Raw genomic sequence first — 288,358 nt, forward strand, 5'->3', positions numbered from 1 at the left:
TCACTGATAGAGGGAGTACCATAGTTTTCATCTAGAGGAGACCCTGCATGTAGCTAATGGCTTTTCTCTCTGGAAAGTTTAAGATTAAAGACTGGCAGGCTCTACCTGCTTGATGCTTATTCTCAGACACCTGCTGATGCCATGATTACTTCACAGGCCAAACAAAGTCACGTCAGAAATACTGTCACTAATATCATTAGATGGCCAGCGGGATACAGCTAAGGCCACTATCTGTAAGCAGGAGCATCCTCTGCAAGTGAGAACAAGGACAAAATAAGGAAGTCTCTAAAATTAAATATCTTAAAAATGGAAGTGTACTTCCCTATCATAATGTAAGCAAAATGACATACAAACTTGAGGTATCATGAATTACACGGACAAGTTCTGTTGGAGAGCAAGAAAAGGGTTTCAACTTAACCATTCCTTCTGCCATGAGGGTCAAAAAAACCCCCAAACTTAACACCAGATAAACCAAGGGCTAAAACTGTAACACTGTGCTGAGCCTTCCTTGAGGCAGTGCTGAAATGTAAACTACTGCCCAACTGAAGGTGCAGGTCAGAGATGGCAGATTACACTCTCATTCCTACTAGCTTCTCCTCTTCTTCTACCATAAATATCATAAATGACCTCTTTTCCTAGCCACTGGTCTGGAAACTTGCAGTTAATTAATTTTACACCATTCGACAAAAAGATCTAGGACTCTATCGTTAGTGAACATCCAGCAATAAATGCAAGCTTCCCCAGGCTTAGCTAACAGTTTTTAACAATGATTGGCAGCTCCTTCCAAGGTCTCCACAGGTCACTCAGAATCACAGCCTGCCCCTGGTACTCCAGGGGCACTCTTTTCCAGGCACCAGAATTCTGTAAATACTTCTTTCACAGCCTTGCCCGACCATACAGTTCAATTCAGCATGAGTTGAATTTAACTGACCCTCACCTAGCAAAAATGGAGTCAATGTAGTTGGACAGGAAAATAGTTTGAGTTGGCAACCTTTTAGGAATGAATAAATGACTACTAATTAAGGTGCCCATAATGGAAAAGATGGTTTCTTCTCATCCTAAAAGGAGTAAAGCCCATGTGGACTGTTTTCTTTTAGAGTTACCTACACTGGTAAGGTTGTATGTTCTTCCTACTTATTTCAGCTAGCCACCTCCAGCGACAATTGGGAGAGTACGCAGGCTGACTCCAAAGACTACTAGTTACAGCACACAGCTATGCAGAAGATGATGTGCACGCTGCACCTCGTGCTTCTTGAATAACCTGTGTGTTCTATGCAGTCATTAGATTATAGAATAAATATTTCAAAGGGATAAAAAATATATGAAAGGGAACAAACCTAAACAGTAAATCTTTGAGGAAATATACATAAAACCTCCAATTCATAACAGCAAAACTCAAAAAAGCACAACTGGCATCACTACTTCCCAGTTGTTGTACATTTGAATGACTTCAACCTAGATAGAGCATGGAGAAGGAGAGAACATTTTATGGTACAAATTACAACAGAAATTCAAGTGGAATGCTAAATAATTTGAGCCCTGATGCTGCAAATGCTTTACAATAAATTTGTTTGCAAGCCCGAGGTCTTAGTCCAACAGTGAAATAACTGTCAGAATCCTCTATCTACAAACAGGCCTAAATGGTTCTTAGATTATGGTACCGGCAATCAAGGGTTCTGTCAAACAGTAGTGATAGCCTTAAAATTCTCTGCATGCACTTCTGAAAATGAAAGGTTGATTTATAAAACCTAGTAAAAGTCTATGTTGAACAAAACAACGTTGCCTGTGTCTCTTCATGTGGCCTGCCTGGGCAACCAGCCAACAGACTGAAATAGTTTAATATTATATAGAAAACCTACCTGTAAAATCAATCACAGTAAGCTCAGCACAGGAAGTTCAGGGCACAGGTGAAATAGCCAGTTATAAAGCGTTGTTCTTGTGTTAACAGCCTAGTAAACATGCAGTTCTTCTGTATGCTTCTTTCTTTAGATTAAAGATGCCTGCCAAACAGCTGCAGGAAGCCGCAAGTTAACATCACTATTTCATTGCTCCTGAAAAAAAACACAAAACAAAGTACTGGAATGTAGACTATGAAAACGCAGTTTTCATCTTAGATTACATGAGAAGCTTTGTTACCTCTCTACCCTCCTACTCCCCAAGAGGAACACCAGAGTTGCCAAATTTTTTTAATTAAGTATTTAAGCACAAAACATGTTCCATACTACTCAAGCGAAATAAGGAATAAGAGTCTTTATGTTTAAGAGAAAGAAATTAACTAGATGTGGTCATCGGTGAAAGCAAAGAACAGGCAAACAAGAATCCGGAGTGATCATCTCCTCTCTGAAAATATCTTTGGCCAGATCCAGTGAACTAGTTAGGCCAAAGAAAGGTACAGATGTTCTAAACTATGATACAAATAATGCCTGGTCTGCTCTTAAGTAACACTTAAATTTTGCTTCTGATGACATCCAAAATTTTACATAAAACAGAAGTATACTGATCATATGTAATATATCTAGTGAATTGACCCTATGTAATATATCTCTTGACTCTACAGTGCTGTTGAGGGCAAAACCAACATCTCTCTACACTAATATCTTAACTGTGCTCTGTCTGGCCCTATCAGCTTGAATTTGTGGCTGTGCCGTGTCTCAGCCTTAACAGGAAAAGCCTGTGAATTTGGTTATAAGGATACTGTCCTGGAAAATGGACAATATGGCTTTCAACTTCCTTAACTTGAGGAGGCAGTTGAAGAGGATACGTGTTTCCTACTACCTGACTAAATGGTAGCCTATTACATGAAGCAGAAGTGCTTCACATGCAATTATAGTGCAACCGTAAAAGGTTCTGGTTTATAAATCCCAGCTAAAGGGAAATACTCCTCTACTATTCTGAAACATTGCACCAGGTTTAGCGGTAGGGAGTGTTTCTAAGCATCATCTCCACGTTTCCTACTGGCAAGCTATGCTAGTTCTGATCACTCCTGCAAGACACTTTCCCTTTGCACTGTCTTGAGATCCTAGGCATCAGCTCTGGTTCTGCATGTCACCCAAGGGACGAAATGCATAATTTATTAATGCCGCCTCTTAACATCTCTTTGTTGCAACTGCTTATTCTGAAAGTGGTGATGATAATTTCTACATGAGAGCTGACACTTAACTGGAGCATAACTGGAGACTGAAAGAGACTTTTGCTTTCCTCAAAAGACAGAATCACAGTGGTACAAGGTACTCTTATTATGCAGTGAAATAGCTGATTGCATCCCTCACTTTTAGATGATCCATGGTTCTATACAGACCCTGCTCCTAGCTGACTTGAAAGTATTCTGTATTTAAAGGTGCAGAATCACTAAGTAGAGGGTTGCTCTTGATCCTGCTAAGAATATAAAACAATACAAGGAAGAGTGGCCATATGTGATGTACACATCAAAACCATTTTGTTCAATTTACAGAAATATCTGTTGTGATGTACACTCTACCTGCCAATCTATACATTTCATCTATCTGAAAGGGATATTCATTATCTTTGTGAAAATGATGAATAACATTTAAATCCACCGGAAATTACTGAAAATGAGAGCCAAAGATGTGCTGAAGAGAATCATTCTAGCTGAACTAAGCAACGACCAGGATGTATCCCATTCATAGTATTTCTGGGTGAACGTTTTGGTGCTTTTGGATAGGCAGGGATCAATACGCCTTGGTGGCAGGGCATTGCCTCAGCACCACAGCCCTCCACACAAAAATGCTTTTCCCTGCTCTCTTACAGCTCTCAATTGCCTCAGTCCAAACAAATAAGGAGGCCACATGCATAAGGCATGTTAGGATGCAGACAGATCTGTCAGTGTGTTTGTTAAACCTGCCAAACCTTTTCATTTGTGACTCAATTCACTCAGATTTGTAACAACCCCTCTAGCTGTACATTAACCCCCTTGGTTACATTCGCCGTCTGCATTGAGGTATCAGACAATCCTTTTGTCTTTTGACCGGTTGGCTGCATCCTGGAGCATGTTGTTTACTGGAGCGGGTATGAAGCTCTAGGGAGAGCTTCCTTAACATATTCTGAAATTAAATAGGTCAAGCTGACTGGATACAGAAAATGCTGACCCACATTTAGGAAACTGTTTTTTACTTTCTTCCCTAACCTTAAATAATGCCAAACTTCTCGGCAGTACCACAGCACCTACCCAGGCCCGGGCCGCAGCCCGGAGGCCGCCACAGGCCGCCACAGGCCGCGAAGGGCCAGTCCCTCGGCGCCACCCGCCCGAGCCCGCCGGGACACACTGCCTGCCCGCGGCGGCTCGGGAGTGATGCCCGCCGGGGGGTTCCATGAGACGGACAGGCCGGCCTCCCCTCAGCAGCTGCCGGGAATTGCGCGGCCACCGGCCGCCACCTTTTCGGGGCCGGCCGATTAAAACCGTGCGCCGGCCGCGGGGATTCAAGGCCGCAAGGACCGCCATGTCAGGCACCGCGGGGACAGGGCCTCGGGGCGGGCTCCTCCCGGGCCGCCGCTACCAGGGGAGGCGGCGAGGGAGCTCCGCGCTGCTTTGCCACGGCTGCCGGGGTGAGCGCGGCCCCGCGGCGATGAGGCGGGAGCGGGGCGAGGCCGCCGGGGCAGGGCCAGGCCGAGGGGGCGGAGCGGAGCGACGCGGCTCTTCCGCTAGTCGGTCCGCGTCGGGTGGGGGAAGAGGGCGGAGCGCGGCCCCCGCCATGTCCAAACACGTTTTCCTCACGGGACCCCCAGGTAACGGAGGCAGGAGGAGCCTGGGGAGCGGGGCAAGGGGCAGCGGCGCGGCCGCTGGGGCCTGGCTCGGCCTGGCCTGGCCTGCGCGGGGCTGGGAAGCGCTTGGAGCCGGGGGAAGGCACCTGCCGGCGGCCCCAGCACTGGCCCGGGAGTGCGGGAGCCCCCGGAGCGCCTCCTGCTGCAGCCCGGCCCGGCAGCTGCCCGCGGGGTGACCCCGGAGCGGCGTGCGGGCCTGTGGCTGTCCCCCTGCCCGGCTGTCGCCTGTCGAGGTCAGAGGTGCTGCAATAATTAATTTGTTCCTAATGAAAGCCCATTTTAGCTCCCCATCCACTCCCATGGCACATATGTGTCCAGGTGCTACTGCTTTTTCTTTGGCTCTTGCCCTGCAGCTCAGTGTTGAGGGAAAAAATACTTCTGGACAACTAATCCTGCTTCAATTCAACTCCAGCCTTTAATAATTTCTGAGTGCTCATCTTTTCTGTAACGTAGATGAGGGTCAGCAGGCACAGACTGAAGCATAGGAGGTTCTGTCTAAACATGAGGAGAAACTTCTTTACTTTGAGGGTGCCAGAGCACTGGAACAGGCTGCCCAGAGAGGCTGTGGAGTCTCCTCTGGAGACATTCAAGACTCACCTGGACACATTCCTGTGTGATCTGCTCTGGTGAACCTGCTTTAGCAGGTGGGTTGGACTAGGTGGTCTCCAGAGGCCCCAACCATGCTGCGATTCAGCACTTCCAGCCTGAATAATGTTCAGTTATAGGCAATAATTCATATCCCATATGCGCAGGCCTTGGTTGAAGCAGTGGAGTAGTTTGTCGTGGTAGGGGAGTCCGATTATTGTGGAGGTAGAGTGGCACAGAGCATGAGGGTTGGACTGTAAGGTCAATGAAGAAATAAACCAGTTATTTTGATCACAAAGCTTTCTTTTATGGCCTGAAAGTAAAGAAGTGGACCTAATTCTCCTTTTTATGACCCTTTTTCTTCTTGTCTGGAATTAGTTGAAAATGCTACTGCTAGGCTGAGATAGCAATGCCTTCCACCCACTTCATTCTATCTTTCCATCCACCAAATAAAGGCAGCCCTCCAGGAGACACAGAGGTTAGGCCTGCTGAGGCCTTCTCTCTGTTCATTTAACTGAATTTGAGGGAGCTGTTTTGATTAGCTAAATGTGTAATTCTGAGCTTTCTTAAACTTAGTTTGAATCATGTTAGCTTGCTTTGGCAATTTACTGAATGAAAGTAACCGAATTAGAGATAGCAAATCTACTTAGCCAAATGAGTATAAATTCGCTTATATAGACAAGGCCCTGAAAAGATGGTAGATACTGATGGTGCCACATTTGTCATTTTATTGTTGTTCGAATGCCAGGTATCCCTTTGGCTTCAGTTTTGAAAAGTTTGCTTAATTGTTTGACTAGGTGCCCTTGCAGCCGCAGAATGTTTTGCTATTGATATTTACTGTTAAGAAAGTAGTTCTTAAATCTGCTTAAAATCTAAGGGAGGAATTTGGTATGTACATGGTGAAATTATTTCTGTTGACATCTTCAGGCACCTCATATTTGATCTATATTCCTTGTCTCCAGGAATTTAAAGGTTTATTCTGCAGGTTATTTTCTATCTTCTGATTTTCTTTACAACAATGATTAAAAATGAAGTGATAACACTAAATTTTGTGAGAGGCAATAAAGTTGAGTTTAAAAGGAGATTGTCAAGGGATGTACTTGTGCAATGGCAAAGGAGAAGAAATAGCTCCTTTGTGGGAACTGAGAGGATGTCTGGAACATGGCCAACATTCACATTGTAGAAAATACATCAAACTGTGCTAGGAGCCATCAAGTGGTGCGGGTTTTAAGGATCTGTCTTAGGGTAAGAAAATGGATTATAGGACCACAGGCTAGTTCATGATATCACTTCAGGAGGTATAACGGAGGGTCAGCTATGAGGCCAGACCAGGTTGCTCAAGGCTTTTTCTAGTCAGGCCTTGAAAACCTCAAAGGGTATGAAGACTGTACAACCCCTCTGGGCAACCTGTTCCAGGGCTTGATTGTCCTCACCATAAAAAAGCTTTTCCCTGTATCTAGTTGAAACCGCTCTTGCGATTGGAGATACTTGGTTGGAAATACTTTGCCATGTAGGACCTGGTATCTTGGGGGCACTGAGTGCTTCTGATTTCTAGGACATCGCTAGAAGTAGGGTGTCCTTTGTGTCAGTTAGGCTCCTGGTAGCAGTTAGTTTTGACTTTATGATCTAATAGGGGGATGAACTCAGGTCTGTTCTTAAAAAATAGTGAATAGCAGTGGTAGGAAGGGAAATTCATCAGCCATTCTTCCAGCCAGCTTGGGTATCAGTTGTGTAACAGTATGGCTCTTGTGTATTTACGTGCCTTGAGGCAAGCTTTGTGGCCTGGCCACACACTATTTAAGCTAACAAATTTAGTGGTAGCCAGCAATATTTTTACCCTTCTGTTGTGACTTCACTGTAGACATACTTCTTGAAGGCTGAAAAAACAATGTACAGTGTCAGTACAAGATGAAGTGTGAAAGGTGTTTCTGTTCTTCCCTTTCCTTCCATTTAAAAAAAATAAATTTTCAGACCTAATCAATGTTCCTGCTGAACTGATTAATTACTGTGGTGTTGAAAAATGAGCTTTTAGTGGAGAAGAAGATTAATCCTGTGTGATTTTTGTTTCCTCTTTATTTTTAGGGGTTGGAAAGACTACTTTGATACAGAAAGTCACTCAAGCTCTAAAATCCTCGGGCATTTCCATTGAAGGATTTTACACAGAGGAGGTTAGAGAAGGTGGCAGGAGAACAGGATTTGATGTTGTCACTTTGTCTGGAAAACGAGGACCTTTATCTAGAGTCAGGTACTGGGGTTTTAATGACTTTAACTGGCTTATTGTTTCATGCTTCTGCCTCAGTCTGTCAACATGTTAAATGCTCTTCCAGAGGATGATTTCCAGCACACATATGACTTTCATGGTCAGGTTCTTTGGTCAGTTCTTGTGTCCTGCCTGATACCTGTATTGTGTATGTAGACAATGTCTCTATTGCGTAGTGAAATATTGAAAACGTGCTAGAAAAAGATGTTCTCTCTTACTGCCTTCTTTACACCAGATAGCGAGGAAGCGCTACTGAGCCTTTTGTTGTGAGACCACGTCTCTTTGGGATACAGTAAGTGAATTATTATAGTCAAGGAGGAAGATTTTTTGTTTCCACCAGCTAATTTATGGAGATAGAAGTGGAAAATAAAGGGGAAATTGCATATAACATTGTTTTAAAGAGGCACTGACTGGCCCACAAAACCCACATGTGAACTTTAAGAAAAAGAGGGTTTCAGAGCCCCACTAAGAGGGGGGCCTCTGAAGTACAGAGGGGCTCACAGTCTCTGCTGATTTACTAGACTTAGCTTTTCATGCTTTGTGCAAAAGTTAGTCTAGGTCCAGATGTGACATTAGCACCTCATTCAGACATAGTTATCTGACTAAATAATTCGCATATTGTTAATAAAGGAGGTTTACCTAGGATAGCGTGATGAAGCATGCAAACTGAGTATTTTTCCAAGATTGTTTAAAGGTTTTGCAGCCCATACTGAGATTTGGGCTACTGCTGTGATGCTGTCTGTAGTGTCACATTACCAAATTCAAAGATCTGAAATGCAGGCATGTATTTTGATTTCAGCGTAAGTATACCTGCTGGCTTTTATATCCCATGGTCCTTCCATACACTGTTCAAATTTGAGCTTACATAGTTGTGAAGGTAGCTTATGGTATATTTATTATCTGAGAGTGTGCTGTCTGCAGTATGACCTAATGGATGGTTTGCAGGGTTTCTTTCCTTTTCTTGAAAGAATGAAGGGGATTTGACTTATTAGGATAACTTCTCATAAATCCACTTGAAATGACTGCAGTGAATTCTCACTAAACTCATTACTTAGAAGGAATTGTGTGTCTCTTTTTCAAATTCAGTTCTGGTTCTTCTGCTTCAAGACGTGAATATCGAGTTGGACAGTATGTTGTAGACCTTGTTTCATTTGAGCAGCTGGTTCTACCTATGCTGAGAAACGTAAGTATTCTATTGAAGCTGCTGAAAAATAGATGTTTTATGATAATTAGTGTTATTGGAAGGCTGTTCTAGAGTGCTAGTTTTGGATATTAATAAGTGGCTTGTTTCTTGGGTATTGAAGATTCTGATTGACTTCAGGATCAGGAAGCTGGAGGGGAAAATGTGGCTTGTTCTCTTGTGCTTATTGTGGTGTTGGAGAGATTGCAGTCCCCTCCCATTCCTGATCTGACATTGTCCTGTGAGCAGGACCTCCTTGGCCTGTGAGATGGCCGATAGGAAGGTTTTTCCTATGCCACCATCTCGCATATTGGAAAGCAAAAAAATCCTCTAAGTGGCTTACCATGCAGAACAGGGTGGAGTCAGTGGGTCTAAGAAAAAGACTTTTTCTGCTGCTCTTCTTTACAGCATTTTTTCCCCTCTTGCTCTGATTCCCATCTTCTTCCAGTATAAGCATTTGTTTCTTGAATCCAGTGGTTATTTTTTATTATGTATTTTGATTACCATTAGTGCCTGCAGAGTGGTAGGTTTTAACTGATAGTGGTAGCCTTATAATTTGGGATTTAGCCTGCTGCACAAGGAGTGCTCTGACTGTGACGAGACTTTTCACTCAGGCCTTTTGCTGTCCTCCTTGAACATTCTGTTACTGCCTTTTTCCCTCTTCCTCTCTCTCACTCCAACCTTTCCCCTCTCCAAAATTAAACAAAAATAGATCTGATTTTGGCAATAACATATCACAAACATTGTTCAGCAGCTGCTGAATGGTACTACTAAAAAAATCCTATTGTGATTTTTCTACACTGCCAAAGCTCAAGGGGCCAAGCAAGAAGGGACTTCTTAATGAACTTCGAAAGGAAAACAAACAAACAAACAACAACAACAAATACACAAAAAACAAACCATAGAGGTTCAAGGAGAAAAAATGAGATTGAGGATCTGATTCTTATTTTTGTCAAGGAACTTTAAAGTCTGAGAGCAGGGAAGCAAGGGTGTTGCAGGCAAGGGAGAAAGGAAATATGAATAAAATGGAACAATTTTTATATTTTTAATTTTACTGTAACTCGATTGACTGTGTTAGTAAGTAGAAGGATAGGTTAATAAAAAATATTTCATTAAGCCAGCATTGTACTTGGAATCCTTTTACTGCTGCATTAATGTGAAGTCCAGGAGAGATCTTGCTAGGAGGATGTTAGCAGTGTTGAGTTTTTCTGGTTGTTATGTAGCTTTCTGCAAGTACAGGAGAGTGAAGAGAGAAAGAAAAGGGGCCAGCAGGGTCGGAAAGTGCATGACCCTGTTCTCATTCAAAGTGCTGTTAATCCGTTTTGTGAGAATGTGGTCATGCTTGTAGACAGCACAAAATGGGAGAGGAGGAGTGTGAGGAAGATCATAGAGCTGAAACAAGAAGAGACAAATGAAGAGCGAGGATGGGAGAGTTATAGGTATGGCCTGGTTTGATTGGAGGCCAGCACGGCGTGGGTATGTGCCCATTTAGCCTTGAGGACAGTTTCAGCTCTTAAAACTTGGGTCTCGATCACTCCAGTGAGAACAGAGGTAGTTCCTACAATGGATGATCTCTCTGGTTCTGGAAAGTTCTTCAGGCAGCACTGAGGATTTTTTTCAAAGCAAAGTGTTCTGTTTCTCAATATGTGACCTCGTGACCAGTATTGGCTTTTTAGCTCACTGATCTATGAAAGGATTTTGGATAAAACAGCTACTCAGCAGAGACTTAGCTTGAAAAGATTTTAGGATGCATGTTATACAGTTCTTTCACTTTCCCAGAAGCAAATACTTTGCCTTCGCAAGGGAAAACATTTTGATTTTTTTTTTCCTTTCTTTCTAGGTTTTGTATAATGTGGCTGGTATTGATATATATTCATGGATCTACAGTGATGTTTTGACTTGAGTTGATTTCCTCCTCACTTCTATAAACAGTGGAGTATAGTTCGTGGTTACTGTTACCAAGAGAGAGTAGGCAGTGTACCTCTTTCTGCTGCATAGTTCCTCTGCTTTCTGAGTTGCCTTTCACTCAGTGACAATCACCGTGATCTCTCCTAGAGTTCCCTGCTGCTCACACCAGTCTGCAGTACGGTACCATTTGGCACAGTATTCGCTTAATGAAAAAAAACAAATAACACGTGGTTAATCATTAGTATGGTGCCTATCCTACCATCCAGAGGGATGGCTAGGGCTATAGAATAAGCTATATCTTGACGAAGAAATGGAAGATGACTGTTCTGATGTGAGAGAGGCTTGGAAATGGCTTGATTTTTATCTGCGTAGCTTTGAAGAAAGCTAGTTGTTCTGAGAGAAATGCTAGTTTCAAGCCTCTTTTGACCCAGCTGCAAGAGGAGGGGCTTGCAAATCTAGATTTAATGCAAGTCTTTTTTAATACTTGTGTTGCATGGATATTGATCTATTCTAGATGGATAGTTTGACAGGAAGAGTGAAGTTTTGAAAAATTGGTGTCCCTCAGATTGATTGAGAGCTGCTAGGAGGCAAAGTGCTGTTCTTAATTGTCAAATAGCTTGCATGGGACCATTAAGAGAATTCTGCTTTGAAGGAAAACTGATATTATGGATATTTCCTGTTGCAGTTGGTATTTATGCTATACAAATATTTTCGTCTTTCAGAAAATCTGTACTGGAATAGAAATGACGGATTTATAAGTCTGTCATTTAGCAGCAGCAGCTTTGGCTCTTCCACTTGCCCCAATATTACAATTGATTTCATTTCTTCTGGAGGTATTTCTTTTATTAGCATAGAAAAGATTTCTGTTGCTTTTTCTAAGTTCTGTGTTGTTTACAGTCTCCCGATGCTCTTTTCCACAGGTAAGCCATGGCAGTGATGCAGAGAAAACAGTTTGTGTCATAGATGAGATTGGGAAAATGGAACTCTTCAGCCAGGCTTTTATTCAAGCTGTTCGTCAAACACTGACTGGCTCAGGGACTGTGGTGCTGGGAACTATTCCAATACCTAAGGGAAAGCCACTGGATCTTGTTGAAGAAATAAGAAGTAGGAAAGATGTTAAAGTGTTCAATGTGAGTAATATTTAATATCCTTAAAGACTCTTCTGTTGTAGGTTGCTGGTTTATATTTGGCTCTGTTCAAAAACTAATCATTACCAATTGATAGCTGTGGGTAGCTTGTATGAAATAAGTTTTTTAGTTTCCATTTTATTCTTAATGGGCAGGTGTTCACCTTATTAAAAAAAAAAAATCACATTTGGCACTTACTGTAGTGGTCTCATGCAGCTGGCTTTGCTTGTGCGGGGCTGTAGAAGTAATGATATGGTTGTTCTAAAAGTTTTTTTTGCTGTAGTATTATTGCCGTGCAAGTTTTCATTATTCATAAGAGTTAAATCTTTTGAAGTACAGTCAGATTTTTAGATTTATTTCTTTTTCCAGACTGGCTTGCAGAAATATTACCAGTAATCATGTTCAAGGAAAAAAAAAAAAGGCATCAAGGCATCAGTGGAGTTGCAGAAATGATTTCTAGAAGAAAGACACTTGTAAATGGAGTGTATGTTCTCTAGTCAGTAAACCAATTTTGGAATTCATTGTGTTATTTTTACAGACATATTTTTCAGAACATTAGGTCCTCAAAGTGCATTTCTCATCAGCTACAGGGAGGTTCTCAAAAGCTTACCAGAACAAAACATAGCCTGTTCACAGGAATACATGTGTGAGGTTTCTGTAACATCTGTAAGTGTCCTGGATGCTTCACAAAAACAAGCTAAACACAGTCTGTATTCCTTTGATTTATTTTTCTGCCCAGTGTGTACTATTTTTAGTAGAGAATAAAGCTATATATGCAAAACTGAACTGTGCATCTCTATAAATTATAAATTCAATAAGTGGGACTTACACATCCTGGCTTACTAAAAGAGGTAATGTGCTGTAGAGCAGTATACTGTTACAGCCTGTTCTTCAGATGCACATCACAGTGAGGATGCTTAACTTTGTTTTTGTCCAAATGAATGAGGAAGGAAGACTACTGTCTCAACAGCTTTGTACTGAATGGTCTTAATGACTGCAGGGAAAGCAAAGCCTCCATCTTCTTTTTTCTTCTTCAAGGTGAGATTAATAAAACCGCAGTGCTCAGGCAAGTTCCTCAGCTTTCTTTTAGTTGGTGCTCCCATCATCATCTTCAGTTTCTGCTTTTTTAAATAAATCCCTGTTTAATTAAAGTGCTAGAGCAATCCTAGGAGCAAAGACGAGAGAAGATTGCTTTCTTCGCATAAGCATTCAACTTGTACTGTTCCTTTCGGAGATAAACCCCCAGGTTCCCCACTGACAAGCTGATATGTGTTAGTTGTCAGGGTGCTGAACAGGGATGCACATGAATGTGAATTTGTTATGACTGGCCATACAGTGGGAGGAGTGGTGAAGAGGGGCTGGAGAAAGCCTCGCTGAAAGTAGCACTCATTCGGTGCTTAGGCTGCAGTCACGGCAAGGCAATAGTGTGTGTTTGGTCCTCTCAGAGGAGGAAACAGTGCTAGAAAACAGCATTTGGCTTTTCAAGGGAGCTTTTGAGGCTTCTGCTGTCTGTTTCTATCAGGGGATGTTCTGAGGGTGTGTGCCACTCAGCCTGGGTTGCTGGCTGTGTCAGTCTGCCCACACAGCTTTCTTTGAAGCGCCGACTACAACCAGCTCAAGTCGTCCTGTAAATTTCAATGGAGCAATGTTTTCTCTAGCTTAAAAAAACTTCACTAAAAAAGTAAGCCATCCTGTTTACGCTGCTGAGATTAGTTTGTGCAGGTTTCTTTTATTTAAATAGAGTTCTCTGGTGAATCTGTTAGCCAAAAGCATGGGTGTGAAATGTGTGCCAGACTGCAGTGGTTCCCAGGTGGCAGAGACCTATGCTGAAGTCTTGTGCAGGAGGGCATGTGTCTCGCTTGCTTCAGTGACACACTACACGCTCTTTCCCAGCTAGTTAAAACGTGTGTGTGAGGCGGAACAGAACCTGCCCGTGGGGAGCCAGAGGTGTTACTGGCTAAATGCCGCATCACCAGATCTGTGCTTCAAGGGCTGTGGCCTGGGGAGAGCCTGGAGTGCCCCAATAGCTCATGGTCAGTAATTCCTTACTGACTTTTATGGTGCCTGGAAGTGTGCAGAAGTAGGTGGCAACCTTCCAAAAAAGTTCTGCCTGCTTTGTCACTTGATATGGAGTTAGGCTACATTCAAGTAACTCAGCAGAGTTTTCTCATCCTTTTTTTAGTGTCACAAGGATAGTTGTGATGTTTGACACTGATTGCGTAGAGACAGCTGTTTGGGGTTTTACAGTCACTTCTGTCTTGAAAGCATATTCAGTTAGTGTAAATGGGCCCAGATGCCCTAAAAGCAGGTGAGGATTTGGTCCCAAATGTTTAATTTATTATGTTTTGAGCACTTAATGATGGGAGTTCTGATATTTAACACATTTTTTTCCATCGTTGCCCAATTCCATTTTCCTGAGAACTAAACTTTACAGTGAAATTGCAGAGGCTCTTATTGCACTTCGCAGGTCTATGTAGTTTTGCAGACACGGTGTCATAAATAGGATCAGATTATCCTTAGCAGCTGCCAGATATTCATTTTCTCCTATTTTACCATCTATTAATCTTGTTTCCATGAAACCCACTAGTGAAGTTTGGTTGCATATGCCTTTTAAGAAAGAAAATAAATAGTTAAATGGATCAGAAGAAGAAAAGGTTCCATTTGAACAGACTGTACAAGAGAGGTTTCATTGCCGGTACTTTAACAGTTAGGGGAAGAAAGCTTTTGTCCTCTACTGTTGCCTGCTTGGAGACTAGGTAGTAGTTTCCTCCACCTAAATGCTTCGTATAAGCCGTGTCTGCAGTTATTTTCAAGTCCCTGTCTAAAAATCTGCCCATCTGTTTGTACATTCAGTGCAGATACTGGGAGATGTGTTCTCTCCGGGAAAGCTGCCTGCACAGAATGTCTCCAGACCTTAAGAGGAGACTTATATCTATCAAGCAGCCTTTGTAAAACAGTTGTGAAAATTTCCCAGCACTTGGCACTTTCTCTGCTGCTCTCACTGGACTTCTGGCATGTAGGTATGGAAAAGGGATAGATAAAATGTAGTATTGTTTTTGTTGGCTGTGAGACAGTGGGAAGAGCTATTAAATGTTCAGAAGGTTCTTTGAAAGTCAGGATATTGGGACACTTGCTGTGAGATTTAGAGTTTGGCTGATCTATGCTTTGTGCCTTGTTTACCTTGAGGTCTCTCAATAGGCTTACTGAAGAGCAATTCCACTCTTTGTTGTCCTGCTCTCTTTGTTATTGTGGGATATTCTGTTTATCTTATAATAGGCTTGGAATGATAATAAAACCAGCAACACTTCAGGCAGATCTGCCCTTTCGTTCCCTTTTTTTATGTCATTTTTTAAATCACTTTCATGTTGATCTGCTCTCTTGAATTCAAGTGGTATAGGTTAGACCATCGTCTCTAGGTTTTACAGTGTTGGTTTCCAGCATTTGGATAGGATGTCTGTGCTTGTAAATAGCAGTAGGCTCCTAGGGCCAAATTGTTCAGGTAGGACTGTCACCTGTTTAATAATAATAATACTTTCTCCTGTTCAGTATTGACTGCAATACTATGCAAACCCTTGTGCTCAGATCTTGAATGCAGTGAATCCTTGCTGGTAGAGAGTTTTATGCCATGCATAGCATGGTGTCTCTCCTTCCTTGTCAAAGAGCATTTCTCAAACTTTGTTGAAAATATGGATGCCCTCACTTCTTTTTTTGGCTCGTCTATCTTTGTTTTCTTCCTGCCCTCTCTGCAGGGATCTGAACAGTGGGGAAAATTTCTCAGACTTTTGAAAATGAGGCTTTTGCTGACACTTCACAATTGCTTGTTAACCCTTTCACCACCCCAGCCGTCTCCCCAGGTTTTGGTTGAGTTAGTGAGGCAGGGCACTGTGGGTCACTGAGCTCTGTATCAGGACCTGGTCCATCAAGAAGGGGTAATTTACACCCCCTTCCCCACCAGTTCATGCTCTGTTGTTGCTGTCCCTGGGAGCTGAGCTGACTGGCAAGTGCTGGCATTTGCTTGGCAGTTCACAGTGAGCTGCAGGTGCTGCAATGCAGATGGGCCCAGCAAAGGACAGGAGACTGGACTATATGGATTCACGTGTACTGGTCTTAAAGCCCAACGTTTCTGTGGACTGGTCAACCAAAGGCACACCTTAGTGTCCTACAAACACCCCAGCTTTCTCAAGTAGTCTTATTTCATTTTCAAGATGTTTCTATACTGCAATGCTAATGCTTCTCAGAATACAGAATTGTGCTGCTAAGTGTGTTTTAATTTTTGTCGTTGCACGTGGTTTTGGCTAGATCTGTCATCCTAATAAATACAACCCTTTCAAGTACTGAAGGCAAAAGAACTCCACTTTATAGTAGGAAAATTATATTGGGTAATTGAAAAGGATTTCTAGTAATGACAAAAGTACATACTGGTTCTTCAAGTGATTCTTGTTAGTTATTCAGGCCCTGAATAATACTGCAAAATACCATGGGTAATTACATCAAAAAGATCACTGAATATTCAATTACATATGCAGGTTTGTGGGTTAAGCTTGTGTTCTCAGTAGCAGGCAGAGGCAGGTGTTTGACACTCAACATTTGTCCACTAAGAAAGAAATGCATTTGAATTTCTGCTTTGTTCTTGAAGCAACGGTTATTGATCAAATTACATGAGTTTTAATTTCTCTTTCTCTAGGTTAGTAAGGAAAACAGAAACAGCATTTTGCAAGACATCTTGGCGGCTGTGGAATCCTGCAGAAAATGAAGACCTTGCCTGTAAACACTAAAGCTTTTATTTTTACATAACATTACAACATTTTGCGGATGTTTTAGAATCTGTCCTTCCTGCTTTAGTCCCTGGAGGCTTTAGTGGAGCCTTCAGAATAAGCAAGGTAAAGCTGGTAATACTCTAGAATGTGAAAATGAGATAGCAGGATTCTTGTTTATTCAGTTCACAAGCCAATCCATTCAAAAAAATTGAACAGATGCATAGTTAACATCCAGTTCTAATCTGGGCATTTGAAAGTCAGGTGGTTTGACACCAGGTAAAAGCAATTAACTATCAAATCTGTTTGTGATCATGGTCTTTCAGAATTTGGTGTGGACTGTTCTGCCTAGAGGGCAATTTAATATCTGGATCTCAGCCCTGGTGTAACAGAACAGAATCCTGCCCAAAATGCGTGTGCGCTCTTCTTGGTTTATGTAGAAGTATCTTTGCTGTTGGTGACTCTGCTTAGGTGTGTCCAAGTGTGTTTCAGCATGGGTGCTGAGGATTCATGAGGTAGAAGGAATAAGCAGATGCTCTCCTCCTGACCCCAGACACCCCTCTCTCCAGTTGCAATATAAGAAGGGTTATAGAAGGGTTATCTGGAATTTCAAGGAAATTTCCTGTAGTCCCAAGTGACGTTTACAGAATTCCACTTCGGGGGGAAAATAACCAACTCTACCCTCTCCTAAGTGGCCCAGACAGTAGTTAAGAGGGCTGCATTATATATATATATGTATGTATATAAATCTTTAGGTCCATGAAGTTCAGTCAAGTCTTACGTTTTTAATGCAGAGTTTATTAGGTCAGGATTGACTTAATACTGCATTTTTCTATATGGGTTTTCCCATCAGTTATGTTTATTGACACTTTCTGTTTGGTTGGGTTTTTTCCCTTATTTGATTCTGTACATGCATAATGGTTAATGTTGAAATAAGTGTTTGAGAATATTAGACAATGTTTTTTCCCTATGAGGTGTGCAGATGTGTTCAGGAAAAGTGCTACCACTTAATCAGTTTTGCATGTTGTGAACACAGAATTCTCTCCCAGGTGCACACTTGTTCATTGTGTGATTTATAGTCATCTCTGGCTGCAAAAAGTTATTAAGAATTCAGTCACTTCTTAACTTTTTTTTCTGTTCAGTTCAACAACCGTTAAAATGAGCAAACTCTTAAATCACTGACATTTGAAAATGCTTTTAATTTCTGTAAAACTGACACCCCAAGTTGTAGGGGGGCTGGATGGGGAGAGGCATTTTTACAGGTGCCCTGGAAAACAGATGAAACCATGAAGGGAATGTCCTTTCTCTTTCCAAATGTTCAGAACAGGGGTCTGGTACAAATATTGCCCCTTTACTAATGACAGGAGGTACATGCCATGTTAAAGGATGCAATGGCCTTGTTACCCTGACTGCCTGTTCCACTACCACGCTTCCCAAATCTGTTTGGATGATAGTATCATCTTCATCACATTTGGGAAAAGGGAATTCTTCTCAGGGTCCCACTCCTTTGAGAATGTACAGCTCCTGGCTGCTTTTTGCAAAATAAGGCTGTGCCCTGAAGGTATCACTAATCCCCTGTAAATTACTTTGTGCATCTTAGACCTTGTTAGATGGTGAAGGACTTGGGATCAAAGCAAACTTTTTCAGAGCTATGTGCCATAGACTTTCAAACAGAAACCTCTCTGCTCTTCAGTGCTGGATGTCCTACTGTTTCAATGTTTAGTATCTTAAGATGTCAAATATGCTGCAAAAGAATAGTTCTTTCAGTGATGAAATGAGTCAAAAGTCTAGCATGGTTTTAGTGGGACTGCAGCTGAATCTTACATGATGACTGACCTTTAAAGCTAAATAAAATGGAGATATTTGATACTTTGCTGTAAAGTCTGGGGAGGGGAGTTACTTCAGGAGTGATGGCAGAGCTGTTTGCCAGATTCCAGCTCAGCCAGTGTTGTTGGAAGCGGTATTTGTTCCTCCTAAGAGCAGATATGTTGCCCTTCATATAATGCCATGATGCCTGCTGTAGTCCCATCACTTAATTGGCTGGAAAAAAAAAAGAAAGTCATAACAACAAGTTTGGGGAGCTTTTGCTCAATGTGCCTATAGTGCTTTTAAGCCATTGTCTAATGGTGCAAGGAAGACCTTTTGTAGTGAGGGTAGATAATCACTAGAAAACATAAAATGGAGCTGGATTTTTCGTTCACTGGAACTGTGAGTGAAGGATCAGCCCTTTCAAATCAAAGGGTATTTTTGCTACTGACGTCATTGACTCTTGCTTTCTGCTACCTATTTCAAGATGGGCAGAGACTTTAATTAGGTGTTGTTGTTTTTTTAAAGCCCATCTTCTCTCTGAGCTACAGAGTGTTTTTCAAGAGAAATAAAGAAAAATTTTGTGGTCTACGTTTAGCAGGAGATCCTGGATGACCTTACCAGTTGTGTCCAGCCTTTTAATCTGAGACAGTCCTGAAGAAATTATTTGCCCTGTTTCAAATATACATTGAGTGAGAAAGCAATCTTTCCAACTGAACTTAGTTTTTATGACACCATGTTTACTTTAGAGGTAAAAAATTATTGTCTGGTTTTGTGCTAGTAAAATATTTGGAAGGCCTTGAGAGCACTGTAACAACAGCATTCACAATTCCCCTGATGGGCCCATTTTACTAATAGTCCACATTTGGTGAAAATAACCTCTGATGTAGCTGCAAGATTCCAGATGACAGCATTAGTGCACCTGCAGGTTTTAATTGGTGCAAAAATGGGGAGAATATGAGGTACCAATTACTCTCTCAAAGCCTGAGAACTGAGGATGTTCTTGGCAAGGAGGTTTGTAATTCCAACATAAAATGGCACACAGCATGGAATAAACAGGGCCTGCATTATTTATCATGCATTAGACAATTTTTGACTTGTAAAACTCTGAGAAGGCTGAATGAGAGAAGTGAATCTTTAACACTGGACCTGCTGCAAAGTTAATTATATGTAATATGTCTGTCTTGCAGATTTAAGGATGTGCAAGCACTAGTGAAACATTGTAATTAAATACTAGCTCTCAATCCAGGGAGTAATCTAAATATGGCGATAATTGTGTAGTTAAAAAATATGCATTGATGAGAAGATGATTATTACATGCTGGAGAATTTCACTGGTAATTCTAATCTTCTAAAATGAGCTGCACAAAATTCAGCTAATCTTTAACTTAAATTCCCCAGCAAGAGAAGAGCAGTCAGTGGGTTGGAGCCAAATGCAGATAACACTTCTTGCTTTATTCTAATAAATAGTGTTTTAAAAAAGCTGTGATGACATTGCAGAGCCTCCTAAGAACTTAATTGTTTCATAGATATTGAAGTGATCTGGCCATCTTGTCAAGGGGAAAAGAGACTCACACTGGTAAATCCTTTTTGTTAACATTTGTGTTAAAAGCAATGAATGCCAAAATTTTTCTGTCTCTAGGAATGAGTTGAGACTTTTCAGTGAGAAATCTACTTCCTTTCACACAAGAAGTTTGCATGACGCTTCAAAATGGAGGAAGGAGCAGGACCCCCAGCATTTATATTTTGGAGTGAACAGAAACAACCTTTGTACGTTGTGCCCATCACTGTTTCCTACTTGCTGTGGTGGGAAACAGCCGGGCTGAAGGCCAGACTGGGGACTTGCCAACGTACCTGGGGGATATGCGTTCAGCAGTCTCTGGTTTGCTTTGGGAAAATGTTACTAAAACCCTTTTTACCAGATCTTTGGGTCATGATTCACCCTTAGGAGTATAGCACCTGGCTTTTAAGTTATGATGTAAACAAGAGCTTATTAGTGAAAGGAAAGTTCAGGAAAACAAAATGGGAGAGGGGTCAGTGTCCCCCATGCAATGCAAGGGCTGAAGTACTGTGTGTGTGCTATTGTTTTGTTCTTCTCTGCGAGGGTCTCACTGAGCCAGTGTGGATAAAAATCACTCCCAATGTTTCTTTTCAGCAATGGTGATGTTATCTGGGTTAAGCTCTGTCCCTTCTGCCATTTCTATGAAAGAACCTCATGTACCAAATACTCTTGTGGATTGAGTGTTTGGCTTCCTCAAAGGACGTGTTCAGCCTTCTAGCAAGATGGGAATGTCACGGCTTTCAGATTGTAGAAACAAGGGGGTATGGGGCCGGCTGAACAAGCATCTGGCAGGCTTCTGCCTTCACCCCCTGCTGAGTAAGTGGCCTCTGCAGGTCTGGAAAAATTGATGTATAGCCCCTGAATCTTCAAAATTGACACAAAATGAAACCGTGTATAAAAGGTACTTCTGTGCTGGTAGTGGCCATTCTTTCTGCATCACAGCTACGCTAAGAAATCAGACCTGTAATGCATGCAAACTGTTCAGCCTGAGCAGCTTCAGGGCCAAGTTCTAACGACCGCGTTACACACAACGAAATCTGCCATCAGTGCTGCAACTGACTTAAAAGCGGAGAAAGTTTGGTCTGCTTTTCATTCAGAGCCCAAAACTGCCCAACAAGTGGAGTTCCTGAGGTGTCACAGGTACCTCCATCTTGCAACTCTAAAGCACCTCCTGTATAAGGTTAAGTATCAAGCTGCTTAGGTCTCTCAGGAATAAAAGTATGGCTAAGAACATATGCCAATAACAGCACTCTATGGACTTGGGTGCCTTTTGGTGCTACGCAGAGCTGTTCTGGGCAGCTTACTGTTGAAATTAGGCCTTCCGTAAAGTGTTGGTACCTGTTCGTTAGTTTTGTGTGCATCGGAGCCTTAAATGCATCTTCTGTCAGGTAGAGAGTAATTGGGTCTGTCTCTACCTCATGCAAACATGGTGTGGTCTAAGATGACATTTAATCAGTACAATCTCATACCTAGTTCCAGGTTTTATTTCTAACCATCATGTCTTATTATTCTGTAGGTTCCACCGATATTTAAAGACATTGCATTTAGCACTAGTCATTAATAACAGCAGACTATCTCAAAAATTGTGGAGAAATGTAATGTGGGAGAGTTTGTGCTGTCTTTTTTTTTTTTTTTCTGGCTTTTGTTACCATTGTTAATGGCCATTCTTTGTTTTTTCAGCCCACTATGGTGGCTTGAATGAAGTCAGGAACTGTGAGGCAGCTGCATTATGTTGGGCTGCAGTGACAGAGTGCATGGAGATGGCAGGGTCTCATAGAGAAGATGTGCTGGGCCTCAGTCCATGCTAAGCAGATAACAGTGGCTTGCCTCTGAAAGGTTTAGTATGCTTGAGTTGGATACATAGAATATTTTAGGTTAATCAGGACTACTGGAGTTACTTATTTTTGATGGAAATGAATTTAAACTTAAGTTATTGTAGTAGACTGCCATGGAAAAGCTCAGAGTACAGAAATGGGGCTGGTGGCTGTTAGTAAGAGCTCTGCACCTACCTGTGTAACCTCCATCCGTCATTTGTAATGAAGCACTTCATGAGCAGGCTGGTGGGAAGAAAGGTACCATCTGCCAGAAATGGTCACAAGGGAGCAGTTGAATTCAATTTCTTCTACATCACACCTGGGTGCTGGAGGAGACATTAGCAGGGCCTAAACCATGCTGATGACTGTGTGTCTCAGGGGTCTGTACATTAATAATCTGCTTCTGCCCTTGCGAACCTGAGCAGAATTTTGCCTAGGTTGTGTTGGGCTTTGTAAATAATCAATTCATCAATATCTGAACTGAAAGAAAAACAATAGATTTCTTAATTTCACAAGGCAGAAAGCAAATGAAAACAATTCAGAATGAAAACCCAAAAACTGCTGCCACACAAAAGGTACTTGGATCATTTTATTTTCACTAGGTGTTATTTAGTTCTACTAACTTATCTTAAGTGTGGCACAGTAGGAAGCTCAGAATGCAACTGTGTATCACCTAACAGAAGGAGACTTAGCTACAGCAGCTCTTGTTAAATCTTTCTTGTTAATTGGGACAAGATGGCCTGGCTGCACATCATTGTGTCGAGAATTAGAAACGACCTATGGTAGTTACAGTAAAGAGGAATAGCAAGACACTGATAGCTGCAATTTTTTTAATTAAAAAAAAAAAAGAGGAGCACACGTGCGTGCTAAGGAAAAATCTGTTGTAGCCTTTTGGCTTCCAAAGTGGTCATGCATTCCTGTAAATCAGTGTTTCTCAAACTTTGTGAAGGCGCAGCCTCCCTTGTTTGCCTCATCTGTCTTTATGCAACTATTAAATTGGCAGCAGCTCAGTTTCTCTGGGGGAGGGAAATCAGAAGGCTCTGTAATTACTGGCTACAAGTGTTTATGGACACTGAGCCGTGTCCAGCAATTAAAGGCATTTAGCTGTTCCCTTCCTAATACAAACACTTCCAGACGATAATTACAGCCTGCTTTGCACTTTCCTGTCCTTGAGGAGGATTCCCCTGGGTGTTTTGGCAACTCCCAAGGGGGCTGTTGCCTGGAATTTGAAAAACACTGGTGTAAACCAAACAGGAGCACGAGATAATACCTAAGAGCAGCTGTTTATGTAAAGCTGCTTTCTTTGCAAATGAGGTGCACCTTATGCTTTGAAGGCTTTCCATGCACTGGGTACTTTCTTTTCTCACATTTGACTTTTGTTAATCGGTGTAGTGTGGCTCAATCACATAATATTTCAGTATGGCTGCATGCAGTATATCAATCTGTGATGGTATGTTGCTATTCAGAATTACCACCTGCATAACATGTTAAATAGCAATAAAAAATATTTGCTTTGGAACAAAAATCAGATTTAGCTCTTATGTTACAGTACATGTTGTACTGTCCTTTTACCTATTCATTGTTTCTGTTCAAAGTTGTCCTTTGCTATGTTATATATCAAATGCCAATTAGTTTGCATGCGATCAGCTGTTTAGTTATGGCAGGAAAGAGATGTCTTGTGTGCTTTTCACTGAGTTATATTGATATTTCCCACTGTATTCACTCGTGATTCCAACCATTCCAGGAGAAGGAATGTCAAACAGGTGGTATTCATTGTTCTGGGATTTACAAGAACCTGAGAGGAAGTGGCACTGTGTGTTTTTTAGGACATCTTCCAACTCTACCCATGACAAGGCCTTTAGCTGAAGAACATCTGCCCCACAGTATTCTTGTGTAGAAGTTAGAAAAATAAACATCTGGAGGTTGCTTGTTACATTTGAAAGAACCTAAACCCAGGTACAGCTCCCTGACCTAACTATTTATTTCTAAGAAGCATGTGGCCCTTGTGCTAGGAATACTCCTACTGCTCTTCAGACAGGCTTTGCTGAGAAGCCGTGTCTTCCAGGGCCATATCTTCTTGGCTGGCCCTTCTGCACTCCAGGTTCTGACTGACGAACATGGCATGGGCCAGACCTGCCTCTCGCCGCGGTCTGGGTTCTGTAGCATCAGTTGCTTCACAGGTCTCAGTAAGTTGCTGGAAAGAAAGAAAGAAAGAGAGAGAGAGAAGTCAATCAGTTTAGGAAATTTCTAAGTAATACTTCAGCTATTTTTGAAGTGACAGGTGAAAAAGTTAAAATTTGATTTAGGAATGTCATTCTTTGACACTGCTTGGGATTCTTAACATGCATTATTCACAAGGGACTTCTGAAGAGCGAAGAGGTACTTGTCACACTTTGTGTAACGCATAAATTTGGAAGGAAAAGCAGACTAGGAGCTAGAGCTTTTAGTACCAGAGATGTACATGTATAGAAAGCTGTAAAATAATTTGGATTTAAAAGGACTTCTGGAGGTCATCCAGTCCAAAACCCCCTGCTCCTAGCAGGGCTGATTTCTAAGAAGTTAAATCAGGTTGCTCTGGGGCTTGCTTTATACACCAAAATTTAAATCCAACTTACAAAGAAACCTTTTCATCAGAACAGGAATGCAACTATCAGTCTGAAAATGTTATGTGCAGTGTCACCCCACTGTAAGGACCTTATTAGTATAAAAGCTTTCCAGAACTGTGCTGTGTTAATGTTTAAATAAAACACTTCCTCCTTACCACTTCCAATCAAATAGGCACCTGGATTCTGAGTAGTTACTTTGACAAGGACTTGCCTCATCTAAATTAATCATGTAGTTTAAGTGTATCATCTAGGCTGCCAGTGGTTGGCAGGGAGAGATGAGTGTCCTGGGGAAGATTTCCTCTTGACAGCTGTAAGGGTGAAGTGGCTTGTCCTCTCCACTGAGTACAGAGGCCACACCAACAATCTACTGAGACTTCATGCCTAAATTTTAGATGGCTTAAAGCTGGACAAGATGAATCCCACCATTACTACTTGGTATTGCAGACTGGCTGAGTTCTTGCCAATTAGGCTGTAAACTCTTGAGCTGGAATTATGCCTTGTCATCTGATATGTTCAGCTGTACATGCAGAAATATCAATGCTCATTAGAGTAATAAAGTAGGATTGGACCCAGGTTAGTAACGTTCAGTCAACCTCTGTTGAAGTTCACGGCAAAACTCCAGGGAACGGTACCATACATGGTATTTTGAGTTGAGAGCAAAACACACATAGGCTAAGGAGTTTATTTTACTTGGGGTTTGGAGAATTCTTTGAAAATTGGGGAAGTTATACACAGTTCAGAATGATAGTACCAGGGAAGTGGTTTGGACTTTATCCACAATTTTCCCATTGGCAATTTGGTTCCATTTTGATATGCCAAATGTGAAAGTCTTAATTATCTTGTCACTCAACCTTTAGTTGCAGTTGCTCTTTAATCCATCTTCTCACGTTATGGCTCTGTAGTGCTGAGGTGAAAGTTCCAAAATTCAGGAAAGCAATTGATGGCAACCAGAGTTAAATAAATATGCTTAAGTAGACAATAAAACAATAACACTACTATGTGCATTAAGTTTTCCAGGGAAGATGGGAATAGAACTGGGCCCCTCCTGGGAAGAGGGCTGGAAGTTCTTTGTGTGCAACTGTTTTGCTGTTAGAAAATGCTGAATCACAGGGCATGCAGGTTTCCTTTAGGAAATCTTTCTTTCCTACGGACTTCCTTTGACTAACCCTTTCAGCAACAAGGTTTTCAGGTCCTGGACTGAATTTCTGGTCAGAGAGAGGGACAGAACAAGTTCAGTGGGAACCGTTCCTCTTTGTACAAATAATTAAGTCCTGCTTAAGCAAGCCAGGAAGGAACTAATAATTCTGCTTATGATGGTACTCAGCACCCAGGCTGCAGAAAATTGAGACCTAAGTCCCTGGTCTGAGTGAAAGGAAGAAGGACTTCGCTCCAGTTTGCAATTTCAGGTCCACGCTTAACAGCCAGCCTGTGAGTTACTTACAGATACATCACTCTCATATACACACTAATATTAAACAGTCTCATTTGCATTGTGATGCAGCAAAATCCAAAACAAATCCCCAAATCCTGATGTTGTTTTGGAAAATAATAGTTTCTGACCAGTGAGGAAAGAAACCAAACAGTGGTGAGGACAGTTCAGGAACCTGGCAGGAGAGCACTACAGAAGCTGACGCTTAGCACTGCTATTTTGGCTGCAGCCTTACCTGAGTTGCTTGACTTGCTGCTCTAGCAGATGGACCCATGGCAATATTCATACTGCTGGATGACTGGGTGTCACTGGTGTTACCTCCTTCAGCAGCCGAGAGCCCCGAAATCACCAAAGCACTTGAAAAACTTCTTTTGCCGAACAGCAGGCTGAGAGTTGAGCTGGTGGAAGAGGCCAGGCTGGACCTGAGCATGGCTGCAGCTCGGTCCTGCACAGTCAGCTGGCCAGCAACAGGAACAGCGGGGGGCTGGGAAAACACAGATGTTGCTGAGTTGTGGAATGACAGCTGACTGCTGGAAAGCCTTTGGGCAATTTCGTGGGCAGATGTAGATGTTTGGATGAAAGGCTGGCGGCTTTCTACAATTGGTCCAGAGTGACTTGAAGAAGGGGGCCTTTGGTTTAAAGCAGTGTGTGCCTGGACGGACTGACTCCTGGGTTTTCTCCTGCCTTTAAAAGAAAGATTAATAATATATTTAGGTAAGTGGCATCCTGGTGAAATCTGTGCTATTGACAGTGTCCCATGTGTACACATTACTATTGGCAAATTACTACTGCTTTTATCAGCACAGAAACCCCAAAATAACACAGATAACGCATTGCTAAACTTATGAACCTGTCCGTGTTTTCCACGATAGGGATTCTGGATTTTGGTCAGAATAGCTCCAGTAGTTCTGCACTGGGTCAAAAGAAAAGGAAATGAGAAGGCACCCCAAGGAAATTAATCACAGGCTCACACCTATTCTGCCACGTGCATTTTAACCTGCCCTGTGAACGGCTAAGCATAGTGCTGTTGTAACTCCACTCCCCTTGGACAACCACACTAGAGTACAGGATGTTGAATATCCATCTTAAATGGCTTGGTATAATTAAATGCAAAAATAAAACCAAAAAACTGTGAGTTAAAACAACAGCACATTAAAAAGAATTATTCCTGCATATGGGGAAGGAGAATTTGAGAATTCAACTAAGTGGAAGACTACAGCATTCAAACCACAAGACAGTTTTAAAGACTAATATTAAACTATATCTGAGTTGTGAGAGTGATATTTACAGTAGATCACAGACTGAGAAGCTGTGAGCACTTCCAGTTAGAGTAGTCAACTGGAGGTCTGAATGAAACCCGCATAAGTTTCTTGCCCCATTCTGTGAAGCATCTCTATGCAGCCACTGTTGGATACAGAGAGTGGATGAGATAAGCTATTCTGACGTGCCTGGACAACTTCTATCTTCATGTACACATACACCCCCATTTTTAACTTTTATATCAATGCCTTATGTCATTCAAACAAATAATTACTGTATTTCTTATGCTTGCATATATAAATAGGCATGGAATGAAAACCAAATCAACTACTGGCCAGTGAACCCACCAGATACCTGCTTGCACCCAGGCACTCTGCAAATGGCACGCACTGGGCTGGCAGGTGCCACAGGCCCCAAAAGTTTTCTTTTTCTGCAGCCAGGCTCTAACCCAGGCTTACACAGAGAATACCCAGTCACGCAAGCGCCTCCTTGGCTTTTCTGCTTTCCAGGAACCTCCAAACACTAACACAAACTGGCATTTTGGTTTCCTAGCTGTAGCTGTGGGGTAGGGAGTTGATGCCAGAAAAATCTGTTGAGAGCCATCATCAATGCAGAAACAAGCTTTGCTGGCAGGTGTTTCCAGGTTGTTGGTAATTTGTTTTGCTTTGGTTTTTCCCAACACCCGAACTATGGAGGAGAGAGATGCACCAAAACTCCTCTAGATACTGAAATTTTGCAGGCCTAAAGGAATACATATCTCACACTGTCTTCTAAAAACATGACTGTTTGCTGAATTCATGAGGGTTCCAGTAATGCAGGATTTCATATCCAAACTATTTATATTATATAGCTGAAACATGCTGGTTTAAATCCACAGACCTGCTTTTCCAGAGGCTGGTATCATTAGCCCCATTTTTCAGAGGCTGAAGCAAAGAGAATTTAGGTAACTTGGTGTCGAGTCAGGTGGCAGAGCTGGGCCGCAACCTAACTGGAGCTCCTTAGCTGGACTAAAACCTAGTTGGTTTGGCAAGCACTGGACACTTTCGCACCCCACTTACAACATATGTTTAGTTCTACTTTTATGCTCCAAACAATAAATTTAAAAAAAAATATTCCGAAGGTGGCATGCAAAGCAGCATTCTCTGTAATAAGAGCCCCAATATCTCTGCTTCGGAGCTGGGGGACAGGTGCGCATGGCTCCCGTGTGCCACGCTGCCAGCGTCCCCTGTGCTTCAGAGGTGATCAGCAGTGAGGGCACACACTGGGGGTCAGGCCTCCCCAGGGATTCAGGTTCTTCAGGCTCCGCAGTTTTGTTTTAAGTGCTTTGGTTTCTACATCTGACGGTTATTTTAATACATTACCCTTCTTAAGTAAATTGAACAGACTGGAATTAAGAACAGAGGGGCTGCGGTGTGTTAGTTTGTGCTAACGTGGGGCTAACGTGGCCAAACATCTGTGTGTGATTTAAACTGCCAAGCTGACCCCTGTCCAAAAGTATTCTATATTCATCCCAAATGCAGTGGTTAGAGCTTTGGACAGGAGACCACCCGCGTCTACACATAAATAACTCTGTCCTTGAAAACACTTAGGAAACAAAGGCTGTTCTATAAACTGCATCATGAAATAAAGACACTTTTGAGGCAGAACCCCACACGTTTCCAATGCTCCTGATTTTGGTTGCACTTTTTATACAGGGCTTTCGCTGCATTTTGCAGACTCAGTGGCACCAGGCTGCAAAATGAAATATGAAATATGAAAACAGGAAATGTACTTGATTCATAGATTATGAGTCTAGAAGGGATTGCTGTGATCGTGGAGTCTGCTGTGCTATACAGCACAGGCCATAGAACTTCCTGGAATTAATTTCTGTATGGTATTACCAATTACTACGATTATTTCTAAGAAATTAATCCAATATCTCCAATCATGGAGAATCCAGCTTAACCCTTAGTCACTTGTTTGACTGTTTATTTACTGTTAAAAATGTGCACTTGATTTCAAATCTGAATTTGTTTATATCCAAGTTTTGTTATATCCAAGTCTGTTTGAATCAACTGTCTTTGGTCACCTTTTTTTCCCAGGTAAGTACTTACAGACTATGATCAAAGCATCTTTGACAATATAAATTGTTTGAAAGCTCTTAATCTTTCACTGCAGGGTGTATTTCCCAGATCTTTGATCATTTTTTGGCTCTTCTTTGAACTCCTTCCAAATTAAAACTGCCTTTCTTAAATCAGGGCACTAGGACTGTGTGTGGTAGGCCAACAGTGTCCTTGAACCAAAGTCAGACTGACAGACATGCGCTACCCAGGTCACCCTATCCATTTTGGTCTTTTTAAACAACAGGCACAGTGTAAGTTATTTCCCAGTCCTCTGTTACTCCCGTAGTGTTCCGATACTTATTGAAGATCAAACAGAGATTGCGTTTTAAACAGCTCTTGTAAAAACCTCCTTGAATGAGAGTCATTTGGATTTGCTCAATTAAGCATATAGCTTTGATAGCCACCCTTTCATGTTCTTTGTCGCTGTTAGGATGGAAAGAACTACTTCATGATCAGATCACAGAAATAGATCATCTGCGTTTTTCTCAATCCAACCAGACGTTTCTCATTTCTACATTATTGGCAACTCCGCTTTTCTATATAGTGATAGATCGAGACCACTGTGAGGATTTATTTTGCTTCAAGTACTCCTTAGAAATAAACAGCCACAAGCCCACTTTCATCTTTTTGTCTCTAATGGTGCTAGCTTCTTATTTCATTCGCTTTCTCTTATCAACGGTCTCCAAGGACTGAATACTGATTTGCATTTGCTATTTTCCACTTCTTGCATTGGTTGTGTGTTTCTTCGTTTTACCTCAAGCCCAGTTGCTCTTCTTAACTAAGTGTGACCTTCTCTCTTGATTGTGGTTTTCCAGGCACCCAATACCTTCTTTTAAACAACTCACAATTAACTTTCATTCTTGTACGGCATGCTCGGGATCAGTATTTTACAATTTAGTTTGCCATTCTGATTACTGCAGTGTCAAGTTATGAGTGTGCACATGGGGATTCCTCTAACGATAGACTCAATTAAAAGCAGCAGTCATTTTATTTTTACAACATGATTTATATTCAGGGCAAGATCTTCTCTAGTCCTGGCCATTATCTTTAATGATAGGTCAAAATGACCTAATGGGAAGCAAACAAGTGTCACACCCCTCTGCTTCTCTGCTTTAATTTATACAGTAATACTACCCTTGTTAAAAGGCTGAGTTAATTGGCTTTACATTACAAGCCCTGATCCCACAGTGACAGCTCTCACAGTGACACACTGCCAAATGTAATGCATATTTCCAATGTGAGGGCCAGTAGTTCTACCTTGTGAATATGTCTGAAGTACTTTTGAATCCATAATTTAATATGAAGGGCTCAGCTGTTGGTTGACAGAATGACTGGCAACATTTAATTTCCTGTTGGTAACTGCTATATAGACATGAGAAGTTATTTCCTATTTGTTCTCTACACGCACTGATGAACAGCCATGCCAATTCCTCAAATAAATCAGCATGGCCCTTCCAAGATAATTAAGATTTTTGCATACTTTCACTTCGGTTTTTCCCAGCTAACAATAAGGCCAGGCTCACTGTGGTACGGGCTCCCTCGCATCTGCATTTCTCATTCTAGCATTGTTAGGGGCACCTCCTAGTCCAAAAGTTACACATAAAGGAGTTTGATAGTGGAAGCTTTGGTGAATCACATTTGTCTTATACCCTCACAGTAAACACCTGGGACAATATCAGGAAGCCATCTCCTACATGTGCTTGGTCATTAGGAAAGAGAAAGCTCCCTCTTTCTAAAATTAGTTTTCCACTGGATATGAGAACACCTCGAAAACATCTACCTATGTGGCTCCTCAGGAGAACACTACAGAGAAAAAAAAAAAGTAAATTAGTACAAATACCTGCGTGCTGGTGGACCTCCTGAGATGAAGCTTGCAACTGAGGGGTGCCATCTCTGGTGGGCTGTGAGCTGCTGCTCTGGCTTGAACTGCCCGTGGAGTTGCTGCTGGACGAAGATCCACCTGCACTGTCCACCTCTTCAATGTTTCCCCTCTCGTGGTGAGCTGCGTGGCAGTCCTTCCGCATCCTGTTTGCAGGGACACGCACACATGCTCAGACACTTACTATGCATGAGAAGTTGTGCCACCAAGATTGGATGCCCTCACAATGTGTAATTGTACTTTCTCGTACTGCCGCAGGTCCTTTGACATTTTATGGGATGACAAAGATAATGACGTGGTAAAGCTTACTTGGAACAAAATTGTACACGATACATACTAAATCTTTTCCTTCTCTATGTGAAGTGGCTTGGGAGCCTAGAAAAACCTTGGGATTCTTTATCTAATGTTACATTGGTCTCTAGAACAACTTCTGCATGAGGCAACCAAGTAGCAAAGAAGTGGAGTTGGCTGGAAGGAGCTCAGTGAGAATGAGATGCATGCTGGGAAACTAAGGTATTAAACCACCAGATTTAATCTTAGGATAGGTCTTAGCGTGCAAGCTGGCTCTCATAGTGTCCCCATAGTCCCCTGTCTCTCCTCAGCCACAGTGGCGATAGGGCAGGTGGGGAGAATGGAACAAGACTGAGCTATGGCTCTATGAAAAGTACATGTAGGAAAGAGAGCTGGAAGGTGTCAGATACTGATCATGCTTACCCAGGGTAAGTCAAGCAGTTGTAGTGGATTGTAATAGTATATTTTTAGATGTGTTTTGGTCAAGAACAATTACTTGGGGATGATCATCTATACTGCCAAAGCTTTGGGGCATAACCCACCAACGTGGTCACTCATGTTCTGACATGTCACTGAGTTGCAGAAAAGACACCCTTACTTACACGGCATAAACAGTAAAATTCTCTGGAATGAGAGAAAAGCCTGTAGTGCTGAGTGGTTTGATAATGAACCTTAAGCAAAGCTTTCTATGTGTTCAACAAAAGCCATGAATGAGTGAATGAATTTGCTTTCTGATATATCTGTAGGGCCGTTTTTTTAATATTCTGAGTTATCTGCAATTAATTTTTTACTCATTGATAACAGTAGATAATTGCTCTCTTAACAGGAAATACAGTGGAACCGAGACTGCAGGGTCTCTACTTGCGTAACCAAAATTTAACACCTACCTTAACCATTTGGATCGGAACCACTTTGTAATGTTGTCCAAACTGACAGGTCCCCCCCAAATGTTCCTCAGTTGGCTGTGTGTCCCAAGGTACGAGGTGGTTAACGGGGAAACGTACATTGGGTATCCCAGTGGCTGATCACACGAAGAATTAATTAAGTTCCTCAAGACCTGTTTATTGTTCTGGATGCTTCCTCTCTCCGGGTTCCGATTGCGCAAGAAAATCAGCTCCTGCTGCTGCCCAGCCCAAAGCCCTCTGACGCACTCCTTGTTAACCTACAGGCAGGGAAAATAAGTGTGGCTCACGTGAAAACGTTTGCTACTTAAGATGCAAAACTACATGATCTGGGTAGAATGGCAGCAGCTGTTGGTGCGAACACCTCATGTCTTTGCGCCAACAGGTTTTATGAACTTCTGCAGCTATTCCCTGGTAAAACCTGGAATGTTATTTCTGATATGCAAACGTGGTTGCAAAATGGAAGTGATCTGAGGGGAGTTCCTCTGGCCTCCAGGCCCTACTCCAGCAACGATAATCAGCCTCTCCTTTGGGCCAGATTACTCAGAAATAGTGTCAGCAACTATGGCCCTAAATTACTGCAGCATGACAAAGATGGTATATGTACCTTGATAACCTTGAAGCTCAAGTAGCTTTTGTGGAGCATGATAACTTTATATTCATCTGCTCCTTCATCTACCACGTGTCTCAGGGTTAGCAGCTCCTCTCTGTTGGACAGTACAGCGCTGCGCCAGGCTGGGTCCCCTTCGTGACAAATCACAACCTTTTCTTCAAAAGATTGGATTGCTTCATACAAAACTGCTGGGTCCTCATACTCATCTGGGCAGGTGAACTGGTCCTGGCAGTACAGGAAAAAGTATTGAGAAGGTCAGGTATACTTGTGAAAACACAGAAACTATTAACAGTAAACAAAACCCTGTTTTTCAAACACTTGCCAGCTGACCTCCCCAAGTTACTTGCCATTTGATATAGCGCGTCTTTGGGGAGCCAGAACAATTAATTTAACAGTAATAAAGAAAGGTACAATTTTTGTTTTATTGAAGCCTGTTCTGAACTCATGTCTCCACTGGACAAAGACACTCGGAGAATGCCAGCTTATCTGCTTTCTTTTTATAAAGTGGGAAACCACGGGGGGCAGAGCTTTTGGGTAAGTCGGAGGGAGATCAGAATCACCCGGAGCATTCCACAGTTCTTGTGAAAATCCTTATTTTTATTCACGAAAACCATCAAGAAAAGCACAGACAGACAATCCATCAGCAGATATCACAATATTGTGTTACTACTTTAGCTGTCACGCAGCAACACTGCCAGCAATAACATTCATAAAATTATTGTGTCAAATTCTCAGATATTAATTCACAGCAGTTCCCCTTCAGTTACATTCAGAGCAATTATAAATATCATGCATGATAAAAGCACATGATACTAAATCATAACATGGCAGAGCAAGAACTAAATCAACTCCAAACTATACAGGGGTTGACCTGAAGAACTTGGAGTGACTTCAGTGGAGATGTGCCAGATTTTTACAACTGAAAACAGAATGGGGTCAGAATCAGCCTGACATCATCAAACAAATAGCTGTGACATGAACCCTTCAAAACACTCTCCTCCTGTCAGCTGTGTCTTTTAACATATGGAAGCATTACATGTGTACGGCTATTCACAAAAGGATTGCTAAATTAGCAATGAAATTAGTCTAATTAACGTATTTCTTTTCAGTCTAGTAACCATCTTTATAGTATCCATGCAAGTAAAACATGACGTGACTGACAGTTTTGTTTCGATGAAAAATGCAGGGTTAAGTTCTGCAGTATGATTGGTTTCAAATGGGCAGCTAGGGGGTACAGAAAAGAAGACTGAGTGAATGTAAAAGAAATAAATGCCAAACTTTTCCATTTTGGTAAAGGGGATTTCTCAGAATAAGACAAGAATTACTCTCTTTTTTTTTTCCCTTTGGACAGTTTCTAAAGTTTCCTGTGTTTTTCTAAGACAACAGATACAAGAGTTAAAGCTAAAAATAAAAATGTAAAAAAGACCCTACCTGGTGTAGCTTCAGAGACATTCGGATTGCCGGGGCAACAACCTTGTGCAACAGATCCATGTCTGCAAAGACCCACTCATCTTTCGCTGCTATCCGAAAGTCTCCTTTGAACAGTGCGTGGAGCCCATACAGAAAAGAGTCCAAGCTGTAAGAGAAAGACTGGGGTCACTCTCAGACGTCACTCCTGTTTCACCAAGCCAGACCCCTGCCTGTCATTCAGCTACGGGCTGAGCCGCACAGTGACCGGGGACCCTCCGGCATGGGGTCAGCTCCTGCGGTGGGTGTAAAGCAGGGGTCACATCGCGTATTTCTAATGAAAACCCATTCCTCGGGGTAGGTGGCTTTCCTTCTGCTTGCACTGTAAATGACTGGCCACCAAATGAGTGTGGCACCTGGAATGAGGGATGTCCTAAGGATGGTGGCTGGGTCACGGGGTGCCTCGGGGTGCTGCTGCTCTGCAGCTGGGCCAAAGAGAGCAGGTCGAGTGCCAGCTGCTCTGCCAGCTCTGCGCAGGCAGCAGAAGCTGCCTCCTCATTTGGAAGTTTATTCATTGGCCCTGTAACTTAGCAGTTCTCCTTGCAAGGTAAAAAATTTTATTAAAACGAAACAAAACAACACAGCAGTAAAAGACATTTTTAGCAAGTCTGAGATTTTTTGTCATGAAACTCAAACCCAGACATGAACATTAAACCAGATGTACTGAGAAAAATACTAAGTTTCAGGAACTGTTCAGCAAACCAGGTGAGAGCATGAATCAAATGATAGGCATTTTGTATTGAAACCATGAGCCCTAAAGCAAATGCATACCAAGTCTTCTTTTTTCTTCTTAGTACAAGAAACTAGATGTAACCAGTTCTGCTTGACCTTAGGTGACGGTTTGCCTGGACCCAAGATTTAAGGAACAGGTAAAAAGGTACAACATCGAGTAGTTGTTAGAAAATGGTTGTGCGAGGGCTTTGGGAACGGAAAAAACCAGCCTTCAGTTCCAGTGTGCACCCCAAATCACAGGCTTCCCGCAACGACACCACAGCTACTTGTATAACGCTCATGGCAGGACTGCTGTCCTAGGGCTGCTCTAAGAATCAAACTAAAAATTGAGGAAAACAGAACCATATGTTAAAAACAGGCAACTCTTGCAAACCCACAGGACACGGTTTCATCTACCTGGCAAGCTTTTACTCATTCTTATAACAGTTGACTTTTTAGATAGTAAAGGCTCTGAAGAGAAGCTGCATTAAGATGTTAGTGGTTTTCATTACCGCCCAGGCTTCCTCCAGAGAACACATAATCTTTCCACATAATTGAGTTTTCTTAATTATTTTAGGAAAAGAAAAAAAAAAAAAGTTGAAAATTTTTTCTCTTCTCCAAGACAGAGTAAGGAGAGACTGGGAGACTGCTTGGCTGATCATCAGCTCAGACACATTCTATGTTGCCCTTGGTGGGTTGCATGTTTTAGAAATTAAAATTGAAAGATATATATGTTGTTGCCAGAAAAACAGCTGGATACTGATTTTCTCCGTGAAAGCACCATGTAATACAAATCAACTAATCAGTGGGACTGAGGCCAGTGAGGAAGGCAGGGCTGCTGTCGCTGCTGGGAACATCAAGAGTACAGGGAAGCTCTTGTGAATTTTTAACTGATTTGCATTTATTAGTACTAAGTTACATGTGAGACAGGCACTTACACTCGCATCTTCAAAACATTCAGGCACCGATTTCCATGGGATTTATCATGTGCCTTCAAGGAGCAGGTCCTGATCCCCACTGACTTTCAATCAATCATCTCCAGAGTTTAGAAGATGGTAGTATGCCCAAATCCTGCTTAATAGCTAGGAAAGCCCTCGGATAAACCAGTTGGGGCAAAAAAAAAGTGGTGAGGGCAGCCAGTGTGGTGAAGCGTGTGACTATCATCTCCTTTGAAAAGGCCAGAAACTGGGACGGGTCCTTCCACTCGCCCACCCACTAGGCAACATCCAGCATACACAGCTGAATCCTTGCCTGGAAAAAACACTTCTGTATCTAAATATTCTTCCTAGGATGAAACTGGAAAAACTACCCTGAACCTAATGATGATCTGTAGTATAATTTTTCCCCCATGTGACACCCCTGTATTTGCTCTGAAAATCTGGCTGCGATGAAGGGAAGAAGGCAAGAGAGATAACTGTTTTTTACATCATCAGAGGCTCTCACAGCCAAACCCGAACACCAGAGCAGACAAAAGAGTTTGCATTCACATCGAAGTGTCTTACATGCATCAGCACATACTGAAGCAGCTGCTGTGAGCAGCAGTACCTGCTGCAAGCAAGGGCAGGGCTGGGACAGCTCTGCAAACTGCAGCTGAGCATCCGCAGAGGCAGCAAGGGAAGCAGGTACAGCTCTCACTCTGCTTCGTTACCGGAGGCTCATCCATTTCTCATCCCTCTGCATAAAGTTCTCTAACCAGCATTTTTAAGAACAAATAGGAATGCTACAAGGAGCAAAGCAGTGGTGGCAGTAGTCGTGAGAGGCTAAGAGTCATTTTATATATCGTATTTTCCACCAGAGAGGTCTGGAGAAGATTGCTGTATTCAGAAAACCATGGACATCTTTTATTCTCCTGCTGATCGTAATGAGGCTTTTGGGTACATTCTGCCTAAAATGTGACACTATCTCAAGCCATTACTTCTGTAACATGCAGCCCTTAATCCACATAAAATGCAGCTATTGTTATTCTTCCCATTGTTATGCTCTCTCCTGAAGACTCCAATGAGATTAGAAGGAAGCTGTAAAGACAACAGCTTTGATCTCAGGCCTGACTCAAGGTTGTTGCTACTTTCTTGGCCCAGTTTTAACATACCTCAGTAACCTGCTGTAGTAACAGGCTTGTTCCAAATATTTTAAAAACTAGTTAAGATGCCAAAGAAACTACATTAATAAGGAAAAGACATTACTATTTCTGGCAACATTGCTAGCCCTCTGAGCTAAGAACCTGAAAAGCTGTTGTCACGACAGTGAGCTATTTTAGAACAAGACTAGTAGGCGTGTGGGAACCGTCGGCCTCTCCAATGTGCAGAAATGAGGGGATTAAGTAGCACCACAACTACCAGAGGGAGGACAACACAACCAAAGCAAATACTCCCTCGTGCTTCACCCGCTACGGTGCTCCAACAGCTGGAACTAAAAGCATTTGATGCAAGCCTGAAAACAGTACAGATGAAGACTAATGAGCTGGCGAATGAGCTGCATGTATTTAGCACACCAAAACCCATCCTCTATCTGCAGTTCATAGACCTTTCCCAGTGTTAACTGTAGATGTATTTAAGGAATAAAGAAACACGCATGCCTTTGAGCTGGTAATGACCTGAACATCACAGCTCACCTGAATGAAATCTTTTCAATGATAGCCCTTCTAAATTTGATATTTTAGATGAAAGTGGTTGTGAGCTAAGAGTCAAATTTTTCTCCCCTGCTTCTGCTCAGCTCTGGCACACGTAAAGCTGTACTCTCTGCTTGAACCCCCGCCAGCACTGCAGCATCACCGGCGGCCCTGTGGCACCAGAACCCCCCACCTCCCTCCCTTCAGATGCTGGGCAGTGCAATGTGGTGCCCAGGAGGGAAGGGGCAAGGGAGCTGAGGGGACCCGAGCATCCAGGCTTCGTAGTGCTGGAAGTGCCTTATGAGAAATGCTTTATTAAGAGATTTTTATATTTTTCCAAATTTGAAATGTATACTAAACATTTATTTACTAGGGGGCCTAGTGGCTGAATAGGGTTATTAAGAAATTTTTTACAAATAGACACCTCAACATATCACTCATATTTGAATAAATGAATGGTAATGCCGTGTCATTCTTCAAATTGCATTTTGTGCAGGATGCCTCCTAATGACAGTTTAAAAGAGCGAGTGATTTGCATAGCAATGTTCTGCCTTCTTAATGAATGCGTTTATTGTGTAATCTAGTGTTAATGTTGGGTTGCTGCTGACATTTACATGAACAGGTACGCTGAATAATTATTTACATACATTATATAAGAGCATTTAAAATCTTGGTTTACCCAGTGACATTTACTGATTAATAGATTAGACAAAATCATGTGTAAATGAGTGCAAATTGATAGTTTACATACACAATGTAAACTTGAATCTCAATTCTGTAATGCACAGCTCAGTGTAACATTACCTTTGCATTACTATTTCTGCGCAGTAGTTGGATGACTGTCACTCTTCAAGACACAGCAAGGGCTGGACTTAGTCTAGAGAAAGTTTCCTACTACCTGCAGTTACCTCTGAGAACAAAGCATGGACCACGGAGCACAGACTGTTGGCTAGTTTGCTCATATTGGACTTATCTGAAACACTTCATAGAAATAAGCGTGAGGAGAAGACTACAATGCCCATCTGGCCATTACATCTCCAACTCATCACGAAACCTCTAGCGGTGTTGCATGCAAAATCCTTCACAGCCAGAATACAAACTCCTGAGAGGAAGTTCAAGGCCATTTCTCAGTGCCTACCAGAGTGATCTAAGTTGTCATAGTCCAGCACTCGTGTGTGACAGAGCACGTGTTAGGAACCCGGATCTCTTACAAAGTGAGCCAGCTCCCAACAGCCACGCATGTGGTACATCCCCCTCACGGACACACCTGGCTGGGGGATTGCCTCTTCTGACACCATCTCCACAGAAAACTAAAACCCTCTTCAGCACCTTTAGGCTCCAAAAGGTCCCCAAAATGTCATGACACCTTTTCAAGGAAAAAGACTGTGAAGCGTCATCTAAGGAATGATTCTTCCAGCTTCTGAGGACCTTCAGTTCTTCTCTCCCACCTGACTGAATGCAAACCTGCAGCAGCGAGAGAGCTGGGGGCGAGGACCAGCAATAATGCTCTGAACCACCCTCCATAAGAGCTGCCGCATCTCCATCAAACAAAGATTGAGGGGAGGGAGACCTGTCTTCAGCGCCTCAAGTTAATCCTCAGGAACATCTCCTTCTGGCCCCAGCAGCGCTGCGCATGTTGGACAAGGTCTCCTTCCCCTTGGCACGCCGTGTAATTGTGTTCCTAACGGGGTCTCGCTGCTTTACTGCTGCTTTGTGTTTAGGTAAGTTGTGAAGATCTGTGTGCAGCAGTAAACACAGTCAGTGTGGTAAGAACTGCCCTCCGTGCTGACATGAATATATTTGGATTTTTGTTGATAAAGGTCTTGAAGTCGGGGGTAGCATACCCACCCTGCTCCTTAGTTAACAATTTCTACTGAATTGTTTTTGTCGATTGAAATAGATATATTCATTCTTTAAGACAAGAATAAACGTATTTCGCCAAGCTAAAGTCATGCTTTGTAGCTGGTAGCAATTATAACTTCTCAGATGCCTTTTTTTTTTTTCTCCAAAATCTTCCTGGCAGTTGAAATGTATTAAAGGTAATTTAACCAGGTGAGTAAGTGACACAGTTTTGCACAGTGAAACTTTTGTAGGGGTAGCTTTTGTGAAGTAGCACTGAAAAAGATATTGACAGAAGCTTCCACTTAATCCCTTTGACGTCACAAAACACATTTGAAAAAGTACAATGCTCCAATACTGCCCTGGAGCACTTTCTTAATAAAAAGAAAATCAGGACTTAGAGACACAGGATTATACAGAACGGATTCAGAAGAACAGGGTAGAGCTGTGCAGTGCACAGGACTACCACATTTTCCCCCTTCTACAGACCTTTTCTCCCCAATAAAATTATTTTTGAGTATGGAGCATCCACTCACCAAAAGAGAGAAACTGATTTGGTTCATTGGTAATTTTCCAGATTTTAAAGAGACATGCTATAGCTGACTCCTGCAATTATTATTAAAATCTTTACAGAAGACTTTGCAAATAATTATCCTCAACATTCATACTTTCCATGTTAAGCTTCAGAAAGCCTCTGATAATATTATCTCTTTGCGTTGTCGACTCACCATGTAAGCCAAGAAAAATAGGTGACATTGTTATTGTATCTGTACTAGTGCCAAAACATTGTAATGAAGATTTTAAGATCCTGTGGAAAGTACGTGCAATGTGATGACAGTTTTAGGAAGCTTTTGTGATATTTTTAGATGCATTTCTAATAGCGCTGTGACATATCTATTGCAGCTCCAGATCAAATTCACTTTAATCTTTTCTCAAAAAAAAAAAAAAAAATTAAAAAAGCACAAATGCACATCAACTGTTCTATCATGTCCCCTAACTCTAAAATTTGGATCATCAAAAAAATAGTGCTATTTTGGAAATATCAATGACTTATTAAACATTGCACTAATTCGAGAGCATAGAAATGAAGGGAAAGGAAACTCAACCCAGAAGAAAACCACTACAGGAAGGGAATGTGCAAAAACTAGGAGAAAAAAGATGATGAAAGCCACTTGAGAAAGCAGAAAGAACCAGCACACCAAGAAATAAGCCACGTGGGCCACGAACATTTTGCGTGACTAACTGAAAGAGGAAGACATAAAAGCAGATGTTACAAACGACTCAACAGACAACAAAGCTAGAATGAATATTTAAAAGACTGTTTTATCTTGTAACACAAAATGCATTCAAAATTGCACATGCTGTCTTTGTTTGCTTGTTAGTAAGACAAATCCTCTCTAAGGACCATGTTGATAGAGGGTTAGCCAGCGTTATCCACAGCTTTGTGTCAATACCGCAAGGTCACTTAGACACTGTGTATTTATTAATCTCCTCTACTGTGACAAAATTCTTGTGAACACAGGGAGCTCAAATACATCTAATAAAAATCTAAAATTAGAAGTTAGATTTATTAAAGATTATTTCATTAATAAAATGCCTTATCTATTAAATTTATTACTCAGGCTGAACACTTAGAACAGCATAAATGGTTCTTTAAAAAACCCAAACAACTCAGAACTCCTAGTAAAAATGGAAGAATCCCTAAGGCAAAGGTAAGGTGAAGAGCATATCCAGAAATAAATTTAACCAAGCATATTTTAATTAACCAGACTTTCTAGGAAGAAGTGTTTCGAATGAATGAATGAATAACGTAGACTGAGAACAGACAAAGCCGCGGTCTCAGGAGATGAGAGGTTCTCCCTTCCTCAGTCACCAGAATGAAGCGGCACAAGGAACACGGAATACGGCCCCGAGGAACAGAGGACGCTTATGGATTTATTATTATTTTGCTAACTAGATGTCAGAGTACCTAGCAGTTTCCTCCCCTTCTGGAGGAAGCCAGGCCAGGGGTGAGTGAACACAAGTAATAACCTATTCTTTCAATGCAAAATTCTGCTTTGCCCTATGAAATAAAGACTGATATTAGTTATTAAGCACACTACCAAAATAAAAGATGGCCAGGAATGGCAGAAAAAAAAATATTTTATGGAGGAAAAGAGACTTCACCTTGATCTAATCTTCTGCTGAGGTTCCACAGTAAGTGAAAAAAACCACAAACAGGTCTTTGCTTTAAAATGAGGAAAAAGGATTCCTAAAGATTACCTGATGGCCATATTGTGAGCTGCAGTTCCCAAAGCTCTCCGACCCAGTATGCACAAGGCAAAGGAAAGCGTCACGAGAGGAGAATCCTCATCACTGTCCAGGTGCTACAAGGTTTTAAGAATAGCATGTTATTCCAGATGCAAACACCATCTTTAAAACCACTGCAGTTCTGTAAATTGTAACATAAAATTTGCTTGTAGCTGGACCTACACACAAAAACGTTCTTTGCAATTAAACAGAACAAGAAGGGGGATCATTGTTATCAGAGGCATTCTACAAAGTGGGAGCTTATTTCGCCCGCTGGCTAGAAAAACAACATTTCAATCTCAGGTGGTGAGATCCCAAGGAAGGGGAGCTATGGTGGTGGGGGCAATTTTTGTGGGTTTTTGGTTGGCTTGTTTTTCCAGATCTGACTTTCTAAACCAGAGCAGATTCTTTATTGGCTGAGAGACACTGCAACTGGAGGCAGCCAAATACTACTCCACAAATTCCAGAACAATCTATTTGGAAAAAATTGGGGGAACACACTTTTAGTGAATAACAATATATATCTAAATTGTATACCATTGATGACACTGACCTCACGTTTTAACAAGCAGTCAAATAACTTCAATGACATTTGCTAGCTCAGGAGAATGTCTTTACTTAAATTTTTGCAAAGAAAACCTTACTATCAAGCAGGAGGGAAAAACTGAAGCAACCTCTCATGAATGTGAGTCCTGAGGAGGATACAGACTATTATTTCTGTCTGTACAATGGGTGATTTCTTACAGCTTTCTTTGAACCTAAAACTGAAGCCAATTATAATGGAGAATGTAGCTCCTTCTATTAAATACACTGATTTTCAGGGCTATGTGTACAGCAAAGCCTTTTTTATATCTCATCTCCTACACGAACTTTATATAGTTAGCATGCGTGCACACTAGTGCAGGCACTCATTTGCCTTTTTAAGTCTCTGATAAGTTTCAAGTCTATTGGGCATCCCTAAATCTATTACTCTATTTGAAAGTCTGAGCCACATAAAAGTGAAAAAGCATCATTTAGCAGTGGCTTTCCCTGCACCGTGCAAGTCCTTGTGGGTCAGAACATGGGAGCTGAGACACGGAGATACAAAAGAGAGAAAATATTCCCAGTAGGAAGAGATTGGTGGGAAGGCTCAGAGGACAATTCAATGAAAACAGCATCAATGTGATGATTTGGAGAGGAACTGTTGGAATGGTATTCAGGGTTAGAGAGACGAGAAGGAACCACAGTGGAGAAGAAACATTAAGATTCAGCGATATTACACCAGCTAAGGTCAGTGGTAACAAATGACATGTGCACTCAGAGATCCTGAACGAAAAATGCACAAATAACAGCGCGTGGCAGCCAGGAAAGATACACTTCTCATTTTTTGCCATTATCAGCAATAATCGGAAAATTAAATCAAGCGAATATGCTTGTTTGAAACTGTATTCTCCCTCTGGGCTATTTTGAGTATTCCGTGGAAATACAGTAGTGCATTTCTGACAAATGATTGCTGACCGTCAGTAATCTTAGTGGCTCAGAGTGTGAGATCACGGAGCTGGAGACCTACCCTTGACCTTCGAGAGCTGCGAGGTAATTTCAGGCAGTTTTGTGGCACGGTTCACATGTGAATTATGAGCTCTCAGAGGTGACCTACACCAGCAGTGAGTTTGTTATGTACTTCCCTACCCTTTGAAGACTGTACCCAAACATAGGTGAATGTTTGGCAAGGGCACACACACATCACCGATGTTTGGCAAACGTTCCCAAACACTGGCAAGGGAAGGAGTGATGACATTCCCTGACCAGGGCCTGCCCCAGCATCACTTCTGCAAACACTCAGTATATCCGAGCATTTTAGAGCTGATGAAATGACCAGTGTTGGAAGTGTGCACAGTAAGGAATTGGTTCTGTATTCGAAGACTAATCTGCCTTAAAACTCAGTTTTTGAACAAGAGTAGTCTCCAAAATATGGTGGGGTTTTTTTCCATTCCACAAAACATATATTTTCCTTTCATGTTAAATCTGACAATTTAAAGGAAATAAATTTTATTGTATTAAACCTGAGCAAGCAAAAGAATAACCACGCATCATTTAGCTCCTATCCCAAGAACTAAAATTACCACTGCTAAAAAAAAAAAAATCATGCAAGCTTACCTCCACCCTTTTTCTAGCACAGAACTGAATCCAGTCCAGATAAACACTGCAGAAACTAGCTCTGGTTATTCCTTGGAGACATGGAACATAATCTTCATCTATGTTAATGTTAAACATTGCAAGGTCACGTTCAATATAATGCCACTTTGCATAAGGCTGCAGTATCTTTTGGATGGACTCGTCTTTTATCCAGTCGAGGATTTTGGGAGAACTTGCTGTAAAGTATATTATACTCTGTTGACAAAATGTGCAAATGTTAGTCACTCCATCTCTTATTAAATCAGATATATTTTACACAGAAGAAAAGAATTCCAACAGGACCACACTAACTACCCATAATGGTGCTTATTTTTCGTATTTTTTACTGTTGGGCAACATTGTTTCACAAACCTGCGCAAGTTAGAAAGACAATAACAATTGATATCTAAATAGCAGAAAACAGAAAAAGAAGTCATATTTTTAATACCCTTCTACCTCACAGGAAAATTTATATAAACAACATACTATAAGAATACAGAGTTCCAACACTAAAACATGTAATTACTGGACATTAACGGGGTCCTAGAGTCTATCACCAAGAAGGTGATGTTGATAAAAGTTCAGCCATATTTTGAAAAAAAAACGTAGGAGATGGTCACATGCTCAGAATTGGGCTCTTTTTCCTCCCTGGATTCCCTCTTTCCTGGGGGACAAAGCTTTCCTGATTCTTTAACAAACAGTTCCACCATAATTTAACCATAAAGGTGAGATCTGACAGATGTGTGCAACACTGGTCTGAAAAGCTCTGTTTTAACTCCTATTTTCTCTCTGCATTCAGTAGCATCACTGTTTTTGCTTCTGTTGATGAGGCCAGTAAAGAATAATGGATTATTTCTTATATGTTGGGTTAAGAAGCTGAGAAGTGATGTAACTGAGTTTGCTTTTAAAGTACTGAAGGAGGAGCAGCATTCAGCAGGAGCTCTTTCTCCCAATGCAGAAACATTAAGAAGCAGCCAGATTCGTATCTCATATCTGTGCCTGAGTTTCTAAGCTGAAGTTCTTCTAACTGCTGTGTCTGGAGCCATTAAAAAAAAATACATAACATAACATAACATAACATAACCATAACCATCTGAACCAATCTTAAAGCATATTTTCAAGAGAGGATGAAACTTAAGGAGAAGGTCCAGTGCTAAAAAGGAAAGTGGCATCAGGTGGAAAGTCCCACTATAATGTTTTATTATTATAATTTGTTTTAATAAAAGATATTCATTTAGAATTGGATTCCAAAGCAAATGAGGGACAAGTGAACATGACTGAAGATGATGTAGTGCTACGTTACCCATGCAATGGAAATATTATTAAGCAAATAAATGTATAAAATGAAAATCTGATGGGTTTAAAAGGACAGAAGCACTATCAGCCCTTTTAAAAATCCCAGATGCCCTTCACAGTTTATCTTTCAAATTGTACAAAAATACACAAGCAAGAGGAAAATTAAGCTCCAGAGGAAAAAGACAAATCAGACGGACTAAGGATGGACTCTTGATTTCTTGGCATGTGGAGAACAATACACTCTTTAAAAAAAGATTCATGCAGAAACAATAGAGCCGAAAACACAGCACTCAGCGAATGTGGACTTCTTGAATACATTTAAATAAGAATATATTGAGAAGAGATGGAGGAGGTACAAGGGAAAAATATCACAGTAGTTGGTCAGGAAATGATTTCAAAATATATGCAGAAGGGCTACAGGAGCTGACCCAGTTTATTTGTAGAGAGTAAAAATCCTTTTATAAGAAGAAATATGGGCCTTTTTAGGCTGTCGATGAAACTGCAAATGAAATAAATACAGTAGGAATAAGACACTCAGTTGTTTAAAAGACCAATATGGTAATTATTCTTGAAGGATAGGAGAACTGGAACAAAGCATACATTTTCTTTGCTGATCTTCAAAATACAGTTTGCTTTTTTTATTATTCTCACTCATGCTTACAAAGAAGCAGATTCAACTTGGGGGGGGGGAAATATCAGACTCGCAATCAGACATATTAATAGAAATAGCAAAAGCTTCTGCCACCTAATTAAATTCTGCTCTTAGTAGCTCTTCCTAAATATGTTTGTGCATAAGTACATCCTCAGCTATGTGGCAATTCAGAAATAATACGGTAAATATTTACAATGTTGAAAGCTACAAAGAATAAAATAGAAGCACTCCAGATGCTCGGTGCAATGGAAGCGCAGTTGCTGCCGAAACTCCAGCCTGAGTGTTTTCTGAGTTTGTGATTTATGTGACCTGAATACTGCATTAACTTGAGTCCTTCTTACAATTACTTTCCTACGCTGTTAAAAAGAAAGTGGCAGGGCTTTGAAATGTTCACAGTGAAACTGCACAGGATCTTTACAGCTCTGGATTCCCCCATAAAAAAGAGCTGGGGAAGGAATGAATTCTCACCTCTGCTTCTCTGTTTATCTGGAGGTAAGTACTAAGCAGGATGATAGCTGATCTGATACATTACATAGTTTTCTCATGTTCCAAGGCTGTACTAAGGATTTTACTAAATCTTATCAAGGCTTCTGTTCATAGAAGGAACTAATAACTTGAAGAACAGGAGAAAATCTCCCTATAGGTTTATTTTGGGAAGTGTCATTCTAAAGACGGGGTCTCCTGAGCACGCTCTCCCTTCGCTGAAGGGAGGCCCAGCCCAGGCTAGTATTGCAGCTGCCAAGAGGTTACTATTATCTTCTGTTCATCCCTCCCTAAGAAGGGAAGAAGATTAACGGACTGACGCCTTGCTAGGAACGAAGACCTGTAAGTGCAGTGTTACAGTGCTGGCTCAACTAAATCCAACCAAAAGAGATTTGATTTTCATACTCCAAGCAACAGGTCGTGGCCATCACAAAATCTGGGTACAGTGGAGATGGAGCCACATCACACCTCAGTAGCATGGAGATCATTTAACCCACGTCCCTTTTACTCAAATCAGGATCAATTAACCACCTCCGTATCAGACGGGACAAAAGCCCGTCTAAGCCACCTTACCTACATCAGCTGCTTCTCAGGCACGTTCAGGCGCCCTAAACTACATTTCAGTTCAGTTTTACTTCCCATATGACGAACCTCACACTTTCCACAAGTCCTCTACACATTAGTTGAAGGCACTAAAAAAGTTCCAGTTTACAAAGCACATTTCTTCAATGCTTTAAACTAACAAGCTGCTGATTTCATTGCAGTTTAGACTGGGATTTTTTTCAGTCTCAGTCACCATCAAAAGCCAAGCCTTATATCAGCTTGCATCGGTTTGTGTTCACTTTATTCAGGTTACCTTTTGAAGTGAAGCAATTGTAGCAACATATTTACTTCAGTTTAAAGGTGGTGGTTTTGTCTTGTTTTCAGTTTAGATAAATTGCTTAAAAACAATTTAGTTCATACCCAGAAAAATCACTTCTAAAATGAAAAAATCATGCGGACATGCAGCTTTGTTTCTAATTAGTTAATTAAACAAAGCAGGTTGGTTACCAGGCCCTAGTGCATGTAAAATTATTTATGAAGTCCCAGTCTGCATTTTACAAAGTAATTGACTGCATGATCAAAGCAGCTTTGTGAGGCAATGATCTTGTTTTTACTGCATTGGCTCACTTGCAAAAAAAGGTGATTAATTTATTTACAACAGGTCTCTCTCTAAGGTTGACAGGATTTTCACAACTGCAGAGATGTAAGTAGAAAGGAGATCCAGGGGTGGTTTGGAGCTTTAGTGAGTGGCTTTGTGGCTGTACCAATGGCACAGGAGGCAGCATTTGGTTCTTGTTGCTTCAGTAGAAGACAATAAAGCTCAGCGATTTCTTCATTTGCTGGACTGGAATGGCTTTGGCAGAGGATGAAGGTGTCTTGCTAGACTATATGGTTCAATTATTTTGACAAATTAATATTTGTGTGGTCATTGTGATCTTAATAACAGTGCAAATATAGAAGTGATGTAAATGAATTGCTGTGTAATCAATGGAATTAAACAAGTTCAAATGTGTTGTAGTATATATGTAAAACAGCAGGTAAGGAGGGGGTTTGCACTCCTAAAAAAGTATATTTGAGAAACAGCTCTTCAGAGATTTCCCAAGAACTTCATGCTTGTTGATCTTTTTTTTTGCCAGAAAAAACAGTGGAAGGCCAAGTCAAGAAGAAATAACAAACTGTCAGTGAAGTTTTGCTTTGTAAGAATGCTTCCTCTGACTCCAGGGCTAGAGGATGTGAACTCACCTTCTTTATTTCTGCTTAACCAAGCCAGCAATTTTCTGTACTAACTGTAAATGTAAGTGGTCAGAATCAAATGTAGCAAAGGGAGATATGAATTAATTATCCCTACCTAACATCAAGTCAGTCTGAGTGCCGGTAGTGCAAATGAAGAAATATAAAGCAAAAAATTTCTAATGCTATTTCTAATACACAGCCAATATTCATTCTTTTCGACAAAGCTGCCTAGGAATATAGTCCACTTTACCAAAGAGTTTACCTTTATATAGTATCGGATAAGTATTCTCCGCAGGTCAAACACTTGCAGCATCGTTGCAGCGTTGTTATCAATGATGCTGTACCCTTCCAGGATGTACTGGGTGCGGGTTATTTCCCATGTCAGCCATCGCAGGTTAAAGGCTGCATTACACGATAACAAGTGAGGCAAGTGCCCGGGCTTACAACAGCAGCAGCCTTCATTGTCTTCATCTCCTTCTGTTATAGCTTCCACTTCTCTCTGCTGGCAATATGTCCCTTGGCAGTGAGAAAAAGAGAGTATGCTGCCAGTTATTAGGGGAGGAGGAAGAAACAAAGGACTTCTTCCAAGCTGAAAAAGGATGATTGAAGGCTCTACACACACAGCAAAAATCTAGCAGAAAGAGCTACAGCAACAAATTAGATGTGCCAATTGATCCATGCACAGTAGCAAATAAAGAGCTGTACATTACTTATCTACTGTCATCTGTAAAAGCCAAAAAGGCCAGATCTAACGTTCTAGGCGTTTGGTTCTGAGCTGAGCTAAACTACAGGCCACAGCTTCTGCCTTAATAAAAACTCACAGGAAGCAACACTAAAGAGTCTCGCTCCATCAGGCACATTAAGCAAATTGATCCAGTCTCAGTCAGCTTCTTCAAATAACACACAAAATGCAAACAAAGATTTTACAGCATGTCAAAGCACTTATAAAATCTGGGTTTTAGCAAACTATCTCAGAAAGCAAGTTCCAAAAATAACATCTGATGGGCTATTCTTTCTCCCACTGGAGTATAAACTACTCCAGATCAAACATCTCCAATGACTAGCACTAGTGCAGTACACCATGAGGACAGAACAGCTTTCTAAGTAGCCTATTACACAGGCTTTAGATCAGAATAGAGTAAATCTTCCTGAAAAAGAGATGTTAACTCAAAAAGAAGTCACGAGGCAGGCACAGAAACAACAATATATTTGCTCTGCAGATTCTGCATTTCTGGCCTGTGCTGTGCACAGTAGAAGGGCAAGCTGAGCCCTTCAGGATTTGCAATCTATGAAAAAGTGGTTTCTGCACCATTTAGGGCACAAAAAATCAAAACCAAGGTGGACATCCATGTGTTCACCCCGCACTGTTCTCAAAATACGTTCTTGATGCATGGATCCTTTTAAAATTTACCCTCTGTGGGCTGTTGCTAAACTTACTCTCCACTGAATTTGTACACAAACTGTCTTTCAAGGCCATCTCCTCTGACGCAGGTTACACATATGTCTCGCACAGGCCTCCTGCCAGTGGTTGGGTGTCCCCCCAGCAGAGAGCTGGCTCCACCAGCTGCCAGATGGGCTCGAGAGGAGAGGAAGGTGCGAGACACCGCGCTGCAGTCCGGCAGCTACGAACCCCCCAGCCAGGACCAACAGACCTGTTCCCTTGGGGCACTGTAAATGGGAGAAGTTGGCTACGTTCATCATCTGAACGTGGACTGGGAAAGAATACAGCGTCAGCTCCAGTCCCCCCCCAGTTTGCCCGCACCCCGAGAGAGAGCCTGGAGCAAGGCAGCATCCCAAAGGCCTTTCTGTGGTGCATCATGACCATCGCTGTGCCCTGGACTGACCATCCCAGTCCCATCACAACTATCCGGGCAACAACCTGAGGGCCTTTAGCTTGTACCAATAGAAGGAGCATCCAGATTATTCCTCTCTCAACACCAAGAAAAGCCCTTCAAAATAGAACCAATATGTTAAAACATTGGTTATCACCATTTCTTTTTTCACCCGTGTACATCTTCTAAAATGTATCCAGCAAGCAAAAACATACAAGAAAAAAAGATGAACAGAAAGATCTGAAGGAAGAAACGTGTGAGAAAAAATGGGATTGTAGCCCAAAGAGGGGGAAAAAGGATCCAGTATATTCTAGTGTTCTCCATTCAGTTTTCTGTAAGTGAAAATTTACACTGTGGACCCAATGTTGTTCATGCACTGATACGTTTTCCTCCTTGGACCTCGGGGACATATATATGACAAATTATTAAATGTCTCCAAGTAATCCGAATATAAACATCTCTTCTTTCAAGACTGCCACAAATTACTAAACATGAACGTATCAAGCTGACATTTTCAGTTGGACTGGACATGAACTGGACTGCTTCTGCTTCATATTTCACAGATTTCTACATGAATTAACACTTATTGCTCAACAGCAAAAAAGCAGCAACTGCTCTGGGTCAGTGGATGCTTCTCTGAAGTCAAGTCAGAAGACATCATACTCAAACTGAAGTAGGGAAAAGCATATTCCTGTGTAGATAGCTTGAAAAGAGTAAAATAACTAAACCATGGCTGGTGCTGTTACTATTGCTGTTACATTTATTTTGAAAGGTTAGAGATCTGTCAGTATTAAACTGAATTTAAGAGAAGACATCTTCATCCCAGGTGCTAAATTAAGTATTGCCAATTGTTCATAAGCGATGAAAAACACAAGCGTAATAAACAACTGCCACTGATCCATATACAAGTAAAGGAATAAAAGATAGCTTTAATCAGTCTATGTAACCCTATTCTTAAATATTTTTTTTCTTTTGTTATGGAAATATCACATTTCATTCCTATGGGATGCTGGCTGTTTCTTTGTGCTTTCTGTATTATCTCTATTAATAAATACAAAATATTATTGCTGGATTCCCTCCAATCACTAGTTTTCTTAAGCCGTGTTTTTTGTAAAATATAGAGACTAAAGAGGCTGGCAAGTCAAATAATAGGTGAATTCAAGAGACCTTCAGTGTCTGAGGGAAGCTGTCATCGCATGCATAACAAACAGAAGAACAAGATGCCAGAACAATTATTTGCATTCTCAGCTAATCTGACAGGTAAAAATGTTTCCGAGTCATCTTTACTAGGTAATTTTAATCAACTGAAGTTGAAATTATACGACAGTGGACACAATCAGCATTGAATTAGGGGTGGGCAAGACATTCTAACTGGTATCATGTTATTATAAAAGCTCTGGGAACCAACCAAAGGAATTCATGTGGTAATTGTGCAGATTTATTCTAAAGAACGAAATCAGGGCTGTTCTCTGACAATATCTGGCAAACATGCACCTGCTTAACAAAAGCTGTTTGATGGACTTTGGTGCTATCATCCTGGGGATTTGATGTCTTGACTGTTTGCAGAGCCTCTGGGGTATCCTTGATAAGTAATCTGAGCCACAGCCAGTGCTCTGACAAAACACCAAATCCTTGTTCCTATCATCACGCTACTGATTAGTATTTGCAAATGACATCTATAAAAGGATTCAAGTCTGCACACACAAAGCGCAGGGTTGATGCTCAAGCACATGTTGGTTCCCCCCCAGTTCCTGCAATCAGTTCTAGAAAGACTGTCAATTATTTTCTCTCATCTTTAACTGAGCCTTTCTTTAATCCATAATGCACTGGCTGGACTTTAACGCTACAGATTTGCATGTTACTGACAAATTTCATTTCACCAGTGCCCATCGACCCTTTTTGGTTCATTACTGTAGACACCGGTACTGCAAAGACTAAGATCATGTGCTCAGCTTAATGCATTGAACCAAATGGGACAAATCACAGTAAATGAAGTTAAGCATTTGTATGCATCTTTTAGAGAAGGGCTACCTTAAACTTTTGTGTCTATGTTATACATCGATGACTAAAATGACAATTTGTATATCGCTTCTCAAAAAATTATCAAGTTCAAGCAACTCAGAAAATTATTCATAAAACCAAAGAGTAGGGAGCAGAGTGTGCACTTCAGTTCGGCAATATAATTATGTGTAGTGTCATTAAATATTAAAATACAGGAAAGTGTTTTCACTGGTAATTAGTCATTTTAAAATCTGAGGGAAAACTTTTTTTTTTTTTTTTTAACATTTCTTTCTGCAGCAGAAAGAAAGTAAGCTCTCACTTTTCACTCAAGCTTAATCATCCACTGTGACCCTTGCTAGTACGGATGAGACAGATTCATTTGTAAGATATCTAACACTGGATAGTTGCCAAAAATCCGTCAATGCAAAAACGTGTGCCAGCTGAACAAAGCAAGGTCAATCTACATGAGCTCAGGAGAAAACCGGGGTGAGAACCTGGAGCTCTCTTTTGCTGACACATCAGGATTTGAGGACTGACTTGTGCCCTGTCAGATCTATCTGACCTAAATGGAAATAAGAAAATTGAAACTGAAGACTCTAATCTCACTTCAAGAGGATACATAAAATATACCTAAATTAATGATCAACCACCCTTCTAGAATTTAAGGCTGAAATCGGAGTGTGCTTTTGAATTTAATTTTGAAAACTCACTGAATGAAAAGAAAAGCATTTTTCTGTTCTGAAGGTCCAGAAAGAAAATCCTGTAGCACCACCACATACTTCCAGAAGCAGTTTTAATTTCCATAAAACGCTTCAGTTTAACAAAACATCCAGAATGGGGACTAATTGTTGTGGCTGAAGGTAGCAATAGCTTGAGCATTAAGGATTGCTGACATGTAATAGGCAACTAGGGTGCAAATGTACGTGGAAAGGGCTCACAGGGCTCATGCCCTTATCCCACCCCGCAGACCAGTTAAGAAGATCACAAATCACTCTCCTGCACTACGCACTTCAAGCTTAAAACTCTGTGGCCCCAACTACCAGTCTTGGGCTAAGGGATTTAACTAGGTGGTAAGTCTGAGAGATGGAGCTGGATATGGAGCTGGGAGCTACAAGGATGGACTGAAGCCCAGGGTAACTTCTTTTGTAGGCCATGCAGGGGCCTTTTCACCACCAACTCCACAAAAGTGCCTGATTGCTCACTTGTTTGGCAAAATCATGCACATTAATATTTTACAAATAAATGCATTACAGTAGAAATATCTGGCTCTGCTCCACCAAGCTCTGCTGCAAATCTGAGTATTCCCAAATTCTGATGGATAAGGCTCCTTCTGACATGACGTATTTCTGCTCAGGATAGCAGCTTAATGAGCAACAAGAAGTCACCCAGAAGCACACAGAGCACAATTACAGCCATTGAAAGGACGTCCTCTCCTGAAACAAGCATCACGTATAGCTCTAGAAACACAGAAAACCACATACTTCAAGAAGGAGTGAACCGAGCTCCTAAATGTAAACTCATGAAACCCACAACTGGACACATTCTGGAACCCAGCAACTATTTTGGCTCCTTCCTGCTCTTTTCCTTGTGGAATTGGGATTAAGAACAGAAATAGGCTCTGATAGTCTCAGGTTGTTTCAAAGAAAAATCTCAGGACTTAAAAGCCAATATCAATTCCTCAAACATCAAAGCTGTTAGTTATAAAACTGTGGTTTGGTTTTCAGCTGCTTCGGGTGTTTGTATGCCTGAAAAATAGCCTGCTTTTCAAACCAGACCAGTTGCTGTAATAACAAGCATCCCCTCTCCTCAGACACCTTTCCTTTTCTTGGTCCACAGAGACACGTTATAGGAGCCCAGGTGGTAGAAAGCAATCTCTAAGGATGCTGGTTGTTGAACTTGCAGCTACCAAATACCACGAAAACCTCTCATGTCACCTCTTTTGGAGTGTAATGCAAGACACAATATTTTGCTTCTGGCAAAGACGTTTTCTCAACAAAAAGGTTGCAGTGCATCTAACGACATTTTTCCTTCCTTCCAGAAGTCTTCTCCAGTGCACCCATATATACATATAAAATTGTGGAAGGGAAGAAAGGGAAAAAAGACATCAAATATTTATTCTAGCCTGTGTTACAGAAACTATTCTAAGTCTATTTGAAATTCATAGATGGCTTCCACTGTTGGGGCATCATTGTCCATCTAGAAAGGCTTGTATATCGCAGATTTCCTGCTTTCAACATAAAGTATCCTCTTCCTTTTCACATCATTCTTCCCAACTAAATAATCAAGATTAAAGAAACCTCTTTGCATCCTTTCTGTTCATGCCTCTAATATTTCTGAGCATTGTGTCTTTCAGCCTTTTTTCTTTTCCACAACATACTTTTGGTTTTTAACATTCTCTCTGAAGAGATGTGTTAAAAATGGCTGCTTTTCTCTCAACTCCTTGTAATTTATCAATACCTTTTGATGGTCTGGTGCATACACTGAATACACTTCAAGTGTGGTCTCAGGATAGACAGGAAGGTGGGAACCATTATTTACCAATAGCAAGAAGTGATTTGTAAAAGCAAAAAGTCAAAGTTGCAACCACTCTTTAAATAAAGAATGATTCTTCCTAGTGCTACAGAGCCTTCAGACACAAAAAATCAAACACCAATAAATATTCCTTACACTGGTAATGTACTTGCTACTGTAATAAAACTACACAGTGTACACATACACTGCAGAAATGAGTAATTGTCTTTATTTCTTAGACATCATTAGCGTGCCTAAAGCTTATACCCTAAACTGGTTACATTCATACATCAGTTTGCGTGGGAAATAAGCTAGCTAATATAAAGTCCCACAGGCGATCCCATCTCACTGTCACAGCTGCCTTACACTACGTACAATTACATGTGTCTGCTCTGTGCTTCTGTCCCTGATTCATCTAATGAAGTTCCAAGTGAAGCGTGAATATTGCATGTGCAACATGCAGTAGCAAAAAAATCACAGCAGATTTAGAACTTAATTACACGACTGAAGAAAACTGGCCACGAGTTAGAAAACAGCTCCTCAAGTTTTCAGCATCGCCATCCATAAGTAATTTCTGCACGTGTAACACCAAATTGGATATTCTCCAAAAGACATTTTGTAGAGACACAGAGTGAACAGGAAAATATTTTAAGTTTTCCTTATTCTACAGAGAACTCACAGGAGCTGGATATTTTGGCGTTCTTGCTGTTTGTTCCCCGACCACGGTTTTTCCCCAAATTAAATAATGCATTATGTATTTCTTCTGGCAGGCTGCTTTTAGCATACTGCTGTGATCTAACACAGACAACAGAGTTACGTTACCAAAGGGCATGATTCCCCCACACCAACGTGCAGCTACCTGGAAGTTTTCACCCAGCCTGAACTCAGTACCACCCTCTCTTCATTTTCGGTCAAGAAGGAGCTGGGCATCGCCTCTCAATACCTGAAGGTATTGAGGCTCCCCTCTGCTTTACACACAGGATGAATGACACGATGGAGGCACATCCTCTCTCTCTGTTTGTAGAAAGTGAGAGTGAAGAACTAATTCAACAAGGTGCTTAATTTGAACAGGACTAAAGATAGATGAGAGGAATCCCAGCCTTGCTGACGCTCTTCTTTCAGTCTGCTCAGTCTGTATCTTCCTACCCCGCCTGCAAGGTTTTGGTTGTTTGAGGTTTGTTTGTTTTGGTTTTTTTTTTCATTTAAAAGCTGTGTCAAATGCTTTTACTACCCAAAGGCTCAGTCATTTATAATGCCAACTCTCAATTAGGCTGGACTGCAAACTGGGGAGGCAGTGCTTCCTGCCCCCAGTACACCTCAGAAGACTCTCTGACCTCTCCTTTGAGCAGTGCTGTGGCAGTATTGCCAGCACAGCTTCTCAGCTACCACATGGAGAAACACCCGCAGGAAAATCCAGAGCTCCACGATGCAAATATTGCTTTTGGTTTACTCAAACAGAAAACAGTCACAGAGAACACTGTTGTGATTCACTCATTTCCAAAGCAAACAAAGACTTCCTATTTAAGGAGCAGCAGATTTTTAGGGCCCTCAATTAAAATTACTTGTTTGAAATTGAAGTCAAGCAGACAAAACGCAAAAATTATAGATTTCAAGTTCCTCCTCTAGCCCCTTCTTTCCTTCTTGTGGGTCCTGTGTGAAAAACAGCGCATGAGCAGACAACTAAAAATAGGAATGTAAGAGGCCCAAAGCAGAGGAAACAAGCCCAGTGCTTAAGAACTGCCTGTTGACTTCTTAAAACCACCAGATTCTTCCAAGGCAGCTACATACACATCTTGCCGCTTGTGCAGAAAGAAATCCTACCATATTCAGTACCCCACACCTGCCATTTCCAAGACTGGAAACGGGGAAGAACGTGCCCGTTCCGTGCTGGGGAAGGCTCCTGGTACCGCCCAGGGGCAGCCGGCTCCATTTTCCTGCCCCTGCAGGCCGCGATCCCACCCAGAGGAAGGAGCAGAGAAAACCTTCTAATGAAGAGTTTTGGCTCAGCCTCAGCTTTCACGGAGCTATTCTTCACAGAGACATTCCTGACAATAACTCAGCTGGCTCTCAATTGCAAACCATGAAACACATGGGATGCTGCGGGGCTCGGCCCCAGCTGAATTTAAAGGCCTGTTGCATCCAGCAGACACGTTAAATCTATTCACAAAGTGAATCAGCTACAGCATTAACACTGAACAGTGTTAGGGAGTCTGCATGGAAAGGTCACTTTTCAGACCCATTTAGTTACTTAAACTATGATTTTAGGGAATACAGAGATGCCTTGACAGGTGGCACACTGCAATTTTTGAGCTTTGCTCTCAGATCGAAATGTAGAATGGCACTTGCCTGGTAACGAACCATCCTGGCTCAAAGTCAAAACAAAGTCTTCCTAAACCACTTTGCAACAAAATTATTCAACTTCCAGTTCATTAAGCCTGTCTGCTAGGGCCCTCATCTTTTTTTCCAGCTAGCATGTGGCTTGAGGACCCTCTCATTTTTTCATCTCTATTTCCAAGATTTACTTTTCTTGAACTGCCTGGGAATGGTGATGATGCAGAAGGACACAGCAGTAGGTGGCAACTGTACACAGGGAAAAAAAAAAAAAAACCACTCAAAAAACTCATGTAATTTAACCATAAAAGTGAGATTTCTTTCTTCTGTTTGTTTCAAACCCTACAGTGAACAATTTTAACACAAAAGGATGATCAGCAACGATAATCTTCTGAAATTAGAATGCAAGCTAATGAAAATGTACGTGGCTTTGTTTGCTAAAAATCCTAACAAATTCGAACAAAATGTCAACATTGTCCAAGATATGTCTCTAACATATGTAAATCCCCCCTGGAAGTTACTTTTCTTTTCAGATCTGCAGAAATAAATGAACTCTTTTTTTGACTTCACATAATTTCCATAAAAAATTCTAAATGCAAGCAACCTAAGAGGAACTAAAATTGACAGGCTAACTAAAACTGTCTTTAAAAAAAAAAACAAAACCAAAACCAAAAGGCAATTATCTCAGAGATTTACCAGCCTGTAAAACCAGTGGTACTGTAACTAACAGATTCTAACCGTTCTTGCAGAACAACATAAATCTGCATTTTTCTGGCCTGGATTTTAAAGAAGTAATAGCAAATTCCAAATCTACCCCCCAAAAAAGTCTACCACCTGTGAACTCTATAGGGTACTTAACCTCAGTACTTATCTCTGGCACAGCAGCACCACTGCTTACCTTGGTGGCATACAAGGAGAAGATAATCCTTGCAATGTCTTTGAAGTTGAAGAAAGCCACAGAATCACACACACATCATAATGAACAAGAAGAAATTACAAGGCTGATAAACAAATTATTTCTCTTCCTTTCCAGTTGCTTTTTCTTACAATTTGCCTTTGTACTGAATAGGTATCTCTTCAGATGCTACAATACCAAGCTGTTTCAGGTATTTGCTGTTTTCCACATAACTTTTCTTAAGATACTGGAGTGTTATCTTCATCCCCACCACACAGGAAGGAAAGTGAACATTGAGCATTTATCACAACTTGGTCAACAGCCCACAGGGAGTCTGTCAGAGTCAAGACTTGAGCCTACACATTATTTCTTAGTTTAATCCTCCCACAGCTAAATGTGTTCAACAAGTCAGTCTGTCCTGTATTTTCTCATACTCGACCTTGTTGAAAAGTCACCTTGAATATATGCTCTTCTACACATTGCCCATTAGATGTTCAGCCCTTGAGCCTGGGAAGCTGTTCTGGGATTTCAAAACTCCTATCACTTGCAATTGCAAAGTGGGATCTTTGAAAGGTTACAAACCCAAACAACAAACACAGGCAGCCAACATGGGTAGTATGAGCAAAATTTAAAAGCTGTTCAGAGGTTTTGCAGTTTTACTTTCAATTTTCTTCCTACTTTAGAGACAAGAACAGACAAAAGGACACTACTAGCAACTGGCCTCACACAAGCCACACCACCAAGGAAGGGGATGCAACTGCCATTCCCTGAAGAGGAGTGTCCTGACAGAGGAATACACTGAACAAGAAGAAAGAGAGGTCCCTTCCTCAGCTGAAGTCTGCCCTTCCTAAGTAAGAGAAATATGAAGACCTGACCCACTTGCTTCTCCTCTCCTGTTCTACTGTGACAGAGACCATCTCAGCACTGGCATCTTGCATGATCCAACACAGGGTATTTTCCACGGGGGGAGTCTTATGATATTTGGCATTTTTTCGAAGACCAGTTTTGAGAGTTGAACAATTTTAAGAACCGCTTCAGTTTCCATAGCTGTTGTGGGAAAAAACAATCTGAAAACATAAACTAAGCATAACCTAAAAGATCTGCGAACCAAGCAAATAACTCAATATGCCTTCTTTCTGAAAGTTTTATGATACTCCAGAACATGACTCTAAATTTGTTAACATCTAGGTTTCAGAACATTGTCATTCACATAATGATATAAAGAAATACAGAACCTTTAGACAGACAGAAAAATATCTGTAAAAAGAAATAGGGAGAAGTTCTCAAATTCTACAGCATACTATAGAGTTGTGATAGATTAAGAAAGCCAGACAGGTTTTGTTGCTGGTTTTGTTATTACTTAAATTATCAGGGATCCTTACCTCGAAATTCCAGCCCTCTGAGCTGAAAGGTGACAAGACCATTTCCAATTTCGATCAAATGCACAAAGGCATTTAAATAATCCGATGTCAGAATAAAACAGTCTCCTGTGTTGTAGTTTCCCCAGCGGCCCAGAATCAAATCTCCACAAAGCGACTCCTGTAGAGATCTTGTCAAATGCTCATAAAAAATGGAGTTGAGATTATTGTCATCATTTCCTACAACCAGAGCAGCACACGTTTGTAAAAAATAAAATTATTACTACACTAAGCCATTCTGCATAAAAGCCTATGTTATTTGTTATTCCTGCATAAAACCTCTTCCTCTAACTAGATAGTAACTTCTTGATACTTTATACACACTGCATTTTCTAGGTGGTGTTGAAGGTCTTCAGAGAATCAGGTCTGAAATTTCTGTTTAATATGAACAATATTACAAATAAAGCATCAAATTAGTGATAACACACATAGTTCAGACTACCCAAATCACCAAAACTCCTTCGTGTTTTATTACAGCAGGAGTTTTTTGGCTGCTCTGCAATGATGAGGTCTACATATTGTTCCAAAGAGCAATAAGAAACCAGAAATCATTATTATTTCAGTACATAAACTTAAATCTGAATATTATTGTTAGGATTTTTAAAGAATTTGGTCCTATAGCTTCCAGTAATTTAGTTATGATTTATTTCTTCTAGCCCTCCAGGAATTTTTCAAGGCTTTGTCCATGAAGTATCTGTGGGTACTTAATATGAAGATAGATATTTTTAAAGAGTACATTTAGAATATTGAGAAAGAATGAAACAAGGTCCATTCACCACTAGAACTGCTACCACTTCTTTAAAAATAGTATCAACTGTCCAATTACATATGACTCGAAACCACTGTCCAGGTGAGTAACACTCATTACAGTGTAGAGGTCTCATCCCATGAAGGTCTATGGCATTTAACTGGATTAAAATTAGCAGTTTATGATGGTCATCTGTGAAAGGAAATGAATCTTTCATAAATGCTAACAGTGTCACATAATCCAATGTGGTGTTGTCTTGTGCTCGTACTCTTTTACATAATATATGCACTTGACATGAGAACTGCTTTTATTTTCTATATTACATCAGTGTCACACCTTTAATACTTTTTAAATGCTGGTGCATGAATAGATGTACATGTACAAAACAACATCTTCGAGGTGTATTTGTATACATGAGAGCATATCAGGTACACTTGCATATTTATGTATGTGCATATCTGGGAGCAGATCTAACATGGAGAGCAAATCAGAGTATGACAGGCTGTAGCTTCCCCTACAAATTGCTCCTCAATGCAAAAGGAGGAGTGGGTGTGTTACTACACAGCTTTTCATCACCACGGCCATTATGCATCCAGCCCTGCTACATGTATACATGCAGGTGCACATACACATATACATATAATCAACTATAGACCTTCTAGAGCATATTCAGTCAAAATCTAAATGAGTCATAAAATGAATCTTTTAAGCACTCACACAAAAGGAATGCTTTGCTTGAGCTATGGGTTTTAAAACATAATTAGCTTATTAGCATATATAATAATGCTAAAGGTTACTGCTAACAGATGACAGAATGGCCTTGGGAAACATCTTAACTCCCTGCCTTGAACTGATAAATAATAAAAGAGCACTACATAAGTCTCAAATTGCTAATACCACTCTTGCTTTCTTGGATGCTCTGGATTACACCCATTTCTGCTTAAAGATGTGTATTTGTTCATGCTACTGATGTAATGAATAAGGGTAAAAAGACAGGCAGATATAAACAGAACAAGAATAATTAAAATGTAAACTTATGCCTCCACAATACGAGCCCCTAACACCTCAGTGGTAAAATAAAATCAGCTGCAGAACCCTAAGGCAGAAGAAACCCCTGTATGAAACCCTGGCTTCTCACTGGGACCGGGATTTGGCACGAAACTCTGGTATCAGCCTCCCGTGGAAAGGGCTGTGTCCTGCCAGGTGCTGAAGAGCATCAGCTGAGGTACCACATGCTCTCTGTGTCCACTGGCTTGCCAGAAAATGTCTCACTTCCCACTCTCACAGGAACCACCCAGTGCAGCCCAGGAAGGTGCTTTACATCGCCAGGGACTGGAGCTCATTTCACAGACCAGCACCCACAGGAGCAGTCCACCATCTTTCCTATGTCTTTCTTTTACCCTCTCCCACAAATTCCCAACTTCGCCTCCCACCTCTCCAAAAAGGTTTCTCTCCGGGGAAGAGGAGATACCCGTCAGCCCAAACTACGCGGTGGCAGGGGCACTGTTAATCTGCTGCTTTTTTCCAAAACCTTTTCCTCTTCCCGGTGGACCTTCGAGTCCGGCCAGGGCATCTGCTGCACACTCCACATAACCAGCAGCGTTCTCATTAACTAAGGGGTGCACAGCCCAGCAGCTGTCTGATCAGCTATATATAACTGAAGAGAGAATTTACTTATCAAGTTACATGGCTTAAAGTGGTGCTCCACTAGGCTTAAAACACTCTGGTTTGCTCACACAGCATTTAAAACCTTTGTACCTCTTTAGCATCCCAGGCAAAGCCTTGCCCATATAAATACATCATGTTTTGTGAATCAAACAAAACACCCAAACTCCCAGGCCATACCTGCATCCTTTTCGATCTGAATTGCCAGTCTGGTATTGGAATGGTCCGATCTTTTGGTGCTGGAAATAAAGACATGTTGTAGAGCCAATTCTTTTTTTAAAAACAAGATTCTCCCCAAACCACATTTTTATTTTCTTTTTAACGTATCTTCATGTTCTGTGTTTATATCATTATGCAGTTCACACTCCTCCATGTATACAGTCCTAAAATTACATTCGGCTCTTTGAAGGCAACTGCGAGGCTGATGTGGCCCCCGGTGAAAATGAATTTGACACCCCTGCTCCAATCCACTCATCAGTTTACTCCAAGTAGGCATATATAGTATTTCAGTTCAGTATTGGTATTGATATTGTAGCTTATCAGCATATAAACCAGAAGTATCTGTGTTTCCTTCTTCTTTTCCTCAGACTCTTTTTTTTTTTTTTCCCCCCATTTTCCTTCTCGTGGAACAGAGGTCACTCAGGATTTGGCATCTGTGATAATTCACTGCACTACATACTTAAATAATTGAACTGGCTGCAGAAGCACAGGAGCCAGGTGCCACCAAAACAGTAAATAGAATATTAAATCGGTCTTTTCTTCCCTTCTAAGCTTTAAGGGAAAGAGCTAGACTTGAGGGGTTTTCTTTGTGTGAAAAATCTTTCTGTGGGTGTATAACATCTATGGAAAAACATCAACAAGAAATCACTTTATTTAGTTTCATATTTAGCTAGGCAGCAACAAGAGTCTCTGGTCATTCTTGTCACTTGCGAAAGAGTAAATTACAGGCTCTTATTGCATACAAACAGTAATTCTGTCTCCCTTACAAATGACATATTCCCTACTAAGTATTTTCATTGTAGCAGTGGAATATAAATATCATAGGAAAAACAGTCACAGAACAGAAAGCAACTACAAGGTAGATTGCATTGAGCTTTTATTCCTACCTGTAATAAAAGACACTAACAAAGTCTGAAAATAAGGAATGAATAAAACACTACAGGCAGGTGTGTGTACAACAGAAAGGAGTGGTTGTTGTGGTGACAAGTGATATTCAACATCAGAAGTCCAAAGCAGCTCCCGAGCATCCATCTCCTAGGCCTTCAGGGCACAAGTGAAAACCTGGCTAACAGAAATGCATGCTATGATAAATATAAATTTCCCTGAAATACTGTTCTGACAGTGATGCTTTAGGATTTCAGGACATTTAATTAAGAATATTGTCTCAAAAGTTTTGCCACTAATTACCAGCCTTAGCAGAAGGCCTACCAATCAGATATGTAAATATTATCCTTCCTTGGAAAATGGGCTTAAAAGAGAAAATGGGGAAAGACAAAGCTGTTTGCCCTAAACCACAGTTTGCAGAAGGTTACACATGACAGTGGCAAGAGTCTCATCTGTTCACCAGCCCGCAAACACGGGGGAAAAGTGCCAAGGCACCATCTCTCCTGGCACAGGAACCAAGGGAGACATCCAGGCATGGTCCTCATCACGTCCCTGGTGAAACAGTGATGAGGGCATGGCCCGGTGGGACTGGCTGGGGTCTGGCTCATGGGGGTGGAGCACAGAGCATAGCGGAGATTTTGAATGGGATGGTGGTTGGCCAGTCAACTTAGAAACCCCAAATTTAGCTACTCGCTATGAGAACTTAGATATGCCCCAAAGAAGACTGTGGCAAAGAGGGTAAAAGTTATATGGGAGGCTTTCACACAGCTTAAAGAACATTGACAAAGGATGGTGTAAACCCAGGGTAATGTTGCCTTTGAAGCACAGCAGAGACTCTCTGGGAGCCTGTATGTCCTCATTGCAGTATTGGCTTCCAGGATTTCATGTGTCAATATAAAATTTATTTAAAAGAATGGAAGTTTCTGAGCCGAAGCTATAAGCTCATGCTGAGGCCAACTGGAAGAAGGATGCCATTGATGTCCCTAATGTTAGAAAGCCTTTTCATCCACCCTCTACACCCTCCCCCAAAAAACTGTGGAAAACCAACCACCAGAAAAATTGCACACAAGCTTCCATGTAGCAGACAGAAGATCAGAACTGCTTTACTTCTACTCCCTACCAGCAACTGATTTTTGCTTTAAAAAGGCATGATCTTTACTTTGCAAGAAATATAGTTGGAGAGAGTATGAGTCTTAATTAGAATTATTTGTAATTAATATTAGTACATTATCTACATAGATTAACGTTTTATTTGATGTATTACTTATCTTCCTGCTTCTGGTTGGCTCAGCGTATTGTAACTGCAATTTTCACTTCCTATGCAACAGAAAAAGGCAATGGGGGGAGGACCTTCTAAGCAGTCGGAATATAAAGAATGATTTTACTTCAAAAAGGTTGTCAGAATTCTTCTACCCTGATACACATCCACCTGCATTTGCAACTTACGCAAGAGTAAGCATAAAGATTAGGTTATGGAATTCAATCAATTTTCTATTCTCAGCAGAGAAATGCTGCTGATTTCCAAATGTATATGTTTTAAGATTATGAGACTCCTTATTAATGTTCAGTCCCTCTGAAATCAGTGTGGCAGTATGAGGTACAAGTCAATACTACTCTTTATCCCAGTTTTTTTACCAACCTATAAAGCATTTCTGTTCTTGAGGCATATTGAGACCCATACAAATCAAGCAATACTTCAGAAAATTCTAATCTTTAAGTAGAAATCCTTTTGCCCAGCATGCAGCTGTGGCTCCATTTCTTTCCTTTTTTTTTTTTTTTTCCTTTTCTTTGAGAGAAGTTGTGTGAAACAATCAGGGAAAATCACGAGTGCTTCAGGACACTCCGAGACAGATAATGCAGCCTGATGGGGAAGAAGGGAAGGAAACAGAACAGCTCTCACAAACAAAACAAAACCAGACTCCGTTACAGCTTTATCCTCCATTCCAAGAACAGTAATGATTGCTTTAGCAGCTAAAACACGGGCCTCAGGACATGACACAAGGATTTACCTTTTCAGACACTACCAGAAAAACTCAAATCTCTATACAGATATTTTGAAGCATAAATTTAATTTTTTTTAAGACCGAAGGTAATACAGACAATTTGTAAAGCAGCCTCCTGTCCTGAAATTCAGTTTAGTTGAATAAATTCAGTCAGGTAATCCATTTTGGACTTTAAAAGTCTTCCATAATTATTAGTAACCAAAGCTATGTTTGTACCTTCCTGAAGGCAATGGGAATTTGCATAGCATTAAATTATAATACAAAACCTTTATTCCTGGGCTTTCCACTGTTGACTAGGACCTCTCAAACTGGACTTTTGGGACTAGTGGGTGATTTGGGCTTTCCTCCAGTGGCCTCTTGCTTTAAATTTGGTTGTTACCACTCATCCAAAGTGATAATTAGATCAGTAATTGGATTTCTTCCTGATTTGCATTATTCTATGCAAACCAAGTGCAGGTCCTTGAGCACTTGCCCTGGAGAGCAAGTGATTGTGTTTGAGCATCTTCAGCTAAGTCTTCAGTAATTTTAAAGTAAAAATCCTGCTTAGTTCCTGAAACATCTCTCCCACGTTCTTTCAATCCAGCATTTATGTGGGCACTGAGACAATCCATGGGTTTGCACAGCACTGTTCATGCCATTATAACTATCGCTTCCCTTTGCAAAAGGATGAAGTCACTTCCTATACTTCCCTTGTCCAAAAATATTGCCTTGTTTTTCAACCTGGAAAGGCTTTCTTCTCTCACTTTACTTTCCCAGTTCCTTAGAAAGGTAAAAAAAAAAAAAGACTGAAGGGGATTCAGGCAGCCTGGGGAACATACAGCGTATAGTGAGAATTCGGCAAATTGAGGAGACAAGAAAAAAAAATGCTGTGCTTATTTGCAGAAGAATAAAATCACAGCTGTTCTATCTGCCTTGCTACTGCTGGGTTTTTCCTCAAAACACAAATTCAGGATTTCCAGGATTCCTGCTCTGAAGGAGGGGATGTCTACTTTGAAAGAACAAACCAAAGAAAAGCATTTCCCCTCCGGGGGATGCAAGAGATGCCTTTCTAGGGGAGATCCAAAGTTTTTCTTTGTGTCCAATACATTGGCATCTGACTTTCCATGACATCTAACAGGCAAATCTAACAGAGAGAAACTCCAAACTCTACTATGCTGCAGCCCTATGATTATTCATGGAAGTCTGGAAAAAAATCCTCAACATTTTCTTGTGAATATCTTATATTGCTGGCACTATAAATGGAAGGCTTAGCATTAAAAACACAGTAGTAGTAGTAGTAGGCTATGACAGTGAGGCAGGAGAGAGAATGAGGAGATGGTAGAATAAGCAGGCAGACATGAATATTTGAAGGACACCAGAGGCAAAAACGATGGTACTAATTGGAAGTGGGAGGATGCCCAAGTAGTTTTAAATCAATTTCTTCTAACAGGCAGAACGATTCCAACGCAATTACAACAGCAAAGGCCGACAGCCCCTTCGTGCATCACCATGTCCAGGTTTTCTGGGCAGCTGCACGAAGAGATGCCTCAGGTTTAACTCACGTTCATAAAGAAAGATCTCTCAAAAATGAAAGCAACTTCTCCTTCCTGGTCACTCGCTCTGATTTTTATCTTTCATGGTTTCTTCCTCCCCTCCTTCCCTAATTGCTCCAGTGTTTCATCTAACAAAAATAAAAAGTGGCTTTGCTTGAACACCAGGCAACTGGGGGAGGGCTACGGTATAAAAAGTTCCAGTTAAGGACAGCGCTGTTGAAGGATCCTTTTAGAATACAGGAAGGTCTTAACTATCAAGAATGTTTCCTGTTCTTAGGGTTTCTTTAGTTTCTTAAAAAGCTTCTTATAATTCATTCTGAGAGCTTTGGGGGTTTTTGTGTTTTAGTTGGGGGGGGGGAGGGTGTTGTTTGTTTGGTTTTGGTTTTTGTGTGTTTTTAGTAGGTATAAAAATCAGAGTTGCAGTCATTTGCTGAGCTACTACTGAGCATGTGTATTTGGCATATTCTGAAACCTTCCCGGAGATGAGGTTTCTGTGCCCCTGCAGCAGTAGGGATGCAAATGAGAGGTGTGAATTTGAGATCAAAAACTGAGTGCCCTAATAGGGATTAAACAGCCCACCTAAATGTTCTGACATTCAAAGGTTTAGCTGGGGAATTCACCTCTTATTCGTAAGCCAGGTCATTTAAGCATCTGTGTACTTTAAAACATTCACTAATTTACCAAAATGTCATCAATATCCCTGCTTTTGGCTTATTTGTCTACCTTGCTACTTAATTTCTTTTCCCTTGTCCTTGTATGCTTTTTCTTTTGAAAGGCATTTAGTCACTATCTTCAGATATTTTATACTAAATGATACAAGAAGCTCTACAAGTGGAAGGACTATGCCAACTGTACAGAGATGTTCGTGCTCACTCTTCTGCCAGTGAAAAGGGGCTGGCACCTGACATTCCTGTGAGGATGGGGCTTAGCAAAGGACCCTGCATCACAATCATACCTCACTGTCTGCAATTCATAGACATACTTTTCATTTAAAAGCAAATGTGTTAATTACACACAAACCCATGGATCTGAAGTAGGGCAGGTGAGTGTTATTTTCCTGGTTTTCCCATCACAAACCAAAGCAAACATCATAGTAAAGGTACACCACTGTGCCCAGCGCTGGGTTAGAGCTCTGCAGGACTAACGCACTTGGGCTCTGCACTGGCCAATGGGCCCATGAGTGAACTGGCAAAAGCCTGAGAAGCAGTAAGGACCTGGAGAGTAGAATGGAGAAGATAAGAAATGTCCCATTGACGTTTTCGCCAGAAAAAGAGCGAGATCAGACAGAAAAAAAACGAAACAAAATGGAAAAACAAAACCCAAAAAACAAACCACACACCAAAATGTTGGCAGCTGCTTCAGCAAATACGGCCAAGGTGTTTATCTCCTTTACTCCACAGATCGATGCGCATTACTTAAATATCATAAAAGGAGGAAAGGACAGCAAGGCATTTCAGAATTCATTCTTAATATTCTTTGTTGTTGACAACAAAGTGCTCTTATGCTTTTTCAGTGTGAAATATTAAAATAACATATACGTAAGATATTTTAATTGTCACTTTTAGGCTCAAGATCACTGCTTAAAAATAAAATTAGGAGGTAGGGATGGCAAGAAAGTTGAGGAAAGACAAGTATAAGACAAAGACTGGCAAATGATGACTTACAAAGAAAGCCTACATCAGAAATTCTAGTTTAGCTCGTTATTGGGTTTTGCATATACATGTTTCTCATCAAAAGACAAAGGGAGGCAAAACAGAAGCTAACTGACCCTTTCCAGTGCCATAAACCTGTGGGTGCAGCATCAGTGATACTACACTGAAGAACAAGAAAAACCTTATTGCTACTGTGCAGTCGTACAAAATCCAATCTTCAACAGAGATAACTTTTAATACCTCTGTTTTTCTCATTGCAAAGACTGTTGAGAGTGTTAATCATTTGCAGCAGTTGTTATGGTAGTCTCTACAGTACTCTTCAGACTGAAAAACAACTCTGGAGAGCAAACACGAGTAGTCAAAGGATTAAAAAAAAAAAAAAAATCCCTGTTGCATTCATCCAGTGTTTACTTAGTCCCAACTCGCACAAAGCTTCAGAGACAATTCTCAGTGGCAACGGTAACATAATTCTGCATTCTGCAATATCTCAGAAATAAGTGAGAGATATTTTACTTTTTGCTCTTATGAGCCCTCAGGCAATTTCAGACCAGTACATACCCTTGTACATCAGGAGACGATCAGGACTTAGGCAAGCTGTAGTGCAAATTATTCCCTGCTGCTATCTGTACACAACTTACATATCACCTCAGTTAGAACAGTTCCACTTGCTGAACATCTCCTCTGTGATCTCGGCTTTTCCCTGTCTTCACAAAATTTGCTTGAGTAAGCATCTTCTTGAATGGAAGGTTTGAGTTTAGTGCTCTGAACCTCAGCTTGCCCCTAAACATTTGATTCAGTCAAATCTAAAACAGGAGGTAATCTAAATTATCCAAGTGAAAGGCATGAAGGCTTGCTGAGAACAGTTATTCTTATGGAAATCCAGTCAATCCATTTAAACAGGTTTCCAATACTTGACATGACAGAACTTTCAAGTATTTACTTCATCTCATTAGATTTACAGAATTTGGAAGCTAAGCATTAGACGAACAGCTCATAAAATTTTAGTGCCACTGTATATCAACACAAGCCCTTAAAATATTATATGCATCCTATTTCTGATTAATGAGTGCATTCTCATATTTCTCTTATGTCCTGTTGCTGACTTCCTTTCCAAATATTTTTAGAAGTCCTCTTCTAACATGCTTATGATTTCTTTTCCTCTACAGGTCCGAGTTTCTGCTTATCCATGTCTGTTGTATTATCCTCTCAGATTTTTCACTGCACGCCTTTTCCTTTTCTGCCCATCCCTTTCCCTTTTCATTTATCCCACTTATGGTTTTGATCTCTGCTTGTGTTCCCGCCTGCCCTCAGCATGTGTTCCCTCTCTGAGGCCTCCCTTCTGTCTTTATTCTGTCTTCTTAGAATGATTCAGTGAATTGGAGTTGTGGATGCATCTTTAACTCGGCAGGGAACTACAGAGCACTGAATCAGAATGCACTCCCAATTAATTACCACACATATGGCTCCTATTCAATTAGCCTCAATTTGTTTTATTGACTGCCACAGGCAAAATTTGAGAAGAGGAGATGTTACCAATTAAAGAGATACTGCCAAAAGTTAAAATACAACTTTGAATTTTGTATAGCCTCCCTTAATTGTGAAACTCTCAGCAACTCTGAAAATACTTATTTTAATACCAGACCTATTTGATTAATGGCTCCTGGTTTTCCGCGCCCGTCTTTTCCCAGGCAGCCCTCACATTTCCCCAGTTCAGTGTGACACATGAAGCGAAGCGATGAGGTGCGGGCTGGGTTGGAGAAGAGATGTGCACACCTCTGTGCCACAGCAAGTGCCCAAAGGGGCACACACAGGGTCACTTACTCTGGGGGAGATAACAGTTCAAGATGCTCAGGATAACATAGTTTCTCCTAGGACTTCTTTCAGCCTGGGGCTTTATCTGAAGCAACACCTCCCACACCTGAATGCTGTGGTTTTGTCAGTCCTCAAAGCCCTGCACACCTGCTGGAAGGGATTAAAGGCTCCCAAACCAGGCAAGGGTTGTAGGTACAAGTCCATGGGCACTACTGGTGCAATGTGAAGAAGTAAAGCAGATCAGCACTACAGCAGGGAGGGGACGGGGAAGGGTCTTGAGAAGACAGTCAGGTGAGTGAGTCTAACAAATAACATGTAACTTCAGAGGGCTAATGAAGAACTAAGGCTGAAGTACAGGCAAAGACATTCCTTGCTCTTCAAATGTTTTGGTTTTCTCCATTCTCTCCCTCAATGCCACAACCATGGCCACACATGCACCTGGAGAACAGGGTGAAACTTCCCAAAGACCAGTCTAAACCCATTGTTTCAACAGAGAGGTATTTTCCCCACAAAAAAAAATCTTTACTGGGAAATCTGCTGAGAGGGAGAGAGGAGAAGGAAAAAAAAAAAAAAAGCAGCAACTTGTTAATGTTTCAGCTTTTGCGTCGCTGCCAGCCAGGGAGTGCCACTACAGTCAGCAGGAATGCTGTACCCAACGGCACCCAAGCCAGGCCTAAGCATCCCTCAGTACCAGTCTAGGCTGGATGCTCAAAGATCTTTGGAGTCTCCAGAAAGACTCTGACCAAATGCCGCGTGCTTTGCAAACGCGACCAGACAGCCCTTCTGATTTGAAGACAACACACCAAAAATACAGACTAAAAACCATTCAATTAATTGGGCTTATTTGTTTTGACTTGTAAGTCCCAGGCACTAATAAACACCCATTTTGTTTTTATCTACATGCTGATACGTATTTATACTATTTTGCTGAGTTCCAAAGTAACACTCAATAAAAGCTTGAAGGAGCCCTGAGGCCAACTCAGTGAAGACCTCTCTTAAAAGAGCCAGGGTCAAAGGGGCTAACATTCATAAAACTGAGTAATAGCTGATAACAAAGGAACTAGGACCTCAGTACACTCTAGAGTAAAAGTTGTGCAACTGAAATACAGTGCTTCTTTCTGGTCAGTTCATTAAAAAAACAGTATAAAAAAAAGAAGCAGCCAGAGAGAAACAAAAAAAATAGCAGAGAAACAGTTCAGAAGAAACTAAAACGATTGCAATGAACAGTAAAACTCATGGCTGTAATGTGGTTTTTGTGCCAGGTGGCTGGAAGTATTCAGAAAATTTTGAACACTAAGTAAGGAGAACAGGCAGTGACAGAAGTCAGAACACAACATTTCTGAAGTGATATTTGAGGAAATAAGGCGAACACTAACTCCTGCTGATTAAGGGAAAAAAAGGTTCTCCTATGCTTAGGTTATGCTATAATTGTTGACTTCAGAGGTTAATGTACCTTTAAAATATTCATTATAAATCAGTGTCCAAGGCATTACTGAACTATAAACATCTGCTGCAGTTGTTCCTCTGTAAACATCACCACTATGGAGGTCTAAGAACATGTGAAAAATCAAACAACATAGCAAGAAAAGACTAAAAAAAGAAAACCAGCCCTAAAAAGGAGAACTTGAAAGGTCTGAACATACAGCTCCCAAACAAGGCCCATGGACAGTTATGGTTGAATGATGTTCAGTGTTCAGAGCAGGGGTTTTAGCAGCTGTAACAGATGAGCAGGCTCACAGGGAAACCAGATGCACTAGTGTGTGTTAAAAAATAAGCATTTGGAAGTGGAAGGCTTGTTATTTTATGGGAAAAAGGGAGGGAGCAGACGAGTATATTTCACAAGTCCTTTTCCCGCACACGTGCATAATGTGGGGTCAAACCTAATTATATCTACACTGGGAAAACTCTTCCCATTCCACCTGCAGGCTGTCCACGATGGGCAGGTTAAGTGAGCCAGTAGGAAAAAAAATGCCAGCTGCACTGGAGCTGAGGCAGGACAGGTTTTCCTCACCCTCCGTTCTCAGCTGTATTAATCTTACAGGTTGGTTGTTTTCCAAACCTCAATGACTGGAACAATAACACCGTGATACACTTTTTAAACAGATGGAGAAAAGAAAGGCTTGCTCTCCTATTCTTGAACACAGAGATATCCTTTAATGCCATTTGGAGATAACTGGCAATTTAATCACAGCCTCTTTAGAGGCACCTAATTCAGCTAAACCACACAGTAATTCACTTGAGACCCTTCAAAGCAAATGTAAGCTGTGCCTTACCCAAAAATAGTCACTGAACCAGATGACCAAGAGAGAACAGAAACAAGGAGCAGGAGAGAGACGAGGGGCTTGTAGGCAGCAAACTCTACAGATTCCTGGTGGCAGTTTGCTGTGTGGGGGGACAAGTCACTGCTGCAGCAGAAAACAGGCTGCTCGACATGATCCAGCAGTTAAGACCCACTGTGGGATGACAGTAAACTTCCTACGCTGCTCTGTCCGTTGCCATATCCAAGACACAAAGCAAGATAAGAGGAAGGGAGGAGGGGGACAGAATCAGGCTGCAGTGTGACAAAGTATTTAAGAAAAAGAGCAAAGGAGAGGAATGGGGCAACAGCGTTTGAACAAACACTTCATGCTTTAAAGTGCCTATGCATTAAACAAGATTTACTGCTATTTCCTTTTCTCTCTCTGACATCTACAGCCTAATCATTCCAACAGCTGTGAAAATAAAGACTAAAACAGGACTTTTCAAACTCAGGCTAATGGCAGGATGAAGATAGTGTTGCATCAAACTTTTTTTTTCTTTAAAAAAGAGAAAATTTCTCATAGTTAGACTTCCACGAGACAGACCGCTCATGAGCAGCAAAGCAGCTTTCTGATTTCACACACCTCCCTCCAACAATGGCAGCAAAAGCCATAAAAAAAGTGGTTGCATGAGAAGTTGTTCTTTCTTAATCACCTTCCTTATTACTATATTTTTTCTTCTTCTTAAAGTCACTCTTCCCTTTCTCCCCAAAAGACGCCTGACTGCAGTGATGTATCAGTGCACTAGACTCTGCACGTAGCAAGTACCAAAGTGCACACTATGAACAAACTGCATCTGCTGATTGCAGGGAAGAACACCCATACTCTGCGCACACACCGCAAGAGCACAAACAGGCACAGTATGATTCCTGAATTTTGAAGAGCTTGCTAGGAATTTCACAGTTTGCTTACTGTCGAAATTATTTTTTTTTTTTTTTTTTTTTCCCAAACTCGCTTCAGTTCCTCCATTTCCTTGAAAAAAAAACAAACAAGCTATCATCTTAATTCTCTAAGCCTTGCAGCTCCAGCTCACATCATCTAAAGTGGCAGATGCTTGGTCAGAAACCTGAGGAATCAAAATCCTCTTTAGCCATCAGAAAAAGTGGGACTAAAAGAAACACTGGAAACGCAAGATGCGTATGTGTGCTCTCAGAAAACACGAGGTAGGGACAACCAAACCAACACTTTAAGGAACAGATGGAGCGGCTGCTCACCACTCAAGCTACTGGCCTAATAGCCCAGCTCAATAAACACAATATTCTCCTTGCTAATGTCCAAAGCTTCACCTTTGGATTCACTCCACAGAAAATGAACCGGATGGCTTTTCCTCATCTCATTTCACACCGTTGGCCCAAATGAGATGCAAAAGTAAGTTTTCCTTAAGTGAAACAAATGAAAAATGAAGTTTGCTTGAGAGCAGTGAAGTGTGCATATACTGATGAACAGAAATGACACTCTAAGAAAGCAACCTAATTAATGACTTGGAATAAAAACAAAACCATCATATTTTGGTATCTAGATTGCTTGTCAAAATTGTTTTCAGTTAGTCCAATTAAGAGGTTAAATTATTAAAAAATGTAACTATGGAATTGATTACCTCCGACTTCATATAAACGTAAAGGAGTTTTTGTGTAGCTAATATAAATGTGATAATTTAATGTAGTCATCAACAGAACAAGGAAGTGTTTGAAAATGAGCATGCAAAGTAGACAAAACAAAAAAGCTATCTAAAGCACATTGAGGTAGTTTTACCCTGGGCAAAACTTCCTGTCAACAGGCAATGAGTATGGAAACAGCAAAAAAAATCTGCCAGAGCTTCTGCTTTGTATGAGGCACATCTCAGCCTGCACTGTAGTGAATCTGTGATTTTCCATGAATATCCTGAGTTGAACTTGGCAAAATGGTCAATGTACTCCAATAACGAAAGCTCTAGACCAGCTTCCCCATCTCTTTGTTCTGTTTGGTCTTAGAGCACCTGAAAGCTCAGTGCACACCTGGCCGTAGGGCACTGCAGCCCAAAGACGGGTCAGTGCAGGAGCCACAACAACTTCCAACTCCATCTCGTTCCCAATCCTATTCAACCGCACAGCTCTGAAAGAAAGCAATTATGATTTTGGATTTTTAGATGTTGAAGGGTCAAGATTTAAAGCAGTAAGACAAGGCCCATCTCACTTCATTGAATTGTTTTAAATACGTTGTAGAAAATTTCCCTATTCTTAATACAAAATTACTCCCTTCCCTTGCCTTTTTCTGTCTTTTCACTGTGTCCCTTGAATGACCCAAGAGTTTTTCAGTCCAATGCTCACTTGCTCTGATCGGTTCTTCATGTGAGCAATGAAATAGTGAAATGGAAGCGAGGCCAAGGAAAATCAGAAGTACTAGAGACAAAATGAATACAAATTTAGGTGGAGTCATTACACGTGCGTATTGTGGAATGCCACTGGTTCAGGCAAACATTTATTTCACTTTGATGACTATCTGAATCTTCTTCAAGGCTGTTTGCTACTTCTGAAAGGTTTTTGAGGGGCAAGGTTGTAGTTTTTTATGTTTTAAGTGAGAAGATCAAGAAAGACACACTAGAATTTCTAACAGTCTTTATATGACTTGGCTTTGAGTAATTTCTTTACAGATGAGTACATATTCACTCACTGACAAGTCAAAATGAAACAAAAATCAAACTCTTCAAATTAATCAGACATTTTCCCCTAAAAGATGGAAAAATCAATCACTGTAATTTCTAGTTTTGAATTTTCCTGAGGTGCTCAGATACATCAGTGGCATCAATACAAGAGTGGTAAATGTCTAGCACTTCTCACTGATTCAGCAAACTCCTGATTTGGCCAACACCTTGTGCCTCAAACCGCTGTTCTGCAGCTGCAGTAAGTTCCTCCAAGCCAGGTTACCTGTCAGTAGGTGGTGAAGAGCTCTCAGGCTGCTCAGAGCACCCGCCTCAAAGGACCTCCCTTAGTCACTGAACCCATCCCCTAATGTTGCAGACCGCTCATTCACCCCTTGCAAAACCCACCTCTCTCTGCAAAGGGAAGTGTTTCCCCATCTCCACTACTCTTGCTGGGAGCCTGTTAGACCCCAGTTACCACGAGCTTTCAAATCCTACTGGGCAGAAGGAGCAGAAGCTCTTTATCCAATCTTTTCAATATTCTATGTTTACGTACTTGTCAAACTGAATGAATGGACGCTAAAATCTGACAAAACCAATTCTTCAGTCACACTCCAAGATCAGATGTAGCAAATAATGCCAATGCAAACTCTTCATCGCTTCGCTATGAGAGTTACCTGCCACATCCCAAATGGTAACATTTAATCAGGCTAGGACAAAACACATTAATGCAGCCTGACTTCTAGTGCCAAAGGCTTCATAGATTTAGTTGCTAACACGAGCTAGCAAGAAAAAAAGGCTGACAACTGGAACTTTTACTGTTTTTTTTCCCCACAGCTTCATTACTGTATGTCTGTACGACAAATGCAACACGACATCTCATCCGTAATGTACTCATAATTGTTTAAATACATTTTCAGAAATAACCAAATAACCACAAAATCATAAAACACCAGAATCAAGATTCAAAGATTAACCTCTCACGCTCTACGACATTTTAAGGATTATCTTCCAAAATAAAAATGCCTCCAGAAAGGAAATTAATGAGAGCAAAACCTTTACAAACCAGAAGTGTAGAAAATTTTTGAATAGTCTTACTTGTAGTTTTTCTCCCAGAACTTGATCGGTCTTGCGTATGATGCGATAAAGATGACACTACCAAGAAATGGACTCAGTGGTGTAGAAAAGACTGAAGTGGCCAGAGTTTGGAAAAAAAGCATAGCAGAGTCTGAAAACTGCAAGTTAAGGTAACACAAATTATTTCTGCATACTTCTAAACCATTGCCAAGGCAGCAATTTGAACTATTTATTTTTGCTTTTTTTGTTGTTATTTATCTTACCAAAGAGGTCGCAAGGAAAGGAAAGGCAGTGCCAAATTGCCAACTATCAGCATGCAATCAGTGGCTCTTCACTGCTGCACGGTTGCAATGGAGGCGACATATCTGCATGGGGTACACTATTACCAGGGTGACCCCATCTCATCTCTGCCCGAGGACAGATCCTGAGCGTGGCAAGAGCAGTAAGTGCCCTTTTCCAGTGACCTTCGTGTACTGTCTATGACACAAAGCGCATTTCCAGAGCCTGACACACAGAGTTTAAAATACAAAAATCCCCCAAACCTCATTTTCTTGGAAATTCTCAGTTCTCTGCACTGGAGTCTTGATCCCAATTTGTCCAATACTTCATTCTGTGATTCTACTGATTTTGGAATGACCTAGTATATGGAGAAACAACTATGCCTCTATAATCCAACCTACGGGCTTAAAATCATGCTTTCGTATTAATTTTTACTGACAATTTAACAGTCCGTGCAGATTGAAACGTAAAAAAATGTTCAGCACTTCATACTTTTTGAAATATATATGAAATGAGAAGGTGAGGACAGAGGAATAATAAATATTACCCATAAACATCATAATGAATGCCTGAATCCATAGTTTACTTTAAATGTAAATTCATATTCCAGATTGCTGGAAAGCAAGTTAGGAGATGGACAAGGATACTGAAAAACATGCAAGTTGAAAGGAACATGATTAAAAAACCCAAGCAAATTAAATGTTATGCTTTAATTCTTCATTAATTCATACCATGTCCATGAAATCTCAGAAAAAGGTTTCCAAGTTGGTATAAGAGAATAGGTGTCCTTCCTTACACCTCTCCTGGGAGGAAGGTGCCAAGTAAGTCAGTCATGGACTAAAGAGCGCCTATCAAAGTACAACACTCAAGTGCATCTCAAACTAAAATTTAGGTCAAATCACCCAATAACCAGAGTCTCTTAGCTTACCCTCTTACAATAATACCCTGTGTATGTGTCCCACAGACTATAAGACTTCACAAAATCATTTTAACACATGTAGCATAATTCATGGCACAGTATTTCCATAAAAAGGCTAGCTAGCCATGCTTTCAAAGCAATTTGCAAAATCTAAAAACAAATATTTGCCAAAAGATACCTTTCAAATCCCTCAAACTTATTAAAAGAGAGTGGTTTGGAATGGTGTCTCTGTACATTAGTGATATTGTGAAATGAGCTGCCCTCAAGAGTCTAAAGTTCAAAAAGCAACAGAGAGCACAGAGTGGGAAGCAAGTAAATCAAAAAACTTAAACTGTCACATTACACTGTAGTCATAACCAGCACTGGCTGTGCAAGACGAACAAGTGTCAGATAAGGGAAGGAGGGATGGGAACTGAAGAGACAAAAGGAGGACAGATAAGGACAGCAAATCAAGTTTTCTAAAGAGAGTTCTAATGTCATGACTCATTTAAAAATTGCCACCATCATGAGTTAAGACATTTAGGACTCCACTGTGAACTGTTTGTGTTGAAGACATAATCAGTAGCAACAGTTTTATTTTTGCTAAAAGACATTATGCTCTACTGTATGTATGCTGGAAGACATTTCCCATTTGACTTGTGAAGAGTGATTTTAATAAAATGTTCCATATATGTAAGCATGTCATGAGACCAAGTAACAGCACTCAGTTCCCTTACATGCACAGTTGATGTGTACCATGTGCAATTATCTGTCTTCAGGGTTTTTTTATTTGATAGTACTTGATTTCCTTTTATTAGTTTTTTTTCCTCTTTTTTTAAATGCCAATGCTTTAATTATGTTTAAGTAGAAAATTTTAAAAAAGAAGGTATGCTTTCTTATTCTGTGTCCCAAGACAGTTCCACTGTGCCATCTTTGTCAGGTTACACAGTGTAGAAGCAAAACTTCTTTGTGAGTAATAGATTTCAATATCAACAAAAAAAATTTTGACAAAAAGAAATAACTAAAACCCCTTCAACATGAACTAACTCGTAATTCAAAAACCTGTTTAAATTCCAATCAGTTTCAAAACAAGTAACTGAAAGACTAACATTTTCGAAATCTTCCATTCCCTTCTTTTCATACAAAACTATGCAGTAAGGCCATTGCAAATCTTATTTCCCAAAACCCACATTTCTAATTGCAATTTATACAGGCCAAAAACATTTTGGCACTTCCAAGCACATGATCAATCACTTAGGAGATGGGAGAAGTGAGCGTCACAGGGCTTCCTTTTCTGATGCTAGACTGGTAACTCCGAAACAGCCAAAGCAGAAACTCTCATAGACAGGATAATCTGAATTAGAAATCCTTTCCTTTCCAAATCTCTCTGTTGATTTATCACACAAAATCCTCCCTTGACTCCAAAACTACACTGACTTGCTCAATCCAATAATTATGAACATAATCTTTTCGTACTCATTGAAGCCCCGGGAAGGGCAGTTGCAGATCTCTCCTCAAGCCAGAAGCCCATTCCCGTTCCTCACCTTTTGTAATTAGAAAGGACTTCGAGAGGTCACCTAGTCCACCTAGCAGCACCAAGGAAGAAGCAGCTAAATCTATATGACTCCTGACAGATGTTCATCTAAATTCCTGAAGATCTCTAACGGTGAAGGCTTCACAACCTCCACCAGGCAAAGCTCCATGCATTGCTCCTTTGTGGTCTGTGCATCAGAATCCAATGCATCAAAGCACACAAAACTTCTCGTGTCGCTGAGCTTTACAGCAAAAACTCACAAAGGCGCTTCGAAATTAAAAAATTTATGTCCTGCCCGCAGAAGCGATTTAGCCAATTAAAAACCACGAATAATTAAACTCTTCAAAGAAGTGGTAGACGTGGTCCCTCTGCAAATTACAATATGCATTCATCAGTACTGTTTGCTGGGTTATGGTAACAACAAATAAAGATACCATGCAAAAAGACAAAGTAATTGTTGTTGTGGGACTAGTAACTTGAGCATTTAACCAGTATTTTAATTGCAACATTGCCTTAAAAAACAGATTTGCATTTACAAAGGATATTATAAATATAAATAATAGAAAGCCAGTCTAGATCACTTTAGCAATAACCGTGTAAATAAACTAAATCCTGCTTAGTTAACTGCTTTCCATTTTGCAAGGCTTAATATGTAGTTTTACCAAGAGTAAAGTTACCACTGCACAAAACCAAAGGGAAATTCACTAATCTATAATCTCCGTTCTTAAATGTTCTACTAAATAACCTCATATACAGTTCTCCCGCAATTCATACCTACAACAGAGATTAAAATTTTTTTTATTGTGGAATTCCGTAATAATTTGCTACAAATCACTCAAAAGTGCTCAGACAGATCTTCAGTTTTATAATGCTTTTCTTTCCTAAACAGGCAAATCTAAAGCATTCCCTCAGGGAGTTATTCTGTCTGCAATTCCCTCTGTCCAAGGCTCTCATTTATACTTTCTATCTGAAATGTAAGCATAGTTAATCAATGCTGCATATGATTCAATATATCAGAGCAAAGAGCAGAGGGAAGAAATCACTCACAGGGCGTAAAAATCCACTGTGGTACGAAAGGGACAAAGCCTGAAGTGTGTGTATCTAACAAACAGTACAAAGTAAACTCTTCTGTAGGTCTGAACTAAAACCACTTTGTCAACTCTTCTTCCACAACTTTGGTTGGGAGGGAAGGAAGAAATGAAAAGTTAATCTCTGAAAATGCTTTAGAGGTCAATGAAGTTAATTTTGTTCAGTTACAGTGTTTTATTCCATTTTTTATCTTTTTCCTGTATTAAATCAAGTTTCTAACTGAACTAGACTGTAAGTCTTTTGTTTCAGAAATCCAATATATATATATATTTTAACCCTACAGATATTTTGGGGTCTTTGAAATCTGTTTTATTCTCTGTATCTACAAAACCAATGCTCACAGCCTTGGAACAGGCACTGAAACCGACTGTTTCAAAAGGACTGCTTTGGTGTTGATGGACATGTGCTGCTACTCATAAAGCAGAGTGGAAATGTTAAAAGCACCACAATGAAAAAATGTACATTAAAATGTTAAAATCCAGTGCTTCTGGAATGGAAAAAAAGAAAAATCGGGACAGTTACAACAGAAAATAAATTTGTATCTGAGATATCAACTAGAGGCAACTGAGAAAGTAACCAGTATTTCAGAGCTCAGTCAACCATATGCCCAGCACTTCCCAAAACTAGCTTCTGCATATCTAAAAGTCCACCCAAGTTAGAGCTAATATGTCAGTCATAACATTTCTTTCTGGATGCATCTAAAGTCCATCCTGAGGACTGTGGAAGTAAGTGATCTGTGGAATGTGGCTGGGTGGGAAGTGGGTGGGCATAAAAACAGACCACTGTGAGTCACAGTTCAGTTTCCCAGTTTCAGATCTCATGTAACCAAACCAGAAAATTGTATTTCTCACGAGATGCTCCAAGCTTTGTCACATTTTAAAATAAGTTACCTAGGAATTTCACACCTTATTCAAACACTGTAAATAAATTACATACATGAATAAGAATTTAAAGAATAAAGTAAAACAAATTTATAAAGGATATGAGGTATTGCAAAGAGCTGAGCAAAAACATGGAACGATGACCCCCAGGCAATCTGCCAGGGAGCAATGTATGTCATGATGAACTGCAACTTCTGCAGTAGGTCCCAGAGCTGAAAAAAAAAAAAAAAAAAAAAAAAACAAGAAAAAGGAAAAACATGTTGACTTTTTAGACACTGAGATTGTTTCAGTACTAATACCTGAAAGTGACAAGCTTTTTAGAACTGTGCCCTGGAATGAATGCAAAATAAATTATATTTTATGATTAGCTTTCATAGGCATTAAGGCCTTATTTTAGTAAGGGTCAAAAATATATCCTTCATTTGAAATTCAAACTTGCAATGAGGTACATTTTTAACCACCATACTAAGGTAGCTCCCAGATTACTTTTCTTCAAAAGTATGTCTGCTTTATTAGGAAGTGGGAAGACAGGTTGTGATATTCGCTGCATGTATCACACCACCAGTCAGACACTTGAGTGTTACAGGAGAAGAGACTCCAGAATAAAGTGGATATAGCAAACACGGGTGGCTCAATGTATGACGTGTGCAGCTCTGCACATGGAAATCAGACTGATTTCTTGAGAACACAACATTGTCATTTGTTGAATCAATGGGAGAAGCTATCATTATGTAAGCACATGCTTGGCATTAACCATGAACTGTGGCTGCATTTGCATGATCAAACCACCATAACCATAAAAGAGCTGCATTAACATGAATTTTTATTGTTGTGCGGTACAAATTAAAAAACACTGAATTTACTTTTTCTTCCTGTAAAATATGTTTTGTGCTGCAACTATCAGTTTCTGATTGAAGAATGACGTGTACTTATTCCCTAGAACACATTTTTTTCCACCAGCTCTCTTTGCATCAGGCCAAAACAGATCTCGTCTGCATTGGGCCATCAGATTTATACTGTAGAGTAAGTTCCTGACAAACTGTCAGGGAAGATTTGGCCATCAGTGGACACTAGTGCTCAACACACACACACAAGCTGACAGTGGAACAGGAGTACATGCAATATTTCATGCTCACATAGCAAATATACATTGAATTCCTATAGCAAACTTTTTAATTGAGTTCATGAAAAACAACATGCTGCCAACATCCTGAAAGACCGAGGCTGTATCAATACTCATATATTAAATGCTTCCAGCAGATGTTCCCAGGCAGTGGTGTTGTGTATGTTGTTAAACTGTTAGAAAGGTCCCTGGGAAGGTTTTGGTCTGGCTCGGCTAGCACTCCTCCACGCAATCCCCAGGCATCCTTTTGAACAAGAACTCTCCATGGTCCATTGCCAGGTGGCCACTCCATCTCTCCACTCCGTGCACAGTATGGGAGAGTTTATTAGTGTGGACACAAGCTTCCTCAAAAGAGCTGGCCTGAGGGACAGAGCACAGTCCTAGGGACACCTTGTTGACTGGTGTGTTGTCAGTCAGAGAGGGTGCACCTTCACTGGCCAATGCATCTTCAGTTACCACCCCCAAATTAAGACTTGGCCACCTGTATCCACATCAGCAATGCACTTACATGGTGTTTCATTGAGCTTCTCCATGAATTGTTGTAAATAATTGCAAATGAATTGGGAGGGAAGAAAGAATGACTAATAGCATTAATTCGTTTTGGTCTTTGTGCTACCGAAGGATCACAGTAGCAGCTGTTAACTCCAGCTATAACCAGGCTCATGCCAACTCCAGTTATTATACAACTGATAAACCTTCCAGCTGAGATGAAAGCAATGCTTCATGTTTTCTTTGCTTTGGCAGGACTCAAATTAGGAGCAATACGCAAAATGCAGATTATGTTAACTTTTCACAGGCACACTATTTAAAATCACCAAAGCCCTAATAAAAACAAGCTGTTATGATCTCTTCAAGGCACAGCCTGGTTACCCCTATTTAGTTTAAGTATGAGAAATTCATATCTTGTCAACTTTGTTTTCTCTCGAAAATACTACAGGTGACTTGAAAATTACAACATTAGTTAAAGCAGGCAAGTAAAGCTGAACTGAAACTAGGACTGACTTATTTATTTGAATCCTGTTTAGCAGGTTTTGGGTTTGCTTTATTTTGCTTAGTTTTTATTTAACCGAAATATCTGAACGAAGAGCTGAGAGAAAAATTGTATCTGCTAAAAGATTTAAGGGAAGGGTTGAAAAAGCTAATGACTCGCATCTGAAACCTCAAAAATTCAAAACTGCAGCACAACTCAGTGAAATTCTGCCTGTTACAGATTGAAATCACAAAGCCATAAATCACCCCAGCTATGCTCAAAGCTCAGGGTTCACCAAAAGGTTTTCAAACCTCAAATAAAATTCAGGTTTTGCATTTGTTAGGAAAGCAAATCCAGGAGGAGACCCTTCTGGCTTTTTGTTCCATTACATTGCTTTAATCATTCTTTAATATATACACATTCTTGCAAAACAGACCATGGAGCCCAAGTTCCCTGTTGCTTCTAACAAGTCCTACTACTTCTGCATTCACCACCACTTGAACTCGTTGTTTCTTTGAACACTTTGCCTCTCGACTAATGTTTCTACAGGACAGGCAATGGAGCTCATTTCCATTCACAAGAACATGAAGCTAAGAAGAATGCTCTAGTGAACCCCTCTTGGCTTTTGAGAGCCTTACAACACTGCACCTAAAGGCTTGGGAATATGTGATTTTCAAGCTACTGCTTTCATTAAGAGTTGTCAAGTACCTCTGTTACCTCTTAAATTACTGCTTCCAGGGCATGTTCTGCAAAACATCTTAAGGGTAACATGCCATTAGCATTTTACTTATCTAACTATAATTGCTAAAGGTGATGTCATCCAACAACTATAATATAGAGATTTAGGAAGGGGGGACTTAGCTTTACATTTGCTTTTTCTCATTTTGCTAGAACCATCTGAAAAAATATTTCTCTTTGTCAGTTTTACCCAATTTACAACATGCTTTCTCCTATATCTGGTATAGGAACTCCAAGGATTCACAAAACACTACTGCTTTTCTCACAGAAAGAAACTGAAGCTGCTAAAAATTGCCTTCAGGAATAGGAGGAAGCTGATCCTCAGAAACAGTCATTCTCTTATTTCAGGTACAACTGCATTTCAGTCTTCAATAATCGTTAAGACACTAGCTAAAGAGAAAACCTTCAATAACGTTTTTAAATTGTCAGAAACAATATAGCGTTAAGAATGGATTAGGAAAGCCAAAGCCCATCTGAAGTTGAAACCCATGAGGAAAGTAAAAGGCAACAGGAAGGGCTTCCACAAGTACATCAGCAGAAAATGATAGACTGGGGAAAAAAAACATGGACCCACTGCTGAATGGGGCAGGGGACCTGGTGACAAAGGGCACAGAGAAAGCAGAGGTACTCAATGCCACCTTTGCCTTGGTCTTCACTGGTGAGCCTTCAGGAATTGCAGGTCCCTGAGACCTGCAGGAAAGCAGGGAGAAATGAAGACACCCCCAAGCAGTGAAGGATTATTTAGGGGTACATTTAAACAAACTAGACAAAAACATTTCCTGGGACCTGATGGGACACCTCAGCCCTTCTCTGGTTCTGTGAAATATGCAGTTTATCCTCAGTAAAGTTTTGTTTGAATGAGGGTAATAACTTGGGTGTGAGGTATAATTTTTAAACAGAGCTAGATGCAAAAGGAACCTTCCCATCTGAAGTGTAAAAAAAAAAAAAAAAAAAAAAAAATCCGTGCTGAGTTTTAACCTTTTCTTTATAATGAATTCCTTAAACATGTATAAAAAGGAATTTTTCATTAAGACTTCTGCATCCCAGTTTAGGATGATTAATAAAAGAACATTTTTATTAAGCCGCCTTAGATCTTCAGTGTTTTCTACAGTTCACTAAGCATAAAAATGATATAATATTTAGGGGACATAAAGCTCTAATATTCCTAGATATCTTTACTTATGACAGTTTTGCACAGTAAACAGTTTTTAAGTCTTTGATAAATTATCAGTATATTCAGTAAATTTAAACTATCACATTCCCATTGCTGTCAAATGAAAGTGTAAAACATGCATCCATCTTTCATATTTAATGTGGACACACACATTTTATCATCTTAATCATCCTTAAGTCTTCTATGAGTTCTGAAGCCTCCAGAGACCTCTGGCACATAAGCTAGTATTCTATGTATCTATAAAGAAAGCAGAGGCAAAGAGTTACCTTTCAGGATTTCTTTTAAATCTGGTTATTCTTATTTAACCAAATTTAAGTAACATTACAAACTAGAAGTTAATGGAAATTAGTTAACATACACCCTCAAAAATACTTTGAAGTCTGAAACATCACTGAAATTTGATCTCCTTTTCTCAGTTTGGTAGATTTCAATAAACTAGAAAGAGATTAACATCTGAATTTAAATGACACTGAGTGTGATCTGGAGACTATGCAATGCTTTCAGCTTTTGGCAGCCTCTCTATCTGTTTAGCATCTGTTGGGACTCTGTGTGGGCAGACCCCTTGGCAATACTGGGACTAAATAATGCATAAACATTAACAATGTCTTGCTAAGCTTGAATTTTGCTGTGTTTTTAAAAAAACCATTCGTACAAATTGGTTTAAAATAAAAATATCTGTCATATGTGGCTATATGCTCTACTCTGCAACACAAAATTGAGAGATTAAGAAAGTTAAATGCAGAAAGCAATTATTTCCCACTTTGAACACGTATTTCTTTATATTCCTGTTTAAATCCTGAGAACCTGAGGTGAATCTGAACTCAAACTATCAGATGCTAGGGGGGTGTTTAGTTTTTCATGGTTAAGCTAATTCTGGTCAATTGGCAGCTCCAAGTCTTGAAGTAAATTCCAATACCTACAGGTAATTTTTTTTTTTTAATGTCAATAAAAATTAAGATACATTAAGAGTGAAAAGTTGTGAGCATGTATGTGGTTTTGGATATGAAATCAAACTTATGTGGAACAACTTTATTCTAGTTTATGGCTTTGTTTTGCAAATCATTTGACTTTGTTTTTTATTTAATGCCATTTAAAAGAAACTTCACCTATGAAATCCTGCAAAACGAGATTTACTGGAAATATCGAAAGGTTTTTAATGTTTATGTTTTAAGTCACTGTGACATTCTGTTAGTGTATTTTAACAGCACTATGTTTGAATTTAAAAGAAATATTTCCAGATTGTCTTTATTTGCTTCTGCTTACAGACATTTGAAGCCTTTATATTGTGGGGTTTCAAGAACATTGTCTAATGCAACATATATAAGAGAATCAAAACATAATCAGTCAAAGGCTGTGATATCAAACCTCCTGAAACAGTGTTCAGCACTTAACATCAACAGTGTACAAAACAGGCATGTTTTAAACAGTTTGAGTAAAAGCCTCGGAAGCCATACATTTGAAGTTAAATGTTAGGCATCGGGCAGAGGGAAGTACAATGAAGATGATGACAGTAAGATGATGGTAAAACCTAACAAACAGCCCTGGATCTGCTCATGGCAGAGGCTGCTTCTTCCAACACTGTTAGCTGACAGCAAGAGCCCAGGGTGGGAGCCCGTGGCACTGAAAGAAACCATTTCCCATATCTCCTGAGGTGGGCAAAAAGTGTAAGATCAGAGCTAGCCACTAATTTGCAGAGGGCCAGACATGCAAAATTAATCAGCTAGGAGCTGCACTGATCCAGCCCCTTCAGTGAAGCCTTGGCTCCTGCCAAGACTCTATCTTCCCAGAAATCTCCCTTCCTAAAAAGGGACATTAAAAAAAAAAGTATGAAGTTGTGCACTGAAGCACCAGATATTCAGAATTTCTCTTTCACTGCCTGCATTGACAGATAAGAACATGACTCCATCAGCATGAAAATATTATACGTGAATATAGCCCTTAGTGCATAGCGATCTGGACTGAAACCAGGGAGGGCATGTACATCACCCTGCACCCTGAGTGCATTCGTCCCACTCTAAAGGAAAGACCAAAAAAAAAAAAAAAAAGACAAAATACAATTTGAGAATAGTGTCAAGAATGACATCTGACAAAGAGGTCAGTGACGAAAAATCAGTTAAGCCTTTTCTCCAATATTAAAGGGAAACATGAACTGTACAGTGCTCAAGGAGTCTATGCAAAATACTACTGGGATTAGCCTGTCAAATATCAGATGTAGCCTTGGGTATTTTACTCAGCAGAATGTGTCTTAACAGGGTTTATATGCTAGATATCAAAAATTGAGGAAACAGCTGTGAGCTGAGAGACCAGCTGATTAAGACATTGGATTTCAGTATGCACAAATGGCAAGACATGGATTAAAATATGAATTAACAACTTAGTGCCAGAAGCTTTGAAGTGAAACATCAGATTTAGAGAAGGATGAAAAAAATCACAAGGAGACAGGAAAAAGAGTAAGGCTTTTGACTTATAAGTAGCACCTAAATCAATCAAGGGGACATGTCAGCTACCTAAGAGTTTTATTGCCATAAAAGCAATAAAAAGATCCAATAGGTTAATTACTTGACTTCAACAAAGCACCAATAAGGTCAATACACTTGGTAGCACTTCCTCATAAAATGAAGGAAAATAAGATGATGTGCATTTCTTTCCTGTCCAAGGGATTGTGGTGTGGATGTTGAAAGGTAAGACTAACCAGCATAGGTCTGGCAGGTTGTTACAAACTGGCTGTCTTAGCTGGAGTTACTTTGACATAAAGATCATCTTTCATGAATGCGTGACACTGGATTCTATGGCAGAAAGAAATACACAAAAAGAGAAAAATTCTTTCAAAAAATAAAAAATGCAGATTCCTTATTAGTTGGAAAATGTATTCTGGGAGAGAAGAAAAAATATCAGACAAGGAAATTGTATTCTTAAGTGAGCTCAGCAGGGGGAAGAGTACTTAGGCAAATGAATTCAGTGTTAATGAAGGCAAATTTAACAAGCTCTGGTTCTTTGATTATTTTGTCTTATGCATGAAGACAAATTCAGAACCCTCAGAGGACTCAACTATAAGAAAATACAAGGTGATTTCGTATTTTAGTGTTGCTAATCAGTTCATCCACACACACAAATTAAGAAGCCATTAACTGCCTGACAGTAACATACAAGACACTGAAAGGGATAAGAAGTTGTAGTCCTACACATTAGCGGCTTAATGACACTCGGTCCTGTAATCCCCTCCAGGATCTCTGTAGTAGATGAGTGTGTAAGGTAGGGGTGCCTCTTTCTTTAGGGTTTAAAGGAAGCTACACAGGTTTGGCAAAAATGCATATTCCAAAGCCAGGTATCAATTCTCAGCTGAAAGAGCGGCTGGTAAAAGAACTGCTTTACCACAGTTTGGCATACAAGAATCTCTAACATGCAGCTGGTTGCTCCCAGTAGTGAACAGACTGGAAAACAAAAAAACCCCACAAACCCACAAAAAACCCACCACAAAACCACCACCGTGAACAAAAAAAACCCCAACAAACAAAACACTACGCACACCAGTTTTGTATAGTAGCCAAGGAGCACACTACAGCCAGAAGCATCCGCACTCACACTACCAAGTTTTTTTGCTGTCTTTGCTCCTTGAGCTCAACAACAGAATCACTTGAGGTTCCAAAAGCTGTTCAGGGAGCCTCTACGGCCCCCTCCACCAGTAAGATTTAGAGCATGTCCACAGCACTGAATGAAATGCAAAGCCACATCTTTAAGAAAACACAGAAAAAGATCTGGGGACAAGACTTGCCATGAGTATCTTTGTTAACACTCAGTTCCAGAATGATATCCTCACTGTTTGAATTATTTGCATTTGTTTCTACTTCACACTTAATCATACCTGTTTCTACTTCACACTTAATCATACCTGTTCCTACTGGACTTGAAAAGCTGGCATTCCAGACATTGTTTAAAAGCAGCTCACTCAACTGCCAAGAGCAGCAGTGCTGGGAACATGCCTTTTTTTTTCTTTTTAAATCACGCTGAAGAAAGATGCACTAGATGAGCTATGATATGCACTTAATCATCCATATGCTTTCCCTCTCCTGTATGTGTTGTGTACATTAGCTTTTCCTCAAGTATTTTGTCAGTAGACATCAGATGGGTGGAAGAACGGTCCATCTTTTCATCATTTTCAAATAGATAACTCTTTCCATGCCCTCAAACTGGTTAATATTCCCACATTTTTTATCCTATTAAAGAAAAAGTCTCAGAGTTTTTCCTCCTGTTAGAAGTCTAGGAAGAAATCTCCTAAGTCTTGTTATATATTCGACCTTTGCTCCACCTATGAAGAATATATTCTCAGTTATTTGTGTGTTTCCATTTGCAATGAACATTCTTATTAACCTTTGCACTGACACCATCTCCTAAAAAGTCCAGGGAGAACAACTGGCTCATTTTAAAAGTTTGCACGGAGTAATGTAGAACAAGAAGACTGTCTTGATTATCCAGTTTGACTTCTTGTAAAGCATTACGCCCACAATTTTTGAATGCGCAATCATGTAATTTTAAAAGGCCATTCAGCTCTGATTTAAAGAACATAGACAACAGGAGTTTTGGACAGAAGAATCCCAGGCCGTAGCCAAAAAGACAAACTGAGCTGGCTATGTGGGAAGCCTTAGCAAAATAGAGATGGAGAAATGCTGTTCCACTTCAACTGAAAGCCACAATCATTCTTAAAAATAAATAAGAAAGTTGTTTCCTAAACATTTATCTTGCTCCCTTCCCAAATCAATCTGAAAGATGAAACAGCACACTCTGCATATGCCTCATCAACTTTTAGCATTAAGTTTTCATCTTTTACAACTTGTCAAAATGTAAACAGCTACTGATTTTTTTTAAAAAGAAGTGAATTAACCATGTCACATTAATAAATCCTATGATGTTACAAAGACCAAAAAATCCAGGTTGATTAAAAACATCCTCAGAAACAGAACTGAATAGACTTTCTTGTTCTCTGTGTTGCCCCACTGTGGGCGGTTTGGCTATCTGCAAACAGAGATAAAAATCTGTGAGCAGCAATTTGGATTTCCATGCCTCAACTTGTTCAGGAAGCAATATGCTCATTTAGAGCTTCTGATTTGACTAAATTACAGAGCACAATGGGGAAAATGAGGAAAGAACAATCAGTGAGATATTCGGAAATATTCTACTCAACATTATTAGCAAAGTTTTATTCAACATAATCTGCTTCAAGAGTCACTAGTGCAGTTGTGAATGTCTGTTGAATTCAGATGCCTTCTTCCCCAGTGCCTGGTAAAAGAAAATCAATGCTTACTACCACGGTGCTTTGAAAGCATGCAAATATTTTTTGGTGGGGTAACCATGCCTAAAAATTACCATCGCTATGACACAGCGTTTCTAGCGTTCCCTAATTCAGATGGTGGTAACTTGGCACTTTCAATGACTAAGTAGAAATCAGCCACGACTGTTTAACAAGTTCTGCATAGCCAAAGCTGATGGTAATAGAAACTATTTCAGCTCTTGTATTTCTTTTTAAAAATAGTTGCAAACATAAAAGTGACTGAACTACAGATGGAATCTGTGAAGACCCATAAAGCTTTCAGGAACAGAGGTGGATGCATCCTGCTTAGGGCCTATCATATGGAATAAACACACATCATCCTCAAGTGATCATATCCTTTACTAAAGTTCCACAATGTTGACCTAATAAAAGCTCAGACCTTAATTAGGGTAAAGAAAACGTATGCCCTTTATGATTTGAAATTAATAGAACTCCTAATTGCTATCATCTGCAATGCTATTTTTCAGATTGGCTTTAATGATCATTGTGTAACTGTGCATGTGCTTTTGCAATAAAAATAACTCAACCATTTAATTTTGATTTTTTTAAAATGCAACAAGGTCAAGTACACTTGATGAACTAATGACCTGCAAAATTTCAGTTATTATCAGATATGAAGAAGCTGACATAAAAATGCTAAAACTAGATTTTAAAAACATGTCTGCAGTACCAGCTTTCACCCTAGTAGAGCACTAGTTATTCTAGGAAACATCTCTGCTTCATTCAGTATGCATCTTTCATTATCTCACTTGCATTTCTATCACTAGTCCTTCTACTGTAAACAGTAGCTTCAAACTACCCAAGCAACTCCCATAAAACAACATTGAAAGCCTTTATATTTGTGTCTTCCAAGAAAATGCTATAATCCACATCTGTATTTTGTGATATGCTCACAAGGTCAACATTTTCAAAAGAATTAATGAATAGTGAGACTTTCAATTCTGGGACACTGATTGTTGGATCCTGTGAAGTGATGTTTGGAGAATGAGTTTTAGGACTAAATAAGCCATTATCCAGACATGGGAGGTCCACTGATGCACATTACTAACAATCTTCTCTGGAGACAGAAAGGTACCCCTTACTCTAGGGAACACAGTAATGCAACAAATACTGAAAACTGCCATAACACTGCCAACCTCCCCACTACTTTCACTGCTCAGCTTTCACTCCAAGGTAAGGAGTATAAAAAATTACCCTAACCCTATTTTAGGATCACAAAGTTTGGGGCAGGGGTTCTTTTTAAAGCAGGGCTTTGTATCTCTTCTGCTCCTTTTCTTCTGCCTTCCCTCCTCAATCCTTGTCTCCTCACCCCAGCAGAGAGAAAGTAGAACAAGCCTGAGGGCCGAAGGCTTGAAGCAGGTGCGTGATCCAAGAGTTCAGAGAAAAGAAAGAGCCCCAGGTCCATCACTGAGCTGTTGTTATTCTTCCCTTACAGCTGCACAGAAACATACCAGGAAAAGCATTTAAACTTCCACTTTGCTCTTTGCTGGAATGACTGGGAACTCCCAACATAACACCAACAAACTGGGCCTTTCCTTAGGAAGGCCGAAGCTTCCATTGTCTTTCTCCTGTCGGAAATGAAGTGGTGCTAGCTGGGACATACACATAGTAGGAATATTTTAGAAAAAGAAACCAAGCAAACAAGCCCAACAAAACCAAACCAAAACCACCACCAAAAAAACAATGAGAAAAAACACCTCACCAGAGTTACCCTCGGACAAATGTATCAGATGTTATCACAATCAGGGACCAACAAGTTTAAAAACAAAACAAGACACGAAAGAATTGGTAAAAGCTTTAGGCGAGCTGCCAATACTTTCTCGTGTTTTATCAAGGCATCAGTTAAACCTGCTTCTTTCAATGAAACAGCATATATAGCAAATCAAGACAGGACTTGATCTGACTGATGCAGAAAGGGTTTGTTGTTTTGTTTTGGTTTGGTTTTTTTTAAAGTAAATTCAAGTAGAGCACACTCCAAGAGTTAACAATGTAAAAGAGGAAGGAGCTCTGAGGTTAAGGTTAAGGGCAGCATCACAAGGATAACAGACTGAAAATAGGAAAAGAAAAATGTTAAGGCTGACATTAGGAAATCATTTATTATCATGAGGATGATTAGGTAATGTATTAATTTCCCAAAGGAAGTTGTTGAGTCAAACACTAGAGGCATTCAAAGGAAACCCAGATAAAAACACCAGGCAATTGATCTGGAGGGCTGCCCTGCACTAATGACTCAAGAGGCTCTTTCCAACTCACTGAGGATCCTCCTTGTGAAAACAACAGTTCTGAACTTTCTATAGCAACACGTGAACACAAAGTAAGTACAGAACATTTCACAAAAACAGAAAAGGCATTTAGCTGGAACCTTGTTTTCAGCTTACAGATTTTTTCTTCTATAGTACCAATAATCCATGTCTATATATTCATTCATTACTTCTAAAAAATCCTACTGCACACTGATCAGCAAAGAGACACTGAAAAGATGTATAAATCTATAAAATATATTTTCCAAAGAAATGACAGGAGCTATAAAACTTGCCTTATGAAACACGATGGACATCATGAAGAAATCCAGCAAGAAATTTTCTGAAATGTCTCTATAGTCAAATCGAAAGAAGATTACAGTAAAGCTCAAAGTAACAAATTGATTAATGGGATTACAGAATGAGGAGCGGAGGAGTTTCATCCCAGCAACTGTTATCAGGATAATATCACAGCTGTAAGAAAGGCAGAAAGAAAAACCTAGTCAAAGTCATAAAGCATTAAATTATGAAGCTCTTAAATACAAATAGCTGTACGGGATGTATTTTAGATTGCTAGGTATATCTAAATCTACACATTTTAATTTCTGATATTCACATCTTATTAATTTCTGATCTTAATCCTATGTTCTTTTAATAATCAAATTTATTTTACCCCCATGCAACTTCATTTTTTTCCCTTATCATTATCACACACTTCTAATCTGTAATAAAGAAGGAACTCTGTACTAAAACAAGTACTATTGACTATTAAAAACCAACAATCCAGAAAGAATATTTTTGTATAACTCTTAAAATTTCAGTTTTGGAAATACCTTGGCACTTCCATTAAAACATGAGAGTAATTTGAAAAAAAAAAAAATCTTGAACCCATTCCAGTCTTTTTATTACTAGAAATTTCACTTGATGACAGAGTTTATAATTATTCTCATAATTTCATTACACACAATGTCAAAATTCTGGATAGAAACACCCACAGATGTGAAATGCTTGAAATACTTAATCGTTGTTCTCGATTGGAAGGTCATCTGTTCTATATAGTAACTACTTCATCAGATGAAAAGAAATTGTGTGTTCATCTATGTGTTGTAAAATGTGTGCAGCCCGCATTTTATTCTTCCTTATTATATTCGAGAGAACGAAATTAAGCTGAGAACTCTAAACAGAAAGTGACCGCACAGAAAATCAAAAGTCCAATCTTTTAAGATTAAAGTGCTTGCTGCTATATCTCCAAAAATATAACGTTCTTTTAACTCTCCAGAAAACTACAGAGTTTTCTGTGTAAGAAAAGAAAATACAATTACATGAGAAGGAAAGATAGAAATAATATGTTGGCACCCCTTGAATTAGGGAAAAAAATGAAAAACAAAAAAACAAAAAACCAAAAAACCAAAAAACCAAAAAACCAAAAAACCAAAAAAAACCAAAAAAAAACCAAAAAAACCAAAAAAACCAAAAAAACACTCCAGTCTCTCTATATATATCTGAACACAGAGATTTGCGGTTGTTCAAATTTTTAAGTTTTAAGATACTTTACCGAATCAGAAAGATGGTCTTGCTTGGACAGTAATTTTGACCTCTTGATAATACAGCCTGTTCTGGGGGTGAGATCCTAGAAAGGTCTCAGACACACAATTTTTAGATCACCTGGGTAGACAACCACTCCCCTGAAATGCGACACAGTACTGGGCTCCAGACCATGAACACTTACATGGTTCTGTATTTTATCCAATAACCACAGGAACAGGGTCAGGAGCAGGAACTGGAACACATGATTCCCTACTCCTTCAAGAATTTCCTTACCACCAAAGTAGGAGGGTTTAAGAGCAAACCTCCCGTAGCCTCTACTTTCCTAGTAGTTGCTTAACAGAAGTATATCTCAAGCCTCCTAATGAATAAGGTAAAATTCAGGGGTGATGTTAGGTACTCTCAGGGCATTCTGGCAATTGAGCAAGTACATCGATATTGCAGTTTTGCACATTGATGCCCAAGAACCATATTGGATCTAATCCCGAAAAGGCAAACAAAACCTAATAGTCACGTATGAGTAACTGCTGCCATGACTGACATTCGACAGTCCAGAAAGCTCTAAACAGGTTTTCATCATTCTAGCAAGGCTCATAAGTCTGCACATTTCTAGGCTGATTTTATGTGACATTTATTCATTATTGTGTATCTTCTGTAACACAGTTGCAACTTTATTTGAGTACAAGTCATTCTAAAAGATCACCAGGACATCACTGTTCGAATGAAATGCCAAGCCGACCTTACTTCTCACCTTGTCAAATCTGTTCTTTTCAATTTGCCACAGATTTCTGAATGGAAAACCTAGCAACTAAGCTAAATAGATTCTGAAGTCACTAGAAGCCATCCCAGTGTGTCCCATATGAAGCGGTTGGATCTCACAGTCTTCAGAAAGAAGCAAGTTCTTGAAACATGGAGGAATTTTCACATGGAAAACTTACAGATCATAGAGCAAAAGGAAGACTTTTTCCCTCACTGAATCAAATAATATGCAGAAAATTTCACAAAAAAATGACGTTTTATAAAATAATGCTCTCGGGGTAACAATAAATAGTTTGCTTATTACCTTTCTTCTTTAAAGATATTGCCACACAAGATGCTTTTCCTGGGGCCTTAACTCTCAGCAGAAAGCAAGAGAGAGAAAGAGAAGAGATGCTTATTTCTGAAGCCTCCGTGGCAGGTAACATAGGCAGGCTTTTCCGCTTGTCAGCATGGGTCCCATTAATAACCAGCACGTCAGGCTCTGGAAAGCTCAAGCAAACTCCTGACTCTGAAGGAGCTATTCTGCCTCCTCAACCAGCAAACCACTCCAGTCCTTTACATCACAAAGCAAGAAGGAAGCTTCTTTACAAAAATATATTCAAATTGAGAAAAACTTCCAAAATCAAACCACGCAAAACCTACCAGCCCAGACACTTTCAGACACAGGGCAGGAGAATGCCATCTTGCCTTCTCTAAGGTACAATGTGGTCTGATCTTTGTGCAGTAAATAACTAAGGAATGTTCCAACAACAGAAAATGTGTATTTAGGTATTAAAGCAGAGGAAGTACAAGCCTCAGTAACACTGTATATGGAAGGAGCAAGGAGAATCCAGGATCCCTCAGAGGCTTACAGAGTTGCGGAGAAAGAGGTAGGATCTGAGGATGAGTGTTTTCTGTGTGGCATTTACATGGCAGCTGCAGGGGAAGCATGTTAAAGAGGAGTGCCAGAGAAGAAGGGATACCGGGAGTGTTGCAGATAGACCTCAGTTACAATAAAAAGGAGAAAACACTGGTTTGAAATCCAAGGTGATCACACAGACACAAGGGGGATGGGGGAAGGAAAGGACTGTCATGGTATTCCCCTACAGGCCAAACAATGAGAGGCAGACAAATGTAATTACCTTCTTTAATCTCAAGATTTCTGAGGGACTGACTCACTACTTCTGAATACTTAAGGGAGGTGAGACTTTAAAGTGCTATCTGGCTTGGAGGAATGACTATGTAAAAATAGCACCTTCCTTATCCTACATATTTGCCCTGTGCATGTATTCAGTCATGTTTGCTAGCTAGTGACAAATGAAATTTTGATTAATTTTTAGCTCTCCCAGCCTTGCAGAACCAAAGAGAGGGATGAGTGTGAACTCAGTTTCACGCTGGACAAAACCTGTAAACTCCTGAAGCACCTTGGCCTCAGCATCTCCCAAGTGCCCAGAGGAAAGGGTCAATGGGGAACTACACAGGCCATCCCTGAGTGACTGGTGAGAGTCCCTCTGGAAAAGTAGTTGTTTGGGAGGAATATGCAGAAAATTTGACTAATGCCCTAGTCCTAGTTTCAGCCCCTAAAAGCAGGGACCACCTTTTCCTTATAGTTGTGTAGTCCCTACAGCTGTTTGCTCTTCAAGAGAGAAGAATAATTAAAACAATACACAATTTTTACATCTAAGATCTTTTATCTAAATTATTATCAACACTGAGGAACTCCCCTTCCCCTCCAGCAGCTTTTCCTGCTACTGGAACCTTCCTTCTTGGACACAGGCTGTTTTGTTGGTTTTATCATCTGCATCACTGTCATTCGATAAAAACACTGCAGAAACTCTGCTCACTGGAGATCCTGCAGTCACTAAGCCTGCTGAGTATCTGCAGCAAGCAACTCACTGACCAAAATATTTCCCATAAAAGGCTGTCTGCAGGGATCATACTGTGAGACCATGGATCAGCATCATCAGTTCTGCTTAATATCAGAGACATCAGACTTTGGAAAATTCTGTATCCTTACCTTTCTCAAACCACTCCTAATGCAGGACTACCCACCATTCTACACTGTTGAATATTTTATTCAGTCCTGCCTTAAAAGACTTGTGTGGTGAAGCTTCTGATAACTCCTTTGGGAGACTATATTGTAGGCTTAAAAACCCTCAGTTAGGAAATGTTTCCTGATATCCAGCCTAGATTTCTCATTTTTATCTGATTAATTCTCATTATCCCACTGTGTTTATGCCCAAACACCTGCAGCCTAGTGTTCTGTGTCTTGCTTTTAATTGACATTTAGACATTCCGTGTATATCTATATATAGCTCTTTAATCTTTTAATTTCTCTCTCTCTCTCTCACTGGAGTCATGTCTTAGCACGTGCTAAAGTAGTTTTGCTTTTTTCTTTCAGCAACGCCAATGATTATTGTAAACTTACAATGCACAAAAGCAAACTGTGACAAGCAGACTTATTCAAGAAACAAATTTCATTTCTCAATCTTCTGTCTAAACCCAAATATTCTACTAATCACATGCTTTGAGTTATAACCTACTTACTGTGTACCAAGCTTCTTGTATTTACTAATTGAGAAAGCATCAATGGTGAGGGCATTCAGTATTATAGCTGGATACAAGATGTATTTCTCAAAGCATTGAAGCCACACATAGAGCCTTTCAAACCACATCAAATGAGCAGCATCTGAAATAGAAATTCAGATAACAGATCATTTCATCAAATTATCAGCATTTTTGCACTGCAATACTGTAGAAGAAATGAGTTTGCTCACATTAATAAATATCAGCCAACATGAAACAACAGAATTCATAATGCTTTTGCAACAGAGAAATAATTTTGTTCTCTGAATTTAGACTATCTGTTTTGCTGCTTATAACTGCACTCATGAGAAATGCTCAGAAACAATAGGAGATGGTACATGCTTGATGGTAGTTTCTACATAATCCAATTACTAGTCACTATATTAAATAGCACTTTTAGTGAGGTAATGGCTCCAGAGAGACCCTCTCCAGCTCTGGCACTGACCTGGTGGGTGACATAGGAAATCACATTTGAACTCTGTCCCTCTCCTTTCCCATCTTATAGTGGCAAAATGCTGTTCATTAGACTGCAAAGTATCATTGACATCATTGATAAATGAAATATCCTTTCAGCTCTAATGACTGAAGAATTAACAGGAGCTAGAAACTGTCATAAGTATTTCTCAAAACACTTAAACAGCCATTGTAAAAAGTATCTGCCAGGATTACGTTAATCATCAGTAAAGAATATATTTTTGTATGCAGTGGACTTTTCTAACAACATAACAGTGCTTAATATGAGTATTAAACAAGAACTAAGCGCTCTGTGCCGTTCAACTGCTATGACAACATAGGTGAACTGAGTGCAGAAACACTTGCGTATGGACAAAAATAATGTCTTTATTCTCAACTGAGCTCAGATTGACAAGGTTATTGGAAAAACAATGAATGCAAAAAGGCAGAACTTGATATTGACTGAGAAATAACAATGTCAGCTACTGAATCTCCAATACTCTTCCCTGAAGGAATGAAAATAATTACGTATACATATCCCACCCTCCCACACATACCTTTTCAATGACAGGCAAAGACATGCTGAATCATCAGATTTGCCTGTTCTACAGGCACAGTTGTGTATTGTATATGTTCAAAGAGAAAGATCTAAAAGCAATCCTTCTAAATTAGATTTAAGTCATGCTTTGCCAGTATCTTAAGCTGACACTCTTGCAAAAATCTGCCTTCAGAAAATATGATCAACTTTTCTTTCTTGTTATAATGTAAAAATATTTCCTCTTCTTATTACCTAAAGGCCAGCTCCTAAAAGTTCATACACGCAGCAAAATGTCCATTTTGGAACTTAGCTGTTTTTCTCCGTTCCTCTCTCCTCCTCCTGAACTACAAATTACTCCCAGAGCTCCACTCAAGAGCTTCATCCAGCTGCCCAAAGCTGAGCTCTGTGTAAGAACTCAAGCTTGAATAAAGAGATATGCATATCATGTAGACCAAAAAGAAGACAGCTGCAGGAGCAGAGAGTGATGTGTGCAGACAGTGCAGAGAGCTCACATTCGGAGGAGGCCCAGGGAAAGATGTGCATGATTTAAAAATGGCTTATGTGAATCTGTGAGGTATAAAAGCAGTGGTAGGAAGAAGTAGATTTAAAAAATTGTCTCTTGTGTTCCAGGGTTTCTTTCTCACTCAGTCCAGCACTACTTTGTATACATCTGTTATACCATAAGCTCATACATCTTGACCTCAGCCTTTCTTCCTGCAGTCAGGCAAAACAATGACAAGTAATAAATGCGTTATCCCACTGGGGTATCATGAGAACTGGTCTGATACTTGTGATTCTGTTCAAGGCCTGAAAGTTTGACCAGCTCATCCAAAGTCTATGAAACAAAGCCAGGAATAACTTGTGGAATTGTCATTACCAGCTGCTTGTCTAATTGCAAGCAATCATCTGTCTCCCCATAGCACTACACTTGTCAAAAATTGGGATGCTGAAAATTAAATTCTATGCAGTAAAAGCTCCTCACATACATCTTGTTTTGTGTACTTCTCCTTTCATTGTCCATGCCTGACAACTACAGCATACTATCCTTTTCCAAGTTTCTCTTTCTGTATAAACAGGGAATCTTTAAGTTCAGCTCCTACATTTTTCTTACAGGGTAAAAGAAATAAGACAGCCTGTCAGACATATCTATCAAAGGGATTACACAACCTTTTCTTCAGCCTGTCTCATCTCAGAACATGATAAAAAGCCTCTGCAGCAGCCTAAGGGACTGAAATGTGTGTGTGCGTATATACATACACACACACACACACATATATATTTTTACTCTTGTTTTTTAACACACAATACGAGATACACTGCAATAACACTTAAGCCCCAGAGTGCGTAAATGGACCACATATAAAATGAGGATCGCAAAAGGAGGAAAAAAGCCTGTTGCCCGCAGCAGGTAGCATGGGAAAAGCAGCTGATCTCAAAGCAGAAGGAAACCCATCTGCAGAGATGAGTCTGGCAGATCTCTACTCTCAACCTTTTCAAAAGCTGAGTCATTGCATTTAAGAAAAAAATGTTTTCTGACAAATGAAGACAGACTTAATCAGGACAAGGGAAAGAAATACTACAGTAGTCTTTTATGATTAATTGATGTAACAAATAATAAAACTTGGGTATTCATCAGAATTACTGATTATCAGGGAGAGGAAGCCCTGAACGTGTTTTCAGTTGGACACGATCCTTAAAATAAGATTTATATTTCTACTACACTTCCCGTGGCGTATTACATTAAAAGTGAAAAGTCAACCTTCAATCATGTCTCTTGGGTACTTTTCTCATACCCAAGCCTTCTTTGGAAAGTAATCACTTTGAAAGACATGAATTTTTTAAAATAAGATTTAAATCCTTAATGCATGGTTTTGCAGAGAGTGATCTGAACTCTTTTGTTGTCTAGCTGAAGAACAGACTAAAGTCCCTCAGCAGACTGTGTTCTGACAATGCTGTCTTCAAACACCTCAGGAACATATTGAGAATGATTAAGGCACAGAATCCATCAAGAAATGACAAGCAAGCTTTTGACTGGTAGCAAAGGCAAGATGAGAGCTTGGGGGTAAAAAAAAAAAAAAAACCACCAACAACAAACTGTGCTTCTCAAAGCGTACCGTCTGCTTGCAGAAATTACTGTATCAGAAAAGGAAATCAGACCTCGACATACTAAAATATTTACTGATACTCATATGTATGAGGGCACTACTCACTGAAGTCAGCAGAAATTAACAAGAACAAATCTTGAAGAAAATTTTTCAATTCCTTTCCATTTTAATGTTTCCCTAAAAGTGTTATTATGGAAATTAGAACTCTTAAGTTGCACTACCCATGCTGTTCAAATCATATATAGTTATATGCCAAAAGTAGAAGAAATTCTGCCTCAATCTCATCAACCATTTAAGTTTTTAAATGATATAAAACACCAATGTATTGAGCATGAACTACAACATAACAAGCAACACAGCAAGTAACAGTACTGTAATGTAAAAGCAAAAGGCTGATCAGATGATGGCTTGTGAAAGGCCACTTAGGGCCAGTAAGATGATTAAGGGACAGGAGCATTTGACATAGCAGGAGAGGCTGAGAGAGCTGGGACTGCTTAGACTTGAAAAGGCTCAGGGGGCATCTGATTAATGCTTGATTGGGGGCATTTTGGGGGTACAAATACGTGATGGGGAGGGTAAAGTTGATGGAGCCAGACTCTTCTCACTAGTGCAGAGTGACAGGGCAAAAGGAAATGGGCACTAACTGAAATTCCATTTCAACAGAAAAAACCCCAAAATGAACAAACAAACAGACAAAAGAAAAAACCAAAACAACACATGAACCCCAAACAAACAAACAAGAAACAAACAAACAACCCCCTCCCCCCCCCAAAAAAAAATCCCCAAACAAAACACAACAAAAAACCCCATGCTAAAATCCATCCACACACACCCCCTCTCCCTTTCTTACAGTAAGGATGTTAAGAGTGCTAGAACAGGTTGTCTAAAAAGGCTGTAGAGCCCACATGCTTGAAGATATTAAAAACTGGGCACAGCCCTGAGCACCCTGCTCTAGCTGACCCTGCTCTGAGCAGGGAACCTGGACTAGACAGTCTCCAGAGGTGCCTGCCCAGCCTCAGCCCTCCGTGCAGTGGTCTCAGGATACAACTCCTACAGGTTCACAGAGTTGCTGGTGATCAGGGGGGAAAAAAAAAATGGAAGTGATGGTCTAGGCATGCTATTCAAAAGAGAGAAATGTAAAGCATAATTTATTCTCCCTGCTATGTTCCTTCTGGATTTACTTTTTTCTTTTTTTAAACCAAGACAAGATGCAAGTTATTGCATTCATTGTTTAGAACATATTTTATTACAAACCTCTCACTTCCCGTTGCTGGTGCTCTTTGCTTTTAAGTATGGGGTGGGAGATCCACAGCCAGGGGTGATGCTTGCGAAGCTGAGGAAGCACGTAATGTGTTACAAACCCCACAGTCCATGCTAAAGCAAACAGGACAATGCTCAGAAATGGCTGGGCCAAAAGAAAAAACAAAACATGGTTATAATTTGCAAACAATACTTTTATATAAAACTTTTAAAAACATTTTTTAACAGTTCCTATAATTGTATTTCTGTGCAATTAATTTTTATGCCTATGTACAAACTCTGACTCCATAAGTGGATATGGATTTTGAAATACATATTTTGCACACACAACCATTTTTTTCCTCTCTAGTTGGAGGGAAAAAAGGCAAGTGATCAGGTTTATTCATTCTGTCCTCAGGTTCCACATTATAAAAGAGCTGTGGACATGCCGAGGTTCAAGGAAAGAGAGGTCAAATAAGTAACACTGAAATTAATACAAATATCCATAAACTGTCTCACACATAAAAAAAAAATTATCATGGCCAGTAAATAAATCTTCACTAACTTCTCCTCCCCCAATCTCTATTGTTTCCAGCTAAAGCATCCTGCGGTTTTGCATAAAGGAGATAATATCCTTGGTGGGGGGGCAGGGCGGGAAGGGAAAGGACAGATACACACCCTTAATGATAGAAACACAGTACTGGCACTGACGGCAAATGACAGAACAGCAGCCGCTGTGCAGACGATGAGATCCGATTTCAAAATTTCTTTCTGTGAAAATAATTATTTTATATAAAATTAGTAAGCCACTATTCTAACCAAAGTAAACAACTCTGTTCCCAGTTACTCAGAGTCTGCATTGTGATAAGGCTAATCAGCACTCCCTTATAAAAAAGTATTTTCTCCACTCTGCTTCTGGAATTTATTTCTTCACATTTTAGCTTTGTCAAAGTAATCACATTTAAATTCGTCATGCCTAATTTTAAATTACATTTTTAAATAACGTAGTTTTAAGATTGGGAAATGAAAGTAATACATTTTCATACTGAGTCTGATTCTGTTCAAGGAATAGAACTCTTTTACATTATGACTATCATTTTTGAGAATCAAAATTCTGGTTCCATTTCCTATTTGAAAGCATTAAGATTTCTTCAGATTCATTTTCTCTTGCATTACTGAAATGACTCGTGCTTTTCTGTAATGTCTTCAGACACACAAAGTTAATATATTTATGTTCTAAAGTGACATGTCCCATTCTCTGATTTCCTGTATCGTAAGCCAAATTTCAGCAAGATTTTATGGATTTCAGACAAGGTCTTTTTCTAGTGTCACTGAATGATAACGAAAGGACACATCTGTCTTTCCATAAAGATCTATAACTGGGGCAGGAGTAATCTTGTTTCTAAAGACTGGAAAATAGCACTGTCTTTCCAGTTTGTTTTTCTTGGGATTAAAATGTCATTCTGAGTAAACAAATAAACCAGACAGCTTGCAAACTGTATGATCTTCTGAATTGTACTTCGGAGGTCACCCAAACATCTTCGTGAATAAAAGAAAATCTTGTCTTAGATTTATGAGAGGGACATTTAAGTTCAGCACTCAATACTACTGCTAAGTTCTCACATGAGTAACCATTTGCAGCTCTTCTTCTAGAAACTGATTTATGCTTTAATTCAAGGACATATAGAAACCACATGTGAAATGCAACATTTTTGTTAGAATTAGAAGCTCATCTGATTTCCTGGTGTTGCAATCTAGGTAGTCTTCATGTATCTCATCAGAGAAAAAGAAAGAACACTAAAATAATGATGGGATAGCAAACCTATGAGTAAGGGAGATAAAAAGAAAGCAAGCAGAACAAGCAAACAGAAGGGTTGCAAATTACAGGGGAAGCTGGTAGCAACCACTATATTTAGGCTGCCTATCACTCCCTGTTATGAAAGATGCTTCGTAGTAAAAGGTCACAAGCATCAGCAGTTCCCCTTGCTGCAGCAGGCCTTTGAAATGCAGCAGGACTAAAAAGCCTTCAGGCTCAAGAAGTACTTTTGCTTTGTCCCAGGAAACTCCGATCTGGTTTAGCTGAATTCTCCAGCCATCAAGGCTGTCGCTCCCTTTCGCAGGCTGCTCGGGAGCACGCAGCTCCAGAGGAACAGCGCTCCTTCCCTTCCCAGAGCTGGGCCCTCTCCAGACACAGGCCCCTGCTCCGCAGGGACTACAGGCGGCAAGGTGTAGGAGCAGAGTTTAGGTCTTCCTAATTCTTCCCGACCATCATTTCAAAACATAGCCCTGCTGGCCTTGCTCCTTGGCTGCCATACGCAACAGGAGAAGCGCAACATGGGGGACCTCCCGGAAAAGGCCTTCTCTTCCCCCAGCAAACCCTCATCACTAATCTCTCCCCACAGATCCTCTCTGCTCAGTTCAGACCTTCTCTCACTAGCAAGTTGTGTATCCACCTCGAAATCCAGTAGTTTTAGTACGTGGGACAATACTGAAAAATCATGGTCAAAACCCTGATAAAGATGGGTAAGGGAATTATTACCAATTTATGTAATGGAAATAATTTTTTTAGCCTTTTATTTTTTTTTTAAAGATAGTGAATACAAAATCTACATGAAGCAGCAGTATTTACATAGATGTTGTATGCAATATCCTTAAAAAATGTTGAAAGGTTAAAAAAAATTATTTCCATTACATGCACTTAGCTTGTAAAATACAGCATCTGAGAAAGTTAAACAGTGTCAGATTTCTATAGAACTACTTCAGCCCCTTTATGAATACATACTATGAAAAGTCTTCATCAAGTATCATTTTCTGAAGAGCTGAATTTAACTACTCAATAATCTAAAACAAGCTTGTAAGAACAACAAACACGCTCCAATCATATTTTCAAGCTCTTCTGTACAATCAGAAAGGAGCTGGATCTACTCAGCTTGGAGAAGGCTGAGAGAAGATCTTATCAATGCTTATAAATATCTCAAGGGTGGGTGTCAAGAGGATGGGACCAGACTCCCTTCAGTGGTGCCCAACAATAGGATGAGGGGCAATAGGCACAGACTGAAGCATAGGAGGTTCCATCAGAATATGAGGAGAAACTTCTTTACTTTGAGGGTGCCAGAGCACTGGAACAGGCTGCCCAGAGAGGTCGTGGAGTCTCCTTTTCTGGAGACATTCAAAACCCGCCCGGACACATTCCTGTGCGATCTGCTCTGAGTGAACCTGCTTTAGCAGGCGGGTTGGAGTAGATGATCTCCAGAAACCTCTTCCAAGCCCACCCATTCTGTGATTACTACTAAAATGAATTATTTCTCTCATAATCAGGTGACTGAAGAAGCTGCCATTTTAACAAAAGCACCAAATATTAAGAATTTAGCTATAAAATCAGAAGAGGTGATAATAATAGACATCTGGTGGGCAGGCATGGGATCCCAACTTTCCATTCTATGCACAGGCCAGGTCACCAAAGGGAACAAGTTGTAATTACATAGATTATATTGCACAGGACTGGTATTTGTCACCTTTCCCATCCAAGTTTCCAAGTGTGTGTTTCAGGATACTCTCACCGCTTTTGACACATATCAACAATCCCATCCAGGAAAAGGCCTGTGCTTTCAAAGCACCCTTACTATTCAGTTTTTTGAACCCACATTTGACAGCTGCATTCCAACTCTGGCAACATCTAAAGTGTCTACAGTTACATGCGTGCCCAGACTTGCCCTTTTGCCCTTGCACAGAACAGCTTCAAAATGTAATCGCATTACTCAGCTGCTGACTTGCACAACAGTCCCCACAGGAGCTCCTTCTTGATGTGGCAGATACATTCAAACTTCTCAAAAAAATTCAGATTTTTTTTTTCCTTCTAAAACAAAGCTAAGCAGGAGTCACTTTTGTTTCATGGCATAGTGGGCAGGGCCTCCCAGGAAACAGCTGACCCTGGGCAGTTACCTCTCTGGCTGATGGGGTCTCAGAGACACCTTCCAGGAAAAAACCTTGGGCACCCACCTACAGGCTGCTATGGGTGGCTCTGAGGCTTCCACCTTCCTGCTGAAGGCAGCCAGCTCCTGCAAAGCACATGCCTACCTTGGACGCAGCTTTGCCCCCCATTCTGCATTTAAATGCAACTCTCTAAAGCAGGATATTGGATTCCATTCCCACGGCTTAGGAACTGAATGTTGAAAAGCCCTACCATGTGATGCTTGATTGATCCTCCATTGCAATCAGTCCAATGTGGAAAAGCTAAGTTCTGATCACAGTTAGAATCTCTGCATTTTGCACTCAAGGAAAAAAAGAAACCCCAAACCAACAGCAATACATTTGATGCCTCACAGATTTTGCAAGCAGAACATACTACAGTGATGCTTTTAAAAAATTACTATTTTCAATTATTCTTTTGGAGCTTTGTACAAATCTTTTTACTAGCTATCTGAATGTTTGTATTAATGGCCAGGAAGGAAGCAGAGTTTGAATGTAACACATTAGCACCCTCAGGCCACTGGTTAATCTAGTAATCAGCCATGTGGATGCCTATAGAAATTAATTATAGTGGTAGGAAGCACCATTCTCAAAGTTGAATGGTCAATTATCCATCACAGCTGCTTTATAATTCAGGCTTCCAAAGCTGGCAATTCTTACACAGCTATTCAAGCAACGAAAAATAGTAAAGGTCATGTAACTAAACATTAGAGATGCTGTATTTATTATTCCTAACATCAATGAAAAGTCACTACAGACTACAACACATTAATTTTCAATATTAACCTTGCTTGCTTTCAGCTCCTCGAGGAGGTGGTTTGGTTCTGTATGCCTCAGGATTTCTGACTAAAGCAGGTTTTGTTTAAATGGCATGTTATGTAGACTGTGCGTCTGTATATACATTAGGGCATCCTTTTTGTTGCAACCTTCCATCTCTTGCCACTGACAGAGTATTCAAAATACTCTCCTCACAGAGGAGCACTCCAAGAGGAAAAAAGAAAACAAACCACCACCACAAAATCTTCAAATACTGACATATTGTTTCATCCAGTTTCTGAACTGTTTGAAGATCCCCTTGCAGAAGTTCTGGAAGCTATTTTAAATTGGCTTTTAAGAGTCAGGTGAGTCCTACATCCTAAACACGATTTCTGTTGCTGAAGCAAGTCAGCAGAGACTGTCTTGATTGTGCTCCTCAAATCTGAGGCACATGCATTTTCTCCTGCCTCAATTCTCCCCTACTTGCTCTATTAGTACTGCACTTTGAGACAGCAGTGAGTCTCTTGGCGAACTAGTTTGTGTTTAAATGAGACAGAGGTATCAGATAACACAGGGCTTAGACAAAGAGCCTGTATTAATCAGAAATTGCCCTCTCTTTCTTCAAGATATCTCCCAGCGTGGAAGAATTAGCACTGCTAATTGATATGGTAAGCAAACACATTTGCTTACAGTTTTTATACAGATAGAGGGAAGCCCGGACAGAGGTAAAGAATGAGCAAGGTCCAGCAACACTGAAGTAAAGCAGCGTCTAAAAGCAGCAGCATGGACTATCAAGTGAAAAGAACAGAAAAGTGCCAATCCCCAAAACCAGGTACATCCTGGAAAGCAAAAGGTGCCAGGAATCCCACTTAGTTAAATGAAAAAAAACGACTGGTAAAACATGACAGGAGTAAGACATAGTGAAGAGAAGAACTGAAGTCCTACATCTGGCCAGTCCCACCACAGTCCTCCCTGCGCTTCTGCATCCTCTGCCCCAGTGGCTCAAGGGCCCAAGTGCGGTTGAACCACATGGCAACGGCGTTAGTATAGACATCAGATCCCTGTCCAGGTTACTGACATAAAAACATAGGTCGAGAGTCTGCAGCACAACTCTGCTTTGAAAATACAGCCAGAATCTCAGATGCAAATTTGTTCCAATTTTTGTTTTGTTTTGGTTTTGGGTTTTTTTTTGTGTGTTTTTTTTAAAATTTGTTTTGTTTTCAATATCTTGAAGCTTTGCTCCAGGTTTCCCTCTGCACTGTGAAATGCAACCAGTTAAGTGGACAGACACAGCGACTGCTTGAGTCCCCTGGCAAGGCTCCATTTGCAGAACAGATGAGACTAGACTCTGCACTGCTCCAAGAAGGGTACTATCAGCAAAAGATACCAGTGGGATACAAATACAAGGGAACACCAAACTTTCCATTACATCTGCCATACAGTGCCCATGTACAAGAAAGGACTGACAATGAACTGGGGCAGTAACCTACACACCAGAAATACCACAAAATATAGCAAAACTTTAACATAGATACTTGATTTTTTGTTCTGTTACTAGCTGGGCATTCACATTGCAGTTTGAACTTGTTGCAAACGGTTTAGTTTGCAAGAAACTGTAGCTCAATACAAGCAACAAGAAATAAACCTATCACAATCTTACGTGGGTCTTATTAGAGTAAGCAGGTTAAAATAACATTATACATAGTAGAAAATAATCTAAGTAGCAGCTTAGCAAAGAAAAGCAGAAAACAGTGGTAGTGTGGGATCAACTCATGCTGAATGTAGGTTGTGTAACACCTTATAAAATGCTCAACAACTGATGCAAGATGTACAGAAGAAGTATATCCCTTTGAAGGGACATCTGGAGGGCAGGCCAGCTACCACTCTAGCAACCTGTACCACTAGGCACTGTGGACTGTCAGGTCATATCTAAGGGTCACGAAAAGACAGTCCATCTTCCAGGCACTCTCTGAACACTCCTTGCTTGTGCAAGCATTCGAGAATTTAGGAATAATTGCCTAGATTGCAAATGCTCAGATGCAGGCTTTAGGGACGTGGTCAGGAAGAAGGGCTGCCTGACAGCCGGGCAGCAGGGCAGTTCATGATTTAAGAAATGTCAAACACCCCTTCATGCTTCTGCGAACTTGACCATCTTCCCATATGAACTCTTATAAGATCAGCCTCCCTTCGGTAACAGGGAATTTTTTTAACATAAAAAGACACAAAAAGGAAGATGGGTCACTTTGGATGTTCAAGCTGAAGTGGAAAATAAGCTGACACGAACTTAGAGCTAGGTGCCAGACAGTAGGAAATAAACTTCCTGCCAAGAACAGAAGAGAGAATGAGACAGCAATGCTTGGCACCAGGCATGGACCTCCCTCTCTCATACTAGTCAAGTTTCACATGCTTCTTCCATCTCCAGGTGCCAAGTCTGGTCTGTGCTCCCCCTGGCTTGACCGGGGCAGAGGGTGTACAGTCAAAAGAATACTTCCTGGCAAAGAAAAAACCATTCCTGAAAACCAGGTCCACACCTATCCCTAGAAAAAGAATTAATAAGAGCTGCTTTAAACACACCTAATCCTGTGGACCAAATTCTGTCTCCCTCCAACACAGACAAGGACTTGGGCAGAACTGCTCACCTTTTTGAACACTTGTTGAACAAACCAGCCTACCTTGTATACACCAGGTTGCCAGGCTGTAACTCTATGCACAGAACCTGCATTAACTCTCTGAATACCAGGATGAGATGCCACATTCCCCAAGCTCTGTGAGCACATTTCCCCATCAACCATATCAAGGAATCAATGTTGCTAAATCCTTCAAAGGAACCCTTCAGAAAGGAGAACTGCAATATCCCCCTTCTCCCTTCCAGCCTCACTGGAAAGAAGATGCAGAACTTCTCTAAGTTTTCATCTGTGGATTTAAAGGAACGGGATATATATCCTCTCATTTTCTGCGCTTTTAGTAATTTAAATATTTAAATTACTAAATGAGAATATTTAAAAGGTTCCTCAGTAGGGAAAATAGATGGGAGAGAGCTTTGAACAGAAAGTAATGAAGTAAAAGGTCTTACCACTGATTCTCTCATCTTTTCTGGAAGTGGATCTGCTGATGAATCTTCAAATTGTTGACGTAGAAAGTGAGGGACATATTTGCACTGAATAAGGGACCTGTTAAAAAAAATCCTAGTTAGAATACTTCTGAACATGTCTAACAGGTATATATATTCCTGGAGGGCAGAAGAGGGAAAACAGCCTCAGCTTTCCTTCCTCATGTATGCAGTAGTTATCTTATCTCTGTATAGCTGGAGAGTGACACAAACCAGCTCTATCCATGATCAGGGCAGAACTTCCCCACCAAAACGTTAAGGAGTCTCAGCAGTTCAATCAATGTGACAGTCATTTAGAGGAATGAGCAGAGAGGGTACTGTCACATTCATGCCCTTTATTAATGTTTCAGCTAAGCTGAAACCAATATGGAAGCTGTTTAGACCCACACTGGAAAGGCCAAAGAAACCATTTCTGTATAAATAGTATAGTAATCCTCAGCTCACGATTTATGTGCTACCTCATCTTCCATGGTGAAGTTTACGCCACAGGCCATCCCTTAAATATCATTTCCAATCTCCTTAACTTCTTTTAATTAAGTTCAAAGCTGCGTAAAAAAAATCTTGAACCTCTTTTTTTAAAGATTATACATTTTTATCATGATTGCACAATAAACATTTGATGATGTTGAACACATAATCTTAAGATGTTTAACAACCATTTCAGCTGCTGAAGATTTAATTAAGAATGTTATGAATTTGGAAGCTAGATTTAAAGTTAAAATTGATTTAATGTTTTAAGATTACTTCCTTAAAACAAAAGTCCTAAGGAAAGACATGTTTCTGTTTTATTAAAGAAGTTAATGAACTGGTGTGTCCTTCCTGGGGAGTGGGAGAGAAGAATACATTTAAATTACTTCAAAATTGAAAGAGCTGATACTTGCATGCTGATTTGCAATTTACCTCTGTATATTTTACTCCAAGACTAAACAAATCACCCTAAGACAGTACAGAGCTTCACCTCCTTCCATACCGTAACAGTCAATGAACTACACACCACCTACACAAAGCTTTATCCAAGTCTAATTGACATCAGTGGCAGACACAATAGGCTTTGGATAAAGTTAATGGCAATAGATACAAGCAGTTCTTATTGCTTTGCCACATCAGAGCCTAGTAATGTATAAATATCAGATTCCCTGAATCTTCTGGATGGTAAAGAAGGAGTTTCTCAGTTCTTCAGTGAGATTTACTGGGATGCCAGTTTTCCACTAATGCCCTATATCCTTTCCCCCGATCAGAATTTTTTTCCTTTTCCCAAGTTTCTCTGCTCAGTTATAATCTTGAATGGCCTAAAAAGCTCCCCACTTGTCCCTTCTCTCCAGCATTACAGAATTGTGCATCCAACCACCGTGACTTACCATATGCCTACTAGAATCTTCATACACTAAAGAGCCTCATCTCAAGATACACACAACACACCTCACGAATCAAAGGAGAGAACCTGTGGGTTTCCTCTGCACTGTTCTAGGATACGACTGAGCTGTCTGTGAAGCAGAATCCCAGATGCTGTGGTGATATCGACTGCACAAAACCCACTTGCTTGCTTAATCCCACAGCCATATATGTAGATGCCCAGGTGCTTGTGGACCACCACAGCCCCCATGACAGCCATAGAGCACAGTTCCCATGCAGGAAAACTCATGTCTGCCACTCCTGAGCTATGATATATGGGCTTTTTTCATGTCACCTCAACCTGCAGATCACAATTTTGGGACTTTTCTCCTGGATCTCCTTTGTTCGCAATGTCAGCTCTAAATACACACTACCTTTTCTCAGCTACCTCTAGCAGACTGTGTCAGAGCAGAAAAGGAAGGAGCTAATCTCAAACAGAAAGACACAGCCTACCGACAGTGACCCTCAGCAAGAACCGGATTTGAGCTCTCTTCCCAGCACATCAAATGTCCTTTCTCCTTGCCACAGTGCTACCCACTGCACATTCTGCAACTGCAGTAGCCTGAGAGGCCCCTCAGGTAATTCTCTATCCTCCAACATGGCAAGCACACAATCTCCCAGAGGACAAAATCTACTTCAGAGAATTTGGATAGTGCTGTTTAAAGAGCACCAGCCTCACTGGCAATCTGACTGCAGCACTTCATTTATTTACAGGACTGATACCAACCAGGCAGACATGGCAAGGAATTTCCACCTCACCACCATACTTTCGAGATACAATCCCTGTGGTTCTGAAACCCAGACATCACTCTGGTTGTGTGCTGTATGGGGTAATCGACAAACAACATTGCAGGCAACTTACATCAGTACAGATGGGTCACTGCTTTGTCTGCTGAGGTGATAAGAAAGTGCAACTAGCAGACCACAGAAAGCAGAGAACAGCGCTGGAATGTGTTGTGCATCCCAGGGCTCCTGAACAGAAGGACAGAAAGCAGAGTATTTGTAAGTTAGGAATGCAGAACTTTAAATAAATAAATAAATAAAAATATATATAGTAGGCTAAGCCATACGCATAGTGCTAAATGTATATCAGCTAAATTTGTACACCATCTACTAAGGGCTGAAAAGCTTTTCTCATATCAAAGACTATTATTGTGAAAAAGACTGTGATTAGAGGCATGTTCTGTGATCACATTATGTAATTCCTCTCTAATCAGTAATTATCTAGGAAACACGTGAAAGGCAGGTTTTCCTTCCTCTTTAATAAAACACTAGAGGAAAATTCTCATTAAATAAGATTTGAGTGAAATAAACTGCATTGTATTAGCCTAAACCAGGGGTGTCACAGTCATTTTCACTGGGGGCCACATCAGCCTCGCGGTTGCCTTCAAAGGCAACCGCGAGGCTGATGTGGCCCCCAGTGAAAATGACTTTGACCCCCCTGGCCTAAACTCTAAACTGATACGTAGTTACTTGACCTGTGGCCAGATTGCATGCAACAAACGCTAATGTCGCCTAAATCAGGCAGTGGGGTACAGTTCTGGCACCTCACTCTGAAATCTGCTGCTTTGTACGTCGCACCCAGGCCCCGACTGGAGGGCAGCAGAGCAGAGCGGGAGAGCGCTCACCACCATACGTGACATCCTTGCGCAGGGAAAGAAGAGACAGCTTACACACTCGCCAGCACACTCTGGGCACAGTCAAGATGAACAACTGTCTCTGGGTGACGTAAACAGCTAAAATTGGCTAGAAATATTAAGAGAAAGAACACGAAGCTTAAGGAACGTTTACCAAGACCAGCTTCAACTGTGGAGTCCTCAGCTACAAGTTAGGGATCCTAAGACAAACTTGTGAGTCCTGACTGTAAAAGGACACAAAATTTGGCTGTGAAGGACACAGAAATTCAGTGCCCACAGTCGTTTCACTTACTAGGCATGTGCAATGCCTCCACACAACTATCTGAGCAAGTGAATGTAATGTTACCAGATCCTGATATCAGAGCACTTTCTGGACCGGTTTTAAGAGACAACACTTATAGGACCTAGTGTGAACAAGGCATCTTCTGCAGTATGTCTTTTGCTTGAAAAACCTTCACAACTCGTAAAGGACCAATATTTTTGCAGAATAAAGTGGTTTTATTCGTCTTATTTTGCCTAATGATATGCATGATTTATTAGCAAAGCTGACTCACACTAAGAAAGATTTCATTTCTTTCGGAAGCAATGAACACCCGGGAAAGATGAGCTAGTTTGCTGTTAAGGGATAAACCGGGATAAACCACCTGCTACCACGTGAGGTTTCTTTGGAATATAATGGCGAAATTCCCCTTATCCTAAGAACTGGTATCACAGAAGTGAAATTTTAATTCAAAGAATCACCTTCCCCTCATCATACTACTGAACATCACCAAGATGAAAGAGTGCCCAGTTCTACAAAACAAGCCTCCTTAAAACAGGCATTACAAACGAAGGAGATACACAGTATTACTGAAATAATCCAGCACCATTTGTTTGTCAAGTTCACCTTTGCCATCCAATTCCACACTTTGTTTCATTGTTCCTACTTTGGGGCCAAATGTATATTTGGTTAACTTCTCCCATGCTTAGTCTCAGATAAGAAATTCACATTCTTCAAAACACTTTAGAAAACTAAATGTTCTGAAAATGGCTGAGTCACAGTCCAGCCAGATATCCACTGCATTTCCAAGGCAACACAACCGCATACAGATCCACCCAGCAGCTTCTAGTGACTGACTACCCCTTTGCCCTGCAACTTATTTTGAAAGCAAAATCCTATAAAGAAACCAGCAATATATCTGGGTGTTGAAATGTATCAGTAGCCAGTTTGAGAAATCATTCTGCTCTGTTTCTACCATAACACTGCACATGGCTGATTTCTCATATTAATGTTTTGGGAGCTCTTTACTTCCATATTTTCTGTATGTTACACACAGCTGCTGCATTTGGCTGGCCTGTGCTCCAGTTCCAAAGCGTCATTGTCCCCTCAAAGCTCATCTTCCAGGGAGCCAGGAAGGCAGGCAGGACAGGCATCAATATTTGCTATGTGCCTGGGGAGCAGGACTTCCCAGAACAATGCTACACAATGTTGTGCAAAAGATAAAAATCAACAATGGTGTCATTTCTCCAGCACCAGTGTGATGTAGCCTGCTTCATTTTGTCATTTTCCTCCCCAACTAATGATGCCTGGTAGAGCTTTCGATTAAAAAGATGAAGAAAACAGTATAGCTGATAATTGGACAATTCTTCTTCTCAGTGGGAAAACAGGAATGACAGGTTTTAGTCTTGGAAGCTGGTTATTATCTGTCATACTAGACAAGGAGTTTGACTTCCTACTTTACCTCATTTGGTTGAGGCAACATGGAGTGCTTTCATACACAGTTTTGACTTTGATGCAGACACTCACGTAGTCATTTTTAAAACAAGTGAGACGGACTTACAGGGTTAAGCATGATCAAGTGATGAGCCACAACAGACCCAGTGGTCAGGGTGGTGGTGTTCCATTTCAACCACAGAATTGCCTAATCCCAAAACAACCCACTAAAAAGGAAGATAAAGGTGTCTTTGAACTTAAAAGCCTTTTACCCCTGGTGAAGGTGGGGAGGCAAATGTATTTTTAAAAAGTGATGATAGTAGTTTTCTGTCCTATATTATTTATCCTTTTTGCTTCTTTCTTCCTTTAAAAAAAAATGCATGTAGCAAACCCTTATCTTTCAAAGATATGCTAAAATAAATCCTGTATCCTACTTCAGAGATAAAAAGTGCTCTGAACACAGCAGAACCATTATGGTAAGTAGAAACTCTTGCTACTTTTTTTGTGTATTCCTCTCAACTCAAAGACATCGCAGATTGCTGCAGCATTAGCATCATTGAAGGTGTTTGCATACTGACTGGCTTTTTAAATATGGAGACAAACTCCAGTCATTCTTCACAAAGAATAGACATCATCTAGTTTTCCACTCTCTCATGATTTCATCCTTATTCAAGCAATTTTTTGGGGAGGTCTTTCCCCTTACTTCCACTCCCCAGCTTCATCATGGATCTATGCTATTGCTCGTATCAAACAATAGGCAAGACAGCTGTTGATGGTCAGCCATTCCACATGTGGGATGATAAATGGAAAGAAATACTATAATCCTATTTCTGAACATGAAAAAAATTTCTGAACAAGACTGTAAAAGGCAAACCTCCCCCCAAAGGTATGAGAAAATGGTAATGATAACTTGTTCTCTACAAGGTTAACTTGTAGAGAACATAGCTTAACTATATTATCATGGATACAGGCTAACAACCAGGCAATGTGAATTATTCACAGGTCTCGCATTACAATGGTTAGAGACAAATTCTAGGGAGAGATGCCCAACCAGCCTTATTTACCCATCAACCATAGAAAACAAAACATTACTTTCCCAAAACAGCTCCAAAAACCTGACAAGTGATAAGCTACCAGAAAATAGATATTATCACCCATTTCTGAGCAATGTTGTCTTTGTTTCTGTGCACTCCCAACTGTTATCTGTGGCCATAATTCATTGCTGAAATTTAAAATCTACAAGGATGGGACTGATGCAGTTACACAACCAGGTCCTAGTCTGTGATAAGGATTCCTCAGCTGGAGAGTAAGATGAGTAACAACTTCAGGTGCGGGCATGAATACTCATGTTTCACATAATGGTGAGTTTATCCTAAACAAAAACTACAGATGTCTACATCCCTATACAGTGACATACTTCTGTAAGAGTAACCCTGGGCCATATCAGATTCTGCAGACATAATTTACTTTTTCTGTTCTATCTGGACAATAAGTTCATATTATACACAGAAAACTAAGAGCATAACTACTGAAGTTATGACTAAAGTGTGAGTCTGACTATGGTTGCAAACATTGCTCAATGAAATACATGATATCTGACAAGTCTCTCCAAAATTAACACTGCTAACAGCTCTTGCTTGAACCTGAGGGATCTCTAAATTGGAAAGCAGATAAAATTGATGAGCCTCATCTTCAAAACCTCCAACAGGGCTGGAAGTATTTTATGCAATAGAAACAAAGCTGTCTAATAATCCTATACTTCTATTTTCGGTCACTTACATATCCGAGAATTCTGTCTACACACATGGGCCCATTCAGTGCTGGTTAGAAATTTATTTGGGTGGGCAGGCAGTCTTAGCAGAATGAGGGAGACATACGCTTGCAATTCCTTCCCATTATAAAACCCCAAGACAAATATTTCAAAATTATTAGTACACAGATTAAGCCTGTGTCACTGAAAACAGGAATCAAGAAGCATTGTTATTCTGATCAATGAGTTTAAAACTCATTAAACAACAAACCAAACTACATCAATGTGAGTTGAGAATGGTTTAAAATACACAAAGGATTTTTAGTAACTGTCCACTGAAGCAGTAATTTACCAGAAAATACTTTCTTCGGGTATGAGGTAGTAGAAACTATATAACTTCCATTAAAAACAAAATGCATTTACACAAAGCTGGAGGATGCAGCTGTGCTACGTATGAACACATTCACATCAGTTTAATTTTTCTGACCCAAGTCCAAAATCTGAATTTTTTCCAGGCTGATTAAGATAAACTACAAGTTCCTGAAGCAGTTAATTAATTAATTAATTAATAAAAAAGCTTGATGACAAATAATTAACTGGTTCTGGATAAGTTTCAAATCCAAACCAGTTGATTGGAACAGAAGGCAGAAGAGAAGGACTCTCTGATTCCAGGAACCTTTGGGGGTGTGCTCTTCTGCCCCACAGAAAAACACTGATGTGCTGGAATGTTAAAGTCCAATATCAAGATGGCTAAATCCCAGACTGAATATTTGTGGAAGAAGTAAGAGGGCACACCTGACTTTTTTTTTAAAAAAATATCTGTTAAATACTTGGGCACAGACCACAAAACAGATGGAGTGGGAAACAAAAATCAGCACATCAAGCAATTCTACTCAAGTGAAACAGATGACACAGAAGTTCCTGTATCTATATCTGATGGAAGTAATATCTGAGAATAAAAACACCTCCTCCAGAAATAAGAGATAACCCTTTCATATATCAAAGCTAAGGTAGTTATTAGAGTTGCCAATTTCTGTTCAAGATTACAGGACTGAAACTGAGATCAGAAATAAAGCCAGGCTGAAGTGAAAGCAGATAATTTTAAACTGAAGTCAGTTATCCAATAGCTTCAAAAGAGTAGAGAGCTGAAAAATTGCTGCTATTAGATGTAACAATCCAAGGAATGACCAAAAGAGGTGATAAATCCATGTCTAGGATTTAAAGCTTTTTATTAAACAGAAGTAAATGAGAGTTCATAAAGGACCAAGAAAGAACTGGAATAAGGAGTGATGATATCATTAAACTGAGGCCTGGGAGATGAATAACATCTCAAAGCGAGCAGGAGAAACTCAAGTCTTCGCACTTCAGAAGCTAAGATATTTATCTTCTCTCTTGTCCAAAATCAAGTTCACAGTATTGTTGTATGTAAGTCTGGATAAGCAGCTTGTGTCATATCCCTCATCACAGAGATGTGTCATGGGATCAGACGTATAAAGAGATGCTTTACAGTACCTTAAAGTTGTAGCCAAACCACCTTTGCATCACTGGGATAACATGACTCTAGAACAAAAATCTATCCAGGTGACTTCACAGAGGGAACAACTATGTCAGACAACAGTTAGTTTTGCACAACAAAATTCAACAGCAATATCAGCTTGAACAAGACACAGGATTTCAGCACAGGCCTCTTTGTCTCAATTCTCAGAGCTTATATTCGCATGTTGAAAGTTAACTTGAGTACTTGCACTGTTTTCTGGACATATCCAAAACAACTGCTCAATTCTTACTTTCGAATTTTTCTAAAATTTGAGTTCTAGAGCAAAGAATTAATTGCTTTGAATATGCTGTTCTAAAATAATTTCAAAATTTGACTGCAAGCTATTGCACATATGTATATATAATTTCTGTTCTACAAAGGAACAAGAGAAACTCACTGGAGAATACAGATCTATTATTAAATGAGCATTATTTTTCTTAATAAAATTTAAAAAACCATGTGGTAACCTTATTATTCTTCTAATGAACTTCTTCAAGAATATCATCTTTCCTTTTAGAATAATTAACGTGCATAGAGAAATGAGGATACACTATTTCACCCTGGAAGATAACAAATAATTAGAACACAAAAGCCACTTAAGGAAGGAGAGGGTCAAGCTTGATACCACTAGAATGGGTCTTCAGTCTGGGCATTTGATGCGAGCAATTGTTCACCAGTAAAAAGCACACAACCATTTTAAGAGATCCATTCTCCTCTGCAATTTATTTCAGGAAATAGAACTCTGCTAGTTACACCTGCTGAGCTATAAGATATTCTGCCAGTAAACAGAGTTTACATTCGAGGATGCTACATCTCAGCCAAGAAATAAGCTTTGCAACCCAGAAATCCAGTGCCAGAGTCTGTCATGTTTCCCCGACCTGAGTCTTTTTGATTGTGATGATTTTTTTAGCTCCACAAATATTGAAAATTTTGTTCTGTTGGTTTTGCCAATCTGACTATACATTAAATGAGTAAAATAAAAATAAAAAATAAAGAATAGCTCAAAAGTGCAAGCGTGGAAGACATGCTGTTTCCATTTTGACGAAAACCATATACTTATCACCGTTGTGCAAACATCTCAATGAAACAGACTATAGTGTTTGCTCAGTTTTGAATTAAACTCTGCAGTTTCTGCTGCACCAAAAATCCAAACCTTCATGTGAACAGGATCAGGAGTTGTTGCTCACTACATATCAAAACAGTTCTAGTTTCTTACAGGGGTATTAGACCACCTTTCATACTGGTCGTTATTCAGGATCAGATTTTTGTCTCGCATTTAAGCCATTTCTTACTCCTCCTCCACCAAACAAATAATAATTTTCTTGTAATATTATCGACAACAGTCCAAAAGGAAAAAAATCTCTGGACCTGACTGAAGAACAAGGAGGGTTAACGCAAGTGCTTATTTCATAAATTGTAGAAGAAAAAATGTATGAAATTTCAAGCACCTCAGTAGACTGAGATTGTGAGCCAAAGCAAGTGGAATCATCTTTACACGCTTTAAATTGACCTCCTTAGAAGTGCCTTCACAAGTACAGTGCCATAAAAATTCAAATTAACTGTAATTTCTGTGTGAACAGAAAGTCTGCACTTAATATTGGTAATTTATAACAGATATCTTGTAAATCTTTCACAGCACTCTACAACTTCAGGGTAGCATTAAAAGCGTATTTCCAAGCAGTTTGAAGTCTAATCCACGAGGAGATTGCTTATCTACAAAGCCACCTGCATGCTGTAATTTAAAGCATTATTCTAAGAAAGGAGTTTGTAGAATATTTTAAGAGGCTTTTCTTTAACACTATTTACAAAATTATTTCTTTAAGTATCCATCACACAAGTAGTGAATCGCCCTCTGCTAACCTGAGGGGAAAAAATGATCATTTCCCCAGATATCTATCTGTTGAACAGTGGTTTAACTCAATTTCTTCCTTCTATACAGCTCTTTCCATTTTTCTCATTGTTTCTGCCCCCCATTATAGATTTTTCTCACTCTGTTCATCCTTAGAGAGAGATACCTTCTCCATCCCAGCTGCCAGATTCTGAATCACTAATATACTGCTGGAAAGTGGTAGCAGGAATACTAGCTACTTTAGGAAACTGCTTAAGCAGCAGTTAAGCTTTCTAGCAACAAACAGCTGTGTCAGGTCAAACCAGTACAACAGATATACTGGGTGAGCCCGGCAACAGGAGATTCCCTGGGAGTACACCACATGTTCAAGGACATCTAATTTAAAGTGTCTTAATGCAGCACTGCTCAGCAGCTGAGTTGCCATAATTTATTGTGTATGGACTCAAGCCACCCAGGGGCAAGATAAAATGGTGGCTTAACACATTTTACCTTACTATTGGGAGCGATTAGAAACACATGCACAGCCAGCTCTGATCATCTGTGAGAGATCATTAAGGCATTTTAATTGACCTTTTTTGATTTAAGGCTCCTATTCAAATTTTACATGGAAAATTTTTTAAAGCCGTTATAGAGATGCTTGTGTTCCTTAAAGAATTCCCTTAAAGAAACATCGGATCGGCCCTCTCATCTGTGTAAATCGCCAGCCTGAGTGTTGACATGATACATCCTTGGCTGTTGTAAAACCTAATATTGGGATCTCTGTGTGTGCTATGCATGTGTAGCACCACAAAACATCCTCTCACATATGCCTGCAAGATGTCAAGAGCAGCTTTTAAATCACTGCACATCCTGGCACACGCCTGCACAGGCACTGACAGCATCTAGTCTGTAAGGAAACGCTGTCAAAAGGCTGTCCCTTGAAGGATAAATTTATCACAAGTCTAAGATGAAATTCTGGTCTTGCTTGAAGACCAGACTTGAAGGCAATCAAAATTGCATTGCTATTTTTTAAATAAAACAAAAAATGCAGAGGATATATATATTAACTGCAAAAAAAAAAAAAGCTTTAGATTGAATATGTCTCAAAATGCAGCATCTGCCAATTAAAGAAAAAACAACACCCCAAAATTCGGCATTCTTGGGAAGGGTGCATAGAACAAGCTAACCAGCCTTTTTGTCAGCATATGATACATGTAAGAGGCGAACAGTCACAGGTATTAGACACGTTTATTCCAGTATTTCTACTACAGTTTCAATCCATTTCAGTGTAGCTAATATGCAGAACCCGAAGCATGGCTTGTAAAGCTTATCTTGATAAACAACAATGACAATGTAGCACCAACCATTGCTGGTCTCCCTAGGTTATATGAATTTTGAGCTTGAAATTTCGAATTTTTGCAGTGTTGTTTTCCGGCTTACCTTCACTGCACTGAAGCAGAAAGCATATAGGACAATCAGAACCACAAAGCTTCGGGAAATGCTGTATAGTGCAGATACAAACCCAGCAGCAGCTGAAATACAGACATTACACGTTAGTTAAATTCTTCCTAAATGAGAACATGCAATCAAAGGAAAAAAAATGAAACAGCTCTTGCATCACAAGAGGTACAGAGATTAAAATCTGATACCACAAAGCTAGTTGTTGAGAGAACACCTTCAGTCCCCCAATAAGCTCTCAAAACTGTTTACAGAGAAGACTGAAAGCCCGATGCCACTGTACTCCATCTGTTTTCTGCTGACCTGAGGTCCCGAGGAGGAATGAAGTGATCTCCAAAGCTGGCAGTTTTCTAGTCAGACCCCATGTGGAATTTTCTTCCTTCCCTTTGCTCCTGAGACACAGGCTCTGGTGTCATCCAAAAGCATCCTAACTTGCTCAGTCAGCCATGATTTGCACCATAGTAAGATACATGAATGAACTTCAAGGGGGACACAGAAGGATGCCAGCTAATCTCCTGCTATAGCCTCCTTCGAGAGCTTCCAGAAGTAGGGTAGGAAAAGCTGTCAGAATTAGGAGTTCAGCAGTCTCAAACAATGGAGATACAGGGGCTGCAAAACCGTGCTCTAATTAGGGTTCAGCTTACACTAGAATCATCATTACTGATAAGATGAGGACTTTATCCAACATGCTATTTCCTCCAGGTCTGCTACTGTATTTTGAGACAAAAAGCAAAGAACACCCGTATCATCTGTCCTAGTTTTAACCACTCGCCAAAGGCTATGTCTACAGCAATAAGCAGAACAACGCAATAAATGTGAGTCTGTGGAATGAGAAGTGCTGAGGATGTCATATCCATGACATACATGTTTGAGATGCCTTACTGCAGACTATCTCTAGTCTGGTCCCACAGACCATATTAGGGCAATTAGTGTTTGGAGTGCAACAGGTGCAGCCTTACAGTGCACCTGTCTTTTAAGCTTCATCCATGTGGAATCCAGTTTGCACACTGACATCATTCTGTGATGCAAACCAACATGTGGTAAGTGGGAACAGGGAGGAAGCTTGTTTCTGATCCAAACTAAGATGACAGTGTAGGTGCATCCCAATCTTCTCTGTTACTTAAGCTATAATGAGAAACAAAAACTACCACCAAAAAAATTACACATTGTCTCTCACGGGCCTTGTTCAATCTCTTAACAAAATAACACTAAAAAACCCCACCCATCCAGTATCTTGTGAACATGCCTTACTATGGAACAATGAGAACATTTTATTTTTATTTTTTAAATTGAGTTTTAACAGATTTAAGTTTTTCTTTTTTATAATTATAGTAAAGATTCACATTGGACATGCGAGGAAAGGGCCCTTTGATGTCAATCACACTCTGCAGCCTATAGCACAATTTGTATACAACTTTTCAAAAAAAAAAAGAAATTTAATCAAGTGGGTCTTATTAGTACTCATCCCACTGGTATATGAAAACCATTAGCTGTTTGAGCCTTAACATACACTTTGCTTTAAAACCCACGATAATATACTCTAATCTAAGATTATAAGCCCAGGACGGGACAGCTCAGACTGCAACTGGCTACTTACCAGAACCGCCAAAAAGCAACATGTCTATTTGCTCCAAAAGATATATACAGAAGGTGTTGATTTGAGGGAAAAGACCAAGAAGAGAAATTGCAGGAAAGCAATATAAAAACACTAAAGAAAAAAAGAAGTATGTTAGAACACAGTCATACATCACAATGTATGGAGAACAGAGAAACATGCATCATATCAGAATAAGAAATCATGGCAATAAATTCTGTAGATTACTCAAGTGAGCATACCTTAACCTTAGAAGCAACGATTACACTTTCTTTCTCATGTATTCAAAATAAATGATGCTATTTTACATGTAAGAAACTAAAGCTCAGAGGTTAAATTTAAGCTTTATTTTGGATAAAAGCAGCAGCAGCAAAAAACAGTGTTATATAGCGTCCTTACTGCTCTCAAATACTTTCAAAGTTACATTTGTTCTATTTAAAGTACAGAAATTTTAATTTGCAGACTTCGGAACTTCCTCCTTGAACTTGAGATGGTTCAAGCACAGGTATAATTCAATAAAAACAAACAAAAAATATTTTCATAGCTAAGATCCTAAGTATTTTGGCTATCACAGTATTCTGCTGCTGCTAGCAATCAACAGCAGACATATAAAACAACACTTAAAAATGGGACAAACTTATAGTGAAATTTCCCCAGAATGTTTCCCCAGCTTCTGGCAGGATGGACCTTGACTTTGCAGTAATGAATGAATATTAAAAACAGTCAGGAAACTCAGAGGTAAAATCCAATCTGTCATCTTTGCATAGTCTCTTTCTAAATAGCAATGCTAAATTAAATGGCTGCTTTACAGTCAAGGAAAAGCAGAAGTCATAATTCAGGTAATTGTGCTGCTTGTCTTAACGTTCTTTTCATTTCCAGCCACTCCTCCTTCCCATCCACTTACTCTTGGCTCCACCCCAGAAAACGCTCAGCACAGTTGTCTGGCAAAGCATCGAAACACACACTTGACCCAGGTCTCCAATACTGTCAGTTTTCAAGGATACATGCACATGTTTAATCATATGCTTACTGCTTCTTTGTACTAGTACCAGAATGTTCTGCATGGTGAAGGCAAGAGATGTGTGTCAGCCACTCTTCCTTATAAACAAGTATGTATTTGTTAGTTTGCATGCTAGGAAGACTTGCAGTTTCCTCCTATTCATTCTCATTAAAAGCAAACTAAACAAATCACTAGTACAACTCATTCGTCCTCCCACCCCAGTCAAATTTTAAGAAGGTAACAATAGGATTTGTGTTCTTTGTTGAATGCTAATTTCACATTTTACTCCCAGCTCCGCTAACTAATGAATCCTGTGCTAAAATAAAACAATACACTGAGTCTGGCCTGACAGCTTTTACTTTCATCATATCATATCATACCATACACTACTGCTATCTAATATTGTAAATCTTGATGAGGAAGTCAAACACAGGAGAAAAAAATTACATACTCAAGTGTTAAACACAGACAGGGCTCACTTAAGCACACTTGCATTCACAATGCACCCTTCATCACGACTTCCTGCCACTGGCACGAATTATACATATGTAAGAATGTCAGGAAACACTGTCTTCTCCATCTTTTACATGCAAATGCCATCATGAACCTCCTCTTCCTTTACTACTCTGCTCTTCTTTTAGATATTCCATCAAGCCATGCAAGGACCACTCTTGAAGACAGACAACGGCAAACTGCCCAGCAGGCCATGTCCACTTGCCACAGGACCAACTATCCCAAAAACTCACTGCTGAAATTCACAGGAGGGTCTTGTTCCTCAGGCAAAGGACTTGCAGAATTGCCAGAACTCAGACTACTGACCTTCAGCCCAAACAACTGCCTTTGCTGTAGCAGCCTCCAAAAAAGCTGAATAAGAGCAAGGAAAGGAAGAACAAGCCCAGACATTATACTATCACTGCACCAAAATATATAGGAGTGAAGGTAAACAAGGAGGGAAAAGTTTGTTGACTACAGCAGTGTCCTCACCTCACCCTCTCTCTATTAATATCTTGAATAACCCTAGTAATTTCTTTAGCTAAGATAGCTTTATTTATCTCAACCTGCACAAAGGAGTACACCAGAGAGGAAAACCAATAGTTGTCACTTACAAAAAGATTGAATTTAGGAGCAGTAGTTTCCCTTGTGGGAAGACAACACTAGAAGTAACTGATTAATCAGTTGAAATTACATTATGAATTCCAGAGAATATTTAAGCATCACATGTTTCCATACATACAACACCTTTAACGGCTGGACCACTAAGAGATGCTTATGTGAGCTGCAGCTTGAAGGTTTTCTCTAAATGAGTAGCTACCAGATAAGCGTAGGGTGGAAACAGAAATTTTGACTTCAGAAGCTTTGGGTCTTTTGAGAAATGTAGAACAGCAATTCAGTGACAATGTCACTGCGAACATTTTAAAATAATAAGATTCCAAACTTCTAAAAAAATGATATATCTGAGCACTAATCCATTTGCTGTGTAATAATACATACTTTTTCACAGGCAAAAAAAAAAAGTATTATTTCAGTGAGTCTTTTTGTTTTCCCCTTCCTGAATATAGCAGAGGATAACATTCACAGGGGCTTTCTTCCCCTGACAGAAACTCCATCATTGCTGAAAGCAGCAGGCAGAGGACTTGCTATCACACAATTTTGTCACCACCTGAAACTTATTTTTCCGAGATGTCTGCCAAATAATTTCACACACCTGTCTAATGCTTAAGTGGTTTCATCACAAGAACTATCATTGAGTGTGTAACTGCTTTTGCCAACCAACCACACCTGTAGCACCCAGTGACTGAGGTTGGCTCTGTCCATGCCTTTACTTCCACTACGTGTGCTAATCCAGCAAAAAGGTCAACTGATGTAACGAGTTCAAGATGAAAACCATAGTTAGAGTGAGTTAAAGCCATGATATACAAACTAACACAAATCAATAGCAGGACCAGCATCGATTTAAAATAAACCCCAATGAGATCCTAAATAGATTACTTGCAAAGAAATGGACCCGTTAAAAACCACATTCCTTAAGTAATCGTTACGCATCTAACAAATTCCCACCAAATTTTTTTTATAACCTTGTTTCAAGACTTTTATAATAGTATGCTATGCAGCATCACACTAGTTCCTTGGTAAGACCTTTCTATGATTTCCATCACTTTAGCTTCTTAACCATAGTAAACACCTGAAATAGAAAACTTTTCCTTTCCTCGGTATTTGTACTGTATATTCAAAATCTCTTGATTTCCTACATATCAAGTCTGAACACCATGTTATGAGTAAAATATAAATTAAAAACTCACCATATGACGACAAACAAATAAAAAGATATCAAAAATACCTAGCACACAGGCAAAACCCACAAAACAATAGCAACACTTCATTGGTATTCAGTGGGGCCCACTTCCCTCCCAAAGCCCTATACCTTCCCCCTATACTTCTATATACTTCTAGCCCCTACCTATACTTCCCCCTATACCTTCAGTGTCTAAGGGAATTGGTACTCCAAAGCGCAGCAAGATGCTGGAGGATGCCGACTGACATGACTTAGGCTTAGTAGCCTCACTGTGAACACTCGCAAGGATTGATGGCAGCCAGAAGCTGGGACTCCCACAAAGAGAAAGCAAGGAATTGCCGGAGCGTGGCACCAAACATCACTGGAACAAATACACCCACGGATGTGCCAGCTCCCACAGCTGGCAAAACAAGAACAGGGACAAGCAATGGGAAATGGTTTCTTCTCCCTCTCACATTCAACAGATGCCAGCTGGGGAGATGAGCCTGCAGTTCCTCTCTCCCTCACCTGCTCCAGGGTGTTACAAGAACCTGCTCCACCATCTCTTTTGAGGCCAGCCAAAATTAGCACATTTATAACCACTTTTTTTTTTCCTATAGTGGTTGCTATAGTTTTTCATTTATCTCTATCCCAAGAGTCATTTAAGATTCTTGTTGAATTATTTATCAGCATTTTTACTGTTCACCTTTGACAAGCAAAGAAAATAGGACGTAAGAAGAAACTTTAATGAGACCATAGGAAAGTAATGAAAGAAACTAATGAAAATAAGTGAGTTGCAGGTCTTCATTATTCCCCTGTTTCTGGTGAAAAAGATTGGGAGTCAATGAACCTACATAAAGGACCAGAAGGCTTTCCTGAAAACAGTATGCCTTTCAGGCAGTAATAGTCTGACTTGAGTACAGCAGAAAGCAAGTACAACAGTCACAGGTGAACAAAGACCTCAAAGGTTGTACACTCTTTATCATAAACTTCTTTCCTGTACCACAGTAGGTTTTCCTGGTTCTAAATTCACAAACCAATGGGTCGTCCTCTGTATACCAATGACACATCTCTTGGGAAGTTTTCACAACTTTTATAGTAAATTTGTTCTACTTCATACCTAACAGGGTTGCACTAACGTGACCTGAGTCCAGTTCAGCACTTGTACCTGTGACACAACCAGGGCAGCACCAGTTACAGACTGCAAGGTTAACGGGAAGAAGCACCCTGACAAAACAGGGTATTTCCAGCTGTGGCCACTCCAAATTAGTGCCAAAGGATCATCAGTCCTGTTTTGGGGCAATACCTGAATGTCCTCAGCCACTCCTGGGTACAATTCCAGAAAGAAACAGGCTGGAAGAGCTACTGAGGAGCAGCTGCTCCACACTAACACATCACGTGGACAGCAAGATTAAACTAAACTAAACCAAGAAAAAGCGTGTTCTTCATGAATGGAAGAATGTCCAACCAAGGACTTGGCATGGATTAGCTTCCAGGCATTAAATTTAAAACTCAGCTTACTCTGCAATAACTGCTCTGCACAGAAAAACCCTTACAAAGATTAACTGCATTTCACAGATGATGTCTTTTGCTAACAATATCAGTGACTGTTAGTTTTCTACAGAGACTTCTCCATGAGCCTCATTTCATTAAGAACTCCTTTCACATGAGGGAAGGTTGCCAGCTGTCCCCCACACTCCCCCCGCCTGTGTCTTAAGTCATTCCAAATGTTTCTATCAATTCGACTCAGAGTTGTGCCTCCGTAACATGCGTTTGATTGCCAGCATGGGAAAACACAGACTTCCCCGGCTAACGCTTAATTCACTTTTACAGTCCTAGGAAAAATATTGACTCACCTATTACATGGTCTCTGGCTGACTGGAGAGATCTAGGTGAAAAGAGCTTCAAGCCATACATCGTATAAACTGGAGGATTTGTGTCTTTAGATCCAGCATCTAGCAGCAAAATAAGGCCACACAATATACAAAAATAAACAGGTCTGCTGTAGGTTATGATTTTATTGTGCCCCTGGATAAAAAAAAAAAAAAAAAAGTGTTTGAATTTTATATTCACTCTCCTACTGTGTGTACTGCATTAAACCAGAGAGGGGGTCAGGAGTCAGACAAAGTATTTTAATGACTTATACATACTAATTAATAATAAAAATGTTACAAGGTATTTTATCTTCTCCAGAGCAGACTTGCAAAAGGCACAAAAAGCAGTTAAGACTAACTCCATCAATCATTTATGCTTTTGAAAATCTAACCTTCTGGACCTTTCAACACACATTAACTGCAGAAGAAGTCATTTTCTGTGGAGAAAAAAAATGTGAATGTTTCTGAACCTTTCTTTTCAAGAAAAAAAAATTCTTCTCTATATTACTTTTATTTTAATGAATGTCTGCTTCAGGTAGCTTGGCTTATTTTTTAATTTTAATTTATGAAATATAAAATTAATTTTTAATTGCACCTTGAGGAGTGAAAAAATAGTAGAGCACCTCCTAGGTGCAGTGTGAGGCATGGAGGTTGATTTTTTTTGTGTTTTTTTTTTTTTTTTTTTTTTTACACCAATATGATTTAACTGAGTGTAGGAAGCCAGAAGCAAAGTGACAAGAATTCAAGTTTGCCTCGCATAAAGCTGGTGTGAAACTGTTCTTATTTGTAAAATGTAATTTAAGTGAGCATAATAAAAGATCATTTCTTTTTTGTCTACTTACTGATTTGAATCAGCAGCTGTATGTGTTTGGCTGCCAGCCAAGCTCGTATGTTAGCATTGCTATTAACTGATCTGTACTCTCTTTTGGGATAAATCAGTTAACCAGGTGGCAGATTGCAGGGAACTAGTGGGCTTATATTGCACCTCACATCCACACAATATGAATCTAGTCACACCAACAAATCCTAGCTGTTTAATCAGAGTTTCAACTTTACTAACATATTTTTTTTCAATAGGACACAGGTCCACAAAAAAAAAAAAATCAAAGGAGAATTAGAAAGACAAAAATATGCCTCAAAAAAATTCACTTCAAATATTACTTTCTGACTGGTTTTAAACTTCAGTTCATTTCTTAGATACGAACTGTGCCTTAGGAAAGAAACCAGTAAATATTGCATCTAAACAACTGCTTAATGATTTATGGCCTGATGCGTACTCCAGACCAAAGTCTATTTTATCATGATGCTACATTCTTGTCTTATCTCTTCAATTACAGAACCCAGATTTTCTCTTTGTGTGGTAATTACTTGAAGGCAGTTGGGTAAGAGTTGATGAAGTCCAGAGGTTTAGTTCCACACACCTTTCAGTTCCAAGCAGAGCACTGACATACTCAATTAGGTTTACAGTGTATATTTAACTCTTACTTCTAAATAAATCACTCTTACTGAGCCAATAACAATACTGCTAGTCAGGATTGTGGAAGCAGCTTTCAAAGGCTGCCTGAACAGCCTGCAAAATGTGAGTAAACACTACCTTCCCTAATTTTCAGGTGGCAGTGGGGGTTGAGACAGCACTGTGAAAAGGAAATCTTGCCTGCTACAGGCTGAAGAGGAGCAGAGCAAGAGCAGCGATGTGGGAGGAAGGATGCTGCTCCACGGCTGTCACATTGCTTGGGATGCTGAACGAGCTTCCCAGACCTCAGTGGAGACTCCGGTCCTCACATCTGGGGAACAGCCAACACGAGAAAGAGGAACCGCTGCCAGCGTTAGTTGTGTCTTTCACTGTCATTTACATCCTTTGGGTGAGGGGGATTATTTGGGGCAGGACTGGTTTGAGACCAAGAGTGGGCACCTTCTAGAAGAGAAGGTCACTGGGACAGTGCATCACCTCCTGAATGCCACAGCCAGGGGATGGACATTACATTTCGTCTTTTCATGGTTTCAGAAGCACAAAAAAAAGCATGAAGCCCTCCTGTGCCTGCAACTGACAGGCCAAGCTAGGCAGCCCTTCACCAAAACAGCCACATGGCAGTGGAACTTATCAACAAGATATTTCAGATATTAAGGGCTCATTTTGTTCTACTAGACAAACACATCACATTTGACATAAAAAAACAATTTCATCTTGGTGAAACTATTTCACTCTGCATCTTTCTTCTGAAGAATATAAATAATGAAGCAGGATTCCTTTTATATTTTACATTTAATTTGTTGAACAATCATTTTTTCTCCACTGATAAAAGTTACATTGAAAATTCTTCCTTTCCCTTAAGTCTGCCAAAAAATGTCACTGACTTTTTCAGTCTTATGTTTCTCATTAGTATGTTTTAAAAGTATATTCACATACAAATGTAGCACTGGTGCATCTCCGATTTTGATAAAAATATGAAGATTATCAACAAAGAATGATTTCACAAATACTTCCATCTAGTAAAATAGCATTTCTGACTGCAAAGCATTTTGGTGGGAAAGTTTCAGAAATATGTAATGATTTTTTTGTTTATGTGTGCACACATGCAAGAGAAGCTTACAGGGACAAATTAAAAACACATTTTAAGTGCCTTATGGGATTTATGAAACTGCCTATGGCAGGTGCCCCACTGTGATAGCTATCTGCTTTGTCAGGTAATGGGACTGAGACAATAATGTTATGCAAGTGGTTCTGTAAGACTTATTAAGAGCATGAACTGCAATCTTCCAAAGTTCAAATGTCTTTGTAAACCTGAGCTAGATCCTGAGCTCTACAGGTGTCTTACAAGGGACTTGCAGACAAGCTCTCATGACCCTTCAATACAGCCATTTACTACAGACAGAGCCTTTACTGCCCAATCTGTTGTTGCCTCTAAGCAATATCAAAAAACTCTGCAGTCAAAGCCATTTGTCTAAAACCTTAAAATGCACATGACAAGAACCTCTTGGATCTCTGAATTTAATACCCTGTAGTCAATGGCACCTCTCTTATATTCTGCTGTTAATAAACTGATAAAACTCACACTTGGGATGGACTTTATTTTCTTCTCCCCACCATTCCAGTGAGGAGGCTGTTCCCAAATTTCATCATCCCAGAAGCATGCACCCCTGTATGAACAGCAACTAAAGGCCACCAGCTCCCAATAGACCAGAACTGGAAATCCTAAAGCACAGGCTGACAGGAAAATTAGGCTTGTATCTTGTAGCAGGCAATGGTACTAAACCTGCAGCTACGATAAATGCTAGTAGCAAGCATTAGCTGTAGAACCTGGGAAGTTCCAATTTAAAATATCAAAGCTGATCAAAACAGAACTATTATCACAATTCAAAAAAATTAGTATAAATGAATAAAAAATTCAAAACATCAGCTGAGTTAGAGAGGTTCTTCTCTATATACTGAAACTCAGCCCTTACCACAATGACAGTATACAAACAATATACATTGTTCCGCTCGGAGATCCCAGCTGTCACAGCACAGTATGGGGCAAGAAATAATCTTATCTCCAAAAATACTGTACCAGACTACCAGATTTTATAGGGTTTGGTCAGCCAGCTCTTCCTCAACACCAGGAAGTAAATACAGTGGCTTTCGGAAGGAGTTCAGAACAAAAGCTTTATGCATCCCTAGGCACCGTGCTTTCTGAATTCACTAGATGGTATTTTAGAGCAGAGTCTTTCAAAATGGTATAGGCTAGAGATGACCAAGTCACATCAAACAGTAACAAAGTCAGTATGGGAGAGATAGGGAAGAAGTTTGAAACCCCCTTGGCAGGCATGAATAACATAAGGCATTAGCGGCTACTCATAGACCCAAGAATAGAAATTAATTTAGTGTGCAAATCCGTGGCTCATGATGGTTTGTTTCACACTGAAAAATCTAATCTGCATTTTCATTCATGGACATAGTACTGATCATTCTTTCATCCTTCTGCTGTTCTGCATCCTTACGTTATCATCCAGAGAATGTATTCTCTTTAATTTTAATGAAGTCACATGAATTATGAAGCAGTACATGGAGTATCTTTTCTCTTCTTCTTGTCTTATTTTTTGTGATGCTTACCAGCTTAAGCAAACCTTTACAAACACCTATCGTGCTAAAAATATATAGTGTAAAAAATAGCTAGTCATCCATTTTAACTTTATCTATAATGCCTCCCACCTTTAAAACCCTCCACGGAAAAACTCTCTAAATTTTATTTCCATTGGAGCTTGTATGGTGCACTAAAAAGTTTGCAAAAAATGTCCCTGACAAACAAAGTTTTAGGAAAGTAGATGGAAGATGGGAATACGCCTATTGTGTGACACACAGAATAAAATACGGTGAATTATACTTGTAACAGTATTGTGGGAGTCTGAAACGCAAACCTGGATTCTGCACAAAAGATGTGCTGTTTAAACTTCATTAACAACATTTGTCTTTTAACACTACAAAAAAATATGGGCTAGATAGGTTTATAATTAAGTTTTGATTAAACTGTTTGCCACCCACTTTAAACAAATCCTCATATCACTACTATCTGAATAAGTGCAAGTTATTTGATTACAGTTCACATTATGTCTAGACATGTGCTAGTCAAACTGACAAATAATATTAATACTATTTTAGTTGCCCCAAAACTCCAGCTTTTTACTGAGGTAGGAATTTTTCTTTAATGTATTGAAAATATTACTCTACAACACGTAAGCTGCTGTTTATTAGCCTTCCCTACTTTTTATGCAGACAGGTATTTCCTGTGAATGCATTCTAACCAACAGCACAAGTTCACCCCACAATAACTGGCGTGGAAAAGAAACTAAGAATCTTCTGAAATCCATTTCAGTGAAACATGTAGCACACACTTGTAAATAACCTCAATTTCAAGTTCAGTGTGCATTTCTAGCCTCTGAACTGACAAAAATAATTGCTCCCTGCCAAAGGGAAACAATCCAGCAGAACTGCAGTTTTCAACAAGCTGGTTTTGAACCCTGAGAGAGGAGAGAGGATCCTCAAAAACATTCAAAGAGCTAAATAAGAAATGTGAGCAACTAAAGCAGCCAGAGTAAAAGCAAGCAAGGCACCTCGTGACTACTGAAATGTCTTCCAAGATCTGCAAATCAAAAACACTGAGACACCGTGACAGGTGGAGGGGTCAGGCTGCAGTTCTAGGACAATGCTCCTACATCAGTCCTCTAATGAGGACAGACTTGGGTAAGGAACTGGTTCCTTTCAAGGTGGTTGTCACTGTCAAGAGTTCAGTTTCTCGGATATACTCAAAATGCAAACAGCAACCAGCAAAGATCCTTACAGCCTGCATTCACTCACAGATTTGGCCATTTCTTCTGGACACAAGCACAGAAACTGTGACCATATTATAATGAAGGGAAAACACCTGTGCTATTTGATGAGTTAATAATACTATCGAGAAATAAATCTGAAATACCAGATTAAAACAACCCCACCCAAAAAACAAAACATAAATCTCAAAAAACTGGAAAAAAAAAAAAAAAAGGAAAAGATTTAGAGCCCAAATTGACCAAGAACTGAGCTGCTAATCAGGAACTTCTGCTGTTTTCAGTCACTGTTTCTAAAGGAAAGCAAAGAAAAAGCTTGTCTGATGCCACAGAATTGAATTTCAGCAAACCAGTCTAAATGCGCTTGTTTTTACTGTATATTTTAACTTAAAGAAAAAGCACTTTTTTACTAGCAGTGATAAATCAAATAGCTTAAAATTAAACTTAGTACAAAGTCTCAGAATCACAGGCAAAACCTTGCTTATTTTCGTAAACCACCTAGAACAGCAATCTGCTTATGCTTGTGTTTCACTGAACAGGCAACTGTTTCACAGCACACAAGTGATAATAAAGGAGAAAGACCTGTTCTGCTGGCTGAGACTTACATGTATTGGTGAAGCAGGATCAGGTTGAACGCTCTAAAAACAAAACAGAAAAAAAAGTTTGCTTTCAGGATTTTGCCTTCATAGAAGTTACAAGAGAATTCAGTAGTTGGATATGAGCTTGTGTCCTACCTTTAGGAGAGAATACTGGCAGCTGGCCATCACAAGACAGAACAGCAGAACCCAAATGTCTTTGCAGAAGCCTTGATTCAGAGTCAGGAATCCAAGAAGTGAAACGAGAACTACTAGGAGGACAGCAAATACATTCTCCTTTATATCTTCTGTCCTATGTGAATAAAGGTGTTCAGAGAAGTATAAATATTTATATATTTGTTAGAGCAAGGCAGGTCCATTTGCAGCTGGTATGAACTGTCAGTGCTGGAGCTATCAGAATTTACCAGTTTTATTCACAAAATGACACTTCCATGTTCATCACCACAATGCCAAAGACCTTATCCACTGTAGTAGCTAAAACGTATAGAAACAAGGCATATGCACTGAAGTCCAGCACCCTCCAATCTCACTTTCCAAATATTAATAGATTTCCACAGTGGAGCCTATTTGCACGTAGACAATTGTAGGTTTTTCAAAAAAACACCACACACAAACAAAAAACCATAACCCAAACTCTTTTAAATGAGGAAAAGAGACATTGATTTAATGAAAAATACACATCTGACAACAAAGGGGTAGATGAAAGACCAAATTTGTCATCTGATGTTTTATTCATTTTGTCTACTCTAATAGAACAAGAAAGCTGAGATTAAAAAAACAACAAAAAAGTTAATATTCAGGCTATAACAAAAGAGTTTATCAGCAGATCCTTTCCATGCAATTGAAACTAGAGATAAGACACCACGGACAAGTAAGTATGTGCTCTGGACCTAAGCTCCCTGACTACACAGCATGTAAAGCTGTCATCTGAAACTTCTGCTGTGGAGCCCATATTAACATATATGGCATAGTACCCACCCAAAAGCAGACACAGGAGAGCCAGCACCCATTAGGTATGTGGGCTAACATGTTTGAAGCTCCTGGTAGTCCAGCAGATTACCACATGAGGTCTAATAGCAAAGGGCACTACCTGAAGAGTCAATACCAAATTAAACTGAAAGACTAGAAAAAAAGAGAGATGCTAAGACAAGAAATTTTTCCTAAACAAATAAACCTTAACTGGAACTGAGAGAGTAGCTGAAAGATCTCCTGAATATTGCTCATAACCATTCACTTTATTTAAAGATTTGAGTGCCTGGTTTACAATAACCCCAGGACTCTTCCACTCCTGTATTTTGGCATAAAAACCCCCAGTTTTCTCATCAGAAAGCTCAGAACCATTGGATCCAACAGCTGATGATAGTTAAATTAAAGAATTCTACAGGGATGGTGCTCACATGAATCAAAGTCTCTGCTTGAAGACAACTGGGAGCAAGAACCACTTAAACAACTCTTAAAAATATTTTCCTCGACTTAAAGCAAAGAGACATCTATCTACTTGAATATAAGACACTAATAATGCTCACTTTTTCCTTCTTTAGTGGTGTGCATTGCTTTATGGACATGGAGCCACCCACTGTAACGCTACTTAAGAGCTGCATTAAAAAAAAGCTTACCTGTCCAACAATGCCAATAAGGCAAGACGATCATACCAGACTTTAATCCATTTGCCAGGGAATATAATAAATCTGTAAAACTGCCTGTTCAGTTTCCGCTGTGCTGAAGAACATGAAGAATCCTCAGGGTCCTGGCTGGGTTGCTTTAAATACAAACAAACCAGAAATACACAAAACACTCTTTCACACTGACATATGGCTGCCAGCAAAACAGGTGTTTAAAAGGCCAAATTTACATGAAGTTTCAGCTATTTTTTTTCCTAAAAGGAATGGTGGGAGCATATTTATTTTCTTCACTTGAAATTAGAAACAAAAATATCACACCAGTTTAATCATTGCAGATGGACAGAAACTATATCAATTTTGGAGCTCAACAGTGATAATATGCCCTAAACATAAATACTAAAAATTCACTTTAAAAATAAGTATTTTTTAGTTCTGATCTACTGTTTGTCTAAAGTTTCTTTTTGAAGATTTTTTCTATGCATCAGGTTAATTTCAGCACAACACAAATCCACACATAATAGGATAAATCCTTGTTTTTAACCAAAAAAATGAAGCAGGCTTTAAGGCGTAGAGGCGTGACTTATCAAATCTGCTTCAGAGCTTTGTTTATTTTTCCTGAGGTGCTTCTAATACCACCTCAGGTGTGCGCATCCTCAAGAACACCAAGAGGAGGAAAAAAAATTGCAAACAAGCACAAACAGCACGGCCATCACTAGTTTAAGAGTCTCTAATCTTACCATCGCAATCATAAATCCTTCCTTTTAAATATTGCTTTTGTCAGACTCTGAGGCCTTTTCTTCTTGCCTGTGTTTGAACTACAGCATCTCAGACCTCCCCCAGCTCAGCACCTGCAGCCCCTCACCAGCACTTGTGGGGAAAGAGGCCTAGCAACAAACCATCGGCCAGGTCTGCAAGGCCAGACAACGGAATGAAAAACAGCTTCTGCAAAGTAGCAATTTCTTCCCAAAGTACACCAATAATTGATTTCAGGGGAAAAAAAAAAAAAAAATATTTTTCTTTCAAGAACTTGTCCAAGATTTCTACTCAGCGTAAATCCTAGTGGTTTTCAACCACCTCCTAGTCCTTGCCATTGTTAATTAATCAACATCAGATAATAAATATATGTAGTATGGAACTCTAGGCAACGTTCAGATTAGAATTATTTCTGTTAAATTAACTTTCCTAGTCAGACAAGGGCATTTCTGTGTGAAGTAATCTATCGCCTTCTTGAACTGATAACTGCTAGAAAACCACAGATTTTTAAACCACCTGTCCATCTGCACTAAGGAATTGTTATTTTTTTCTCTCAGATTATTGGAATAATTTCTAATCCTCACTTTTACACATAATTTACGTGTGACTTAATGTATTTTTGCATGTCAGCTGGGAATCAACTAATTGATATCCTCAGTCTGCTGGCAAATGTGAGGTAAAACAGGCTAGTTTAAGCTTCAGAGAAGGAAATTTGAGTTTATGCTTTTCTCTCATGCCTCCAACTGACTAAAAGTGCACAGCCACGCAGTGCCAGGTAGCTCAGCTGCTACAGGGCAGTAACTGACTCGTACTTCTGAGCATTCAGACATGCAAAGGGATGCCAGGCTGTGCTTTCACTTATTAACAACGCCAAGTAATTTAAAAGCCATGAGACTGATTGCAATCCTTTCACCATGCTGATTTTAAAATCTAAAAGTAGTTTAGGTACTCCAAATGTTAATATTTCTGTTGCCACTTTAAAACGTCACTTAAGTATGGAGTTGGGGCATTTTTAAAGAAAAAATACATTTAAAAATATTACAGTTGCTAATACTGGCACAGTTTTGTTTCTCGTGGGTCCTATTTCCCAACAGAAAGTAATGTGAAGCTCAGTCACCTGCAATCATTAATTTCACTCCTCTAATCTAGATTGCTCACTAAACTAAATTAAAAACAAAAAAAAAAATCAAAATGGTGGCAGAATCCATTAAAAACACCTGAGGATCTAATCATTTGGTCCTCAGAACAGCTTAACGCGTACTTAACTGAGTGCATAAGTGAACATTTTGGCTCCTGAGGAACTGCAAGGTTTGGATGAAGTCCATTATATGGAGCTTGCAGTACTTGGGCTGGAGTCAGATTTCGGAGCTGCATTTGGGAAACTCTCTGACTAGCCCTGAGCAAGTCACTAAGTCTAATTGTGCCTCCCATCAAAAAAAAGGGTTTATAAAAATTCACTTCATAAATTTATATGGTGTCAGAGACAGCCTGAAACCCTAGCTCCATTGAAATCAATGACAAAACTTTTCCTGACTTACATAGCCTCAGAATTTCACATTTTATTAAAAAAAAAAAAAAAAAAAAAAAAAAAAAAAAAAGACCAGAAACCAGGAAGTTCTGAAATTATTGCTTGGCCTTCTTACAAACTTGATATGTGATCTTGAGCAATATGCCTTCCTTCATAATGATGCAGTTTTCTCAGAAGAGAAAAAAAAAAAGGCATGATATTTGTTCTCTAATTTACAGGCAGTTTATAAGATTACAAATAACTGGAAAATATCTGAGACATTAGAAGGAAGTCTCTGTCCAAATCTGTAATACACAATTCAGGACAAATTCATGATTTTTAATTTAAAATAGTTCCTTTATACAAATTGTTTCTATCTTGAAGTTCCTGTGCAAAATCTAAGATGAAAGATCATTAACCAGCATTTTAAGGTTATTCATAAATATCGAACTAGAACTTGTCATGGAAGAAAAAGAGAGGGTTAAAGTTATTATAAAACGAACTGTAAAAACAGATTACAGCCTTAAGCTATTGGTCACAGACCCCAAACACTGTAAAGTTCAAGTATGTCCACATATTACCACACAAACTGAACTCTGAGGGCCTTTTTCTTTTACCAGCTGCATTGAGAAAGTGGCTTTGACATTCCACAACAGACATCCAGAACTGTGGTTGCCCAATTCAGAAAAGTTAAACCAGATATAAGGTTTTAGCGTACTAATGAATCTGGAGTAAACACTTCACACTATTAAAATCCTGTGGTGTGTCTAAAATCCTAACAGCTGTGTCCTCTTTCTTTCAAATGAAATAAGACCAAAGACAGAAAATTGACTTTTTAGTTGATGGAGTCTTTAACTACTCCCCTAGGACACTACTCAGTGTCAGCAGAAAGCAGCTGAATCGCATCCATCAACATAAAACACATCTTCTCCCACATGAGCAATACCAGGCAAAGTAGTATAGAGAAAAAAAAAAAAAAGAACAAAACTGTCTCAGGAAGGAGCCTGCAGCATTTGTTTATAAAGCAGTTTATCAAAATGCTAGAAACTGAGATATTACAATGTACCCGTGGGCTTTCTGAAAGGGTCCTTCGTGCCACCATCAGTAGGAGCTGCTGCTGAAGCGCGCTCGCTGCTTGGTCGCCAGAAGATGGTTCTTGGCTCTCTGAAGTGGTAGTACTAGAGGAGCTGAACTGTATTTCACTGTGCACAGAGGGAAGAAAGGAAACAGACTGGTTTAAGCAGCAGTACTTTGCTAGTATTTCTGAAACATTACAGGTGGAAGCCTGTAATTACATTACTGGTTGGCCCACAGGACATGAAGCCTTCCATCTCCATACCTGAAATCTAGCCCAGGCCCACAACGCAGCTAACACTCAAATTTAGATACACATGGTCTACTGCATGCACCACAGAGAAACAGATACTTCTGTATCATAATTTTTTCTCATCCTGAGATGAACACCTACAATGAATCACACTTCAGAAGTGCATTTTTCTGTCCACTGACAATAATTCAGGTCAAGAGCTGCATATCTACAGAGCAAAACTGCAGGGTAGCTACTGCAGAGATCCTGGATCAGCTTTCAAGCAAGCTCACTTAGGTGCCAAGCTAGTCTGGCCTCACCTGTGCTGAATTTGGTGAGCGCTAATTTATCCTACTGAGAATCCAGCCTACAAGAACTTCCTTCTGCCCTGGCAAGATGACAACTATAAATGAGCTAATTCGCACAAGGCTAGCTCAGATATTCCCTGTGCTGAGCGTAAACTCACCCTGGGAGAGACCTGAGCAAGATGTTATTTTTTGTTTCTTTCCATATTTACTGCTTTATGTTGTAGATACAGCACTTCCACATCAACTCAAGGAAATCTTCTGCACTTACAGCAGCAATACCTGTTGATGTGCTACCATGACATGACTGACTGAGTCTTGGCAAGAAATATCTTGAAATTAAATAATTGTTTCTTGGGGGAAAGATCTATTTCAAATACTTCTTGCTTATTCTCTTCCAAAGGAGGTTTATATATCAGGTGCCCTGCTCTGAGTTCATTACCTCCCTGCCTTTGGATGCCTGCCTTGGGCTTTTGTTACTTTCATATCTGCATGTGATAAAAGCACCTCAGTGCTCATGCAAAGTAGTCAATACCTCTTGTTGTTGTTTTCCATAAAGGAAAGACAAGGAGAAGGAAACTAGAGCGATCAGCCTATAGTCAGCCAGTAAGTCTGTGGTAGGGCAGATAATAAAAACTCTCATCTTGCACACCCTGCGCTTGCCCTCAAGCCACCTTATTAATTTTAGTAAACTGAACCTTCCTTGCCCTTGGGCACCAGTTCCCAAAGCCTGTCACGTGACCCTTGTCCCAGCCTTGTGGCTGTCCTGCACATAACTGGCTGTTAACTTCGGCTGCAGTGTCTAGTGATGTGCTGGGATAAGAAGGTTCAACGTCTGGAATACTTAGAAGCGGGGCTGAAGAGCCACACCAAGAACCTGAAACGCACACATCATCTCCTTCTCCTCTCCAGGACTTGCCAGCTCTGCCTGCCCAACGGGAACACCAGCAGCCCCAGGATGTCACCAGAGGAACCATGCTGTCCCCCGTCTCTGAGCCAGGTAGTTCAGTTTTTTCAAGGCCTTGATTGCTATCAGGCTTGCATCCCAGATCTGATATTCACCATCTGACACCCCAGCAGAGCTATCAGCTGAGTAGAAATGAAAGGCCCTCATGTTCCTGACTCTAAGGGCTTCCTCTGCACTCCTCACTCCTTCTGCTACAGGCAGAAGAATAATCTGCTCCACAGGGTCAGGACAGCTGTCATGTTCAACAGTACTAGAAAATGAGGACTCGGTCCAAAGCAACCCACTTGATGTCCCAGCCACGAGGTAGCCCTCCATAAGAACACATCTCCTATATGAGTCTTGTTTAGCACCTTGTCAGCAGTCAATAACAAAAAAGTACAGACGGGATGGGAACAGATCCAAGATCTTGGATCTCAATTAATAGATTTAGGCAGGCAGAAAGGGGAGGAAGATTCTCCCAGATAAGGACTACAGAGGATGGCCATGCCTTTTGCATATCCTAAAGTGCCCTACTCAAGGGCAACCTTGTCCCGCCTGAAGGAAGATGATGGATTTTTTGTTTGTTTTGTTTCCTCAGGATGGGCTGTCCTGTTCCTTGTCATTATGGGTGCAACACTGGGAGTCCCCGTTCACAGCAGGAAAAAGCATAGCCCAGGGTGTACAGGAACACTGCCGTGAGAATACCTGCCCAAAAAAGCAACCAAACAAAACAGCTGGGGAATAGAACGGTGGCTGCTCATACCTTCCTAAATGAAGAATTAATCTCCAATAACTGCCTGCATCTTTAGCTGCCTTTCTACAAAAGCCAAGTGCAATCAGGAGTATTTCTAGATTGGACCATGTGTTTCATCCCATGTTTACCAAGAATGGAAATGGCAGAAGGATGATAGGCCAAGATATTCCCCTGGTACCTTGCTCTATCAGTTCCCAGAAATCAAAATTCTTTTACTCATAAGACTTCTTCCAAGAATAAACTTAAGAGATCAAATCATCTCCCACCAGAATTGAAGGTAAGTGAAAAGCCAAGAGAGCCCACAGTCTGTTTTCTGTTTACAGAAAAAAAATCATAGCTCCGCCTATAAGCAACCAGGAGAAGAGTCCGCAGGCAGCTGGGACACCGACTGTGGGAAAAAATTGGAAGCTTCATAGGCCTGAAAAGGCAATTAGGGCAGAGAAGCTGGGAAGGCAGAGCTAGCAAAGCAACAGTTCCAAAATCAGAAGCCATCATCTGGCTTCACCTGTCTCCTCTGCCTTTTATTCATCAACCTCATCTCTTCTTACTCTTTCCTCATCTTCCATTCCCCTCAGCTCCTGTTTACTGGTTTTTTTTCTCTTTATCCCCATTTTCCACACAACCTCCTTCTGATATTCACATGCCACCTCCCTGACACTGAATTGCTTGCACAGCTACTTAGAAGCTGTATGTTTCATCTGATGACATTGTTATCACACTGACAGCAAATACCAGTAAGAAATGGAATGGTGGTGTTCATGTTTTTATAAGCCTGTAAACTATATTCTATAAATGTATTACCATATATAAATAGGAGCAAACACTGTCTAATCATAAAACCATTATAACAGCTGATCACAGTATAACATGGAATCTTGCTAAATAGAAAATCTGCTCATTTTCAGAATCAAATTAATGTTATCAAGTTCTACAATAGTAAACTGCATCACGAATGTAAGCAAAGGTATAACTGAACTAAATTTTGAATAAGAGATTATTAACTAAAAATATATTTGATAAACATACAATTTATGCAGACCAAATGCAAAAGATACATAGCACCCTCTACCGATAACTAGTTATAAAGTCAGGAATTTTTTTTTGGCTCATAAATTAGTTTTGTAAGAACACCAAGTAAACAGAAGCTAGTTGAGCAATTATACAACATTGACAATGTTTTAGTATAACCACACAGCACCAGAAAAGTCTTCCTCCTCCCTCTCTGATTAGTCTGTTGACAGTTGCCTTACGCCTCTGATAATCCAGCCCAAGCCATTCAAATATAATGCAGCCTAAGTCACCCCCTTTCTAAGGTTTTTCTAGCCTTGAGTCCAAACACCTCTCAAGGTAAGCTCATTATACAGACATGCCACAAATAATTCCCCATTAATAAAGTTGTTCTGCAGGTCCTGGCTAAATTTCTTTTTAACCTGCATATAAGACAAAAAGACAAGGAATCTTGTAACCAACATCACAACAGTCACAATAACAAAGCACCTTTCTCTTGGCCCTCCCACGCTTAAAACCAGAAAGATCCCACTAGACTGCTTCATGCAGCTGTCTGGGTCACTACAAAGCTTAACAGTGTGTAACAAATGTCCACAGCAATAATAAATAACATAGCTGAAAGCTATTTGTAATACTCACTAAAACACCACTCTAAAGTGAAAGCAGCCATGGCTGCAACATTTGAAGAGTCAGAGTGAAGCTCAGAGTTGGGAATCTCCCCTTCTGCACATCCAACCAGCAGTCACGTCTGAGGTATCGGTCCGAGGTGCACTCAAAGCACTTGCTCAACTGAGACCTGAGTGATGCGGTTGTCCAAGAGCCAGCTGGTGCTGACAACATAGCAAGAGCTCCAGATGCCCTTACTTTTGTGTCCTTTCAAAGCAATCAGTTTGTGGTGTCAACATAGGTGTCTGAACCAACATTGAACATATTGGACCAACAGCAGCCCATGGCTCGCCAATGGTGCCCCCATTACTCAGTGATGTTGCTGATGGCTTCTAACTACCACCACCTCAGCAGCTTTGCTCCTTCTCACCCCAAATGGCCTCCCTGCCATTTCATGTCCCAATCACTTTACCCCTTGTCACACAGGCCTCTTGCTACATCTTCACTCATTGCTCATCAGGTCTCCACCACAAAGCTGCCAGCATCAATCTGACCACGTTATCACACAATTCAGGACTGAGATTGAACCCGCTAGTTGTGGATATTGCCTTATTAAGCAGCAGATGATTTACAGTTCCCAACTGTACTACTAAATAATAAGACTTAAAAAGCTAAAAAGCAACTTAATGTATATAAGAAAACAAATATGCAAAAGTGAGAGCAGTATTAAGATTGGATAATGATGTGACAAACCTCATCATAGCAAACATGGAAAAAACATGAAGAAGAGGAGGTAATCTTCACTTTTTTGATAAGAAATTAATAGAATCAAAAAGAATACAATTAATTCAGAATGCGTATTTTAACTTTCCTTAGTGGTTACCACTGAGGGGAGCTCAAGCTAACAACAAAATCTCTTTCAACTCTTGCTCACATATTGTTACTCATGCAACAGGATTTGGGGAAGATTTTTGGCATTTGTTTTAACTAGCAGTAATAACACCCCTAACAATAAGATAGAATATCCAGGTTTACAGAATGAGAAGGTTGGATGTACTGATTTACTGACATAATAGACAGAAAATGATATAACATCATTCTTAAAGTTTTGCAATGGACTACAAAATGAGCAGTGATACCTATTAAGTTCATTAGGTCAGATACGACTTGTGGACAGAAAAGCCTTGCAGAAGATGCTACCAGTAGGTATTGCAGACAGTATGAAGTCAAGAATTCAGGCATGCCTTCTGAAGTGTTTTAAGAATGGGATCCAATCACTACATCTTTAATTCCTTGCATTCAGATTTTTTTTTTTTAATTTTGATAACAAGCCTGTAGATGGATAATCTGCAAACCTATGACATTTCAGAGTAAAGATAAATGTACTAACAACTTTAAAAACAAACAGCATGTACTAGCTAATAAACTAGAGGATGCATTTTGAGAAGATGCAGCTTTACTGGAATTAATACATTAACAGCATCCACGGTTCCATTATCTGCAGAGTCTTTTAGCTCTCCTTAGGAAAGGGTGGGGGGAGGGAAGAGAAGCCAGTCCCACAAGCTGAAGGACTCCCGAAGCTCCTAGTCCTGAGCAGGATTTTGCTGCCATCATGTGGCACCACGGCCCCCTCTAATCTCACAGTCTCGTTCTGTTGGAAACACTCCCCTGCTCCGTGTTCACAGAGAGGCTAGAAAACCCCACAAATATAGGAAAGGATTTTAACTGGCCTAGCCAACACAAAGTTTTCCTCCTGTCTTTAGCAAACCAGCCAGAAAATGCTACTGAGTTTTGTGAAGAGTACTTTTCAGAAAAATCAATGGCTTTATTGGAGTTCAAACATTACCATGTTCAGCATGCACACGGACACATTACGCTCATTTATGTGTTCAAGCAGCACTTCGCTCTGGAGACCAGCTCATTCGAAATCACTGCATCTCAAAAGGAACTATATCATATTTATGACATCCATTTCAAACTGGACTCAGCTGCATAACCTGCCAAGCAGCTTTACAAAATCTTTAAGAGTCAGCAGCCTACTACTAGAGCGGTGCGTGATCTTTGTTATTTGGGCCACCTTGCTGAGAAATATAAAGATGTTTTAGTGACACAGTATTTTGTCATTCTAAAATGGCATTTTGAAATGCTAAAAATAAAATAAATTAAAAAATTCTACTTACAAGTCTGCTTTCTCCTATGAGGAATAAACCTCAAAGGCTCAGGGGATTTTCAATCACCGAACATGCTAAAGCACTAATGGATTTATAAAGACATACAGTACTGCTAAGGCATTCAGATAGATACTTTAATATAGTATAATGCACTCAAGCAGCTTATTCAGGGATGTGAATGTAAATCAAGTAAGTTAACTCATTGTTTTGAAGTTCTCTCTTTTGCCCAGGGCCAGAAACACCAGCACTCCCCAGCTGTACTGGCAGGTAACTTAAATTATTTTCTTAGTACTTCTTAGCCACTAGTTTGCAGCAGCTACTTCTTTTTAATCTATTGGCCCTGCTGTTGCCCCCAAAATAATATGATAAAACCAAAAAAATTTAAGCAGATTTTTTTTTTCTGAATGGAGTTCTCTACGTGTACTGTGAAGTATTTTAGACTCAAAACTATAATATAGCTTCTTAGAAGCCTGGCTTTAGTGACAGAGCCTCATCTAAAAAAAGTGAGGAGTTTAGAGGACCAATCGCTCAGACAGAACATGCGAAGTGCAATATGAATGTGTAAATTGTACTGGTATGGATGAATCACATGTAATAATAAAACATATAAATATAATTATATACATATATAAAATTATATTGATAGTTACATACATAGTTTAAAAAGATACATTACCAAGAAAGCAGGAGAAGGCTCAAACTAGAATAATTCTCTTTTTTTAAAGGTATACAGCAAGTGTATATATACACAATCAGTTTCAAGTGAAAGCCCAAACGTCATTTAGGCAGGAAGAAGAACCCACAGCTAAGATAGAAAGATTTAATAGTTTTCCCTCTCAGGGCTGGGCAGTCATTCTTTCTGCTCCAGCTCTCAAATATTTCAGCTGCATGCCATACATCCATTTCTGTGGCCTATCTCACATATTTATTTTCAGCTCCAGCTTCTATTACACATCTGCAGCACAGCAGCTTTCTGATGCAATTTATGGCTACTGCTGACTGTTGCCAGACACATGAAGTGATAAACTATAAGAACAGGTCCAGCACTTAAACCCATATATGCATTTGAATTAATCAAATGCTTTTGCATCACGAAGTTGAATCACTGTTGGTAAAAATTTGGACTGTTCTGAACAGACACCACCTCTATCCCTTTAAAACCAATTCATATGTATCATGCTACCATCTTGCACAGAACTGGGAGTTTCAATATGGTTTACTTCTCAGAAGTTTAACACAGGAGAGGGAAATGGGCACAGGAATAGAAGCAGTATGCTTACAAATTGCATTCTCTAAACCCCAGAAAATTTCTTGAAAGAAATATAAATGGTCAAATGCTTCCATAGCCTGTGTGGGCATAACTCCCATTGGCTTTAGAAGATCTAATACTTGATTTGAGAGACAGAATTGGCCTAGCCTCAAAAAGTAGCCCTTAGCTTTTTTTCTACTTAAGAAAAACCTTTCACACACACACAAATAAAAACCAAAAAAAAGCCCCCAAAACAAAACAAACCCACAGACAAACACAAACAAAAACACCACACCACATCACACCACAGCAGTTTTCCTTGGAGCTAAATACATCTCAGTTTTCCAGCTAACAGAAAGAACATTCCTGGGTTGGTATGGACATATCCACATCAGAATTTTGTGTGTGGATGGCCCTCTGTAATTTTTGAAGTGTAGTTAACCATAGCATATACGTGTCTGCACAGACGTCAAACAAAGCTCTGTGCTTCAAATGGAAACGAATGCAAGGATTCAAAAAAAAAAAAAAAGGTGCTCAAACATCCATACGTACTGTTGAGTATCTAGAATGATCCCACACTGCAATGCTCTTCAGGGATGTTTAATGATCTCATCTCGGGTCTGAATGCTTGTGAACATGTCAGAGATGGACTGCAATATATGCCTGAGCAAACTAGCACAGGAAAAATGCAAAAACTATTTTTTGGAAATAAACTGGGCCCTTCTTGAACCTGAATGAATTCGCATTAGCTGGCAAAATGCTATGCTGAAACAAAAATCATGGTGATAGATCATCAGTAAAACTTCTGAAGGAAAACATCCGAGTTTCACAGGGCCATCATGCTGTCATGCCTGTGAACTGCTTCAGTCACGGATGTCCTGGATAGTTCATTCCTGATTGGGAATATTTGCAAAATTATTTGAAGCAGCAAAACAGAAAGAACAAATAATCTGAATGTATAAACATCAGAGCATTTCAAGGATCATCATGTGAATATAGCTAGTTATTTAACAACTTCATACCTAACGGTATTATATATTGATATTCAATGTTGTCTTCAAGGTTTCTCCAAACACTATTCTTTTTCATTACTAACACTACAGTTTTATAAACAGTAAAATTTTGGATACATTTTTGCTAGGGGCAAAGCTACATAGAAACTATGAAAATAGTAAAATGTGTTATATTAGTGCCCTCAAGTTTATGTAAGCTTACTTTTTCTATTTTTAGCAACATAAGTGGAAGAAGCTGATACAGAGAGGGTTCTGAGCTACATCACTGAATTATAAAATGACCACCTCACTTATTCATGATCAAAAATAGTGATCAAATATTCAAATTTTGTAGGCTATCCATTCAGACAATATATTATTTTAGCACTTGATACATAGGAAAAGAAAACTACAATAGTTTACATCATTGAACAGAGTTTTCCACAGATGTATTTCAAATACATTGATGAAAGCTACATTACTGACAGGTATCAAATACTGACACATTCTTCTTCAGTATGTATCTACAGATACACAGAGGTTTCTTGACCTTCTAAACAAGAACTCCAATATGAAATGAAAGCACATTTAGAAAAGTGGTTAAACATGTTTAAAAATATATTATCTGGTACAGCAAGTATGCACAGAATATATGACCATTGTTAAATTTATATATTGGCATTGATATATATATTATGTCCGTATTAGCCTCTCTGCTGGGGACGGATCATGCAAATCATACAAAAATCATTAATTCTATTATTACTGTAATTGCTGTAATTTTAGGGGTTTACGCTTTCACTAATATTTATGAGCCACTTTACATCTAATGCCCAGATAACGTGATAGCTCACATTTATCTTTTTGACTTCTTATCAAAACTGATTCAGTTTTCATTCAGAGTAATTAAAGAAACTCCTAGGAAATGTCTGCTTTCTGTCACAGAGTGGTAAACAGAAAAGGTGTGTCAGAGTGACACCTCCTTATTTGTAAGACACTTATTAACTCCAACTTGGTTCTCCTAACCCCAGAAAACAGCTATATACCTCCAATGATGCTTTAACTTGTACATACTTTCATCTCATCTACAAGGATGTGTTAATGTTAACAGTTGTGGGGTTTACTTTGTAGCACCAATCTAAATGGGAAGAATTTTAACATGAAATTGTAACTGTTATATACAGGTAAGATGTAAACTTAGCAGTCATTTGGCAAGAAGTCAAACTAACCAAGCAAAAAGGCATTTCAAGCTTATACCAGGCACCCGTTTTACACAAACGTGAACTTTCTCATCTGTCTTCCCAGACGCCAAGCTCGTACTCAAAACACACAGCACAGAAACATTAAGGATTTACTGTAAGAGAGAAAAAGGCTGGTAAATAATGTAATGGGGCAGAAGAATGGTTTTCAGGATGAGAAAGCTATTTCTCCATTTTCTCACTCTGAAACAGATTCAAATGGTCTTTCTGTAACTAGTTTCTAATGTAACCCATGAGCTGAGAATACAGTTTACACTTTGTCTTGTCAAAGCTTGTCACAGCAGTTTATGGCTAGAGGTGAAGTTGGCAAGGTAATGGGAGCATCAAGTTTAGAAGCAATTAGTGCAGCAGGGAACCCATCCCACAGGGACCGCTGGCAAGAGGTATTACTGGCAAGATAACAGACAGAAGTGGGGTCAGGGTAATTACATGGACAATAATTGGGGAATTAATTAGCTACCTGCCAACGTTTAAATATCTTCCCAAACTCAATAACAAGAATCACCTGCCAAAGCGAGGTTTAAGATGGAAAAGGAATTATCTTTTTTGGTGATCAACACAACATAAAGACCTCCTCAAATTTAACTTGGATAACTAAAGTTTTTCAATATTTTAAAGCCGGACTGCTGGACAAGTAAAGACAATTTGGTGAGAGACAAATAAGGAGACAATTTGAAACAATTGTAATTCTTAGTAACCTTTGGCAGAATCAAGAGAGAATTTTAGAAATTGTTAGTAAGAGACTGTTTATGCTACATTTGAGCTCTGAAAATTTCCAGGACAAAAAATGCATGTACAGGTAATATATTTTTTTAGGTCAACTACTATAGTTGGAAATACAAACAATAAAACTTAAAAAAACAAAAACAAAAAACAAAAACACAAACCTGATGGAATATATATCATGGGATTTAGGTGGATTACTCCAAAAAGACCTTGGAAAAAAGAAAATTGTTCAGATACCTTTTCAGAGGGGCAAACTATCATTAGAGATTTCATGAAAGGTGAAATGCTCTGTTCCACAGGAAGCCACGTCACTGGCTGATGCTGACACAGCACCACCATCTACCATGGACCCGACAGGCATGGGAAGCAAGCGGGACATCCAGGTTGAAAGAATAGCTGGCAACAGTTCCCCTTTGTTTTATTTACAGTCTCATTTATATCACCACACTTGACTTCGGCTGTTCCCAGAAAGCAATGAAAGCACACTGGCTAGCTCTGGTTTTCTTTTTCACTTTTCCTTATCAATATTCTTATAAAGCAATCACTGTTTTAGCACAGAACAAAAACCACATGCTTTGATGTCTCTAGAACAGGCTAGCAGATTTTTTTTTCCTCTAGTGCTCCTCTTCACATGCATCTTTTGCAGCTACAATCAGTTTCATAGCTTCTAGCAATGACAACTTTTAACATTTCTAAAAATAAGGGCTTACTTACTGAGCATTTGAAATGCAATCACAATTTGATAGCTGATGTCGAAAATTTCCTTCCTTCTGACAGCCAGCCTTTAAATAACAGGATCTAATTTCCCCTTTAGAAAATACAGAGGAAAAAAAATCAGTTCAGTGATATGATCATATGTTTTACACACAAAGTTCATAAAAAATACATTTTAGGCCAGGGACATTTATAAATATATTTTTCAGTTTGTGCACTAGGCTTATTTTAATCTTCAGAAAGCAAGTTAGCATTTGAACAAATGAAAACCTAAGACAAATCAAAACACAAAAGTTGTAGTAAAAATTTGACCCCTTTTTCCAGCACAGAGCACAAGACTCCATGAGAGCAAAAAAGGGAATTTAAATCAAAACAAGATCCAAAGGAACAGACATGCTAGAGGCTTATGTGCTACACAGATATTTAAAGGTATGTAAAGCAAATGCAAAGCCCATCTATCAATATAAGTTGACTGTAAAATGTGAAATCATCAAATTTTTTCTTTCAGTTGACAAAGGTGAGGTCGGGAGGTAAAAAGCAAGGAGAACTTCTGCTGAAAGTGTAGTCACTGCTATTCTCCCCTCTTTCCATTTTCAAGCATCAAGTGACAGGTCGCTGCGCACTGACCCAGAGGCCATGGCATCTGCCTGACTGGCAGCTGCTTATCTCAGCCCTGGGGCACAGCAAAGGCTGCAAGCAGGGCCAGAAGGAATTGGCAGAAAACCAAAACACCTCTGCTCTGGCATCATGAACCCAAGGAATCCACCTACCATGAGCACTCATTCTGCACTGGTTTTGAAGGCAGCTTTAAGGGAAACATGGCTTTTGGGACAGCTGCCGTTCAGAGTTGTGGGCCAGTACCTCACAGGGCACTACATGGGGGTTCAGACAAACCACCACAGAGTATGTAACATCTTCAGCCTCTAGGAACAGCTGCAGAGCAGCAGCATGCCAAGCACAGGCATGGGGCAAGACTAAGCCACCCATTAATTCTCTTGGAAAGGGTACCAGACCACAACTCCAAACAAGAGCAACCACCACATTGTCTGACAGAATTCAGTCTGAGCCAGCTGAAGAACAAAACAGTAAAAAAGGAGAAACATTTGCACCGGCCTGGCTGGGCAAAAACTCCTCACCAGGCAGAAAGCATCAGGGGTTCTTCTGCAAAGACAGAAGTAGTCTTCTGGCCTAGTCAGCATTTTTTGAGGGTGATGTTTGGAAGATAAACTTCACGCACTGTGTAAGCCTCAGGTCTGTGATGGTCGCTATTGCATTTTGAAAACTCTGCTTATTGCTGATCTGACTTCAAATTACTAAGCCCTTTTCTTTCATGCACACAGAAAAACATGCCATTGGTAACAGACAAAAGAAATATCCTTCCCGAGCATCTTAAGTTTGTTTAGATATTTCCTCACACATTGTAATTATTCCAGCCACATAAACTCACCATTTTCATCTATGAACACGTGCATTGCATCCACGGATAGCTCATCTTGCACAGACGCCTCAGGTCCACTTATTACTTGCAAGACAGAACTGTCTTGCTGAGAAGTTACCCGGTAGATTATCTGCCTTTGCCTGTTGCCCTGGTAACTTGACACAAAAATGTTTCAAAACTACTATGAGGAACTTTTTTCTTGTTCTCAATAAAACAAAAAGAAAGAGAGGTTAATTAAAAGTTTATGTCATTTCTAGTCAGTGAAACAAAACAGCTTACATCATATCTTTGAAGTAGAAAATTGTAAAGTAAACTGGCCTTACAGTGCTGCAAATTTGGCAGACTCTGGTGGCACTGGACTAGTACTAGCACGATCTTGGCTTTGCACATCTGATCTTTCCTGTTTAGGAAGTTGCTCACAGTGTTTTTCTGTTCCCACCATTTCTTCTTTTCTCTCCGTTGTCTGGCTATCTGGAAAACAGGGCAGTGAAGTGGAGCCACTCTCCACAGATGACTGTCGAGAGTTCCATTCATTAACTACTGAATGAGAGCATCTAAAAGAGAAAAACTAAAACACTGCAGCAATTACTAGTTTTATGGAAAACATTACAGTGACTTAAAACAATACAGTCACAGAAGTCTGGATGAGGAGGTACCCTGACTTGAGGAGGCTGCGTGAATGGGTTGTTTCAAGAACAGGCTGCATGAAGCAAAGGACAAACGAGAGAGAATTTCTGCTTTGCTTCTCCTATTGTTTCAGAGAGAAGCAATGCGTCCCTAACCTAGAATGGTAAGAAGCTGCTTCCCTGGGGGCCTTAATTTGTTCCCAAGCTGTGTATACAGGCAGCAGAAAAGCAGCAGCACTGGCCCATTCCCCTTTTAGAAAAGGGAAAGCGACACCTTCAAAGGAAATAGTGCTCTGGGATGGGAAAGCAGGTAGCTGCCTAATCCGTCTTCCCCACCGGCCACACACCTGATGCAGGACAAAGGATAAACTGACTAAATAATTTCACAGTAGATTTTCCTATGCTTGGAAAATACAGAAATACAGCTTTTAAAATATACGTTATAGACTTGTCCAATTTCTACTACTTTGAATACCAATTTGAATACCAATTATATTTGTATTACCTTTCTATAAATGTATACCATTTACTTATATGTGTACAACTTTCAAGTGATAGTCTCTTTTAGTTACTAACATTCATGTCAAATAATGAAGTATTTTACAACTGTGCTTTGGCTATAAACTAAAGAAAAAAAATATATCTGTTAGGATTTAAAGCGCAACCAAGTCAATGATTTCATTACCACCATGTGCAGTCACTGAATTAAATGCTTTAAATGAAATTAATCAATAATATATATAGGTTTTGTTGTGCTTGTTGGAGATACTGCAGTGAGTCCTATAGCTTCTTGCACCAAGCAAGGTGTACTGAAATGTACTTAGTCAGACTTCGCGCAATACCCACTATTGTAACACCTGAGAAATCTAATCCTCCAGAAAAAAACCCACAGAAATTCCCCCCACAAAAAATTCCATTCTACATTACCTGCCAATACAATTACTATCCTAATAGTAAGAGTCACCAGCAAGAGTCATCAGACAAGAAATAGTAGCGTCATAGCTAAGGCAGTCTAAGGATAAAACAGATTCAAGGCTTGTAGAGAGATGTAACTTCTTTTATTAGGCCAACTGACAAAACTGAAAAAAACAGACAAGCTTTTCGACATGCAGACCTTTCAGATCATCTGTCCTGTTTTCCTCCGACCATATCAGCTGATCTAATAACATCACTTTTAAAAACCTACCTACCTTCAGAAGTTAAAACATATCTACACCAGTCTCAATTCACAGGACACACCCCTCTAATACCCTAAAGCCTCAGACACTTGCACTAACCGCTCTTCATTGCAGACACGCTACACTTACTTTTGGAGAGGGGAATCGAGAATTTTAAGAACCACTTTAATTGTATCATCCCACCAGCAGGTCTCAGCCCTTAGTGTGAAGTACAACGAGCAGCACCAAGCCTGAAGAATCTCACCAGGGCCCCTGACACTCACCAGCCAGGGTTCCAAAAGCGAGAGGGAATGGCTATTAGAGATAGACACCATGTCAACTCTTGCTTGGAACCTTCAGCTTCCAGAAGGGGAAAAAAAAAAAAAAAAGGGATCTCGCTACAACACTGACAATGTTCTGAGCCACCTGCTCGCTCTCTGTAGCACTTGATGACCAAGGATCCTGACTTCTTGTGCAATAAATACAATGAGCCTAAGTTTGGTTTCGGGAAATCTTTTGCCTCTGTTTGTGCACAGAGACAATATTCAATCAGTCTTCCAGACGTCCTTTCTTCTATTTAGTAAAAAAAATAAAAAGGGGAGACGGGGGGGGGAGGCAGTGAAGAGAGCAGACAACACTTATTTCCTCTCCTAAAGATCTAAACACTATTTTAAGCAGAAACTGAGCCTTATTTAACTGTGGCATTACTGAAGCATCCCTTTAATGTTGTAACTGTACCTGAAGGAGGTGACAGAGCCATAGACACCTAAACGAAATCACCTTCCTAAAGGCTTGCACCATTCGAGCTGTAAGAATAATTGACAGAGACCAGGAATTGTGGTTTTAATAATATAATTGGTCCCATATTGCCCCAACCTGGTTGTAGGCCTGCAACAATTAAAAAGATTTCAAATTTGATTATCTAGTGGTTTTAGAAAATGCCTCGCTCTCTTCCATTCCAAACCACAAGCCTTGCAGACTTCTTTTCCCTGCAGTGGTGGAGTCATAATAATAAAAACATAAACAGTACTGCTTCTTACAGGCTTACTGTGCCAATCAGACAACATCATGGCGATGAGTACTTCCAGCACTGGAAAGATGGGCTATCATGGGTTTGTGAGTGGTTTTCAAGATTATTACTCATTTTCTTCCGAATGACTTACACCTTCAGTATTAAAATGGAGATAGAGGTGTCTAGACTAGGAGTGTTCTGCCAGGGTACGTAATCGGCTCCATGTCACCAAACGCTCCTTACATGGAAACCGTGCTAGCAAAGCTCAAGTTACTAGGGAAAAACCCTCTCTGAGAGCAAGAGAAGAGTAAAAAGCACAACATGGCAATGTACCTGCACCTTCCCTGTGGCCTCCTACCAGAGCCACTTACCTCCAGCTGCCACTCCATGCATCTCTGGCATACTCAGAGCTGGGATCATGGGAGGCCCAAGCTCAGACCTAGGCTCTGCAAGTAACTCCATAATTTATCTGGAAATTATACACCACATGACGCATATGTGAGGAGTAACTATCAAGATTCATGGCTAAGTCAGGCTTGGAGAAGGGTGGTTAGGAAGAGCCCTGTGCATATCACCACGTTTTGGTCTCTACACAACTTTCATATTTTGGTTAAGCACAAGATACATCCCTCAGTTGCGCTGGTGAAATCCTTAGCAAGATAAATATTTCTTATATGCCGCATATGGGAATAAGATACAACTTTAAAATGTTTACAGGAAGTATCTGCACTAAAGAGCTGTAACAGCATAGCAACACTACTTAAGAATAAAGCATACCAATGCTGACAAATGAGCTCTGAATTTAAATGCCACTACCATAAATGTCCTCTGCCATGTAACTTACTCATTTGTGGAACAGATTTTAGGTATCCCAAATCACCTCTGTAGCCAGACCTTCGGTCCACACTGGAGGAGGCTCAAAACGGTTTTACAAATGGAATGGAGCAGCTTTTGTACATGTAGTAAACCAGATACACTGACAGTTGGTTGTCTCAACTTTAAAGTTGCTTTATTATTAGAATTAGAATGAAATTTTATTTCTTTGTAACTTCTCTACAAAATATTTTTACTATTTTGTGCCCTCTCTCCAGAGTCTCCCAGACATTTTTCCTCATCTTTTACTTGCATACCCCTGTCCCAATTTCCACAAGTTAAAATGTCACTGTCATAATAATTTCAAACGCCATCTGGTTTGAAATCTGGTCAAGCAGAATTAAGTTAATTAAGCCTGAGTCTCTTCTGTTCATTAATTGCTCTGCTGTAGAATCTGCTTCTTTCCACAACGCTATGCTCCAAAACAGAAAGTTTTACTTGAAAATACATTTGTTGCCTGTTTGGCCACTGAGAAGTGATTTCAAATCACTCTATGCTCTTGTTAGTACCTGGCATGAAACAACAGCTCTACGAATTGTGAACTGTCCCATTCATATCTCTGGAGAATATATTCTAAGGATTAGAAACAGCATTTTAATAGACATTCCCCACTCTTTCTTCACTGACTGCATTAACAGAAACGACTCGTTTATGTGCTTTATTGTAAACCCAAATTTGCCTATTATGCCACAAATACATTAAAAGAAAAATCTAGCTTCAAAGCTGGTCACCCATCAAACAGGAGTACCGAGGGAACCTGATACAGTCGAGGAATTGGTATAAAAGTTCAATGTGGGCACTGAAGAAGCACGTGGAATTATCCATTAATCAGGATTACCACATAACTCCTGAAGCAATACTCACTGTACCTGTTACAGGACAGAAAGACTTCAGCATAGAAGCGACTTGCACAAAACAATCTCCTTGGCCAGCAGCAGTGCTAGTAGTAAAGTCAAGGGTTTTGAGGTCTCAGGTAAATAATGTAATCACTGTACCTAACAATTATGTCAGAATACAGACCTCAGAAATAACCTCACAGTTTCTTTACAGGTGTCAGCCTTGTCAAACATACTTTGATTTGAAAGACTGAAATTTTGAAATCTCAGCCCATCAAGCCCTGCACATTGATCACCAGGTTTAAAGAACCAAGCTCTGCATCCCATTTCCTCCACATCCAAAAAGGGCATCAAACACCACACGGTCCCTCTCTGGCACTCAGCGTGAGAGTCAGAGATGGCACAGAGCTGTTCCACAAGAAGAGTGAGCGTCGGGCAGGGCTCTGGGTGCCACCTGCCTGCCAGCAAACCCCCCTGCTGTCCCCTCCCACCACGGCTGTTATTTCAGCTGGTGACTCAATGCACATGATACTTTTCCCTCATGATTACATGGCAGGCAATAGCCCTCTTTCTCACATGCGGGTAAAAAAATTTGAGGAGACTATAAATATCCATAGGAGTATGGTTTAGCTTTTTATAGGAGAAGGGTAATTGCTTGGGATCCAGAACCCACTTGAGGTTGTGGTTTGTGCACTGCCCAGAATGATGAGTACCTTTTCTAAAAAGAGCCTTGAAAACATCTAAATTCAGGCCACGCCGTCCTGGTTTAGGTTCTCCCGTGCTGGTCCCCGCCACTCCCACAGAGGGCTTTGCTCCCTGGGTGATAACACTGCCTGTCCTAGATTACAAGCCAGCTGTGCCAGAGGGGACACGCATGAGTTTTTGTCCTAATTCTGATGCACAGCTGCTCTTATGCAGCTCTAGACATGTCAGAGGGATCCAAAGCAGCCAATAAACCCAGCTTCCTTTATGCTTCTCAAAGACTGAAGAAAATTTGCAGTTGCCCTTCAACAGGCTCTCATTACATGGGTGGTGCAAGCTTGATTCAAAACTGAAAAGACACTGGCCTGAAAGTAATTTTTAGCAACAGTGTCAGTGGTACATTCTCACGATCTAGAGGAGGTGGGATGGCAACAGAAAATCTCTTAAACAGCTTTTTTATGTCCTATATTTTCACACACTAAACCTGGCATCCTTTGTAGCATAAATCAAGGCTTTATTTCTCTTATACCACATTTTACTAAGCTGTCTACTGGTGGAAGCTTACGTGGCCAGGACGGTATCTCTTCTGTTTCCACGGAACTCGTAAGTTCTGCGAGGGAGCCCCCACAACAAAGACCCATCCATAACACGCACTCACTTGCAAGACTCTTCTGATGAGCACATTTCCCTGCCTTCTCCAAATTATGTAAAATGTCAGCTTTCTTACACACAGCCCTTAATATCCAGCTTTCCAGGAATTTGCCAAGTTTCTTACATTGCCTAATAAACACCTTTGTGGGGTGCATTTCATGCTTACTCGGACCAGGTATGAATTACTAGCTTTTGCCAATTAGGGGGTTTGCAAGGTTAAAAGAACAAAAAAACAAACACAATGAACCTCTTCCCTCAAAACAACTGGTGCATAGCTTGACTTGCTCTGTATTCCCCCCACACTTTTTTTTTTAAAAACAACCACTTTAATGTGGGAATAATGTTTATTCAGATCTGCTCTAAGATGCTATTTTGTTAAAGCATATTTGTAATTGTAAGGCTGTAAACAAATTAGAAGCTTTCTCATTCCTAAAATCCACTCTTACTGTGGGGAAGCTGCCACTAATGACAGTAATTTATTTTAGCAAACAGCACGCTCTGAGTAGGCCAGAAAACAAAGCCTACTTGCTCTTAAAAATAAGTGCCTTTGAACTACCTCTCCCTGGCTTAAAGAGTTCAGATTGAATATCCTTTTTCCCACAGTGTGGGTCCAAGGTGCAGGAGCTACCTCGCAGGGACAGGAGCTGCAGCCACCACTCCTGCAGGGCACCCCTCTGCCCACCCCGCTCCTCTCTAGGGTGACACTTGATGGGTCCACGTCAGAAACAAGCAGGGCTGCTTAATGACACATGTGTGCAGCTCAGCTTCACCATCTCACAAACATACAGAGACTTAAGGAAAGTAGGAAATTCAGTTCAGGTTGCTTTAAGAAACAGCTTAGAAAGAGGGGGAAAAGCAGATTCCTCCTGTTTCCACGGGATCTTGGATTCCAATGAGAACCTCATCTGCTAGATCTAAAGCACGATAACTACACACACATTAATAAAGCTTTGGTTTGTTGGGGTTTTTGTCACTGTGGAACCTATGAGTCTGATCTATTCTGATCTCCCATTGCTTTCTTTCATGCAGCAATCTTCCCCATTCATATTATCTGAGAGTACGTCTGAAAACCCTTTGCAGATTAGCTGCACTTTTTCTTTTTTTTTAAAATTCACCTCCAAAATTTTAATCTTTTCTCTTTTCCAGCTAAGTCACATCAGACAGAAACCAAATTCTCGTGTAAATGCTCCTTTTTATGGTTGAGGACTAGCAAAGACGGCAACCTGCTTGCCACAACCCGCGTTTTCTTGGGTGCTGCTGCACAGGGAGGTGACCCTGAGCCCAACCCCCGACACCCTGGGGGACCTGGGAGGGATCTCTGGGGGATCCGCAGGGGATCGGCTGAGCAGGCTCTGGTGAAAAGCTGGGCTTGCTCCGCACACATCTTAGGAAACCACAGAGCACAGACGGGAGCCAGCTGGACAGGCTGATAAACTCGATAGCGTGCAGCAGAAACTGCTCTGCAGAAAGGTCTGAGACGCCAGGAGAGATGGGTAAGATCAGACCAGAAGAGAGGCACCAGGCCTCGGAGGAGAAAAATTGGACTAGGGAATAGAGAGCAGGGCAAGTACAGAAGAAATGACTGCAAGATGTGGGGAGGCAACAGCTCTAGGCGAGCTCAAGAGAGTGTAAAATGCTAGAAAAGCAACAGTGGATTGCCAGGAATAACAGGGGGAAAGAGGAGAGAGAAGCGGGGTGCAGAGGAAGGCAAATAAGGAAGTCACACGGGAGGGACGTAGAGCGGCTAAACTGAGGAGGGATGTACAGGGGAAGTGAAAGCACAGAGTTAGAAAAATAAAGCTGAAGGAAAAAAGGACACAAAGAAAGATGGAATGAGATATGGGTCTAATGTAGTTGATAGGACAGGTAAGAGGAAAGATAATTAGGAAAGGCAGAGTGAAAGGTAGATAGAATCTACAAGTAGTTTTATTTTCTCGATGCATCGTCTATCTACTTTTTTTTTTTAACAAGCTAAAAAAAAATGAATTTCGCATTTGTTTTGAAAAAAGCTGACAAATTTTGAAATCGGCTGTGTATTTTTCATGAAATCAAAGGTTCTTGTGGGAATGAGCCAGGAAGCAGAGACTCCCTAGAGCCCATGGACAGGGATACCACTGTAAAACAGAAGGGCCAAGCTGTTCTGCTGGACACCATTAAGTTACTTACCTTCCATAGGTACTGAGATTTCATCCTCTTAGGCTATATTAGAACAGCTTATTATAGGATCTAAGGGAAACCAAACATTTTGGAGAAGGGGGAGATACAGGTGGTCTTATTTCACTTTGCCCCAGATCTTCTAAACTGATTGCACCAACCACTTGGCAAGTACCCTGAGGTGGCACCTGCCTTCACTGCACCAAATCTCACATCCTCACAAAACAGTCCTGCTGGTTTTGCCTAGATATTCCTTTCTAACAGAAAGGGTCACAGAATTAGGTCACGGTAACGCGAATGCTGATTAAATCCAGATATTTCTATATAAGAGCTATAAATTGGATTGTATATAGGTTTTAAAATTAGCTGATTGAGATTTTTCTTCATTTTAAATAAAAGCCCTTTTGATTAAGTGGGAACTTGCATAGGAAGATACTACTTTTCATTAAAATACTGGGGGCTTCCATTGAAAACAGCCAAACTTTCGTCCTTAAAACCCAAATATTTTAGCTTTAAGGAACTAAAAATCAAAACTCCTACCTATGGAGAACAAATACATTATTTTTTCTAATTCTAAACTAACCCACAACTGTGCAGGACATTTAGAAATATGTGTGCACACATGTGCGTTAGCTTGAAGTCGAACCATCACCAGTGACAATTCCAGCTTTCCACATACTTACAGGTAAACACAGGCAACTCTTCCACATGCACCTGGTAAGATGGGCAAGGGCAGGTGTAATGCTATAGTTATACACGTTTTTCTAAGACATTTTTGGTATTCCAACAATCCAGGCCTGCAACATGCATGCTATTCTAATAAAGAATACTAGATACATACCAGACACCTACTGAGGTTAGTATGAGGTTTCCCAAAGGAAAATCTTTAAGAAGATAAAAATAGTTGAAGAACTGCAGCCGACACTATCACACTTTCACTAAATCACCTTGTCCCACCAAACCCAGCACTTCCCTGGCCTTATTAGCAAAATCAGTTCTCTGGGAATTCGCCCTACTGTAGATGACATGTTAAGCTGCTATAAATAATTTAACTAGTCACAACTTCTTTTTCAAGGAGTTGTAAACCATGCATCATACCTCCAACAAGCCCATTTTCCTTTGTCGTCTCCATTTTGACAGTGGATTGATTAGATGCTTTTGTCTTTGAGGTATTAATGGATTCCAGCAGGGAGACAAACTCTAGAAAGTTAGATTCATTGGGCACCTGTCCTTCTTTAGCTTCCAGATCCGATTTAGAAGTTGGTAAGGTCTTTTCTTTGTCAGATACCTCCATGAAATTCTTACTTAGAAGCACATCTGTCCCACTGTCTACACTCAGCACCCGCATATGCCGCTTTTCATGAGCAGTTCTACAGCACTGTGGGTCTAGGTTCTGCAGGTCTTCCTTAGAAGTTAAATCCACGGTCTGCACATTTTCAGAAGCATTCTCCCTGTTTGGATCTGAACAAGGGTTAGTTTCTAAAGGACTGTTTGCTTGGTTGCTGTGTTCCTTCACTGCATCACCTGATTCATAGCCAGAGCATTGGTTGGACAACAGCTCTGCCCTTAAAAATTCTGGAGTTCTTTCGCTCTCACTAACTTCCAGGCAAGCCTTATCTTTACTGTCATCAGACAAGTCAAAAGTGATAACGGGGATTTTGAGCTGTTCATTAGTTTGCTGACTTGGCCAGCCTGGTGTAACTATACCAGACTCGAGGGCTGAGCTCGTTCTCTCAGTTCCCAGAGCCTGCAGGTGGACAGAGCCCGCCAGGTCACTAAGGGTGGTGTTTGGTGTAGTACTCATCGTAATGACAATTTTAATGGGCTCACAAAGCTGGTCTCCAGGAAGAGAGTTGTCCACAACCGCGACGGCAGTCTCACTGTCTGAGCAATCAAGGTCCTCGTGGGTGTTACAAGAACTTTCCACATGCTCAGGATCTTTGGTTGCAATGGCATTGCACTGTGGGCAGTTACTGGTAAAGCCTGTCTGTGGTGATCCATCTGGCAATTTCTCTCTTTTGTAGCTTTTAGGATTACTCAAATGGTCTGAAATAACAGAATTTTCACTGTCCCATGGCTCTGAAGAAACTCCAGTCTTTAAAATATCACCTTGTGATGAAGAAATATTGGAGAAATTTTTAGCTGCATCTCTGTCCACAAGAATATCTTGGGATCCATGCTGTCTATATGGCTGCCTGTTCCCTCCTTTTTCATTTATTCCATTACGACAAAGTGTCTCCATAGCAGCTGGTTTTGTCACTATTGCTGATGTGGTGGCACCTGAAGCAGAGGCTGTAGAAGCAGGTAATGTATCTGCTCTGATAAAGGGTGAGGTAGATGAAACTGGTGGTGCAGCCTGGTCTTCTAATACCATAACACCTAATAAAAAACACACAGGAGTTAGGTCTCACAAACCTGAACACGGTGCATTATTGAAGTATGATTTTTAGCTAGCAAAATCTGATCCAGAGTAGAACAAACGAAGCACAGATGACGTAGCTGATTAAAACAGCTCCTAACCAAGGATCTTCTACATGTGAAATACTATAAAAGCAAGCTAGAATCCTTCCAGGTCAAGACAGGTGTAGCAGAATGTCTATTTAATTTAAATAGTCAAAATAGCTCAAGAAACAGCTACTATCAAAACTAAATTTTTTTATAGAATTATCCCCACTTAGGGAGAGATGAAAGAAAGAATAAGCCAGTGCAGCAGAAGTTTGTACATCACTTTGTGCAATCCCTAACAGGTTCCATAGGATATGGCAATCAACCTTAATAAAAGAGATAAACTGAAAGATATTGTCAAGCACTGGAACTGCTCGGCAAAGCAAAGTGTGCTGAAGTACACACTACCAACCTAAAGGTCAACAGTCATAACAGGAGTCTACAGTCAGAAGATGTTTAAGGGCTTTAAAATGTGACTTGAGCATTGGCTTCCTGGTTTAACGCTTTCCAGAGGCACGGAGCTTCCCAAGAACGTGGCGGAAAGGCTCTTTCATCTCCCCATGTCAAAATGGGGAGGGTTACTTGCATTCTCACCAAAAGGCTGCATCCTAAACAGCTTGACTGACAGCTGAGAAAGCTTAGTCTGTTAGAATTCCCTTGAGATTTTGGTCTCTCAAGCTTTTCCATTCAGCACCTAACATGAGGTACAACAGAACCTGCCGTGAGGTCCTCACTGCCACTTTTCTTGTGGCAAGCAATGATTAAACAAAGGTTTAAAGGAATTTATAACACTTTAAGATACCTCTCAGATCTTCAATAGTTTCCTGTGTTGGCAGCTCCTAAAAATAAAAAGAATCACACAAAATTAGCATGGGCATTTATTAAATTATGTTGGAAAAAAAGAAATCTATCAATGAAATAGCTATCTAATCAAAAGTTAATTACAGCATTGTTAAGTCACTTAACATCACTGAAATTTGGACATGTACCTTGCACAAAATGCAAGGGGTGGGTAAGGGACACAGTTATAGAACAGTAATGCTCTAAATTGCATCATTGCAATTGTGTGTGATGTTTGGGGAGGGGAAAAAATAATCCAAATTTCTTTAAAAAAAATTGCAGTGTCTAATCCAGATTATTTTTTTAATCACTACAGAATAGAATGTGTTCATTTGTTACATTTTCCCAGCTATGTGTTTCCAAAGTACCAAAATGAAAAGTCTAGTCTCCGGTACTTGGTAACCATTTTTTCAACGGAAAACTAGAGGACAGAGCCATTAAATTATCATGGAATCATTTAGATTGCAAGGAAGATTTGGAGGTCATTTAGTCCAAATCCCCTCTGCCATATACACACACACACTCAAAGCAGGTGCAGTTAGAGCAGGTTGCTCAGGACCATCTCCAGTGGAGCTTTGAATATTTCCAAAGATGGAGATTTCACAACCAATCTGGACAACTCCTTCCAGTATTTGACCACCCTCTTGGGGAAACAAAAAAAATTTAAAAACAGCACAACAAACACACACAAAAAAAATCTTCAGATACAATTGATCAATTTGTAGTTTTCCATGGCTGCAAGCTGCAGCCACTGTCTCTTATCGTGTCACTGGGCACCTCTGAGAAGAGCATGCTCAATCTTCTCTATATCTTTCCACTGGAAGCTGAAGACAGCAGTAAGCTCTTCTTCTAGCCTTACAAAGGCTAAAACATCACATCTGCCTGTCCTCATACATCATGTACATCATTCCTTAATCCCCTTGGTGGCCTCTGCTGGATTATCATCAGCAGGTCAAGGTCTGTAGGAACAAATTGGGGAGCTCAAAACTAAACACAATACTCCAGAGGAATACTTCAAGAGTCTAAATTTAACAGCTTAAGCGCATAACTAAAAAAAAAAGTTACTGGGAAAAATTAATGTGGCTCTCTTCTGGCTGACAGGCACCAAAACCAAGAGAAAATAATTATTATCTCCTAAAATTACATGCTGGTGTCCTGGCAGCAAGAACAGAAAACTAGGTTTGACAACACCCAACCTACATATTTGGAAGTGGGAGACTTGGACAAGATCCCAAGAAGAAACAGGTTTGCAGAATGGACAAATACCAGAATACTGGCAACTCTAGGACAGAAACAAGGTGAAAAATACTTTACCTGGTAAAAGAAAACTATTAATGTCTTTGAATCACACAGATGCTACAAAAAGGGAAAAACACTCCAGGAAATGAGGAAATAGTTCTGAATCAGACCAGGATTTGAACAGTTTGCAGTAAATAGGAACATGGGGTAGGGGTGGAGGGATATGAAGACAGAATGAAGTATCAAATAGCTACTTAGTCAGAAATCACTAACCATCCTCTGCACTGACTGAGGCAGGAATCCTGTAGAAAAAATAGCATGGGATCACATAATTAAAGATTTTATCACAGTATGCATGGGGAGTAGCTTAAGATTACACAGACAGTGTTCATTCCGTTTCTTAATTTTTTGATCCTTAACTCTTCAACCTTCTCATGGGTGTTTCTATTCTTGCTTTAATAATAACATCTACATACCTCCCCTTCATCACTTCAGACACTATTGATTTAGAAAGCATGGCCAATGGCATGGAATACACATACATGTATCTTTAACCTCATGTAGACATCTCCTAGATTTAAATAATGTTTTTTATGCTTTGTTTAACTACTCAAGAGATGTGTAGGGTTCGTTTTATAAGTGTAAGTCACTTACACAAAACCAAATTATTAATGCTCCAGGAGCAGATCCCTTCTAAGGCAACAAGAGGCTGCTCTGATTGCATTAGCCTCTCCCTTCTCTCAAAGCAGCCATAAAAACCAGTTGCTCTTGGCAAGATTTACAAAGGCCATTTGGTATCTATAGAGCGGACAGACCCCTCCTAAGAAGCACAGAATTAGGTATACCAGTTTCAGCTCTGCAAACCCAAACCTTTAGGGCAAGGCTGACCGACAGCAGTGGTAGACCTAGTAGATCCAAGGAACAGCCCTTCCTCCTCCTACGCTTCAAGTGATGAGTGCCTGGCAATGCGAAACACCATGTGGCCAGCTGTGCCCCACATGAAGACACCATTACAGAAAACTTCATACTAACCATGGCTCCAAGTGAGTTCTGGGAGTGCAGAGCCTGTGCCCTTGAACTGTCATGAATCGTTTGGGTAGAGTCATTTTGGTTGGTCTCACCGATGACACCATTATCCCCGGTGTTATTGCTGAAAAGGAAGCAAATGAAAAATAAAGCAATGCCTCTTACCACAGAGGATCACAGTGAGTTTTGGGGAAAAGCTGAGGAATAATAACAGGATAGGAAAAAGTAGCACAGTGCAATGAAGCGAAAGCACATTTTCCCCCTCCAATACTAAAAGCACAGGGCTGAAAAATACTGTAAGCCCATTTTGCACCTCCTTCCTCACCAAGACGACTTGCTAAAAATAAATAACTAAAAAACCTTCGGTATAAAAATGGTTCTGGTGTCTTCCGCGGTAAGCATTGCTATGAGAAATATAATGACATCTCTTCAAACCCCCTATGTGTTTATAATGTCACTTAGCCTGCCTGACACACACACAGATTTATTGGCATTTATTGGGGCTTCTCCTTAGACGTATAACAGTCAAACGCTACTCCTTTCACAATTTTTGCTTTTTACGTCCTTTGACTGTACCCTGGTATACATATTGCTTACCTAACTGCCTGCTTATTTACAAACCTCCCATCAAGCAACCATTTGAAATGCAATACCTAATGTGTATTCATATAATTATGAGACCACAAAATAAAGTTGTTCCTCTGGTTTTAGCCAAGGCAAGCATATATCTATTACTAATTTCATATGTTATAGGCAACTTGTTGATCACTTCCTTTCCTGGTGCATTCAATGATCTGCTAACTCTTTTTACACATACTTTCTGCTAGCTTTTCCATAGATAGAAGAAAGTATTTATGGACAAGGTTTACTAATGAGAAGCAACACATGCTCTTGAGTATAATACAACAAAAATTCAGTTTAAAAAAAAAAATATCAACACTACAGTGAAATGGCAAAAAGAGAGGGTTTAGGCTTATTTGCTTGTTGGTGAGGTTTTTTCTCCCAAAACTTATTTTAAAAACCCTGCAGCTGTATATAAGCTATAAAATTATTTACCTGGAGGTCTCAGTCACCTTTCCACATTTTTTTTTTACTAGTTAGCTTGCTTCGAAAACTTGTTCAACTAACCTGCCAACTACCAGAGCCTGTTTAAAAACTTCTGTCATCCATCTAGTCAAAATACTAAGTTCTTTATTTTCTGATCAAGTACTAAATAATGGACTGTTGTGCCTAGCACCTCCTAGGAGGAAGAGTTATGTGATTTAACACTCAAGTTTTAAGTGATTCCACTTCTAGGCCAAAGCAAAGGCAGAATAATGAAAGTTTGCATTAATTTCATTAGCTAGTGAACAGGAAAACACTGAGGTTCTGTTTAAATTTAAGCCAGCCTAGAACAACTGATAAGCCTTTTAAATAACTGTATCAGACACCTGTAAATAGGAAATAGCTTTGTGGGCTGGCGAGAACTAGAGGAATAGAGCCCGAATGGCATCACCCAATCTAAAATAAAAACCTTATATGATTAGTGGCACATGTAAGAGGCATTTCTCAGAAGAGCCTTGATGCAGGCAGATCTCGACACTCCCCATAACAGAATCATAGAAATATTTGTTTGGTAAAGAGAGACCTTTAAGATCATTAAGTCCAACCAATGTCACTGCCAGGAGCATAGCACAGATGTACACATGTAAACACACAGAAGAACAGTAGCATTTAGGTACACAAACAATCTTGATAGCTTGCACAGAGCTGGCAGTAGCCACTGCAAATGCACCAAAAAATACCCGAAGAAGTTATTTTATACTGAGCTCTCTGTTGAAACTTGACTGGTAGTTGTAACAAACTTACTCGGTTTAAGCTTTGTTTGGACATTTCTATGCTGCCGTCACTAGTGGATGTACCTTATTTCAGCATTTTTCACATCTGTCGTAACACCTGGGAACACTGGAAGCTGCTTGCCAGCTTCACTTGTTTGTATGATTCAAGCTTGAAAAACCAGCAAGAGAGGTCTCCATTTATTCCAAAAAGCATACAGTGGAATATTCTACCTATACACAAATCTGGAAAATGTTAGTACTGGGCTTTAGCCCAATACTGTTTTTACCTTTAATACTATCTCAGCCTGGAGGCAGCCTCATTGACTTTGATTGTTTCTTTGCAGCAAAGACAGAGTACTTGGCTCCTCAGTAGAGAGGCTGCAAATAAGTACCAAATGCTCCTGAGAAATAAAAGCAGTTCTATCTTTCCTCATGAACAGGACCACAGAAACATCATAGGCAGTCACAATAAAATGTAAGGGACAAAAGCAACTTACACATCTAGGTGTGATCTGAGGGGGGAGTTACTATAAGGACACAACGGCAACATGAGCTCAGGCTTTCAAAGCTGTGATGATATTAAAGCATTTTCTTTGCCAACAGGTGCATGCCGGTTCCTCTCCTCTTCCCAGCAGGTAAGCACAGCAGCAAGAGGAAAGAGCAAGCACTTCAGGCTTCCCCAGAAACCTTCTCCCAGGCTTTCTCCAAGATCCTTTAGCGCCTCCCAAAGAGGTCTTCTCCTTCCGCCTTCATCTGCCCAGCTGCTGCCCCACCACTCTCTGCATCAGGTGCAGCTCTGCCTGCTTCACCACAAGCAAGCTGCTGCCACCAAAAATAAAAGCACCAGGTTTTTAAAACTGCCATTCCTCACACACCTGTAAGGAGTTTTCCTACAGTCAACAGGTATTTCTGCTATGCAGGACCATAGTGCAAACTCACGCATTTCACCAAAAGTACCAGCAATGTACAATGAAAACCTTACCTATGATTTGAGGGCTGAACTGTGTTTCCTTTTGGAACCTCTGTATCTTTACATTGCCTTCCATTTTTTCTTGAGAGCTTTTGCTGAATTACTTCACCTTTATCAAACATAAGGTGCAGACGGTAACTAATCACCTTTATTACTGTGAAGAACACTGTCACTGAGCTGCAGTATACAAAAACTGTAACTGCATTTGCTGGAAAAGCCTACAGAAAGAAATAATAAAGACATAATCAAAACACTTTGAGAAGGTGCTACTATTTTTTTTTAAATTTTCAAACTCTTTATTCCTTATTATCTATTATTTGTACCCCTGCTATTTTTGCAACCACAAGAAATAGTGCATCTTCATACAGTATACTTGAGGTCTGCTCACAAAAAAGGTCTAAGGATTTGTTCACATTTCAAACCATTTTACAAGACATTCTTCTTTGGATTAGCTGTAGGTATTATTTATTTCTTTAACAACAATCAGTAAAAAACTCACAATTGACAAACATTGTAAAACCTTTTAAAATACTGCATTACCAGGATAATGCAGCTGCAGCCTTTCCTAAACTATGAACTTATAAAAATACAGACATAAAATCAAACATTAGTTACCTACAAAGAGGAACCCCCTTTTGAAAAATACTGTCATCTTACTGTACTTCTCAGTTATGATTTAGCTGTAAAATGCTGTAGTTTGATCTCCTTTTTCTAACATTTCACAACAGGTTCCCAAGTTTCTTTACCACTGAAGAATTTTAAATAATTTATCAGGACTAGTCAAAACAAATGAATAGAATGCATTTAGAAAGCCAGCCTCTTTGAATTCTTTTTCTGAAGTTCATAATTGTTAATTTGCAGCTGTCTGTGATATGTTTGCTGATGATCTGTGATGAACACTGTATTTCCTAGTCATTAAGTTACAGTTCAACTATAGTCTGTAAAGTTCTTTCACGGACATCACATACTAACAACATTTTTATATGTAAATACTTCCTTACAGTAAAGGACAAATCATAGCAATGAACGTTTGCAATTATAATTAAAGGGCAAAAGCCTTTATCATTATAGTAATGGAACACCCTTATGTATTGTTGTCACGCAGTTGCAGTCTCACAATGACTTTAATTTCTTCTCAGGTTTGCTTTTTAAACAGAGCATTACTATAGCCGTGCACAATTTGTAGGGCAGGGGAGAAAGGAAGATTTTCAATGCTCAGGATTTGCTAAAAGCCTACTGAAGTTAATTTTTTAAGAATGGTCTTACTTTGAGCCTATATCTATCATTTTAAGTATCAGCATTGTAGGTCAAGGAGTATTCGGATGCAAAAGATTAGAATTCTTTTCAGATTCACAAATAAACCATACTGACCACACAGGTGAAAGGAGAAAGGCAAACTTCATCTCCAAAACAAGTCATCACATTTATCTCGATGTTGAAATGAATATACTGAATCATTTCTGTGTTATTACAAGCAAGTGGGTTGCTATTCTGCTGTTGCTTTTGGCTTAGTGAGACTTCATACCTTCAAAATGTACATGCGAAAATTTCCAGGCAAGTCCTTTTTTATTACTATTCTGATTCACATACAAAGAATCTATTGCACAAAAGTGGAGAAGCTATTTAGCACGTAGGTACTACTAATGATCCCTAATAAGAAAGACATTACTTTCTACAAGTTGAGGCTTAGTCTGTTAAGAATACTTTGTGGTACCATGTATATACCGAAACTACGCATGCCCTTCAGTTATTTAGCGAATCTGAGCCAGAAAGGTCATGCTCTCAGGGTATAAAGTTTGGTGGATGGCGTTGAAGAACTTGTGTTTTATGACTAATGTATTTGCAAAACACAAGTTAAAAATTGCTTGGTTTCACAAAGAATGATAAGCAAGTACCTGTAATGATTTGTTGAAAGGAAGGATTTGTTCGGTTTCCGAGAAATCTCTTCGATTACACACTAAAAAGCACAAGCTGACTGCTCATTACTAAGTAACAGCTCAGAATGAGCCACTAGAAAAGAAATGCTCTATAGGCTATATTCATAAAGTTTAATAAATATTATATGAATAATGTCAAGAGGACACAACAAAAAGAGACCACCAGGAACGCAGTCTGTGGGTGCACAGAGCACGCTACAGGAGAGAATCAAAGGAAGTTCCTAGATGGTGGAAAAGAGGGCCAGTTACAGCAAATGCTGAGTGCTGCATGTCCTCATCCCTATCTTGTGACTAGACCTACCAGAGATGCAGCCGAGCCAGCCCGTGCTCTCCCTGACCGTCTGCTTGGGATACACAGCATTTCCCCCATGTACGTGCCATGCATGCTCACAATTCCAAGCTTGCCTACGCATAATAAGGCCAGCACATCCTTAATGTCCTGAATCTTGGGGCAAGCTAAGTAGTACAAGCCAGCAGCTTGCTCTCCACCCACGTGAGCAATTAGGAGAAAGGTGAAGCTGAGAATGGAAAGGTTTTGATTTTCTGAATCAGGCCTCTTGCATAAGAGTACAAGCATCATATAACTGCAGTTCGTGTTCCCAGGTAAATAGGTGAGAGCTATCAAATCTGCTTGAGCTAAGGAGAAATTAAGTTATAGACCGCTGAGGAATTACATGATAGATTCACTTTTGATGCACTATAGTTATAATTAGCCTGGTTTCCTATGGAAACGAGGCTTTATAATCATGCCATGTGTCTGTGTATTCATCATCTCTCTCCATTCCCTCTGCTGAATAACTTTTTAATTCTTTGGCTACTTTCAACTAACTTTGAGAGAATGCACCCCACTGGGACAAGGTCACAGCAGCACACCTCCTGCATTAACAAGAGGAACCCACACAGCTCTCTGGCCTTTTGATTGCCACCCCAGTGACAGGAAAAGCTTCCATTGAGCTGACATCTTATTAGAAGCTAAAAAATAAACCATCCATAAATACAAATTAATTAGAAAGCAGGCTTTGTGACATCCCACAGGTTTCTGTGGAAGCTGTAGCTCTAGCTGTCTTTGCTCTTGCCCAATTAAAAACTGTACAATAATGTACTTTTTGTTTTCCAGTAGCTTCTGCTGTTATACCCTGCACTAGAACGGCGTGGGGTCACAGGCAGAAGGGCAGGCTGGCATCTTCCAAATGTGGCCTGACTTACTAGTGAAAATGCAGAAGAGCTGACCTGCCCATGTAGGGAGGGCCTGTGCCTGGGGCTTCTGCCTGCCCAGAGATCGCTCGCAGAGGAACGGCCAAATTCTTTTTCATGTCTACTAATGTTATCTGAGTATCACAAAGGCAGAGGTGACTGAGGTATATACTTCCTACTAGAAAGGTATGTAATCTTTGAACCAAGCACCACACCTTGTAAAGTGGACTGAATGATTAAAGTTGATTAGACCCAGATGTATCCCAGCTGATGCTTGGGCAACTGGGGCATCAAAGGAAGACAGTGCTGGACCTAGGCCTCACTGCCTTGGTGTGCTACAGAACGTAAGTGAGGAAACTACCAAATAAATATGCAGTCAGCCACTACCATCAGGCTGGCAGAGGTATGAGTGGGAGATGTAATACTGGAGCCAAAGATAAATATTTTTATGTTAATTTAGCTAAATTAATAACCAAGAGATGTCCATCCCACAGTATAAACATGGAAAAACAGGTAGCAAACAAAATTCCAGAGTTGTACACTCAGTTGTGTGTATCCTGCCACACAATAAATACAGTAGATGCAGCGTAGCCCACCTCCCTTAGGATAGTGTAGCTTACCTCTCTTCTGTGGAGGTATACATACCCTTACTTTTACAGGGAGATAAAGTGGGGTAAAGTGTGGCCAAAGGGGACTGGAAGCAGCTGACACACTGCAAGTTTTATTACAGTTTGCTTCTGAGTAATTTATGTGTCCGCACCCTTATACTGCCATGTTGTACTTCTCCTGTCACAGCATGATTTGAAGATCTAATGCGTAAGAGGTAATAACCATGTAAGTTCAATGGCTTCCTGTCCAACAAAAAGCAGAAGAAACTCGCTAAGCTGTTCTGGGGACTCACTGAAATGTGGATGCACATTCTCTTGTGGCTTGTAAAATAAGCTATAGTACAAGCATTCCTCATCTCTGCATCGCTGGTGTTTCACTGGGGCTGAATTCAGCCCAGTGGCTTTGTATAACAATTACCACTATTTTCATGCACAAAACACCTGGGAACCCTGGACTGTTTGGTGGAATAAGACAAATTTAATTCTTAATCTATCATGAGAGTTGACATGGCAAAGTTAGAAGAGATCTCATTACAATTCTGAAAGTTGATTTTACCAGCACTGATGCTCCAAATAATATCCAGTGTACATTTTTAATTGTATATTTATTACTACAAAGGATAAATGAGAAAGAAAAGGAAGAGATGGAAACAGAGATTGCATTTTCAGGAGTGGGGAAGCTAATAACAGAACGATTAGTATCAAAGTACGCTATGCTGACAAAGTGAGAGAATGAAATCCTCGATTCACATGACAGAAACAACTTGATACTATAATCTTCTCGATGCTACTGTCAGCACGTCTCTGCTGAGCCAGTGTGAAAAATCTAAAACCAGCTGGAAAAGTTTTTCCGTTTCATTCAAACCAAACTGTTTCAGAGAGACTTTCTGAAAGTGTAAGTAAGATTATTCCAAGCAAAAGAAAATATTAAAAAGTAGTACTCTAATTTGTTTTGACTTTGCCATTTCAAGAAATGTCAGTGACTGCTTTAGCTAAATCCAAAATTACTGGTGTTGAGTGTGTAACATAAATATCACCCCAAACATTACTGAATATAATATTATAAATAACATTTCCCAAATAAATCCTTTAGTCAAAAAGTGGGTTCAAGTTTCTAAATGGCAAGAATACATGTCTTGCACAAAGTTTACGAAGTCTAACCATTTAAAAGCAAGAAAACAAATACCTGAGGAAATCATTACTCTCAAGCAGCCAGCATAATAAATGCATTATTTGTATCAAGATAAGGAATTCTCATAGCAGTACATTAGCTCAAGAACACAAGTCCTGCATTTCACCAGATGATTCATCAGAAAAGTCAGCCAGTCTGCGTAAAAAGCAAGTCCATCTAGATAGGCAAAGATGAAGCCCGATGGAAAGTTCAGTAGATAAGTTAGGTTTTCTCCCCTTCCCTTTAAATAATGTCTTTTTTTTACCCTAGCTCTGACCTACCATCTTTGTATCCAGTGTTCTTTTGTGTAACCCTGCATGCCTTCTTCTATGCTATTAGTTCAGAAGTTTCCCACAAGGAAATACATACTCTTTCAGTATCTTTCAGATACATACTTAACATCAACTGGAAAAAAGTTAACCTTAACTTTTTCTTTATAATCACACATATCACTTTGACAGTAAATTCCACAACGTAAGACTCTTGCTGGTTTACGGAGGAAATAGACCCTATCAATCAGAAGAAAGCATATTGTTATCTTGGTCCATTAACTCCATGATCCGTGCTTGCAGGAATTCACTGCAATCCATGCCACAAAATGTGGTACATAAATTGATTTTTAAAAATACAAGGTTTCCTTTTCACTGGGGTTGCAGAGGGATTCACGAATGCTCTTTGCTTTACAAAATCAGGCCAATATCTGACCATGGAGGGAAAAGAAACCTATTTAGAAATTTTATCCAACAAAAAAAAATTCTACGGAACTTAGTAAAGAATTTAGTTGAGTCACCGTGAGAACCAAAGGGATGTAAATAGTTTCCAATGGAGGCAAAATTAACCTACAATCACTAAAGAACATGCTAATGAATAGATGCAATGATCCAGCAAACTATACTTTTAAGTGAGAAAAACACAGTAGGAAAACACAGAAAAATAGAGCAAAAGTTTCAAGTTCTCAAGGAAAATAATTTTAAAGTCTGGCAAATAAACTCTAGTTATTAAAATTATTTATTTGCAATGTTTAAATTTCAGCACAAAGGGAGCTGCATGTCGCCAAAAAGCCACATGACTCACCAGTGACATTCAGCAAGGCATACTAGTTACTTGGGTTTGGGATTTTTCCATTTATTTACCCTTCTCAGAAGGTAAGACTGGAACAGACTTGAAACAAAAAATGTGTCTAGAAGTTTTTTGGTGGTTTTTTTTTGTTTTTTGAACGAACGTCCACACGGTCATTGGGCGTTCACAGAGTCCAGCATCGCACCCCTTCCCACGTATCCCTACCCGCCTGCTTCAGCCGGGCCAAGAGGTCCGGCCCCAGACTACCCCCCTTCACCTTTAGACACAAAATCCTCACCTAAAAGCCAATATGCCTATTTTTTAACCCCTCCCAGGGGTCAGTTTATCCCCCGTCGCCCTCTCCGCTGCTGCCTCCACGCCGCGGTCCGCGGCGCCCCCTCCCGCCCCGCTCAGCCCCCCCCGCGCCCCGGGCCGGCTCTCACCAGGTGCAGGGCCATGGGCAGCGTCAGCAGGAACAGCCACAGATAGAGGTGGCAGCTGTTGGTGAAGGCGCCCTGCTCCGGGTCGTGGTACCAGCCCCCGGTCAGCGCCGCCCACACGCCCTGCCCCACCAGCCGCGCCGCCGGCGACACCATGGCCGCCCCCCGCCGCCACCGCCGCCCCTCAGCCGCCCGCCGCCGTCGCCATGCCGGGCGCCCGCGGATTCTCCCATGGTGCCCCGCGACGCTGAGCATCCCGCCCGCCCCACCCCGAGCGCCGCCGCCGCCGCCGCCGCCGCCGGGAGGGCGCCGCTACGGGCCACCCCCCTCTCCGCCCCGGGCACGGCGTCCCCCTCGTCCCCGCCGCGGTACGGCGCGGGGGGCGCCGCCCCACTGCCGGGCGGGAGGACCAGGCCCGCCTGGTGGGAGTGGGCGGCGGCGTACGGAAGCCGCAGGGAGGAGAGGGGGCCGGGCGGAGGCGGGAGACAGCTCTGGCGCGGAGGCGTCCGTCACCGCGGCGTTCCGCCCGGGGCGGCAGCGAGGTTGCTTCACAGGTGCAAAAAATGCGCGGCAAAGGGGCAGCACCGGCATCAGCCAGATGCGCTGCTCCCCTCATCGGTCACACCCCCCCGCCGCCTACGTTTTCATTGCCGGTTATTAATTTTACCTGACGCATCACGAGCTTTTGAGCTTCAAGCTCTACCCAGCTTCAGTGTTGACCTTTTTGTGTTGCTTTGAGCTGTATTTTGGACAGGCAGGTGGAGAAATTCTGTAAAAGCCATTAGATTTCTTACAAGAAAGACTTTTGTGTTAAAGAGTTTCACAGCAGCTGACCTCAAATTAGCAAAAGGAAAAGGCACATGAAGGACGGGGGAAAGACAGATGTGGGAAGCAGTGAGGAGAGGAGCTGAAGCGGAGGATGGAGCCAAGTGAAAGCTTGAGGCCAAAGGCAATAAAGGATGTGGGATAAGGATACAGGGCATAACCCAGAAGGAAGGGGTGTAAGGCTGGGCTGTGAACACCAGAGTCAATTGTACACAGCGCTCCCTTCCTCTCACCCTCTGCCATCATAAAATAGCAGTGAACTTCAATTGTATGTCTCTCATCAACCCCTTCTGGGGACTTTTCCACGTTTACAGGCTTTTATTGCAGTTTTGTGAAGGACGCATGTATGAAATGAAGGCAGCCATGCAACTTGCACATTTCTGGACCAAATTTACTCCACTTTCATTGCTCCTGACACACTGCTCCAGCATGCCTTGTATGGATTTTTTAGACAAAGACACCAGAGATGCAATTAAACAACCACATTTGTGAGCTAATGCACCACATCTCAGCTCGCTTCCTGATGTTGCAGGCGATGTGGCCACGCTGGATGCCTGTGTCAGCTTGATGGGAGGGATGATACAGCAGCACGAACAAGCGGCTGGCACGAATGGCACCGCTTCCTTCAGGGGCACTGGCACACTCACACATCTGTGGATCTGTAGCCATGGGGCTTGAGTACTTGTTTGGTGTGTCCTTGGTAAGCAGGGAAGTCTTTTGATCTGTGTGAAGGAGGCACAGTCCCAGCACTGCCTCGTGTGCCTCCCCTGTGTACCCATCCTACCTAAACCTCTCCCTTGTTGAGTGGAAAATTTTTATTTTACCCTTTCCAGCTTCTTTTCAAAGATGACAGTTAGTTAACACAAATGTAATGATCAAATCAAGTGCAATAGCCTGCTACAAATAACATTTTTGATATCTAGTAATTAAAAACATTAATTTAGCAGAAACTACTGAAGTTCTTTTCCATATGCATACTGGCAAATAAGAATATTTACACGCACAGCTTCAAAAAAGAGAGATGGGTAAGAAGAGATGGAAATTAAAAGCTTCTTCAAAACCTCCTCTGTTTTTGAGCCCTCTAACTCATGTAGGTTATTCTTTGGAAGCCCCAGGTGGTGAAGGCTTCATCAGAGTTGATATAACACTGGGTCTTGTTAGGGTGACTTGTCCGCTCATCTCGCAAATTTTCAACTCTTCCTTATCTTCAGATGATGTTGACACTAAACAATTTTTGGTATCATTTTACTTGCAGGAATGAAGGGTTCCTGTAACTTCCAGCTCAGGATACGTGTTCTGGACACAGCGCAGATGCACAGTACTACACCTACAGTTGCAGGAGTGCCAAAGATGAAAAATGTGACCACTTTTCTCTCAAGAGAAGCCAATGACAGACTGAGCCGAAAGCTTTGCCCTCTGTCCGCTGTTCTTCCCAACGGTGACTCCACTAGGTGGTGCCACCAGAAACGTTACAGCCGCTTGACAGTGTTCCCCGCAACGTCATTTCCATTATCAGAACTCCTAGGAACACCAATTACATCCCAGGATCCTAGGGCACTAGGTGCTGCAGAAACACTGAACGAAGAATAACCCGAGTATAGCAGTTGCTAGTAGGTAATGGTACTTCAGAGAGTAAATTTTTGAATAATAGCTCCAAATAAATATTTTAACTTTTCACTGTCCTGCAACCAATGCCTTACCTGATCCAAAACATTCCTCACTTAATTAGTTCCCGCAGATTCCTTTAGATAACAGATAAAGTTCAAGGTGGAATTTGTGTGGCAGAATGCTTCTATTACAACATACTTTATGGCTTTTATAATAAAGCAAATATGCAGATAAGGAAAGGGCTTATAATTATCCCTCTGAATAGCTGCAAGGCATTCTCTTACATTAAAGGAAATGGGAAAAGACTAAACAGACATGCTGGTTCTGCATTCTTTCTTTCTGGTTAACATGGTTCAGTAAGTCACCTTCTGTGTAACTTTCTTTTTGCCTTGTGTCTACCACTATAGACACAGTTTAGACTGTGGAATAAACAAGAATTTATGATTTTTTGATACGGTGATTTTAATTTTTTTAAATTACTGTCTTTATGTTGGAGCCTTAGTCCTGTGATATCCAGTTGCAAATTTTGTGATTATGTAGGGACATACAGTGCTCTGGATGTGGCGTTTTGTGCAAGAAGTTGAGAGGCATCCATCACACCTATTTTTTCTACCTGGCAGGGCAGTCTGGCACTTTCCCCAAGCCTCTTCTTTCCACCTCTGGGCTTCTGCTGACAGCAGCCGCGTCCAGAACAACAGGTACCGCAGCACAAAGTGATCAACTCTGAGAGTTCCACTTTGAACCACGCTTCCCACAGTGCTGAGAAGAGAGTACGTCCCCAGCCCATACACTTCCCTCTGACTTCCAACGAAACGACCACTGCAGTTTAGGAAGTGATACGACTTTTTCACCTAAAGCCAGTTAAATTTTTATCCAGAAATAGCACATACACAGCATTTTCCAGGCAAGCTCCTAACGAAAGGATGGTGTGATCGCGCCCCGGAGCCGGGACCGTCTCAGCCCGTGCGCGGACGGGACAGCGAGCAGGGGAGGGAGCCGAGGAGCGGCGGGGCGCGGGAAAGGGGAAACACCAACTGAGGAAGTTCAGTTTCTTCAGAAACTGCTTGGGTTTTATTCTGGTGAAGTCCCAACACCGTACAACGAAGGAGAGGGGAAGCTGCTGGCGGAGGCACGAATCCCTCGACCCGCTCTGCCGTCCGCGAAGGACGCAGCAACCCGGGGCGGGCGCCTGAGGACGGCCTGCACCGAGACGCCGCCACCACCTCTCCGGGCGCCACCGGCTCACCCCAGCACCCTTCCCGGCTCCGCGCAGGGCGGGCTCGGGCCACCTCTGCCCCAACCCTCCCGCGACGACGCTGCGCGGCGGGCTGGGCCCGGCGGTGCCGTCACATCTGGCCGGACGGGACCGCTGCGATCGCCCCGCCCGCCCGCCGCGGCGGCCGGAGCCTGCCAGTCTGCGCGCGTGGGAGGGCGGGCGCGGGCACCTACCTGCCCGCACGCCCGCCGGCCGCCCGCTCCCACCACCGCCCCCCCGCCCGCCTCCAGCGCTCGGCCCCACGTGACGGCCGGTGGCCAATCGCCGGGGGCAGGGCGCGGAGGCGGGAGGGAGGTCGGGGGGCACCGCCACTCCCCTGCCCGCCTTTCCCCGCGCGCGCGCTTGCGCCCTACCTGCCGGAGCCCGGCGGCGGCGGTGGCGACCGGGCCGGGCGTGCCCCGCCCCTTGCCCGCGCCCCGCCCCTTCCCCCTGACCGGCGCCCCCACCCCTCCCCCTTCCCGCGGCTCCCCCTCGGCGGCGGCAGGTGAGGATGCGGCTGGGCGGGCGCCCCCGCGTTGGCGGCGCTGGCGGCCGCCGGGGCTGAGGTCGCTGCCATGGCTGTGCCGGGCGCCGGGGCGGCGGCCGCTGGCGGGGGTCCGTGCCCGCTGTGGACGGCGCTGTACGACTACGAGGCGAGCGGCGAGGACGAGCTGAGCCTGCGGCGGGGGGACGTGGTGGAGGTGCTGTCGCAGGACGCGGCCGTGTCCGGCGACGACGGCTGGTGGGCGGGGAAGATCCGCCACCGCCTCGGCATCTTCCCCGCCAACTACGTGACCCGCCAGCCGCGCGGCGGGGCGGCGGGGACCGGCGGCGGGCGGGGGGACCCCGCGGGCAGCCTGACGGAGATCGACTTCCAGCACCTGGAGCTGCAGGAGATCATCGGCGTCGGGGGCTTCGGGAAGGTGTACCGGGCCACCTGGCGGGGCCAGGAGGTGGCCGTGAAGGCGGCGCGGCAGGACCCCGACGAGGACATCACGGCCACGGCGGAGAGCGTGCGGCAGGAGGCCAAGCTCTTCTCCATGCTGAGGCACCCCAACATCATCGCCCTGCACGGGGTCTGCTTGCGGGAGCCCAACCTCTGCCTCGTCATGGAGTTCGCCCGCGGCGGCTCCCTCAACAGGGCCCTGGCCGCCGCCGCCGCCCCCGGGGCCGGGGCCGCCCGCGGAGGCCGCCGCATCCCCCCGCACATCCTGGTGAACTGGGCGGTGCAGATCGCCCGCGGCATGCTCTACCTGCACGACGAGGCCATCGTGCCCATCCTGCACCGGGACCTCAAGTCGAGCAACAGTGAGTCCCGACCGGGGGAGGTGGGGGGTGAGGAGGGGCCTTCGGGCCGCAGCGGGCGGTGAGGCGGCAGCCGGGGGATCCCCGTTCCTCCGCCGCGGCCGGGCTGCAGCGCGGCGCCGGCCCCTCGCCTGAGGCTGCCCGGCGCGGGGGCCCCGGCGCGGCGGCGCTGGCCGTGGCCGTGGCCGCGGCCCGACGGTGGGCGGCTCGCTCAGGAGACGGGCGGCCAGGCCTGGACGGGCACGGTCCGGGAGTCCAGTTTCACCGGGAGGTGGGTTTTGCAAGCTGGGCGGCTTGGGCACCGTCTGGCAGAAGCTGGGGCTGTCGGCAGGTTAGCTGCTATGAGCTGGTTACAGACCCGCTGTGAAAAGGTGGGAGAAAAGGGCTTACCTGCAACGCGTGCAGGGCAAAGTCCTGTTCTCTTGGATGGGAGCTCATTAAAAGCAAAGAGGGATAAAATTCTCTGCACAACCACACTTGCAAGTCCGCTAGACTTCTTTTACTCCAATGCGTTGTGTAGTCCTAGCTTTAAAAGTCGCAGTAAATGAAGTGCCTTGTATATCGCTTCTGTTTTGCTGCCCAGCAATGATGTGTGCTTCTGTTTTTCATTGCATGGCTTGAGCATTGCTACAATTCATTCACTTAGTGAACACTGAGGTAGAAATTACAGTAGCTTAAAATGAGTAGAAACACTTGTGCAGTTGTCAGATTTGCTTTCATCCTTTGACAAGGACAAAAGCACCTGAAAGACTGAGGCAGTTGCTCGACTCGTGCCATACTTGGTTTGCCTGTCAATACAAGAGCATCAAAGATTTTGTCAGCTGTGGTGTTGGAAGGCTGGCTTACTAGAAGTGTTTATGACTTACCATTATAGTTGTGTTTTGAATTGGTGACCTGAAAGTGGAAATCTGTGTGATTCTGTAAATGTCTGAAGACACCTCTACACTCTTTCCTTTTGTTCTGAATGGTCCAAATTGCAACAATGTTACTTCCCCCCCCTGCCCCCCCCAGTTAAGAGTCCTTAACTAGTCCAGTAGAAATAAAAAAGCTCCATTCAAGTTTGAAGCAATTTGTTTAAAGGCCTTTGCAGTGTGTCTTGAAGGTCATCATGCATGGGTTGTTAAGACAAGGCTCAGTCATGGGACTGTTCCTGAGAATACTTTCACTATTTGTTTGATAAAGAAAGGACCTAGCTCATCTGTGTTTCTGGTTCTGTTTGTAGCACAAGATGATGAACTCCTGGAACTTACTTTTAGGGTCGTGGCCAACACTTTAATTTCTAGCAAGTTGTCTGTGTGCAGCTTGTGCCTTCTGAGTTTGCTGCTGTGTTCAGAGTGAGCTGCTGTACCTTAGTGGCTTTCCTTAGACAAAGTGGATTGCTACACACTGCCCCCCTAATGTGACAATGGCAAAGTCCGTATCTGAAATGAATTAATAACCCTGTAGTTTAGCGTAGCACATAGAGCTGAGATGGTGACTGTTGTGAACTAATTACCATTAACATCTCTGTATATGTGGATAATGGCAGAATATTTTAAAAATATACTTTTGATTATAACCTCAGCATATGTGCCTATTTACCGCTTTTTATTAACAACTGTTGTTGCGTGATCACTTAGCTACTTTGTTTTCTCACCCATATTTCTTAATCTTAGCAAAGCTTGAGAACATTATTGAATATTCTAAATAGAATTATGTCTCTTGATCGTCCAACTAAATTATAATGTTGGAAGACAATGGTGTGCTAGTGGTACAATATATCATAGTACTTAAGTTCAACAACATTAATTTAAAATGACTGCAAATCAAGACAATATCCCCTGTTTTGTTAACTCGTCTATTCATCAAAGATTTCACTTCATTCTTTCACTGTAGTCCTTTCCAGTCTTATGTAGTGGGAGCAGAAAGCTGCCAGGGTTGACTGATCAAATTGCTTGGTGTGGCTAGTAACAGTCTAGCAGTGGCTGTAGCTGCAAGATGGATCTGGCTGCACAGTTCCTCAACTGGTCATCGCTGCTCTCCATGGACTGCTAATGGCAGCGGTTTGGTGCTCTCCATTAAGCAGCTCTAGGTAGGAGAAGAAAGTATCGGTTTTGTGCTAGCTTAGTTATTTCTGTTAAGAAGGAATTGGAAAAATGACTGCCCTTAACATGGGGTGGTAAGGAATGCTCACCAACCTATTGCCCTAGCAAATAGGCAGGAACTAATTTTTCCAGCCAGGGGAAGGCTTCCACCAGTATATTTGATCTGGAAAGGGTGTATGTCTGGCCTTGTCGTTGGCAGACAATGGACAGAGCAAGCATCTCAAAGGCATTTGTGTTATTTCTCCCTGAGCAATTTTATGGAGTTGGGATCTATGGGCCATCATAGCTAGTGCAGTTTTGCTGATGACAAATTGACATGACTGGAGAGAAGGTGCTAAAAACAGAAGAGCCATGGAAGCAGCAGGGTTTTATTAAGAGCAATGACGATCTAGGTTTGTATGCACAAGTGTCCTTGAGCTGCTTTTGGCAGGTGGGAAAAGGTTTTTGTTTCTGATAAAGCAAGAAAAGGGAAATAAATAGATGGGGAAATGTTTTCTATATTGGGAAGAAAAACTAACAGACTTGGTTGTGAGGGCTGAAAAAGGAAGTAAGGGTGAGTTTAGCTGGTAGCAGAGTTTCTCCAATTCTGGAGTCCATGGAAAATAAAAGTAATGTTTTAATGTTATTCACAAGTAGACCAAACAAAGGTGTAAATAACTCTTTCAGCTTTGGTTACGTGTGATAAAATGAAACATAGTAACCATGGTTGCTAATGTTGCTTTGCAAATTTTGGATGCTTTGTAAAACCTTGTGTACGTGACAGGGTACAAAGTTTCTCTGAAAAAGAACATGGTCTATTTTGAGAATAACTTCCTCATAATCAGTTCTTATGTTCTTAGATAGACTTTATAGACTAAGGAGATAATCTAAAATTAAGAATTAAGAGGTGGACTTTACCTATCTAAAATCTGAAGAAAAAGTTTGAAATAAAATTTCAAGTTTTGCAAACCATCATGGGTAGTCAAGGATGATACTTTGACTGAAAAGCAGATATCTTAAAAACTGTGAAAATACAAACATTCTCAAATATATCTCCTGGGTACAAACTTAGTCTTGATTAAGCATGCCAACTAATTATGAAAAAGTTAAGTTTTACTTTAAAAAAAAATGAGTAAAAACAAACAAACAAAAACCCAAAACCAAACACACAAGTAAAACCCAGGAATTCATCTACAAGACAGGACACTAATAGTTACATGTGGTTTTTTTAGTACATCTCATCTGTTTTGCTGACTCTTTGAAAGGGCAACTCTTTTTCTCTAGGGGAATCAAATTGCTTTCTTCTGGGCAAGGACACCTTGTTAGTTATGAGACGTGGTTGTTTAGAGGCTTGGTGCAGCCTTTCCTGATTATTTTTTAGTATTCTGAAGAAAGCTAGTAATACGTTCAGATAGACTTTGCAAGGTTTTTACTTTCTAGAGTCTAGTGTAGAGAAAGCAGAGGTTCATGTTTCTGGGATTGATTTCAGACTGTGCAGTACTTCTGCATTAAAAAAAATAAAAACACTTTATCTCTAGTGCGTTAACTTTGTGTACTTCTAGGAAGCATTACAAAAGGTTCTGAATATCTTGCTTACCCCACAGACCCATCCAAGAGTACAAGTAAAGCACAAAGTTAATTCAGTGCAGATTATGTGTACTAACACAATACTGATAAAGTACTCTGTAGTCATTTGTTGTAGATGGATATGCAAGTAGGGTTCAGTTTGCTATGGCTTTCACCAGCTCCTCTGACATCCCAGGATCCTTTGCTGCCCTCAGCTCTCTGAAGTGTGTTGATTTCGTATCACTTTTTGAAACCATCAAGAACAGCTTGAGTTTCAAGGATTGTTGAATAAGGTGACAATGCTGAGAGTAACACTTAAAATCGGAACGAATCAAACATACAAGAGTGCAGTGAAACTGCAATGGGATGATCCGCTTTAATGTGACATTCTTCAAACTAGTCTCATGAAAAACATTTGGAAAATAGAAATCATTTGTTTTTAAAACCTCAAAAGGAAGTGTGATGCGGTTTGACGGAACTGTTGAATCAGTTGCTTTTGATGAGGGAAGATGCCTTGGAGTTTTGAGAAAAACAAGAACAAATTATCTCTGGTTCTTTGCTTTTACAGGTTATTTGCAGCATGATTGCTCAAGTTACACTGTTAAACACCTTTACAATAGGATGGGTAGGTTTTCAAGAACTCTTAAAAACTACTTCGCCTCTAACTTCTCCACCTAGCATCTTTACACTAGCTGTTTGGGGAGAGGAAGAGCAAGAAAATGGAGTTAAGCCTATCTGCCACCTCCTGAGCAGATTCACTTAATTCTGAAACCAGTGGGGTGCATAATTTGTCTCTTGGCTCGGTTTTGAAGAGAGAAGACTTGTTCACGTCACAAGTAGAGCTGTAAGGATTGCTTAGATCTTACTAAATGCTTGAAAATTCAGTATCTTCTAATGTACAGTTACCAAGAAAAGTAAAAATGAAATTACATTAAAATTGTCTTTGGTAGTTTTGAGGGAGAAGAGAGATGGCTTTTGAGCAGATTGGAGCTTCAACCTAACTTTCTTTGTCTGGAAATAAATTTCCAACATGTCCTCTAAAGGCAGTGAAACTTGAGTTGTTTGTGTCAATAGCACTGTGCCAATTACTGCTCACCTGTTACACTGTAACAAAACTAGTAAACCTCATTTTCCACTGGTATGCGTTTTACATCTCTCCTCCTCCTGGCATTCCCCTTCGTGGAACTGCTGCTCTTCTGTTCCCTCCTGCACCCCTAGTGTCCCAGAGTGGCGACCTTCAAGGCTGGGTGACTCCTCCACCTCCTATAGCCGGCTGCACATGCCATAATGGGTCTGAAACTGCATGTATTGCCTGGCTAGCTCCAAAACTCCTACTGGCCTGCCTCTCTGAGCTCTGGAGAGGAATGAACTTTTTTTTTTTTTTTCCCCTGACAGAGCTAACTGCAGTTCCTCTTCTGTAAGGCAGCTGACTTTCATGAAACCGTAGGAACCATATCTCTGAGAACATGGTATCGCCTTGACTAATGTCAATCAGATAAAATCGTGGGGCCAGAAGTTATTTACCAGTTTAAAGTTCTTATGCTGTGGTTTTCCATGCTGTGTTCATGTAGGAAGTCATGGCACTTCAATGCTTTGTGCTATTCTTAGTTATTTAAATTGCATAAAGCTAGAAACTGTTCCAGGTACACCGGCTTTCTATCTCATCTATGTGAGTGGCAGTAGCCCTGCCTTGTGTTTTGCTGTAAAGATAATGCTGCTGCATTACAACATAAGAACTGGTCGTACATCCTGAAATCCTGGAAATGTGTAACAGAAAAACACCAGACCCCAAAATCAAACCACCCTCACGCAAACCATGGCAGGATTGCAGAATTTTGTCAGTCTGGGATACGGCATCTCTCTTTTGAAGGTTGTGGTCTATTAAAAGGTAGCATGCCATTGAATTCTAATAAGTTTTTCTTTGTATATAGTTGTGTCACTTGAAAATGTTCTACTGTAGTTCATAAAACATTGCTCCTAGTAATTTGCTTCATTATTTGATGCGTGCTCAGACTTTGTAGATAGAGATTTTTTTTTTTTTGGGAGACCCTGAAGGACTGTTGGATTCTGTGGGAGCAGCAAATGCTTGGTTGCCTTGAGCTATAGTGTATCTTCTCCCAGTTCATCAAAGGAAATGCTTTGTTTTATGCCTGTTTTATATTCACTTGATAGGTTTGCTTGCTACATGTAAATACGTTGTATATTTTGTGTTCAGAAAGGGATGCTGGAATTCAAGAAAGGACAATGTTGAGTATCTGCTCCAGTTGTCTCAGTCTACGGTAGAAATAACTGGCACTAAAATGTCGTAGAGGCTTATTTCCAGTTAAAGGATATGTTTCAGCATTAAAAATTAATATTCAGGAACTTAATGATTTTAATACAGTATCTTTCAAATGAAATTTTGTGAACTACTACTCTGCGGCACAATGTTTGTTTGTACAGTCTATAGGCATCCAGAGGAGGAACAGCATCCAGCAATTATTTTATTTGTAGATGAAGTCTTAATTGCAATAGCCATTTATTTGACCTTGATCTACTATCTTCTAAATTTGCTACCATTTGATCTTTTTCTGTATCTCAAGTCTGGACATTAACAGGTGGGGAAAAATGCTCATTAATTTAGAACAAATTCCCTCAAATGTGACAAGGCTCGAGTATATTTACATATAGTCCTTAATGCTGCAAACAATATTCTAGGATGAAACACTTGCTAAATTCAATATAATGAGTTTAAAACCCATGAACTTTCAATACCCATATTTAGAATGAATTTTTAATACAGACTTTCATTTTAATGTTTCCCCAACTATGTCCATCTGACAACTGTAGACTTGTTCCTTATTTGTTGTTGGGACTCTTTGCATCTTTAACAGGTAGTATTATTAATTTAAGAATAATATTACTTTGATCTTTTTCTGGGTCTTGGTTGATTCTTCATGTCTTTCTCTTCTCCCTGTCTTTGTTCTCGCTCTCATTGTAAGACACCAAGTGATCTGGTTTACAGCTGTGGGAAGTTTTTTTTCTTTTTTTCCTGCTCCATGTTGGACTCTTTCCTAGCAGATTTCTGCAGGAGGCTCATTTGCACCAAGGTTTCTGGTGATCTCTTCATGTCCAACATGGGGAGTCACAGCAAAATGTCACATTTGCTGACCATTCTATTTTGAGGTAGCATTATAAATTGAAGTGTAGGACTTTGGATTACAGCGTTTGTAATATTTATATATTAAAGACGACTTCAAGCATTACTTGGCACTTTTTTTTTTTTAAAGCTGGTACCTTAAGGATATGGTCACATACCTGCCTGCCTATGAAAACTGCACTGAGCGAGCAAACCATTTCCATAGAAGTCAGTGGAAAAACAGGCAGCTAAATACCTCCCATTAGCTGTTAAAATACTTATACAATTTTGTTGACTCCACTAAAACTGAGAAATAAGTTTAACTGCTGACTGTAACACTTGTGAAATGAGGCATTGTACTTAAATAAACAATGCAAAATGGGGTTGGGATTTAGGCATCAATAGTATTAGCCTAATGTTGGAAGAATTTGAGATATAACTGACTTCAGTTACAGATTTTTTTTTCCTCCTATTGAGACTGCAAGCACATTGAATGCCTTTGAATCCTCTTACCAAATCTTAAAAGTTCCATTTAAAATTTACGTTCTGCGACCTCAAAAGAACAGAAGTAACACACCATTGAACTGTATTTGGATGTTCAAGGCTGTTTTGTGGTTTCTTTGACCTTAGAAGAGAATGGCTTTTTGTTTGCAGCCTGTAAGTTTTCTTATCACCAAGTATAAACGTTACTTTGGACATGCTTCAGTGTTTCGAGTTCTGAAACACGACTGCCTTGTACAATGAACATTTGCAAGGAGTGTTTGCAGCATGGGTGATTTCTATCCTTGAATTTTTATTTCTGATGATGTCTTAAAATTTAAAGCATTGGAAGTCATCTCAATGACCTTCAGTAATAATGCTTCTAAATAGCATTATTTTTAAGCTTTGGTGGTTTTTGTTGTTTGTGGGTTTGTTTTGTTGTTGATGTGGTTGGTTTTTGTTTGTTTTGTTTTGGTGTGGGTATTTTTTTTTTGTTAGAGGCGAAATTATGATATTGAAGTAAAAAAAGTATAAATTATATATAGGTGAAATATATTAAATACCAAATGACTTGGCTGACTATAGGAGCAGGACCAAAGTAACAACGGGTATCATAAATGCACATTCCTGGATTAACAGTTTGAAACTAACTTCACCATTTTTACCTTGCTTGACCATGTTACTGAGAGCTTACCTCAGACCAGCAGCTGAAAGTAAGTGGATATTTAAATTTTGACCCACTTACTGCATCTTGAAGTCATGGGTTATATATGGTAAAATTGAAAAGTTACATATTTGTATAGTGTCACCACAGAAGTATTCTTCCTCCTTGGAGCTTTCTGCCAAGTTTAACCTTTTTCTTTTTCTTGTGTGTGTGTGGGGGTCGTAGCTCCAGTTAAATCAGTCTTAGACATGCCAGTGTTGGCTGAATAATCATGCTTTGTTCTCGTCATAGCGACTAAAATCTGTGTTTTGGCAGGTGTGCTATTAACTTGGAGCTGATAAGCCAGCCCTCACTCTCAAAAATGCAGGAGTAACTGCTTCATTGCTGTGGGTTTTTTTATGGGACAAATTAACCCTTGGAACTGGTTGTAGTTTAGTTCTAAATGTTTGGGCAGTTTTGTGATTTATTTTTTTTTTTTTTTTTTTTTAAATTAGGATTAGATGCCAGTGTTCTTCCTGAAACTAATTGAGTTTATTTCCTCATGTGTTATGTAAAAATGAAAAAAATCTACTTTTTCCACTCATTGCTGAATGCTATGCTAATTATTGAGTCAAAAGAGCAGGTTTTCCCTTCCATTTTCTCTTCCCAAGAGAAAGAGAGCACTGCCAAGTTTGCAGAGTTCTCATTTCAAAATAACTGTTTTGCTTTTGCTATTAAAAAAGATTAGAGTTCTTGGAAATGCAGAGTCAGGAGGGGCTATTCCTCTGCTACTGAAGAAATTGCAAGGATTGAATGCAGGAATCCCTCCACCCCACAGAATTTTTTTTTTTCTCCCAAGTTTTGTATTTAAAAAAAGTGGGCTCAAAAACCCAGTCTCTTTCTTTTTGTTGTTGTTTGGTGGTTGTTGTTTTGTTTTTCTGCTTCGTTTTGAAACAGGTTTTTTGGCAAAAATTGTTTTGAAGTAGTAAGGCTCTTTCAAATATTCTGTTTAAAAGAAACTGACAACCTAAGTCAGAATTCTTTATGGAGTGTAACCTACTAAAATTTATCATAGAAATGATATTAAAGGAGTTTCCTGGCAACTGATGGAGTTCTAAGGGAACTCAATGACTAAACGTGACAAAGCATCTACAGTCAAGAGTTTGTCTGGATTCACAGCAGTAGGCATCTTCAAGGAGATGGAGAAAATGTTTTTTGTCTCCAGTTTATTCAACCGATTCTTTCCAATAGTAAATTTCATCAAAGATTATTTAATGATGGAAAAAAGTAGCAAAGCTGGATTCTCTCTTTACATCTCCGACTAAAACCAGATGTTAAAGGGTTAGATCTATTAATTCTGAAGCGTTGCTTGCCTTCTCTCTCACTACAGCAGGCCACGTGTGAGTTCATTCGGCAGCCACCTGTGCCAGAGGCTCCCCCACCCATCTCCAGGCACAGGTTCTCCCCCCAAAGCGTCAGCGGAATCTGCTTGTCCCTGCCTGCACGATCAGTAGGTCTGGGTTAAATCAGCTGAGGGATCCCACAGAGAACTACTCTAATCTGTTTTATTTGCAGGCTTCATTTTCTGCTGAGCTATCTGCTTGAGTCTCCCTAGACTACCCCGTTGCTAGATTTGGTGTGGGAGGAAAAAAAGCTGTGAGTGTGAGGGGCTATAAGTGGAGAGGAGGTTAAGCTAAGTATTTAAGTGACACCAAGCTCTTACTGTCTTAGTTGTGACATCAGCCTACACCCTTACACTTCACTTTGGTTAGGAAGTCACCTTTAAAGGTAGAATGTGTTTTTAATTTTCTATGTATGTATCTATATAGCTATATTAAACATTATTCAATATATTCATCGATGACTTGGATGAGGGAATAGAGTGCACTGTCAGCAAGTTTGCTGATGACACCAAGCTGGGAGGAGTGGCTGACACACCAGAAGGCTGTGCTGCCATCCAGAGAGATCTGGACAGGCTAGAGAGTTGGGCGGGGAAAAATTTAATGAAATATAACAAGGGAAAATGTAGAGTCTTACATCTGGGCAGGAACAACCCCAGGTTCCAGTATAGGTTGGGGAATGACCTATTAGAGAGCAGTGTAGGGGAAAGGGACCTGGGGGTCCCAGTGGACAGCAGGATGACCATGAGCCAGCACTGTGCCCTTGTGGCCAAGAAGGCCAATGGCATCCTGGGGTGTATTAGAAGGGGGGTGGTTAGTAGGTCGAGAGAGGTTCTCCTTCCCCTCTACTCTGCCCTGATGAGACCTCATCTGGAATATTGTGTCCAGTTCTGGGCCCCTCAGTTCAAGAAGGACAGGGAACTGCTGGAGAGAGTCCAGCGCTGGGCAACAAAGATGATTAAGAGAGTGGAGCTTTCCTCCCTTATGAGGAAAAGCTGAGGGAGCTGGGTCTCTTTAGCTTGGAGAAGAGGAGACTGAGGAGTGACCTCATTAATGTTTATAAATATATAAAGGGTGAGTGTCAGGAGGATGGAGCCAGGCTCTTCTCAGTGACAACCAGTGGTAAGACAAGGGGTAATGGGTTCAAACTGGAACACAAGAGGTTCCACTTAAATTTGAGAAGAAACTTCTTCTCAGTGAGGGTGACAGAACACTGGAACAGGCTGCCCAGGGAGGTTGTGGATTCTCCTTCTCTGGAGACATTCAAAACCCGCCTGGACGCCTTCCTGTGTAACCTCATCTAGGTGTTCCTGCTCCGGCGGGGGCTTTGGACTAGATGATCTTTCGAGGTCCCTTCCAATCCCTAACATTCTGTGATTCCTGAACTTTCTTTGATTTGAAAGTGATATTTTTGTACATTAAATATTCTAGTTTCAACACACCAAATACGCCTTCATATAGATCACAAAGAAATAAAGCAACAAGTAAGTGCCGAGTGTAGTATGTTATGATCAGGAAAAGTACGCCAACATTGTAAATACTTGTGTGTATTCAGAAGCTGTGCATTCTCCTGATTACCTTGCAATATCAAACTGCATCGTCATGTTCTGTTTACTTCAAAAAAATTTCAAAACAAATTTGAATGAAATATTCTTGTTCTTTTAAATTAAATCTTCAAAAAGTGATTTGACTAATGACAGTTAACTTGTTAGGTCTGAAGGACAGGAACCTCTGTCAGCTCTTGCCCCTGGTTGCCATTTTTGAGATGATAAACTTCAGCTGCATTGCCCTGGTGAATTCTGTATGTCACATGGCATATATTGATTTAATTTGTTTCTAAGGAAATGGCCAGGTCTTGAATTTGGGATAGGGAGGTGATTAATCGTGTTTTCTGAAAGTTTCTGTTGGAGGAAACCATACCTGGTGTGTTATATATTGGCTAAGACTCCTTTTGCAGTTTGAATAGAATAGCTTTAGTTTGCCTTGCTGCCTTTTTTTTTTTTTGCCTTTTTTTTTTTTTTTTTTTTTAGGAATAGGAAGAAGCTCACTAGAATCACTATTTCATAGCAAAGGTGGTGTTCTTTAAGGAATGGATATACAGCCACTTTGTTCTGTATAGTTTGAAACTACAAAAATATCTTAGGATTGACTGATCTACCACCTAATTATTATTACTAGTTGTTCTTATCATTTCTTTTAAATCTATCAGCATTTTGGTCACTGTTTTTATTGCATAGCTGCCTTTTAAAAACTAACAGCAAGCAAAGAAGGAAGCTTAAAAGAAAGTAATTACTGTTTCAAATAAGTATGGAAGTTCCTGGTAGATGCCGCACAATGGAGTGTTTCAAGTCTTAAAGCTAAGTTTCAGCGTTGATTGATTTCCATGTGATTGTAAAATTATGGAGGAATTGCTGTAATGAGGTAACTTCTTAAATGTAGTATTTAAATAGAACTAAATTTAATATTTTATTGAACAGGGAACTTGAGAACATTTAATGTACAGTCTGCTTTTGATTTTTTGCTGATGCAGTATCTAAATCTTGCCTTTTCAGAATTTACTGTTTAAATGATGATTATTTGAATGTCTAATTCTAAATGTGTGTTACCTCTGGTACTTCCTCTTAAGGCACAATAGAAATTTCTGGTTTGCATTACAGAACTATCTGAACAGGAAGTGAAGCACAAGTGGCAGGCAGAAAACGACTTGCAGCATCTGCAGCCTGTGCCAATAACTTGTTAAAACTGCTTCTTTCTCTCACGTTTCCTTTTGCCCAAAGTTGCGTTAAGAATAGTTATTAAAGAAGTGAAGGGGAAGCAAAAAATGGTGTTGCAAGGTGTGTTGAAGCTGTTGAAATCTGTAATCCCTCTTTCTCACTCTTCCTTTCATTTTCCGCAGATAGCCAGGTGACTCCCTGCCATTCTCATGCTTTGGTGGTTTTCTTGTGCCACTTTTTCCTCTGTGGGGTGTATTTTCCTTATGGGTTTGGTGTGTATTTCTCAGTTTGTGCTGTCAAGGACTCTTTGTGTCAAGTCTTGTCTTGTTTTGGCTTTCCAGTTGGGAACACTTTGTTCAGATTGGGTTTTTTAATATATGTTGGCTCCTGTGAGATAGGATTTTTTTTTAATCTTTTTTTTTTCTTCTTAAGATGGATGTTTTTAGACAAATATGTTTAAGAACAAAGTGTTGTTGAGTTGCTTTCAATTTAGTGTGAAAATTGAGAAATGGTTATATGCCTGCTATAAAGGGATGTAGATGAAAGAGGAGCACAGTATCACTACAATAAAAAGTAGATAAATGCCTCCTGCATTTGTAATCAGCGTTTAAAGGATGAAATTCTCGTGCTGATGGTGAGCTCTGAATGTAATCTAGTGAGGTAGTTTCAATCTGACAGACACTGGCTGAGATGAAGATAACAATTGATATCCTGAGAACCCATAGGAGAAAAGCAAGTTATTTAAGAAGCAATGCTGTGTAGACAAATATATCATCTTTTGCATGTATTTAGATGTCCTGGTCAGTTATTGTTTTCACTGTGGTAGTTAATTTGCAGTTTAAAAACTGGGCATGGCTTCTATAAGCAGTGTCAAAATTTTCGTTTCTAATTACAATCTTAACCAAACAACAGCTCCACAAAATGGAGGCAGGTCTTTTAATATTGACAAGGTATTGTGTTTCCTTGACTAAATATGCAACCTTTAGTTAAGTTTTTGTTTTCTGCCTGTCAGTTCCCAGGTAAAGATACAAGGTAGCCCTGCTGGTTTTGTTACATGTTGATTTAGTGAATTAACAGGAACCAGATTCACTTGCAAACAGTTGGAGAGGGAACTGACTGGGTGTAGGGGGGCAGGTGACAGTAGCAGCTTTTTCAGAATAATCTCTACTTGTAAGCAGAGGAATATAGTATAACATCTTTCTTTCTGGTATTCTCTAAGAATGGCTTTATCAATGGTGGTAAACGTGGGCATGTTAGCAGTCTTACCTATAGTCATAGTAACTTTAGTAGCTATGCTATTAAATAGCTTGTATTTGTGAAAACTATAGTAGTCAGCTATTTAGGAAACTGTAGATAAGGTAGCAAGAAGCAGTCAGTGGCAAATAACTAATGTGAGAGAATATAGTTGCTTAACATTTTTATTTTTAGAAGCAACAAAACAGAGAATAGGGTATAGTAGAAGGTATAAAGAGGATAGGAGAAGATAAAATCATAGAATAGTTGAGGTTGGAAGGGACCTTCAAAGGTAATCTAGTCCAACCCCCCTGCCATGAACAGGGACATCTTCAACCAGATCATGTTACTCAGAGCCCCGTCCAGTCTGGCCTGCAATGTCTCCAGAAATGGGGCATCTACCACCTCCCTGGGAAACCTGGGCCAGTATTTACCACCCTCATTGTAAAAAAAAAAAAAAAAAAAAAAAAAAAAAAAAAAAAAAAAATTAAAAAAAATAAAATAAAAATAAATTTCTTCCTCATGTCCACCCTGAATCTCCCCTTCTTTAGTTTAAAACCATTACCCCTTGTCCTGTTTTCACATGCCCCGCTAAAAAGTCTGTCGCCATCTTTCTCATAGGCCCCTTTTAAGTGCTGAAAGGCCACAATAAGGTCTCCATGGAGCCTTCTCTTCTCCAGGCTGAACAACCCCAACTCTCTCAGCCTGTCCTCACAGGAGAGGTGTTCCATCCCTCTCATCATTTTTGTGGCCTCCTCTGGACCCTCTCCAACAGGTTCGTGTCTTTCTTCTACTACTCCAGAGCTGGACACAGGACTCCAGGTGGGGTCTCATCAGAGCAGAATCACCTCCCTCGACCTGCTGGCCACACTGCTTTTGGTGCAGCCCAGGATACGATTGGCCTTCTGGGCTGCAAGTGCACATTGCCAGATCATGTCCAGCCTCTTATCCACCAGTACTCCCAAGTCCTCCTCCGCAGGGCTGCTTTCAATCCCTTCATCTCCCAGCCTGTATTGATGCTGTGGATTGTGCCAACCCAGATGCAGGACCTTGCGCTTGGCCTTGTTGAACCTCATGAGATTTGTATGTGCCCAATTCTCGAGCTTGTCCAGGTACTTCTGGATGGCATCCTGTCCTTCAGGCTTGTCAACTGCACTACTCAGCTTGGTGTCATCCGCAAACTTGCTGAGGGTGCAACTTGATCCCAATGTTGATGTCACTGATGAAGATATTAAACAGTACTGGTCCCAGTACTGACCCATGAGGGACACCACTTGTTACTGGTTTCCATCCAGACATTGTGCCATTGACCACTACTCTCTGGGTGCGACCATCCAGCCAGTGCCTCGTCCACCCATCAAATCCATACCTCTCCAATTTCAAGAGAAGGATGGTGTGGGGGACCACATCAAAGGCTTTACAGAAGTCCAGATAGATTAATTCCGTAGCCCTTCCTTTGCCTGCTGCTGTAGTTACTCCATCATAGAAGGTCACCAGGTTGGTCAGTCAGGACTTGCCCAATAAAGCCATGCTGGCTGTCCTGAATCACCTCCCTGTCCTCCATGTGCCTTAGCACAGCTTCTAGAAGGATCTGTTCCATGATCTTCCCAAGCACAGATGTGAGGCTGACAGGTCAGTAGTTCCTTGAGTCCTGCTTTCTACCCTTTTAAAAAATGGGTGCAATGTTTCTGTTTTTCCAGTCATCAGGAACTTCACCTGACTGCCATGACTTCTCAAATTTCACGGAGAATGGCTTAGCAACTACATCAGCCAATTCCCTCAATATTCTGGGATGCCTCTCATCGGGTCCCAAAGAAATTATTTCAGAATTTTTTTTTTTTAATTAAGCATTGAAAAGTAGTTTAGATGTACTGAATTCAAACTATCAAAAAGGTATTCAAGTCAATCCTTTGATTTGGCTTCTCTCAGAATACCTTATTTATGCAATTGGTTTAAATGGCTAATAATTTAAAATGGTCACCTGAAAGTGCTGGGGTACATTATGAAATAAAGCTGATTTTAACTGCATAAAGTCTTTAGGTTTCAAGCAGCTTGTCAAGTGAAATATTGTATTAAATGGGGACTTTGAGATAGATAAGGCTGGAGAAATATAATCTATAGTTTTTGGTAACAAAAAGAAAAGTAGGACTGTAGGAAATAATCTGTACTAAAAGAGTAGCATTGAAGAGCTTAATACTGGGTGGAGGTTGCCTGGGTGTGCTGTCAGCTACAAGGTCTGTCCAGGCTTCCCTCAGGCTTGCTATAAATAAGGTTTCTTAAGCTACATGAATTTTAAGAAATAAAAAGGAGAGAAGCTGAGGCAAGAATGTGAGAATGTGAGCCTTTCATTTAAAATTATGCTTTAATCAAAATGCTTGTGATTTGAACGAATTCTTTCAGCTCCTCTCTAGAGTTTAAGCTTGGTCCTGAAAGCACTGGGGGTATAGTTCTGGACTTGTCTGCATTTGGTAGAGCAGGCATGTACCCCAAGAATTTTTTTGTCTAAATGTGCTATTTTCTGTTATTTCTTGAATGGTTGCAGCCTATCTGTCCATAACTTGCCTCTCACCTTCCCCTCCCCCCCAATAAAATTTCAACCCAAGCTCACGCAAAAAGAGAATGGAGCAGAGAAGGCAGCTCTCCTCCAGATCTGGTTGGACCTGGGCTGCCATGTGATGAATCTCTGACCCAAGCTGCTGCAGTTGATCTCTTACCTTTTGCTCTCAGTAGCTCCAAGCGTTACTGCCAGAGAGGAGAGTCTGGAGATGGAGTGGTGGAAAGGGAATGGCGCAGGAAAGAGTGCGGGGACTGGGAGCATTTGAGTGGGATTTTATTGGGACTTCTGCCTCCTTTTCAAGCAATTCTGTGCCTTTCCTGACTAGAGAGCAGCTTGTATGGGAACAGTAGTGGTTCAGCAGAGAGATGTTGCTGGTTCTATTTTAATCAGAACGTGGACTTGGGAACTACCAGCTGGCTCAGCAGGTCCAGTTCCGTCACAGTCTTGGGCAACTATATGATTGAGTTTGTAAAAGTGTGCAGAACATCTTATCTGCATACTGTTACACCATAAAATACTTGCAATGTGCCATAAGATAAGTAGAAAAAGACTCCAGCTGTAACTGGTAATGCTGAAAGAAAGCAGGAAAGATTATTAGCATTGCCATTTCAAGAATCATTAGGTTTGATAGGAGTATATGTTGGATCTTGTGACTTTTTTGAGGAGTAAATTCTGTTTTACACTGCAGAGGAGGGCCAAGGAGAGGTGGGAGGAAAGAAGCAATATCTTGAGATCTGATATGAGCCTTTCCCCACCCTGGTAGCTCCAGATCTAGAACTGAGGTTAGTCACAAGCATGCCAGTAAGATGGATCAGCCAGAGCACCTAGAAACATATTTTATCGATAAGAGCACCAGTGCTGTAGATCTGTATCCTGTTCCTAGATATGGCTAACTTCTGTTCTCATAACTGCTCTTGACAGTTGTTTAGCCTAGGAAAAGGGCAAGCTCTTCTGATTTATCTAAATAGAATACATTACAGGTTCCTGAATACTTCTGTTTTCTGCATCTGCTCCAGTTTAAGTTCCTGTTGTTGAATATATATGTGAAGTTGTAGTCATCCAGCATTTCGTATGAGGTCTTATGCTTTGTACGATTCCACTGATACATCCCTGTTGACTTCCTTCACCTCTACTTTATAGCTGTAGGTTTTATGATTGATTCCTTCCAACTTTGCTTATTTTGTAGTATGATGATCTGGTCTTCTTCAGAGTAGGCAGTATCTTCTGACTTTGCTGTCAGTTCTTGAAACACTCCTTGTATTTTTACTCTGATTGCAAATCTGCATGTGAAGCAAACATGCTTCCTAGTGATGATACATTTTATCCTGATAACTTGTCTCAAGATTTTCCTTCATACAACTGCTGTGCAGAATTCTTTGATTAATCCTTATTCTGTTTGTATGATTAAACTTCCTAGAAGGTACTTGTCTGCTACCTTATCCCTTTTGAAGAAACCATCTATCAGGATAAAATAGGATTACTGTCACATGAGCTATTTGTAATGTAAGTCTGCTATAATATTGCTGGTTTTTCTATGCCTTGATGTCCCCTATTACTGTCCTTAATTAGTTTTCTTCAAAATCTATTCTAAAATGATATTTAAGTTAATGTCTGTAGTTGAGTGAACACAATACAGTTGTTTTGAATACAGATAATGTTAACTTTTATTCTGTCATAAGTTTACAGATTCCTAAAAATGTTTGATAGTAGATTTACACTTTTTACAACATTAGTCGTGCTCTAAGTGTGGGGAGGGTTGACATCCCAAGGTCTGTTCCAACCTAAATTATTTCATAATTCGATGAGCTACATCCTTCAGTGAGCTAGGATGAATAATAAGTGGATTTCCATATTCTTTTTAGTTACATTAGACAACTTAAGTGTGTAAGGTTTTTTTCATCTGTATGGTTAAATAGCAATATTTTTGTTAAGGATGCTATTAGAATCCAAATATACATTTGTTCCATTGTCAAAACTTTCTTTAATTTTTAGGACATACACAAAATCATATCCACAAATTTCAATACCACTTTACTACATAGCATTTGTATTTTTACTTTTTTTTTTTCCTCTCTGACTCAAGGTTTCTTTGGCTTTTATCTTCGACCTATTGATTTATATTTCATTGAATTATTGGAAATAACATGCAATAACTTCTCTTTGTTCCCCAGCTGTAAATGGTTCAGGGCATGTGCTGTCTCTGATATTGAAAGAGTGCCTGATATATAGCACCCTAACCTCTGCTGCTATGATGTTAATAAATATACTTTCCCCTTGATCTCATTGCAGAAAGGTACAGTCACAGAGGGAGGTGTGTTGAAAATGGTCTAACTGATAGGGAACACACACAGCCTTAAAATATTTAGTCAAGTGGTTATTTCTGGCTGTAGCATGTGAAATGTTTGAATAACAGTCCAAGATGAAGTTTTATGCTACTTTGCACGAAGTGGTCTTCTCACACCTGACTCAGTCTCCTTCTCTTAGGTTTTGAATCATTCAGAAATAGTCACAGTCTCTGATTTTGCTTATGTCAAAATAAATGAGGTGCACATAGGATTTTCCTACACTTCTGTGTTACTAATCTAATTCTGGGGGTTTTTGGGAGGTTTATTTTCAAATGGGCTATGTACTTTTAAATATTTGAGGCTGTGTTTGTCAGAATGATAGCACTAATGTAAGTATGAGCTTTATTCTTTGTGGAAAACGGAAAGTCTGAAAAATGTTGAAGTAAACCAGGAAGCGCTCATCTGGCTCTTAGCCAACTTAATATTGCAGGTGTATTGGAGTCCAAGAAGGTAATTTAAGGGGTTTGAAAAAGAACCAAGTGGGGGCTGAGTGAAGAGGGTCAGCACAAGGCCGCAGAAGTGACTCCTCGGGGGTCGGCAGCCAGAGAGGCCGGGGGGCTGTGCAGAAGGATGCTGCAGCAAAGGTTGCTGGGTTGCTGCAGGGGAAGCGCTTCACAGAGCGCTACTCAGCTATGCCAAGCATTTTTACTACCCAGCCGCTAAGTAATCTGTGCATAGTATTGCTGTTTTCCTGGCTACTGGCCGGAAAGGGAAGTTTGAACTGCTAAGAAATGTCGTCCCTTTGTAGGATGAAACTTGGCCACGTGCCAGTTATTACCTTTTGCAAGACTGACTGTTTTTGGTTTCGGTCACATTGACTGACAAGGAATGTCAGGAATTCTGCTGAACATGTTTGAAATGGAATAGCAAACAATAGGTCTTTGACTCAAGTATAAAAATATAAAAGCTCTGGCATTAATTTAACTTGTGCTGGTGGTGCCGACTGGTGAGCTCTTGGTCTGTCTATACCATTTTTGTCTTCATTTCTTCTACTCTGTGTTAAGAAGCTTACTGAAAATGGCATGCGGGTTCTCTTTTTTTCATCTGGATTTGATGTCATATTTTGACATATTTGTTAGAGTGTAATTAAACTTTACCAGTAAACATGATCTCTTGCAAATGCAAGATTATCAGTTTTTCCTCTGTAAGGGAAGGTAATTCTTCATCTGCTTTTTTATTAATGGGTTCACTGCACTCTTTTTTGTTGTACATATTGTTGGAAAACACATGCATTTATGATTATTCTTATTTGTAATGTAACCTTGGATCTTCGTACTGGGAGATAATTTTAATAGAAAGTTAAAGCTAACAGTTACTGCAACAGACAGTGACAGAGGAACTGACTATGGAATTAAAATTATAGTGTATTAATAAAGACTCCTTTGCATCTGTTGTCATTCTCCTTGTGAGCCCTAGCACAGTAACCCGGTTCCCTTCAATTCTAGTTTGTGAAGGTATATTACAACTCTGCCAATACTGTTGTGTTATGAACAAGTCAGACACTTAATACACACTGTAGGATGCAACAGCAAAAAAAGGTAATTTACTCTTTAACAAGCATGAAGGTGCGGTGGATATAACGTAACATGGATTTGATCTGAGTCCAGTGTCTTGTTGCCAGTTGTGGACACTCAAGCCAAGCTGATGCCTCTGGTATATTCTCCCACCTGTACTGATTTGTGGCCCAGGGATTTCTTGAACTTAAACCCGCTTTTTGATTTAAATGCTTTTTATGGAGTTGTCTGTGAATTTTTGTAGGTGCTTTTTAAATCTATGCAAAATAATAGTATTCACATGCTATGCCAAGAATTTGGAAGTTCACCTACCTGTGTGTTGACTGAATGACTGCCACGTGTTTGATGCTTATCTGCTAATTTTGCTCGATGATGTCTGTTTCTTCTATTGAAGAACCGTGAACAGTTGTTACCTATAGCTTTCTTCATTCCATAGATGGTGTTGAAGATTCTGTTCTCAGCTGTCTCTTTTCCTGGAGGAAGACCCCTTGTCTGTTAACCATTCATTGTACCTGTGGACATGCTGTTTTGAGCACCCTGGTTGTGTCCTTCTCTGTGCTTCTTTCAGTTTTCTTATATACTTTTTGAGATGAGTAGGAACCAAGATTGGATGCGGTATTAAGGATGGATTTTTTACAGTGACATAATGTGTCTCACTTTTATAACAATTCTTCACACTTTTTTTGTTTTACTACAACTGCTATTTTTATTACTTCAGAATCTCATTCCAAAGTGAATACCTTTTTCATGGCCTGTCATCATCAGTGGGATGTTAGGATTCTGGGCTTTCTTCAACTTACATGTTTTAGTTCACATCTCTCTACAGTGGATTTCTTGTGCTAGTTTAATATCTGCTCACACAGTTGCATAAGGAACTCACAGTACTGTAGATGTTTCTTGCTTTTGTAGCTTAGAGTAGGTTAGAATTATCAAAAACCTTCATGTCTATAAAAATTGCATTAATATTTTCACAACATTTAAAGTATACAATTATCTGTGCAGTACAAGTTGTATGTGATATTAATAACAGGACTGGATATTTTGATTTGATTCCCATTGCATTAATTTACAAACTCAATCTTTTGCAGTTTTGTTGCTAGAGAAGATGGAACATGATGACATTAGTAATAAAACTCTGAAGATTACAGACTTTGGTCTGGCTAGAGAGTGGCACAGAACAACCAAAATGAGTGCAGCAGGGACTTACGCATGGATGGCTCCAGAAGTTATCAAGTCCTCCATGTTTTCTAAAGGAAGTGATATTTGGAGGTAAGAAGTTTGTCTGCTGAAGACCATGTTCAGTAGACCAATGTTGAGGTTTTTGCATGAACTTTTATTTGGATTTTTTGGTGGTTTTTTCCTAGGTTATTGTTCCAGCATATGCCAAGTATAGCTGTTCTCAGAAACAGTAATTTCACAGCATCTAGTTTATTTGGTCTACCTTTAGTTATTAATGACTTACAGATTTGGGTGAGCGAGAGGGAAAATAACAGAAAAGCGCTTATTTTTAATTTTTTTAAGAAAACAAGATCTCATTAAGAGAAGTCTTTAAAATATCTCTTGGTTAAGATACCTAAGTATTTATATCTGGAGTCTTAATATAAACAGCCATATGCTCTTGATACATTAACACATGACTGATCTAAAATCGGTGTTTAATTTATATCATATGTCTGAAAAGTCTCGTTCTGCATAAAGAAATGGCACCAGCCAGTTATTACCATATATAGTCTGTTAAATAAAAGGAAGCTGCAAACCAGAACTTTGCCAAATGTTCACTCAAATGCGTGCTGTTTTTTAGGAATCTAGAATGTCATCATGTTTAAAAGTGAACATCAGATCTAAGCGCTTATATGTATAGGGATTTTGCTTCCAGTAGCTGGAGTGAGGAGACTGTGTTAAGCACAAAATTGTTTTAACTTGCTCTCTAATTTTAAAGGTGGGGAACTCCCTGTGTTATATTTGTGAATTTCTTGTTAAAGACATTATTGTGGATCATATAAATAATATGGCTCTCAAAACTGATGCTATTTTTGAGTGGTGTAGTGTGGGATACATGTATTGTAGAAAGGTAATTTAAACTTAAGTTTTAATTTAGTACTGTCTTTTGAGTGGGGAAAAGCAGTGATTGCACAATAGGCTCTAAAAGCTGCTGTGCCTCACCCTGAAAAGTCTACATTTCCTTTCTTTTTGAAAAGTTTTCTCTCTGAAGGATCCAAGGTAGTTATTTGGGGAAGGAGGGGTGGGCTTTCATCTGTTCTCTCATGCCTCCTTATGCATGTTCTGTATTGTATAATTCTTAAATATGGTCCTATTTTGCTTAGATGCCTGTTATTCTACAGCATGAAGTAATATTTTTGGTATTCTCAGAATGTTTATATATCTGCGCTACTGTTTTGTGACACCCATTTGTCTTGTGTCTGGAATTGATTTTCAGCATTTTGTTTATATCGGTTTGAGTCGATGCCCAGTTAAGAAACATCTTTGGCTTCATTCTTTTTTTCCTTTCTTTCTTCCTTTTTTCTATAATTTTTTTTTTCTTTCGCGGGGTGGAGGTTGGGTGTAGGCGTTTCCCTAATCAGCTGTATTCCATGCTTAATTACAGGTCCTGTCCAGTCTTGTTGCTGTGATTTTAGGTATCTGAGGGGGTATGCTTTGGTGCAATTATTTTATATTCTGCTGCAACATTAGTTTACATTTTTGGAACCTACAGTATTTCTCTTCTTCGCCTTCTCTCCTGCACGCCTCTCTTGTAAAAATGTAAGTATTTAGCTCGATGATGGACGTCTAACAGGAGAGGTTTATAAGTAGAAAGGCTGTGTTGTACAGTATAGTTTAGACCTTCTTGGCTTCTAAACGTTTTCTGCTTACTGCACCTTGATCTATTCTGTTGCTTATCTTTACTCTTGCTTTAAAAGAAAGGCAAATAAAGAATACCTTGATTACAGGAGTGGTTTTTTTTAGAAAAGCATTCAGGTTACAAGTTTAAGTATGGGTCTCTCTGAGGCAAGAACACAGTATATGTCAGGAAAGTTCTGAACTTCAGTTACACATACTGAGTACTGAGTTTCCAAAAGAAGTCTGCAGACCTCTTTTTTTTTTGTTTTTTAAAAAAAACGCAGTTGAAGCTGCTCAAGTATACTCATGTTTGCAGCTAGTCTTCTAGAATTAGCCAATGCTTGGAAATGTTGTGGGAGTATTTTCACGCAGAGGCTTCCAGGCTGCACGTTCTCAGGTGTCATCCTAGACAGCAGAACTGGTGATTTCTAGGCCCTGGATGTATAACCTTTTTGCTTCCCAAACCAGACTTATAACTACTGCAGGTATTACTCTTGGGCACATGCTTCCAAATTCCCAAACAAGAATTCCAGTCTTTCCACCCCCTCCTTCCATCAATCAGCACAATTTTTTTTTTTTTTTTTTTTTTTTTTTTAGTGGTGTGTCAGTCTTGGTTTTGTGTATGGAGCCTGAAAGTGCAAACATGCTCAGAGATGTCCCAGTGCTGGCGGTGGACTTCAGGGGTGGGCTTCACGTGTGCGTCCGGCCTGCAAGCGCTTGGCAAAGCAGGGGAGCACTCGCTGTATGGCAGAATGAGCTTTTGCCTGGCACATTTAGTATAATTTTGAAGAGATTCATGTAGCAATGCTTAGTACCCTCTGCTTTAGAAGATGGATTGTAGAGTAAAATGAACTTGACCTTCATTTTGATCAGCTTTTAAAATACATAAAAGTAGCAAGTTATTGCTGGAATGACACATAGGCTTAAATCCCATTTGATGGCAGGAAAATAATTTTTAGTAATGAAAATACTTAAAAAGACATTTTTTTGAGAGTGTTTTAGTTTTTGTGGTTTAAAATTGTGTAATTCAAGCATATTATGCCTGTATTTTTGGCCTTTTGCTGAAGATGGAGGGGGAGATGGCTTTTGGTCTTTTCTTAAAAGCTCTTTCGTAGAAGCTCTGATTGTTCACCTAGGACAACTGTACGTGAGCTGGTGAAATTTAATGCACAAAGAATCTACTTCTGTAGTAGAGAGAATTAATAAGTAGTTGTCCTAGATAATGATAGATTAGTAGCTCCTCAAAACTCCAGCGTGGCAGGACTAGAATGTCTTTGGGGTTCATCCCCACAGTTTTCCCCCCACAGCATCGGCTCTTGGTACTTGAAATGAAGACTGCTTTCATTAAAAGAGATGTGTTCAGACTATTACTGTGTTGGTCTGTTTAAAATTTTACAAGCACCTTCTTGGCACTGTTGAGTACTACTTAGGATTAAAGGCTTGCATTGTAAATATAACTAAAGATAATAGAGTGGTGCAACTTTTAATAAAAAGATTATTTCTCTTTAGTTAAATTTATTGTTCTGCTTAACTTCAGAGTTTGTGCTAAAATATGTATAGAACAGTCTGAACAAGAGAATTCCTTGAATTAGGAACAGTATACACTTGCTGACATTATGTTTTCTCTAAGCACACAGATGAGAATGTAGTTCAGTAGAGTTCCACCATCACACGTAAAATGTGTATGTACTGCAGAAAGTGTTGTACTCATTGTCAGAAGTACCACTGATTTAAAACAAAATTGCAATTCATTATTTTGTCCTTCTTTGAGTATACAAGCAATTGCAGAGATTACACTGGAAAAAATTGGGATGAAAATATTAAAAAGCCAAATACTTTTCTTTATATTCTATTTTCTATTTTTCAGGAATAGACCATATCCTTCAGCTTTTGATTAACTGTGTTAGCACTATAAATTCCTCAGTTTTCTAAGATTTCCTGATAGGCAAAACTTCTTAGATGAACAGAACATAAATAAACAAATTGCTGCTGATATCCATGCTAATACTGTGTAGTTAATTGTCTTATTATTTATTAAAGTGACGTTGTACGGTCTTGTATAATGCTAAATGACTTTTTCTTGTTAAGGAGAGAGTAATAGAAGAACTTTAATAGTGCGTGTTCTTCTCCCTGTCACATCTGCTGTAGTTGAGGTGATATTTCTAGTACTAAGGGGTACATAGTAAGGGAAAGGGTACAAAGCCCTGACCTACCCAGGGCTGTACACATTTCTCCTCGTGTAGGAGAGCTCAATCCAGTCCTGCAAAACTCCCAGGTAGTTTCTTTGCACAGCTGGAGAGAAAGGGCAAGAGAAATACTTTGTATTCTGTTTTTTCCCCTTTGCCTGCTAACTTTACTACTCAAAAGCAGCAATAGATTGTCCTTTGTACCCTAGTTCTACAGACAGTGGTTCCCTGGCAGGAAGAGAAGGTGGGGAGGGGAGTGGGGAACACAACCCAAAAGAAACCAGTTGTAAAGTCTGCTTTAGGTTTACCTTCTAAAAGGAATTATTCCTACTTCCACAAAAATGACTCTGAAAACCATTCATTTCAGTGGTGGTGGGATGGGAGCTCTAGAGCAAGAGCAGCGAGTGTGCTGTCCCAGCCTTTGGTAGGGGCTTGGGTCATTTGAGTAAGCCAAATGCTGGGCATACAGACCCAAAGAAGGTAAAAGCAACACCCAGCTCTTCTGGAGTGGAGAGCATAGCAGAAATTATTACAATTAATGTTACTGCAATAGGAATTCCTATGATTCTTGATTTCTGTACATGACACTGAGGAAAGATCTCTTTAGGCCACCACCTGGAGGCAATGTTTTGTTTGTTTGTGGTTTGGTTTTTGGTTTTTTTCCCTAGCATAGGGAAATTAGTTGTATGTCTAATAAATTCTCAATCTTATGATATCTTCTGTGGGAACTGAAAAGTTAACAGGCCTTTTTAGAACACACAAGAGATTAGAAATGCACACTTGAGGATAAAGCTGTTTTTTTTCTGGTGTTTTTTTATTACCTTTTTTTTTTTTTAAATAGCATGTACTTCAAGGTGAATAGTTGTGAAATGTTTGGAGGGGGGATTAGCCTGAATGAATGTTTGGTGGAGGTTTTTTGTTCAGTTGGTTTCTGATGAGGAAAAGGTTGCTTGGTTTCCTGTTGTTCAAACTTCTGCTTGTAAACGAGATTTACATGATACTAGCATTTCTATAAAAGAGATTTCAGGCTACATTTTGGATAGGAGTGTGGGCCCATCTTAGGGTTGCATCCGATTTGGTTGATCACTCTTAGTGGAAAGGCGCAAGATGACTGAAGTAGAGCTGGTCTTAAAGACATTCACCTTTGATGTGGGAAATCCTCATGAATTTCAGTGCATGGTTGGACAGATACTTGTTTGTTCTTGAGTAAACAATGCGTCAGTATCCAGAAAATAATTGTTAAAAAAAAATTACCTTTTGTAGTTACGGAGTGTTGCTGTGGGAACTGCTTACAGGAGAAGTTCCTTACCGTGGCATTGATGGCCTTGCTGTGGCTTATGGAGTTGCTGTCAATAAGCTCACCTTGCCTATTCCATCCACCTGCCCTGAACCATTTGCAAAACTAATGAAAGGTATCTATGTTGTTTCTTCCCATGTTTTTTTAAAATTGTTATGTTTTGAGAGTATGTATCCTTGCCTGTAATAGTCATGGGGTTGCAAAATAAACACCTCATTTGATAATGTGCTGTGTACAAAGTATTTTGTTTTTCTTTTCACAGCCACCTGGTGTTACAGGCAGTTGAATTTGTTTCTGAGGAAGTCATACAGTATTACAGCGTGTGACATAAGTTATTCAGTTATGACGGAGTACATTTTTTGCTCTGGTTTTGCTGATTTCCTTTTACACTCAGATTGCACTAATTTTCATAAACTACAGGATATACACAGATCACACACTACAGATCAATACAAGCTCAAGATTAAAATCCTAAGGGGAAGAACTGCAAATGCTGGGTTTTTTTCCTTGTTGTTTCTTCCTGAACGTCAGAAATGTTTTGGAAATACTTTAGTGAGAAATCAACATTGCTTGCTGATGTCTGTTTCCTTGTGTTTAGTGACTTTACCTCTTATATGGATCCCTTCTATCGGTACTGCTAGTTTTGCTATTTCAAGTACTAAAGTTAGAGATGAAAAGAAATTGACTCAATACAAAAACAGCTGAGTACAGGTAGGTAGATGCCACTTTTGTAAATGGAAAAGGAACTAGGGAAACCTTGCAGATAAAGGGAACACATTAGAACTTGAAGTACACTAGCAAGTAACTTGAAATTCATGTAGTTATTCTTAAAGTTCTATGTATTATTAAAAACTGATGGGATTTTGATAAATTCTAGAATGCTGGGAGCAGGACCCTCATATCCGACCATCGTTTGCCTTAATTCTTGAACAGCTTACTGCCATTGAAGGGGCAGTTATGACTGAAATGCCTCAAGAGTCTTTCCATTCCATGCAAGATGACTGGAAATTGGAAATTCAGCAGATATTCAATGAATTGAGAACCAAGGAAAAAGTAAGTTGATTTTTCCAGTTGCATGGTAGTGAAGGAAGTGTATGTGTCTATGTGCGATACAGCAGTTTTGAACTTTGAATGGTGGCTTACCAATATAATGCTAAAAACCCGATTTAGTAGTGCAGATACATAAGATCAACTACTTGGAAGAGAGGATTTACTCTCTCACTAAAACATTAATTTAAGTTGCCTATTCTTGTTGGTGGATGTACTATTCTTAGATTCCATTAATGTGTTTCTGGACAGTATGATACAGTAAGCTCTTTTTAAAACATGCTATTTTTTCTTGGATATTTGAATGCGTCACTTAACAAACAAACCAGAGTTTATTTACCACTTAGCTAATCTTTATAAGCACTGCGATTTTTCATCTGCTGCTGAACATCCTCCTAAGCTGTGTGAATGAAAAACTTTTCATCCTGTTATGTGACTGTATCATGTGGCTTTTTCTTTTTTTTTTGTAAAAAAAAAAAAATGAGATGGTGTGTTTATCTCTCTTCTTCCTGAACAAATTAATAATATTGATCTCTTTCAGTGTCACAGTTTTGGAAATCTTCTTGCCAGATATTAATAAGATTGATTAGGTCACACTTATACTCCTAAATCAGCAAATCCAACTTCCTTTGTTTATTATCCGGATTCCTGTCACTGATCTTCTTTCCATAATCTCATATCATTATATGTTTGTGCTAAATGGACACTCCTTGTTGATTCTCTTTGCCCTCTCTTTTAGTTGCTTCAACTAGTTTTTAATCATGCTGAGGTTTATATTTTTCTTTAGACAACTTGATAAGATAACCATTGGAATAGGCCAAGTGTCCTCTTGATTCCCTGTTAGAAATGCTTCTAGTAGAAAGAGGTTCCTTCTTTGCAGGTCTTTTTGCAGTGTAGTTATTGCCCAGTATATATTTGTTGATATTTTTCATGACACAGTAGTAGATGAGGAAGAAGAGAATTGAGATGCAATGAGTTGTGAAGAAATCTTTTTAAAAGACATAGTCACACAACTTTGCCAAAAGCAAAAACTAAACTCTCGTCTTGCGAGTCACTGTCAGGAGCCTTTGTCCCTCACTTGTGAAAGTGTCACGAATGGCTGTCTCTGGACTCTTGGTTGGTGATGGGTGTGATGTTACAGATCTATTGTAATATCAGCACATGTGGTATAAAAATTGATTGATGGCCACTAAGATTGCAGTGTCACCAGTAATAATCTTCCGTACTTAGTCTCTGCCTTTCCCTCCACCCTCTGCTTTTTCCTCTCCCAGCTGGGTACACAGGCTGCTGGGGCTGGGCTGGGAGCCACTGGAGCTGCCAGGTTACAGTCCCTCAGCAGAGTGTCGAGACTTTCCTTTTTACTTGCTGTGTGTTTACTTGCCACAGCCTGCCAGAGGGCATAACTCTCTGGCCATCCAGAAACTGCTCAACCAGCAGTTTTCCCCTTTTTACTCTGGGAGCAGTTGTAAAGGGCATTCCCTTTTTTAATTTTCTGGAGGCATTAGTCCAGTGTGAGATTTCCTGTTGAAGAAAAATCTGACTAAATCAAGGTTAGGATTAAATAAGTTGATGCAAAGCTTTGGGAGAAGAGTCATTGTTGGTATGAAAGCAAGTTAAGCTTAATTAGAGAGGGGAAAAGATAAAATGAAATTTACTTCTCATATACAAACGTAAATGGACCTATAAAGGCATCTTCCCTAATTAGGTAAACCTGTTTAAGAATAAAAACATGTAACTTTGACTTAGACAAGGTTTTCATATGTGCGGGCTTATTTAATTCGGCACATTATCAATTTTGCTGACAGATATTAGAGAGAAAGTAATGTATATGGAGTATTTATAGAATAATAAAACAAAAAAACCCTGCGTGGAGTCTCATGCCCTGTAAAAGAGGATCTTCTGTAGCTGCAGGAATTTCCTCAAGGGCTTTCTGTAAATGAGTGATGGTAACACCCACTCCAAGAGGAGATCACAATCTTCTTTTGACAAACATTCTTGAGCAATTTAAATATAGAATTCTTCCCTGCCTTCCTTACAATGGGTGTTTTAGTTGTACAGTGGTGTAAAAACATTGCATAATTAATTGCAGTAAGTCTGGTTTTAATTAGTTTATTTGGAGAAGAGTAAATGCTTAATCTCTCAGTGAGGAAACTATTACTTTTTCTAGACTGTCTGCCTCTTCAGGGTCCTCAGTTTTTGCCTTGTTACTGAGCTTTATTGAACCTGGATTTGAGGACAAGAGATGGGTAATCAACAGTGTCTGCTAATACATCTTTATTACTGTATTAATACTGTATTAATACAGTAATAAACATCTTTTCTAGTTAAACTCTAAAGTAACTTTATTCTAAATTTGAATTCTAAATTTCTGATAAATTTTAGCAGATTTTGGAAGCTGAAGATTAAGATAATTTTAAGATCATAGATTTACAGCTGTTTAGCCTTGGAGTAGTTTACTCTGAAAAATTAACTAGCTGCCTTACTAAAGCTTTTCCTGCTCCAAAATAAAAAAGAATTAAGGGAAAAGAACAACTGTTCTGTGACATTGATGGTTGGAGACTATGCGTTGTAATTCAGTGGTTAGTAGGTGTTTGATGCTATACAGATACCTGCTAGATTTTAATTAAGAAACAGCTGTCTTCTGTCTTATGACTTGCTTTATCCTATTACACCAATCCTCATTTAGTGTAATACTGATTGCTTTTCTAGATAGAAAAGTGCTACTTAGTACACGTCTGAAAAACAGGAAGGGTTAGAAAATTAAAAATAAAGGCATTAATTTGTGTATTCGTTAGGTCATTGACTTTGTTAATGCATAGGAGCTACCTAAGAGCAGCCCTCATGCTATGAAAGAGTCTCTGGCGTGAAGTACTTTGAGCACATTTTCTGCTAGGCTGTAAGCTGACAATCTTTGATTGGATGTGTTGTCCCCATTGCTAGTGCTTACCTACCTTAAGTACAGTGACTCAAGTTAAGGGGTTAAAAGGAAATCTGTATAATGCTTGTTTGTGTCCAGATAAAGAATCTTGGTTTACGCAAAATGGAAGACTGTCAGAAGATCATAGGTGCATGTTACGTGTATATAGTGCATCATGAAAACAGACAAGGAAATACAACATACTGTGCACTTTATATTTCCTTCAGTACAACCTTCATATTATTCCTTAGTTTCACTTGTGTGAATCTTATCTTCAGGAGCTTCGATCACGAGAAGAGGAGTTGACAAGAGCAGCTCTTCAGCAAAAATCTCAAGAAGAACTACTTAAGCGCCGTGAGCAACAGTTAGCAGAACGTGAGATCGATGTACTGGAGCGTGAGCTGAATATCATGATATTCCAGTTAAATCAAGAGAAACCCAATGTTAAGAAGAGGAAGGGCAAATTTAAAAGAAGCCGGTTAAAACTTAAAGATGGACACAGAATTAGTTTGCCTTCAGGTCTGCAATTTAAAAAAAAATTCACAATATATGTTACAATTAAATATGGAGGGTTCAGTTTCATGGTTAATGTCTTCAGTATTGGCTGCTATTTTGATCCTAGGTCCTTCTGCCCTAATAGTGCAAAAGGATATGGTAATAATTGTTTAGCCCCCCCATTTTATTTTTTCCTAAGAAAACAACATTCACATATCATATTCTTGTGGGTTAGTCCCCATTTCAACTGGAAGAATCTTTCAAGGGATTCAGCCAGAAGTCTGTTGTATCTGGAGGGAAAGGTTACTTAGCATGGGAGCCAAATGATTTAAAGTGGTTCGAAGTTCAGATTTTTGCTATTGTTTTCTTTTTGTGCAGATAGAAAAGTACCTTTTAATCACATCCCAGAACTTTCTAACATGATATGTTTGCCCTAAACTTACAAGTACTCAGTTGAAAAACAGCACTTTGGTAAAGGCTGGAGGTACAGGTGTGGTGGGTCCAAACTGGATGCTTATTGCAGTTGCAAATACAACACAGCAGTTACAGTCTTTGGTGTCTTGCTTCTTGCAAGCACACACTGTAATAGCGACAGACGATATTATCTCGGAATACAAATATGGTATAATTTGAGTGTTGGAGCATTTAATTCCACCCATGAACACATTAAAACGCCCCTTTTGCAAAGGAGGTGTGTTTGTAGAGAGTCAGGTTTTTCTGGTGTCAGGGGCAGGTGTAGTGGTGCCTTTTTGGTGTTGCCACGAGATGGCACTGTGGAAACTCAAGGTGACACCAATGGTTGGAAAGCCCTCAGTGCCAGCACCAGCATCCTGATGTTGATGGGCTTCCTTCCAGTGGCTTCCAGGTCAAGTCTGTCAGTTTGTTAATAATGCAATAAGAACTTAATGCCACACTAACACAGGTCTGGTAGTTGGGAAGAGACAATGAGGGCAGTAATATTTAGAGTACTGTTTCAGCACTAGTGAAATGAGCTTATTTGTCCTTAATAATAACAATAAATAAAATAAAAATTACACTACAGCCTCCCAGGTGAGCATGTTAGATTGGTTTATACTGGATCACAAGCTTAAACTAAATATTTGGTCCTTCTTTCCAGTTCAGCTCATATTTAACTTGAAAAAGTGATAAAATAAATAGTTTTACTCAGAGTACCACTTAGCTCTTTGTTGTCAAGAATCATCCAGATGAACTTGTCCTTATGACAATCTGTTTTAAGAATAGCATACAATCTGATTGCACTGATGATGGGAATTAGAAAGGGGTATACTGTCAAATTTAATTTCATAATATTCATTGTTCTTTTATTACTACATTGCTATAAATATTTGTAATTCTGTAGTTTGGTGTGGGGTGTTTTTCTGACGTGTTGATAGGTGTGACTTCTTTGTTAATGCTAATTTTTATGTTGTATATTAATTACATGTTAAAAAAAATAAGGCATATCTGCTTACCATGAATATTGATTTGACATGAAATATCAAGATTTTTCTTTCCCTCTTTGACAACCAACAAGACTGAATAACATCTTGTGATGTGGATGTGTCTCAGTTTGGGTCCACTTGGACCTACCTGCTTTTGTTGACATTACTGCAACCCTGTCATGTAGTGTCTGTGAAGGTGTGAAATCCTGCCTGTTTGACTCGAGATCTAAATTGTTACATAAAGAGTTGGTTTGTCAGTGTCTTTAATATGAACATTTCTTACACTGTCAAGTCTAATTCATTATATAGCTTTAATTGTTTTAAGAAGTACAGCAGTATAATCTGAAGATTTTTTTTTTTTAAGTTAGAACATTAAAGCAGATTTATTTTACTCTCTTTCAGATTTCCAGCACAAAATAACAGTGCAGGCATCCCCCAATCTGGATAAGAGGAGGAGTTTAAACAGTAACAGCTCTAGTCCATCAAGTAGCCCCACAATAATTCCTCGTCTTCGAGCTATACAGTGTAAGTCTCCATGATTTATATTTGTTCATTTGGTCAATAATAGACTGTTTGTTCCATACAGTCACTGAAAAACTGGTAGTAATGTCAAATGCCAGACAGACTTCTGTCTAATTTCCAGGTCCCTTAACTTGTTCTCACATTTGCAACTTGTTGTTTGATGGGAGGGATAATCATGCTACAATGCTGACTGATTTTCAGTAATTAAAAATGATTGTGAATGCTTTAAATCATATATTACCTTAATAACTACAGTAACTCCTTAGTAAACTGACCGGGATAAACCAATGAAGAATCAAATTTTATAACAGCAAAAGGCAAGGCCTCATGTTTAGAACCCATACAAGATGGAAAACAAGTTTTTATTAGGTATTGGATTTGGTAAATGAAATCAGTTGGGGACTATTGGAGGGAAGGGGGGAGGGAGGAAAAAAAGCAAAAAGAGAAAGATTCAGAGAATATGGGAGTAATGTCAGATGGAAAGGCTAAAGAACCAGCCAGCAACCCAGGTTGCTTATGTCTGAGAAGCAGCAAGCTTTAAGCAAATACAAAACCAGAAGAAAATAAAGAAGAAAGCTTACTTTGAGTTTTTTAAAATCAAGAGAAAGAAACAAAAATAAAATTATGGTTACACTTGCATGCCAACATTATTCCATGTATACTGATGACAGAAGAGAAGGTGTGTTCATGCTCGTGCAGTGGATGTACCATGAATATGGAAGAAAATTGATCATATGGTTACAGTGAAGCCCTAATTTGTGTTTGGCAATGACATATGTAGAGATAAAAAACAATTCCTACAGGAGTCACTGCTTATCTCTGTACCGTCTGGTCTACCATGCAAAGTAGATTGTCTAGTTATCCATATTGAGCATGGAATGCCATGTAAGATGAAAAAGCATCAGGTTTCTCTCTCCGTATGGAATCAGTGGAACCTGTTCCAGCTGATTGCATGTGGATAGTTGCTATCTTCTCTTGTAAGGGTAGCCACCTCTGAAGGAAATTACTTCAGCATCTGGCTTTATCAGATGTAAATAAGAGGGAGAGGAAATCACAGTGCATGGGCATTTTTTTTCTGCATGCTGTTCCACAGCTAGTTTAAAGATTTTGTTTGTTTGTTTGTTTGTTTTTTTGTTTAAACCAACCTGAAACTTTATTTAAAAGTTTGGATAGCAACTATGTTTCTCTTCTCCTTTGGAATACGTGTGCTTTATGAAATCCTTCTCACTGTTAGTGCCTAAAGGAGAAGTGTTGTCTTTTTTGGCAGTAATATTATTATTAGTTTGAACTGTAACTGGTAACAGTTCCCTGGGTGAAGATCATTACTACACATATGTTGTGGATAAAGAAGAGAGGTAGACAAACCCTGTCTTGCTTTTCTTAATGAAAGTTTGACATGGATGGAAAAATGATGTAAGTCTTTTTCAGAAGTTAGCTGACATAATATGTGTGTTGATAATGGTTTCCTGACCCCAAATTGTGTGGTGGGTTTTTTTAGTTTGGTTGGGGGGTTTTTTGTTTGTTTGTTTGTTTTTGGTTTTTTGGGTTTTTTTACTGCAGAATGGTAAGAAAGGTTTTTCTTAGTAAAATGTCATAATTACATACAAACAAGACTGTCTTGTTTTATCTTTGATTCTCCTTGCTCGGTATGGAAGTGCTTGGAAATGAAGCGTCAGGTATTGGCATGATTCTGGAAACCTGAGGTTTTTCTTTAAATGCGTAGACTTATGTAAGCCATAGCAGTGCCACTCCTTGCATGTGTGCTAAGTGCCACTGGGAATTTTTTTTTTTTTTTAATTTGAGCACGTATTTGTATTTGTAGGACTTGAACATACAGGACAACATAAAGGCTCTCCTTTAAAAGAAGTACACTTCTGTTTCTGAGTTTGCATCCCTAGGCTTTACCTAAAAGCTTATCAGATCTCTCAGGAGTATCTAGCTGAAACAATGTAGGTCCACACCCATCTGCACCTGTGCAAAATAAATTCTCTCTCCCACAATAATATTTTATCTTGATTTAACTTCAAAGTGCCTTTGTTTCAAGAAGACTTGCTCAAATACAGGTGATTTGAACAGGCATATATAACAACTGGTTACTTGATTGCTTCACGTTATCATGAGGAAGACTATCTTCCAAATGTAATAGTTTAAGTTAAAAATCTAGTTAATTGTAAATCTTGTTATTAAAATGAATTCAGCTGATTTTGAAAGATGCTTCAAATGGTGGAGGAAAACAGTAAGATGTATATCCAGAGCTCCTGGAATGTGGTTGAAGGCGGGAGTGTGAAGCGGTGCTGGTGAAGGGTGCCTGGGCAGGCAGGAGATGCTGTGCAGGAGCATGTCAAGGCCACCTCATTTTTCATGCTGTTATAACTAAGTTGTTTTTTTCTCTTGGATCTCTCCATCATAACTGTAAGCATGCTGAGTTCATAGCAAGTTAATTTCCAGTTAGTCAGTCATATATAAAAATCTACTTGTCTGAGTCTGGTCCTAGAAAGAGGATCCTCTCAACTCTACAGTAAAACCCCTCTGTTAAAAGATGCTCAGTACCTTTGTAGATCTGGGCTTTATGACCCAAAGATGAAAATACAAGAAGGGAAACAGTTCTGTTTCTAAAATAAGTTTGACTAAGATCTCTACTACATTCTCTTAATTTTTTCCTCAGTGATTCCCAACACAGATACACACACAACTAATGGCCGAAGAAACAGTGTGTATGTGTACCAGCAAGATGTAGATATCACAAGTGAATATGAACTTCCAAGTGGGGTTATGACAAAAGGCAAGATTTCATTATGTTTCAAAGGTGCTGGTGCTGTTTAACATAAACAGTTGAGACAGTGAAAGACTAAGCATTTAATGCAGGTTAGACACTTGAAAAGTATTTTTTTTTTGGTGTAGTGAGAAAGAAAACATTGTCATAATTGGAATATTCTGTTTCTTTTGATACCAATTATTCCATAGCGTGTATTTTCTTCATTGGAATTTAAGTGCTCAGTCTAACTCACTTGTCTGAATTACCTAAATATAAGGTACTCAGTTAAAGGAAGCATGGGAAATATGATCATTTTGCTGCTTCATCATTAATTTGGGTCTCTCGTCAGCTCATAAATTATTTTTCTTGCTTGCTTATCTTTTTGGATCAATGCAGTTGCATGGTAGTTTTTGTAAAAGAAAAAATCTCCATTTTTGTCTACAAACTGTGTTACTGTGTCAAAATTGTTTTCAGTCGAGAAAACATTCTTTCTGTCAAAATATTTTGGGTTTAGAAGTAGTATTTATGTGTTGGGGTTTTTCTGTTTCTGTTTTTAAATCCAATCTCTAGTAACTTCAGATGAAAGCAACAGAACTTGGGGGAGGAGCACAACTTATCACCAAGAAGAGTTTGAAGATGTGAAGAGAAGTGTTAAAAAGAGAGGTTGTACATGGGGACCAAGTTCGGTTCAAACAAAGGATCGTGCAGATTGTAAGGACAAGTATGTCTACTACTTTTTGTTTGTTTGGTAGTACTAAGCGGTCCTAGTAATGGAATCACTAACATAGGCAGTGAAGGAGAAAAGTTCTGCAGTCTCTAGTTACAGCTAAAACTCAGTCCTACCTTTTAAATAATTTAGTAATTATATTATTAATGAGTAGCTCCCGCACAAAGACTTAAGGATAGAACACTAACTTATCTTAAGGTTTTAGTGGCTCTTATCTTTTACCCTTTACCACTGGTTTTTGAGACTTGGAACATACCAGGATGCTGAGCTGCTAATGCACACCAGGCATTCATAGCATGTGTGTCCAACTGCAAGCGTGGCTCCCAGTGGGCACTTCCAGTACCATTAAATAAGACTGACTGTCTTTGCATACATGAAGCACAATGCACACCAGCAACACCATTTACACTGACAAACACAGTGTGGAAGAGTTCTGAAAGTCAGTTGAACAACTTAACTTTCAGATTATTTTTTTCTGATTGCTGAAAACTAGAGGTCGGCAGTTTTTCTGAAGCAAGAGATTCTTTTCCTTGTCTCTTCCACTCTATACAGTTATTTATAGTGAGCTTTTTTTCTTGATAGAGACATCCACTCGTTTACCTGTGGCAGTAGTTAGTTCCAGACCATCTATTGAAACTGGCTTTATGGTATTTTTGTTTGTTTTAAAGTCACTATGCTTAATAAATTTCCATTTCTTTGACACAGTGAAACTGTTGTCAAGGTTTTCAACAACTTTTGTTCTTCAATAGGTAGCCAAGGCCCAGTTTTCTCTGGATTTCTTTTTAAGCTATTGTGTCATGAAATTTTAATCTTGTAAGGAGTAACTGATATAATGCACGTATCAATTTATAATCATATGACTCTATGTTATTATATACAAATTTCTTTACCTTTGGGAAGCTTTACTGTTTTCATGTTTATAGTTTAAAAAGAAAGATATTTTAGTAATTTTCTGTCAAAGTTTAAGCACTTATCTTCTGTAAATTCAAGATAACTATTGTTATTTCAGAATAAGACCCCTTTCAGATGGCAGCAACCCTTGGTCAACCCTTTTAATGAAAAATCAGAAGAGTGTTCCTTTAGCTTCACTGTTTGTGGACCAAGGTAAGAGCTCCATTTGAAAAAGTGAAAGTTGCCATATAATGGCATTAAGTCTACCTCCAGCATTATAAATAGTATTGCTTGAATTTGTCAAGGATTATGCAGATTATTAGAGAGTAGTCATGCTACAAATAATTTTCCTGTGCAAAAAAAGAGAAATCTATAAAAAGAATGCAAGTGTTAAAATATTTACATTTCCATTACTGGCAGCTAAGAAACATACATGGTGTATGAGCAGTACAGGGCAGAGATTTTTTTTTTTTCCTGTGTTTTTGAATTGCAGGATCATCTGTATATGAGGTCTGCAGTGAGCACTTTTTAGCTTCTTTTAAAAAGAAATATCTGAATCGGTAGTTGTCTTGACATTTAAATGATCATTAATGACTTTTATTGTTAGTGGGCTCTGCATAGTTGTTTAAAAAAATGCGTATTAGTTTAAAAACCTGTAAGTCCAGATATATTCCCAGGTAGTAGTTCCCTGGTTTTTAAATGAGACTTATTCCCTAAATTTTCAAGAAAAAAATAGGTAGATTTAAAATCTTAAAGTTGTTTAGGCAACACTTTGGGATTTACAGGTAAATCCCAAGAAATAAACATATTTCATCCTCTTAGGATCAGGAACATAATAGCTATATGTTGCTTTTTATGTCCATTACTATAATGTGCTGTGGCTATACAATATTCGTTATATTTTTCAAATTTTCACATACTTTGTGTACCACAGATTCTCTTATCTGACAAAATTAAGTTAGTAGTGTCAGAAAAAAAACTGTCATATAACATGGTGTCCATACCATCAGCTAGATTGATGCCAGCTGGAAGAAGAAATGGTATGCTGCTTGAACACTGCTTTTTTTTCCACCTCCCCCCACCCCCGCCACCCCCAACTAGGAAAAAGGCATTTTCATCTTGGTATACACTGGTAGGGGTATAAATCAAGGCTTCACAAATAGTAATTTTATAGAATCATTAGCTTGCTACTACACCCCTACATACAGAGAAGATTATACAAGTTTACATATTTGCATTTTGAAATATTTATGTTTATTCTGTAGCATTCAGTAGTTTATAGCAGAATAACACATGTAAGTCAAATTATACCTTCCATTTTATATGTCATTAGGTATGAGATGTCCAATTTACTTTTTACTGCAGACCACCATGGCCTAATGAATTAATTGGAAAAATTTCTAGTAACTCACTGGATTTTGGAACACCACTTAATTGAGTGTGTTATAAAGAATGTGTTCCATATCTTATCTACCAGTTTGTGTATAGTAAATTACTTCGTTGTAATCCATACACAGAAATATTTTTCATGTTGTTTGAAAAGCTTTGCAAATCCTCAAATATCACAAAAAAATGCAAAGACAATACCTGCTTTTCAACTGTGTTGAGTACATAAAGGTTGGGAGATACCTTTATTTTAAGAAAGGCATAATGTAAGATATGGAAAACATAATTTATTTACAGTTAACTTATATACTCAAGAAAAGTTGCTTCTAATAGAGTTTCCTTTTGAGTTGCTAAAAAGATGAGATTGTAGCAAAATGGTCCTTCCACTATTTTAAAGACTGTCAAGAGAACATGAAGAGGTTTAGGCTTAGAATGTGTTTCTGAATCTTACGACACGAGTCTCTGAGCTTCTGACTTTATTTAAAGGGGCATACAGTGTACCTCAAGATTAACACTTGCGAGTGAAAAGAAATAATGGTGTATATATGCAGACATGAAATAGCAAAATAGCTGAATTGCAATCTTAAAGTATACCATGATGTTTTCCAGGTGTCTATAACGACAAGAAATTTCTCCCTGAAAGTTTGGACAGTAAAAGACCAAAGCCAATTAAGTTGCCAAACCAGGCCTATATTAATCTACCTCTTTGGAAAGATGATCAGGGAGAAAACACAGTAGAACATGAGAGCTTTGAAGAAGGAACCTCTGCTAGTTCTACAAATAGTACTCCTCAAATGACACCTACAAACAGTCTGAGCAGGACGCTGCAGAAAAAGAAGACGGATTCCGTGCTGTATGGGTGTGCTGTCCTCCTCGCATCTGTTGCCCTGGGCTTAGATATCAGAGAGCTGAACAAATCGCAGGGTCCAGATGAACTCTTGCCTAAAGATGAGAAGAAGAAGCGTGATGGAATATTTCAGCGTGCTTCGAAGTTTCGTAGGAGTGCCAGCCCTACAAGACTGCAGTCCAAGAAAGAGGAAACAAGTATTCCATCCCTAAGTCCAGCTGCCAACACTGTGAATCTTCTCTCTATGCCCTCCATTTCCACAAAATGCCTACTTCAACCTGACACTGAAGATGCGTTTGTAAGCACTATGCTTGGTGATTGTGGTCCATGTAGTTCCACTGATGACTTTTCATCTGAAAATTCTGAAAGTAAGAGAGAACAGAGGATACAGCTGGCTTCTAACACAGTTTCTACACGATTAAAAAATCAGCCTTTTAACCTTTGTCTGAAACAAGAATCTCAAAATGTGCCAAATGATTCCTCAACAAAGTTAAGAGTGTTGGGTCACAGACGAACCTTATCAGATGGGACCAATTTTCAGACCACAGGTGGGTAATTAAGGACTTAAAGTACAGGGGATTTTTAAGTATAGAAACAGAAAATGAAGGGAAACTAACCATTCACCATGAGTTGCTAAGATTTTTGTTGCACTGTTATGTGTTAGCTGAGCAACCATCATCATAACCGTATGTGGGTAATCCCTCTGTGTCTGAACCCTGAAAATACTACCTGCATGTGGAATAGTAAGGAGTGTGTGTACAGAGATTTAAGGGGAAGAGATGGTTCATTTTAAGGCAATATCTGTTTTTCTCAGATATTGCACAAATAGGTTTCCCTGGTCTTTTAATGTCATTGAGAACCTGCTTTTTGTGACATGTAGAATATTAGCATTATGGCTGAAATAATGCATGCACCTGACAGTGTTGGTTTATGTAGTTGGGGACTGCCTGAGACTACAGTTGTTTGATATGGTTTGAGTCTGCATAGGTGAGTGAATGAGCATCGTTTTAGTACTGCACATTTATTAGCTTCAAGAAAAACAAGAGTGTTAAGTTTTGATTTGCTTGCTTGACCTAGAAGTTGTGTCACGTGTTCCATGAATCCTTAAGTTAAACTGTTGATAAAATTTTAACCTGAAAAAAGGTCTTTAAATCGGGTTTCTGTGTAAATGGATAAGTTCACGATTAACAAGTTTTTGAAAAGAAGCTCTAAATTTCAGTACAGGTGTTCTACGGTGGCTTAAATATCATATTTTTCATGGTACTCTATGCATATGTAGTTACTCATAATAACCGGACAAATTTCTGGAGCTTTATTCCAGTACTAACATTCATTCAGTTACTGGGTGGTTAGTGCCTTTGCTCTATATCCGTTTTGTAACAATAAAAAAATAAATTGTTACGGACTCCAGCAGAGAGTATAGATACAAAAATGTTATTTGAGTACTGCTGGTCCTCTCTTAGGAGATTCCTGACAAATGTACAAGCCTCTCAATTTTTCTGGTGGCGGGGGGTGGGGCGGGAAACCACCACCAACAAAACACCAAAAAACCCCACACCGCTAGTGTTTTACGGCAACCCATGTTTACAAATGGCAAAGAAATCAAGAAGTTGCATGGTTTAAATTCTCTTTTTTTTGTTTGGCCTTTCCTTTCCCCTAGCTAATGGATTCACTTCGACCAATGATGTCTCCACATTACCAGTTGTATCATTTACTGGAATTCTTCACTCACCGTTTGTTCAACACAGAAGCAATCACGGGAGTAATTCAACTGAAAAGCAAAGCACTGTCAATATTATATCAAGGCCTCGACCTTCTTCCATAAGAAGTAGAATTGATGCATGGCAAATTATTCCACGTGTTATTAAACCGAACTCTAAAGACTCTGAATGTTTAGAGGGCAATGTAGGTCCAGACGTTAACTTCTTGCCAGATACAGAGGAAAGAACTAACTGCCACATGCCCTCATTACTTGATATTGATGTGGAAGGTCAAAACAGAGACTGTACCGTGCCTTTGTGTAGAATGAAGAGCAAAACTTGTCGGCCATCTATATATGAACTGGAGAGAGAGTTTCTGTCGTGAGTGCCTTTCATTTTAAAAATGTTTGCTTTTTAAAGGGGAACAAATATAAAATTCTTGTCCATCTAATGCTTTGTGCTGCTGTTTTCTGACGCACTGTGACAAATAGTACCAAAATTATTAAAATGGGCAGCTAATTAAGAAAGTGTAGTTGGTGCCTTTTTCAAGTGTTCCTTGGAATCCCAACTAGTAACTCTAAAAGCACAATGCTGCAAAATAGTATTCTAGGTGAACTTTATAAGCATATTTGGAATGACTAACATAACATGCCCACCTCCCTCTGCAGTGTCACAGAACTTTTCTTTAGGTTTGAGGGCGTTTTGCTAGAAATTTAACTTCTATGCATTGAAAAAAAGAATGACATGCGGTAAAGGTTGTGTTCTATCAACAAGAGCTTCACCGAAGAAGTGGTTGTCTGCGGGCTGCCTCTGGGGCCTGTAAAATCGGGAAGGGAGGGGGCCGGGGTTGGAGGTGCTGGTGCAGGAAGCTCTGGTCACTGCTCATTAAGTAGCTGGTTATTCTTTGGCATTTGATGCTGAAATTCGCTAAGGACCAGCAGCTGCGTTTGCAGTCTTTGCCCTTGGTTTCTGTGAGAACTTTCAACTGTGTGGATGAGTTTCTCCAGAAAGTTACACTGCTTGTACAAACACTGTTTTCAGCACCGTATCGATTTGAGAGGGTAAACTTCAGTGTTGCGATTGGATGAAAGGTATTTGACATACTTTCTAATGTGAAACAACATTCCTTGTGGGTAAGGATACACTGGAACATAAATATTTGTACTCTTAACCTTTTGAAGACTACAGTGTTGGCACTGAAAACAATATTCTTGGTTTGGGATTTTTTCGTTTGTGGTGGAGGGGTTTGTCCCCCTTCTTGGTTTTTAAACTCTGCCGCACCTTGTATTGAGGAAAGATGATGGGATTTAAGGATGATTGGTTTTGATTTTAAGTGAGCCAACGGCACGTTTTACTGCACTCAAATGTTAAAACCGCAATAATTTAATATTAAATCTTTCAATATAATCTCTGCAGCTTTTCTTCTTGAAGTTACTACCGATTGCCCAGTTATTCACATTCAGGAATTAAAGAACAGAAACAGAAATGCTTGACTGGTTTTCAGTGATAGAAAGTTTCCAGAAAATTCCAAGTAGTTAATTGTGGGGAGATGAACACTTAACCTTGATAACACCGATAGTTTAATTTTTTACAGTATCACTAAGTAAGTGATTAAATAAAACCAAATGTACAGTATACCTTCCTTGATGAAAGCATTTCTAGAATGAAAGGAACATCCCTCACATTCCAGTATTTGAAGTCTTAATTTTGCATATCGTTTGACATTTAAGTAGTCCTCATAAATAAAATTAGATAATGTTAGAACAAAACTACTGTGTTGCCATCAGAACACTGTTTTGTTGAGACCTTTGTTTTAAATGTTTTCTCTTTTGCTCTAGGATCTGGGAGTTCAGTTGTTAAATAGAATACACAATTGCTTAAAGCTTCAAAACCAAGGGATTAAATAATGAAGTTTGTGTTCTAAGACTGGTATGCAGTACAGTGGCTACATTGAGGATGACAGATAATGATACATACAAAATCATGAAGTGTTAATCACCCAGAGCAGAACACATAAAATGCAATTTAGCAGCTCCCAAAGTGAAAATAGAAAAGGATTTCCTTAGAGTATTAGTGTACCAAAATAAAGACATAACCACTAGTTGTCTGCAAAACTAAATGCTTGCATAGCAGACTAAGTTATTACATTTTGTTCAAACCCGTTTCTATTTCAGTATTCTTAGTTCTTTGTCAACATGATTCAAGCCGCATAGTGTTCTTTGTCTTTAACTTTTAATTTCATCAGAACACTAATAAATGAAGTCTATTCCAGTTTGAATAAAAAATATTTTCATAAAATAGTCAACTAGGTGATGCACATAGATCACATTTTAAGTATAGCTTTATAGCAGATTTATCTTCAAGGCTTAGTTAGAATTTTGGAGCATTATGTATATTTCAACTCTTTCTTGATCAATTATTTCTATGTAATACTGAGAGAAAAGGAGTTGATTGTATTATGTATTTCTGAAGAAAGTATTGGCTTTCTACAGGAAAATCTCAGGTGCTGAAATATTTGACTTGTAAACTTCTGTTAAGTTCTGTTCTGTACGTATAAGGTTTACATAATTTTAAATGTTGAATTTTGCACCCCATGTTTTGTAATCAATAGTATCAGTATAAAAAGCCCTTTGTGAGCTATGTTGTTTTCACTTATCAGTGGCTTATGTCTCTTGTAATTAAACAAAGATTTCTGTTCCTGTTCAGTGGATAATTTCCCGTAAGAGTGGGACGTATGATATGACCAGCCCAGTGTGTTGTAACTAATTTAGGACTTCATATTCCACCTCTTATTCTGAGACAGTTTAGCTAAGCCATCTTGAATATTTCTCTTATGTGATGCAGATGTTTTAAGCTATAGTCTGTAGTGCTTGATCATCGTTTCTGTAGTTTAAAATTACTGGCCAGTCTTCACTTAAAAAAAAAAAAAAATTATTGTAATCATGGTTTCACGGTCTGTATTTCATTTGTCACCAGACAAACTTTCTATAAAGGTATGGTAATCTGGTATGCATTAAGTCATCTGTCTTGGTGAAAAATATATTTATTTCAATGTAGGTTAATAGCCTGACCAAATAATAAATTTTGTCAATTGTTTTAGCATAAAACTGAAGGTGCTTACACTACAAAGATTAAGATAAACACTTGACATGCTGTTGTACAAAACCTGATGATTTAAATGTTTTTAAATAAAAAAATAAATGTTTTGTAGCTACTGTATTGCAAAGTGACCTGAATTTTCTCAAAAAGCATATTTTATTGCTTTCCTAACATGTACAAAGGAGTTCTTTGGTGAATAACCAGGAGATATAGACTGCGACCAGCATGTTCTTGGAACATTAGAATGTAATTGTTACTTTAAGATTAATTATCCAGTACAGTAACATGAACGTTCCTGTAATTTCTTGCAATTGATGTAGGCAGAAACTTATGGTATAAGATTCTTCCTTCTTTCATGTGACTATAATATGTCTTTCAATGCTTTTACAATGTTTGCTGGATATCTTAGAGGGGGTAGAGCAGTGGATATAAATAAATTTTGCATCTGATTCAGAACCAAGAATACAGGTAAGGAATAACAATTCTCTTGTGGAGTTTTGGTGGGAGAGTTTGGTGTTGTGTTTTGTGGGGTTTTTTATTTATTTTGGTGGAGGGGTACTTGGTTTTTTGTTTGGTTGGGTTTTTTAAGCAAACAAAGCCGTATTTTCCTTGTAATATTTTCCAACACCTTCTTCTGTGAACTTCCCTCTTCTATTCCCCCGTCATGTCACAGGCACATCCGCCTGTGTTTCAGCAGGGAGAAGAGGAAGGATCTGTTTCCACAGTGGCAACAGGCAAGACACAACGAAGTCTCCAGTGGTAGAGTGAAATTCAAAACTGAAAGCCCAGTCTTACAAAGATGTGCCTGTGCATAGAGCTTTCAGTGAGGCTGGCTGGAGAATGAATATTTACATGGCCTATGAGCTTCAGCTTCAAGCCTAGATTATAAGACAAGATGCACAGGCAGTTTATTTGTGCACAGCGTCATAATGGTAATATTAAGATATACGTACAAGTGTGTGGAAGTGGAAAAGATCCCATTCTCACTAGCCACCTCCCTTTTCAGTATAACTAATCGGATCAATACAGTGCATGCATTGTGAGGAGCTAATGAGACTCTGGATTAAATGAATTTTCCTGAATATAAGTGAAAATGAGCAACCCAAATATAAGTTAGTCATCTCAATGCTGTTAGAAATCCAGTATTTTCTATGATCTTGCTAGTTCAATAAAATAGCTCTTTTAACCAAAAGAAATGCTTTTTGTTCTAACAGGCTGGAGGACAGATCAACAGAGCTATGCAAGTAGGATAGATTTACTTTTCTATTTCACACAATCATGGGATCATTTAGGTTGGAAGAGACATCTGGAGATAAACCAGTCCAAATCCATCTGCTGGAGCAGGTTGCCCAAGACCCTGTCTAGTTGAGTTTTGAGTATCTCCACAGATGGAGACTCCACAGCTTCTCTGGGTAATCTATTTGGGTTTGACCACCATCTCAGTGGAAACATTTTCTCATGTTCAGATTGAATTTCCTGGGTTTTTTTTAGTTTGTGCTCATTGCCTCTTGTCCTGTCACTGGACACTTATGAGAAGAGTCTGGCTCCCTCTTCATTCTTCCTTTATCAGATATGTATAAAGAAAGATAAGATCCTCCTGGAGCCTTCTTCAGGTTAAACAGTCCCAGCCCTCTCAGCCTTTCCACATACAAAAGATGTTTGAGTCCTTTAATTGTATTTGTGGCCCTGCACTGGATTTGTCCATATTGTTCTTGTACAGGGGAGCCCAGAACTGGACCCAGCGCTCCAGGTGTGGCCTCACCTGTGCTGAGCAGCAGAGAAGGACAACCTTCCTCAACCTGCTGGCAGCACTCATAGGGCAGAACACCATTGACCTTCTTTGCTGTAAGGACACATTGCTGGCTTATGTTCAGCTTGTTGTTCACCAGGATCCTCAGATCCTTTTCTGCAAAGCTGCTTCCCAGATGGTTGGCCCCCGGTGTGTACTGATGCATGCGGCTGTTCCTTGCCAAACACGTTTCCACTTCCTGAGATTCTTCTAAGCTAAATTTTCCAGCCTGTCCAGGTTTCTCTGAATGGCAGCAAAATTATCTGGTACATCGGCCACTCCTCACAGTTTCATATCATCTGCAAACTTGCTGAGGGTACACCCTGGGTGTCCCAGCATCCAGATCATTAATGGAGATGATAAACAGTATCAGCCCTAGTATCAACCCCTGGGGTACTCCACAAGTGATCTGGTGACATTTAAGCAAATTGTAGTTAATACCATTCATGTCATGTAAAATATTTTTCCTAAGTGATATAGGTAATTGCTATTCTTCAATTACTTTCAAAGGTGCTTTTTTTTTCCCATTTAAAAAATAAAGTCATAGTCACCATTCTCACATCTAGTAGGCTTTAGTGAATTGCTTCCAGTAGTTGAGATCTGGCATCAGGATGGCCAGTTCAGTGCTTCTTAATGTAACAGCTTGTATCTGTTCAAAATCTTTACTGTTTGCTTTAAAAGCAGTGTGATCAATTCAGCCTGGGTGACTGCAGTAGTCAAACTCCAACTAAATGTCTAATTTGGTGTTACTCCTTTGGGTGATTATTAATACGGAGACTCATGCTCTGCAACACTGCTAAATAGACTTTTAAAAAACATTTGCGTTATATCTGAGAACATCAGTCTTTTCTCCCACCACACCGAAGTGTGAAGTTACAGAGTCTGAGAACTTGGATCTCTTGTGGCTGCTGAAGATGTTCATGAATGCTCTGGCCTCCAAAGGGGACACAGAGGGGCCACAGCAGTGAGCTCCTTGGCAGAAAGCTGATAACACTTCGCCAAAGAAAGGTGCCCAATGCGGCCAGGCCTCCTCTAGCTGCCCAGTTCTTTGCATGCCAGAAAATTTACATAAGTGCTGTGTTGTCCTTTCTTCCTGCCAAGACTTCAGATGTACCTAGCTTAGATCTTTGATGTAGTAGTAGTCGCTATGAATAACCTAGTCAGCTGAGGGCTTGCCAATCATTATGAAAGCAGGTGGGAGTCTGCATATTTGGGGCCCAGGAGAAAACAGAAAGAATAGGACTATTCATTCCCCTTAACTGTTTTGCAAATTATTTGAATAATTCAAAAGCTTCTAAACTCCATTTTAGGGTAGACAGGATTGGGCGATAACATTTTTCAAAGCCTTTTTACTCTCTGCTACCTTCCAGATTGAACGTGATGTTTGTTCCTTGCGGGAGATGCCACTTACTCTGCCTGATAACTGTTCTTAATAGTCAAGGAGATGCAAGATTATTTTTTTCCGTGTCTCATGGAGAGAGGTAGTTGTGAGAGGAATCAGACTGATCAAATATCAAGTGTATCTGCCAGTAGTCTAGGTAAGTCAAAGATGTATACTAGATGTGTATTGTCCAGTGATTTAAGCTATTTTGAGTGCACTGTTCATGAGAGTGCTGGATATGAGCCAGCAGTGTGCCCAGGTGGCCAAGAAGGCCAACAGCACCCTGGCTTGTATCAGGAATAGTGTGGCCAGCAGGACTAGGGCAGTGACTGTCACCTTGTACTTGGCACTGGTGAGGCCCCATCTCAAATCCTGTGTTTGCTTTTGGGCCCCTCATTACAAGAAAGACACTAAGGTGCTGGAGAGGGTCCAGAGAAAGGCAATGAAGCTGGTGAGGGGCCTGGAGCACAAGTCTGATGAGGAGCAGCTGAGGGAGCTGGGGCTGTTTAGCCTGGAGAAAAGGAGGCTGAGGGGAGACCTTATCACTGTCTGCAACTACCTGAAAGGAGGTTGTAGCATAGAGGGTGTTGGGCTCTTCTCCCAAGTAACAAGTGATAGGACAAGAGGAAATGGCCTCAAGTAGCACCAGGGAAGGTTTAGATTGGATATTAGGAAAAATGCCTTCACTGAAACGGTTGTGAACTGCTGGAACAGGCTGCCCAGGGAAGTGGTTGAGTCACCATCCCTGGAGATGTTTAAAAGACAGAAGTGATGTGGTTTAGTGGTGGACTTGGCAGTGCCAGGTTAACGGTTGGACTTCGTGATCTTGAAGGTCTTTTCCAATCTAAATGATTCCATTATTCTATATGTGCCCCAACAGATATTGCTGAAGGTGGTTCTCTGATAAAAAGCACTGTGTAAATGTCTATATATTATTAAACTATATAGTGAATGCTTTTCAAAAAAGAGAATTACCTCAGCTTTTGTGAGCAATGATTGTGGTGCTTGGTTTTTTGTTGTTTTTTTGGATGTTGTTGTGTTGTGTTGTTTGTTTGTTTGTTTGTTTTGGATACCTGATGATTTTTTATGAATACCCGTGGAAGTCAAGATAGGATGAGGCTGGGTTACAGTTGTAAAGAAGCTTAAGTAGGACAGCTTTCTCTCCACTTTCTCCTTTTCTATATAGTCAAATTTAAGTTCACCTTGCTGCTAACAGTGAAAAAGCCAGGGGATCCTGTAATCCACAAAAGCCTTTATTGTAAAATCAAATACACTAAAAATAGCAGTTCAGGACTGAGCATGAGAAGCAATGAGATTAATGAGATACACATACTTCATATGGAAATCTATCAATATGTAAATCTTGTAATGCAAGCCAGTTAGCTTTTCTGCTTGCAAGGAACTCAAAGGATCAAAGCTGATCCTGTAGAATACACTGCAGAAGAATTTTATAGTTGTCCATTGCCAAACATAGCTAAGTGGAAGTTTTTCACCTGTGTTGTAAACTGAGCTTTTCACAGCACTGGCTTGGCTGATGCTCCAAGAGCGTGGCTCATCCATGAGAGAAGTATTTACTTGCAACAACAAGGGAACAGGTGGTTTCTGTCCTTATTGCTGAAAGTCTTTAGGTTTGTCATATTCCACCTTATTTTTTCTTTACTAGGGTAAACCATACAATTACTTCAATCTTTCTTCCTGAATAACTTCCTAGAGCTCTGATCTCTCTCTGGGGCATTCACAATTTATTGCCTTCACAATTTGGGAGGAAGGCAAAGCAGTGTCCAAAAATCTCCAGCTGAGACCTTACTTGAATCATCTGCGACAGCATTAAAAGCCTTGTCATGCTCAAAATACACTTGCTGCTTCTCCTGTTGCTAGAAGACTTGATATCTTGTCTTAAATAGAAATAAGTCTGATTTGTCAAGTCTTATCAAACATATAGGAGCTGTTACTTGTCATCTTTGAGGTGCTTTCAAAAGGTTCCTGGTTGCCTTTTCAAACATTTGAAGGAAAAATTAAGGTGAGCTGGCTAGTCTGTAATGTACCACCTCCACACACACACACATACACACAAAATCAAAACACTATCTCTTCTTTCCAGTCTTTTCTGTGGTTCTTAGAAATGACTGCTCTAATCAGATAAGCTTCAGAATAGAGATCATCAAGGCCAGCTAATTAGTAATGTTGGTTTTCTTTCACTTTCTAAGCTTTCTCTAGACTACTTTTTACCTACTTAAGTTGAAGTCTTACTGTTACTTGTTGGTCTTAATTGTTCTAGTAACTATTTAACATCAGACCCTTTTGCGAAAGATTGATGCAGATCAGACAATACTCATGATTTCTTGGCATCAACTAATGAAGTAAGGGCTTTTCCTGCCTGCCACTTTTCTTATGGATTTTTGTTTATTTGTTTTTATTACTACCGTATCTATAACATGACTGACTTGGGAGTTTTCCTTCCAATTTCACCTAATTTTGTCTCCATGTACTCTTGCAATTTTTTAAACTTCTTTTTCTACAGACTTTTGCCTTGTATTTTGTATCAATAAAGAATTCATAATTTACCCAAGTCAGTGGTCTTCTATAATTTCATTTCTCTCATACTGAAATAGTTTGAAGCCATGCTCTTGATCCAAAATTTCTAACTTATTTTCCCTTATATTTTTTCAGCCTGTACTTCAAGTCCTTCTGGTGCTGAAGTCTAGTTTTGTCAATTTGGGAAAGGGAGGTTGTATTGTGACCCCTTTTGAAATAAGTTCATAAAGTGTTTTTTCAACACCTGTAGTTCTTCCTGTATTTTGGACTACTGAGCAAGCAAATATGAATCTTCGATAAGTGAGAAAAAAACATTTCCATCTGATCCTCATTTTTCATAATCTTTGTCTTCTATGATTTGTATTCTGGTCAAAACACTTCTCAAATTATGCAAATTGAATCATAATCTTTTAAATTGTATTAAGACTTTCGGCTCTTCCTCATCCTTACTGTGCTTTTATACAACCATCAACTACAACCATAGTTTCATTTGCTCTTTTCTCTCCTTGCTTTACTGTGACCATATTTATAAATAGATGTGTCTCCCCTCATTTTTAGGTTCATGTCCAGGTTGCCTTATTGTTGTTTTTGTATGTGCCTTTGTCAACTGCACCATTCAATCCTCACTTAAAATATTCCTCACTAGGTTAAGAAATCAATGTGCTAGACAGAGTCTTTTGTCTAAGATCTTGTCTAGGTAGGCTCGTCCAAAGAGGCGTCTGATATCAAAGAGTTAAAACCACTCTAAGTGTTATCAGTTCAGTGACCTTTCCCATGCCACTTTCAACAATAATTAACAGTGCTGTTTCAAGGAAGATTTTAAAAATGTGCCTATGTAATTGCATTGGATTGATGCAGCCAATTAGTTTGCATTTGGGATTATATTTTTAAAAAAATCAAGTACTTTGGGAGCCCTAGAAATTTTTTTAAAGGCCAATTGGATGTAACGTTCTGAAAACTTTTACTTAGATTTGATTAAAATAAATGCTGTCTTTTTACTTTGTGACATGTTTAATACTTTGTCTTGAAAATGTAACATTGAACAGCATCTTCTCAAATACCTTTACTTTTCAGCAATGTTCAGTGCAAAGAGTTCAGCAGGAAAGTTGCAGCTGCAGGCAGTGCAAAGTGGAGATCAGACCCTGGTTCCAGGATAACTTTGGCATTTGATCTTGAGCGGCGAGTCACTTAACTTCTTTATAGCTTACGCTGTAGATGTAAGAAAGATGGGCACAACAATTTCATCCTTTTCTGTAAAGCACTTAGAGACCTGCGATCAAAGGCACCGCGTTTCAGTGGTAAACAACAGTGCCCGTAGAGTTAATGCCTTGACTTGACACACAAAGGGGAGCTGTAACTGTTAGCCTGGGAACCGAATACATGGCAGCTGTACATACTTTTCTTTCAAAGCACAGGTTCCTTGTAAGTTAAAGTTTAACCTTGGTAAGGAATAATTCCAATTACATCTGGCTTAAATGATTTAACCAGTAATTGCCATGTTAGGGAAATAGCTACACAAAGTTTAGTGGTGGTTTTATTTAAAGATTCTAATGATTGGTCAAAGCTACTGAAACTTAGCATTGATTTCCTGTTTCATATAACAAATGCTGTCACATTGTTCTTCCCCACCCTGAATTCATCAGGATGCTAGGTATTTTCTTTTGACTGAATAAAAGGACTCTATATTTCAACCACTGCTGCTTAATACTACTCTTGTAAAGCTGCATGGCCTGATTGCTCTCCATTTATGAGGGAGCAGCAAATATACAAATCTTCCCTAAAGAAGAATGATGTTACAGCTTATTGGCCCAAATGTCAGGATAGGTTCTTCGTGTTGTTCTTCACAGTAGCACTCTCTCTTGGAATTACTCCATCTTTACTGTGGAGATAGGATTTAATAAATTAATGTGAAACATAAGGATGAGGGAGAAGAGTTACTTCCATCATCTAGATTTAGGCATCTGACTCTATGCAGAAATAACCACCTGCTGTGAACAGGAAGAAGAGCAAGCTCTGAATGGGTCTCTGAGGGCTGTGGTGATGGTATAGAAAGCCTTGGCTCACAACTGAGCTGCAGAAATGAAATGCCTAAAGCTACACCGTAAATCTCATCTCCCTAAAGTACAGATTTTGCAGTAGTACATTGCAGATCTGGTAGGAGAAATGGTTCATTAAACCAGCAGTTGCCACCACAGTATCTGCATGCCATGAAGTTATGAATATGAGACATCAATAAGGTTCAAAGAAAGTGTGGTTTAAAGCCTCCGGTTTCAAATTCCAGAGGAAAGCAGTTGATGGAGAAACTGGAGAGTGGCTGCTTGGCACTGCCACATGATGTGAAGAGTCAGTTCTTTAAACAAGCTGAAATGCAGTTCTCTGCCTTTAAGGCTAACCAGCAGGAAGAGGCGAGGAGGTGTTTTCTACGAAGTCTCAATTAATAGTAATTTTTGTATTTATTTATTTTCTTTTTTTTTTTTTAATTAATTTATTTTGAGCATGCAGCCTTCAGTGTCGCTGTGGCTTTAACCTGCCTGCTGTGTTTGTACACAAATGGTGGGATGTTCATAAGCAACCAGGGACCTATAGGAAATCACAGCCAGTCTCTATTGTTTCAACGATATATTGCCTTTAGTTACTTTTAGAAGCAGAGCAGGTTGGGACTTTTCAATAATACATTTTTTGACAAAAGAAAAGCATAACTGTCAAAGCCAAAACTTTTTTGTCAAAGTGTGTTTTTGATAACCAGTTTATCCTTGGTTTGTCTCTGGGATTGCCCATCACTGAGAAATTATAAGCCTCTTTATTAAGCTAGAAGTGTCCTAAAGGGACACTTGAGCTTCATGTATCACCTTGGATTTCTTACATTACAAGTGATTTTCCTATTAGTGAAATATTTTGAAGTAAAGTTAATCGCACAAAAGCTTGAAATGAATAGAACTTAAAAGCTCTGAGTCTTTTCACACAAGGCAGAATAATTCCTAAGAGGAATCTTCTACTTCAAGAGAACATATTTTGGATAAGATCCTAAACCCCAATTTCTTAACCTCTTTTTCTTAAGGGTAGAAACACAGGACCCAAATCCTGGCCAGACACCAGAATACTTTCAATTTCCTACCAGTCACAAAAACAGCAAAACCCCCACTCTTCAGCATAGTTTCTGTCTTTTAGATCTGTGGACAAAGTTGAATTGAAAATGCCCATATTTCAATAGAGAATAGCCAATAAGGACAGGTAGATGCTCTCTCTGTGGCAAGTAACTTGCTAACAAATAAAACATTGACTGCAAAGTGCAGATGAGAAAGATTGCCAACCAATCTAAATGTGTCTCAAAATTCTCTGGGTGGGGAAAACTGGAAGGTGTAATTTGACCAGCACCTGTTAGGACACGGCCCAAAATCAGAGTCTCAGGAGTCTGGATCGCATTCTTGCTCTGCTCTTCAAATGTGCCTTTTGAGTAAGGCTAATTGAAAGCAATAGATCTTTTGAACAACTTAAAGTGTACATGTTATGTGCTCTGTTTCTGCAAACTTAGTGTGTGCATCTGCTTCCCTTAACTGAGAACTGAATAGCAAAACAAATCCTTTCCCTTCAACAGCTTTTCATGACGGCTGTTTAAAACACTGTCATCTTCTTGTACCAAGGCAACAAACAGAGGTAAATGCTGCCTCGTCTCCCCCCTGCCCCATACTGATAGTAGGTACAGCAGAAGAGCGCAGCTGTTTTCTATTCAAATAGAAATATTCAACACCTGCTTGTTCCTCTTGATTGTGGGGAACACATTCACTTAGCAAATCCAGTTAGACTTATTCTTCATCCAGTAATTATGGGAATGTGCACAATGCCAAGTTCCTCTGCTGCTCACAGTGATGAAGTTGGGAACAGCAACATCACTTGAGGAAACAGGTTGGTTTTGCACTTGGAAAAGTAAGGATCACCTTGCAGACTAGCTTCAGTGTAGAACATCAAACCTTATGCTCCAGGTAAATAACAACTGGAGTATTTAAGGGTAAGGTAAGAATCCTGGCAAGAAAGTCATCTGTTACGAATTCTGTACAATGACATAACAAAACCAAAACCAGTTAATCGGAATTCCTTTACGCAGCATGATTAATAGGAATGATGACATGTATGCAGCAATGCAGCAGGATTATTAATTAAGCCTACCTGTGCAAGTGGATAATTAAGCAAACTAGGATTGCATTATAAACATAGTAGAACTAATTAACTCAAAAATGTTGGGTTTTTTTCATTTGTTATTCAAAGCTCCCGGGGGTGTCTTCTTGCTCCTGCAAAATGCTGTCATAGGATTACTTGGGGATAATTATATCTGAGCCTCATTAATACTTCTTTCACTGCAATCACAACTGGCTGAACCAGGGCATTTGTGGTTTGAGGGGAGGTTGTACGATGACTGTGAAAGAGAAATTCCACAGCATTAGTTCAGGGTCTCTTCCTTGGGTTTGTACAGAGTGGGGCTGTATTGCCAACATGTTGGCTGAGCAAGAAATGAAGGTTGACTGGATGCGGCTCCCATATGAGGGGTAAAGCCCTAAAAATACAGACCAGAAGCTGACTATGTAGAAAGGGGTGGCTCATGGGGGTGGTGCTGCTGCAGGGGAGGGGACCCAGGGGCCTGGCGCTGGTGGGGAGGGTCCAGTGTCTCCCTGGACCACGACCACGGGAAACTATTGTGTCAGCATGGTGGATGTACGGTACATCTACCCTTGTTTTGAACGGGTTCTGTGGCTACAAGTAGGAGGAGAAGCCTGTATTTTGTCTTGCTGCTTTTTGAAAAACTTTTTTCAAAGTGCCACCATACAAATAATCATCTTGAGAAGAAGTTCACTAAAGTGTAAGATAACGATCCCTAAATGTATGTTGCATAAATGCTTCTGGGGATGAATTAGTGTGGAAATTTGTGTTTCAAAATACTTTTAAGCTTTAACTCAGTGAATTAAAGATTTTTTTTTTTCTAAAATTCAAAAAATAAAGGAAGCGTAAAATTGCTACAGATGTAGCCTTGCAGCTCAAAAAAGTTCCAAAAAGTGTCTTTAAGAGACTTTTGTCTCTGCATAAAGGTTCAGTCTTGAAGTGCTTGAACTCTGGGAATAGGAGACCAATAATGAAGGTTAAAAGGCTGGCAGTCTTGGTAGTGCTGTGTACATGTAAAAAGAAGCTGGGACTTGAATCCTGAGAAGGAGAGATATGAAACCATTTACTGTACCCACCTTCCATCTCTATTGTCCAAGCTAAAGTGAATCAGTTTTCCTTCCAGCAGCACCTGGCTATTCCTTCTCAGTCTGCCCAGTTGGTTGGAGAGCCCCTTCTTGTCCAAAGGGAAGTGAGCACAGAGAGGCTGGAAGACCAAAAAAGACTAGCATAGGAAACAAAGTGTGCATCTTCATTTTTCAGATGTTAAGTTGAAATATTTGCAAAAACCATTTGTGCCCATTCAGATGTCAAGCCTAGTTGCTTATTATTTCTCATCTGAAGGGGCTTGACATACTTGACTCTTTTTACAGTCAGAAGGTGGAAGTACCTGCGAATAACATAATCTCATGACAAACAAATCAATGTTCTTTCACAGTGTTGCAGACTCTTTTTCTTCCTAAAGGACCTGCTATTTTAAATTCTTTATGACATAATAGATTTCTTTTAAAATATCATCAGGACAATTTATCAGCAACAAGTCCTAGTGTGAAAAATGAGAGGAAGCAAGTAATAGATGGCTATCTCTGGAATATTGTTTGGTATCTGGAGGAGCTTAAGACTGTAAGTTGTTAGGTTTGGGTTCAAATTTGTCATACGTGCTCTCATGTCAATGCAGAAATCAAGCTCAAGAGACTGAAGGCAAAATTTTGCAGATACAGTGTAGGTGAAAAAATATTATCATGTGCTGAATTATTGAGAAGCTGGCCTGATTGTTGTTAAATTTCCCTTGCCCACTAGATGTCACCGATGTATGCTGTTCCAGTTAAACTGCTATCCTTGCTTAAGAGACTTGGGTTAACTGGAAGATGTGTTAAAGTGTGTGATGGTGGAGGGATTGGTGCTTATTAATAAGTGGGCAGGTAGTGGATGAAACCAGGGCAGGCAGAGGGGTGTTGCGTGGGAGTAAAAGGAATATGTTATTGTTTTGAGTAAGGAAGTGACTCTCCTGACTAGAGTCTGCCATGTGCTCTGTAAACTCTTCGTCTTTTCCCTAGCTCTTCTCCAGGGCACTCACCAATTAACATAATGAAAAGTGTGATTTCCTGCAGGCTCTTGATCATCCAGAATTGGCCAAGGCAGCATATGTAGAGGTTTGAGAAGCGCTCATGCACTTCACTCTTACTGATTTTTGCCATTGCTATGTACAGGACAGTGAAGTTAACTAGTTGCAGCAATGACAGGGAGCAAGCTTCAAAGTTTAGGCAGTGAAGTATGCAGTTCAATCTGGGTCTGCTAAAGAGCCAAACTGTAGTCTTGGACAAGTTCCTTTAGCCTTGGCTGCATCTTCCAGAGATTAGGAATGGCTTGGGAAGGTGCTGTGAGATTTAATTACATTAATTTTGCAATTAGCTTCCCTTTGATTTAAAGAGAACAAAGTTTAGGTTTAAGGGTAGACAAGGGCTTTTCAATATGGATAGGAATATTAAATCCTAAGTATTTTTACTTGAAGGACCAAAAAGGAAGAGGAAAATGGCAGAATTGCCCTCTTTCCCATAAGTTTATTTTGGTGAAGACTTTGTCTTACTTTAGTGAAGGAGAAAGGTCATCCTGCTGAAGACCCTGACTGGAACACAGGAGTTGTGCGTTTACTTCAAGTTCTTTTATATGACTTTGGAAGCAAGGTTCAAGGAGGAGACTTTCAATACAGTTCACAGGAGAAAAGAAACATAGCAAGGATCTGTTTGAGAAAACCAAATACTCGTACCACTTTTTTTCTCTCAGCGCCTTCATCTCCTGGCCTAACTAGATCTGATCAGGTCTGTCTCCTAATATTTGGCTCATCTTGAAGCCACCACAGCTATTCTTTTCTTCTTTTACATTCTACCAACAAAAAATGATCTAACCTTACAACTGTGTTGCAAAACTCATTCAGCTATGCAGGCTGCTTATCAGTGCTTGCTATGCCTCGAAGGTGTCCTGCATGTCTTGGCTCTTCACAAAGTGCCATTTTTTTCTCTCTCTCGATTGTTATTGATTTTTCACTGCTTTAAGGGTTTCTGCAAGGCTTTCAGATTTGCCGAATTTGGGGAAGTGTTGAAGAAAATCTATTCTTCTTCCATATCCTCATTTCTAGATGGAAGAAGCAGCAGGTACTTCGGTCAGACCACAGTCCGAGCCTGTGTTATATTTTTTCCCATGCTGGAGTTTCACATGGGTTGACAGAGAAAACTGAGTACTGGCCACTACAGCACAGAATATCATATGATTTCTCTTTTGTGTTTTGCACACCACTGTGACCTTCATGTGTCCTTGTAAGCGGGTCAGGCTGTAATGCCTCTGACAGCACTTTTCTCTAGCCCTCAGATAGTAAGCTGGCAATTTTAGAAAGCCATTGTAATTTGAACTGGCAATATAGGCTTGGAATATAATTCCGCAGCCACCCAAGAGAGCAAGCTTTAATGACTTTCTGCAACTATTTCATCTTTTACTGTAATTTCTGTAAATATATTCTACATCATTTCTGTGATTAGTTAATTCTTATACACGGAAGTTGCATGCCTTGTGTCATTTTTCTTACTATTCCCAAGAACAGGTTGATCAGGTGCTCTTCAGAGCACGCCTGCCATCAGCAGCTTGTGTTGCAGTTTATACAGTGGAAAAAAGGCCAGTTTTCTCTATGTATGCAGTATCATCATTGTCATTTTTTTGCCAGAACTGGTCTCCAGTACACATGCCTCTGCCTGTGTGCAGTAACATTCTATTTCAGTAAGTATTCTGAGGGCATGTGTCCCTTACACCCAAAGTTCATCATATTCTTGCACAGATACTGTGCTGTATGTTGCCTTTCGAGGTGTTTGTAGAAAACTTGCTCTGTCTTTTGCTGTAAAAGCATGCAAGGGGTAATAGCTTCATTTTAAGTTTTTGAAAGCAGAGAAGTCCCTTCTCAGGAGGACATTCCATCCTCTTTTCTCTGTAGAAGGACATGGAGATGAGCACAAGACTGGTATGAACATTCCTCCAGAATTCACAAATCCTGCATGCCTTTACATTAGTTGTATCTTATTTTCAGTCATTTTCCTAGCGATATTATTTCTATGACCTTCAAGTTATCTCTCAAATTTCAGTTTGGATCCTTGAGCCCTGTCAAATGCTTTCTGCAGCCTTTCATTCTGATCTGTTCTTGTCCTTTCAGGACACTGTCAATAGATACTTTGCCCTGTATTCCGCCAGGAAGCTGTGATACTTTTTCTCTACGGGGAAAAAAAAGTAAAAACAGGAACAGATTTTAAGCCACAGAGTAGTCTGTGACAGTATTCGCTCCCATATGGCATATTGGAAGTGCATATCAAACTCTCCTTATCTAGTGGAATGTGCCAGAACCACCAAAAATGTTTAAAAACACGAGCTTCAATCATAACAATAAGAGTGTTCTACTAGTTGGATGCAATTGTATTTAGCACACATTTCAGGTCCCAAATATTTACTTCAATCACTTAGTCCTTCTCTCTGCTACAGCTGGTAAATTCAGTTAGTTATTAAATGCAGTTAGTAAAGTTTAAAAAAAATGTGTAAAGTAAATGACAGAGGATATTCATGGTAGCATGTATTACTGGGCATTGGAGTGTTAAAAATTTAATTTTCCATTCCTAGTCTATCTGTTCCATTAAAGATATCTCAGAATTAGTTTTGTATACATTTCTTTGGTTCCTTTGTTGTACACATTCTCTAAATCAAATTCACAACTAAGCATTCTTTCAAAAATAAATAAATTCGATATTAGCTCTTTGTTTCTCAGGTGTAACAGACTCTTCTTTGAGCTTTGATTTTTTTTTTTTGTTTTCTCAAGTGAAAATCAAATCATTCCTACAGTAGGAATTGGATCCTTCTTATCTATTCTTTCTGTTTTTTCCTCTAATTTTTTTTTTTTTCAGCCCATGTGTACATCTGGATGTAATTTGCTTCTTGCAAAAGAGTTAACTGGGGTGTTTCAGCTCTTGCAGACGGGGTCCCTCATAGAAGCCTGCTCTGCCCCCTCTGCTGCCCTGTGCTATACAGCAGCAGTGCATTTGCCGGGTGAGCCTTGCTACACATGGTTCCAAACATGTGCAAAATCATGAATCTCCTTCCAGTGTTTTCCAAATACTGGAGATATTCATGCTCCTATGTCTTCTACATGTTTTTCTTTTGCAATTTCTAGCAGCTGACTTTGGGAAGTATCTGCTGAAGTTCTTTGCTCTGCGGTAACTCTGTTTTTCAGTTTCCTTTCCTCCAGGTGCTTTTCATTGAGTTTTTATTCTCTGCTGAAGGAGCAAACAGCTTGACAACCTTTCCATGGAAAAGCCTGTCCCTTTAGCTGTTTTGTTTCACTGTGAAACTCTAATACATGGTTAAGAAATCTGTCACATCTGACTTAGTTCAGTCACAAATACACAGCTGTAAAACATTAAAAAGGCTTTTCTGCTACTGAGATTCCAGCAGTTTACTTTCTTTTGGAAGAGAGTATTTCCAAAACTTGTTTCTGCGGGTGTCACGGTGCCGCTGGCACTGAGCTGGCTGGCAACGGAGCCTGTGGTGGGGACCAGTCGCTCCATGTCCCGTGTGAATCCCACTCCTGGGGCAGCTGGGCTGGCCAGCTGTCGCTGCTGCCACAAGGCAAGTCCAGGCTGTCCCCCTCCTTGCAGCCCCCCGTGCCCCCAGCCCAGGACCCTCAGCTCCCTTGGGGGCTGTAGGTGCTGCTGGGGGAAGCGACGTGAGAAACAACACGTGGCCTCTTTGCTCTCACAGTATACAGGTGCTGTCGACCTTCCCTGACCTGAGACTTATTAAATTTGTGAAGTGGTTCACTGATGAGTGTAGAGACAATTCTTATATTGTTATAGGTAAAGGCAGGAGTGTACAAAACAGTTATGAGGGCAGTGTGCGTGCGCCAGAAGAAAATGGCTTAGCAGGTTATGGAGGGGAGGACGAATTCAGCAGCATGTGGTTAACTGTGTAAGGTTAAGACCACAAAAAAGAAATACAGCTTGTTGACAAGGCTTCTTCGTAAGTTACAGCACTTTCTGTGTTGTAAGAGAGAAATCATTTAGAAAGCTAATTAAAAATTTATCTGTAACACTATTTTTTTGGAAGGGCTTGGAAATGCTTGAGTGCTAAGATTATTGAAGATGTCCTGGAAGAAGAAAATTGCATTATTTTAAGGAAGAGATTTCTTTTGGGTATTCCTCATGGAGTCCTTTTTTGCAAATGTTAAAGCCCTGCAGTCTGGTTTTCCTGATCACCTTGTAACAGTTTTGCATGGTATCACAGCACAATCTTAATTTGAGATGTTAAAATGCACCTCTCTGCAATTATTAAATGGAAAATATTTGTTGCGTAACTCTTACATGGTTATGCTGACATAGAACTTTGGATTTTTACTTAAACTATGTTGAAAAGTTTCTAATAAGGTTTCAGAGCTGCTGCAAAATAAGTGGTTTGTTTTTCATAAAACTCTTTATTTTCTTCCGTTTGCTGCCCCATGCACTTCAAATTATGCATATATTCACCATAAGATTTAACATGTGCAACCTAAGTGTGCAGGAAATTAATGACTTCTGGACAAAATGTCCTTGCAGAAGAATGGATGCAGAATGCAAAAATCTATTCATCTTTAGCCCAGTATTCTCTGAGGACATTTTTCTTCCCGATATGCGTAGGATCAGCTGTCTGAGGTGGTACCAAATGAATGACATCAGCTGTGCCCGCACAGGCTGCCGGGTGGGACCTGATGGAGATGCCCAGGGCTGGGGCTGCCCTGCTGCCCTTGGCCAGTGCTAAACGAGCGGGTGTTATTGCCCTAAAGCCTCTGGTGGCACGATACTGATGTCTCACGAAGAAGACAGTGGTGTTTCTAAATTGCAGAATTACCATCTCCACTACAACCATGACTGAGATCCACAGCAGCGTATCCTTTCCCCTATTTGCAAAGGAAAGCGTGTCCCCTGATAAGCACTCACTGCTGGAGTGAGATAAGTAGCTGCAGCAAAGTTGAAGGTTTGATGGATCTCTTGCTGGGGATTTGTTTGCAGGGTTGTCTGGCTCTCCCTGTCCCTGATGAAAGACAAAACATTTCTCAAGGAAAGCAGGCTAAAGGAAAAGGTTTTGTATGTGGAAACTATGGAGTTACACAGCTAGTCGATAGCAGCAGGATGGGCAAGATGACTTCTAGAAGGGGAATTACCCTGTTTGCACCTGACATTACTTCTTGACCACCATGCTTAAAATCACCAATGGCCAGACTTGTATCCAGCAGAAACTTGCCTAGCTATGCTTTTGTTCTCCACAATATCCTGGGACAGAAATTTTTAAAATTGAATCTTAGCTTAAATAAACATGTACGGCTTTCTAATAATTTTTACTCTGAAGTCTGATACCATCACTAGGTTTTCTATAATTTTGTATTCCAAATATAACAAAGCAGTCCTTCCTTGTTTTTCCTGGCCGTTAAGAAGTTCAGGCAGCTCCACAGTCTGCCTCCACCACTCGTTTTCCAAAATGAAGAGCTCTGTATGAGCTGAAGCAATGGTGCAGAGTTAAATGCAGCTGGTTAACAGCAAAAGCTCTTTTTGGTATTTGCCAAGTTATGGGGCTGCAGAAACAGCCGCTGGAAGATGAACGAGCTGCGTCCATCTTCCAGCACTGGGCTGTGTGGCGGGGGCAGCCCCAGGGCAGATGCCCATACCAAGCAGCGGCTGCACGGCTGCATCTGATGCAGAGGGGCAGAGAAATGAGAGAAACACACTGTGAACCACCAGCTATGACCAATCAATGAGAAGTGTGAGCAGGGTGCCCTTAACTGAGACTGTTGGAGGGCTGCTGGCAGCTAACGCGAGAAGATGTGGGAGGCTCAGCTGTCTCCACAAATGTGACAGGAGAAAAAAATACTCATTACCCAAAGGCTGATAAATTTCTGAAACCTGAGAAATGCTGTTTGCTTGTCAAATGAACAAAAGCAACGCTGGATGTTTTAAGTTTGTTTTTAATAAGAACATTTGTTCAGGTGAAACTCATACTCCTACTTGCTGCTTTGCGATAGTATTCATGACCACTTCAAAAGCCTGTCAGATGCACAGAATCTAAACAGTGGCGGTGCATTTTCACAATCAAGGATCATTAGATATTAGTGGAATAAATTTGTTGAGGGACTACCAGGGCTGGCAACTGTCACTGTGTTTGACATTTGATTGCCACTTCTTTGGGAAAAATGCAGTTTATTCATCTCAGAGGGAGAAAATTATAGAATTGGATTTTCTTCAGATTTAAATAAATAAAAAGATCAAGTTAAATTCTACAGCTGACAGGAACATTATAGAGACCTGCAGCACCTTCTTCTGCCTCCCTTTATTTCCGTGGCTGTCAACGTGATGGGAAACATCTTATTTAAATGATCATGAGATTTGGATTTTCTTTCCAGTGATTCTGCGATATATTTATTGCTATCCTCTAAAACGCTCACCTTTTCCTGTAGAGTGATTTCAGATATTGTGCTTTTTGACTGACTACCCAATGGCTTAAAGAGTCACAACTTTTTACTAACAGGTTTTAAAGACAAAGATTCTCAAGCCAGGTCAGGCCAGCTGTCCTCAACAGACCCCTGTTCTGTCCCTGTGACAAAACACCTTACACGGAACAAACCCAGAAAGGTTCTTCCCAAGCCTCCTCTGCCAGAGGCCAGCTAGTGCTCCACATTGGGAAGGTGAGCGCTATTAAACAGAACAGGCCGACCAGCTGATGCAAACACTGTGCTGAATGTATTGACGGTTTTATTTTGTTAAAATGAGAGTCTTGCTGTCCAATGTTATAATATGTGCCTTCTGCCACCCAATGCTGACTGAAATGAGGTCAAGAGGCAAAATTAGAATCTTTCCTGCTTCAGCTAAAACTCTGACCCTGAAAAGGGTGCTAAGAAGCAGCAAATATTTTAGTGACTTTCATGGTGCATGATGAAGGCCAATGTAAGAAACCAGCCGTGGGTGTTTTCCTCTCGCAAAAAACCTCAACTTTGGGCACATTTTGTTGTTTTCTAAACCACATGGTAATATGATTTCAATGTGATGAACCAGAAGAGCATTAAATAACACTCCTCTAAGAAAAATTATTTTAAGGGCTCAATTAGCCAGAGGTAAGAAGTATTACTAGAAATGCTACAGTCAAGCTTGAGGAGTAGAGACTGACTCCTTCCCCTCTTCTCAGCCCCTGGATAAAAAAAACTTCTGGACCTGTGGGTTCATGTCACATCGTGTCTGCAGGAGCCTGTGCCGGTCACAGGAAAAAGGATGCATGGACCACATTGCCAAAACGACCACCCTGCTGAGCCCACTGTTGATAGAACAATGGGTGGGGAAATTGAAAATGGGACTGGCAACGGGGTTATTGTTTTAGGTAGTGAGTGGGGAGCTGAGCTGCTCCCAGGGTCACCCCTCACTTAGCCTTGGTAGTTTTCAGAGAAGGGAAAAGAGATTTTGGGTGCTTGGGTGGCCTCCAGCCTGCCCCTGTTTCCCCTCTAGCCAGCCCACCCATGCTCCTGCAGCAGGTTTTGTGTGGCCAGGGGTAGGAGCAGCCCTATGCTGATGGAGAGCCCCTCACCTGCTTGGTGCAAAGACAGTCAAGAGCTTGCAAAACCGCTGTCCCCACTGCCACACAGCTAATAAAGGTGTATTTTCCAGGACCCAGATTTCATCACTACCTGAAGCTTGAAAGGTGTTGCTGAATACAGCAGGAACTAATATGAGCATTTTTAGCTGGGGAGTAAGTTTGCGGTCTCTGAAATGGGCTGATGCTTTTTTCCTGTACTTCCAGCTGAGCTGAACCGTGGGAGAGCAACTCTGGGTAACTCTGTGCTATTCGTCAGCTGGTGGAAAGGTAATTTTGCTTTGGTTTTACTATTGCTATTCAGACTAAATACAAATGCTTTCAAGCAGATTTCTTGGCAGCACAAATTTTCTTTTCTAACCGGTTTGAAGTGATCGAGCAACAGCAGGGTCCAGCTGAGGGGAAGGTGTTGCAAATTAGTCATTAATTAGTCTAATTGAAAAAAGGTTGGGCTTAATGACCTGTGGATCTGTTGGTCGTGGGCAGGGCTGACACAGCTGATGATTATGTTGCTCAGGCTGTGCTGCATTGAGCTTCAGAGCCAAGTATATGTGCCAGCCTTGCTGGGCTGTGCCTTGAGGTGCTTGTTTCTTGTACTGTCTAAGTCCATGAGTTTGTGGGTATTGAGAGGTCTCTGGATTTTTTTGTGCTTCTTGAAAGCTGGTGTGATTTACTGAACTGCAGGAGTTTTGGTCTCCTCTGCATCCCAGGGGAAGGTATGAGGGCGGCTGGGCAACTCCCCCAGTGTCCCCCGCTAAAGGTTTTTGTGACTTTGTGTTTTTCTGCTGCTTGTTTTGGGCTCTCAAAGTTTCAATTCAATTATCTGGGTATAAAAGTCCTCAATAGGGTGCGTATGTTTGTGTGTTCACACATAATCATGTGTTTATATACGCACAGAGCTGTGTGTTGTGATATGTAAACACACACCGTGGCCACAGCTTTTTAAATCATTCCAAGTTCTGGAAAGTCTTCTGGTACAGCAATGTAATGATTAAAAAAATACGGTGTTGTCTGTGAAGCATCAAGCACTGTCTTCTGAGCTGGGCATCCTGTCAAATAAGGTAACTAATATTTTTTTCCTCCTTCTTGAGAGTAAGTTATTTTCTATGATAGAAACAGTTACTATTTACTGGCTTGGTGTTTTGCCTCTTTTGAAATGCTATTAACTCAAATGTTAAGAAGGTGAAATTTCTTGATGATAGCACTTGTGTCTGCTTGAGTGGGCCTGGGGCAGGTGCCTGGATTCATATGTGCCACATATTGAGCCCCGCTGCCTTCAGATGGTTGCTGCAGGGACCTGAGTGCAGAGTCTGTGCGTGGGCACACTAGGAAAACACATGTTAAAGTTCTTGTTTCTGTTCGTTTCACCTTTCCTGGTTCAGGACCTTGTGCTAGTGGCACATACACAAGTCTTGGCAAAAACATTGTTGTAGACTAAGCCTTTAAATCACATGTGCTTCTGCAAGGTGGGATGGCAAACCATCCAGCCCTTTTGGAGGATCATGTCAACATGTTTGCATGCTGTGTAGGAGGATGGAACTCAGTGGGGTTGCTTAGGCATTATTGCAATGCAAATATTGAATTACAGCTATGCTAACAAGCACAAAAAATGCAATAGATGTTCTTTTATTTGAAATCAGAGTTCAACAGAGAGTCTGTCCTCAGCATGCGCATCACACAACTGTTATAGCAGTACCAATATTTCCATGGTGAGAAGAGGGAAAATGAATATTCAACGGTTGTTTTAGTTAAGCTGATGTTACTGTGGACTCTGTTCTTCCTGATTGGCTTATTCTTTGAAATGTAAATTTTTAAGAAGTGGAGAAATCAAGACATGAAAAACAATCTTTTTCTCCGGAGTACCAGATTTTTTTTTTAACCCAAAAATGAACAAACAAACAAAAGAAAAACAAAAAACTCCCACAAAACAAACAAAAAATCCCCCAAACAAAAAAAACAAACACACAAAAAAACCCCCACAAACCCAACAAAACACCAAAAAACTCACATAAAAACCTCTGTTCTCTTTAAGAATTTTTTCTATGGAAACACTCACAAGATATGTGGGATAAGGATGTAGAGAGGTGTGCATGTATCTGCAAACAAATAAGTTGAACTAGGATCAGAATAAGGCTTACTAGGTATAAGAAGATTTCTAGTCTTTCCCCTATCGCCTCAGTGACCGCTCAAAGTTACTTTTCCTCTGAGAAACTCTAGCCAGCCGCCCAAATACTTCACCTTGTTGTCAGCCTAAATAAGTGCACTTACAGTCTTGAGTTTATGGTCTTCCACTATCTTCCACAAAACTCCAGTACAAAGTGGTGGTTTCTGCTCAGGGCCACTTTTCCCTGTTTGGCCTGTCAGCAGAGGAGAGGAACCCCAAATCAGAGGGCAGGGAGCCCTGCTGGGGTATGTGGCTGGGGCAGCTTCACGCTGTGGGGCTGTGCCTGGGTTAGCTGTTTTTGGGTACTGCCAGGTGCTCTGTCTAGTGTGGCTCGCACAGACAAGATGGCATGGGTGAGCACTTGGGTGTTTGCTGGTGCAGTCACCACGTGTGGCCTCTCCTCTTCTGCTGCTGTGCTTACCCTCTCTGTGATGTTTGGTGTAGATGGTTGGTGAGCATGGGCCAGCATTTCTCCGATAATTTTTTTGGTCAGCCTCCTGAATGCATGTTATATTCATCTTAAACTAAATCCCTACGCACTGTCTCTTCTGTTCCTGACTATGCTGTATGTGTGTGGATCACCTGGCCTTGCTCTTTGGTATTCCATGGTGAATAACCTTGCTCCATCAGAGGAGATGCTCAACTGTTAGCAGCTTCTCTAAGCTTGTCGGTTTCAAAATGACTTTTTGCTTCTAGGAAGGCATTGAAGGAAAATGCATGCATGATGTTATTGTTTTGCTCTGATGAGTACAAGTTTTTATTGTAGCTAGAAGGGAAAGTGGTAGATGGTTAAAAAGGGATGTTTGCTGAACTTTTACTTGTCTTTCATAATCCTGGGGTGCTTTACTAAGGAGAAAAACATAAGAGAGCTTGGTCCTTTGTTATATGTGATCAGTTTACCCTTACCAGTGAATGTCGCTTATAGCTGCGTGACTTTTGTTCTTACCTATAAAATTACACTAAAGAGGAGAAAATATATTCCCTTGTCATCCCAGAGATAGCAGAGGACATGTGTAAGATTATATAAAACATAATCATTGTAATTATCAGTACTGAGCTAATCAATATTAGAACTAATTGAACAACTTTCAGTAATGTATTACATGGAGGGACTCCAGTTTGTCACAAGGTGGCTATTTTCTCTTCCCAAAAGAAAAAAAAAATGTTCAAGAGTTTTCTTTTATAATATGTAGAAAATAAGGTCCAAATTTGTGGCTAGCAGGGTCTGCATTGTCATCATCTGGGCTAGCATTGCCTAAAATATTGTGATAGAGAATAAATTAGTCATTAATAATATCTTGAGGGTCTGTCTGGAAATGAGATTCTCTGTTAATGGAGGAAAAAAATGGCCCCTATGGATGTGTGTGTGGAAAGACTGCATTTCAAAGAGTTGCTACTGGTTCTAGGCGTTAGGGAACAAGTTACCTTCTCATCCAAGGCCAGCAGAATGTTCCTTAAAGACCAAGTATTTCGCAGTGGCTTCTGAGTGTGGTAACATTGGTACTGGACGACAAATATATAGGCTGTTGTGTAGTCTGCTGCTGGAGGGAGTGGGTTTATGAGGGGAGATGTGTAGCTCCGGGTATTGTCTGGCACTTGCAGGGTTGTTCTCTGAAGTGCTCTAAATCCACCAGAAGGTAATGGATGGTATTAGCAGCTCAGCAGAATAGGCTGCTTCAAACAAGACAGCCAGACTTCATTGTAGGAGAATACAGACCCAATGGGGCTGAAATCTTTTTCCCAAAAATGAATTAGGGAAGGAAAATAGAGAAAGGTAGGGAATTAGATGGTTATTTTCTGGTGTCCATGTAGGCCACAAGTCTTGTTTATCCAATGTGAGCTGAACCGTGCTGCTTTGCTAGAACACAAAGCAGAGTCCTAAAACTGTGGCTCTGGTGTGGCCTTGTGAAGGTCTTGAGACCTTGGTCAGGTAATACACTTTGGTTCCTCTAAGCGTGGCTTTCTAGAAAGCAAAGGATTTGGGAAGGCAAATGGAGACTTTGCTGTAGTGAAGAAGTTTCTATTTCCAAAACATCCATTTCTACAGCCTGTATCTGTCCCTTGCTCCCCAGAATCAGAGGACTGCAAGGCTTCGCCCCTGCCTGTCCTGTGTTTTCCCTCCTGTCACTTCCACTGGCCAGAAGGATTTTCAGAATCATCACAAAAACGCCACAGAGTTTCCTTCTCCTCTCTACGTTTCTGACCTCTCCACCTTTCCTTCCCTAATGACAAAGCCAATTTAGATGTGTGGCCTAGCTATTGCACCACAGAAATCAAAGCAAGAGCGATCTCCAGTACTCATAGGCAAAAGACAGCACAGAACTAGTGAACTAATGACAAGAAGCAGAATTCTTGCTCTGTCATTAAAACTGTGATTAAGGATTTCAGTCCAAATCTCTTTGGGCTATTATGTAGAAATTTGCCTCATTCAGTCTGTCACCCAGGACCTCCAGGCGCACACCAGCAGCCAATTTGTACTTTGTGCCGATTAGCATGCTGATGTTTATCCTGTTAGAGATGCAGCCTGCCACCAGAAGAACATGATGCCTCTCCAAATCTATTTAATAGCAATACAAAAGGAATTCAGGGTACTGAGTTCATCTACCATCCATCATCTTAAACTTGTTTGAGAGTTATTGTATGGTTTTTTTGCCCATGCTGGGGGGATCTATAGTGATCTAAGCTTCTTAAAGGTATGGTTCAATAGAAGGGAGAACAATAACAGAAACTGCCTTTGGGAAATAGGCACAAAGACAACTATCTCCACATAAAAGTGAAGAGGTGTAGGACTGAAGTTTAAGCTAGAAGCGTGTGGTTGCAGTCACTTGTCCATGGATTATAGCTGTGTTGCTGCTGGGAAGACTGAATGTGCCAAATCTGGGGTTTGCCACAACAAGGGCCATCTCTTGGCCTCCAGAGCTGATTATTGTAAGCATCAATTTCATACCTAGATGTGGGGAAATTTAAGAGATAGCTGAACTTTCAACTAACACACTCATCTAGGTTACTGAAGGTTTGAGACCAGGTCTTTGCTTTGCATATTCTTTTGGGAGACTGGGTGCCTTGCATTACAGCCAGTATCTTTCTATCAGTGTTTGGGGCAGAGAGGCTCCCTTACATAAGAAAACTCTATCATTCTTTATGCGGTTAATGACCTAGAAGGAAGACTTGCCCTAAAAATTCATTTCTGCCTTGACATATACAGAGCAAGGGGAAATATTTTTCCACAGGGAGCTGAGAGAATTAAGTCTCAAGCACAACAGGACAGCATTCTGATGAGGTTTAAATTCTGTTATAGTTCTGTACAACTGTGACTATACTAAAGTAGCTGCTACAAAGCTGTATTTAATATCCAATTATGTAAGCTATGATGGTTTCAAGCCATTATTAAGTTCCTGCAGGACTTCTAAACTCTCCAAAATGTACAACTGCTCTAAAAATCTTAAAGAACTAATATTCTGGGATTTGTGGGGGGTGTGGTGTTTTTGTGGTTGGTAGTTTTTGTTGTTTGTGGGGGTTTTATGTGTATTTTTTTTAACCAGCTATAGAATGACTGCAATTAGTTTAATGGGAGTTAGTATCCTGTGAATTTCTGCTCATTACAGAAGAGAAGGAACCCATAGTTTCTTGTCAGTACTTTGCAATGCCATTAGTTTCCCTTTCAGACTTCAGGAGCCATTTACTTGGTTGGTAAGTGCAATCATGTCCTGAACTATTTTGCACCAAGGAGAGAATCATAGTGAATGGATGATAAGTACTAAATGCAAGACAGAGGAGCTTCTCCTGAGACTTCCAAATTCAGCTGCATGGAGAACTGAAGACTTGGCCAGGGTCTGACGCAGAATTTGGGCACAAATCAGTGCTCACCCATGCTTTCCAGGCCTGTCTGGTGCTTCGGCCACAAAACAAGGACTCGAGGGGAAAAAAAAATATGCGCTAGGTGGCTTCTCATGTAATTTTGTTGAATTACGCTGGATGTTTGGAACATGTTCTGATTTCTAAAATTCTGTATCGAAACCAAAGTGATACAAGTGCTTGAGTAGTCTTTTTAATAACATTGGAACAAAATTGTTCCTTCCTTCTGAGAAAGTTTCCAAGATACTTGCTTTTCAGTCTGTTTTTGGAATGAAACCAGACTTTGAAGTCCAGAGGTTTCCTCAGGAAGAAGGAAGCTCCATTTTCAGTTGGGTCTATGGAGAATGATTCTCCTGGACCCTTGGAACCAACTCCTTCTCGTCACAGTTGCAGACATAAAAGCAAAATCAGTACAGATAAATTAATAATTTCATGGTCCTCTAATTCTTAAAGGAAATCTCCTCTGTCCCCTCCAGATGCTTCCCCAAACTTACTATAATAAAATTAAAGCTCTTTGTAAGTAGAGTCTTGCATGTTAAGTCTTCAGTTTGCCCATCTTCCCTCTCTGTGCTGTGGCCCGAGCAGTAGATCTGGGGGAGATAAGAGCACACAATGTACTGAACCATTTTCAGGCTGTAGCCCTGGATTCTGCTCCCGTTTTGCTCTCTGGAAAGGTTTTGCAGGTTTGTGAATGACAGGTCGTGAGCCAAACGCACAAACATACTTGGCCAACATACAGAAGGTCTTGAAAACAGTGTTCTTGAAAAATGGTTAATTGTACTTCTAACACCCATCATATCCCAAGTAGTAGTGTGCCATCGTGACTTTCCCTTCTTAGTGCCTATTAAAGAGAATCTCTGGGCTAATCTTTCAGAGATAACGAGCAGACTGATGGTAGTCATAGAAACTGCTGCTTAAATATCTGTGTTTTGCACGAACTCCAGAGTATGGCTAATTACACAAGTGATGGAAATCTGTTTCAGCCCTGTGTGAACCACTGCCATTTTATTAGCTCTAAGCAAGTTTGCTGTTCAAAAATAGTATAACTACATCTGTTTTTTAGCTGGGCTTGTTGGTAGTGAAATTAAGGGGAATTTCTAGTTGCAGTGCTTGCCATCTATTGGTAAAGAACATCTTGAATAAATCTTATTCAAGAAGAAAAAAAAAAGTGGCCATAGAAATAGATGACTCATACATGTACCCACTGTATCACGAATAGAGTCTGTTAAATAGGTCTTGAATTCAATGCATCACATTTAAGACCACTTGTTCCAGTGCAAGTTCAGTTGTGTTGCTCTGAGAGCTGACCAGCAAGTCAGATTGATTTTTTTTTTTTTTTTTTTTTTTCATCACACCCACTAAATTATGTGAGTGTTAGAGGATGCTACTTGTGGCAAATGAATGTGGTGACTGAGCATGTTTAATGAGGCTTTTTCCTACAAGGACTTCAGACTTTTTGGGCCCTCGCTAAATTTGTCTAGTTTAAATTCTCTTGCATAACCCAGTAGAGCTAACAGACTACTAAGTGCAGTTTTATACCAATCTCCCCATGCCAGTTCAAGGCAGAGATCCATAAAACTGGAAAGAGCCCAGCAGAGTGTGGCTAAAGTGGTCAGTGGGCCATAGCATGGACTGTACTGGGAGAGATTGAGGGAAAAGGGGCTAGCTAGTTCAGCCTAGAGAAGTTAAGGGGCTAATTTGCCGTCTTCCACTACCTGATGGGATATTGCAGAGGGGATGCAGCCCAGCTCTTCTCAAAGGTGTGGAGCAAAAGGACAAGAAGCAATTATCACAAACTGCAAAAGGGAAAATTTTGTTTGGAGGTAACCACTTCTGTTGTGATGAACTTCGTAAGCACTAGAGCATGTTCTTGAAGGGCTCTCAGTCCCTGGGAACCTTCAAAACTCAACTAAACCAAGCCCTGTACAACATGGTCTGACTTTGAAGCTATCCTTTATTTGAATAGGAGGTTGAGCTACAAGATCTCCAAAGGACCAACATGTGTTTTTCTGTGATTCTGTAAAAATGAGGTGATGATCAGGGAAGCTACTTCAGGTCACACACAAAACTTGTGTCAAAGTCAGGAAGAGAGAAAATGTATCCCCTAATTTCAAACCATTTTTGCACTAGGTAGCCTGCGTTGCTTTTTTGTCTCTTTTAAAAATAATGAGAGGAAAAAAAAAGAAGAAGATAATCTTGAAGCAATAGAGTTTGAATAAAGAAGTGCTGCTTTTCCCTATGGCTTTTGTTGTGGAACTGTGCCTGTGTTGAGCAGGAGTCAACTAATGTTCTATGAGAGTCTTCCTTTTCTTCAAAGACATTTTTCTTCACAAATAGTAATGGTTAAGGTGCATCTTTTTCCTATGGTTCATGAAGTGGCTGGTGTTATCTTGGCTGTTGGCTGAGTTTTAGTCTGAATGTGATCTTCTAGCTGTCAGTATAAATTGCAACAAAGTGTTGGGTATGTCTGTGAGGTTATTTTTTGCTGTATTAAAATATTTCGTGAAATACAGCTCCATGAGTCTGTGTTAGGAGTAATGAATATTATTAAAATTTATGAAGACATCTGGTAATATAGCTGCAACATCTAGGGGGAGTGATGAACCCAAGAACACCCCACCTGTTTTGACAGTATTAATGATTTTTATTATCAGGTTCCTGCAGATGTTTCTCATAAACTACATTTGCTGAATTTCACCTTCACCTATAATACAAAATGTGTGTTTACCACTGCCCAACCCCGTTTAGTTGGCATAATAATTCTTACCCAACCATCTGTGCTGTGCTGATCATCCTCAAGAAATATAACAGGTTTGCTTTCTCCACCTTGGCAGAGCCTTTGGCTGCGTTACAGTGTACCCTAAACCCCCCCAAAAAATCATAAATTCTACAGATTAAAAGAAACTAAAGGAAGAAATAAGTAACCTACTTATTGGCTACCTTTCTGTGAGCAGGCTGGAATCCTTACAGCATTTGCTTATCTCTAGCAAAGGTCTCAGTCCTGGAAAAAGAGTGATACCATGCACAACTGTGAGCCTGTCAGAAAGGAAGGTGGTGACAAATCCGGTTCTTGCCTCTTGTGCAAGACCAGGGACAAGCCAGAGCTCTCTGGCTCTCAACGTGCCATGCTTGCTCCAGATCTGGACATTCCATGTAAGGTCAGCACACTTTAGATTTCTGAATGCTGCAGAAAGGTCAACAACATAGTTTAGGCTCTCTGCAGGGATTCATTGTGTCTTGGGCCTCATCCTCCTGTAAGCACTTTTGCACCTGCTTGACACTCTAGTTAAGAAAACCTATTCCTTAAAATGTTTGAATGATTGCAGCTTCCAAGAATGCTAAATTTCTCCCCAGGCCCACCATTCCAGCAATGGGAAGGCACTCTGAAACACTACCTTGCAGGAAGGGCATATTTAGTACAGAGAATAAGCTTTTGGGCCAAGACGTAGGACAGCTAGCTTGGATAACATCACTGAGTAGTGCAGGCTTAAAAGTTGTTCAAGTTCACTTTTTTCATTGATTTGCCTTCTTTGAAACCTTAGGACAAAGTCTCTCCTTCTATGGATCTAAACACCGTGAGGTGACCTGGAGCTTACTGACATCATGGTTTTACGGCAGGGTAAATACTAGAAAAATGGCAGGTATGACCTGTAAGGTTTAAAAAGCTAGATATGGTTGCTTGGCATCTTAAAGTAAGCTTTCTCTTGGTGTTAAGAGGGAGGGTAAGGCTTAAAAGAGTCACAGCTCGTGTGTAGTAATTGCTCTTAGTCAAGATAGATTTTCTTCCACAGGTGATTTCAATAAAATTGAAACGTGAAGGTAAAAGTGATTTGTGGTGTGTGGGGGTTTATTCTCAAAGGGTGGTGTGTGTGTTTCCAGTTAGCCCAGTTTACTGGGAGGGGCGGAACTGCAGCCATGGTGTCTATGAAATCCTAATATTAAGTTGTTTTAATGATATGTATAATCACTTTAGCACTTAGACAAATGTGATTAAGGGCGAATAGATTTAAGCCTGCTCTTTCAAGGGAAATAAGCCTTCACTATGGGGAAAAATTCTTCAGGAACTGCTCAAGCTTAGACAAGTTACATGGGGGCAGCTATATCAAAAAATAACTTTCTAATGGACCTTACCAAGCACTCAGAAGTTGTCGTTAACCTACAGCCTATTCCCTCTGAGAGGGCAGGGAAGGGAAGGTAAAACCACAGCTCTTCTCTGCTGAGTGTGGCAGCTCTCAGCTCAGGATGGGCACGAACCCTCGCTGCTTCTGGATGCAGTGGGCTGAAAGAGCTGTTAAGATTTGCCCTGAAGACGTCTGCAAAACAAACTTGTTTGCTTTGTTGATGACAGTATCCCAGTTTGCCCACAGCCCAGCTCTGCTGGTGAAAATGCTCAGGCAATCCTCCTCTAATCAATTCAGTTTGAGAAGGCCAAGGTGCCAGCCATGTCTGAGCTGAGGCTGTGGAGAGGTCTCCTTTTTTGGAGCTACCTGAATCTGTACCTTGCCCCAAATGCTCACCACTGTGCATGCCTCTGCCTTTTCTCTACTGCTAGAGGTTACCATCTCCCTTGCTCTCCTTGACTGGCTGATAATGTGAACTTCCATTAAGCAAAATCAGCTGGGTTACGCTAAACTTAGGCTCAGCTCCTCTGAGGTGCTTAATTACCTTGGATGTTTAACTGCCTCATTAAGCATTTGCTATCCATCAACCAGCTACCCAGCTGCCACCTAATCTGCTGCTGAGTGTTGATAGAGCCACCCATGCTATGGTTTTAGCAGTCCAAGCACAAGCACAATCTCTGAAGACCTCAGTTGGTGTTCTAAAACCACACTCCCCCCACCCCCCAAATTATCACACCGGTGTCTCCAGAAAAGATTAAAAGATGTTCAGTCAGACCCCCAGCTTCTCCTGGGAGGTGTATAAGAAGGGTTATGTCTGAATTGCAATGCTGACTAGGATGCGATGCTTCTGCTGTGTCCCCTATGCAAGTGGATGCCCTAATCCCATGTCCAACAGTGACCTGCCTTTCCTCTGACTGCACAGAGCAACTTCTGACTAGCACTCGAATGCCTTTCTCTGATCATTAGAGGGATCCAAGTTATGTTTAGGTTGTTGACTGTACGCTGTTTTCCCCAGTGAAGGAAAAATTCAAAATAATGTAGCTGCCTTATCCGTGAAGTCTATTTGGAAGCATAATGTGAGACCCATATGCATTGAAAGTCAGAAGTTATTAGTGGTCCAGCTTCACTGATGAAGGACAAGAGAGGAATTCAGGTACAGAACTTAATTCCTTCAATGCTCATCCTCTCTTCTTTCATGTTTTGTTGAGAAAGATAAGGATGTGGTAAAGAATGAAACAGCCAAAATTTTTGAAACCTTAACTCTCTGGTAACTACTCTATAAGTTGAGGCACAACTTAAAAGTGAGAGAACTTTTGAACTGCAATTCATTAGTTGCAGGAAGTAACCTGAAACTTAGTAATTTATACCTTACCTTTTTAAGATAACATTTCCCAAGGCTGGAAGGAAGAGTACTTCCCCCACCTGGCCCTGCAGGCTTTTTACTGGGAGGCTTTCATTGTCCCATGTGCAACAACCTGCAGGAGTTTTTTGTAACTGAACTTACTGGCTGGTAGGTTGGTGGTTTGTGGGGGTTATGGGTTTTCTTTGTTTGTTTTTTCTCTTGAGTTTTCTTTATTTTTAATCAGTTCTAGAGGTAAAACACCAAACACTCGATTACTTAACTGTCCTTATGCAAAAAGAAAAAAAAGACAGGAGATTGATATTGAACTGGAGGAATCCACTTTAAGTAGTGGTCTTTCCCCTCCAGAAAGTTAATACTGTACAGCATCTGCAATGTAATATTTGGTACCTGCTGTTAATATCAACCTGCCTGATAATATAGCAGCAGTCTTGCAACTTCCTAGACAGATGCACAGTGTCCAGTAACATGTGTCAGACAGTCTGTACTGGGGATTAATCTAAACAATAGGCACAGTTTAGAGGAAATTGGGGAAACACAAATCACGAGCCTTGAGCTAACTTTTGCTGAGGATTGTCTCCTCGTGTAGGTAGGGAGTACTTATGATTGCAACATATTTATAAAAAAATTGGCTAGTTGTAAGTAGCACGGTCTATATTGTTTTAAAAAATAATTCATTTTCTCACAGCTTGACAATGAGGAAAGACCTTTGCAGCAAGGAATCACAAGAGCACTAAGTCTGAGGTGGTTCAAATATCTTTGTATTCCCGTTGCAGCTTGGCTTGATTGCAAGATTTACACAGGACTGTAGGTCTTTGCTATACTTAATGAGTTTTGGAAAAGCAGACTGTGTGTAAGAACAGCCTGGAAAGGTTAGGCAGCTGACATTTCAGGAGGCAGCAAATAACACAAGTTGATAATGTCAAGGAGCTGGCGCAAACAGTCTTTTGAGGACTACAGGTGGGTCCCAGATAAATGCTGCAATAACTGGCAACTTCTATTTAAAAATTATGTTTTGGGTAGCAGTATTATTTCCTGTTTGCCTTTGAGACTGGCCAGAAATGTCAGACAGGGATGATGATATTTTACATATGATATTTTTGTTTCTGGCTCTCTTCAGGGGATGTAAAGATCTTCCTTGAGGACAGCTTGTATTCCCTTCCTTCCTGCAGTTGTGAGCAGGAGCTTCTTGCAGAACACAGGTGGGGTCTTTAGGCTCTTAACCTGCCCTCCAATACTTGTCATGACCCCACACAGTTACCTGCTGACACTGTGAAATGGAGAAGGTAAATGGTATCCAAAATACACCATCTCACTGAGTGCTTGTGCTACAGTGCATATCAGAGCAGCCAGCACATAACATTAAATACGGTCAACATAAAGCTGGCTTGAAAAGCAAACCCTGATAAGGATCCAGTGCTATGGAAGTCTGACAGACACCACTTTCTTTAGCTATACCATGGAGTTCTGTGTCAGCATGTAATTTTGGTTTTGAAAAGTGGTAGCTGAAAACTTGCAGTCTTTTCTGTAATGGAACTCAAATAATTGGGGATAATTTTGTCAGCGAGGACTGAATTCCTGTCTGCTTACCCATCTCCTCTGAATGCATTTCCTAGAAGCTGCTCAAGACGAGGTGGGCAAGGAGACAGTCAAACAACATAAGTGATGGATGGAAGGTACGGATTCATAAGAGGTGATGTTACCAGAGTGGGTCAGAGGTCCATACCCTCAGAGCCAGATACGAGCACCTTCTGAATGCCTCTAGCAAGGAGGCGTGATACTGCTGCACCTTGCTGGGACACCCACTGTGGGCTGTGTTTGGTTACAGACCGCCAGTGATCTGCAGCTGCTGGGTGCCGATGGCAGATGTCCTGTGAGTTTCCATTGGGAAAGGCGCCCTTATTTTCAGATCCCAGGTTTGCTGGTTGCCTCAGAGTTGCAACTGATACCTGCCTTTCTGACTAACACTTTGCTTTTGTCCTGTGGTAAAAGTTGCCATCAAGTTTTCAAGGTTATGAGTCAGTAATTAGAGCCACTGGTTTTTGTAATTGACTTCAAATGCAGTAGATGATAGAGATAACTTTTTATTATGTATATTGGTACCTGTAATTGCAAAACTTGACAGTTACTGTATTCAAATCGCTATGGCCATGTGCACTTTTGTGACAAAGGCAAGTTGCTGTGCTTGTGTTTGTAAAACACCTTGCCAGGTAAGCTCCTTGTCTCATATGGATTGTGTGCATGTGACTGCCAGAAATGTGGACATGTTTCTTTAAGACAAAAAGATGCTAATATATACATTTCTTTTTCGTCTATAAGCAACCTTCTGTCTGATAGGTACATATCTATGTAGCTACCATGTAAATGCTGTTAGGTGTTGCTAGGATGTCAATATTATTAATGAATTAGATGGTCTCCTGGCACTCTGAGAGAGTGCATTCTGGATCATGAAAAAGATGGGATTTCAGTATGAACTTCTAAAAATTGTAGGTATATGCCTGTTTGCTTCCATTTGTTGAAGTCCAAGAACTTTTTCCCAGTGAAAGGAGAGTCTGGCATGGAAGAATTATGTTACTATTTTTCAAGAAGAGAAAAAAAAAATCCTGCTCATAGAATCAGATACTTTGCTGCTCTTGAAAACAACATTTTTTTGCTTATTATAGGCACTGATGGCAAGCCATGGTGGTGACTCAGCTAGCACATCAGTTGAAATATGTAATAGCAATAAGTTAAGTAGATTGTCAAATGAAATAATCTAATTTCTGTGACAGGGCTAAGGGACTTTTGGTTTGCTTGTTTGTTCTTGCTATGGTAAGTGCCTAGGATACTCAGAAATCATGTCTTTGCATCATCTTTATTTTCTCTGGGGTCAAAGACAGATTGTTGGCTAGCAATTCCACAGCAGGGCCCACTGTAATAACTTCTCTTGAAGGTCAGCTTGTTTGGTCTCTGTGGATCCAAGGCTCTCTGAGGCCCTTGGTGCTGCGGCACTTTTTGCAGGAGACTTACAGTGCTCTGATGGCTGAAGTTGCACGGTGGCCAGAGGCAGGAGAATTTTGACCCAGAGAGGTGGTAAGGTAATAACCATATACAGTCTGGATCTATGTGTGTATATATATCCTGGACTGATATGGTTAAAGCTGTTCAGTTTGTTACTAGACAGTAATTAAACAGAGCCTGTGTGGAGAAACGGATCCCATTACCCTTGATATCTGTGTTTTTATCAGCAGTTACCTGAATATGTTACATCCCAGCACAAACTTTAATATTCTTTTAGAAGCACAGGATGGTGCTCAGATAAGAATGTCTCTTACATTTCCAGTCCTTGCTTGTGCACAGCCAGCATCTAAATGCAGAAGACCTGCCTTCCATTACCCGTGTCTGGACAACAGCCGGGTGCACTCTGCTGCCCTGAGTTTGGCAGGGCACACAGCTGAATATCTAGGAGTTGGATTTCTCCTTTATAGACCACCGTGTCCATGGTGGTATGCTTTGTTGTCTTGTCTTAGACCGTGGGCCCAGTGCTGCACACATCCTGGCTGGCTGCTGTGAAGTTTGTGTCCATTTTGGGAGGCGCCTGACACGGGGATGAGATTGCTCTTCAGCAGGGAGGTGGGAAGGTGAGGGGAAAGTGCATGTGTCCTGCCAGGTGGGAGTATCAGAGGCAGCAAGTAGTAGAGCTGGAGTGGTACATGGCAACTCATGCAACGTCTCCTCTGTGGCCAGTGCTGGGAGAGGCTGGGTGACACAGCGCAATGCTGACTTCTGTCTGGTGGAACATTTGAGTTGTACCAGGCTAGCAGAAATGGCACGCGTTTCATGTTTGCTTGCTTGTGAGACCTCAGGGCATCCTGCTGAGCAATGACTGAGCTTGTGTCTGGCAAACTCGCTTCCACGTTCTTCTAAAACCTTTTCTATCTCCTAGTGTTGGCAGGGACAACTGGTCTCCCTTTCTCCTAGGAGGAGGTAACCTCACACAGAGGTTCCCTGATGATGTGCCCATCTCCCGCTGCCCAGATATTCCTTATCTAGTTGTGTTGTTTGAGCTTTCCATTTAATGTCCCCTCTAGTCCTCCCTATTGTAAATGTCTGATCTGCAGTTTGATACCTTTATTCCTAATGGGTGTGTGGGGGGTGAAATTCTGCGTTTGTCTTCTCTCTGTTTTCTTTTCTCTTTTTTTTTTTTTTTTTTTTTTTCTTTTTGGTGTAGGTAATGTTTCAAGGATCAGATTTATTTCTTCTGCTTATGACTCAGTTGAGGAGGCAGGAATCTAGATGTGCTTGTCATTACCTTTTTATCCAGATAACAAATATACTTTTTTTTTCCCACATTTGTTTGTTAAGAGTCAGCTGTTATAGCTGGGAAATAGTATTCAGTCTTAATAGCTGAATAGTTCTCCATGAATAACATGATGATAACATTGAAAATGCTGCCTCCTCCTGAAATAGTGTAATTGAATCAGAACTTAAAGTTTGCAGGAACACAACCAGCTGACATTTCAGTGCTTTGCTGCATGGAATAATTTCACCATTAGAAATGACACAAATGGAATTTATCATCTTCTAGCAGAAGACAATTGCATAGGCAGGACACCCTACATAACAGCTTCTCTATATTTACTATAACTAGTTTGCATTAGCCATTTAGGTTTGATTAAAGAGTTAATCAGTTCTGGGACTATTTGTGCTTCTGAGCCCTGCTTGGCCATTGGGTAGGAAACCTTCAAGGTTCCCTAACATGCCCATGTTCAGAGAAAACTGTTGCTGGGTGGTATTTTTGCTCTGTAAAATGACAACGTTTAGTGCAGGTGTCTCTGAAATGATGCTGAAATCCCCTGTGGTCTGGGAACTGCTGGCTGCACAAAAGACATAAGCTGTGCAGGAGCTGTCTGCCCTGGGATGGGGGTGTTAGGGACAAGGAACAGGCTTGGCTGTGCTGCTTTGTTTGAGAAGGTTTGACAGGACGAACACAAGGGCCAGAAACCATTTTGGTTCCCCTGGATCAGCAGTTTCTGAAAGAAAACTACTCACTTCTAGTTAGCCCTAGTGGCTGTTACTTCTGCTCTATCAAGTAATGTTTTGAATCAGGATGAGGGAATAGTAGATGAGCTCGAATGTTTTTCTTTATTTAATAAAACTTGATGGTAGGATTGTTTTTCTTTAATGGAGAGAAATGAAAAAATATCTCTTATAGTTTTGTTTTATATGAAATGCATGACTTTTTTTAATCCTCCCCAAACATGATATTTTGGAGTCTATGACAAAATAATTACAAGAGGTGTAAAAAAAAAAAAAAAATTCTGAAGTAAATGTAAGAGTCAAAATTTTAAACAGTTCATTGCTGGATTTGGCTTATGGAACTTGGGACATTTGACATCCAGCTTCTCAGAGCAACTCCAATCCACCCTTACCTGCCTTGCAGAAGAGGCACATGACACAAACTTGAAGTGTTTCGGTTCAATCAATCACTTTGTCTATTTCAGCCTTAAGCTGAAAAAAACAACCTATTAATTCCCCAGTCCTGGGATTTGGTAACCTGCCAAATCCACATTGTGCAATTTAAGCCACTGTTCTGCATTGTAATTGCATAGGAGAGTCCTGGGGGAAGATTTAACCTCAATGGGAAAATGACACTACTCTTTTTCATGCTTGGAGAAGTCACGTCTGCCTTCAAATTCAAGGGTGTTGAAATGCTCCTTGGTTATGGATCAGTGTCAGCAGCTGATGCATGGCTGTGTCGGGAGCTCTTCAGAGAATAGCATCACAAGATGCTTGTTGGGCAGTGATTTCTGGCCACTGACAGATGCCTCTTTATTCTGACCTTCAGCTCACAAATAACTGTGTCTCTTGGCTTTAGTCATCTGGGTCAAATTTGGGATGACAGTGGGATCAGACTAAAAGGTCAGTGCTCATTTCTCTACAGCATAGTTGACAGGACAAAATTGGACTCGCTGTCCGTGCAGGCTTCATAGTAAACCCACTGTTATTTACTCTTAATGTGAGGTGCCTGGGGAGGTCAGTGAGGGGCAAAGCCAGCTCTTTTTCCAACCCTGATCTCACTCCATGAAGAACACAATGATGCTTGTAGGGGGATGAACTGAGACAGCCTGCTACCCATTTGTAATGCCCTTGCTGTCTGGTACCAGTATACACAGCAGGCAGTCACTGAGTCCTGCTGACCTACTCTGTTCTTGTTTGGCTTAGCATCCTCCCAGCAGCACCCTTGCTCATTCTGATCCAGCTTGCTTTCTTCAGGAACTCCTTAACTGAATCCTTTCAGAATCTTCAACTCATTTTGGGCTCAAAAATATCCTGAACACTTCATTGGTTCAACATCAAAATATCACTGAGCCTCTTCTTTCCCAGAGCAGAACAGACCTAGGTTTGGCAATTCCCTACTTCATTTCCAAGCACATGAGAAATGTCTCCTTCGGGTTCTTTTCTGCCTGTCTTTCCTCATACAGAAGATGATTTATCACTACAGTGTCACTGCAGCAGATGACATGTACTGCAAACTAAAGTACAGAAAATCAGATTCTGTGATCACACAAAGTTCTTGAGTGTCAAGGGGCTTGTGCTTTATGCAAAAATCCAAGCCAGCTCCAGCTGAAGGAAGACTTCAGCTAAACTACTTCAATCAATTAATAAGTATTGGTTTAAGCACACTTGGATCACCAGTGGGGTCTAGAATCCTTATAGAAGTTGTTCACTCCCATTTTAACACTTCTGTTTTAGATACAGATCAAACTCTATATAGCTAGTGCTCTTGTTCTTCAAGTACTGAGACAAAACAGTCTTTCCATCAGAAGCGTTATGAGGGCTGATGGCCTTTGAGGAAAAGGGTAGACTGAGAGCAAAAGGCTGAAAAGTGACAGAGAGGCCGAGATCGGTGCTGGGGGGCAGGGGAGGGTGTCTCAGCAGGGTCTGGCTGGAGCAGAGCATCCCCCTTCTCCCAGGGCAGATAAACCTTTTCTTCTCATATCTTAACCAACTGCTTGGTGTCTGCCAACTAGTGAGGGGAAAGATGGGTCTGTACTTGTTTTGCCTCAGTGGTCATGTTTTGAGGAGAAAAACTGTTCAGTCCTCCAGAGCTGAATACCTCACATCCAGCTAAGGCTCCTGGCACATGTCTGAGTGGATAAATCGTTGCAAGATACCAGCCCTGATATTAATCTTAAAATCAGGGTTTCTTCTTTTCAATGGAGTGAATTCACAAATTTTCAGAGAGGAGGGAGAGATGTCATGTTTAGAAAGTATTCAGTTACTGAGAGAGGGTGGAGGAAATGAAGACAAGTTTGAGGAGCAGGACTGCAAAAATTATACAAGATTCTCTGTGCTGTAGAGAATGATGATGGACTCTTCTTTGTTATATTTACCATAACTTCTTCATCAGTTTTAAGCTTTTTAACATGGCTCCATAAATACCTCAATTAATAGAGGAATCAAAAGAAAATGTGTGTATTTAATGTGAAGAAGCTAACATAACTTACTATTAAGCCTGGATAGATGGTGTCATGAATTTCAGTGAGACAAACATCTTTCCTGGTGAGCTACTGTATGTCTCTGCAGTGGTTGTCACTCTGGGTTGCTAAGGAACTTTGGTTATCTACGTTTCTGCCTTTAACATGTACTTTCAACCTCACACTTCATATGGAGCATTTTTCCTCTGTATTGATGTTGACCTTTTTCTTTCCTCTCATTCGCAGAAGCAACAACTGTGCTACATTTATCAACTCAAGTCTGTTTCTTCAGTGCTTGTAAACTAAAATACAGAAAACCTTTAGTGCTTAATGATGTGGTCATTATGCACAGTAACATAGTGGAGAAAAGCTGTTTCAAAGAGAAAGGAGCTTTGCCTTTATTATTAGCAGTTGTAGCGCAGGCACTTAGGAGAAACAACATTTTGAGGACAGATAAAATGATGTAATCAAAATTACAGAAATCAGACTTCAAAAGAGATGTCGGAAGACCATCTGCCCTGCTTTGAGATGCCATTAACTTTGTTTGTATCATCCCTGACAGATGATCCTCATTTTTACAGCTAAAGTAATGATTTTTAAGAACAAGTTCAACTAAATGTATTCCTTTCCCAGGTGGACATGGAGTATAATTTGATTGCTGTCTCTCTTGGTAAAATCCCTTTCAATGTTTAGACACTGTTCTGTTCCCCTCTTGCTTTTTTTCTGGACGTTAAACAAATGTAGCTCTTTCATCCTTTCCTCACAAATCATCTTTCTGAACCTTTGGTCATTTCTGTTGTTCCACTCTAGAGTCTTCTGTTTCTTCCCATATTTTAAGTGCTCTTTTCTCAGGACTGGACACGTTATTGTCTGTGCCCATCCAGTTCTGAGTAGAGGAATAATCACTTCCCTTATCTTTTAAATGTGGTGGGGTTTTTTGTTATGTTTGGTTTTAATTTCTTGTTGTTTTAGTTGTTTTCCTCCCTTTTCTTCCAACAATATCACTTTTGTTCAAATCTTTTCAGTTTGGTCTGATGTAGCCCCTGTGTCCATTCACTGTAACACTGCAGCCCACAGGAGCCCTCCCCTTCCATTTGAGCATAGTTTATCCCCTTTCCTTCCCTCTGTGGTACTCTGTGCTCCTCAAAATCACTTCCAGTTTGTTGACTCGAGATTGAGCTTGATAAATTGGAGAAGCACTCTGAATTTTAATCCTGCCTTTAAGGAGGATTAAGCTCTGGTCTGCACTCTTTAGAAGCTTATTTGCTGGTCCATCACTCAAATAGCATATAGTAGTTTTCATAGATCTGTACTTGGCATTTCTCCTGTCATAATTAAGGTGACTAATGCATAATTTTACAGAACCTTCTCATTTTGCATTTATTTACTATAACTTGATGGGAGGAACAAGTATCATAACCATTGCTGTGAGACCTTTCCCATTCTCCAGAGTTCTTTAAGACTGTCCACAGAGCGTGTTTGCTGTCTTCATGGTAACTCCTGGGTGAATGCCATCCAGCACCTCAGGTGGTCAGAGGAGGGAACGCAGGCCAGATGGAGAAAGCAGATGTCAAAAAAAAAAAAAGAATGCATAGGTATTTGGCTACTATTCTGCTTCTTGTAAAGACTGAAGCACAAAGGACATGATAAATTCAGCCTTTTCTGCACATAAATCCTGTCTTTCTCCAACTTACAATACTATTGAATTTTATTTCAATTTTCTTTTGTTCCCTAATAGTGTCAGTTCCTATTGTGACTTACTCTTAATGATTTGTGCTCACATACCTGTGCCTGTGTGGATATTTTAGAGCTGTCATGAATATGTCCTGTATTTTATATATTCTGCTTAATTCTGTTTAACATTTAAAATCTCACTTAGAGAGTTCCTTATGAAGTTAGATGGAGTGTGTGGTTATACTTTCCTCTTTATTGATTAAGTTGTATCAGCTTTCCTGATGGTCAATAAATAAGACCAGGACAAGCAACCTCATTCCTTGGTTTCTGTGAAGTTTGCCAGTTTGGCACTTTCACTTAAGTGGCTTTTCCAGTCCAGTTTGCCATACATCCTTCCTATTAGTCACAGTCAAATCCAGAATGGTTGCTATTTAGGGAAATTGCTGATACCCACAGCAGACAGCTTTTGATTTTTAGAAAGGGCTCAGCAGTCTGTTAACTGTCAAACAACTTTCTCTCTCTCCTTCCTCCTTCCAGTCACTAGCCATGGCAGTATCATTTCACAGAAAACCTTGCCATAGGAAAGAGATGCCAAAATCCCTCCTACTTTAGGGAGTGCCACATCACGGCTTTTTACTAAATTTTCTTCTCTGAATTAATATAAACAAAACAGAAAGTGGTAAAAACAAGTAGGAGGAATATTTGGGACTAAAGCTGGCTGAAGAAAATACATTCCAAGGCAAAAAAATATGACAAATTCATGCAAGGTGCTTCTTCCTTGAAGAGCTGCAGATAACTGCTCTTTGGAATGGAGAGATATAGCAACACAAGAAAATGCCATGTTCATTGGGCAGTGAGATATATGTCTTCTGCCTCTCATCAATCACATAGGGATGCTTGAAGGCCTTCAGAAGAATTCAGACCTTCTGTGCTTCACCAGGTTGGAGTGGGACACAGTGCCTGAGGTGCTGTAGCAGAGCTAAGCACTGAACCTGTTGCTCATCTTGTGACTTTCCTGGTCCCAACTCTGCTTTAAGAAGCCTGGGAGCTTTGGCATTGTGTTTTTACTCCTGATTCATTAACAAATTTGGTGTTCACATGCTAGGACCCAGACACCTTAAATCCCTGTTGGTGAGTCTGTCCCAACTCTGAAGCACAGGAGCCTGCAGGATCCATAGGCTCTGAGGAGCATTGCAGCACTGACTGTACAAGCAGAGGTCAAAGTCACTTTTTAAAGATGCTGCTTTGCCATGAAAAATAGATCAAGTCACTTGAGCTGTCAAAGTGTATTTTGGAAACATGTTATCAGTGCTAACCTGCCTCCTCCTGGAATTAATTCTTCTACTCACTGTGAAGTATTTTCAGAAAACATGTTCTTGTGGCTTGCAATGTTTAAAGGGTTCCTGGGAAACCTCTTTCCTTAGAGACAGCAAGGAGAACCTGAAAGAATATATCAAAGTGGGACGATTGCATCTATTTCAAGGAATGTAGCTGGAACACAGCTCAGACATAGAACATTTCAATCCCTTTAAATTGCTATGTCTTTCTTGCTCAGCAGAAATGATACATCATGTGCCTTCTAGCTCAAACTATGTTTTCTGAGTTGGACTGGGGAGAGATGAATTTTAGGGATTGAAATCCAAATCTCATTGAAATCTGTGGGAATTTTCATTGACTTCAAAAGGGGCAGGGTTTGATGTGCCGCTGAAAAGTAGGTGTACTCCTAAACCTTTGCTAGTATACTCTGGCTATGCCTGTGTCCACCTGAGATGCACAGCAGTAGTTACATGCCCACTGAGAATTACTGGAGCATGAGGCAACTACAAGGGGAAGGGAAAGAACCACAGTTCTGCTGCAGGCTCCTTCTGATCCCGGGCACAGCACAAGTTTCTCTGTAACAATAGGCTTTGGGGAGAGGAGGAGCCTCTCCTTGGCATGATTTCTTGATCCAGGTCAGTCTAAGGGAGATTTCGCACTCTCACTTCAGTATCAGTCTTCATGCTCTCTTCTCACAGCTTTTTGGTTACTGCCACAGAATTGGTCAGGGTTGCAACTGCTGTGCATCACTGCTACCTCTAGCACCTGCGGTGTAGCTGTGCCATTGCCCTTTACTAACCAGGTTACAGCTGTCTGCTTGGTCCCCTTGTCAGAAAGACCCTGTCTGTAACTCATTGCCAGCCACAAGTTAGATGAATTTTTAAAAAGGGGCATTTTCAAGATAACTTTCATTGAAATTGTTTTCGCGGTAGTTTAGAGTGTTTCCTTTAATGATGTAAGAGGTCTTTTCTAAACAAGGCTGGTAGTTCTTACAGGTTTTAACCCTACGGTGTGCTTTTCCTGCTCCCCCTATCTCCTTGTACTTTACACTTAAAACTAGCTTCTCCAAATATAACAGTAGCTTTCTCCAAATGAATCTATAAATAATAATAAACTATAATAAATAAATAAACATCCAGACTTGCTTTCTTGCCTCAGGAAGCGCAAGTTTCTCGGAAGCTGGATAAACCAATGAGAAACTGAAATCACAGCAGGATGGAAACCAATGCAGTTTAAACTCCAGGAGTTGCTGTATCTGATGGAAGCTGAATGCTAAGTGAATCATCGTGACTCAGTAGATAGGATAATGGTGTCCCCCTCTGGGATTTCTATTCCTGCCTGAGTAGATAGAAGCCTTGCTAAGCCTGCAGACAAGTGAAACCCAGCCTGCTGGAACCTGCGCTGCAGGAGGGCTGTACCCAAAACTTTTTAGCTGCTGCCACGTACAGTAAGTCTAACCTGATCTAACACTATCCCAGTTTGATTTGGATGGGTAAAACATATACGGCACATCTACTCCACGTGCAGCATTCTTTGTCTCCTATGCAGAAGGAGTCTGAAATCCCTGCTGCTTCTGTAGCAGGAAAACCATGTGTTATGCACGTGATGGTAGGGATCCCACGATCTCGAGGTACTCTTAGCACAAACAAGTTTAGTTACCCCTGGTGAAAGCTGCAGAAAACCTGCCTCTGTACAGCTTTGAGCTGTATTTTTTTAAAGCATGTAGAATCACAGAATCAGCAGAAAGGGAGAGAGAGGAGTTGGCGAGACAAGGGAATAACTTCAGAGACAGCACTCATGCAATGGGGAGAAAGCAAAAAGCCATTTCAGATAGCCAAAACTGCAGAAGAAGCTCACAATGTGCAGACAAAATAGCAGAGGTTTGTTCACCTAGAGCAGAGATGGCAAGTCTGCACGAACTGATAGTGCTGCTCCAGCTCTCTTGAGCTGCCTCACAAGGCTGAGACTCCTCCAGAAACAACTCGATTTGTGTAGTGCTGTGTCTCGGGTGCACTCCTGCTCTGTTGTAGGAAGATACATCTCCATTTCCCTATGAAAGGAGCGCTGTGCTAGGCCTTTACATCCAAGAAGTGTTCCCTATGCCTTGCTTTCCTGGGGGAGTCAGATATGTAGGTAAGGCAGCACCTGTGGGGGGGTGAGAAGCCTACCATCAAGTGGGCTTGAAACTCACCTCCAGTGTGGTTTTTCTTGTTTGTTTCAATTTCTGATTGCTATTTGACAAAAGTCCTGCTTGCTGGTCTCTGCCCTCTGGATGTCACTGTTGGGCTCATTTAGATTCCTCCTCTTCAGAGGCCTGGCTCATCTTGCCATAAGTATGTGATTAAAAAAGCTTGTAAAAGTTAGTTTCCCTTCTTCATTGGCCTCTCAGGGCCTCTTGACTGGGAAATGGGAGAAAGTATCTGTCCAGACCATATTGTGCAAATCATTTTTAAAGGGTGATTGCCCTCTGGGGATCGGCTAAAACACATTGAAGGCAAGCACAGCACCATCTGCTCCAGGCAGAACATCCTTGGGTTGTCAGAGTCAGAGTCATCTTGCAAATGCTTCCCCAAGGCTTCCTGCTCTGGGTCCTCTCTGCACAACTCCTCGCTCCTCCCAGGCAAAGAGGTCATATTATGAGACAGAACAGTGGTTGCAATGTCTCTGTGCCTCACTGCAGCTGTGGGCAGTAGAAATACCACCTTGATGCGAGTCTCTAAAGGGTGGGTAGGAAAAGAGATCAGAATCTCACTCCTGCGAGAGAGCTAAGCTCACCACAGCAGAGCCCTTCATGTTTTGCTTTGTGCTGAAGAAAGCAAGCCACAAGGACAGGTATGATATTGCAGATGGGGAGCCCAATTAAGGATCAGATGAAGCAGAAGAGAGTGCTGACTGACATTCCCGCAGAGCCACTGGTGAAAAACAAAGGGAGATTTAGTGTCTAAAAAACTGTGAGCAGTAGGGTAGCAGAAGATACACTTCAAATGTATGATTCAATGGCAAGACCTGTCAGTGAAGGTGCCTCATTTGATTGCTTCTTTTCTTTCTTCATAATGCACTTAAACTATAAGGCTTTCCATGGCCCGATTTTCTGTACTGCAGGAGGAGGCTGGTTTTGGAGGAGCCTTTAGTTTGATTACTTCTTTTCTACTTGCGATTTGCTGTTTTACCCACAGACTGTAGTAGTTTCTTTAACATTTTTCATACTAATCCACTTTGGAAGATGTCATCTTTTTCCCTCTCCCTGCTGGACACTAGGGGAACTATGCTCACAGGAAGAGGCAGGAGCCCTGCCTCTGGCCTTCATCTGTACAAGTGGACAAGCCATTTTTGGGTGGGGAAGCAGGACAGTGAAAAGTTTTGGGAAAGAAGAAGGTTCTCCCAGGACATGCATATTCTCACCACTCCTTTTTGTGTTGCTTTTAAGTGTTTGAAATGTGAGGAGGTGAAAGGAACCTACAATCAAGTGCTCTTAAAATTAACTTTATAGGAAAGCTGGCTCTTTGCCTAGGCAGCTGCTTTGGGGGACCGCCTGCAAGAGATGTCAGCCTGCATCTTGGAGCCTGAGGGGAGAGATGCCAAAGAGCTGTCCCAAGCTCTGTAGGCTCCTGCCAGGGCAGATGTGCATGGTCTGGTGGCTCCACAGGGGCTGTAAGGGACAGTTGTCATGGTGCCAGAAATAGCAGGAGCCAGTAACTGTTTTTCCTGGGGTTATTTTCTGGCCTTGTCCTAGCCCTGGGTCTTTTCACTGTAGGATCAATGCATGGTTCTGGTGGTGGGAGCAGCTGGACAAATGTTGCCTCACAGGGAGAAGAAATAACGAGGCTCAGTCAACCTCAGACCTAAAGGTCATTCTTATAGCTGGCAACATTCACTGCCAGGCTCTGCATAACATGATTTCTTATTTTTTTTTTTTTTACTTTTAAGTACCTGACGGAAGTACTCCATGAAATGTGTGTTGCTTGACTTAACAGAGCAGAGCTGCTGCCTGCCCATGGGCACAGCCACAGTAGTGGCAGTGTGGACATGATGTTGGGTCCCCAGGTAGATCCTGCTGGTCTCTCCTGCTGGAGTCTTTCCAGACAGCTCCAAAATATGCTGCTGGAATTCAAGGTGCCACACTAGTATGGGAAAAATGTAGTTAGGAAAGTATGACAGGTGATAAATCAGGGCTACATAAGGACCATTATAATTCAGAGTCAATGCCTAAAATTAAACCATTGTGTTCTTACATTGTCCCATGTGCAGAGATGGTTACCATTGTAAGTAGTCTGTGTGAGGTGGTATTTGTTTGTTCCCTCTTGATTAGTTAATGTACCTGCAATTATCTCAGATTTACAGTAATTCTGCTGCTTGTATGAAATGACATTTCCATTGTTCTCTAGTGTATCATTGTGTTGCCTTTTTGCTTAACTGAGATTTAAACTTCTGTATTCCTCAGAGATTGTATCTCCAGTTTTTTCTGCTCTGCCTCATTGCTCTCAATTGGTTGCCTCATTTTTCTAAATATATTTGAAAGGTTTTCATTTTACATTCTCTAAATCATCACTGTTATGCTCCAAGAAGGCATCAGACAATTAGTTCTTCCCAACTGGCTAACTACTACCCAATCGCTAAATGTACGGGGTCATCTTTGAGCCATGTTTGTTCCATTGAAGTCCTTTTATATTGAGATCAACAGGGTGGTTTGTTTTTTTTTTTTCTTCTCTTCTTTCAATTGACATCCCCCTCCTGGTTTTGCTCTCTCACTTGACTCAATATCAGTGTGACATGTACTGATTCTTTTGTCTATTCAGGGGGATACACAAGCAGATTATTTAAAGGCTCAAAATAAGACAGGCAACAGAACAAGAACATATTGCAAGTAAAAGCGATAGAGGTAATTCTCCCCCTTTGCAAATGCATATTCATTGTATGCAGGGGTGGGATCTTCCAGTTCCACTGACTGCAGCTGCATGCGGAAATAATGACTGATTACATAAAGTGGTTTTGTGATGATTTTTCGATTTGTATCCAAATAAGTTCTCATTAAAAGTCTTCTGAGCCCTGGAACTTGGCTTTTCATTGTCCAGCTTCTAACAAAGGTAGTTTCTAAATTGATTAGAATTCCTTTAAAGGTCAGGGAAATTCTCCTTTTCAAATGGCTAGCTGGTGCTGATACAATTATTAATTAAACTGTATCATATTCTGCTCATTAGCCACAATGATCAATGATTTCCTCAGATGATGAGGCTACTGGCTTAAGAGTGCAGGGGAGAAGTCATACATAACTTTCACAGTATTGCAGTCGTTACATTTCATTGCTTTCCCTTGCTTCACTAAGTACTTTATACCAATCCATACCTACAGAACCTACAGAAAACACCTTGGGCCTGTATTTTTTTCAAGCAATCTTTAGTGAGACTGTGCCATACGCTTCAGAAAAGTGACTTTTCTAGGGGCATGGCTGGCAGCAATATGCTGTCGTGATCCACTTGCACCTACACTCATTTAATTCCTGTTCTAGTTACTTGGAAAAGGGAAGCATATTCTATTAGACTCCAAATCTAGCTTTCTGACTAATAGTTGATTGGTCCCAGCTGGGTGAATATGGAAAAGAAATGCAGGTGTTGGTGGTGGGGGTTGGTTTGTTTGTTTGTTTTTGGTTTTGTTTGTTTGTTTTGGCAGAACATTCACCTCTGCTGCATTATAATGCCCATGATGGGTGGGAAAACAGGGTTGTGCATTAAAATCCTGAGTTATATTGTTTACTGGGAAAAAAGGGAAGAGTTTGAGCTAGTATAATGATATTTGGGGAGCAAAGACGACAACCTTTTGGATAAATAGTGGGCTTCTTATTTGTATATTCACCCACTAAAATGCAATCAGCAATAAAAAGCTGTTTCTTAGAAAGGCATTCCAGTATAGTTGTTTCGACGCAAAATTTTGTTTATTTATTTCAACAGTTATTGAAGAAGCAATTGATTAGAGTTAAACCTGAATAAAGCAAATCTTCACAGATGAGGGTTTATTTATTTATTGCTAAGTCTTTCATAATTAATGGTGTTTCATTTAGTTGAACCGGTGACTCAGTCACCCAGGAGGGTGAGAGCCATCATTCCTGCTGTGTTCTCAGCCCCCGGAAAGCACAAAGCCAAGAGGAGAAAATTCATGCTGGCTAATGCTGGGGCCGGTCCAGGACTTTAGATGAGAATGCTTAAATATATGAATATTTGTGAGCAGAGCAGCCTCTGTGGAGAGGAGTGGAAAACTTATTTAAAATGTGAAATGGAAAAACCCACCAGCAGTCAATCAGAACAGGTAATCAGAAGCAGACACTTTGTGACCAGGTCTAAGTAAGAACAAAGGTATAATTCCCTCACCCAATTAAACCTCAGGACATACTTCTTCAGAAAACAAGTTCTACTGCACTAGGTTTTGTAAGGTGTCACATCTTTCCTTCTAAATGAGATAATGATTCATCTGTCACGGGGAGAGGAGAAAGGATATTACATGTAATCCATTGCTTGGCAATTAATGTGGAGCAGACGATACTTTTGTAAAGGCTAATCTGGACATTCATCCTAAATGTTCCAAGCTGCAAACATTAATCACAGAATAATTTAGTCTGAAAGGGATATCTGGAGGTCATCTGGTCCAACCTCCTGCTCAAAGCAGGTTGCTCAGGATCTTTTCCAGTCAAATTCTTATTATCTCCAATGACTGAGATCTCAACATCCATACAAGTATCCAGTTTAGTGAACACAAAGCTCAGGAGGGTGAGGGAAGAAAAAGACAAAAAAAGAGTGGGGGGAGGGGGAGTGGGAGCAAGATAATTGTATGCACTAAGATAAGGACAGGATCAAATTATGATTGATATATGCTAAAGAGAGAGAGAAAGGATAGAAAGCTCTTTTTCTATCCCATAACAGCACAGCAGTCAGAATGTGTGTTGGGCCAGTAAGAGGTATGTGAGATGCATGGAAATGGTTGTCAGAAGACAATTGGAAAGCAGAGAGGGACAGACTTTTCTGTGGATTTACTACGAATGTAGCAGATGAGCAGGAGAGGAGTATGTTGATCATTGGGAAAAATCTTTCTAATAGTAAAGACTCTGAAACTAGAGATTTGGCTCAGTACGGGCTGTCCATAACTGGAAATTTCAAATACCAATCTGTCAGGAATGTCTTATGCACAGCTAATCTAACCTTGCAGTAAGGTGATAAAGTTATTTCCCCTTTCAGTTCTATTTTCCCTGAGTCTGTGATGGAAGAACAAGAACTTTGAATTTCTTATAAGGTCTTCTTGAGAACTGCAACTCAAGAATTAGGAAGCAGCAGGCCAGTCCAGCACTACAGATACAAATGCATAAGCTGAGCACTTGTAAACCAAGTCCTATGGACCTGATCTACATTTGTCAAATTGACTATTTTAAGAGTAGAGAAAGCTCCATTTACATATTTAACAATGGTTGACATACCAAAAAATATGTGTAGAAATGAAGTTCCCTTAAAAAGAGTCTGCTCAATGATAAAACATAATTTTTGAGAGTTAGAAAGCTCTGACCATTACCCTATCCTTGTCTTGAAAAACTTTGTGTCTTTGATCTTATATATAAAGCTGATATTCTTCAGTGAATGATGAAACATCCTCGTTCTGCGTAGCAGTGACTGAATGAAAGGACTAATAAAGCAATACAGAACGTCATGATTCAAATCACTGCACCAAATCCTGCCTTTCTTAGTGAGTTAAAGTCATTTTTTCTGTCTCTGTGAATACAGACAACGATGTTATTTGCACTCCTAGTGAACAAGCTCACAGATTGCAAAATAACCCCAGCAGTAAGTAGTGCATTTGGCAGTCTTAAGAGAGAGACCAGTTACTGGATGGGCACATAGACTGAATTATGTGCTGCACTTTCCGTATGGATGCATCTGATGCAGCTACAGTCTCTCGTAACCAGAGGATCCAATGTACAGTATTCTGCAGAAACACGATTAAGGGAGTTTGTAATTGCACTGAGAGTTCCCTTGAGATCTGTCCAAATGCTCAGGTCCTTAACTCTTTCTCTTAAACTATCATTGTGATTAAAACAAATCTACTGCAATCATAATATTATGCAAGTGTCAGCAATGACTCTGGAGAAGAGGTGAAGTGCAAATTGTAGTCCATAGCCTTAATCCTGTAGTTGATGAAGCGGGTTCTTGAAAACACTGACATTCACTGTAGGTACAAACATTCACTTGAGTGTATTCATTGGCTGAAAAACGATTAAAAAGCACTTTGATATATGTGAAAACCGAATTTGTACCCTGTGCTCAAGAAAATGATGGCATTTTAGCAGAGATAAGCCTATACCAAAACCTATGTATTGTTGAGCAATGTTTGTTCTACATCTTCACTTATAAATCAAATGTCATCCATACATCCCAGGATTCACACAGCAGCAAAATTCAGACTTATTTACATTACCATATTTCTAGGAGATGATATGTGACTTTGAGAGAACACTACTTTGAGCCGCAGTTACGAAAAAATGAACAAGACCAAGCATTTACTTTTCAATCAAAAAGCAATGCAAGTTGTGCTATCTGTTTCACCAGAGTTGAAATGTGTGTAAGTGAAGTTTGTAAAGATTGAAAGGGTATTGATGAGTATATGAATGAAGGAAATACGTTACTTTTGAAATAAAATTTATGCATTCGGAGGTAGGATTGCCTTCACAATTTTTTTGTATTGGTTAGTTTTGCACTAAACCCCATGTTGTGGCAATGTATAGAACAGGGAGAAGGTATTGTGAAGATAGGTCAGAATTGTATTAACTGTTTCCTTTACAGCTGTGTGTGTGTTATTTTATTCTATTGTATTTTATTTTTTATTTGAAGTGCTTACAGTGAAGAGGTACTAGAATATCATTAAATGTTAGGAAATTCATTGCAACTAGCCAGTCTGGATACTGCAGGATCACACTTCTGTTTCTGCCATACTTTTGGTCCCAGGAATATAATCTCTGGAAAGTGCTATAATTATACAAGACATACTGTATTTCTTATGTTTGAAAAAGGAGGCAGGGAACTGCTAGTTGCAACGATGTTAATAATATTTATAACTAGTAACAAGATAGGGTGTTTTATTATGGAAGTGGACTTAGTGGTGGCACCCTGCAAAGAGAGAAGGCACTAAACCTATTTCTGTTGGGTTTTGTGGCCTTTGCCACTTCTCTTAACCACTCAGGATAAAAACTTTCCCATGAGTAGAGGTTTCCTTATTTTGTTAGGTTTGACAAATTTCACTCATTTATAGGAAGTGGAGGTTGGGAGAGATGAGAGAGGAGTATATATGTTTCTTTTGGGAGAAATCTTGAATAAAAACATTCTTTACAATAAAGCGCATGTTGGAACTAAAATTACAGACTCACATTGTTGCCCCATCAGCAAATAAAGCACAAAGGGGATTCGTGTTCCTGCTGAGTCTTCAATCTCAAAGGGAAAGAGTAGATGGGGCAAAGTTTTCCTGCTCTTCTATTTTTGCCTAATCTTGGCTCCCAGAAGTGCTTTATGGTGGTGGTTGTGCTGTGGTGTGGTGGCAGCTCAGAGTTTGCACCACGCTCTATAAGCAGAAAGACAGAAAAAGCGATTCCTCTCCCCAAGAGCAGAAACACAAAAGCAGACAAGAGACAGCAGATGGATGCAGTCAGGTGAAGGGCTAAAATGAAACAGTAAGACAAAATTGGCTGCTGTGGCAGCCAGCGATTCCCAGTAGACTTGCATCTTAATTGCTGTTAAATTTCTTAGTTGTTGCTGTTAAACTAGAAAAATAGAAAAGGGAGGATTTACAGGTGGGGATCAATTGGCTTTGCCAATGTTTTCAATTTGTTCCCACCAACCATACAACCATACATAGGGGAGCACACAAGGGACTTTACAATGTGGCTCCTTCAAAATGTTACAAGGGGATGAAGATGTCATGGGTTGACCTGGGGTGGTAATCGGTATTTTTTGGCACTGTTTATCAATGAGTCTGCATGTAACTGAGCTAGAAATGGTGCTCCCTTTTAGCTTCCTCTTGAAGTTTCCTGGTTCATGCTCCCAGTACCTCTGCTCCTGGGCCTGGGAAAAGTTTTGGATGCAGCTGTAGGATCCTTTGTCAGCTCTAAGCAGCATGTTACTCCAGCTGATTTTAAAAGTAAATCATGGTGTTATGTACATTTGGAGATTACTATAGTTTTCTTCTGAGAATTAGAGAAGCTTGTTTTCAGCAATTAACCTCAAAGTCTTTCTTCATGAATTCATGTGGATCTGCAAATTCTTTTCCACTGGCATTTCTAGAGAATGTGGAAGTTTCTACCATGCAGTTCCTCAATCATTTCTGCAACTTTACCACTAACAGTTTCCTAAGGGGATTTGATTGGTTTGTTTGTTTTGAATGAATCCCATTTTTCTAGCAACCCTTATACCTCCAGCAACCTTCAGATTTTCTTATCTACCTTTGCAGTTTTCTCTCTGCTGGTGACACTAATCTTATTATAATCTATTCCAGCCTGCAGAGAATTCTAATGAAATATCTTCAGTGTGCCTCAGCACACTTGTTAGAAAGGCAGGGTGACTCACACCCTGAAGATTTTAAGCAGTGTTTAAGGAAGGAGACAACTGAATAATTCAGAGAATTGGCAAGGTTATAAGGACAACTGCATTAGTTTTGAATCTGTGGCAAAGGAATCAAACTGCTATAGACTCCTGAGTATTTTACTGGGCAGCATGAGATACGATCTCTGCCTTTTATCCAAGAATTTCAAAATGTTGCACAGGCATTCAGCCACAGGGAACAGAAGGAAATACGCAGAGCTAAGAGGAAAACATACAGGGAAGACCTCTATAACAGACTGAAATCAAGGACCACAATGCAGTCAGTATTGTTGAAAACTACTGTGTCGAGCCTGCAACAAATTTTCTTGCATTTTTTGATCTTACACTACTGGCTAATTAGGCTATTTCAGTACTTAAAACCAACGGAAATAATCCTGTTAAGGAGATTTGGCCAAGTCCCTGGGTGGCATGTGTAATGCTGGCAGAAAGTCCAGTGTGCTGAATTGTGTTTCCTGCATACACAGGCATGGCAACTTTTTTTTTTTTGTAAACTATTAAGTTTACAAAATTAGCAAAGCATCACCTAGAAAACGATCCTACTTGCTTGCTTCACAGTATTACTATTTTTTAATAATTGAAATCCAATGTACTAAACCATATTAATAAATTGAATCAAGCTTAACAACATTCCTGAGGGGAAAAACATTTAGACAATATTCATTAGACATTTATTTAGCTAAGTGTCCCCATTTTATTGGCTTATATCCATGTGCCTTCTAACATTCAGAGTACTAGTAATTTCTTTTGCTGTTTATTTTTCATTAGCTCATGTGATTTATATTTTTTATAATCAAATAAAATACCTGTAGCTCAGAACTCTCAGGCTACGGAAAACACTCAGGGCTCTTCAGTGCTGAATGAAGAGTGTTTGTCCTAATCAATTAAGTGCTTAGAAATTTAAACGTAGTGATTACATTTTGTAAGAGAGAAATAAAATCAGATCGATCCAACTATCTCTCATAAATCTGTATTCACAGATCCATAGACATCTTCTATATAGAAGGTCCTTCTAAGTAGAAGAAACCACGCAGTCTGTCCCCTGACCCAGTGAGGACAGTGCAGTATACAAAGCAGAAAGGAGATCTTCAGTAGACATGACGCCAAGAGGACTCTTACTAAGCTACTGAAAATTTCTTTATGAAAGTTTGGAGAAAAATGAGCCTATTTATCTTCAATAACACACCTATCTTAAACTTTTTTTCCAATTTCCTGGTCCCATTATTGCTTTGGCAGGACTACTTATTCCACCCCAACACCTTCCTGGTCATCTTCTGGTCTCAGTCACACTCCTTTCACCGGCGTATGAATAACTTTAAAATCACTGTAACAATTGTACTCTCAAATCATCCAATGACCTGAGATTCTCAACGTGCTCTAAGTCATTTTGCATTATTTCAGAAATAACAACGTTGCATAAATCAAGGTATGAACAATAGAAGATTTTTTTTTTTTCTTTGCCATGCCAGTGCAAATGAGAGGCAGCCTTTCATTTTATTAGAGGGAGGAATCAGCTTGGATGAGCCTGAAAGCAAGTACAGTCTTAGTGTCTCAGGATGCTTGTAATGGCTAATCCACACTCAGGGAACTTCTTAAAGTATAAATAAAGTGTAGGCATTTCTTCCTCCAGCACTCTATTTCTTCTGCTTAAATCTCTGTAGTTTAAGCTTTAAATTTAAAAAGCCTCTTAATCCTATTGCCCACTGGAAATCTGTTAATAACTTCAAGGAGTGACTGAGGCACATTCTTTCCCCAAGTTGCTATTAAATATTGTTAAAACAGAGTTCTTCAAGCCAGCCCTTCTGTTCCTATACTGTGTCCAATTTCATCCCAGGGCAAACAAGTTACCAAATCAGTGTCACTAATAAAGACTTCTAGTGCCTTTCTCATTTTCTCTTCATTTACTTTTGTTTCTTTCTGCCAAGGGTCATCTCTAGTTTTAGCTATTACTCATCCGTAAAGATGTCTTGCCTTTCTCCTAATCTGATTTCACACTTGTGAAATGAAGACTGCATCATCACCTAAAAGAGAGGAACAGAGTAAGCTGGAAGTATCAAGATCAGTCTTACGGGACTGATTTCAAGCTTGCTTAGGTCTAAAACTACTCTAAATTGCTTCTGTGCTACAAAACATTTCTTTTTCCCCTAAAATACACATTATGGCAATGAAAGGTACCAGTCTGACAATGCCGGATCTTAGGGTTGCATGAAATCCTCCACTTCAGTCTTTTGCTGGTGACATGTGGGCAAGAGTGGATCCACTTCCAGCTCCAAATCCTAGTAATCTCTAGTCTGAACTCCATAATACTTCCAGCTCTAGATATAGAGTTTGAAGTCTCACCAGATTCAGAGTATGGGGCAGCTAAAAATGCTAAGAGCTGCCATGTACAGATGATTCAGGCTTAACCTGGTATTTGGCATGGAAATCGTGAACAGGAAGCTAGATAGCAGGAACCAGGCAATCCTTCCTGATGCCACCATTGCCTCTGTAGTAAATGGCAGAGCTATAATATAGAGATAACACTGGAATCACATTTTCAGTGCAGAGAAGGGGCTCCAAAACACTGTTGGTAGCTCGGTGAGAGACCTTGGCTTGCTTGCGATTGTGGTCTACATTCAACCATCCTTGCAGATAACTGTATTTTGCCTCTTAAATCTGGATTGCGATGTGGCTAAGATTTATCATCCCGTACAAAGCAGGGACTTTTTTTTTAATTTCAGTCGACTTACCAGAGGACTTTATGTTCTCTCAAGAATAGGTTCCCACTGCTGGTGACCAGCATCTGTTATTCAGTAACAAACTTGGCTGTATTTACTCAGTGTTTTCTAACAATGGTTTAATCTCATTCTAAAGTCACTGGTAAAATTCCCTGGTCAGCATTAAGCACCAAACCCTCCAGTTCAGATCACAAAAGTTGGTGTTCCGTGTTTTCTTAAGTGAAAGGGATTAAATTTTGATAGTTCTCACAGCTTTTTCTTTTCTATTCTGTTCATGCTTCTCTTTAGAAGTGTTCCACCTTTTCACTACATATTATCATAGTTAAGCCTTTGGAAATTATTTCAATTGTCTTCGCAACCATTCTTCAAAGCACACTGCAGATAAATTGTTCCCCTTAGCCTTTGTTACACTTTTTCTTTTACCTCTTTGAGAAATTAGAAACATTTTCTTGCTGTTGTTCATTTGGAGATCTCCTTGGTTCCTGTCTTGTTTATTTAATAAAGTCTTTCTTGTTCTTTGCCCTATTTATATTAATTTTTTTAGTCCTATTTTTAACTGTCCTTTATAAAGCAGTGATCAGCCTCTTTATTTTTATTATTATTTTGAGACTTCAGTTATCTCATTATATTTGAAAATTGAATAGCTGTTCTTTTGACCACCTAGGTTTTACTTCCGCTGCTGTCATCATCTGTCATTTTTATTACATTCCTTTAGATTGTGGGAGGCTTTCTTTCAGCATCCGAATGTGATTTTGAGCTATCTTTTCCCTTCAGAGTGATGCACTCTTTGAAGCTAATGGCACCCCACAGAAGTGTCTGAGGTTTAATGTAGCAGAACCACATTTCCTTCCTTTTCTTCTTCATTAATGTTTCAAATGTGGTAATTTCAATTTAACTCTATGCCAAGATTCTGATGGGGAAGGGGAGAAGGAAAGAAGCTTTCCACACACACCTGTCTCTTGAAATCTTTTAAGTACGATGTACCTAAGCCTTGAATAGCAAATGAAGCATCATCTTGGATCAGACTTTTAGTGACTGATCATGCAAAGTTCCTTAATGGAAAAAGGACAACATTTCTATATCATATTTTTCCTTTAAGTGCTATCTCTGGCACTGTCTGCATCATGAGTACTACAATTCAGATGCATAGCACGTTTTCCTATCTGTTGAATTAGATGTACCAATACAGCCATACAAACATACCAGATGGTTAGTGTGAATTTCTTGGCCATATTGTTCAGATCATCTACTGTAATTTTTGTTAATGAGTCCCTTGTGGGAGATGGTAATTGCGGCAATTTCATAGCCTTTCAAGCCTACCGTTCATAGCAAAGTGTTAAGTGTAGAATTATACACTATTTTATATTGACCAGTAATTTTTCTAAATTCTGCCTGATGTTCTTTGAAACCAGAGAGAGCACAAATAACACATTTTCTCTAGCTCTGTGAAATACCTAAATTGTTTTTATCTTTCAGTGGATTTCATTATTTCTGTACAAAAAATAGAAGAAAAAGAGGTCTTAGGTGCTGTAGGGTCTACTGTACAGAACACATCGGATCTACATTTGGTTTAATCTCAAGGAAAAAAAGGGGAATATATTACAAAGTGCTACAAAAGTTACAAAAGAGTCTCAACTGTACAATATATTTTTGGTCTCAACTGTACAATATATTTTCTGAGATATTTCTACCAAGTCAAGTGCACATGAATAACATTTTGTGCTATTTCTTCCTTCATACATGTGCTGTTTAATTATTTACCCAGTAGCCGAACATTATCAATCATTTCAACATTTAGCCCTACCAACATTTCTGCAGTAGCTTTCAAAGAATGAAAAAGTCACAGACTTCCTCAAGTGCACTTTAACGTGTGGCAGGTACTGGCGAAGCTACTCTCATAAATGTAAATATGATGCTATGCCAGCAAACAGGCTATTATTTTAGACTGTATAAGCACCACTGAGCTTCATGTTTTGCCAATGAGTACCAGAAGTTTCCATATGTTTATCTAATGTTGCAAAGAAAAAGTATTAGAAAAACAGCATATGCTCACATAAAGGAAATCTATTCTAAAACATGAGATCTGAGAATTACAGTTACAATTTGAAATGCACCCATGGCCCAGTAAAAACTTTTTAATTACAGGAAGTCCACTTCTTCTTCCTTGTCTCCTTCCTTTCTTTTTATGTCTCCTTGCTTTTCAAGGTCTTGATATAGTTACTGGCATTAGCTGAAGTAAATTTTATTCTTTCAAAGCGTTTGGCCAGAAAGCACTAGATTGTGCTGACCATGAAATTATGGTCCCCTGAGCTGCACCAACAGTAGGCAGATGCTGCCAGGGCTGAATTAAGGCATAATTCAAGTTTTCAGTGTTTGAGTTGAAGGCTGACAGGAACAGGCATCCTCCCCAATATCAAATCATTACTGCATTCAACAGCACTGTTTTGTGCCATTAAGACGGTGGTGTTCAAGACAGCTGTCTCCTTGTGTGTCTTTTGTAACTTCACCATCAAGGTGCTGCTCAACTGTGCTACAACTCTGACTGAAAATGAAAGATGAGAGGAAGAAGCTTTAGGAGCATAAGGGTGAGAGCTTTCAGGAATGCTCAGAAGTACAAGAGTTGATGATGGTGATCTGAGGGCCTTAATTAGTTCACAAAGAAAAGTAAGAGCCCAGCAATTTTAGTTCCCTTGAAACTAGCCTGCAGTGGGGGAAATAAATAAGAAAAGTATAACCGTATGCGTTTTACACTCCCACTCTCCAACTCCAGTTTACAGCTCTGGAAGCACACAGCTATCCACCTGACCTCTCCGATGAATGCTGTAATGTTCGTTTTGTGCTCAGCTGAAAGATGAGTCCCTGAAGTGCAACCTTGTTCAGGCTGAGCCAGGTGGCAGCAAGAGCACATCCTAGGGCTTTGGGGCTGGGCAAGGACGAGGCATTAGAGACAAAGGGGAGTTGTACTATTGCACCTTTCCAGAGCACCCTCAAAAAGTGTCAGGCTATGCCAGGGTGTGTGGCTGTGTGAGGCTGTTTTCTGTCACCAGTGTCCAGTCTGGGATTGATTTGTTTGCCAGGGCTTGGAAAGGGTGGAAGCGACAATTTCAGACCTTCTGGTTGAGCTTCCAGAAGGCAGTGCAAGAAAAAATGTTCCCTCCTGCATCACCTGCTTCTGTTAAGGCACAAGGACAAATCCACTGAGCTGGTCTCAGGCAGACTTGCTCTTCTTCACGTTGGCGAGGATCTGATTAAAGAAAAGTCAGTGTTTCCTAGGCTCGTAAAGTTTTGATCTCAAATGCACTGAACCTTGTGGTACCAAATGGCACCATTTCCTTCACCGACTAACTCAGTAGGTGTAGGGCGGCATGAACCAGCCTGTGCGACGCCTACCTGAGTGACACTGCTCTTAGGTGACACCAGCTTCCTTTCTTCAAGCTGATCCTTCCAATGCTCCGAGTTTTCCCAAGGAAAAGAGTTTGACGCCCTCCCCTAGAGTCAGACAAGTGCCGTTTCTTCCATAGACCTTAAACGTCCCACTTGACTGGCTGTGAAGGAGCTGAGAGCACCTTCTGCTGAGATTTCACTGTCAGCGCTGGGCTCCATAGAGCCTCAACCCTCTTTTTGGAGGGAGAGAGTGGAAGAAGAAACCCGTTCATGACAGCTACTGTTCCCTTACTCTGGGCTTCATCACCGGCAAGCCAATAAGCAGGAGTCAGTGGTGTATGTGCTACCCTGAGCTCCTCCAGCAGCTACTTGCAAGGGTTAAGATGCGATGGGGTCATCCATCCCACCAACCAAGAGCCAGGGCTTCTCCTCATGACAGGCAGAGGTTTGGTGGGACAGTCGGTGTTTCATGACTCCTGCTACACTCCCCTCAGCTGGAGCCCCTTCACCTCTCATAAAAAAGGACTTTTATTTCTCCTGCAATTTATTTAACTGCAACGAAGAGATTTAATATGGGAGGAGTCATTACAGGACTTAGAGCTATATCCACAGCTCATTCAGCCTTTACTCTTGAATGTCCTTCAGTGCAAGGTGCCTCAATCATTTTAATCCTGGAGCTGCCTGTGCTCCTCAGAATTTATTTTTCTGTTCATCGCTGCTTTTCATGGTTATTTAGATGGGAATAAAGATGAAAACTTTATGGATAGCAAGAGTCACCTACTGTAATCTGGTGATTCTCTTTGACATAAGAAACTTTTTCCCTGCAAGATCGTTTCTGACAAAAGATCTATTGATTGTGACCTTGATGTCTGACTTGTACTAGAAGAATGAACTTCTTTCTAGATCATGTTCTCTGTATAATTTGAGACTTTTTTGCATACTGTGTACCATACCATGCACCCTGGATTCCCTTTAGGAAGGGAATCCAAGACCCTTTTCAGATCTTCGGAAGTGTCATTTCAGTTTGAAAATACACAATAATTTGCATTTTAAAAAGAAAATATGAAGTATTTATAGAGCTTCAAATATCTCAGGGGAACGCCTTCCTTTGATGCTGAGATTCAAAAAGAGGTCACTGCCATGTGTTCCCACAAGCATATCAGTTCATAAAAGCTGATTTCTGATTTTGAAAGGGCTTGAGTTCCCAAATGGGTTTATGTGTATTCTAAAAACAGGATTTCAGACAGCAGATGCAAAAGTTTCAGAGGCAAGCAGGGATTATTACAGCTTCAAGACATGAGACAGAGGGTACAGGGTAAAGAAGGATAGGGTGCCTTCAATTAAAATGAATGCAAATAATATGTGCTGATTTTCTAGTGGGAATTGAACGTGTAGCACCAGGTGCTGTCAGGAACCCAACAGGGAATGGGATGGAGCCAGCCTGCTGTCTTCATCACTGTGTCCCTGGTCCACGCCTGCATCCAGACAGGAGAGAGCAGTAAGGGATGCTACCGTGAGGTAGTACAGGGCTGGGGAGAGGGACAAGTGTGTAATGAGAATTGTAGTATTGCTAAATCTGTCCTTTGAGCCTCCTAGGTGCCACCATAGGATCATCCCAGTGATTCACACTCCTACAACCACCACTCAACTTTTTGTGTGCTGAGAAACCCTATCAAGGTCTTCAGAAGTCTTGTCCCCAGGGATAGGACGCAAGACACAGCATGTTTGCTGTCTCATTTTGTAGCAAGAAAGATGACAAATTAATTCCAAAAGTAGAGCTGAAGTTAGTATCTCTCCAGACTTCATTCTTCTGACTTTATTTGGCCTAGATCTCTATTCCGCAATGGGTATATGGAAATAAGGGGAAAAATATGCCATCAATGTGCCCATTGGATTTTTTCCCATCAAAGCACAGTTTCATTAGAAACTATTGGTTCATTGAGCTGCCCAGGCTTTGTTCAAAACAGGCTCATGATGACTCATGACCAGGGATGTTTAAATTTGCACTTCAAAGGCATGAGGAGAAGCAGATCCAGTGTTCAGAGCAACCTTCAACCCACGCTGTGGCACTAGGACATCACTTTGCTGGCTTGCAACACTTCTTCACAAATACAATTGGGCAAATGCCAGACAATTAAGTGGGGGTTGGGGTGGTGTGTGTTTGTTTGTTTTTTAATAGTCTAATGGCTAGGAAGGGACAGGGGAAGGCACATAGATGAAAAGAAAAGGGAAAGGTCAAGAGGATAAGTGATCAAGAGAGACTCTAGTTTCTCTTTTTCCCCCATTCATTTTCCCACCACCTGTGCCATGTGTGGCTCTATGGAGATGACCTGTGTTTGCATCCTGATGTTGCAAGGCCAATTAGACACACACTTCTGTGATTAGAAAAGTATCACCAAAAAAAAAAAAAAAGACTTAGCCAAGCATGAACGTGAGTTTAAAATGGCAGTGTCCCACTGCCTGCTTCTAATGTAGTGGAGGTTCAAACGGACCTACTCTCTCACTGGTCGCTTGTTGCAGATGTCCTCGTGCAGGAAAACTCTTTTGATTTCAGCTCCCAGCTGGTTCCCAGCCAGGACATGTGCATGTTTGTAGGGCAGAGAGACTCCAAAGGTCACCAGCTGTCTTTAAAAAATGAAGACATTAATTCAGTAAATCCCCACCAAAGCTACATGGGAGATGTCTCTTGACTTTACATTATTTGATTGTATTTAATATTCTGTTAATTTGCCGGATGCTTTCTTTAGAGTTTTAACACATCTGCTGCTGCAGTAAAAATCAACTCTGCTCCTGGATTTGATTGCCTGTTTCAGTCCTGTCCTGTGGAAAACTATTTCACATCATTTAATGGTTTAGTTTGCTGAAGACTTTTAAACAAATTAATTTAACAAGCACTCACTGGCAATGAATATACATATATATGTTAAAAAACTTTCCAATAAAAATGTCTGAGAGAAAGGCCAGGCAAATTGATAGAATAAGATCTAGGAATGAATAAGCAATAAGGGACAATATTTAGGGTTTGGAAGTTGGAAAGATGGGTGTGATCTTAGCAGAGAAGAAAAAGAAGGGAAAAGAGAGTAGAAGGTTCTGCTGGGAAGCTGTAGCTTTCTCTCCTCCAATCTTGGACTGGTGTCATTTACGTCCCAGCTGACTTATGTGGCTCCAAACCACATGATTTCTTTCTTACTTGCTCAGGGCCCCAGCCAAGGGCTCATTTGACCAATATGTAATTCATAGTGCTGCCTGGATACCCTGCAGCCTTTTAATCTTATATTGCTTTAGCTTTTCCATATCCGTTTTGACATCAGCTACTATTGTACAATTGCAACTGAACAGAAGCAGGAGCTCTTTAGACTACTGTGGAAATCCACAAGATCCATCAAAAAGTCTTATTCAAACATAAAAAGAACCAATTTCTGTTCAGTGAGATCTGACACTGGACTTCAATAATACTGTAATTGAGTCTGCGGCACCAGCTTCTGTCCTTCACTTCTTCTTTCTGTTCCTTCTTTTTTACTGTCCTTCATACATCCCCCAAGTATATTTTTTCTTTGATTTCTCAGTCTCTTTATTTCTGTTCCTCCCCTTTCCACATGTAAGAACCCTTCCTTTTGCTGTTTCTCTTATGCCTTACAGAGTCTTTCTCTTTCCTTTTTTTTCCCCTACCCTGTCTCTAACTTTTATCATTTTTGCCAAAACTTTTGTACTTCCTTTTCTCCCTCCTTCCTTCCCTCACCACTCCTGGGGCTCAGCTGTGGCCATCGGTGACTCTACAGCAGATCTCTGAGTGTCTTACAGCCTTGCAGGGAAGGGACCTGTCCCTGTGCTCCCCCCAGCTCAACCTGGGGGCGGAAAACCCTCATGTTCCCATCTCTCCCCATCACTTCTCCCTGGGGAAACCTGAGCAGAGGCTGGGTCAGATGCCCGTGGGAGCCCTTTCCAGCCTGAGCAACACTCATGTGAAGAAAACCTCATTGCTTTGTCCTTGGATGTAGGGCACAACAGCAACTTGCCATAATGTGAAGCTGCAACTAGGGCATGTGGGCAACCAGAGCTCGCGCTGATACCGAGACTTCTAGTGACTTGATTTTAGTGCTAAAGGCTGCTGTGGGATGTTGCATCTGCTCATGGGTACTATTGTGTCTTTGGGGAGAGGATCTGTACTGAGAGGGCTGATGTAAAACTTTTGTCTCCCGCAGTCAAGATCAAGTATCTTGGAACAAGGAACATTTCTTGCCTAAGGGGCTTGACTGTGTCCTGCTAATAACAATATTCCCTGAATAGATTTTAACATATTTTTTTTTCTTGTTCATTTAAAATTGGTATTTGAAAGTTTCCTTTAAATGCATTTAGACATTTCCCTGGATGATCAATTATCTCCATTCATGTAACATTCTCATGCATAAGCGTTCCCTATGATGGCAATAAATGAAATTCAGTAATAAACTCTCATAAATTTATTAAGGTCCCACAGCCACAGATCACCATTGTCAGTTCATATAATATTTCCCTAGTTACTTAAAAGCTATATTACATGCCATTACATTTATAATCCCACTTAATATTAGTCCACTTAACAACCTCTCAAACATTTGGGACTGAATTTACAGTCTCTCATCGGTGCCTTTCTGAGGTTTATTGCAACACTTCCTCTCCAAATGTTTTTGTGGTCTGAGAAAGGATTATTCTCATTGAAGTGTCATAAGCTTCACTGAGCAACTAACTTATTTCTCCCCTCTTTATGTCTCTCTCTTTTTTTCATCCCAGCTCACACCCTCCTAATTTCTTCTGTATTCCACTCTAAGCTAACCCAACTCTATGCAGATGACAGCATTAGTTCTGGTTATAAATCTTCAATGCAAATAGCCCTAGATCCTGCATGCAATAACTTCTGGGAATGTAATTTCCTTGGTAGTATTAGCTGCTCTTATCTTGTAGAATAAACTTTACATCCCTGCTTTCCAAGGAGTATTCCTAAAGGTACACAGCAGACTGAATCTGTGCCATCCAATGTCTCCTCTTTTACAAGACGATTTCCTTCCGTTTCTTCTCAGCATCTCTCCCTGACTAACCACACACTCAGGTGGGTCAGGTGTGTCGATGACTTTCCAGAGTAAAATATATGAGTAGTTCTCACCTAGTGTTGCTGGCTAAGTAAAGTTCAGATAGGCTTTGCTATTAGAAAAGCCTCTGGAGCGTACAATCTACAGTGAACTGGAACTACTGGTTTATGCTGTCACCCTCTGATTTAGATCAGAGTGCTTCTGAACTTGCCAGGTGAGGCGTGACCCAGGTTTTACCCTTTTGCCACGCTTTCTGTAGCCAGCTCATGCAGGAAATGTCTGACACAGTTCCCCCTGTCTGAATGGTTTCCTAGGTAAGAACATAACTTCTCATGTTTATATGATTTTTCTCTTATTAATGCAGTATATCAGGATTATATTGTAACAGTAGCAATCCATTAACATTATAACAGTGTACTTTTGGAAGGGCTTTCATCGAAAATCGTAATGAACTTTGCATTTGCCAAGAGCCTGAATGCCAGGGGCCAAGAAGGATGAATTAAGGTACGTGCTGATCAGCTGATCCTATGTTCTTCTGCTCATCCTGTCCCAAGCGTTTCCCCAGTGACACTGCACTGGGCTGCAGGGGTATAGGCTTCCCACCTTTCCCAGACAGACCTCGCTGCTGGGTCAGCCCCACAGCCAGATAGAGCTCAGCCTTTCCTGGGCGGCTGCCATTTGAGACCTGACTTTTCCTATTATGTAGCCAGTGCTGACTTTGTTATGAAATAAGGCTTTACTGAGGAAACGCTCCAGCTTTCGTGGAAACACAGGAGCACATTGTACATGATGTACGGGCTGGAAAACAACTCCTGCCCGGCAGGCTGGTGGAGAAGGCAAACACTGCTGGGTGATCGATACCAGCCAGAGCTTTCTGCAGCTCTGCTCGGCAAGGGGCAGCCAGAAAGCCTCAAAAATCACCAGCCTAAAGCCTTTTGCACTAACAGTATTAAGATCAAAACATGGCTTGTGATTCCTATAGCTGTGCAGAGTTTTAATTAGGTCTTTGTGGCTGGGCTGGCGGGGGTGGGACACACATTCTCCCTCACTTGATGCCATAGGCTCCAAGATAGTTTTTTCATATTCCTTGACAAAATGAAACAGTGCCTCAACAAGACAAAACAAAAGAGAAAGAACATCCTTTCCAGCAGAAGAAAACTAGCCTGATGATTAATCTCTGCCACCGGCACAGTTGCTCAGGTGCAGAGTCAGCTGCCTCGGGGTGCTGGTACATGGCCACCCAGCCGAAGGCTGCCGGGCTTTAAGCTGGTGTTGCCCCCCCAGCTGTAGGCAGCTGCTCTTCTACTGGAGGTTACTGCCTGCTACAGGGGAACAGGCAAAGGGGAAATAGATGCATTTGCCTCTCAGTTGGTTCCGTAAAAAAATCTGTCTGTTCAGCTAAAAATGTCAATGAACGAGTGCTTGTTCGAGACTTCAAGCTCTGCACTCTGTCGCAGAGGAGGTTTGGGGCTATGCCTTGCTCTGCCAGCCCCACTGCGTGGGCGATGCTCTCTGGCAGAGAACCCACACATGCAGCTGAGGTTGGGATTATGCCAAGTCTCCGCAGCCTGGTCTGGAGAGCAGTCCAGCAACCTCACCTGCCGTGTTTGCTCCTGTGAAATGCCTCCATTCCTACCTGGCTTGGGCCAGCTGGAGCTTCTCCCAGTAAGCAAATGGCAGAAGGTGGGCAGAGTTAGCACAGCCTGCCTCTCTGATGTCCCGTTTTTTGTGGAGGTGGGGGGTAATCTGTATCGCCACTCAAGAAGGTTGCATCACCTGCAACATATTGATTGATAGAATTACACTGGATTGAAAGGTAAACCTTTTCTGTATAGATAAGCTGTGGCATTAGTGGTTTTGCAGTTTCCTGAAACCCCCTTGCACGTTTTCCTCCCATAGATTTATATTAAGTGGATGACGATATAATTGTGATCTTTTTGTTTTGTCTTTGTGGATGTTACAGAAGGGATTTTTTCTTTTTTGGCCTTGGTATTATTATGCTGAGCCTTCGAACAGCTGAGTTGCTTGGAAATTCATATTTCCCCAGAAGAACCATTTGGCTTGTCTGCTGATGGCAGAGAGTGCGAGTTGGCACATTTACAAAAGAGGAAGCTTATTTTACCAGCAGCAACCATGTCTTTCATTCAACCTGGAACAGCAGACAGGAAACCAAGGGACTGTTCAAGAAGCAATTCCAGGCAAATTACGACCTAAAATGAGCTTTGAAGGAACTGTGATGGAAAGCAACTATATTATTTCTTTGAGTTTTTCTTTTTCTGTTGCCATTTTTACCCTTTTTGTTGTTGTTGGTTGGTTGGTTTTGTTGTTGTTGTTTTTAAAGAGAATACTAGATTGAAACCGGTCTTCATTCAGGAACAAACTATATTGATTCAGTTTCATGTCTTTCAGCTTTTTCTCTTCTCTGGTTTGTGAGCACCTGAAAGGACACTTGCCGTCACTTCAGCGAGGTGATGTGTCCCATATTTGAAGTCTGCGCCATTTCAGCTCCTCAGTGATTTCCATGGCTTAGAAGAACTCGTTTTTTCTTAAAGTATTATATCTGAAATAGGCTTTTATTTTGTCCAGAGAGATTCTTTTGTTCCCTTAATGAAACAAATTTTATTTTAATGTCAGATCATCTTCCTGATTCTCTCACAACTTTATTTCTACTGAATGGAGGGCTGTGCCCTGTGGGTTCAATTATAGGGAGGAAAATAGTCTCAGGCAACAGAAGATACAAAGCAGTAACACTGTCTGAACTAGTAACTACTCCTACATTTATACGGTCCTAAAATTACATTCAGCCCTTTGAAGGCGACCGCAAGGCTGATGTGACCCCCAGTAAAAAATAGTTTGACACCCCTGGTCTAAACAGTCCCTGTTTCTTCCCAGTTGGTGTTATTCGAGAAGAAGAACAAATGTGTTACATGTGCTGAATGCTGTGCCTTTGTATATGTATATGTGCCTTTTCCAGTTTAAAATGTGCCAAAATTTGGAGAAGCAGAAAACTGTACAAGAGTTTGAAAAGTAAGGGCTGAGACAGTGCCCCCAGTGTCTGAGTGGTGTTATTCTCCACCAAGAGATCAATTCTATAGTTTGTCTTTACAGTCTTTTATTATAACAAAAGTCCTGAGGAAGCTGAGAGGGGATGTGCTTCTCCACGTGACAGTGCTGGACGAAGCCTCACAACCCATCCTGCTCATGTCAGGAAGATGCCGTTGTGGTGACCTTCCTGTTTCAGTGGCTGCTTGAATGCATGTCCTAGTGCAGCGGCTTTGCCGGGCAGAAGTAGGCCAGGTCCCAGATGGACTGTCCCAGGGCCGTGGATTGGGCACCCTGGTACTCAGCTCAGGGTAGTTGCACTGCTGTGGGCGTGGTGGAACCATACGGTTGCTC

The 288,358-nt window shown here is 40.3% G+C and overlaps 3 protein-coding genes across 3 annotated transcripts; 2 read left to right on the plus strand and 1 right to left on the minus strand.

Annotated features, from left to right (window-relative positions):
* The first annotated feature begins 4,662 nt into the window (after positions 1 to 4,662).
* On the plus strand, positions 4,663 to 23,298 carry NTPCR (nucleoside-triphosphatase, cancer-related). Its single transcript, XM_065631049.1, has 5 exons — positions 4,663 to 4,743; positions 7,447 to 7,609; positions 8,711 to 8,807; positions 11,633 to 11,842; positions 16,524 to 23,298. The coding sequence occupies exons 1-5, from the start codon at positions 4,710 to 4,712 to the stop codon at positions 16,590 to 16,592; spliced, it is 573 nt and encodes a 190-aa protein (XP_065487121.1). The 5' UTR covers positions 4,663 to 4,709; the 3' UTR covers positions 16,593 to 23,298.
* Positions 23,299 to 23,748: 450 nt separating this feature from the next.
* PCNX2 (pecanex 2) lies at positions 23,749 to 173,131 on the minus strand. The gene is made up of 34 exons (XM_065631048.1): positions 172,964 to 173,131; positions 166,564 to 166,769; positions 163,771 to 163,888; positions 161,462 to 161,498; positions 159,313 to 160,593; positions 150,527 to 150,674; positions 150,213 to 150,358; positions 148,766 to 148,859; positions 137,796 to 137,931; positions 134,464 to 134,606; positions 132,986 to 133,139; positions 132,857 to 132,889; positions 126,933 to 127,104; positions 121,808 to 121,918; positions 120,193 to 120,284; positions 111,170 to 111,279; positions 108,880 to 108,976; positions 101,760 to 101,852; positions 101,097 to 101,247; positions 96,708 to 96,849; positions 92,174 to 92,351; positions 80,408 to 80,518; positions 75,647 to 75,774; positions 61,712 to 61,770; positions 59,083 to 59,298; positions 48,393 to 48,646; positions 43,906 to 44,139; positions 41,743 to 41,846; positions 34,287 to 34,431; positions 32,850 to 33,080; positions 32,228 to 32,502; positions 31,011 to 31,195; positions 26,044 to 26,492; positions 23,749 to 23,967 (listed from the first exon to the last, which is right to left on the minus strand). The coding sequence occupies exons 1-34, from the start codon at positions 173,114 to 173,116 to the stop codon at positions 23,794 to 23,796; spliced, it is 6,360 nt and encodes a 2,119-aa protein (XP_065487120.1). The 5' UTR covers positions 173,117 to 173,131; the 3' UTR covers positions 23,749 to 23,793.
* Positions 173,132 to 177,223: 4,092 nt separating this feature from the next.
* On the plus strand, positions 177,224 to 219,021 carry MAP3K21 (mitogen-activated protein kinase kinase kinase 21). Its single transcript, XM_065631845.1, has 11 exons — positions 177,224 to 177,956; positions 198,675 to 198,855; positions 203,874 to 204,022; positions 204,785 to 204,960; positions 208,150 to 208,390; positions 210,211 to 210,333; positions 212,996 to 213,112; positions 213,656 to 213,806; positions 214,822 to 214,916; positions 216,699 to 217,484; positions 218,597 to 219,021. Exons 1-11 carry the CDS (start codon positions 177,224 to 177,226, stop codon positions 219,019 to 219,021), a joined length of 3,177 nt encoding a protein of 1,058 aa, XP_065487917.1.
* The last annotated feature ends 69,337 nt before the right edge of the window (positions 219,022 to 288,358 follow it).

Source organism: Caloenas nicobarica, chromosome 3, assembly GCF_036013445.1.
Source record: "Caloenas nicobarica isolate bCalNic1 chromosome 3, bCalNic1.hap1, whole genome shotgun sequence".
NCBI classification, from domain to species: domain Eukaryota; kingdom Metazoa; phylum Chordata; class Aves; order Columbiformes; family Columbidae; genus Caloenas; species Caloenas nicobarica.

Bases quoted from the DNA above. Each gene is read 5' to 3' on its own strand.
- NTPCR (XM_065631049.1), top strand. From the start codon at position 4,710: ATGTCCAAACACGTTTTCCTCACGGGACCCCCAG. The intron at 7,610-8,710 runs GTACTGGGGTTT...TTTCAAATTCAG, and splicing joins GGACCTTTATCTAGAGTCAG to TTCTGGTTCTTCTGCTTCAA. The intron at 11,843-16,523 runs GTGAGTAATATT...CTCTTTCTCTAG, and splicing joins AAGATGTTAAAGTGTTCAAT to GTTAGTAAGGAAAACAGAAA.
- PCNX2 (XM_065631048.1), bottom strand. From the start codon at position 173,116: ATGGTGTCGCCGGCGGCGCGGCTGGTGGGGCAGGGCGTGTGGGCGGCG. The intron at 133,140-134,463 runs GTAAGCTTTTTT...TTATTCACATAG, and splicing joins TTATTGGCATTGTTGGACAG to GACAGAAGATATAAAGGAGA. The intron at 132,890-132,985 runs GTAGGACACAAG...TTTTGTTTTTAG, and splicing joins GCCAGTATTCTCTCCTAAAG to AGCGTTCAACCTGATCCTGC.
- MAP3K21 (XM_065631845.1), top strand. From the start codon at position 177,224: ATGGCTGTGCCGGGCGCCGGGGCGGCGGCCGCTGGCGGGGGTCCGTGC. The intron at 204,023-204,784 runs GTATCTATGTTG...GATAAATTCTAG, and splicing joins ATTTGCAAAACTAATGAAAG to AATGCTGGGAGCAGGACCCT. The intron at 214,917-216,698 runs GTAAGAGCTCCA...GATGTTTTCCAG, and splicing joins TTCACTGTTTGTGGACCAAG to GTGTCTATAACGACAAGAAA.